The sequence below is a fragment of the Petromyzon marinus genome, chromosome 55, assembly GCF_048934315.1.
Source record: "Petromyzon marinus isolate PM22_M1 ecotype Great Lakes invasive population chromosome 55, UKy_Petmar_22M1.pri1.0, whole genome shotgun sequence".
Taxonomy (NCBI): domain Eukaryota; kingdom Metazoa; phylum Chordata; class Hyperoartia; order Petromyzontiformes; family Petromyzontidae; genus Petromyzon; species Petromyzon marinus.
This window is the reverse complement of record NC_133721.1, coordinates 1555090-1843447: the sequence shown is the minus strand read 5'-3', so window position 1 is coordinate 1843447 and position 288358 is coordinate 1555090. Positions and strand designations below refer to the sequence as shown.

General features: G+C 44.9%; 2 protein-coding genes and 1 pseudogene across 2 annotated transcripts; all 3 read right to left on the bottom strand.

Moving 5' to 3' along the window:
* Nucleotides 1-11987: 11987 nt before the first annotated feature.
* Nucleotides 11988-23815, bottom strand: LOC142905590 (exosome complex exonuclease RRP44-like; the record flags this gene model as incomplete). Its single annotated transcript, XM_076052215.1, has 3 exons — nt 11988-11995; nt 22427-22608; nt 23589-23815. Coding segments are annotated over 3 exons (417 nt in total), but the record flags the coding sequence as incomplete, so codon positions are not given.
* An 11487-nt stretch (nt 23816-35302) lies between these two features.
* Nucleotides 35303-39207, bottom strand: LOC142905589 (exosome complex exonuclease RRP44 pseudogene; annotated as a pseudogene).
* Nucleotides 39208-101476: 62269 nt separating this feature from the next.
* On the bottom strand, nt 101477-272527 carry LOC142905588 (exosome complex exonuclease RRP44-like). The gene is made up of 7 exons (XM_076052214.1): nt 272421-272527; nt 271876-272069; nt 261638-261895; nt 260515-260683; nt 160945-161055; nt 160400-160593; nt 101477-101501 (listed from the first exon to the last, which is right to left on the bottom strand). The coding sequence occupies exons 1-7, from the start codon at nt 272508-272510 to the stop codon at nt 101477-101479; spliced, it is 1041 nt and encodes a 346-aa protein (XP_075908329.1). The 5' UTR covers nt 272511-272527.
* Nucleotides 272528-288358: the final 15831 nt, after the last annotated feature.

The following is a 288358-nucleotide window of genomic DNA, read 5'->3' as shown; positions in this document are numbered from 1 at the left end:
TTTTTTAGTTGATCTCACTGATCATCTCAACACCCCGAACAAGAGACTACAAGGCAAAGAGCAGCTGGTACCACAGCTGTATGTGCACATGAAAGCATTCCGTGCGAAGCTCCGTCTCTTCGAGTCACAACTGCGCAACTTCAATGTAGCGCACTTCCCCACGCTGACCGAAATCAATGCGCATTTCCAAATGCCAAGCTCTCTGCAAAAATGGGAGAATATGTGTCTGTGATCACATCTCTCATGACAGAATTCAGTCAGCGCTTCCAAGATTTTTCTGTCATTGAGAAGGAAATCACACTGTTTGCGGCTCCGTTTTCAATGGATGCAAAAGAAGTGGAGGAGAGTCTGCAATTAGAACTGATCGAAATTCAGTGTGATGATTCTCTGAAGAATCAGCATCAGCTTCTCTCCCTACCTGACTTCTACCGGAGTTTGGAAAAGGCCAAGTTTCCTCTGACGAGACGCCATGCAAAACGAATGATGAGTCTGTTCGGCTCAACATACATATGAGAGCAGACATTCTCTCTGTTAACGCTGAACAAAAGCAGGCTGAGAACCAGAACGACCGACAGCCATCTCCGTGACGTCCTTCGCATCTCAACCACCAAACTTACTCCTGACCTGCCAGCTATCCTTCAGACCAAAGCGCAGCATCACTGCTCCCACTGAGCGTAACATTATTCCCATTACAGGTGAGTTAAAAATATACACACCGTTTTCATTTGTTAATAAGCCCAATTACTTCATAAATTCAGTCAATTAAAGTTGATGACAATTTTTTTAACAAACGTTAGTTGATGTGTTAACAAGCCCAATAATTTATTTGTGTAATAAGCTTGAAATATCCACATCCCCTATTTGTCTTCTTGTCTCTCCCTTCATATGGACAATGAAGGGGGATCATCACCCTAAGAACCAATCTGAGGCTGTCACTGAGAGAATTACCTGCCAACCTTTTTGTAAAAAATAAAATTAAAATCTACTAATGAAGAGCTATGATGGAGGCTTTTTTCTTCAAACATGTTCAATAATCAAACGTAATTTACCTGCATTTGATTGATTTTGACAATATTAGTGCATGAGAAGTGAGGCAGTATACCTCACGTGTAGTGAGTGGCCCAATCCTTCGTATATTTTTCTGTATGTGGCCCTCGGGAAAAAAAGTTTGGACACCCCTGCTATAAACCATACCATTGACTGTCGTGTGAAAGGTATTAAGAGGCAGTGGCAGCGAATGGACTGCGATCTGAAAGTCACCATAAAATACAATCAATTAAGTACCAAAATGGTTTATAACGTCTTTCCAATGGTTACTAAGCCAGAATCCATCTTCTCGGTTGAAATTGTTTCTGTGTTTGTATATGTGGATGGCCTCATGAACGAATCTCTCATGGTAGCCGGATGGCTTGCAGAGAAAGTCCGTCTTGGAGAAGTCAATGTCATGTGAGCCCACTGAATTATAACAGTGATCTGCCACGGCTGAGGTGCTCGTCCTACCGTGTTTCAAGTCTGCTTTATGTTCACGGATGCGGTCCCAGATATGTCGTTTGGTTTCTCCACTGTAACTGCTACCACAGAGGCAACTTAGTTTGTAGACGCCCGGGTACTGTATGTCTGGAACCACATCTTTTACAGACGGAACCAGATCACGGATTTTATGTACTGTGTTGAATCGGACCTGGATTTTGTGTTTATTCAGGATTTTGGAGATCTTTTTTGTGACCCCCGCAATGTAGGGTAAGGTGATGGTTTTGAATGGCTCCTCAAGAGGATCCTTCTTCATGGCTGGGTGATGGCTTTGCGGATTGTGTAGTCGGAGTAACCATTAGCCTTGAGAGCTTGGTGTACGTGCTTAAGTTCACTGGCAATGTGTTCCTGGTCGGAAATGCATTGGGCTCTATGGTATAGAGTCTTCATGAGGGAGTTCTTCTGGCATGGATGGTGGTGGGAATCCGGTTTTAAGTAAGCATTCGTATGCGTAGCTTTCCTGTCGACAGAGTGGCTCATTGAACCATCAGGTCTCCTTTTAATTAGGACATCCAAAAAGGGTAGCTTGCCATCTTTTTCGACCTCCATGGTGAATCTGATGGCTGGGTATATGGAATTGATGTGGTCGAGGAATTGGTTTGTGTTATGGTCGAAACGTCGTGAGAATTTTTATTGTTTTATATATATTTTATTATTTTGTTGTTTCCCTTCAACGTGACTTTACCGAAAGAACTAAGAATATGAATTACTGCAGTCACGAAAGCTTTAAATCAAAATTTCATTGGAAAGACGTTATAAACAATTTCAGTTCTTAATTGATTGTATTTTATGGTGACATTCAGACTGCAGTCCATTCGCTGGCACTGCCTCTTCACACGACGGTCAATGGTATGGTTTATAGCATGTTATATAATAAATAGTATAACATTGTAATGTTTAACATAATTCATAAGGCAATATATAGTATCGTAATTGTATTGTGAATATACAGCAGTGTGGTATACAGTAAGGTTGGTAGAATAATACATAGTGTAATATTACAAGTCTAACATTTTACAGTCTAAAGTATAGGGTAGTGTAAAGTAACGCATTGTGTAATTCAAGGGTGGGTTTGTCTATGGTAGTGTATATTACGGTGTATAGTCGTGTAATGTAGGAAAAAGTTTAGTTGAAGACATATAAATATACTGCATAATGTTCAAGCTTACATTGGGCTGTGTATACGATATTATACAATGTAGTTTATATTGGAAGGTATAACGTTACAATGTATAGTAGTCTAGTTTATGGCATGGTTGTAACGCAACACAGGACAGAGCAGCACATCGTGGCTGTTTGTCCCCCCTCCTCCGTTCCGAGCATGGATGGACTCGTCCGTCTGAACGAGGCTCGTCGCTCTCCGTGGTGCTAACGTTGGAAAGAAGGAAAAAACCGCCACCCATTTTTTCGCCATATGGCATTGTAATGTATAATGACTTATTGTTAGTAGCTCAGCTGATTGGAGAGTATATAGAGTTTATTAATAACATTGATGTAGTTTATATTTTAGTTTTATTAATTCCTTTACTATATGGTATTCATTATATAGTGTAGTGTATACCCAGTTACTTTATGTTTATAGCTCAACATATTGAAGAACATATTGAGTACATTTATTATATTGATGAAGTTTCTAGTTAGTTTTTTTTCACATCGGTTAATTGTATAATAGTTGGATAGTTGCAGTCCTTTAGCATCCATATACTAAATGCCTCTGTTGAGATGGAAACTTTGACTTTAACATAACTATTTCCGTGACCAGTCGCATGCTAATCCCTCACATTAACATCATGCTAATCTCCCAGTTACATGCTAATTTCTGACTTTAACACCCTGCTGATCCAACACTTTAACACAGCTATTTAAATGCTAAATTATCCTGTTTGATATGTAAACGCCTTTGTCAAGGCGCTTTACTTCTCCCACCTAGCCTAAAAGACGCTGTGAATCTTAGCAGCGTTCATTGAAGCACTCTGCTGATTGGAGAGCATATAGAGTTTATTGATAACATTGATGTAGTTTATACTTAGTTTTTTCACATCGGTTTATTGTATGATAGTTGGGTAGTTGCAGTCCTTTAGCGTCCATATACTAAACGCCTGTGTTGAGATGTAAACTTTGACTTTAACATAGCTATTTCCGTGACCAGTCACATGCTAATCCCTCACATTAACATCATGCTAATCTCCCAGTTACATGCTTATTTCTGACTTTAACACGCTGCTGATCCAACACTTTAACACAGCGATTTCAATGCTAAATTCTCCTGTTTGATATGTAAACTCCTTTGTCAAGGCGCTTTACCTCTCCCACCTAGCTTAAAAGACGCTGGGAATCTTAGCAGCAGTTATTGAAGCGCTGTTGTCCCGACAGTTCTGTTCCTTCACCTGAAGAAGGCTACTTGTGTTTTGGCAGAAACGTCGTGAGAATTTTATTTTTTATTATGTTTTATTTTTATTATTTTATTTCCATTCTACGTGACTTTACCAAAATAACCAAGAAGTTGCATAAAGTTGTTGCATGCTTGGGCTCCAGATGCCGAAATTACCTTTTAAAAAACGGCCAGTCTCATCAGATCTCAGAAGCTAAGCTTGCAGCGCCCAGCCCTGATGGTAACCCGGGGATACAAATTCATGTGGAGAAACAAATGTTCGCTTGTGACGACCAAGACTACGCCTGTCCTCCCAAGGACAGGCCTCACTGATTCCGAAGACTTTCATTTTCAGGAGGGTCCTGCCAAGTATTTTTGCAGTAGGGAGGCGATGTTGTGCTGTGCAGTGCCGGAGAGTAAGCTCATGCAGCCGGTCCACCCTGTCCTCTCTCCTCCCGTCGGGACAGGACGGTCATAATAGCGATCAGAAACACCCTCCACGTCACAAAACCGTTCAATTTCTCAATCCGCAGGTCAGCTCAAATCTGTATTGTGGGCGTTCCCTTGTACTCTACTGTGTACGTGGGGCTCTGGATCCAATCCCCTGATCACCATTGCATTCACTTAAATAATAATAAATTATCCTGGCCACCCATAGAAAATTAGAGTGCACAATTATACGTGTGATTCATCACAGGCGAGCTCACACCGGCCACACTTGCAGCTTAGGGCCTCGCATTAAGAGAGGGGGGGGATCTCTAAATACGAAACAAGAAATGGACACGAGGTTTCGAGTTTTAACATAATTGCTTAATAAATAAAGATCGGTGAGAAAAAAAGACTCTCCAAAGCAGTTATTTTCATTCTGCTGACAAAAATATACAGGCATTCATAGAAGGGGCCTCTTAAACTTGACAATGGCATAGGGCCCCAGCAATGCCATCATCCGGCTCTGCTGCCGAGTGTCATCCCAATGAAGTAATTTGCAGGTAACTTTAGCTTTGGGATGCTTGGCCAATACCCAGTTACATTGTGATTGTGTGTTTTCTAGCTATGTGAGAAAACTGGATAACCCATACAGAACAAAGGGGAGAACGTAGAAAACTCCGCAAAGTGCCAGTCGGATAATTAACCAAGGCCCTTCTTGTTGCGAGGGTCAAAGATCACCGCTGCACCACCCTGCCACCTGAAACGATAATAGTTCGCTTATAATTTTTTCGTTATTTTAGTGTGTACATTTACACGCGATAATCACATCTCATCTCAAGCATTTGAAAAGGGCACCCTCAGTGGCAACTGTTCTCTGTGTGACACACGGTTGTTCAGCACCTAACCTGTAAGCAGGTCAAGTGCTGTTTGCTGCGAGCAATCCCAATTGAGTGATTCGGAGTGAAGTTTTTTTTTACATGCCAATTTTCGCCAGTGATGCTGACACACGATGGCCATACTTTATTTTAAATAATGTCTTGGGATCGTTTTTATTTTTTTACATTGAATTTTAGTGAGTAAATCACGAGCCCGTTACAGTGCACCACGGGACTGCACGTCATTCGAGTGGTGCATTCACAATGCAACCGGATCATTTATTAGGGGGGGCTGACGCGAAGGGGGGAGTGAGGCCCGCGGCCCCCCATAAACTGGTGGGGGGGAGAGGGGGGCATTGTGACAGGCGTAGAAGAGTTGTAGTTGTAATCTGCTCCACGTTTGTCTTGATAAAGGAGACCTGTGCAACCTGCTCGGTGTGTGACGTGCGTGCTCCTCGGTGTGTGACGTGCGTGCCGCTGGATGTGTGATGTGCGTGCTCCTTGGTTTGAAGTGCGTGCTCCTCGGTGTGGCGTGTGTGCCGCTCAGTGTGATGTGTGTGGGTGTAGGAGAGGCCCATTACCCTGGCGCATGGCAGTCGATGACAAGTTCTACCGCTTGATCTGCGATGGCTACTGCATCCAGCCACCCCCCTGCTGTCCACCGCAAGTGTAAGCCGCCCCCCCCCCCCATACCTCCCACGCCAGGTTTTATCCACTGCTGGACTGATGCGTTTCTATTGTCGATGCAGGTGGCTGACGGAGGAGAGTGCGAAGTGTTTGTTCTGGTAGATTCTTTGGTTTTAATTGTAGTGATTCAATTAATTGATTGAACAATTGCTTAAGAGTGAATTATGTGGATATGTGTTATTGGCAGTGAGTTGTGCTGGCTAGTTCAGTGTCGTTGACATTGCCATCATGAACCCTCTTAGTCTGGAATGTCCTACTTCCAGCCGTACGTGATGTTGCGACCCACAGACTTCTCACATACAGTGAGGGAAAAAAAGTATTTGATCCCCTGCTGATTTTGTACGTTTGCCCACTGACGAAGAAATGTTCAGTCTATAATTTTAATGGTAGGTTTATTTGAACAGTGAGAGACAGAATAAGAACAAAATCCAGAAAAACGCATGTCAAAAATGTTATAAATTGAGTTGCATTTTAATCATGGAAATAAGTATTTGATCCCTCTGCAAAACATGACTTAGTACTTGGTGGCAAAAGCCTTGTTGGCAATCACAGAGGTCAGACGTTTCTTGTAGTTGGACCACCAGGTTTGCACACATCTCAGGAGGGATTTTGTCCCACTCCTCTTTGCAGATCTTCTCCAAGTCATTAAGGTTTCGAGGCTGACGTTTGGCAACTCGAACCTTCAGCTCCCTCCACAGATTTTCTATGGGATTAACGTCTGGAGATTGGCTAGGCCACTCCAGGACCTTAATGTGCTTCTTCTTGAGCCACTCCCTTGTTGCCTTGGCCGTGTGTTTTGGGTCATTGTCATGCTGGAATACCCATCCACGACCCATTTTCAATGCCCTGGCTGAGGGAAGGAGGTTCTCACCCAAGATTTGATGGTACATGGCCCCGTCCATCGTCCTTTTGATGCGGTGAAGTTGTCCTGTCCCCCTTGGCAGAAAGATTTTGTCCCACTCCTCTTTGCAGATCTTCTCCAAGTCATTAAGGTTTCGAGGCTGACGTTTGGCAACTCGAACCTTCAGCTCCCTCCACAGATTTTCTATGGGATTAACGTCTGGAGATTGGCTAGGCCACTCCAGGACCTTAATGTGCTTCTTCTTGAGCCACTCCCTTGTTGCCTTGGCCGTGTGTTTTGGGTCATTGTCATGCTGGAATACCCATCCACGACCCATTTTCAATGCCCTGGCTGAGGGAAGGAGGTTCTCACCCAAGATTTGATGGTACATGGCCCCGTCCATCGTCCTTTTGATGCGGTGAAGTTGTCCTGTCCCCTTGGCAGAAAAACACCCCCAAAACATAATGTTTCCACCTCCATGTTTGACGGTGGGGATGGTGTTCTTGGGGTCATAGGCAGCATTCCTCCTCCTCCAAACACGGTGAGTTGAGTTGATGCCAAAGAGCTCCATTTTGGTCTCATCTGACTACAACACTTTCACCCAGTTGTCCTCTGAATCATTCAGATGTTCATTGGCAAACTTCAGGCGGGCATGTATATGAGCTTTCTTGAGCAGGGGACCTTGCGGGCGCTGCAGGATTTCAGTCCTTCACGGCGTAGTGTGTTACCAATTGTTTTCTTGGTGACTATGGTCCCAGCTGCCTTGAGATCATTGACAGGGTCCTCCCGTGTAGTTCTGGGCTGATTCCTCACCGTTCTCATGATCATTGCAACTCCACGAGGTGAGATCTTGCATGGAGCCCCAGGCCGAGGGAGATTGACAGTTCTTTTGTGTTTCTTCTACAATCTTGTCCCTGACATCCTTGGAGAGCTCTTTGGTCTTGGCCATGGTGTAGAGTTTGGAATCTGATTGATTGATTGCTTCTGTGGACAGGTGTTTTTTTATACAGGTAACAAGCTGAGATTAAGAGCACTCCCTTTAAGAGTGTGCTCAAAATCTCAGCTCATTACCTGTATAAAATACATCTGGGAGCCAGAAATCTTTCTTATTGAGAGGGGGTCGAATACTTACTTCCCTCATTAAAATGCAAATCAATTTATAACATTTTTGACATGCGTTTTTCTGGATTTTGTTGTTATTCTGTCTCTCACTGTTCAAATAAACGTACCATTAAAATTATAGACTGATGATTTATTTGTCAGTGGGCAAACGTACAAATCAGCAAGGTATCAAATACTTTTTTCCCTCACTGTAGATCCCTGTCACACCCCACTGTAAACAGGAAATTGCTCTGACTCCCGGGCACGCAACTTTATCCGGGCCTGCCGACCATCGTGAAGGTCCTTAATCATTGTGAGCAGAGGGTAAGGAACTCTGAAAACACGAATAACAATCCAGAGCCCTGGCCTACTGATTGTATCATAGGCCTTGCCAAGGTCGGCGCTGCAACACTACACATGTAACGCATGGATTTGTTACACTGTTCAACTACACACACAGACACATTTTAAATAAAACAAGTCCCTTATTTGCAAAAAATAATCAGAGTACCAGTCATCAAATTGGCAATTGACACTTGGTCCAAAGAATATGTGATACTGTAATAGAAATACATGAATAGCTAAATTCAGAATTTAGGTTAATAAGGCATAACCCAGAGCACAATATGACATTTATGAAAAGACAAAGTGCAGCATCCAACGTATAGAGGTGTCTTCACCATGAATATTATTCACAAGCTTGTTGGTTTACAGTCACGTTTTTTAAACTCATGTGATTCATGGCACGTGACCTTGCAGCACAGTTTTGAGCAATGCCTTTCCTTCTCCAAGAGGCACACATGTATCCTCTCTTTCCTCCAAGATTTTTTTAGCAACACACTTTAAGTCTTCTTTCTTTCACTTGCCATATGGATCGGCTCAATATAATTTGACAACTGCAAATCTTAAACTTTGCTTCAGAAATCTCCACTGTTTTTCCACTATACCGTCTCCACTGCTTAACCACTATACCTCTGAGTGGTTACTCAGCGTTTCAGCCAATCTCGTGCAAGGAACGACTTCTGTTGAGAGCAACCTCACATGCACGGGAGCACATGCTATCCAGCCAACATAAACATCAGGGTTGCCCCTGGCTCTCTGGCCCCTCTGGGCACTCTCTGGGCTCCGGGCACCCCGGCCCTCCTCTTCCCCTCTCCTCCCTTCATCTTCTCTAATGTAGCCCACTAATATACTAATTGTATGAATGGACCAGTGTATAAGAATTAATAGTGTATTTCTTATCCGATTCATGCTATCTCTTGTGAAACAATGGACATCTTATAAATTTAGGCAGACCTCCACAGCTTGGTCATCAATCCATCTTACTTTTTCGGAGATAACGGAAGTTTATTTATGTTTGGCCTGGAGTTTCAGACCTCGCAAACTTAATATGGCCTCCTCAACCAGCCAATACATTTAATGAAGTTCCAAAATGGTTTAAAACATCTTTCCAATGGTTCTTCATTAATTGTATTTCACGGTTACCGTCAGACCGCAGCTCTTTCGCTGATATTGCCTCTTAATACCTTTCACACCACGGTTAATGGTATGGGTTATAACATGGAGTATAACAACGCATTATGGCTGTCTCTCTCCCTCTTCCGTTCCCGAGCATGGATTGAGTCGTCCGTCTGAACGAAGCTCGTTCGTTGTCCGTGGTGCTGGTCGTTGATGGGAAGAAAAACCGCCATTTTTCGCAATATGGCATTGTGATATATAACGACTTATTGTTGGTGGCTCAGCTGATTGGAGAGTATATAGAGTTTATTGATAACATTGAGGTAGTTTATATTTGGGTTTTCATTGGTTTTACTATATGGTATTAATACTGGAAGGAACGAAGTTGTAAACTGAGTGTACCAGCCTGCAATAGACAAAATTCCAATGTTCCTACCAGCCCACCCTGCAGGGACCTGTTTATATAGTGTAGTGTATACCCAGTTGCTTTGTGATTAATAGCTCAGCTTATTGAAGAACATATCAAGTACAATAATTATACTGATGTAATATAGACTTCTTTTTTTTCTCACATTGGTTTACTGTATGATAGTTGGGTAGTTGGAGGCCCTTTAGCGTCCATATACTAAATGCCTCTGTTGATATGTAAACTTTGACTTTAACACAGCTATTTTTTGTCACAAGCTAATCCCTAGCTATTTCAATGCTAAATTCTCCTGCTTTCTAGGTCATTCACACCTATCACCGAGTTTAAAAGACGCCACGAATCTCAGCAGCATTCATTGAAGCACTGTCGTCCCGACAGTTCTGTTCTTTCACCTGAAGAAGGCCGCTTGTGTTGTGGCCGAAACGTCGTGAGAATGTTATTGTCTTATTTTTATTTTATTATTTTATTCTCATTCTACGTGACTTTACCGAAAGAACCAAATAAGATAAACAGACACTTTAAACACCTTCATTTGGAAGTGCACGCTGAAGTTTACTATTTGCAAAACATAAACCAGGATCAATCCACTGCTGGATGAAGCCCTCTCCACGCTGCGATTCCTTGCGTCCCTGTGATGTGGCAATCCATTCAGCTCCTGTAAGCGACCTATTTTTATTTGACCAGGTAAGGCCCACTGAGATATATAGCTCTTTTCCAGAAGCAGCCTGGCCACATATGGTTGCTCAACGTAGTGGCTTTTGTGAATATTTATAGCAGTAATTATCTTAACGCATGTTTTTAGATGTGGAGAAAAAAAACAGAGGACCTGGAGAAAAGGATACGTGACCATGGGGAGAACATGCACACTCCAAATACGGGAGACCCTTGAATATCACGAATTCATAGTTCGTGGTTTAGACCTATCGCCGGCAAGCTCTATGTATATCAATTTACCTATCATGGGGATTAGTTTTGGTCTTTAGCGGGTATACTGTACAAGGAGATACTGTATCATTGTGTGATATCGTTGTGGGGAGCGGGCGAGGGGATTATTTGTTTACTAGCCTTTTGCCCGTCCAAGGATGGGTGTATTGCAGTAAATCTATTGCAGTAAATCAGACCGCGAAGTGATATTCATTGCATCCATTTGTGTGCAATTTGTAAGGCCGCGGTGACAGACCTATTTCATTTAAAGGTTATAATCCCTTGTTCATCATGACGTCATTTTTACTTCGATGTCTCAATAGCGTTAGGGAGATCGCGTGACGTGAGGGTTCTGCCTTTGTAGTGAGTTTCTAAGTTGACGCTGAGGAGGGGGGAGGAGGCACCTCGCCCCCCGCATGTGGAGTGACGTCACCCGAAAGTTGCTGAGACAAGGTCTTATATAGGCCTGAGATGAGTGCATCAAGGTAGGTGGGTGGAGCTAGAGATGGTCCAACCACAGAGGCTGGGGCAGTGGCCTTTGTATTGTGAGATTAGCATGTCAATGGCTGTGGCAGTGGCCTTTGTATTGTGAGAGATTAGTCTATTCATGAGTATTAATGAGGGGGCCTGCTCGACGTGGAGTGACGTCACACGCGGGACACAGACATTCTTGGCTCATTATAGTAGTAAATTTGGCATTCAGTACAGCACATTTCTATTGTGATGTGTCTATTTTTGGTTGCCGTGTATGTAAGCTCATTATTTAGGTCAAGCTTAAGTATTGAATATCACGCTTTTGGCTTTTGCTGCACTTTCCAAAAATGTAACCACCTCGATATCCAAGGTATTCCTTATAAAGGCATCAGAGTCGGGATCAAACCCTCGGCCTCCTCCATACCAGGTGAGGTAGTTAACATCTCCTAGCCACCGAGCTGATTCTTTCTCTGTGGCAATGATTGTCCATGCTTTGCACAAGCAAATACTGTAGAAGCATAACTCGCTTTTTGTGTCTCCACATAAATCAGAATACGATGTTTAAATACATCAGCCTAATGGCTTTTCCCACCAACATTCCCCAGCACCACCAGGGATGCTGTTGGGAGATGCATCGACACCCCCTCCTGGGACTTCATATTCAATACCCGTTGAGAAATACAACTGAGATTCTTGCATTACGTGTAGTCATTACACTTTCGGTGTTTTGCTTTCACTGGTGTTTGTCACGCCAAAACAAAGGTCACATGTTGCTTTCGGGAGGTTATAGCTGGGAGGGAGAGGACAAGTTTGGCAGAAAAGAACCAGACCTTTGTATGAAGTGATAGGCCATGTAACTTTTATACGGCGCTAAACAGCTGAAAAAAAGGATATGCCACTGAACTAATTCAGAGTAAGACCTTCGCTCTGAAATTGGAGCTGGTCATATAAACAACTGCCCAGATATGGGAATACCTCCACTCTTTCCACAACTACCTATCATGCAGAGTTGAGGGGGTGGAGTCCTTGAAGACATACAAAATATCAAGGCAGGTACTGCTTTGATTTATTTGGTAGGGCGAATGGTAAGGCCCTACCTCTTATTGGCACGATCCAGGTTCACCATCAGACTCTCCCACTCCTCGAAGTGAACAGCCATTACGAGATCATCACCAACATCATCAGCACACAGATCATCCGTTGTTCTCTCCTTCCAGATTAAGAAAAACCGTGGGGCATGTTACACGTTAACATTATTGATATATTACGATTAGTAGATCAAAGTAGATTTTAATACAATCAGTCCTCGCTTAGAATGCCACCGTAGAACACTGATTCGTTACAGTGATAGGTGTGGGGCCAAATGTTCTGGACTGACTTCTACCACCAAGCCAGCTTCACAACATCTGCGCGTTTCTCCGGTTTCCTCCTACGTGCCGAACCCTGATGCTTGAAATTGTCCAAACATCTTAATGCAGCACGGAGCTAATAATGAGTCTCGAGACTCAATGTGGCTCTCCTGGGTACATAAAGGATATTTATAGATTTTATTATATTTATTCATATGATTCAGCCTAGCAGCTGCACTGCGATGTGCCAGCCTTGCCACTGTGTCATGGTGGTAGTGGTGGTAAAACCGATTCGGAATAATATGTTCAGTACACGTCGTGATTTTTGTATTTTAAAAGTGTAAATCAAACGAGTTGCAGTGACGTCATGGCCGAGTAAGCAGCAATGACCGCTCCAACCCCTACATTAGAACATTACCTTTTTCGACCCAATATAACCACTCGCTTTCCTGTTTGATAGTTTTCTTATTTTTCTACCTGGCCTCAGGCACTTTATAGGGGGCCTTGGAAAGCTGGTTTTCTACTTTGGAGCTTCCTAGGGCGATCCACAGCCTCCTTAGGTGTAGGGTCCTCAGTAAGCAACTCGAGCCTGACCTCATGGCTAGGCCAAAGGGACCTTCCGCCTGTATCTTTGTGCTCCATGGAAGACAGATCCCCTGGGAAAAAAGCCATAGCTTTGTCTCCCCCCCCCCCGTTCAAGTTGACACCAGAGATCCCGGTGGGAGGAACGAGAGCTCTTACAAGCCCTTTTGTAAAAAAAAAAAAACAAAGAGAATACTGCCCTTCTTCGGGTCCTCAACGAGATGTCGAGTAAGGTTTGCAGGAGGGTGAAGATTCAGGAGGCAGCCACATATGACCCTTCAGACTATGCTAGACGAGCAGAGCGGTGCAATGAAGACCTACGAAGCCAGGCTGCTGGAACCTGAGGAGGCTTACATCAGACTGGACTCTAAGGGACGGGAGTGCCAAGTAAACCATACGGCCTCCCGGAGGGGGTCGAGGGTAACGCTCCTCAAGATGCTCTATCCTACATTCGGCTACATCTGCTCGAAGCTCCGGCATTCCTCTCTACAACTGAGCCATCACCACCTACACGAGTCGGCGCTGCGCTGTGACCACGGCGTGCCTCCACGCGTGCCTGTCGACGGTCGTCCTCAAGACTGCCCGCATCGAACGCGAGCTCATCTCATTCGTATGGCAATGCTTGCTTCCCGCAGAGCAGACTCTTGTCCACAACCTCTCTCGCATAGATGTAGCGTAATAAATGCACATCCTATACCGTCGGTATACTTACCTGCAGTTGCGGGCACAAGCCCATAGGGGGTGCCACCCTGAGCTGGGGAAGGACAGAGAGAGGCAGGCCCCAGGTGAGGGGTTGGGGGGTTCTTCCAGAGCCCCCTGGAAGGTTCTAGAGAGGGGGCGGTACCGGGGGCGGAGAGCCCCCGAGAGGTGTATTAAAGGGGCACCTCTGGGACAGCTCGGGGCAGTGTTCCGAAGAGGAAGAACAGAAGACCAGCCTAGCTAGGACCCTAGGACCCGACATCCTTATAAGGGTCGGGGCCGAGCGCGGACCAGTGGTCAGGACCCGTACCTTGGCTGGGTCGGGTCAGTTAGCCTCCCCTAGGGCACAGATAGCCAGAGGGCTGAGAGCCAGGTTTGATCAGTGCGAGGGCACGCTAGCCCGGAGGCTGTACCTCCCTAGATAGTGGGAGTTAAGGGGAGTTCTGTTCATAGTTACCAATAAACTGCGTTGCCTCTAAAGACGTCTCCAGTCTCCGTGGAACCCACTACATATATATGTATTTTTATATTTTGACCACTGTGTGATAAACACCTTGCCTGCGTGCGGCGACGCTGGATGCTTTTCCCTCTTCCTTTTCCTCATCCCTTCACAGAATGAACACGGTAACGCGGTCATGCACCTTGGGGGGGGGGGGGGGGGTCAGACATTTGTGACGATGTGTGACGAGGGGGAGGGGGGGGGTTTGAGAAATGTGACGTCACATCAAAATGCGCAACTTTAAGTATAGAATTGTTATAACACTAATTGTTATAACACTCCTACAACATCAGTGCAGCGCCACGCACTACAATGACAATAGTTGAAGCATGTTTTATTTTCAAAATGGAAATATGGTTTTGGGGGGGGGGGCAGACCTGTGTGACGTCATATTTGAGGGGGGGGTCTGACTTTTTGTGACGCCGAGTGACGAGAGGTCAAAAATTGCGTGACGTCATTCATGGACGGCCCCTCAAGTGAATGGCAAAATTGGTTTCGATTTACGTTGTTTCACTTACCGTCGTGTTTTTCAATGTACTAAATCGAGAACTTCAGTGCTTGGGGGATTTTGGAGCTGGCTCACCGCCTGGGCTGCTGCTGCCTTCCCACTCGGCTGTGGTTGCTCGAACCTCCGAGTCGTTCATAGCTCGTGGCTTCTAATATCGGAAGGAAGCGGTGATCGTCTTTGTTCGATGGCCAAGAGCTACTGCTGCGAGGATGACCGGAGTTTGCGTGATGATCGTTCATGCTCCTGGACACGAGATCAGCAAGGTGTGATGTTTCATTTGTGGGCGTTGCACCGCCTGTACGCGATCAACCGTCGACGCGCCCACCCGGGCCCCACGTTTGCCGTGAGGCACCATGAGGGCCTCCCCGACGGCCAGGGCCTCCGCACGGTCGGAGTGGGCAGAGGCCGGCGTTCGACTGGTGGTTTGAAAAGAACACGGACAAACATTCGAGCTCACGCTTTTGCTTTGGCAACAATTTTCGTTAATTGGGCTCCGAGCGGCTCAACAAGCCTGGAAGCCGGCGCATTTAATCACCTCCGAGATCGAAATGTGGCAAATCGCATGCTAATCAGGAGCAAGTTGGCCCAGGGATTGAGAATCAAATTTGCATGTGAAACGGCGGTGTAGGACTCGATTCGAAGGCAAGTGAATACTGCGCAGTGGTGCATTGCAAGTGGACATTATTATCATCCAACAGTGACCAGCATGGTGAAGTATGGTCAAACTAAACCTGACATCCAACATCACGTGGCGAGATGTTCATCCAGCAGTGGAAAACGTAACTTAAAGTAACCAAAATAACAAGATGCATGGAAAATAAATCGGTTTAATTTTGTATATAAACGCGTATAACTCATGTGTACATGCTTGTAAATATACGATTCAGCTAAAAAATGTTAAACACATTTACACAAAGTCGCAAAGACATCAACTCGCTTAAATCTTTACCATTACTCCAGGAGCTCAGAATTATTGCCCAAGTACTGTATATACGTGAGCAAAGTTACGACCATTTACGAAAAAATTTGAAAACGTGTCAATATTTTGTCAGAAATTATCTTTGCACGTCTAAAGGACAAGAGAAGCTGTAACGAATTGCGCATTTGTAAACGATTAAACCTTAAAATTTTCTGACACCGACATTTTTTCCAAAAACATTCCTTGTGTGATTGCACAGAGTCCGATGAGGGGTGGGGCAGCTGTGTAAAAAAACCTGAGGTGAAATTCTCCGTTAAACCGACGATTTAAACAGCAACAGCTCGGGGAATTTTATACTATGTTCTATGCAGCTGACCGCTGCCCCTTCATACAGTAAATGGCATCCTCACAAGAATAAGTAACCTAACATCCCTTGCAGGGAATCCTCTCGCGATAAAAAATCTTCCATTTGCCATCCATCACGAGACCCCTGCGGGTGTCACCGTGCACAATCATACTTCGAAGCTCTTGCTCGGATTCCCCAGAGCTTTGCCCTCCGAGTGGCCACCCTAATGGCCCACTGCGACAGGCCAAACCTGGCACAATTGTAGGTTTTTAACTATAATACACGTTTTATGTGTTAGATCGTTTAAATATATAAATGTGTTGTTAAACCCACCACCACCCGACAGCCAATTAGTAAGGTTTGTCACGTAAACAGAACATGTCAATTCGTTACTAGTACAGTCCACCAGTGTGTTGGAGAGCAAAGCCACACCATTTACAATCTAAGTACAACATTTCGCCAGCACTAACTAGCTTCATCAGGCGACAGCCATCACTTGTGAGCACTTCTTTCGCGAATTGGGAGGGGAATCAATGAATGCATATGACTATGGGTATCCATTGCCGATTGGGTTATTTATATGTTAATCAACACACATTATGCATGCGCATTAAGGAACGAGGATTCTCCACGAATCTGGCTGTCGCCTGATGAAGCTGGTTGTAATTACTGGTGAAACATTGTACTCAGATTGTAAATGTTGTGGCTTTGCTCTCCAAGACACCGGTGTGATGTTACTAGTAACGAATTGGCATGTTCTGTTAATGTGACAAACCTTTCGAATTGGCTGTGTCGGGTTGTGGCGGGTTTACTGACACATTTAAATATTTATTACGCGATCTAACCCAAAAAACCAGTGTTATGGATATTGGTCGCGAAAGCCTACGTGTTAAACTGGTTTTCAACTGTTAGATCAGTGGTAGCCGATATGTGAATCGCGATCCATGGGTGGATGATCGCAAAAGATTTTGATTGTGGATCTCAGGACAAATAGGAATAAACACCTCTAATATAAAGCAATTCTTGTTATAGCAGATGGCAAAACAAAATCCCCGACTAAGAATTAATGGATTAATAATATATATTTTAAACCAATAGATCGCACTAGCACTTGGCATGTCTACAGTGTTCTATTAGTCGGTTAAATCCATCCGGGTAACTGTTGGTCATATATTGCTGGTAGATCACGGAACATGTTGAGATATACTAGAATGGATCACAGTGCTTTGTGGGTTGGACACTGCTGCGTTAGTCAATACACACCACCGATTCAGTAACCAATATTTTTGTGAAATCACCTTCATCACAAGGGGGTCAGTGTCTTGGCTGGCAAAGAAGTGGGGCATAAGATATCCTAAACCTTTCATACATCTTGACGCGTATACACCTTAATTGGCTGATTGTGCTGGTTGGCAAGGTAAAAATTAAAAAAAAAAAAATGCGCTACCATTTGAACCGCTGCGCCAGGAGAACAAAGAACCGGTGAACTCTGGATTGCAAGTTCAGAGTGCAAACCGTCTGTTACTTCAGGGAAACATTTCTCATAACCGCCACTGCTTTTTTTTTCAATTGTTCACCTCTGCTTGCGAGCACAATGTACACTTAATTAACTCTGCAGATGTAAAACCCAGAGTGTGTGCCCACTCATGCACCTCCTCCGACATCTTGTTGACACCGCATCCACGATACACTAGTGCTGTCTGGGTTTCTTAGGCCGGGGAGAAGGCGAGCCCCATGGGGTGGACTCCGCAGGGTTGTAGCCTGGAATCTGTGACAGCGGACACACAAATGGCACAAACGTACAACAAAGATAGTCACCCAAATAAGCCTTTAACAGACTGTGCTGCTGTTAGGCAGCATGGCCCACGAGGGGGTAAGTGGCCAACACCTCTCCCCAGTGCTGATGTTTACACACTGCACCAGGTACTCATTTAAGAAAGAGTTGACCTTGGGTAGGCAAAACAGCAGTTCAGATAATCCTCATTGGTGTTGGCGGTGAGTGGGAATTGGGTTGCCGGGTTCATAGCGCAGCGTGCTAACCACTACACCAATGCTCTCACACACACATATGCGAGTATTTCCAACAAATGTGATACGTTATCATTACACTTATTAACACTGAAAAACTTCGCCAAGTCTGAAGACTTTTGAGGAACACGGGGAGAGAAGATGACAACTCCACACAGTAACACACTCTAGTTGGGAATCAAACCCAGTTTTCTTGCTGCAAGACACAAGGGTTTACCAATGTGCCACCCTGCCGCCCATGGCAATACGTAAACTACCTTAATACCAGTTTCAACGCATGCTTATTTTTAGATATGGGAGGAAACCAGAGAACCCGGAGGAAACCCATGCAGAACAGACTCATGGAGTTTTGTTAAGAAATCTGATATCTACCAAGGCTCCCACACCCTGACTTAGCTTGGTATCTTGAGAACTCGCATTCATCATTTAAATAGGTCACGTTTCAGATAATGGCCCTTCTAGTGCAATGAACTAGGGCCATAATAAAAATCTATTTTATACAGCACCTTGCATATCTAAATATCTCAAAAAAGCACTGGACATTAAAAAACTACTCAAGTATAGATACAAGCCAATAGAAATAAAGTAAAAGCCGATAATAACAATAATGACAGTGATACTGACACTTTACACAGCATACAAAATGCAATAAAAGCTAATCATAATGATTCCTCTCACAGTAATAACCAATCAGAATCCAGGAAAAGCCAATTAATAACGATGTTTTCAAGCTGGATTTAAACACACGGACAGTCACAACTGATATAGGTAGGGATAGTGTCCCATAGTCTTTGGATATACAGTCTGTTCTATAATACGGTAGTTGCGTACCTCAAGAACACCGCGTTTTGGAAAAATCGTGTTATAATAAATAATATATTATATGGGGTAAAGCGCAGTCCGCAATAACGCGTGAGATGCGTAACACAGGCTGAACAAAGACTAAGGAACGTGGGTAGCATCTAGAAGCATCCAGCAGCATCCCGCCTTGTGTGATGCTACACCGAGGCAGCCGTTACGACCGCTTATTCCTACTCGCGCGACGTAGTTCCATTCATTCAACCGAGTTATATCTAGTTTGGATCCGCGTTATACAAAAAATGCGTTCCTTCATACATTCATCATCGCGTTATATCCAATTTGCCAGTTACAGGAGGTATAGGACAACAGACTGCAGCTCAAAATGCTAGCTATACATATATTTTTTCCATCCAAGAACGGAGTTTATATTTTATTCCCGTGTTATAAGGGTATTACGTTCAGGGGCTAAATGGCAATGTATGGGTCTGATAGCTACGGGAGAGCCTCAGGAGAGAGTTTGTGTCATCTTGCCACCCCCTCCATTCAAGGAGCGCAGACTACAGTGGTGTAAAATGTAGTCCATAGTTTGGGTTGCATGGCCACAATCGTACAGGAGCTTGTTTTTAATGCACTGCTATGTATCTGTATGAGTCTCTATGAATCTCTAGGAATCATAATGGGTCTCTCTGTATCTCCTATGTATCTCTGTGTCTCTATGGGTTTACTATACGGTCCCACAGTTTGGGTTGCATGGCAACAAGCGCTATGCTGTGGCTTGTGCCATTAATTTTCGGCCCGCTGACGTTCCGATGCGGCGAGCGTTTGTTTTTTGTGCACTACTGCTGGCGCAGCAAGCAGCAACAGCAGCATGGTCACAATACAAATCGGTGGTATTCCGAGGTTGCGCGTCGCGCCGCACGGTGAGTACCTCCGGGCGGACGAGGTGCATGCGGATCCGCTGGTGCTGCAGGTTGGACGAATCCAGCGACACGCGCACGCACACGCGGTCGAACATGTTCAGCGCGATGCCCTCCACGCACAGCGTGGGGCCCTACACCAAACACAAAGACATATCTCCAACGTAGCCTTAACAGACTGTTGGGGCAAGTGCTGTTGGCGAGGAGCACAGATGAAGGCCGGCACGGCACACAAGGGGGTGGGTTGCCAGCGCCATGCCCGGCCGCCTTTGTCTCCCCAGTGGCGATGTTTACACACCGCAGCAGGCATTCAATTGAGTTCCGAGTCAACCTAGGCGAGGCCCAGGACCGGTTCAGATAATCATCACTGGTGTTGACCGTGCGAAGGAATCGAACCCAAGTCGCCGGGATCGTAGCGCAGAGCGCTAACCGCTACACTACCGCTGACTGCTCTCTGCCAAGTGCCCTGCACACAAGCACGGATTGACGTAAACCCAACGTTATTATTCATACTATTACATGGGTCACTCAGAAAAGCCTCACTGATTCTCAAAACGTTTGCATTCAAGGTCACTGCTACGTCTTTGTAAAAGGAGGCGAACGATTGATATGTGCTCCCCAAATAAGTAATTTGCATGTAATTTGCCAACCTTGGACCATGATGCTGGCACACGAATAACGTTACAGGATCTTTTAACGTCCACTGTTAAAGCGGATATCCTGTAAATATTTTACGCTTAATACACACCACAGTTTCGATTTAAAGATTTCGTGACTGCAAGGATTCATCTTCTTTGGTTCTTTCGGTAAAGTCACGTAGAATGAGAATAAAATAATAAATTGATAAAATAAAATAACACAATAATATTCTCACGACGTTTCGGCCACAACACAGTCTCGTCCCTTCACCTGATGAAGGCCGCTTGTGTTGTGGCCGAAACGTCGTGAGAATATTATTGTGCTATTTTATTTTATCAATTTATTATTTTATTCTCATTCTACGTGACTTTACCGAAAGAACCAAAGAAGACACACCACAGTATTAACCGGAGTGGCCACCGAGTTTGAAACACAAATCTCCACAACACACAGCGAATGCAATACCGCTTGGGCCACCTCACCGCGAGCTGAAAACCAGGCATGAAAAGCCGATGGCTGCAATGACCAAACCAACTGAGGGATCATGATGTGCGGGCCAGCCAAGGAATTTTAAAGCCTTATTTGGCCATCATTAAGGAGTAGATGCAACCCCCCTTAGGTTATATGGAGTGCACAATTGCAGTTAAGAACATACCTAAAATATGGCTGCAAATGTTGACCCTTTTGAGCTTCTGGTCCAAATTAGGCTGTGTGCATTATCCACGCAGAGTGACAATGTAATGCGGCATGCAAGGCATGCTGGAAAGGACCGGATCCACTGATGACAAATGTGCTTTTTGCCATCTAGAGATCACTTTTTGCATCAACTACTATTTCCCTCATTTGTTTTTATTCTACAAGTACTTTTCTGCCCTTCGAGTTTCTCATTGTTTACAGAAAGCATTAGATTTTCTCTATAATTCTTCCGGATCTGAAGGATTTTACTGTATTTTTAATGTGATGTCCTCTCCGTGACAATACGGGCTCCGTCATGGCAGTTATTTCCAAAGCAAATTTAATTGTGACCGTTTTATATTTGAAACGCATTTACATCATTTAATTCAGTTTCAGTTTATTTTGGTATAGCCCTGTGAGCCATCCGGCTCTAATGTATCCACCGGTGTAACTTCCTCTGTAATAGTCCACACTGCCAAATGGCAAAAAAAACGGAGCTTCGTATCTCACTGCGTTCTTCCACCTTAAACCAAGTGTCTGTGTGTCTGATAGAAACCTAATCGTAGAGAGATGGTCAGGGGGCTTGGGTCCCAGTGCATTAAGCCAGTCCTGGGTTTAAATGCAGAATTCAGCCGTTCAGGAAATGCCAATGTCTCCCGGTTAAGTGAACACATGCCCTACCTCCTCGTCGAAGGTAACGTTGAGCTTGAGATCTTTGGAGTCAAAGAAAACCGTCCCCTCCAAGCCGTACTTGGGAATGAGCACCACCACGGCGTTTTTGCGCGCAAACAGCACGAAGCCCTCTTCGCTCACCACTCTCTTAGTCTTGAAGAACAACTGAGACCACAACAACAACAGCCGTTAATCACCGCTACGTGGCAAAGAGCAGACACACGCGCATCACTTACCAAGCCCATAATTATTTAACAAAATTTAAGGTAATTTTCCTGCATCCCCCCGCTAATTTATTCCAGTTGTGCTATTGGCATCATGTCATGGGGATTATTTTGAGTTCAATCGTGAAGGTACAATGTCATATGTATTGACTATAATCCTCCATCACCTGACAGAGCCAATCAAATAAAGTTGTCACATCATGGACAAATGTGCCAAGTGACTAGGTTTTTCAGCAAACACAGAAGAATGCTGAAAAGCAATGTCAAGTGTAGCCAACAAGTACAGCCACGGCACCACCACACGTAAGCGTGCGAATAGAAAACAATTGATTCTTACTACACGCACAATACGATGCCTGCTTTCGTGACCTTAAAAATGGTTTTCAAGAGACGAATGGACGCATTATCAGGTGCCTAAGCACATGCCGTGCAAGCTCCACGTGGCCCACACTTCCGCCTCCCACCTGCGTGTGGAAAGCTACAGACGAGCGTTGGGCGTACTGCGCCATCTTGTGGCGGTAGTTGAGGTTGTTGCAGAGCTGCTGCTGCTTCTGCTTGTCGGTGAGCGCCGGGTACGTGGGGTCGGCGCCCACGCACACGGCCAGCAGCCGGTGCACAATCACATCCGAGTATCTGTAACGGTACAGGGAGACAACAACAACAACAATATTCACATTTGTTGTAGCCTCTATTTAATATGAAGATTAAATTTACAGTGGATACAGGCTGCGGTATGGCCACGAGATGCCAACGGAGCAGCGGTATTAATCCACCAAGCACCGCGATTCATTCTGGTGGATCTCAGCGGGTTTGACGATCCACCAGAAAGCTACGCAAACAATGACTCAGATGGATTTAACGCTGTGATAGAATACTGTACTCTGGCCATACCACGTTCTAGCACCATCTGCTGGTGGAAATTATCTTTGTTAATGTATGAATTTAATTCTTTGTTGAGGATTTTTTATTTGTCAACAGATGTAGCGCAAATTGCTGCCTGCTCATATCTGTGTTCTTATTTAAGATCCACAACAAAATCGTTAGCGATCCATGGCAGAATTGCATTTCACTTTTGGCCGCCGCTGCAACACGGCAATGGATTCTTGATTCTGCACGTGGAACACTGTCACCCTCCTTGTAGGCGTTGGTGTTCTCCGGATCCTCGAGTTTTTCCCCAACACAAGCCAAACAACCATTTAAGGAATTGGCCAAACTTCCCGTTTATAGGACCTTTTAGAAAAATAACTCAAAATCTGAATCTTTATCCTGGAGAAATCCGATTCGCGATAAAAGCTCGTTTTGACAGATGTCTAGTAGGTATATGATAGGAGTGCTAAGAAGAGGAAAGGTAAACAAATCAGTAAAAGTAAATAATAGAAAAAAGATATACAAGTTGTATGTTAAACTTAATTCGCACCGTACGTAGCCAACCGTGCTAATTGGAGGTGTGCCGTAATCACAAGTTAACATTGCATAAGTACATCAATTAATAAATAAATTCCTAAACTTGGGAAAGGCAGCACAGTCCCAGACCACACCAAGACAACAACATAGTCCCCTCAATAATCGCGAAGGTCGATTTAACGCGTGTGCCTGACGCCAGAGCACGTCACCGTCGAATGGGCGACGTGAAGTGGGTGTAGATGGCGGTGGCGAGCCCGTAGTGGTGGGTGTCGGGCTCCATGCCGGAGCAGAAGTAGATGGCCTGCATCATGCAGCGCGTGGCCAGGATGCGCAGCAGAGTGTTGAGGTATGGTGGCACTCCCGGCACCGCCGCCCGGTCCAGGGACTCGGCCAACGCCTTAGCCGAGTCCACCTGGATCTCGATGTTCTGCGCAAAAAAATCAGGCACACCGGCGTTTGTGAGGTGACTATCCCGCACGTGGCTTGTAGTTCAGTGCTGGGGAAGCAGCAAGGGTTGTGGTGTATTGGAAAGAAAACGTTATTCAGCGCACTTCCTGTGGGCATTCAGGTTTCAATAACCTGGCTTGCCAGGAGAAGGCAGTACAGCAAGTGGATTAATCTACATCTGGCACAGTGCCTGGCTGCCTTCCAGCGTTGTCTGTGGTTCGTCACACCTTTTGAGTTGTTCTGCCTCTAAGGGCGAGTGGAAACTATACGGCTACATCTCAAGATAAAGGTAAAAGGTGCAGCCCTGCAATTGCTCGCTCAGGCCAATACTGACATCGTTTCAAGACACCTCTGCTTCACAGTAGGGGGTAGCACATTCCCACCCATTTTGAGCATAATGTTGATCACAATAAGTCGACCTGAAATTTCAACATTTCAGTGCTGGAATTTATCTAAAATTAAATACAGTACTACATTTATCGTGATGGTTTTTTGTTGCTTATTTCTGTGGAGTAGCTGGGAAACGAGCCGAGTCCTTCAACTCCCTACACTTGATAACACAGTATGTTCAATGTGGCTGCTGGATTTTGAAGCCAGGGTCCCAGCTGTAATCTCTGGGTCATAGGGTGACCCAGGTGACCCTTGCAAATGAGACTATTATGGTCTCTTGAGTTCTCACCCGGTTAAACCAAAAGACCTCAAACAAAAATTTGAGCCACCCGACGACCTCTGAATTCCTTGCGAGGAGGATGATATTGAAGGAAGGTTAACAGCAATCTAGAGACAGTAGAACCCCTCTTAAAGACGGTAATTGGTTCCACGAACACGAGCATTAAAGGATTTGGTCATTAAGCGAGTATAGGAAATACGTGTTAAAAGCTTAATTCGTTCCGATAGCATCGAAAGTTTCCCTTGTTCACCCAAAAAACGTACTTTATAATATTTAAACAATGGATATTAATACATAAAGATACTAACATTATAAACACATCATATTAAAATAAACACTGTTAATAAATGCATGAATTCATTTTGATTTAAAACTTTCGTGACTGCAGGGATTCATATTCTTGGTTCTTTCGGTAAATTCACGTAGAAGGGAAACAATAAAATAATAAAAATATACAACAATAAAATTCTCACGACGTTTCGACTGCAACACAAGCAATCATCATCAGGTGTGAAAACCACAACAAGAAAATTTGAAAAAAGTGGCGGTTATTTTAACGTTAGCACCACGGAGAGAGATTTGATAAGCCATTTCGGGTCTTAATTGATTGATCACGCTTAAGGTGGCTGTCAGAACGCATCCATTATTTTTTGTCTCCCCCCTCCTCTTTTCCGAACATAGATGGACTCGTCCATCTGAACAAACTGTCAAATCTCTCTCCGTGGTGCTAACGTTAAAAATAACTGCCACTTTTTCAAATTTTCTTGTTGTGGTTTTCACACCTGATGATGATTGCTTGTGTTGCAGTCGAAACGTCGTGATAATTTTATTGTTTTATATTTATTTTATTGTTTTCCTTCTACGTGGCATTAATTCATATTTACTGTACCTACAAGAGCCCGTCGTTAACAGGGAAATGGTCGGTTAAGCCTACACATTGAGCTCTATGGAGGCCCGTTGTTAAGCGATTAGTTAACAAGGGTGGTCGTTAAAAGGGGTTCTAACTCTACCTTTGATTTCGCCGCCTTCACCAAGATGTCGTAGTTGGAAGGCGGAGGCGCCGGGTGGCGTCGGAGCAGCGCACACTCGGGGAATTCGCCTACGATGCGCTCCGCCACGGAGATGTTGGCGAGCAACATGAACTCCTCCACCATCGAGTTGGTCTCCCTGTGTACACGCACCAGTTTCCGCCACCACAACACATCAACCACAAGGGTCAAGATTCTTTATCTTAGATTATTTTGCTGATAATAAATTTCCCACGTGATAAGCCACTTTGTTCAGCTATCATTTGTGGTCAGGGTTTTACTTGGTAAGATAAAAATAGTTTAGTTTTATTTGTATATTTGTTTAAGTTATTTGTTTACCTTTCCAATACTTTGCAATCCTAACGTGTGCTTGTATTGTTTGTTGTTGTAACGTTGTGACCTGCCCCAACTGGACATCTGTGAAAAAAGAGCTTTATAGCTCATCGGATTCTTCCAGTAGAAATATATATTTTGATTCTGATAGAGAGATCTGCACAACAGTCGGATCGCAGTCATGGGAGGTGTCTTGTTGACGAGACTCACTTGAGTTCCTTGGTCTGCAGGTCGATCGGGTCGTGGGTTTCGCTGTCCATGTGGAATCGGACCTCAGGGGATGCCAGAGTCAATGCCCTACGGGTGGAGAAGGGACATGAGCGATTATCATGTCCAGCCAAAACAACACAGAATCTTAATATAAGACACTTCACAAACTCAGATATTTGAGTTGAACATGCACAGCTCGTTAAGTCAATCCACTGCTGGATGAGGGCCGCCCCATGTCATACGGGTCGTGGGGTGGTTTTACCGTACTTAACCGTGGTGGTCAGTACGCGTTGGCAAAGGTGGGGGAGCACAGACATGGGAGCATTAAGAAGAGTAAAACAATTTATGTCACTGCATTGTCCTCTATTGCCCACAATGTAGCCCCACAGCAGCCTGTAACACTCCAATCTAGAAGGATGTTATTAACCAGGTAAAACCTTAACTTCTTTATTGTTGCCTTCATTTCCGCATCTCCAGCTTCTTCAGCCTCCCACTCCCAGCCCCACTCACTTCCCCCCCCCCCCGGCATTTTGCCGTGCTCGCCCCTTTAATCCCTCTAGCAGCACCCCACTTCCCCTACCCCACACCCCCCATCTCTATCTCTCCCCCCTTGCTCCCCCCCACTCTCTTACCTATATAGCCTCTTGTTACAACAGCCCTTTTTTGCCCACTTCAGCAATTGTTTCTGGCTGTGGTTGTCCCACCTGAAGAAGGACGCTTGTGTTGCACCCGAAACGTCGTGATTTAATTTAGTTGTTATTTTATTTTATAGTTTTACCTACGTGACTTTACCGAAAAAAACCAGAGTATGAATCCTGTAACACTTGTTTGTGCATGATATTCACCCAAGCCTCATGCATCATGGGGTCAAAAAAGCAACAGGTGCAGCCTTGCCAATTGCTTGCTCAAGCCACTGCTGGAAGAAGGGGGCTCCCATAAGAGGCGGCCCCTCTAGGGATACACCCTTTTACAGTCCCTCTCAATGTATTTTAGCCTACTCTTCCACGCTGGCCGGATGTCTTAGAAGACACGGGAGTAACCACACTTTACCGCGCCACAGGCGACCTGCCGATCGACTAAATGCGGTGCACACATTAATACGGCTCATCGCTCCAGTGGCAGTGGAGGGGATGAGGATCTTGACAATGAGTTACCCGTTTTGAATGCACCTCTGCTTGAGGATCTTGGCCAGGGAGTTGAGGCCACGCAAGCTGCTGGTGACCGGATCCTTCCGCCCGGCGTCGTCCATCATTAGCTGAGCCTCTGTGTACGTCAGAGACGCCTGCGGGGATACGATGAACACACCACGGGTGAACCATGGGGTCCTCGCAATTACACAATGCCCACGCCTGATCCAAGCCCAAGCCAGAACTCAACAGATGTCTACGTGGCTCCCGATGACCACTGAGGGTTACGCTCACCCAAAGAAAGTAAAATTGATATATTTTTTTAATTCTCAAAGCTGGAATTTAACCAAATTTAGTGCAATGTAATTTGGTGGTCTTTCGTGCAGTGAGTTTAACACGTAGGCTTTCGTGACCAATATCATCCATAATACAGGTTGTTTGGGTTAGATTGTGTAAATACATAAATGTGTCGTTAAACCCGCCACCACCCGACACAGCCGACTAGTAAGGGTTGTCACATAAACAGAACGTGGCCAATTCGTCACTGGTACAACACACCGGTGTGCTGTACTCGTGACGAATTGGCATGTTCTGTTTACGTGACAACCCTTATTAGTTGGCTGTGTCGGGTGGGGGTGGGTTTAATGACACATTTACATATTTACACGATCTAACCTAAAAAAACAAACCTGTGTTTTGTGCAGTGATTGTTGACTGGACAGAGACCATCAACTCACTACTTTCATGTCCTACCTCGCACCTCCGATTAGCACAGTTGGCTACGTACGGTGCGAAAGAAGTTCAACATACATACTACCACTTGTGAACCCGGTTCATCTCGCTCCACTTGTGAACTCAGAGGTGCAAGCTCAACGCTCTGACCTCTCAGCCATCCGGAAACCTCAACTGCACTAACATAGCAAGGCACCGATACAATACACGTGAAAGCAAACGAGAGTTTTACAAAAACTGAACGTCTGTGGGGGGGGGGGGGGGGGGGGGAATCACCTTGGAATTGATGATGCTCTTGGTAAAACGTGTGCTCACAATCTCAGCCTTTGGAGTCATCTCCCATATGCACGAGAACGCCAGCCTGCACGCGCACAGCACATGCACCGTCGCCATTCACCGTCGAGTGGCAGAGTCGTCGACATTGGAGTGGTGCAGGGTGTTCACTCAGGAAAGCCTCGCAAAGTCTCGAGACTCTTTTTCAGGAGGGTCTTGCCAAGTTTTTGGTAGTCGAGTCATTCTTTCAGCAGCGGGATGTTTGGCCAAATACCGGTTTGGGTTGTTACAAATTACTCAACTGGAATATATATGTAGCAACCATTGTTCGACTGCAAAAGCTTTGCAGTACCCTCCCGAAGTTATGAGATTCAGTGAGGCTTTCCATGGTTAAGGATCATAGTAGTAATAACACGTTTATGTTAGCGATGAGAGGAAACCTGATAACCTGGAGTCAACCCATACTAAATAGGGGGAGAACATACAAAATCTACATGGAAAGGCAACCAAGTCGGGCATCAATCTTAGGCCATTCTTGCTGTGAGACACGTGTTACCATTGTGCCATCCTGGTTTGGCTGCTTATGTATGTACACATGCTTGTGTGGATCTGTACAATGACACTTAAACAGTGCCACGCATCATGGGATTACATGTACACCTGGCAACAACGCACGTTAGCTGCTGAGTATGGGTTGCAATGTGCACACTCGCGAGTTCACAGTTGTTGGTGCATCTCACCGGTCGACGTTGGATCTCAAGGAACACAGGTTTGAGCTCAATAACTCTGGCACCATATCAATCCTCTGCAGGCGCACAAACACATAAACGCAACAACTTCTCTGTCAATAAACACAATCTGGCAAATACATATGCACCAACTCAACGAGTGTTTTGCAAGCAAACCCACACATGATTAAGTCACCTGCAGGTAACTGTTCAGCAAGGGGATGTTTTCGCGAATGCCAGTTAAGATTGTATGGGTTTTATTTAGAGGAAATCTGATGAATCCAGAGGAAACCCATTCACCAACAGGGGGGAGAACAAACAAAGCTGCAAGCAAAAAGGCACAAGAGTTGAGTAATCAAACCCAGCGTCTCCTTGCTGCAAGGCACGAGTGTTACCACTGCGCCGATAGCCTGCCGCTCATGTCACGGTACATCATATTATAAGAAATCCACAAAAATCACCTCGTTTAAAACATCATGAGAGATATTTAGCATTGTTGTTGCACATTTTTTTAATTCTAATTCATTTTTAAGTTATCGTTATTCATACGGGAAGTACTGAAAAGCACGCAAAAAAATGTGGTGAAAATGTCAAATACAATTACAAAGTTGTGGGGAAACTGGTACCGCGATGATCGTTACATTGTAATATTTTACATCATGTCGTAAAGTTAAGAATGAAAGGATGAAATCGGCGGGTCGTAAAACACTTGATATTGTGGCAAGAAGAAATCCACATCTCACCTTCTCACACAGGTAAACTGTGGTACCACGCAGAGATGCCTCCTCATCCAAGGCATTCCCCGGCCAGATAAAATAGCTCACATCGGCGATGTGTACCCCAACCTAGAACACACATTAACACACCGTCACCACCCTCACATGCATGGATGTGTAATGACAGGGTGATACCTGCCGGCCTGTAAGGGTAATTAAGGTTATAGCTGCATTACATAATGCCTTATTATGAAGGGGCGTATCTGGGGTAAAGGTCAACGGCGGAGTCAGTCGAGAAGCTCCGGGAACCATCCCGAAGGGCCTAGAAGGTTCTAGAAAGGGGGCGTGGCCAGAGGTGGAGCTTGGCCACTCCAGGCAGATATAAAGAGCACCGAATCAGAACTTCGGGGCTGTTAGCGTGGGGTCTGGGTCCTGGTTGCGTCGCTACGGTCGTCATCACTTCGTCTCCGACCACGTGGCTGGTTCTTCTGCAAGAGCAGCTCTGTCTCCGCCGCTACGCTCGTCAACCAGCCAGCGTAGCTACGCAGGACGCAAATGGGCTGCGTGTTTGTACAGCCTAGGTGTAGCCGCGTTACGAAGTGTATCGCCCTGTGTGCTTTTAATAAATAAGACGCCTTCTACTAGACGTCTGGCGGAAGTCGCTCACTCCACATGCATGCATAACCTCCACCATAGCCACTCCAACCAAAGCACAATAATGTGAAATGAAATGCACACCCATTACTACCTGGTGCATTCATTGTGAACCAGGCATTCGGCCAGTGACGTGGACACTTAGGCCAGTGGGGTCTTAGCCATGGCTTGGCTCAGGCTTGGCTCTCGCGCAACATGCATTGAGATTATTTCTATTATTTTGGCTGCTATAAATGTCCAAATGATGGGCCACTTTGTTGAGCTATTCAGTTGTGGCCAGGTCACTAATCAAAAATAAATCAATACCTCAGTGGGCTTTTCCTGGTAAGATGGGGATGGTTTAGTTGTATTTGTTTGTGTTTGGGTTATTTGTTGATCTTTCTTGTACTTTGCACTACTATTATGTTTTTGTACTGTTTGCTGTTGTAACGTTCTTACCCGCCTCTACTGGACATGTGAAAAATAGCTTTATAGCTCATTGGATTCCTCCAGTATAAATATTCTGATTCTAATTCTCAATAAGCCACATCAAAGCAACGCTTAAACCCCAAGCTGCCTCTAAGCATGGTTACAGCCCTGAGCCTCCGTGTCCCTTGTGCCTCCACGTATATCTCTGCATGCTCCCAGCCACGCTCAGAATTTCCGTGAGCTGAGCCTGAGCCAAGGCACAGCTGAGCCACTCATACTTCTTTGGAGGCAACGGAGCAGATCAAGCCAGAACCGAGCCATGTTGAAGTCAGTCCTGAGCCGAGCAGAGACCAAGAATACGGGCACTAAGGCAACAATGTTTGGAAACTTAATAACAGGAATATTTTGATTTAAAGCTTTCGTGACTGCAGTAATTCATATTCTTAGTTTTTTCGGTAAAGTCACGTTGAAGAGAAACAACAAAATAACAAAATATATATAAAACAATAAAAAATTCTCACGACGTTTCGACCATAACTCAAACGGTCATCATCAGGTGTGTCGGTTTGCATAAATTTATTTTGAAAACGGCATATTTATTTATATATATAAAAATAACGTTTGCGTCACGCGCAACGATGGCAGTTTGCCAGGACTAGTCCATCTATTTTTTGAAAAGAGGAGGGGGGAGACGAAATTTGTTTTTATGTATGCTGTCTGAAAGGCACTGTAAGCGTGAACAATCAATCAAGAACTGAAATGATTTATGGAAGCCAGATGGCTTTGTAAGCCATCTGGCTTCCATGAGAGATTCGTTCATGAGGCTATCCACATATACAAACACAGAGACAATTTCAACCGAGAAGATGGATTCTATCTTAGCAATCATTGGAAAGATTTGATAAATCATTTCAGTTCTTGATTGATTGTTCACGCTTACAGTGCATTTCAGACAGCATACATAAAAACAAATTTCGTCTCCCCCCTCCTCTTTTCAAAAAATAGATGGACTAGTCCTGGCAAACTGCCATCGTTGCGCGTGACGCAAACGTTATTTTTATATATATAAATAAATATGCCGTTTTCAAAATAAATTTATGCAAACCGACACACCTGATGATGACCGTTTGAGTTATGGTCGAAACGTCGTGAGAATTTTTTATTGTTTTATATATATTTTGTTATTTTGTTGTTTCTCTTCAACGTGACTTTACCGAAAAAACTAAGAACAGGAATATTGTCCACCCCTTTGTCAATCCACTGCAGGATGAGGGCTTCTCCATGCTGTAATGGGTTGCGATTGTCATTTGACCTTGCTTTGTTACGATGGTCAATGCAGGTGGTGAAGGGGAGAACTTGGGCAGTTTTTTTTAGATATCACTCTGTACCGGTGTTAGCCATGACTGGAACTAAACCAGCTTGACAGGATGAATGTGCAGTGCACTTATCATTGTGCCACTTAAACTCCCCTTGTAACCTCCGCTAGCATTGACAAAACCATGAAAGGAATAGGCACGAATTACCGCGACCGTGACCACGATTACCACCACCAAATGAATACCTCGGTGTTCCCATTGTCGAGCGGTTTGCAGTGTAGGGCATCGTCGATGTCTGTGCAGCCTGGAGGATCCACACTGCAGATGGACAACGCACGAAGGTCCTCCCTGCCAGCCTGGTCCTTGTACGGGACACACACAGCACCAGGTTCAACGAAACGCTGCCTTACAACAAACAAAACACAGGGTGAGCCATACATGGGTAAACCAACTTCATTCTAATGGCGTTCTATCTTCTCAATAGGCGACTGAATATTCTGAAAGTACAGTCCGTTCTCCTATAACTCTGCGTGTTTTCATATCGTGAATTAGATATAATGCGATGAATGCATTAGGGAACACATTTTTTTCATAACATGGATGCGAATTGGATAAAAGGCGATCGAGTGAGCAGAACTGCGTTGTGCGAGGCAGAATAAGCGGTTGTACGGTTGCCTCGGTGTAGCATCACACAAGGCGGGATGTTTCTGGATGCTTCTAGATGCTACTCACGTACCCGAAGTCTTTGTTAAGCCTGCGTACGCATCTCACGTGTTATCGCGGACTGTGCTTTACCCTATATTATTTATTATGCGATTTTTCCACAATTCGGTGTTCTTCAGGAACGCAAGTACAGCGTTATAGGAAAAAAGTCTGTAGTCCCCTTGCTCCATTCATTTATGTACTGGACCATCTCCACGGCTACTGCAAAGTCCTCCATATCCTGGCTCACCACTTTGATCCGCATCTCTCGAGGCCTGCCTCTCGGGTCTCCGCCCTGGTGCTTCCATAAGTCCATCGCCTTCATTCCTCCGATGTGAATTTCCTCTCTTCTTACGATGATGTGTCCGAGCCATCGACTTTCTTTCAGGTCGACGGCTTTTCTATATACGGTCTGCGGTAAAGGCGTAGAGCCCCGTGGCTTCTCGTTCATGCCAGTGCAGCGGAAGGACCTCGACTGGAGGGAGAGCTCCAGAGAGGCCCTCTAGAAGGTATTCTACGCAGGCCAAACATCTTGAAACTATTGCGGTTTGACAGCACGATGATGATGATGGGGGGTGTTTTCGCATTTGTCTATTGTCGGGGGCCTATACGTCGGGGGCCACACGTCATGGGCCACACCAAAGGCCACCCAGGGGCCACCAGTGGCCCGTGGGCCTTGTAATAAAGAACATTGAAGTAAAGGATTCTCACATGCACGACCGAACACACCAACACACCGCAGGCGTAAGAATTGAACTCAATCGATGAATTGACATATCGTCACACGTCTCATGCGTACCTCTGCTGTGATGCTGAACGTGGGAGGGGGCAGGCATGCAAGTACGGCCTGGCTGAAGGGCTGGTGTGGCACGTCGTGCTCCAGCAGCAGCACCTCCGTCTCCGTCTCCTTATCCCCACATTCGCCCAGAGAGCGCACAAAATGGCCCTGCACAAGCACACCGACGATTAGCACGGTTGTCTACGTATGGTACGGAAGAAGTTCAACATGCATATGCACATACGTGGCCAATCGTCACCGGTATCCCTTTTCCACTGGTACATTGGAACCCAGACAGTGCAGATCTCTCGAAGTGTCTGTGGTCACCCACTGGCTTTTTGCCGTGTCGAACCAGAACCAAACCGTAGTATGCTGGCCCCACAAGGCATCCAAATATATCCGGGGGTCGAGCAGGGCCAGGGGCGGGGCTAGCGACACGTTAATTGTGTGACGGCAGTCAGTACACCGCGGGGACGTGGCACCACAGCGTCATCTGCACGTGCCTAGCCTTGTTCAAAGCATTGACCGTCCATGGCATGGATTCGCTTTTGCAGTGGATAAACAACCTGCAGCCTACTAAACCGTGCCAGCCATGGTGTCGCTCGGTTGTGCAGTGGCAAATAGGTATGAAAAGCACAACCACAATGCCAACCTTGTACCTAACGTACATTATGTAGAATATTAACCGACATCTGTTTAAACAAAGATACAACCCAAAGAATACATCTTAACAATATATTTAACTTTTCACCAATTTTGTTTCTCATTGTGTTAATGGTATCGCACAAGACAAGCAATCTATACAAACCCTTCGTGGTCAAGGACGACCCACAGGAGCAGACATAACAGAGCTACTTCTAAGATCCATTGAAGTGAAATGCAGTCCAAATTGTAGGGGGGCAGTGCTTTTCCAACCACTCTGCCAATCAAAGTAATGTTCATCACATGGCAGTCAAACGCAGTAGTTTTCTCAGAGATGGAAATCAAACAATCGAAGTGCACGACCAAATTTAATATCGTTTTTGGTGCAGTTATTGGTGACTGGGCTGAGACTATCAACTTACAACACCTTAATAACCTAGGTTGAATCACAGGTGAGTTTGCCATGCTTTCAAACAAAAAAATATCACAGTGGTGCCACTTCATCCACCCTGACTTCCAATTCACCGTGTCACCGTTCGTGTTTTGGGTTCGACGGCTGTATTGCATACAGAGCCGCGTGGCCGCGCGTCAAGTGACAGAAGGATGAGCCCGACGATGCCGACCACGGGACAGACGGGTGAGGTGTCACGGCGTCCGGGGCGTCACGGTGCAGTCGTACGTTCGGGTAGCGGGAGTGTCGCAGCCAGCCACCGATGGCCACCACGATGCGGTGGGCCTGCAGGGACGCTGCTTGTCTTGTCTCCACCCGCACTCGTGGCATGCGGCGGTCCGCGGGCGTGAACAGGTGGCGGGTGGCCTGCAACACGCCCAAAGAGCCCCCAGTAAGGCATTCAACAAACTGTTTGGGCAAGTGCCGTCAGCACACACCTATTCAAGCTGGTACGGCAAACGACGGGGTGGGTACGGCCAGCACCATGCCCGACCGCCTTTGTCTCCACAGCGCTGATGTTTACATGCCACATCAGAGACTCATTTATGGCCGAGTCGACCTAGGGAAGGGCCCAAGACAGGTTCAGACATTTGGCGCTGTTTATTGGTTATGAGCGATAAATATAATCCAACTCGGGTCCCAGGATTCGTAGCGCAGCGCGCTAACCGCTACATTACCGCTCCCCACACGTACACACACACATGCAGATCAGCCCACCTCCTTGATTGGGCTGGGCATGAGCATGCCGCACAGTGGCCTCGAGTTCCGCTTGATGATGCCGACCACTTTGCCAGTGGGCCGACGCATCTTCCCACTTTCGGCTTTCAGCTGGAGACCAAAACAAAGGACAAACATCGTGTTGCGTAATCTAAGCAAGAGCGACGACAGCAGCAGCAGCTGGGATAGCACCGGGAGATGACAACGCAAACTCAAATGAGCACTCACCACAGTAGCGTCTCTCTCACACACTGAAATAATGAAATAACTATTTTTTTAACCAACTCACTGCATAACACAATACAATTTGGCTTGAAGGGGAAGGAGCAATCCAAAACAATAGCGCTTAACCTGCGGATGTGGTTTCATGCTGTGTCTCATCAATGTCAATAATGAGACTCACGCTTTGTTAAAATGACAAAAGATCACAGTGAGGAGTCCTCCGTAAATATTTATAAGTTAAAACAGTTCTGGCGATTGATAGAATCAACCGGAACACGCCCATCAGATACCACACGTTTAAAAAAAAACCGCGTAAGCTTTTGCGACCAATATTATCTACAACAAAGGTTACCCTCCCATCTAATTCACAATTTGATGCTTAATCTCTCGATTCTTTATGATTTCACTGATTGACATTTTCTCTTACCTGCTTAGCACATCAGTCACCCTATATGTGTTTAATGTTTACGTAACGTTTTAATAAGTATAACTGTGCAATGATCAGCCTATAAATAATCTGCCCAAGACAACTTGCACTACATGCGATTTAATATCTAACACTTGTTTATGTTTGTGCAATATTGTCGACTTTTCATAAACCACAGTTGTTTTCGTGCCAATTTCAATTAACTTCATTGCTGTACTTTATTATGTTTTGCATTTTGTCACTGTGGTATGTATGCATGTAGAACTTATTTCGCACCGTACACAGCCAACCATGCTAATCGGAGGTGCGCGGAAAGGACAACAATCTAAATACAAAAAGCAGTTCTAAAGAAATTAGTTTTCAATATAGAGGCCACCCTGTGACCCAGGTCACTCTCGCAAATGATACGTGTCCTGATCTCTTGAGTTCTAATTAAGTTAATTAAAATAAACATTAAAAAGGAGCTCAGACCGTGGAAGCGCCACCGTGTTGAGCCTGGATATGCATAACAGGTGGTATAGGCTCTGCGCCAAAATGGCAGGCAGCAGAGCGCAGTACAGCAAAATGAACTGTTGTCCTGTCCTTCTATGCTCCTGATCTATGCCCCCCCCCCCTTCACCAACCCGCACCGAAGTATGGTCAAATAACCCCTACGTACATACAAAAATAGTACGAAATGATTAGCACTCCTGACTTGATTTTGAAGTAATGTAATGTAAAGTCATTTAATAAACGCAAAATCAAGCTAACAGCATCTCTAATGTGGATTGTTGTCAGGTCACACGGTGTTCATTATATTCTTAGTTTTTTCGGTAAAGTCACGTTGAAGAGAAACAACAAAATAATAAAATATATATAAAACAATAAAAAAATTCTCACGACGTTTCGACCATAACTCAAACGGTCATCTTCAGGTGTGTTGGTTTGCATAAATTTATTTTTAAACGGCGCATTTATTTATTTATAAAAACGTTAGCGCCACGCGCAACGATTTTGCAGTTTATTTAGAACTAGTCCATCTATATTCTGAAAAGAGGAGGGGGGAGACGAAATTTTTTATAATGTATGCTGTCTGAAAGCCACTGTAAGCGTGAACAATCAATTAAGACCTGAAATGGTTTATCAAATCTTTCCAATGATTGCTAAGATAGAATCCATCTTCTCGGTTGAAATTGTCTCTGTGCTTGTATATGTGGATAGCCTCATGAACGAATCTCTCATGGAAGCCAGATGGCTTACAAAGAACCTCTGTCTTGGAAAAGTCAATGGCATGTGAGCCTACTGAATTATAACAATGATCTGCCACGGCCGAGGTGTTGGTCCTACCGTGTTTAAGGTCTGCTTTGTGTTCACGAATGCGGTCCGAGACATGGCGTTTGGTTTCTCCAATGTAACTACTACCACAGAGGCAACTTAGTTTGTAGACACCAGGGTATTGTATGTCCGGAATCACATCTTTTACAGACGGAACCAGATCACGGATTTTATGTAATGTGTTGAAACGGACCTGAATCTTGTGTTTATTCAAGATTTTGGAGATCTTTTTTGTGATCCCCGCAATGTAGGGTAAAGTGATGGTTTTGAAAGGCTCCTCAAGAGGGTTCTTCTTCGTGGTTTGAGTGATAGCTTTGCGGATTGTATAGTCGGAGTAACCATTAGCCCTAAGAGCTTGGTGTACGTGCTTGAGTTCACTGCTTATGTGTTCCTGGTCGGATATGCATTGGGCTCTATGATACAGAGTCTTGATGAGATAATTCTTCTGTGATGGATGGTGGTTGGAATCCGGTTTCAGATAAGCATCCGTATGGGTAGCTTTCCTGTAGACAGAGTGGCTCATTGAACCATCAGGTCTCTTTTTAATTAGGACATCCAAAAAAGGTATCTTGCCATCTATTTCGACTTCCATGGTAAATCTGATGGCTGGGTGTATGGAATTGATGTGGTCGAAGAATTGGTCTAGAGCAGGCCGGCCATGTGGCCAGATGACAAAAGTGTCATCCACGTACCTCTTACATAAGGTTACGCGCAGAGTGGCAGTCTGGATGGCGTCAGTCTCAAATTTCTCCATGAAAATGTTAGCTATAACTGGAGAAAGGGGGGAGTCCATTGGGGTGCCCTCAGTTTGTTTGTAGAAAGTTCCATTCCAAGTGAAGTATGTATTGGTTAAACAGTGTCTCACCAGGGGGGGTACCTCAGTGTTTAGTCCTTGATGAACCAAGTCTTCAATGATTGCAATGGTGTCAGGTACAGGAACCTTGGTGAATAAGGAAACTACATCAAAACTGACAAGCAGGTCGTCTGGGGACAGGGAAATACCCTTGATTGTCGATACCAGGTGAGTAGAATTTTGTACCGCAGAGGTGGTCTTTCCAGTGAAAGGACGCAGGATTTCAGACAAAAAACGAGCTAGTTTGTAGGTGGGGGAGCCGATAGTAGAGACTATGGGACGAAGGGGTGTATCTACTTTATGTATTTTTGGTAAGCCGTATAATCTTGGTGGCCTGGCAGCAGAAGGTTTCAAGGAAAACTGTTTAGATTGATCAATTAATGCGGTTGAATCAGAAATGATTTTGTTGGTTTGTGTGACGAGGCTATGGTGGGATCTCTTTTTATTTTTGTATAACTACCATCGTCGAGTAATTCTTTAATTTTGTTGTTGTATTCTATATTCTATAATTCTTTAATTTTAATTATAATTCTTTAATTTTGTTGTTGTGTTCATTATGTTTAAGGTCTCTCTTGAAGTGGTTGAGTCTTTGTTGTTATTCTTTGTTTAAACTATATTAAAACTATTTAAAAACTATAAACTAAATAACTTTACCAGGTAAGGACCCTGAGAGCTATATAGCTCTTTTTAAGTGACCTGGCCACAAATGATCGTTCAATGAAGTATCTTATCACATTTGAAATCGATAGCAGCCAAATACTCTAAGTGCATGTCAGATTGTAACTGTGGAGAGAAAAGCCGGAGGACCTGGAGAAAAATCCATGCGACCACGGGGAGAGAGACACGCACAGTGCAGGTGTCTGGGTTTGATTTTGGTTCGGCAGTGTTGACGCTCCACTCACCACATCCTCCTCATTCTCTTCTGCAACGTCCCCTGCGACGCCCTCATCGTGCAGGACCAGCGAGGAGGGGGCAACCCAGCGCTCCTCGGGGAACATCTCCACGCACACGATGTCGTCGTGCATCGCGCGGTTTAAATGATGCAGCCCCTGGATCAACACCTGCACGCAGACAAAAAAGATCCCCCGTATAGCCTTAACAGACCGCTGGGCCAAGTGTTGTTAGAGAGCAGCATATACAGTAAAACCTTGGATTGCGAGTAGCTTGGTCTGCGAGTGATTTGCAAGACGAGCAAAATTTTTAATAAATATTAATTTGATAAACGAGCGAGAGTCTTGCAATACGAGCAGCTTTGTACTGCTGAGCGTCACGTGATCACAACTGATATACGAGTGCTTTGATATACGAGTGCTTTCGATTACAAACACGTTTCCGGAACGAATTATGCTCGCAATCCAAGGTTTTACTGTACAAGAGTTTTAATACCACGAATAAACAATTTAAAATGTAGGACTATGAACCCATGAATCTTCTGAAACCAATGTTTTTCAGTAACATATGTTCAAGCAGGGCAATTTCTGGACTGGGTTTTTTTTCCAACAAAGGGCCAATGTACCTAATTGTTATTTAATGTTACATTTTGGAGGTGGAAATAGACCATTCATTTTGTTAACAAAGTAGTCACAACCATCATTAGACCTCCTTTGCCAGTACCAAAATATAATAGGGTTTTTCCCCTTTTTTCTGGCAACAAAACTGAAACCTTTTACAAGGAATCACGTGTGCATTAACCACGATACTTGTGGTGAAAATGCAAACAAAAACACACTGATAATATTTGCAATATATGCGTACGCCTTTTGGCGTCCTCTGGTCTCGCACCAATTGGGTCGAGGCTCAAAAGAAAGCCGTCCCTGGTGTGGACCAATCAGTCTCAAGGACAATGCATATATTATCATAGTGTGTTTTTTGTTTGCATTTTGACCACAAGTATTGTGGTTAATGCACACATGATTCCTTGTAAAAGGTTTCAGTTTTGTTGCCAGAAAAAAATGGAAAACCCTTATTGTTAAAGTAGTCACAATTAACGTATATACTGTAGTTGTGGTGGCGTAGCTATCGAGTGTGCAGGCAGTGCAACTGCACCAGGACCCACAGGCCGGGGGGGGGCAGGAGCCAGGCTACGACACCTACGTAGGGTGCAAAAGACGTTCAAAATACAAATATTTTAGCCCAGTAGCTCTTAACCTTTACTGCAGCCTTGCAGTAAAGGTTAAGAGCTACTGCTCATGCCAAGAACGCTATGCCACTGTTTCATTATAAATTTGTTTTTAAAACTCACACAGATACGATCGAACAGCATTGTTCCTTCCAGATGCAGGCTTGTGAAACATGTACCTCTTTATCACTGTCACCGTCCCCTCGCACCCTCAGAGTCCCCTCCAGGTAATTCTCACGACTCGCAAGGAAGGTTCCCTGGACAAACCGGCCGGAGCGCACACCTTGCTGCAGCTGGGACAGCGGGAGATGTTCGGGGAAGATTACCCGGGACTCCACCACATCCTGCACACGTACACAGCACACGCACGGCACATGCACGCGTCAACAACAATTTTGCAACCGCCATCACGTAACGAGACGAAGGATCCAGTCTGATTTATCTCAGATCAGTACGGCCATCCGTGTAAGAGAACGTTCCACAAAAGCGGATATCATAGAGCTACCTCTAGAGTTTCACCCTTCCGTCTCTGCTTTTTGCTAAATATGCCACGTCATTAATCTAGGATTTATTTGATTGATTGACCATTGCTCGTGAGGATGAGACGTTCTAAAAGGGAGCTGTTTAACACGTATTCTATCGCGACCAATATTATCCATAATAAAGGTTTATTGGGTAAGAGCGCGTAAATGTGTGTAGTTAACCCGGTACAGCCAATTAGTAAGGTTTGTTACGTAAAACAAAACGCGTCAATTAGTTACTACTGCAGCACGCCAGTGTATTGGAGAGTAAACCCACAACACTTACAAATCGAGTATATCGTTTCCCTGGCGATTACAACCAGCGAAACGTCGTACTCAGCGCAAGGCAAGTGTCCCTTTCTTCAGTGAGGCAGCTGGATGCAACGCGGAAGTGAGGGGTCGGACAAGGGTGCAGGCCCACACCATAAATATGAGGGGGGGGGCAGAGCTGATGCACGCATACGGAGTCTCACCTGCTCCGAGGCCAGTGCCAGACGGTCAATCAACTCAGGGTTGTCCAGCAAGCTGCGCACGTATTCCTCCACTGGGGGTACACAGACACGCGCAGATAAACGCAGAAATTATAATTGGCGACACGATTTACCGGACGATTTGGAGTGCCACCCAAAATGTAAATGTGTTACTTTTCAAGTCATGCCTGCTGGATTTATTAATGTTCCTGTTTAACTGAAGCACTGTTTAACAAGAGGCACTACAGACTTGATTCAAAGCTTTCGTGACTGCAGGAATTACTCTTTGTTTTTTTTCGGTAAAGTCACGTATAAATAAGAAATAATAAAATAACATAATAGCGTACGACGTTTCGGTTGCAACACAAGCAGCCATGATCAGGTACAGAAGAGCTAAATTTACGAGAGAGAGGAAACACATAACCCCAGATGTATATACATACACACAAGTAGGGGGGAACTAACACAGATACAACAGGGGACACAGAGAGAGAAGCATACCAAACAAACAGGGTTTAGCAAAATTTGGAAACCATATAAAGCAACACACACGGTCGGTCAAAACACAATTAGCGCATAGTCTGGTTGATTACGCTATTTCAAAGATTTCTAAATTGCAAGTTAAGTATGAAATTTAAAATACAGACCACGCACACACACATAGACATCCAAGTAGAGCGAACCAGCACAGACACGCACACAGTGAAGTTGCCTTAAATAGGCAGAGAAGGTAAGGCTGAGAGACAATGGGACAATTTAGCATGATGTATGCATGGAGCAAAGGGGATGCAGCAGCACACACTCGGAAACACCAAGGCCCACACACAGGCAGAGACAGCACAGAGACACAAATCCAAGCCAAGACACAAAGGCAGATACACAAGCAGAGACAACACAAAGACACAAGCCTCATACCTCCCCGTAGAGGTGGTTCAGACTTGATTCGAAGCTTTCGTGGCTGCAGGAATTACTCTTTGGTTTTTTTCGGTAAAGTCACGTATAAATAAGAAATAATAAAATAACATAATAGCGTACGACGTTTCGGTTGCAACACAAGCAGCCATCATCAGGTACAGAAGAGCTAAATTTACGAGAGAGAGGAAACACATAACCCCAGATGTATATACAGACACCCAAGTAGGGGGGAACACAGATACAACAGGGGACCTGGCTGTGAGGAAATTGCTGGTAACGCATGGACACATCACCAAAATTTGCGACTTTGGGCTGGCACGGGACGTCCAGACTGACCCCAAATACGTGCAGGGCAATGTGAGTCCTAACCTTACTTAGCATCATCAGCATCATTATCAGTATCGCCAATGTCATCACCATCATCGGGATAGAAGGCCCATCACTTTAATTGTACTCAATGTTTTTATTTTATTTTGCACAGCCCCTAAGAAAAAAAAGAGTGGGGGATGCTGCCACACACGGGGGTGTAATGGCTTCCCCACCCTAGACTTGCAATCTAGAGGTCGGTAATTGGATTCAATCTCTCTGCTCTGCCGACAGTTTAAAATATGGGGCAATTTCACAAATCGCCTTCCTCCTCCCCCCCCCACCCCACCATGTGGTACACGGGGTAACTCTGGCCCAGAATAACCTGTGGTGGTGACCACCAGGCTAACTACACTAATTACAACATGACTAGCTACGACAGACCGGGACCACAGCTCGGGTCCAGGTTCACGTGTTGGAGACTCGGTAGAACGTAGACGCAGACAAAGGTTTCTTCAAGATGAACAACAACGCCAGTCCCTCTGGGGGACCCGGCTTATATTCTCTGTGGCGTGGCTGGCTCCGCCCTTGGCCACGACCACCTTCTAGAATCCTCGAGCAGCAGGATCTGGACCCCGACCACGTGACCACCCCTAGCCCCCACTTGGGGCCCCTTTGTAGACTTAACCGGTCACGTGTCCTCTCGGGTCAACCAGAGTGCCATGGCCTTTAGTAACCCCTTTCATACGGCCGGCATTCCCACACCCTATCCTGTCGGGCTGGCACTGCACGCCAAGCGTGATGCCATCCAGCTGATCAATCAGCGCTGACCGAGCCCCTCTAGGGCCGGTACTACACCCACACCAGAGTGGTATCCGCGATGTCAATACACCGCACGCCGTGCCTCTCTAGGGCCGGCACTACACAGTGACATCCCGTGATGTCACTACACATTTAACCCTTCAGGGTAGTGGAGGGCTAGATGACGCTAATTTGGCCAGATGAATATGTGGCCTCACGCAAAAAACGTATGACGAATCGCAAAGCATCGCCCTGAACTGAATTTACTGAACGTATTGTTGTTGTGCTTGTGGCCATGCGGTGATGTCCGTTAGGTGCCTCTGCCTGTAAAGCGGATGTCTCCAGAAAGCATGTTCCATGGGCTCTACAAGGTGCAGAGCGACGTGTGGTCATACGGCGTGCTACTGTGAGAAATCTTATATTTTGCTGAGACAAACTTTCACTTGCCACAAACATTCGGGGCCCTGAGTACAGAACATACTCACAGCAGACAACAATAATAGTCTTAGCTTACACTATTATTTTTAATTGCATAAAGTTGTTGCGTGCTTGGGCTCCAGATGCCGAAATTACCTTTTAAAAAACGGCTACCAGTCTCATCAGATCTCAGACGCTAAGCTTGCAGCGCCCAGCCCTGATGGCAACCCGGGGATACAAATTAATGTGGAGAAACAAATGTTCGCTTGTGACGACCAAGAATACGCCTGTCCTCGCAAGGACAGGCCTCACTGATTCCGAAGACTTTTTTTTCAGGAGGGTCCTGCCGAGTTTTTTGCAGTAGGGAGGCGATGTTGTGCTGTGCAGTGCCGGAGAGTAAGCTCATGTAGCCGGTCCACCCTGTCCTCTCTCCTCCCGTCGGGACAGGACGGTCGCAATAGTGATCAGAAACACCCTCCACATCACAACACAATTCAATTTCTCAATCCGGAGGTCAGCTCAAATCTGTATTGTGGGCTTTCCCTTGTACTCTACTGTGTACGTGAGGCTCTGGATCCAATCCCCTGATCACCATTGCATTCACTTAAATAAACAATTATCCTGGCTACCCATAGAAAATAAGAGTGCACAATTATACGTGTGATTCATCACAGGCGAGCTCACACCGGCGACACTTACAGCTTAGGGCCTTGCATTAAGAGAGGGGGGGGGGGGGGCTCTAAATACGAAAGAAGAAATGGACACGAGGTTTCGAGTTTTAACATAATTGTTTAAAAAATAAAGATCGGTAAGAAAAAAGACTCTCCAAAGCAGTTATTTTCATTCTGCTGACAAAAATATACAGGCATTCATAGAAGGGGCCTCTTAAGCTTAACAATGGCATAGGGCCCCAGCAATGCCATCATCCGGCTCTGCTGCCGAGTGTCATCCCAGTGAAGTAATTTGCAGGTAACTTTAGCATTGGGATGCTTGGCCAATACCCAGTTACATTGTGATTGTGTGTTTTCAAGCTATGTCAGCAAACTGGATAACCCATACAGAACAAAGGGGAGAACGTAGAAAACTCCGCAAAGTGCCAGTCGGATAATTAACCAAGGCCCTTCTTGTTGCGAGGGTCAAAGATCACCGCTGCACCATCCTGCCACCTGAAACGATAATAGTTCGCTTATATTGTTATTTTAGTGTGCACATTTACACGCAATAATCACATCTCATCTCAAGCATTTGAAAAGGGCACCCTCAGTGGCAACTGTTCTCTGTGTGACACACGGTTATTCAGCACCTAACCTGCAAGCAGGTCAAGTGCTGTTTGCTGCGAGCAATCCCAATTGAGTGTTTCGCATTGAAGTTTTTTTTTTACATGCCAATTTTCGCGTGTGATGCTGACACACGATGGCCATACATTATTTAAAATGTCTTGGAATCGTTTTTACTTTTTTACGTTGAATTGTATTGAGTAAATCACGAGCCTGTTACAGTGCGCCACGGGACTGCACGTCATTCGAGTGGTGCATTCACAATGCAACCGGACCATTTATTAGTAGGGGCTGACGCGAAGGGGGGAGTGAGGCCCGCGCCACCCCATAAACTGGGGGGGGGGGAGAGGGGGGAATTGTGACAGGCGTATTGTAGTAGGTGTAATCTGTTCCACGTTTGTCTTGATAAAGGAGACCTGTGCAACCTGCTCGGTGTGTGATGTGCGTGCTCCTTGGTGTGACGTGTGTGCCGCTCGGTGTGTGATGTGTGTGGGTGTAGGAAAGGCCCCTTATCCTGGCGCATGGCAGTCGATGACAAGTTCTACCGCTTGATCTGTGATGACTACTGCATGCAGCCACCACCCGGCTGTCCACCGAATGTGTAAGCCGCCCCCCCCATACCACCCACACCAGGTTTTATCCACTGCTGGACTGATGCGTTTCTATTGTCGATGCAGGTGGCTGACGGAGGAGAGTACGAAGTGTTTGTTCTGGGAGATTCTTTGGTTTCAATTGTAGTGATTCAATTATATGATTGAACAATTGCTTAAGGGTGAATTATGTGATATGTGTTATTGGCAGTAAGTTGTGCTGGCTGGTTCAGTGTCGTTGACACGGCCATGATGAACCCTCTTAGTCTGGAATGTCCTACTTCCAGCTGTACGTGCTGTTGCGACCCACAGACTCCTCACATAGAGACCCACAGACTGCTTCTCTCTCTACAAGATAAACATGACCAGTGCTTCTGCACTACGTATGGAGATGCAGTGGCATTTAGACGCTGCTGTGTGAATCCATACTGTAGATATTTTATGCCTTCATGACCCTCTACCTACTCACCCCCCCTCACCCCCCTCGCCACCTGACCCCCTTCATCCCCCTCTGTGACGTCATTAACATCATCGGCACTCATTCAACCATTCTGAGAACGAACGCGCACTGGAAGAGGTGAAAGCGCAGTCCGAGCTTGTGCACGATTCGCCTTCCTCGCACCCTCACCGCACCCTCCCCTCGCCCCACAGCCGCAAGGTGATGCACCACTGCTGGAGCCACGCGCTGTTAGAGCGCCCCACGTTTGAGGCGATCCTCGCAGAGCTGAGACCGGCCTCCAACGATGACAAGATCGACAGAGGCGAAGAGGTCGGCTGGGAGCCGTCGTCCGTTCCGTCCGAGTACAGCTCCCTCACTTGCTAGGATCGCCCTCGTTACCCTGTCCACTCTAGGGGTGAAGTTTATTTTATTATTTCAAAGATTACCGTGCTACGTTTGTTTATTCAGGGAAGTCTAACTCTTTTGCAAGGAGGGTCCTGTCCAGCTTTCACAGAAGGGGGCGATGTTGCCACGGTGTGTAATCCCTGTTTAAGTAATTTGCAAGTAAAATCTCACTGTTAGAATTGGTTGTTCTTTTTTGAAAGCTGAGAACCCTGAGAAAACGCGTGCACAACAGGGGAAGAACATGCAAAGTCCACAAACTCTCACTTACACGCCAAGACTAAGATCCCCCCATGTAACAGACTGTTGGGGTAAGTGCCATTATGAGCACTTATGCAGGCCAGCACAGCATATGGGGTTTGTCTCTGCCAGTGCTGATGTTTTCACAATGCACCAAGTACTCATTTGAGGCCGAGGGTAGGTCCAGGAATGGTTCAGATAATTGCCACTGGTGTTGGCCATGAGCAGGAATTATACCAGGATTTACGGCTTCATAGTACAGCTCGCTAACCTGCTGCACTAACGCTCCCCGTAAACATCGGTAACATAAACAAACAACAGCTCGTACAAATACAAGAACAAACACAAGAACCCCCCCCCCCCCCCATAAGGTACATCGTGTTGTTTTGATTTCACGACTCGGCGCGACTCGCGAATACTCAAAGCGAGATGCTCGTGGTTAGTAAACAGGTGTCCAGTAGTCAATCCGTGTTTACTAAAATATCGTGGTTGGTAAATTAGCGGTTGGCAATGGATTCCTGTACATGTATGCCTCTACTTACGAAAGGGATGCGTTCTTCGAAAAACGCACATAAAACAAAATATCGTAAATCGGAATGGCTTTTCCCATTAATTGAATACGAAAAACTTGTGATGTGTTTCAGTCATTTCTACTATAAACCCAAAATAAACACCAATATTTCACAATGCAAAAAATAATAAAGAACAAATATTACAACGGTTGAATAATAATCAATTTAAAACAAAAATAATTAACATCTTCAAGGAACTCACCAAAAGATCTGCATGTTGGAATGACTGGAGAGGTGACGAGGCGTTACTTTTGCACTATGGGGATACCGTGACACTGTCGTGGATGGATGACAGCTTTTTGCTTGATGATCTCATGGCACGTGCCATGTGATATATTGTTTCCACTGAAATTCTATTTCGTAAGTCGAAAAGTATCCTTAATTTGTAAATTTCGTTTTCACTAAATTTCGTGAATGGAACATTCGTAAATCAAGACACAAAGATTTCCTGTACAACCAATATAGACCGTTGGGCCAAGTCCTGTCGTAATGCATCTAATACAGAAAATAAAAACACGTGCATTCATGCACAACCACGTACAAATACACGTGACCATTATAAGCACATGCTTTCAACAGAAATTACAAATGTTATATATTGTGCTTTAATGATTACATTTTATATTAGTGTGTCTTAATATTACACAGTATATATCTTCAAGGACCACTCTTACAGTCCCATCATCACCACCATCATCACCAAATGTATCATTATCATCATCCTAACCATCTGTATAATCAATCACCATCTGTATCATCACCACCAAAGCAAAGACTCCCCGTAGAGCCCGAATAGACTGTTGGGGCAAGTGCTGTTAGCGAGTACCTGTGAAGGCCAGCATGGCACACGAGGGGTGGGTGGCCAACACCACGCCCGGCCGCCTTTGTCTCCCCAGTAGTGATGTTTACACCACACCAAGTACTCATTTGAGGCTGAGTCTACCTAGGGGAGGCCCATGACCGGTTCAGAGAGTCGTTACCTGCGTTGGGCATGAGCGAGAATTTAACTCAGGTCGCCGGGTTCGTAACGCAGCGTGCTAAACGCTACACTACCGCTACCCACCACCTGTATCACCATCATTTTCCAGAGTTAATACATTTCATGTCAATAGCTGGAAATGCTTGTATTTGTAATAAAAAAAAATGCATAAGCAGTTGTCACTCACTCACCCACACTCAAACGGTCAGAAAGGACTGAAAGATGAAATATCTTCAGAACCCTACATCCTGAAACTAAATTAATTATTTCAATTTTACCAAGTAAGGCCCACTGAGCTATATCGCACACTCAGGAGTCCTGATTCCACTTCTGGGAGTCTCAAGTCCAACGCCATGTGCGTGCATTTGTGTTTGTGTGCACGTATGTGTGCATGCGTGCCTTCATATGCGCATGCGTGTATGCACGTGCGTGTGTATGCACGTGCGTGTGTAAAATAACTTTAGCCATGACATTTGGGATATGTTAGGTTTAGGGTTAAGAGCTTTGCGCACGTAAACAGGTGGGTGTGTTAACTCACCAGTGTGTAGCTCACCTCACCGGTGAGCTGGTGTGTACGCTATCTAATATGTAAGCTTACCACTGTGTGTGTGCACACTAGTGTGTAAGCTCACTGATGTGTAAACCTGCTGGTGTGTGGCCTCACTAATGTGCAGCACATTTTGTGGAAGCTCACTAGTGTGCTTGCACACGAGTGTGCTGGTGAGTGTGAGTGTGTGTGAGTGTGCGGTGAGTGTGTGTAAATTTGTGTGAGTGTGTGTGAGTGAGTGTGTGTGAGTGAATGAGTGCGGTGTGAGTGTGTGTGAGTGTGTGTGAATGCGGTGTGAGTGCGGTGTGTGTGAGTGTGCAGTCAGAGTGTTGGTAAGTGAGTGTGCGGTGAGTGTGTGTGAATGTGCAGTCAGTGTGCCGGTGAGTGCGTGGTGAGTGTGCAGTGAGGGTCCAGTGAGTGTGTGAATGTGCAGTCAGTGTGCCGGTAAGTGAGTGCGTGGTGAGAGCGGTGTGTGAGTGTGCAGTGAGTGCCAGTGTGCGAGTGTGCCAGTAAGTGAGTGTGCGGTGAATGTGGTGTGTGTGGGTGTGCCGGTGAGTGCGTGGTGAGTGTGTGGCTTGACGTGTCTCCGTATCAGTCTTACTCAGCCACCCCCTTACTTGCCCACGCGTAGATCCGTCCTGCCCACCAGACAGCTACATGCGAATCAAATGTCCACGTACACATGACATCACATTGCGATGCGCATGTGTGACATACATGTGCAACGTGTTGCACACACTACGCACGTCCCATGCACAAAGGGCATGCCTTACAAGTGATGACCACGCGATGCAGGTGCTTGCCTTGTAGATGTCACGTACCCGTGACGCACGTGGCCCGTGCGCGTGACGCGCGTGCTCCGCGCTGCCGTGTGCTTTGACCAGGGCCGTCCATAGGGGGTGCGTGGGGCCCCCCCCGATGCCTTCAAACTAAACCGGAAGCATTACATGTGACACTGATGTCTACACGTGGGGCCTCCCCCGAAGCGCGGGGCCCGGGATAGTCGGTCCAATTTGCCGGACACTCGGGGACGACTCTTGATTTGGCATACGCGACGCGCACGTTGTGTGCGCTGTGCGTGGGGTGACTGGCCCGATGTGCGTGCCAGGCAGGGCAAGGGGGACTGCCATTGATTGTGTCGAGACCTTTTGTATGGGTGACGAGATGAACGCCCAAATTCAACGCAGGCCGCCACACAAGGGCTGCACATTTCAATGTTGAGCAGGTCCCTGTGTGTCCGTGCATGTGGGTCCCTGTGTCTTGTTTCTGTGTGCGTTATGTGAGGGTAACAGTGGCGCAGTGGATAGTACGCTACGCTCCGAACCCCGCAAACATCCGAGTTGGAGTCCCGCTCATGGCCAACACCAATTACAATTATTTATCTGAACTGGTCCTGGGTCGACTCAACCTCAAATGAATACCTGGAGCGGTGTGTGTATACGTCACCACTTGGGAGACAAAGGCGCCGGGTGTGGTGTTGGCCACCTACCCCCTGGTATACCATGCCGACCTTCATTGGTGCTTGCGAACAGCACTTGCCACAACAGTCTGTTAAGGCTATATGGGGGATCTTCGTCTCTGTAGTGGGAAACTCGTAGGTGTGTGCATGTGTGGAGGGAAACCTGTACTGCTGTCGTACGTTGTGACCGGGCGAGGCCAATTTCCGTCCTCATGGTCGGCCACGGCGTCCTGGTCTTCGTACTGCTGCTTGTTTTTGGCTGTAATGACACCCAACATGGACAACCCCATCACCTGCGTTCAAACAAGTGTTACACAGTACGTACACACGCGCAATAAAGCAACCACAAAGCACATACACTTTTAAATATAAAAGCACTGGGGGTCTAGTACTGTAGTCACCAATCCGTGTGTATTATTTATTTATTTGTTGGTCATTCTGATGGCAGCACAAACAGAAGCTGCACCATAACTTCTCAATCCGCACAGTCCCATGCCAAGGTCCATTCATGGAATTAATACAAATATTGACTTATTAGAGGGTGTTTTTGTTTGTTTGGGTTAGATCGCATAACAATACATGCCAATTAGTGACTATTTCAGCACATCGGTGTGTTGGAGAGTAAACCCACAACATTTACAATTCAAGTACCGTGACGTTTCGCCTGTAACTACAACAACAACCCGCCTCGTCAGGTGACAGCCAGAGTTGTGGTGAAATCCTTCCCCTGTTTCGGTCTTTAATAGACGTAGACGGGGGATAAATGTGACGTCGTCGCTTGTAAGCAGATCCGATACGAAGATCGGGGGGGGGGGGGGGTAATGTATTGATGTAAATTACAATGGATATCTGTTATTGATTGGGTTATTCGCAGTTAATCAACATACATAATTGTTACTCCTACTATTATGGATTGACTCAAGCAGCTAGCGAAGGATGCTAGGTTTAGTAATATATGTTATATATGTCGCTATTGTTAACTTTCAATCACATTTCTTATGATCACTGTTGCATTGTTTTTATAGCATTATTTTAGTAACTTCTAGAAAGGTTTAGTTTAGCCTGATTTTTACATAGTGGACACTGTGTGTGTGTGTGCTGCGAGCTGAGTGGTGGAGGTACCTGGCAACAGTTGAACCGAGCCCGCTCGGCCTCTTCATCCGTGGCGACCAGGGTACAATTGTTACTATATTCTTGGTTCTTTCAGGTAAAGTCACGTAGATAGAAAATAACAATAAAATAAAAATAAATTAAAATAAAAGCAAAAAACTCACGACGTTTCGATCGCAACACGTGATGAAGACCGCTTGTGTTGCCACCGAAACCTCGTGGGTTTTTTGCCTTCACTTAAAATGTTATTTTCTATCTACGTGACTTTACCGAAAGAACCAAAAATATGAATTCCTGCAAGTTACGAAAGTTTAAAGTAAAAATTTGACAGTCGTGTAACTAATCAGGCCTGGAGGATACAGTGGACCACGTGGTTTCCGGGGTTTGCTACCTTAACAAGTGACGTCACTTCCTTAGCAACGGTCGATCGTTACAGACGGAGGTGGACGCGCGCTCTGTGTGCTTAAAGATCGCATTCGGGAGCACACTTCAACAACGTTGTCAGTGAACATCGATAACGCGGTTAAATTACTTGGTAAACCTCATTGACAAACATCCGTGAGGTTGAACACTTCATTAACACAGTTAACGAAATCTATTGACAAAACGTGACCATCCGTGACTTCTCGTTCTGCCTTCAAGGCGATATCTTCCGTGAGTACATCCACACGCGCGCTGTATCAGGATAACATTAATCTGAGAGAACATCTATATGTGAATGTGTGTCTGTTCGAAATGTTTAATGATGAGGACGGTAATGATGATGGTGGTGGTGGTTGTAAGCTGTGATATGATTAGAGTCTCACGTGCGCTGCTGTGATTTTGTTGCAGGGTGGAGAGATGAGCAAGCCGACGGGAAGTGAGTACTGTAATTCCACACACAGACATACACACAGACACATGCACCTGTATACAAAGACAGATCCCCGTATAGCCTTAACAGACTATTGAGTCAAGTGCTGTTAGCGAGTTAGCACCTATGATGGGGTGGGTGGTCAGCACCGCATCCGGATGCCTTTGTCTCCCCACATTTGATGTTTATACGTTGCACGAGGTACTATTTTAAGTTTGAGTAGATGTAGGGGAGGCACACGACCGGTTTTATTTATTAGTCACTGATGGTTGTGAAGGGGAATCGAACTCAGGTCGATCCCCACAGACACAACTGCTCCCAACCACTCATACAGACACTGCACATAGACACAAACAAAGACAGAAATCTTGTGTATAGCCTTGAAACACTGTAGGAGCAAGTGCTGTTAGTGAGCACCTATGACGGCCGGCACCGCACACGAGGGGTGGGTTGCCAGCACCACACTTGTCCGTCTTTGTCTCCCAAGTGGCGATGTTTACACACCGTATCAGATACTTATTTGAGGCTGAGTGGACGTAGGGGAGGCCCCTAACCGACTCAGATAACAACAACAGCCCTCATTCGCCACTAAGTGACGGAGACGTCACCATGGCGCTTGTGCCAGGCCTGGTGCACTCCGAGGCCACTTGAAGTGTCGAAGGCTTGCCGACAGGAGATCAGGGGACAGACCCCAGTGCGATGGGTTGACTGACTGAGATGACTGGCAGACGCACCACCTTTGCATCCTACTGTGCCAACTTGCTGCGTTTTAGTCATCCAGTGCACCGTCTGTTGTTGTGAGCGTCGCTCCTCTCACCCTCCTTTTTTGCTTGAGGGCAACTGCCACCAACTTCCCATAAGCATCCTTCACGAGCTTCCTCCATAGAGGCAGATCTTGACACCAGTGGTACCAGTCTTTGGCAAGTCCACTTAGTTCCGTATCCTCCTGTACTGCATCAGTCCATCTCTTCTCCAGGCCGTGCCACGCCCATTTAGCCCCCTCTATCTGGAAAAACAGAGGCTGCTTGGGCATGCGGTGGCTGAGCAAGCAGGCTACATGACCCAGGCAATGCAGCCCTGCCCACCAGTGGAGCTCACTGTGAGCTCTTCACACATTCCAGCCTAGTTAAACCCAGGGTGGATCGTAGGCAGGCCAGTCTGAAAGTGTAAAGCTGGTTCAGATTTTTAATTTATTCTTACATTGGCCAAGAAGACCCAGCGTTTTGTGTCGAGTGACAGACCAGGTAGATACCCCAAAGTGTTGCGAAGCTGATGAAAATATGCCACTTGACCGATTCGGAGTGAGACCTCTGCTGCCAAACCAGAATTTTTGCATAAGCACACTATCCAGGTACGTAAACTTCTCTCTACAATTACCCCATCACTCAAGAGTAGTTGAGGGGGCGGAGTATTAAATTACACAAAATACTCAGGCGGGTGCTTAGTTTTGGTGGGGCTGATGGTAAGGCACCACCTTTTTGTCACACGCTCCAGGCTTAGCAGCAGAACCTCCAACTATTTTTCAGTGTGAGCATCAACTTTTAAATGATCAGTGTACATAACATGGTTGACCAGTAGGGAGCCATCCCTTGACCTCACCCAGGCATCAATTAGCCTCCCATTGTATCTGTAGCAAATATAAAAAAATCCACCGGTACAGCCATAAAAAAACTTCTCGAATTATGTGGTCGAAGATGATGCTAAATAATCTGTCAGCCAGAGTAGATCCCTGTCGCACCCCACTGTAAACAGGAAATTGCTCTGACTCCCGGGCACGCAACTTTATCCGGGCCTGCCCACCATCGTGAAGGTCCTTAATGATTGTGAGCAGAGGGTTAGGGATTCCGGAAATACGAGTAACAATCCAGAGCCCTGGCCTACTCATTGTATCATAGGCCTTGACCAGGTCGGCGCTGCAACACTACACATGTAACGCATGGATTTGTTACACCGTTCAACCACACACACAGACACATTTTAATTAAAACAAGTCCCTGATTTGTAAAAAAAAGAATCAGAGTACCAGTCATCAAATAGGCAATTGACACTTGGTCCAAAGAATATGTGATACTGTAATAGAAATACATGAATAGCTAAATTCAGAATTTAGGTTGATAAGGCATAACCCAGTGCACAATATGACATTCATGAAAAGACAAACAGTGCAACAAAGGAAATAAGCTTTCAGTCTGTATCAGACGGTCTCAGACGCTAGTGTTGAGAAGGTGACATGGCAGGCGTTTAGAAACCCGCAGTGCCGGCGGATGTAAAGTCGTTACACACAGTGTCTTTCGAACAATACAACAGTCAGGTGCTTGATGCAGCTGGTGACTTTCCAGATGTGGTGGGGTATTGACGATGTGTAGAACGATGCAATTGTACTTCTTTCTCGAATGTCAGGTGTTGTCGGGCTTTGACGATGTGTAGCACGATGGATTTCCTTCAGTATCCAACGTATAGAGGTGTCTTCACCATGATAATTATTCACAGGCTTGTTGGTTTACAGTCACGTTTTTTCTAAACTCATGTGATTCATGGCACGTGACCTTGCAGCACAATTTTGAGCAATGCCTTTCCTTCTCCAAGAGACACACATGTATTCTCTCTTTCTGCAAAACTCACTTTAAGTCTTCTTAATTTCACTTGCCATATGTATCGGCTCAATATAAATTGACAAATGCAAATCTTAAACTTTGCTTTTAAAATCTCCACTGTTTTACCACTATACCGTCTCCACTGCTTAACCACTATACCTCTGAGTGGTTACTCATCATTTCAGCCATTCTCGTGCAAGGAATGACTTCTGTTGAGAGCAACCTCACATGCACGGGAGCCCATGCTATCCAGCCAACATAAACATTAGGGTTGCCCCTGGCTCTCTGGCCCCTTTGGGCACCCTCCTCTTCTCCTCTCCTCCCTTTATCTTCTCTAACGTAGCCCACTAATATACTAATTGTATGAATGGACCAGTGTATAAGAATTAATAGTGTATTTCTTATCCAATTCATGTTCTCTCTTGTGAAACAATGGACATCTTATAAATTTAGCCAGACCTCCACAGCTTGCCCATCAATCCATCTTACTTTTTCTGAGATAACGGAAGTTTATCTATGTTTGGCCTGGAGTTTCCAGACCTCGCAAACTTAATATGGCCTCCCCAACCAGCCCATAATCCTAATGAAGTTATTTGGAGGAGGAGGTGTCTCCGGCACATGAGTCAACCTCCAGACCTCCCTACAGTGTTATCATTGTTACATCGGTCTCAAGTTAAGTTAGATTCCTGTCAATGGTGCCAAGTTTCTTTACCAAAATAACATACAGGAAATACGCCTTTTGGCGTCCTCTGGTCTAACACCGTTTGAGACGAGGCTCAAAAGAAAGCTGTCCCTGGTGTGGACCAATCAGTTTCAAGGACAATGCATATATTATCAGAGTATGTTTTTTGTTTGCATTCTGACCACAAGCATCATGGTTAATGCAGACATGATTCCTTGTAAAAGGTTTCAGTTTGGTGTTTTAACATCTTAACACCTGTTTTGTTGCCAGTAAAAACGGGAAAAACCTATTATCATACAGGAAATACTCAAATACCCATTAACGAATCAATTGTGGTGCTGCTCTCTCCTCCCCATGTGACTCCCCAGACCGTCGCTCGAAGGGGCAGCGAAAGAGGTTCCTCGTTGACACAAGACTAGAAGCTAAGCGCCAGATTCTGGAGCTTGAGATGATCCTGCTGGATCATTGTGCACAGCAGCAGGCCAAATATCAGCGGGAGCTGCTGGAATTCCAGAACAGCACCGAGCTGAAGAGCTTCATCATCCACCACCAGCAGCAGCAGCAAAAGGCAAAAGAGCAGCAGCAGGCGGAAGTCAACACCAATAATGAGGATGTGAAGCAGACATGTCAGAATAGCAAGAAGGTTGAGAACGAGATTGAAGAGATGGAGAAAGTGGGGGAGAGAAATGGTATGAAGAGAAAACGTGCGAGTAGAAAGAAACATAAGAACAAGAAGAAAGTTCTGGAGGAGACAGTGAAAGAAGAGGTGGCTGAGAGAGAGGGGAGTGAGGGAGAGCCCATGCAGGAAGTGGTGGAGGTTGGGACGATTGAGGTAGAGATGATTGAGGCAGTGGCTTTGGAGGATATGATGAATGAGGTAGAGTTGAATAAGGTAGAGGTGTTAGAAGGAGATGGCAAGCGGGAATTAGCGAATGAGGCAGAGGTAGCGGTGATTGAGGTAGAAGCAGTGGCCAAGCAGGAAGTGGTGAAAGATATAGTGGCCAATGTCGTAGAGGGGATTGAGAGAGATGCAAAACAGGTATTAGCAGAAGATGTAGAGCCAAATGAGGTCGATCGGAATGAGGGAATGGCCAAACAGGAAGTGGCGGAGAAAGTTGAGAATATTGTGGAGACAAAGAGAGAGGATTGTGTTCAGAGGAAACGTAGGAATAGGAAGCTACGAAGGATTGAGATGAAAGTTCGGGAAGTAGAAGAGATGAAGGTTAACGAGATTGAGAGAGAGGGGAATGATGGAGAGCCCAAGAAGGGAGTGGCGAGTGAGCTAGAGGCGAATGAGGTAGAGGTAGCGGTGATTGAGGTAGATGCAGTAGTCACACAGGAATATGTGAAAGAGATAGTGGCCAATGTCGTAGAAGGGATTGAGAGAGATGCCAAGGAGGACTTAGGGAAAGAGGTAGAGGCAAGTGAGGTAAATGGGAATGAGGGAATAGCCAAACAGGAAGTGGCTAAGAAAGTTGATAATGTTGTGGAGACAAAGAAAGAGGGAGAGGATGGTGTTCAGAGGAAACATAGGAATAGGAAGAAACACAAGAACAAGAAGAAAGTTCTGGAGACAGTGAAAGAAGAGGTGGCTGGGAGAGAGGGGAGTGAGGGAGAGCCCATGCAGGAAGTGGTGGAGGTTGGGACGATTGAGGTAGAGATGATTGAGGCAGTGGCTTTGGAGGATGTGATGAATGAGGTAGAGTTGAATAAGGTAGAGGTATTAGAAGGAGATGGAAAGCGAGAATTAGCGAATGAGGCAGAGGTAGCGCGGATTGAGGTAGAAGCAGTGGCCAAGCAGGAAGTGGTAAAAGATATAGCAGCCAATGTCGTAGAGGGGATTGAGAGAGATGCAAAACAGGTATTAGCAGAAGAGGTAGAGCCAAATGAGGTCGATTGGAATGAGGGAATGGCCAAACAGGAAGTGGCGGAGAAAGTTGAGAATGTTGTGGAGACAAAGAAAGAGGGAAAGGATGGTGTTCAGAGGAAACGTAGGAATAGGAAGCTACGAAGGACTGAGATGAAAGTGCGGGAAGTAGAAGAGATGAAGGAAAACGAGATTGAGGGAGAGGGGAATGAGGGAGAGCCCAAGAAGGAAGTGGCGAGTGAGGTAGAGGTAGCGGTGATTGAGGTAGATGCAGTGGCCACACAGGAATTTGTGAAAGAGTTAGTGGCCAATGTCGTAGAAAGTATTGAGAGAGATGCCAAGAAGAACTTAGGGAAAGAGGTAGAGGCAAGTGAGGTAAATAGGAATGAGGGAATAGCCAAACAGGAAGTGGCTAAGAAAGTTGATAATGTTGTGGAGACAAAGAAAGAGGGAGAGGATGGTGTTCAGAGGAAACATAGGAATAGGAAGAAACACAAGAACAAGAAGAAAGTTCTGGAGACAGTGAAAGAAGAGGTGGCTGAGAGAGAGGGGAGTGAGGGAGAGCCCATGCAGGAAGTGGTGGAGGTTGGGACGATTGAGGTAGAGATGATTGAGGCAGTGGTTTTGGAGGATGTGATGAATGAGGTAGAGTTTAATAAGGTAGAGGTATTAGAAGGAGATGGCAAGCGAGAATTAGCGAATGAGGCAGAGGTAGCGCGGATTGAGGTAGAAGCAGTGGCCAAGCAGGAAGTGGTAAAAGATATAGCAGCCAATGTCGTAGAGGGGATTGAGAGAGATGCAAAACAGGTATTAGCAGAAGATGTAGAGCCAAATGAGGTCGATCGGAATGAGGGAATGGCCAAACAGGAAGTGGCGGAGAAAGTTGAGAATATTGTGGAGACAAAGAGAGAGGATTGTGTTCAGAGGAAACGTAGGAATAGGAAGCTACGAAGGATTGAGATGAAAGTTCGGGAAGTAGAAGAGATGAAGGTTAACGAGATTGAGAGAGAGGGGAATGATGGAGAGCCCAAGAAGGGAGTGGCGAGTGAGCTAGAGGCGAATGAGGTAGAGGTAGCGGTGATTGAGGTAGATGCAGTAGTCACACAGGAATATGTGAAAGAGATAGTGGCCAATGTCGTAGAAGGGATTGAGAGAGATGCCAAGGAGGACTTAGGGAAAGAGGTAGAGGCAAGTGAGGTAAATGGGAATGAGGGAATAGCCAAACAGGAAGTGGCTAAGAAAGTTGATAATGTTGTGGAGACAAAGAAAGAGGGAGAGGATGGTGTTCAGAGGAAACATAGGAATAGGAAGAAACACAAGAACAAGAAGAAAGTTCTGGAGACAGTGAAAGAAGAGGTGGCTGAGAGAGAGGGGAGTGAGGGAGAGCCCATGCAGGAAGTGGTGGAGGTTGGGACGATTGAGGTAGAGATGATTGAGGCAGTGGCTTTGGAGGATGTGATGAATGAGGTAGAGTTGAATAAGGTAGAGGTATTAGAAGGAGATGGCAAGCGAGAATTAGCGAATGAGGCAGAGGTAGCGCGGATTGAGGTAGAAGCAGTGGCCAAGCAGGAAGTGGTAAAAGATATAGCAGCCAATGTCGTAGAGGGGATTGAGAGAGATGCAAAACAGGTATTAGCAGAAGAGGTAGAGCCAAATGAGGTCGATCGGAATGAGGGAATGGCCAAACAGGAAGTGGCGGAGAAAGTTGAGAATATTGTGGAGACAAAGAGAGAGGATTGTGTTCAGAGGAAACGTAGGAATAGGAAGCTACGAAGGATTGAGATGAAAGTTCGGGAAGTAGAAGAGATGAAGGTTAACGAGATTGAGAGAGAGGGGAATGATGGAGAGCCCAAGAAGGGAGTGGCGAGTGAGCTAGAGGCGAATGAGGTAGAGGTAGCGGTGATTGAGGTAGATGCAGTAGTCACACAGGAATATGTGAAAGAGATAGTGGCCAATGTTGTAGAAGGGATTGAGAGAGATGCCAAGGAGGACTTAGGGAAAGAGGTAGAGGCAAGTGAGGTAGATGGGAATGAGGGAATAGCCAAACAGGAAGTGGCTAAGAAAGTTGATAATGTTGTGGAGACAAAGAAAGAGGGAGAGGATGGTGTTCAGAGGAAACGTAGTAATAGGAAGAAACAAAAGAACAAGAAGAAAATTCTGGAGGAGACAGTGAAAGAAGAGGTGGCTGAGAGAGAGGGGAGTGAGGGAGAGCCCATGCAGGAAGTGGTGGAGGTTGGGACGATTGAGGTAGAGATGATTGAGGCAGTGGCTTTGGAGGATGTGATGAATGAGGTAGAGTTGAATAAGGTAGAGGTGTTAGAAGGAGATGGCAAGCGGGAATTAGCGAATGAGGCAGAGGTAGCGGTGATTGAGGTAGAAGCAGTGGCCAAGCAGGAAGTGGTGAAAGATATAGCGGCCAATGTCATAGAGGGGATTGAGAGAGATGCAAAACAGGTATTAGCAGAAGAGATAGAGCCAAATGAGGTCGATGGGAATGAGGGAATGGCCAAACAGGAAGTGGCGGAGAAAGTTGAGAATGTTTTGGAGACAAAGAAAGAGGGAGAGGATTGTGTTCAGAGGAAACATAGGAATAGGAAGCTACGAAGGATTGAGATGAAAGTTCAGGAAGTAGGAGAGATGAAGGTAAACGAGATTGAGAGAGAGCGGAATGATGTAGAGCTCAAGAAGGAAGTGGCGAGTGAGGTAGAGGCGAATGAGGTAGAGGTAGCGGTGATTGAGGTAGATGCAGTAGCCACACAGGAATTTGTGAAAGAGGTAGTGGCCAATGTCATAGAAGGGATTGAGAGAGATGCCAAGGAGGACTTAGGGAAAGAGGTAGACGCAAGTGAGGTAGATAGTAATGAGGGAATGGCCAAACAGGAAGTGGCTAAGAAAGTTGATAATGTTGTGGAGACAAAGAAAGAGGGAGAGGATGGTGTTCAGAGGAAACGTAGGAATAGGAAGCTACGAAGGACTGAGATGAAAGTGCGGGGAGTAGAAGAGATGAAGGAAAACGAGATTGAGGGAGAGGGGAATGATGGAGAGCCCAAGAAGGAAGTGGCGAGTGAGGTAGAGGTAGCGGTGATTGAGGTAGATGCAGTGGCCACACAGGAATTTGTGAAAGAGGTAGAGGCCAATGTCGTAGAAGGGATTGAGAGAGATGCCAAGGAGGACTTAGGGAAAGAGGTAGAGGCAAGTGAGGTAGATGGGAATGAGGGAATAGCCAAACAGGAAGTGGCTAAGAAAGTTGATAATGTTGTGGAGACAAAGAAAGAAGGAGAGGATGGTGTTCACAGGAAACGTAGGAATAGGAAGCTACGAAGGACTGAGATGAAATTTCGGGAAGTAGAAGAGATGAAGGTAAACGAGATTGAGGGAGAGGGGAATGATGTAGAGCCCAAGAAGGAAGTGGCGAGTGAGGTAGAGGTAGCGGTGATTGAGGTAGATGCAGTGGCCAAGCAGGAAGTGGTGAAAGAGGTTGTGGCCAATGTCGTAGAAGGGATTGAGAGAGATACAAAGCAGGAATTGGTGAAACAGGTCGAGGCAATTCAGGTTGACATGATCGAAGAAAAGGCCATGCAGGTCTTGATCAATGAGGTAGACACGAATGAGCTAAAGGCCAAACAGGAAATGGCAAAAAAAGTTGAGAATGTGGTGGAGGAGATAAAGCAGGAAGGGGCAAATGAGGTTGAGGCATATGAAGTAGATGCCATCCAGGAAGTGGCAAAAGAGGTAGAGGAGATTGAGGGAGAGGCCAAGCAGGAGGTGGTTATGGAGTTAGAGCCGAATGAGTTAGAGGCGAATGACGTAGAGGTGATTGAGGTAGAAGTGGAGGTGGGGGATATTGAGGTGGAGGAGAGTGAGGCGATTTTTGTAGAGGCGAATGATGTAGAGGCAATAGAGGTAGACGCAAAAGAAGTAGGAGCTATTGAGTTAGAGGCAAATGAGGTAGAGCTGAAGGAGGTCGACACGATTGAAGATGATACAAAGCAGGAAGTGTTGAATGAGGAAGGAAGATGTGAGCAACCTTGGAGGGCAGAGAGTGTTCAGGAAGAGAAGAAAGAGATTAAGCACATCCCATCTTCTAAGGGAGAGAGAAAGAACAGTTTCTGGCGTTGGGCAATTTGGAGCTTCATGTGCTGCACACGGCAGCTGGAGAAAGATGAAGAGGAGAATGAACGAGGAGGAGACAGAGGGAAGGAGCACCAAGACGAGGAGCTGGGAAACAAGAAGAAAGAAAAGTGGTGGAGACTCCACAGAGGGAGAAACTAGCGTGTTCTCCCATACATAGACATTGAGACGTGGTTGTATGGACATGTATATTTATATATGTATATATACATTTCAGTTGAAATAAAAACGTACTTATGTTTCTTGAACTCGACTTCTGGTATAAAATATGTATTACCTAAGCTATCAACAGAATGTTTGTACAGGATTAACTGCACTTGTGGCAAATGTTATGTTGGGCAAACAGGACGAATGATCAGCACGAGACTAAAAGAACATCAGAGAAATATTAAATACACACGTTTCAACAAGAACACTCAATCCACTGCTGGATGAAGCCCTCTCCATTCTGCGATTCCTCACATCCCTGTGATGTGGCAATCCATTAAACTCCTGTGAGCAACCTATTTTTATTTGACCAGGTAAGGCCCACTGAGATATATAGCTCTTTTCCAGAAGCAGCCTGGCCACATATGATTGCTCAACGAGGTGGCTTATGTGAAAATTCATAGCAGTCATTATCTCAACGTGACCATGGGGAGAACATGCAAACTCCAAATACGGGAGACCCTTGAATATCACGAGTTCATAGTTCGTGGTTTAGACCTATCGCCGGCAAGCTCTATGTATATCAATTTACCTATCATGGGGATTAGATTTGGTCTTTATTGGGTATACTGTACAAGGAAGTACTATATCATCGTGTGATATCGTGGTGGGGAGCAGGCGAGGGGATTATTTGTTTACTAGCCTTTTGCCCGTCCAAGCATGGGTGTATTGCAGTAAATCTGAAACTTGCAAGCGCAAAGCAGACCGCGAAGTGATATTCATTGCATCCATTTGTGTGCAATTTGTAAGCCCGCGGTGACAGACCTATTTCATTTAAAGGTTATAATCCCTTGTTCATCATGACGTTGTTTTTACTTAGATGTCTCAATAGCGTTATGGAGATCGCGTTACGTGAGGGTTCTGCCTTTGTAGTGAGTTTATAAGTTGACGCTTAGGAGGGGAGAGGAGGCACCTCGCCCCCCCCCCCATGTGGAGTGATGTCACCCGCTAATTATTATCAATGGAGGGGGGTGTCCATTTGGAGGACGTCACCTGTTCATGATTAATAATGAGGGGGGGGGGGGTCCATGTAGAGGACGTAACCTGTTTATGATTATATTCTATGGGTCCTTTGGTAAAGCCACGTAGATAAAAAATAATAAATATATCACGACGTTTCGATCGCAACACAAGCAATCGTCTTCAGGTCAGGTGAGAGAGAAAGTTGCTGAGACAAGGTCTTATATAGGCCTGAGATAGGTGCATCAAGGTAGGTTGGTGGAGCTAGAGATGGTCCAACCACAGAGGCTGGGACAGTGGTCTTTGTATTGTGAGTTTAGCAAACTCCTCCGCCATCTCAGTTGAGTACTCTCTATTAACTTATTAAATATTTAAACTTGTTATATACAATAGAACCCCTCTTAACGACCACCCCATGTTAACGAGTAATCCCTTAACGACAGGCCTCCATAGAGCCCAATGTTTACTGTATAGTAGTGGTGTATAATAGTGGAGTGCCTCTGTAGAGCCCAATGTGTTCCCTAACCAATCATTCCCATTGCTAGCGACGGGCTGCTGGTTTATTCTCCTTGACACGAGATCAGCAAGGTATCATGGTTCATGTGTGGCAGTTTCACCACCTGTACGCGATCACGACAGTCGACGCGGCTGACCGGGCCCCACGTTTGTGGTGAGGCACCACGGGGGCCAACGTTTTCATGGAGAAATTTGAAACTGATGCCATCCAGACTGCCACTCTACGCCCGACGTTATGGAAGAGGTACGTGGATGACACTTTTATCATCTGGCCACATGGCCGGCCTGCTCTAGACCAATTCCTCGACCACATCAATTCCATACACCCAGCCATCAGATTTACCATGGAAGTCGAAAAAGATGGCAAGCTACCCTTTGTGTATGTCCTTATTAAAAGGAGACCTGATGGTTCAATGAGCCACTCTGTCTACAGGAAAGCTACCCATACGGATGCTTACTTAAAACCGGATTCCCACCACCATCCATCCCAGAAGAACTCCCTCATCAAGACTCTATACCATAGTGCCCAATGCATTTCCGACCAGGAACACATTGCCAGTGAATTCAAGCACGTACACCAAGCTCTCAAGGCTAATGGTTACTCCGACTACACAATCCGCAAAGCCATCACTCCAGCAATGAAGAAGAATCCTCTTGAGGAGCCATTCAAAACCATCACCTTACCCTACATTGCAGGGGTCACAAAAAAGATCTCCAAAATCCTGAATAAACACTAGATCCAGGTCCGATTCAACACAGTACATAAAATCCGTGATCTGGTTCCGTCTGTAAAAGATGTGGTTCCAGACATACAGTACCCGGGCGTCTACAAACTAAGTTGCCTCTGTGGTAGCAGTTACATTGGAGAAAACAAACGACATATCTCGGACCGCATCCGTGAACATAAAGCAGACTTGAAACATGGTAGGACGAACACCTCAGCCATGGCAGATCACTGTTATAATTCAGTGGGCTCACATGACATTGACTTCTCCAAGACGGACGTTCTCTGCAAGCCATCCGGCTACCATGAGAGATTCGTTCATGAGGCCATCCACATATACAAACACAGAGACAATTTCAACCGAGAAGATGGATTCTGGCTTAGTAACCATTGGAAAGATGTTATAAACCATTTCGGTTCTTAATTGATTGTATTTTATGGTGACTTTCAGACCGCAGTCCATTCGCTGGCACTGCCTCTTAATAGCTTTCACACGACGGTCAATGGTATGGTTTATAGCATGTTATATAATAATAAATAGTATAACATTGTAATGTTTAACATAATTCATAAGGCAATATATAGTATCGTAATTGTATAGTGAATATACAGCAGTGTGGTATACAGTAGGGTTGGTAGAATAATACATAGTGTAATATTACAAGTCTAACATTTTACAGTCTAAAGTATAGGGTAGTGTAAAGTAACGCATTGTATAATTCAAGGGTGGGTTTGTCTATGGTAGTGTATATTATGGTGAATAGTCGTGTAATGGTTGGAAAATTTTAGTTGGAGACATATCAATATCATGCATAATGTTCCAGCTTACATTGGGCTGTGTATACGATATTATACAATGTAGTTTAGATTGGAAGGTATAACATTACAATGTATAGTAGTCTAGTTTATGGCATGGTTGTAACGCAACACAGGACAGAGCAGCGCATCGTGGCTGTTTCTCCCCCCTCCTCCGTTCCGAGCATGGATGGACTCGTCCGTCTGAACGAGGCTCGTCGCTCTCCATGGTGCTAACGTTTGAAAGAAGGAAAAAACCGCCACCCATTTTTTCGCCATAGGGCATTGTAATGTATAATGACTTATTGTTAGTAGCTCAGCTGATGGGAGAGTATATAGAGTTTATTGATAACATTGATGTAGTTATATTTTAGTTGTATTAATTCGTTTACTATATGGTATTCATTATATAGTGTAGTGTATACCTAGTTACTTTATGTTTATAGCTCAACTTTTTGAAAAATATATTGAGTACATTTATTATATTGATGTAGTTTATACTTAGTTTTTTTCCACATCGGTTTATTGTATGATAGTTGGGTAGTTGCAGTCCTTTAGCGTCCATATACTAAATGCCTCGCTTGATATGTAAACTTTGACTTTAATATAGCTATTTCCGTGACCAGTCGCATGCTAATCTCTCACATTAACATCATGCAAATCTCCCAGTTACATGCTAATTTCTGACTTTAACACCCTGCCGATCCAACACTTTAACACAGCTATTTCAATGCTAAATTATCCTGTTTGATATGTAAACTCCTTTGTCAAGGCGCTTTACCTCTCACACCTAGCCTAAAAGGCGCTGTGAATCTTAGCAGCGTTCAATGAAGCGCTCTGCTGATTGGAGAGTATATAGAGTTTATTGATGACATTGATGTAGTTTATACTTAGTTTTTTTCCACATCGGTTTATTGTATGATAGTTGGGTAGTTGCAGTCCTTTAGCGTCCATATACAAAATGCCTCTGTTGAGATGTAAACTTTGACTTTAACATAGCTATTTCCGTGACCAGTCACATGCTAAACCCTCACATTAACATCATGCTAATCTCCCAGTTACATGCTAATTTCTGAATTTAACACCCTGCTGATCCAACACTTTAACACAGCTATTTCAATGCTAAATTCTCCTGTTTGATATGTAAACTCCTTTGTCAAGGCGCTTTACCTCTCACACCTAGCCTAAAAGACGCTGCGAATCTTAGCAGCAGTTATTGAAGCGCTGTCGTCCCGACAGTTCTGTTCCTTCACCTGAAGAAAGCTACTTGTGTTGTGGCCGAAACGTCGTGAGAATTTTTTTATGTTTTATTTTTTATTATTTTATTTCCATTCTACGTGACTTTACCGAAAGAACCAAGAAGTTGCATAAAGTTGTTGCATGCTTGGGCTCCACGTGCCGAAATTACCTTTTAAAAAACGGCTACCAGTCTCATCAGATCTCAGAAGCTAAGCTTGCAGCGCCCAGCCCTGATGGTAACCCGGAGATACAAATTAATATGGAGAAACAAATGTTCGCTTGTGACGACCAAGACTACGCCTGTCCTCCCAAGGACAGGCCTCACTGATTCCGAAGACTTTTATTTTCAGGAGGGTCCTGCCGAGTTTTTTTGCAGTAGGGAGGCGATGTTGTGCTGTGCAGTGCCGGAGAGTAAGCTCATGCAGCCGGTCCACCCTGTCCTCTCTCCTTCCGTCGGGACGGGTCAGTCACAATAGCGTTCAGAAACACCCTCCACGTCACAACACAGTTCAATTTCTCAATCCGGAGGTCAGCTCAAATCTGTACTGTGGGCGTTCCATTGTATTCTACTGTGTACGTGGGGCTCTGGGTCCAATCCCCTGATCACCATTGCATTCACTTAAATAATAATACATTCTCCTGGCCACCCATAGAAAATAAGAGTGCGCAATTATACGTGTTATTCATCACAGGCGAGCTCACACCGGCTACACTTACAGCTTAGGGGCTCGCATTAAGAGAGGGGGGGGGGGGGCTCTAAATACGAAACAAGAAATGGACACGAGGTTTCGAGTTTTAACATAATTGTTTAAAAAAATTAAGATCGGTGAGAAAAAAAGACTCTCCAAAGCAGTTATTTCATTCTGCTGACAAAAATATACAGGCATTCATAGAAGGGGCCTCTTAAGCTTGACAATGGCATAGGGCCCCAGCAATGTCATCATCCGGCTCTGCTGCCGAGTGTCATCCCATCGAAGTAATTTGCAGGTAACTTTAGCATTGGGATGCTTGGCCAATACCCAGTTACATTGTGATTGTGTGTTTTCTAGCTACGTGAGCAAAGTGGATAACCCATACATCCGCAAAGTGCCAGTCGGATGATTAACCAAGGCCCTTCTTGTTGCGAGGGTCAAAGATCACCGCTGCAACACCCTGCCACCTGAAACGATAATAGTTCGCTTATAATTATGATTTTTTTTATTTTAGTGTGCACATTTACACGCGATAATCACATCTCATCTCAAGCATTTTAAAAGGGCACCCTCAGTGGCAACTGTTCTCTGTGTGACACACGGTTATTCAGCACCTAACCTGCAAGCAGGTCAAGTGCTCTTTGCTGCGAGCAATCCCAATTGAGTGATTCGGAGTGAAGTTTTTTTTTACATGCCAATTTTCGCCTGTGATGCTGACACACGATGGCCATACTTTATTTTAAATAATGTCTTGGGATCGTTTTTATTTTTTTACATTGAATTTTAGTGAGTAAATCACGAGCCCGTTACAGTGCGCCACGGGACTGCACGTCATTCGAGTGGTGCATTCACAATGCAACCGGACCATTTATTAGGGGGGGCTGACGCGAAGGGGTGGAGTGAGGCCCGCGGCCCCCCATAAACTGGGGGGGGGGAGAGGGGGGCATTGTGACAGGCGTAGAAGAGTTGTAGTTGTAATCTGCTCCACGTTTGTCTTGATAAAGGAGACCTGTGCAACCTGCTCGGTGTGTGATGTGCGTGCTCCTCGGTGTGTGACGTGCGTGCTCCTCGGTGTGACGTGTGTGCCGCTCAGTGTGATATGTGTGGGTGTAGGAGATGCCCATTACCCTGGCGCATGGCAGTCGATGACAAGTTCTACCGCTTGATCTGCGATGGCTACTGCATCCAGCCACCCCCCTGCTGTCCACCGCAAGTGTAAGCCGCCGCCCCCCCCATACCTCCGACGCCAGGTTTTATCCACTGCTGGACTGATGCGTTTCTATTGTCGATGCAGGTGGCTGACGGAGGAGAGTGCGAAGTGTTTGTTCTGGGAGATTCTTTGGTTTTAATTGTAGTGATTCAATTAATTGATTGAACAATTGCTTAAGGGTGAATTATGTGATATGTGTTATTGGCAGTGAGTTGTGCTGGCTGGTCCAGTATCGTTGACATTGCCATCATTAACCCTCTTAGTCTGGAATGTCCTACTTCCAGCCATACGTGATGTTGCGACCCACAGACTCCTCACATACATTGAGGGGAAAAAGTATTTGATCCCCTGCTGATTTAGTACGTTTGCCCACTGACGAAGAAATGATCAGTCTATAATTTTAATGGTAGGTTTATTTGAACAGTGAGAGACAGAATAACAACAAAATCCAGAAAAACGCATGTAAAAAATGTTATAAATTGATTTGCATTTTAATCAGGGAAATAAGCATTTGACCCGTGTGCAAAACATGACTTAGTACTTGGTGGCAAAAGCCTTGTTGGCAATCACAGAGGTTCGACGTTTCTTGTTGTTGGACCACCAGGTTTGTACACATCTCAGGAGGGATTTTGTCCCACTGCTCTTTGCAGATCATCTCCAAGTCATTAAGGTTTCGAGGCTGACGTTTGGCAACTCGAAACTTCAGCTCCCTCCACAGATTTTCTATGGGATTAAGGTCTGGAGACTGGCTAGGGCACTCCAGGACCTTAATGTGCTTCTTCTTGAGCCACTACTTTGTTGCCTTGGCCGTGTGTTTTGGGTCATTGTCATGCTGGAATACCCATCCATGACCCATTTTCAATGCCCTGGCTGAGGGAAGGAGGTTATCACCCAAGATTTGACTATACATGGCCCCGTCCATCGTCCCTTTGATGCGGTGAAGTTGTCCTGTCCCCTTGGCATAAAAACACCCCCAAAGCATAATGTTTCCACCTCCATGTTTGACGGTGGCGATGGTGTTCTTAGGGTCATAGGCAGCATTCCTCCTCCTCCAAACACGGTGAGTTGAGTTGATGCCAAAGAGCTCCATTTTGGTCTCATCTGACCACAACACTTTCACCCAGTTGTCCTCTGAATCATTCATATGTACATTGGCAAACTTCAGAAGGGCATGTATATGAGTTTTCTTGAGCAGGGGGGCCTTGCGGGCGCTGCAGGATTTCAGTCCTTCACGGCGTAGTGTGTTGCCAATTGTTTTCTTGGTGACTATGGTCCCAGCTGCCTTGAGATCATTGACAAGGTCCTCCCGTGTAGTTCTGGGCTGATTCCTCACCGTTCTCATGATCATTGCAACTCCACGAGGTGAGATCTTGCATGGAGCCCCAGGCCGAGGGAGATTTACAGTTATTTTGTGTTTCTTCCATTTGCGAATAATCACACCAACTGTTGTCACCTTCGCACCAAGCTGCTTGGCAATGGTCTTGTAGCCCATTCCAGCCTTGTGTAGGTCTACAATCTTGTCCCTGACATCCTTGGAGAGCTCTTTGGTCTTGGCCATGGTGGAGAGTTTGGAATCTGATTGATTGATTGCTTCTGTGGACAGGTGTTTTTTATACAGGTAACAAGCTGAGATTAGGAGCACTCCCTTTAAGAGTGTGCTCCTAATCTCAGCTCATTACCTGTATAAAATACATCTGATAGCCAGAAATATGTCTGATTGAGAGGGGGTCGAATACTCACTTCCCTCATTAAAATGCAAATCAATTTATAACATCTTTGACATGCGTTTTACTGGATTTTGTTGTTGTTATTCTGTCTCTCACTGTTCAAATAAACCTAATATTAAAATTATAGACTGATGATGTATTTGTCAGTGGGCAAACGTACAAATCAGCAGGGGATCAAATACTTTTTTCCCTCACTGTAGATCCCTGTCACACCCCACTGTAAACAGGCAATTGATCTGACTCCCGGGCACGCAACTTTATCCGGGCCTGCCCACCATCGTGAAGGTCCTTACTCATTGTGAGCAGATGGTAAGGGACTCTGAAAACACGAATAACAATCCAGAGCCCTGGCCTACTGATTGTATCATAGGCCTTGCCCAGGTCGGCGCTGCAACACTACACATGTAACGCATGGATTTGTTACACTGTTCAACCACACACACATACACATTTTAAATCAAACAAGTTCCTTATTTGTAAAAAATAATCAGAGTACCAGTCATCAAATAGGCAATTGACACTTGGTCCAAAGAATATGTGATACTGTAATAGAAATACATGAATAGCTAAATTCAGAATTTAGGTTAATAAGGCATAACCCAGTGCACAATATGACATTCATGAAAAGACAAACAGTGCAACAAAGGAAATCAGCTTTCAGTCTGTATCAGACGGTCTCTGACGCTAGTGTTGAGAAGGTGACATGGCAGGCGTTTAGAAATCCGCTGTGCCGGTGGATGTAAAGTCGTTACACACAGTGTCTTTCGAACAATACAACAGTCAGATGCTTGATGCAGCTGGTGACTTTCCAGGTGTTGTAGGGTATTGACGATGTGTAGAACGATGAAATTGTACTTCTCAAATGTCAGGTGTTGTTGTGCTTTGACGATGCGTAGCACGATGGTTTTCCTTCAGTATCCAACGTATAGAGGTGTCTTCACCATGATAATTATTCACAAGCTTGTTGGTTTACAGTCACGTTTTTTCTAAACTCATGTGATTCATGGCACGTGACCTTGCAGCACAGTTTTGAGCAATGCCTTTCCTTCTCCAAGAGGCACACATGTATCCTCTCTTTCCTCCAAGATTTTTTTAGCAACACACTTTAAGTCTTCTATATTTCAGAAATCTCCACTGTTTTTCCACTATATCGTCTCCACTGCTTAACCACTATACCTCTGAGTGGTTACTCAGCGTTTCAGCCATTCTCGTGCAAGGAACTACTTCTGTTGAGAGCAACCTCACATGCACGGGAGCACATGCTATCCAGCCAACATAAACATGAGGGTTGCCCCTGGCTCTCTGGCCCCTCTGGGCACTCTCTGGGCTCCGGGCACCCCGGCCCTCCTCTTCTCCTCTACTCCCTTGATCTTCTCCTTCTCTAACGTAGTCCACTAATATACTAATTGTATGCATGGACCAGTGTATAAGAATTAATAGTGTATTTCTTATCCGAGTCATGCTATCTCTTGTGAAACAATGGACATCTCATGAATTTAGGCAGACCTCCACAGCTTGGTCATCAATCCATCTAACTTTTTCGGAGATAACGGAAGTTTATGTTTGGCCTGGAGTTTCAGACCTCGCAAACTTAATATAGCCTCCCCAACCAGCCAATAAATCTAATGAAGTTCCGAAATGGTTTAAAACATCTTTACAATGGTTCTTAATTAATTGTATTTTACGGTTACCGTCAGACCGCAGCTCTTTCGCTGATATTGCCTCTTAATACCTCTCACACCACGGTTAATGGTATGGTTTATAACATGGAGTATAACAACGCATTATGGCTGTCTCTCTCCCTCTTCCGTTCCCGAGCATGGATTGAGTCGTCCGTCTGAACGAAGCTCGTTCGTTGTCCGTGGTGCTGGTCGTTGATGGGAAGAAAAACCGCCATTTTTTGCAATATGGCATTGTGATATATAACGACTTATTGTTGGTGGCTCAGCTGATTGGAGAGTACATAGAGTTTATTGATAACATTGAGGTATTCTTAGTTTTTTCGGTAAAGTCACATTGAAGGGAAACAACAAAATAATAAAATATATATAAAACACTAAAAAATTCTCACGACGTTTCGACCATAACTCAAACGGTCGTCTTCAGGTGTGTTGGTTTGCATACATTTATTTTTAAACGGCGCATTTATTTATTTATAAATGCATATCCGACCAGGAACACATAAGCAGTGAACTCAAGCACGTACACCAAGCTCTTAGGGCTAATGGTTACTCCGACTATACAATCCGTAAAGCTATCACTCAAACCATGAAGAAGAACCCTCTTGAGGAGCCTTTCAAAACCATCACTTTACCCTACATTGCGGGGGTCACAAAAAAGATCTCCAAAATCCTGAATAAACACAAGATCCAGGTCCGTTTCAACACATTACATAAAATCCGTGATCTGGTTCCGTCTGTAAAAGATGTGATTCCGGACATACAATACCCTGGTGTCTACAAACTAAGTTGCCTCTGTGGTAGTAGTTACATTGGAGAAACCAAACGCCATGTCTCGGACCGCATTCGTGAACACAAAGCAGACCTTAAACACGGTAGGACCAACACCTCGGCCGTGGCAGATCATTGTTCTAATTCAGTAGGCTCACATGCCATTGACTTTTCCAAGACAGAGGTTCTTTGTAAGCCATCTGGCTTCCATGAGAGATTCGTTCATGAGGCTATCCACATATACAAGCACAGAGACAATTTCAACCGAGAAGATGAATTCTATCTTAGCAATCATTGGAAAGATTTGATAAACCATTTCAGGTCTTAATTGATTGTTCACGCTTACAGTGGCTTTCAGACAGCATACATTATAAAAAATTTCGTCTCCCCCTCCTCTTTTCAGAATATAGATGGGCTAGTCCTAAATAAACTGCCAAATCGTTGCGCGTGGCGCTAACGTTTTTATAAATAAATAAATGCGCCGTTTAAAAATAAATTTATGCAAACCAACACACCTGAAGACGACCGTTAGAGTTATGGTCGAAACGTCGTGAAATTTTTTATTGTTTTATATATTTTATTATTTTGTTGTTTCCCTTCAACGTGACTTTACCGAAAAAAAACTAAGAATATGAATTACTGCAGTCACGAAAGCTTTAAATCAAAATTTAGATTAAAACTATTTAAAAACTATAAACAAAATAACTTTACCAGGTAAGGACCCTGAGAGCTCTATAGCTCTTTTTAAGTGACCTGGCCACAAATGATCGTTCAGTGAAGTATCTTATCACATTTGAAATTGATAGCAGCCACATACTCTAAGTGCATGTCAGATTGTAACTGTGGAGGGAAAAGCCGGAGGACCTGGAGAAAAATCCATGCGACCACGGGGAGAGAGACACGCACACTGCAGGTGTCTGGTTTTGATTTTGGTTCGGCAGTGTTGACGCTCCACTCACCACATCCTCTTCATTCTCTTCTGCAACGTCCCCTGCGACGCCCTCATCGTGCAGGACCAGCGAGGAGGGGGCAACCCAGCGCTCCTCGGGGAACATCTCCACGCACACGATGTCGTCGTGCATCGCGCGGTTTAAATGCTGCAGCCCCTGGATCAACACCTGCACGCAGACAAAAAAGATCCCCCGTATAGTCTTAACAGACCGCTGGGCCAAGTGCTGTTAGAGAGCAGCATATACAGTACAACCTTGGATTGCGAGTAACTTGGTCTGCGAGTGTTTTACAAGACAAGCAAAATTTTTAATAAATATTAATTTGATAAACGAGCGAGGGTCTTGCAATACGAGCAGCTTTGTACTGCCGAGCGTCACGTGATCACAACTGATATACGAGTGCTTTGATATACGAGTGCTTTGGATTACAAACACGTTTCCGGAACGAATTATGCTCGCAATCCAAGGTTTTACTGTACAAGAGTTTTAATACCACGAATAAACAATTTAAAATGTAGGACTATGAGCCCATGAATCTTCTGAAACCAATGTTTTTCAGTAACATATGTTCAAGTAGGGCAATTTCTAGACTGGGTTTTTTTTTTCCAACAAAGGGCCAATGTACCTAATTGTTATTTAACGTTACATTTTGGAGGTGGAAATAGACCATTCATTTTGTTAACAAAGTAGTCACAACCATCATTAGACCTCCTTTGCCAGTACCAAAATATAATAGGGTTTTTCCCCTTTTTTCTGGCAACAAAACTGAAACCTCTTACAAGGAATCAGGTGTGCATTAACCACAATACTTGTGGCAAAATGCAAACAAAAACACACTGATAATATTTGCAATATATGCGTACGCCTTTTGGCGTCCTCTGGTCTCGCACCAATTGGGTCGAGGCTCAAAAGAAAGCCGTCCCTGGTGTGAACCAATCAGTCTCAAGGACAATGCATCTATTATCATAGTGTGTTTTTTGTTTGCATTTTGACCACAAGTATTGTGGTTAATGCACACATGATTCCTTGTAAAAGGTTTCAGTTTTGTTGCCAGAAAAAAAAGGGAAAAACCCTATTATTAAAGTAGTCACAATTAACGTATATACTGTAGTTGTGGTGGCGTAGCTATCGAGTGTGCAGGCAGTGCAACTGCACCAAGACTCACAGGCCGGGGGGGCAGGAGCCAGGCTATGACACCTACGAAGGGTGCAAAAGACGTTCAAAATACAAATATTTTAGCCCAGTAGCTCTTAACCTTTACTGCAGCCTTGCAGTAAAGGTTAAGAGCTACTGCTCATGCCAAGAACGCTATGCCACTGCTTAATTATAAATTTGTTTTTAAAACTCACACAGATACGATCGGACAGCATTGTTCCTTCCAGACGCAGGCTTGTGAAACGTGTACCTCTTTATCACTGTCACCGTCCCCTCGCACCGTCAGAGTCCCCTCCAGGTTATTCTCACGACTCGCAAGGAAGGTTCCCTGGACAAACCGGCCGGAGCGCACACCTTGCTGCAGCTGGGACAGCGGGAGATGTTCGGGGAAGATTACCCGGGACTCCACCACATCCTGCACACGTACACAGCACACGCACGGCACATGCACGCGTCAACAACAATTTTGCAACCGCCATCACGTAACGAGACGAAGGATCCAGTCTGATTTATCTCAGAGCAGTACGGCCATCCGTGTTAGAGAACGTTCCACAAAAGCGGATATCATAGAGCTACCTCTAGAGTTTCACCCTTCCGTCTCTGCTTTTTGGTAAATATGCCACGTTATAAATCTAGGATTTATTTGATTGATTGACCATTGATGGTGAGGATGAGACGTTCTAAACGGGAGCTGTTTAACACGTGTTCTTTTGCGACCAATATTATCCATAATAAAGGTTTTTTGGGTAAGAGCGCGTAAATGTGCGTAGTTAACCCGGCACAGACAATTAGTAAGGTTTGTTACGTAAAACAAAACGTGTCAATTAGTTACTACTGCAGCACGCCAGTGTATTGGAGAGTAAACCCACAACACTTACAAATCGAGTATATCGTTTCCCTGGCGATTACAACCAGCGAAACGTCGTACTCAGCGCAAGGCAAGTGTCCCTTTCTTCAGTGAGGCAGCTGGATGCAACGCGGAAGTGAGGGGTCGGACAAGGGTACAGGCCCGCACCATAAATATGAGGGGGGGGGGCAGAGCTGATGCACGCATACGGAGTCTCACCTGCTCCGAGGCCAGTGCCAGACGGTCAATCAACTCAGGGTTGTCCAGCAAGCTGCGCACGTATTCCTCCACTGGGGGTACACAGACACGCGCAGATAAACGCAGAAATTATAATTGGCGACACGATTTACCGGACGATTTAGAGTGCCACCCAAAATGTAAATGTGTTACTTTTCAAGTCATGCCTGCTGGATTTATTAATTTTCCTGTTTAACTGAAGCACTGTTTAACAAGAGGCACTACAGACTTGATTCAAAGCTTTCGTGACTGCAGGAATTAATCTTTGTTTTTTTTCGGTAAAGTCACGTATAAATAAGAAATAATAAAATAACATAATAGCGTACGACGTTTCGGTTGCAACACAAGCAGCCATCATCAGGTACGGAAGAGCTAAATTTACGAGAGAGAGGAAACACATAACCCCATATGTATATACAGACACACAAGTAGGGGGAAACTAACACAGATACAACAGGGGACACAGAGAGAGAAGCATACCAAACAAACAGTATTTAGCAAAATTTGGAAACCATATAAAGCAACACAGACGGTCGGTCAAAACACAATTAACGCATAGTCTGGTTGATTACGCTATTACAAAGATTGATGAACTGCAAGTTAAGTATGAAATTTTGTGGTGGGTCCACACACTAATCATAATAATAGGTAACAGTAGAAATGAGTAACACTGGTCAGGTATAGTGGCTGCTGTTATAGATGTGACCTTGGTAAATAAATAAAAAATACATTTTGATTTAAAGCTTTCGTGACTGCAGGCATTCATATTCTTGGTTCTTTCGGTAAAGTCACGTAGAAGGAATGATGATTGCTTGTGTTGCAGTCGAAACGTCGTGAGAATTGTATTGTTTTATATTTTTATTATTTATCTTCTACGAGACTTTACCGAAAGAACCAAGAAAATAAAAAATAGTTTAGTATTTTTTTTATCATTGGTGTGGTCCCCTTATGCACCACGGGTCACACCTGATTGGGCTCTCACCTAGTTCAGGAGCAATGATTTTCCTACCTTACCAGTTGAGGTGAGGAAGGTGAAGTGAGAAGTAAAATTGCCTGACCTCACCTGGTAGAGGAGGACAAATCTGTCTCTCACCTGATTCAGGAACCCCTCATCCATATGATGAAGTGGTGCTGGACACCTGTGAAAAAGAGCTTTATAGCTCATCGGATTGATCCAGGAAAAATATTCAGATTATGATGCTGCCATAATGTGACGGTTATCACACTGGGCTTGGCAACCCAAATGCCGCCGGTTCATCCTCCAAGCGCGGCAGGTGATTGAACCGTTTCTTAAATCCCCCCTCACTGGCCCTGCCGTTGTCCACTCAGCACTGTCAATGGGTAGTCCATCGGCAGGTCGTGTGTGGTGGGGTAAAATGTGGGTTACTCCCACCTCTTCCAAACGTCTGGCTCAACAACATATCCTCCAGAAGGGAGCTTGCAGTGGCACGAGCCAATATATTTTCAGGGCTGCCTGCACCTTAACCTTCAACCTTTTAGAGTGAGATGGTGGTTTGAGTGAGATGGTGGTTTGAGTGAGATGGTGGTTTGAGTGAGTTGGTGGTTTGTGTGAGATGGTGGTGGTTTGAGTGAGATGGTGGTTTGAGTGAGATGGTGGTGGTTTGAGTGAGTTGGTGGTTTGAGTGAGTTGGTGGTTTCAGTGAGATGGTGGTTTCAGTGAGATGGTGGTTTGAGTGAGATGGTGGTTTGAGTGAGATGGTGGTTTGAGTGAGTTGGTGGTTTGAGATGGTGGTTTGAGATAGTGGTTTGAGTGAGTTGGTGGTTTGAGTGAGATGGTGGTGGTTTGAGTGAGTTGGTGGTTTGAGTGAGATGGTGGGTTGAGTGAGTTGATGGTTGAGTGAGTTGGTGGTTTGAGTGAGATGGTGGGTTGAGTGAGTTGATGGTTGAGTGAGTTGGTGGTTTGAGTGAGAGTGAGTTGGTGATTTGAGTGAGATTGAGTTGGTGGTTGAGTGCGTGAACGGGTGAGTTTGTGAGCATAAGATGTCCTAAACTATTCATATATAGTGACGCTTATACACCTCACCTGGCTGTTTGTACTGGTTGGCAAGGTAAAAATTGTAAATTTAAGAAAATTGCGTCACTGTTTCAAACGCTGCGATGGGAAAACGAACCAGTAACTTCTGGATTGCAAGTTCAGAGTGCAAACCGCCCGTTACTTCAGGGTAGCGTTTCTCATAACCGCCACTGATTTTTTTTTATTGTTCACCTCTGCTTGCGAGCACACTGTACACTTAACTAACTCTGCAGATGTAAAACCCAGAGTGTGTGCCCACTCATGCACCTCTTACCTCTTGCTGACACCGCATGCATGATGCACGAGTACTGTCTGGGTTTTTTGGGCCGGGGAGAAGGGGAGCCCCATGGGGTGGACTCCGGAGGGTTGTAGCCTGGAATCTGTGACAGCGGACACACAAGATGGCACAAGCGTACAACAAAGATGAAGATCACCCAAATAAGCCTTAACAGACTGTGCTGCTGTTAGGCGGCGTGGCCCACGAGGAGGTGGGTGGCCAGCACTACGCGCATGCAGCCACCTCTGTCTCCCCAGTGCTCATGTCTACACACTGCACCAGGTACTCATTTAAGACAGAGTTTACCTAGGATAGGGACAACACCGGTTGAGATAAGGCAGACTGTCTGCCTCAGCAGCTGTCCCCCTCTCTTTTTTTCTTCCTGATGACAAAAGCTTGTGTTGTGATCGAAACGTCGTAGTTTTTTGTTATTTTTGGTTATTTCATTTGAACCTATTTACGTGACGTTGCCGAAAGACCCAAAGAATGTCTTCCTGCAGTTACAAAAGCTTTAAGTCAAGATTTATTATTACATTTGTTTACTGTGCAAAAACTCAAGACTTCTTCATGAGGGTCCTGCGAAGTTTTTGCTGTCACTGTGTAGTCCCAATTGAGTAATTTGCAGGTGATTTTTCAGTATTGGGATGTTTTGCCCAATGCCAGACTCGTTGTATTGGGTATTTTTTTTACTATGGGAGGAAACTCGAGAACACGGAGGAGACCCAGAAGAGGGGGAGAACATACAATCTTCACACACTCACACATTCACGCTAACTCACTCGCTCACACACTCACTCAAACACTTCATTGCACTTACACACTCTGACGAACAGGGGGAAAGAAGATGACAACTCCACGCCAAAACGCGCCCGAGTCGGGAATCAAACCCAGCTTTCTTGCTGCAAGGCGCAAGGGTTACTTACCAATGTGCCACCATGCCGCCCATGGCGATTCGTAAACTACATCAGTACCAGTTTCCATGGACTGGGGGCAGCTGCCCCTGTGCAGCCACAGCCTTGCAAGCGGGCTTTACCCTGCCAAGTGGGTTTGTGATGTTATTAGGCAGCTTCCCCGATGGTATAATTTGCGAGTAAATTTATCAAATTTGGGTAATTACACCACACAACACTTGGCCGACTCTCTTTTTCTAATCATGTACGTGTTCGCTCTAACTGTGTCTACTGCGAAGTAGACCGCGTTATTAACCAGAGCGGCCACCGACTTCATTTCAGTGTTAAATATTACGGACGGTACATTATACACTAAATAAAACTTTAAAAAATGACAATACTGCACGTATATACATCACTCCATTCAGAGTCTTCGAGATTGGATTGGTAAGTACGGTACAGTAAATAGGTTACATTTTACAGTAGGATATTTATTTCTGTGTATTTGTATGTTTATTCACACCAATTTCATATAGTAAACTAATTTAAAAGACAACAAAACATTCACAACATTTAAAAACAATGCTATGCAAGAATGTGCAAAAAATTAGCTTTTTAAAATTATTATGTAGTGAATATCCGGCGTTGTTAAAAAATTTGGCGTCCCCTTCCCCCCCGTAGCCGCCGAATAATCGATGATCTACTATAGATACTCTATAGTTAGGGCATTTCTGAATCGTCCGGGCTTCCTTGTGCGCCGCAGGCTGGGACGCGTCGTCGTCGGAGAGAGAAGCGATCGTGAGCGACTCTACTCCATCCGGGGTGGACAACCTCCCGAGCTTCTCGGAGCAGGTCGCGAGCGGTATGGCCTTCCTCGCTCACAAGAACGTGAGTCGCGAGAGGAGTGAATCAGCAGTGAGCCTCTCTCCTCGGTTAAAAGAGTGGTGGAACATAATGATGAAAATACGTGATGATTTTAACCTGTCTCTGTGTCTCTCTGTATGTATCTCCGTGCCTGTCTGTCTCTATCCCTACAGGGCCATGACCATCTGTGTGACTGCGCGTGTTTAACTGTCTTGATTTGAAGCCCTCGTCGAGGAGGCTGCTCTCCGATCTTACATTTACATGCTAATTTCTCACATTAACATCACTAGCCCCGCCCACTTCTTTATGACCCTTGGGCTACACCTATTTCAAACCTTTTAAAACAGTCTGCCTCAGCAGCAGATCATGCTTTCCCACCTGATGAGGGACACTTGTGTTGCGCCCGAAACGTCGTGATTTGTTTTATTTTATACCTATGTTACTTTACCGAAAGAACCAAAGAGTATGTTTAACTGTATCTCTGTGACTGTGCGTGTTTAACTGTGTCTTTGTATGTGACTGTGTCTGTGGTGCACGTCTTTGTTGCCCTTAATATGTCTGTCTGGGTGGCGAGTGGTCGCTCAGTGGTTAGTTCACTGCACTACGAACCCAATGGCCAGAGTTCGATTCACGCTCACGGCCAACACCAGTGACAATTATCTGAACCGGTCTTGGGCCTCCCCAGATGGACTCAGTCTCAAATGAGTACCTGGTGCGGTGTGTAAACATCTACACTGGGGAGACAAAGGCGGCCGGGCGTGGTGCTGGGCACCCACCCCGTCGTGTACCGTGGCCGACCTTCACAGAAGTTGCCCCAAGTTTGTTGAAGGCCACACAGGGATTTTTTTTCTTTTTTTTAGTGCATCCACCGCGACCTGGCTGCGAGGAATTTGTTGGTAACGCATGGACACATCGCCAAGATTTGCGACTTTGGGCTGGCACGGAACGTCCAGACTGACCCCAACTACGTGGTGAAGGGCAAAGTGAGTCCTTCACCTTACTTAGCATCATCAGCATCATTATCAGTATCGCCAATGTCATCACCATCATCGGAATGGAAGGCCCATCACTTTAATTGTACTCAATGTTTTTATTTTATTTTGCACAGCCCCTAAGAAAAAGCGAGTGGGGGGTGCTGCCACACACGGTGGTGCAATGGCTCTCCCACCCTGGACTTGCAATCCAGAGGTCGGCAATTGGATTCAATCTCCCTGCTCTGCCGACAGTTCAAAATATGGGGCAATTTCACAAATCCCCTTCCTCCTCCCCCCCCCCATGTGGTACACGGGGTAACTGGCCCAGAATAACAACCTGTGGTGGTGACCACCAGGCTAACTACACTAATTACAACATGACTAGCTACGACAGAACGGGACCACAGCTCGGGTCCCAGTCCATGTGTTGGAGACTCGGTAGAACGTAGACGTAGACAAAGGTTCTTCAGGATGAACAACAACGCCGGTCCCTGTGGGGGACCCGGCTTATATTCTCTGTGGCGTGGCTGGCTCCGCCCTTGGCCACGACCACCTTCTAGAATCATCGAGCAGCAGGATCTGGACCCTGACCACGTGACCACCCCTAGCCCCCACTTGGGGCCCCTTTGTAGACTTAACCGGTCACGTGTCCTCTCGGGTCAACCAGAGTGCCATGGCATTTAGTAACCCGTTTCCTACGGCCGGCACTCCCACACCCTATCCTGTCGGGCTGGCACTGCACGCCAAGCGTGATGCCATCCAGCGGGATCAATCAGCGCTGACCGAGCCCCTCTAGGGCCGGTACTACACCCACACCAGAGTGGTATCCGCGATGTCAATACACCGCACGCCGTGCCTCTCTAGGCCCGGCACTACACAGTGCCATCCCGTGATGTCACTACACATTTAACCCTTCAGGGTAGTGGAGGGCTAGATGACGCTAATTTGGCCAGATGAATATGGCCTGACGCAAAAAACGTATGACGAATCGCGATGCATCGGCCTGAACTGAATTTACTGAACGTATTGTTGTTGTGCTTGTGGCCATGCGGTCATGTCCATTAGGTGCCTCTGCCTGTAAAGTGGATGTCTTCAGAAAGCATGTTCCATGGGCTCTACAAGGTGCAGAGCGACGTGTGGTCATACGGTATGCTACTGTGAGAAATCTTATATTTTGCTGAGACAAACTTTCACTTGCCACAAACATTCGGGGCCCTGAGTACAGAAGATCCTCACAGCAGACAACGATTGTAGTCTTATCTTACACTATGATTTTTAATTGCGTAAAGTTCAGATTTAAAGCTTTCGTGACTGCAGGGATTCATCTTCTTGGTTCTTTCGGTAAAGTAACGTAGAATGGAAAAAAAAACCGTAATAAAAAATAAAATTTTCACGACGTTTCGGCCACAACATAAGTAGCCTTCTTCAGGTGAAGGAACAGAACTGTCGGGACGACAGCACTTCAATGACTGCTGCTAAGATTCGCAGTGTCGTTTAAACTAGGTGGGAGAGGTAAAGTGCCTTGACAAAGGAGTTTACATATCAAACAGGATAATTTAGCATTTAAATAGCTGCGTTAAAGTGTTGGATCAGCAGGGTGTTAAAGTCAGAAATTAGCATGTAACTGGGAGATTAGCATGATGTTAATGTGAGGGATTAGCATGTGACTGGTCACGGAAATAGCTATGTTAAAGTCAAAGTTTCCATCTCAACAGAGGCATTTAGTATATGGACGCTAAAGGACTGCAACTACCCAACTATCATACAATAAACCGATGTGAAAAAAAAACTAAGTAGAAACTTCATCAATATAATAAATGTACTCAATATATTCTTCAATAAATTGAGCTATAAACATAAAGTAACTGGGAATACACTACACTATCTAATGAATACCATATAGTAAACTACTAAAAACTAAAATACAAACTACATCAATGTTATCAATAAACTCTATATACTCTCCATCAGCTGAGCTATTAACAATAAGTCGTTATACATTACAATGCCATATGGCGAAAAAAATGGGTGGCGGTTTTTTCCTTCTTTCCAACGTTAGCACCACGGAGAGCGACGAGCCTCGTTCAGACGGACGAGTCCATCCATGCTCGGAACGGAGGAGGGGGGAGAAACAGCCACGATGTGCTGCTCTGTCCTGTGTTGCATTACAACCATGCCATAAACTAGACTACTATACATTGTAATGTTATACCTTCCAATCTAAACTACATTGTATAATACCGTATACACAGCCCAATGTAAGCTCTAACATTATGCATTATATTGATATGTCTCCAAATAAACTTTTTCCTACATTACACAACTATACACCGTAATATACACTACCATAGACAAACCCACCCTTGAATTACACAATGCGTTACTTTAGACTACCCTATACTTTAGACTGTAAAATATTAGACTTGTAATATTACACTATGTATTATTCTACCAACCCTACTGTATACCACACAGCTGTATATTCACTATAAAATTACAATACTATATATTGCCTTATGAATTATGTTAAACATTACAATGTTATACTATTTATTATTATATAACATGCTATAAACCAGGGGTGTCCAAACTACGGCCCGCGGGCCAACTGCGGCCCGCCATCCATTTTTAATGGGCCCGTATCAAAGTTTAAAAATATAATGGACTATGGCCCACTGTATTGCATTTCTTAATTTAAACACTAGATGGCGCTATTGTCTTGAACAAGGCAGCGTCTCCACAAAGCAAGCAATCGAAGAAAACATTTGCTCAGGGTCACCAGAAATGCCGGAACCGAAGAGACGCAAGATTGCAAGCGAGTGCAGAAAATTTCAGACTCGGTGGAAAAATGAATGTTTTTTCATAGAAACCAAGGGGAAGTGTGTTTGTTTGATTTGTAATGAGAGTGTTGCCGTGATGAAAGAGTACAATGTACGACGGCATTATGAAACGAAACATCAGACCTTCACGTCCTACACTGGCGCCGAGCGGAGAGAGAAGGTAAAGCAAATGGCAAGCTAGCCTGCTAACGCAGCAGCAGGGTTTTTTTTTCCGTGCTAACAAAGCTCAAGAAAATGCAACAATAGCCAGCAATGAAGTAGCTCAACTCATTGCCCTACACGGGAAACCTTTCTCAGACGGTGACTTCATCAAACAGTGCCTCACTAAAGTCGTGGGAATGTGCCTGGAGAAAATGCAGGATTTTAACGATGTTAGTATGTCCAGAAATAAGGTTGTGCGGCGAATTGAAGACTTGTCGGCTAACTTAAAACAGCAAGTGTCAGATAAAGCTTGTGCTTTCGATTTTTACTCGATTGCATGTGATGAGAGCACAGATGCCACGGACACTGCACGGCTGTTAATTTTTTTGCGGGGAGTTGATGAGAATTTTTGCATTACGGAGGAACTGCTTGATCTTCGGAGTCTAAAGGGGACAACTGGGAAGGATATGTTTTGAAGCTGTGTCAGATTCAATTAACCAGGCTGGACTTAAATGGGACAAGCTGTGTGGAATTACAATGGATGGGGCTCCAGCAATGACAGGCGAGCGCAAAGGAATGGCTTCTATGGTGAGTGCCAAGGTGCAGGAGAGCGGAGGTGAGACTGTTAAAATGCACTGTATCATCTACCAAGAAGCCCTCTGTGCCAAGATAATCCAGCTTGGCGATGTGATGAACACAGTTGTGAAAAATGTCAAAAAATTATGGCCCGAGGGCTTTACCACAGAGAATTGCAAGCGTTCCTCTCTGATGTCGATGCTGAATACGGGGACCTACTCTACCATTCCCAAGTGCGCTGGCTCAGTCGCGGCTCCGTGCTGCAGTGGTTTTATTCCCTGAGATCAAATATCGACAAGTTTTTGAAAGAAAAGGGCAGACTTCTCCATGAGATCAGTGACCCTTTATGGTTGGCAGGCCTGGCTTTTTTAGTTGATCTCACTGATCATCTCAACACCCCGAACAAGAGACTACAAGGCAAAGAGCAGCTGGTACCACAGCTGTATGTGCACATGAAAGCATTCCGTGCGAAGCTCCGTCTCTTCGAGTCACAACTGCGCAACTTCAATGTAGCGCACTTCCCCACGCTGACCGAAATCAATGCGCATTTCCAAATGCCAAGCTCTCTGCAAAAATGGGAGAATATGTGTCTGTGATCACATCTCTCATGACAGAATTCAGTCAGCGCTTCCAAGATTTTTCTGTCATTGAGAAGGAAATCACACTGTTTGCGGCTCCGTTTTCAATGGATGCAAAAGAAGTGGAGGAGAGTCTGCAATTAGAACTGATCGAAATTCAGTGTGATGATTCTCTGAAGAATCAGCATCAGCTTCTCTCCCTACCTGACTTCTACCGGAGTTTGGAAAAGGCCAAGTTTCCTCCGACGAGACGCCATGCAAAACGAATGATGAGTCTGTTCGGCTCAACATACATATGTGAGCAGACATTCTCTCTGTTAACGCTGAACAAAAGCAGGCTGAGAACCAGAACGACCGACAGCCATCTCCGTGACGTCCTTCGCATCTCAACCACCAAACTTACTCCTGACCTGCCAGCTATCTTTCAGACCAAAGTGCAGCATCACTGCTCCCACTGAGCGTAACATTATTCCCATTACAGGTGAGTTAAAAATATACACACCGTTTTCATTTGTTAATAAGCCCAATTACTTCATAAATTCAGTCAATTAAAGTTGATGACAATTGTTTTAACAAACGTTAGTTGATGTGTTAACAAGCCCAATAATTTATTTGTGTAATAAGGCTGAAATATCCACATCCCCTATTTGTCTTCTTGTCTCTCCCTTCATATGGACAATGAAGGGGGATCAGCACCCTAAGAACCAATCTGAGGCTGTCACTGAGAGAATTACCTGCCAACCTTTTTGTAAAAAATAAAATTAATATCTACTAATGAAGAGCTATGATGGAGGCTTTTTTTCTTCAAACATGTTCAATAATCAAACGTAATTTACCTGCATTTGATTGATTTTGACAATATTAGTGCATGAGAAGTGAGGCAGTATACCTCACGTCTAGTGAGTGGCCCAATCCTTCGTATATTTTTCTGTATGTGGCCCTCGGGAAAAAAAGTTTGGACACCCCTGCTATAAACCATACCATTGACCGTCGTGTGAAAGGTATTAAGAGGCAGTGGCAGCGAATGGACTGCGATCTGAAAGTCACCATAAAATACAATCAATTAAGTACCAAAATGGTTTATAACGTCTTTCCAATGGTTACTAAGCCAGAATCCATCTTCTCGGTTGAAATTGTTTCTGTGTTTGTATATGTGGATGGCCTCATGAACGAATCTCTCATGGTAGCCGGATGGCTTGCAGAGAACGTCCGTCTTGGAGAAGTCAATGTCATGTGAGCCCACTGAATTATAAGTGATCTGCCACGGCTGAGGTGCTCGTCCTACCGTGTTTCAAGTCTGCTTTATGTTCACGGATGCGGTCCCAGATATGTCGTTTGGTTTCTCCAATGTAACTGCTACCACAGAGGCAACTTAGTTTGTAGACGCCCGGGTACTGTATGTCTGGAACCACATCTTTTACAGACGGAACCAGATCACGGATTTTATGTACTGTGTTGAATCGGACCTGGATCTTGTGTTTATTCAGGATTTTGGAGATCTTTTTTGTGACCCCCGCAATGTAGGGTAAGGTGATGGTTTTGAATGGCTCCTCAAGAGGATCCTTCTTCATGGCTGGAGTGATGGCTTTGCGGATTGTGTAGTCGGAGTAACCATTAGCCTTGAGAGCTTGGTGTACGTGCTTAAGTTCACTGGCAATGTGTTCCTGGTCGGAAATGCATTGGGCTCTATGGTATAGAGTCTTGATGAGGGAGTTCTTCTGGCATGAATGGTGGTGGGAATCCGGTTTTAAGTAAGCATTCGTATGCGTAGCTTTCCTGTCAACAGAGTGGCTCATTGAACCATTAGGTCTCCTTTTAATTAGGACATCCAAAAAGGGTAGCTTGCCATCTTTTTCGACCTCCATGGTGAATCTGATGGCTGGGTGTATGGAATTGATGTGGTCGAGGAATTGGTTTGTGTTATGGTCGAAACGTCGTGAGAATTTTTATTGTTTTATATATTTTATTATTTTGTTGTTTCCCTTCAACGTGACTTTACCGAAAGAACTAAGCATATGAATTACTGCAGTCACGAAAGCTTTAAATCAAAATTTCATTGGAAAGACGTTATAAACAATTTCAGTTTTTAATTGATTGTATTTTATGGTGACATTCAGACTGCAGTCCATTCGCTGGCACTGCCTCTTCACACGACGGTCAATGGTATGGTTTATAGCATGTTATATAATAAATAGTATAACATTGTAATGTTTAACATAATTCATAAGGCAATATATAGTATCGTAATTGTATTGTGAATATACAGCAGTGTGGTATACAGTAGGGTTGGTAGAATAATACATAGTGTAATATTACAAGTCTAACATTTTACAGTCTAAAGTATAGGGTAGTGTAAAGTAACACATTGTGTAATTCAAGGGTGGGTTTGTCTATGGTAGTGTATATTACGGTGTATAGTAATGTAATGTAGGAAAAAGTTTAGTTGAAGACATATCAATATAATGCATAATGTTAGAGCTTACATTGGGCTGCGTATACGATATTATACAATGTAGTTTATATTGGAAGGTATAACGGTACAATGTATAGTAGTCTAGTTTATGGCATGGTTGTAACGCAACACAGGACAGAGCAGCACATCGTGGCTGTTTCTCCCCCCTCCTCCGTTCCGAGCATGGATGGACTCGTCCGTCTGAACGAGGCTCGTCGCTCTCCGTGGTGCTAACGTTGGAAAGGAAAAAACCGCCACCCATTTTTTCGCCATAGGGCATTGTAATGTATAATGACTTATTGTTAGTAGCTCAGCTGATTGGAGAGTATATAGAGTTTATTGATAACATTGATGTAAATTTTGATTTAAAGCTTTCGTGACTGCAGTAATTCATATTCTTAGTTTTTTCGGTAAAGTCACGTTGAAGAGAAACAACAAAATAACAAAATATATATAAAACAATAAAAAATTCTCACGACGTTTCGACCATAACTCAAACGGTCATCATCAGGTGTGTCGGTTTGCATAAATTTATTTTGAAAACGGCATATTTATTTATATATATAAAAATAACGTTTGCGTCACGCGCAACGATGGCAGTTTGCCAGGACTAGTCCATCTATTTTTTGAAAAAAGGAGGGGGGAGACGAAATTTGTTTTTATGTATGCTGTCTGAAAGGCACTGTAAGCGTGAACAATCAATCAAGAACTGAAATGATTTATCAAATCTTTCCAATGATTGCTAAGATAGAATCCATCTTCTCGGTTGAAATTGTCTCTGTGTTTGTATATGTGGATAGCCTCATGAACGAATCTCTCATGGAAGCCAGATGGCTTACAAAGAACCTCCGTCTTGGAAAAGTCAATGGCATGTGAGCCTACTGAATTAGAACAATGATCTGCTACGGCCGAGGTGTTGGTCCTACCGTGTTTAAGGTCTGCTTTATGTTCACGAATGCGGTCCGAGATATGGCGTTTGGTTTCTCCAATGTAACTACTACCACAGAGGCAACTTAGTTTGTAGACACCAGGGTATTGTATGTCCGGAATCACATCTTTTACAGACGGAACCAGATCACGGATTTTATGTAATGTGTTGAAACGGACCTGGATCTTGTGTTTATTCAAGATTTTGGAGATCTTTTTTGTGATCCCAGCAATGTAGGGTAAAGTGATGGTTTTGAAAGGCTCCTCAAGAGGGTTCTTCTTCATGGTTTGAGTGATAGCTTTGCGGATTGTATAGTCGGAGTAACCATTAGCCCTAAGAGCTTGGTGTACGTGCTTGAGTTCACTGCTTATGTGTTCCTGGTCGGATATGCATTGGGCTCTATGATACAGAGTCTTGATGAGAGAATTCTTCTGTGATGGATGGTGGTGGGAATCCGGTTTCAGATAAGCATCCGTATGGGTAGCTTTCCTGTAGACAGAGTGGCTCATTGAACCATCAGGTCTCTTTTTAATTAGGACATCCAAAAAAGGTATCTTGCCATCTATTTCGACTTCCATGGTAAATCTGATGGCTGGGTGTATGGAATTGATGTGGTCGAAGAATTTGTCTAGAGCAGGCCGGCCATGTGGCCAGATGACAAAAGTGTCATCCACGTACCTCTTCCATAAGGTTGGGCGCAGAGTGGCAGTCTGGATGGCGTCAGTCTCAAATTTCTCCATGAAAATGTTAGCTATAACTGGAGAAAGGGGGGAGCCCATTGGGGTGCCCTCAGTTTGTTTGTAGAAAGTTCCATTCCAAGTGAAGTATGTATTGGTTAAACAGTGTCTCACCAGGGGGGGTACCTCAGTGTTTAGTCCTTGATGAACCAAGTCTTCAATGATTGCAATGGTGTCAGGTACAGGAACCTTGGTGAATAAGGAAACTACATCAAAACTGACAAGCAGGTCGTCTGGGGACAGGGAAATACCCTTGATTGTTGATACCAGGTGAGTAGAATTTTGTACCGCAGAGGTGGTCTTTCCAGTGAAAGGACGCAGGATTTCAGACAAAAAACGAGCTAGTTTGTAGGTGGGGGAGCTGATAGTAGAGACTATGGGACGAAGAGGTGTATCAACTTTATGTATTTTTGGTAAGCCGTATAATCTTGGTGGCCTGGCAGCAGAAGGTTTCAACGAAAACTGTTTAGATTGATCAATTAATGCGGTTGAATCAGAAATTATTTTGTTGGTTTGTGTGACGAGGCTGTTGGTGGGATCTCTTTTTATTTTTGTATAACTACCATCGTCGAGTAATTCTTTAATTTTGTTGTTGTATTCTATTTTATCCATGATAACAGTAGCATTGCCTTTGTCAGCTGAGAGAACTACAATATCATTCCTCTTTTTTAATTTATATAATTCAAAACGCTCATCTTTGCTGAGGTTGCTAGCTGGCATCTTAGCGTTTTTGAGGGTTGCAGCGATTTCAGATCTTGCTACGTCTGCAGCGATGTGACCCAGGCCCCTGAGAGCAACGTCTACTTGGGCAATTATATCATTAACTGGTATGTGTTTAGGTGTGACTGCAAAGTTTAGACCTTTAGCTAAAACGGATTTCAGACCATCGGAAATAGAACTGTTACTGCGATTAATTACGACTTTATTAACGTCTAACTTTTTGGTGTGTGGGTCCGGTCTTTTGTTGAAGAGGAGGTTAAATTTGGAAATCAGGTTTTCCTTACATTTGGTCGACATAGTAGCAGCTGAAGAGGCAGTCATATTGTCTACATGTTCCCAATCCGATGTGGACATTATTGCCGTCAATGATAAGTGTGATTTGTAGAGTGTCTTGTCTAACTGATCTAGTTCTGTGCGTATAAGTCTGATTTTTTCTGAGATAAGAGCTAAGCTAGTTTTGAAAAGAATTCGTTTCGCATTAGAAGAAGTTACAGTAGCAGAGGTGAGTGTAAATGCGATTGGTATTACCCCAGAGTCGCGGCATCTCTTCAGGAAGGTGAGAGACTCGATCAGCTGAGCTTTCTTATCCCGGAGTTTGTTGAAAGATCTTAAAGTTATGTGAAAACCCTCCCCGTAGAGGCGATTAAATTTTGATTTAAAGCTTTCGTGACTGCAGTAATTCATATTCTTAGTTTTTTCGGTAAAGTCACGTTGAAGAGAAACAACAAAATAACAAAATATATATAAAACAATAAAAAATTCTCACGACGTTTCGACCATAACTCAAACGGTCATCATCAGGTGTGTCGGTTTGCATAAATTTATTTTGAAAACGGCATATTTATTTATATATATAAAAATAACGTTTGCGTCACGCGCAACGATGGCAGTTTGCCAGGACTAGTCCATCTATTTTTTGAAAAAAGGAGGGGGGAGACGAAATTTGTTTTTATGTATGCTGTCTGAAAGGCACTGTAAGCGTGAACAATCAATCAAGAACTGAAATGATTTATCAAATCTTTCCAATGATTGCTAAGATAGAATCCATCTTCTCGGTTGAAATTGTCTCTGTGTTTGTATATGTGGATAGCCTCATGAACGAATCTCTCATGGAAGCCAGATGGCTTACAAAGAACCTCCGTCTTGGAAAAGTCAATGGCATGTGAGCCTACTGAATTAGAACAATGATCTGCTACGGCCGAGGTGTTGGTCCTACCGTGTTTAAGGTCTGCTTTATGTTCACGAATGCGGTCCGAGATATGGCGTTTGGTTTCTCCAATGTAACTACTACCACAGAGGCAACTTAGTTTGTAGACACCAGGGTATTGTATGTCCGGAATCACATCTTTTACAGACGGAACCAGATCACGGATTTTATGTAATGTGTTGAAACGGACCTGGATCTTGTGTTTATTCAAGATTTTGGAGATCTTTTTTGTGATCCCAGCAATGTAGGGTAAAGTGATGGTTTTGAAAGGCTCCTCAAGAGGGTTCTTCTTCATGGTTTGAGTGATAGCTTTGCGGATTGTATAGTCGGAGTAACCATTAGCCCTAAGAGCTTGGTGTACGTGCTTGAGTTCACTGCTTATGTGTTCCTGGTCGGATATGCATTGGGCTCTATGATACAGAGTCTTGATGAGAGAATTCTTCTGTGATGGATGGTGGTGGGAATCCGGTTTCAGATAAGCATCCGTATGGGTAGCTTTCCTGTAGACAGAGTGGCTCATTGAACCATCAGGTCTCTTTTTAATTAGGACATCCAAAAAAGGTATCTTGCCATCTATTTCGACTTCCATGGTAAATCTGATGGCTGGGTGTATGGAATTGATGTGGTCGAAGAATTTGTCTAGAGCAGGCCGGCCATGTGGCCAGATGACAAAAGTGTCATCCACGTACCTCTTCCATAAGGTTGGGCGCAGAGTGGCAGTCTGGATGGCGTCAGTCTCAAATTTCTCCATGAAAATGTTAGCTATAACTGGAGAAAGGGGGGAGCCCATTGGGGTGCCCTCAGTTTGTTTGTAGAAAGTTCCATTCCAAGTGAAGTATGTATTGGTTAAACAGTGTCTCACCAGGGGGGGTACCTCAGTGTTTAGTCCTTGATGAACCAAGTCTTCAATGATTGCAATGGTGTCAGGTACAGGAACCTTGGTGAATAAGGAAACTACATCAAAACTGACAAGCAGGTCGTCTGGGGACAGGGAAATACCCTTGATTGTTGATACCAGGTGAGTAGAATTTTGTACCGCAGAGGTGGTCTTTCCAGTGAAAGGACGCAGGATTTCAGACAAAAAACGAGCTAGTTTGTAGGTGGGGGAGCTGATAGTAGAGACTATGGGACGAAGAGGTGTATCAACTTTATGTATTTTTGGTAAGCCGTATAATCTTGGTGGCCTGGCAGCAGAAGGTTTCAACGAAAACTGTTTAGATTGATCAATTAATGCGGTTGAATCAGAAATTATTTTGTTGGTTTGTGTGACGAGGCTGTTGGTGGGATATCTTTTTATTTTTGTATAACTACCATCGTCGAGTAATTCTTTAATTTTGTTGTTGTATTCTATTTTATCCATGATAACAGTAGCATTGCCTTTGTCAGCTGAGAGAACTACAATATCATTCCTCTTTTTTAATTTATATAATTCAAAACGCTCATCTTTGCTGAGGTTGCTAGCTGGCATCTTAGCGTTTTTGAGGGTTGCAGCGATTTCAGATCTTGCTACGTCTGCAGCGATGTGACCCAGGCCCCTGAGAGCAACGTCTACTTGGGCAATTATATCATTAACTGGTATGTGTTTAGGTGTGACTGCAAAGTTTAGACCTTTAGCTAAAACGGATTTCAGACCATCGGAAATAGAACTGTTACTGCGATTAATTACGACTTTATTAACGTCTAACTTTTTGGTGTGTGGGTCCGGTCTTTTGTTGAAGAGGAGGTTAAATTTGGAAATCAGGTTTTCCTTACATTTGGTCGACATAGTAGCAGCTGAAGAGGCAGTCATATTGTCTACATGTTCCCAATCCGATGTGGACATTATTGCCGTCAATGATAAGTGTGATTTGTAGAGTGTCTTGTCTAACTGATCTAGTTCTGTGCGTATAAGTCTGATTTTTTCTGAGATAAGAGCTAAGCTAGTTTTGAAAAGAATTCGTTTCGCATTAGAAGAAGTTACAGTAGCAGAGGTGAGTGTAAATGCGATTGGTATTACCCCAGAGTCGCGGCATCTCTTCAGGAAGGTGAGAGACTCGATCAGCTGAGCTTTCTTATCCCGGAGTTTGTTGAAAGATCTTAAAGTTATGTGAAAACCCTCCCCGTAGAGGCGATTAAATTTGACTTTACCGAAAAAACTAAGAATATGAATTACTGCAGTCACGAAAGCTTTAAATCAAAATTTAATCGCCTCTACGGGGAGGGTTTTCACATAACTTTAAGATCTTTCAACAAACTCCGGGATAAGAAAGCTCAGCTGATCGAGTCTCTCACCTTCCTGAAGAGATGCCGCGACTCTGGGGTAATACCAATCGCATTTACACTCACCTCTGCTACTGTAACTTCTTCTAATGCGAAACGAATTCTTTTCAAAACTAGCTTAGCTCTTATCTCAGAAAAAATCAGACTTATACGCACAGAACTAGATCAGTTAGACAAGACACTCTACAAATCACACTTATCATTGACGGCAATAATGTCCACATCGGATTTGGAACATGTAGACAATATGACTGCCTCTTCAGCTGCTACTATGTCGACCAAATGTAAGGAAAACCTGATTTCCAAATTTAACCTCCTCTTCAACAAAAGACCGGACCCACACACCAAAAAGTTAGACGTTAATAAAGTCGTAATTAATCGCAGTAACAGTTCTATTTCCGATGGTCTGAAATCCGTTTTAGCTAAAGGTCTAAACTTTGCAGTCACACCTAAACACATACCAGTTAATGATATAATTGCCCAAGTAGACGTTGCTCTCAGGGGCCTGGGTCACATCGCTGCAGACGTAGCAAGATCTGAAATCGCTGCAACCCTCAAAAACGCTAAGATGCCAGCTAGCAACCTCAGCAAAGATGAGCGTTTTGAATTATATAAATTAAAAAAGAGGAATGATATTGTAGTTCTCTCAGCTGACAAAGGCAATGCTACTGTTATCATGGATAAAATAGAATACAACAACAAAATTAAAGAATTACTCGACGATGGTAGTTATACAAAAATAAAAAGAGATCCCACCAACAGCCTCGTCACACAAACCAACAAAATAATTTCTGATTCAACCGCATTAATTGATCAATCTAAACAGTTTTCGTTGAAACCTTCTGCTGCCAGGCCACCAAGATTATACGGCTTACCAAAAATACATAAAGTTGATACACCTCTTCGTCCCATAGTCTCTACTATCAGCTCCCCCACCTACAAACTAGCTCGTTTTTTGTCTGAAATCCTGCGTCCTTTCACTGGAAAGACCACCTCTGCGGTACAAAATTCTACTCACCTGGTATCAACAATCAAGGGTATTTCCCTGTCCCCAGACGACCTGCTTGTCAGTTTTGATGTAGTTTCCTTATTCACCAAGGTTCCTGTACCTGACACCATTGCAATCATTGAAGACTTGGTTCATCAAGGACTAAACACTGAGGTACCCCCCCTGGTGAGACACTGTTTAACCAATACATACTTCACTTGGAATGGAACTTTCTACAAACAAACTGAGGGCACCCCAATGGGCTCCCCCCTTTCTCCAGTTATAGCTAACATTTTCATGGAGAAATTTGAGACTGACGCCATCCAGACTGCCACTCTGCGCCCAACCTTATGGAAGAGGTACGTGGATGACACTTTTGTCATCTGGCCACATGGCCGGCCTGCTCTAGACAAATTCTTCGACCACATCAATTCCATACACCCAGCCATCAGATTTACCATGGAAGTCGAAATAGATGGCAAGATACCTTTTTTGGATGTCCTAATTAAAAAGAGACCTGATGGTTCAATGAGCCACTCTGTCTACAGGAAAGCTACCCATACGGATGCTTATCTGAAACCGGATTCCCACCACCATCCATCACAGAAAAATTCTCTCATCAAGACTCTGTATCATAGAGCCCAATGCATATCCGACCAGGAACACATAAGCAGTGAACTCAAGCACGTACACCAAGCTCTTAGGGCTAATGGTTACTCCGACTATACAATCCGCAAAGCTATCACTCAAACCATGAAGAAGAACCCTCTTGAGGAGCCTTTCAAAACCATCACTTTACCCTACATTGCTGGGATCACAAAAAAGATCTCCAAAATCTTGAATAAACACAAGATCCAGGTCCGTTTCAACACATTACATAAAATCCGTGATCTGGTTCCGTCTGTAAAAGATGTGATTCCGGACATACAATACCCTGGTGTCTACAAACTAAGTTGCCTCTGTGGTAGTAGTTACATTGGAGAAACCAAACGCCATATCTCGGACCGCATTCGTGAACATAAAGCAGACCTTAAACACGGTAGGACCAACACCTCGGCCGTAGCAGATCATTGTTCTAATTCAGTAGGCTCACATGCCATTGACTTTTCCAAGACGGAGGTTCTTTGTAAGCCATCTGGCTTCCATGAGAGATTCGTTCATGAGGCTATCCACATATACAAACACAGAGACAATTTCAACCGAGAAGATGGATTCTATCTTAGCAATCATTGGAAAGATTTGATAAATCATTTCAGTTCTTGATTGATTGTTCACGCTTACAGTGCCTTTCAGACAGCATACATAAAAACAAATTTCGTCTCCCCCCTCCTTTTTTCAAAAAATAGATGGACTAGTCCTGGCAAACTGCCATCGTTGCGCGTGACGCAAACGTTATTTTTATATATATAAATAAATATGCCGTTTTCAAAATAAATTTATGCAAACCGACACACCTGATGATGACCGTTTGAGTTATGGTCGAAACGTCGTGAGAATTTTTTATTGTTTTATATATATTTTGTTATTTTGTTGTTTCTCTTCAACGTGACTTTACCGAAAAAACTAAGAATATGAATTACTGCAGTCACGAAAGCTTTAAATCAAAATTTAATCGCCTCTACGGGGAGGGTTTTCACATAACTTTAAGATCTTTCAACAAACTCCGGGATAAGAAAGCTCAGCTGATCGAGTCTCTCACCTTCCTGAAGAGATGCCGCGACTCTGGGGTAATACCAATCGCATTTACACTCACCTCTGCTACTGTAACTTCTTCTAATGCGAAACGAATTCTTTTCAAAACTAGCTTAGCTCTTATCTCAGAAAAAATCAGACTTATACGCACAGAACTAGATCAGTTAGACAAGACACTCTACAAATCACACTTATCATTGACGGCAATAATGTCCACATCGGATTGGGAACATGTAGACAATATGACTGCCTCTTCAGCTGCTACTATGTCGACCAAATGTAAGGAAAACCTGATTTCCAAATTTAACCTCCTCTTCAACAAAAGACCGGACCCACACACCAAAAAGTTAGACGTTAATAAAGTCGTAATTAATCGCAGTAACAGTTCTATTTCCGATGGTCTGAAATCCGTTTTAGCTAAAGGTCTAAACTTTGCAGTCACACCTAAACACATACCAGTTAATGATATAATTGCCCAAGTAGACGTTGCTCTCAGGGGCCTGGGTCACATCGCTGCAGACGTAGCAAGATCTGAAATCGCTGCAACCCTCAAAAACGCTAAGATGCCAGCTAGCAACCTCAGCAAAGATGAGCGTTTTGAATTATATAAATTAAAAAAGAGGAATGATATTGTAGTTCTCTCAGCTGACAAAGGCAATGCTACTGTTATCATGGATAAAATAGAATACAACAACAAAATTAAAGAATTACTCGACGATGGTAGTTATACAAAAATAAAAAGAGATCCCACCAACAGCCTCGTCACACAAACCAACAAAATAATTTCTGATTCAACCGCATTAATTGATCAATCTAAACAGTTTTCGTTGAAACCTTCTGCTGCCAGGCCACCAAGATTATACGGCTTACCAAAAATACATAAAGTTGATACACCTCTTCGTCCCATAGTCTCTACTATCAGCTCCCCCACCTACAAACTAGCTCGTTTTTTGTCTGAAATCCTGCGTCCTTTCACTGGAAAGACCACCTCTGCGGTACAAAATTCTACTCACCTGGTATCAACAATCAAGGGTATTTCCCTGTCCCCAGACGACCTGCTTGTCAGTTTTGATGTAGTTTCCTTATTCACCAAGGTTCCTGTACCTGACACCATTGCAATCATTGAAGACTTGGTTCATCAAGGACTAAACACTGAGGTACCCCCCCTGGTGAGACACTGTTTAACCAATACATACTTCACTTGGAATGGAACTTTCTACAAACAAACTGAGGGCACCCCAATGGGCTCCCCCCTTTCTCCAGTTATAGCTAACATTTTCATGGAGAAATTTGAGACTGACGCCATCCAGACTGCCACTCTGCGCCCAACCTTATGGAAGAGGTACGTGGATGACACTTTTGTCATCTGGCCACATGGCCGGCCTGCTCTAGACAAATTCTTCGACCACATCAATTCCATACACCCAGCCATCAGATTTACCATGGAAGTCGAAATAGATGGCAAGATACCTTTTTTGGATGTCCTAATTAAAAAGAGACCTGATGGTTCAATGAGCCACTCTGTCTACAGGAAAGCTACCCATACGGATGCTTATCTGAAACCGGATTCCCACCACCATCCATCACAGAAGAATTCTCTCATCAAGACTCTGTATCATAGAGCCCAATGCATATCCGACCAGGAACACATAAGCAGTGAACTCAAGCACGTACACCAAGCTCTTAGGGCTAATGGTTACTCCGACTATACAATCCGCAAAGCTATCACTCAAACCATGAAGAAGAACCCTCTTGAGGAGCCTTTCAAAACCATCACTTTACCCTACATTGCTGGGATCACAAAAAAGATCTCCAAAATCTTGAATAAACACAAGATCCAGGTCCGTTTCAACACATTACATAAAATCCGTGATCTGGTTCCGTCTGTAAAAGATGTGATTCCGGACATACAATACCCTGGTGTCTACAAACTAAGTTGCCTCTGTGGTAGTAGTTACATTGGAGAAACCAAACGCCATATCTCGGACCGCATTCGTGAACATAAAGCAGACCTTAAACACGGTAGGACCAACACCTCGGCCGTAGCAGATCATTGTTCTAATTCAGTAGGCTCACATGCCATTGACTTTTCCAAGACGGAGGTTCTTTGTAAGCCATCTGGCTTCCATGAGAGATTCGTTCATGAGGCTATCCACATATACAAACACAGAGACAATTTCAACCGAGAAGATGGATTCTATCTTAGCAATCATTGGAAAGATTTGATAAATCATTTCAGTTCTTGATTGATTGTTCACGCTTACAGTGCCTTTCAGACAGCATACATAAAAACAAATTTCGTCTCCCCCCTCCTTTTTTCAAAAAATAGATGGACTAGTCCTGGCAAACTGCCATCGTTGCGCGTGACGCAAACGTTATTTTTATATATATATAAATAAATATGCCGTTTTCAAAATAAATTTATGCAAACCGACACACCTGATGATGACCGTTTGAGTTATGGTCGAAACGTCGTGAGAATTTTTTATTGTTTTATATATATTTTGTTATTTTGTTGTTTCTCTTCAACGTGACTTTACCGAAAAAACTAAGAATATGAACATTGATGTAGTTTATATTTTAGTTTTATTAATTCGTTTACTATATGGTATTCATTATATAGTGTAGTGTATACTCAGTTACTTTATGTTTATAGCTCAACGTATTGAAGAACATATTGAGTACATTTATTATATTGATGTTGTTTATACTTAGTTTTTTTCACATCGGTTAATTGTTTAATAGTTGGGTAGTTGCAGTCCTTTAGCGTCCATATACTAAACGCCTCTGTTGAGATGGAAACTTTGACTTAACATAGCTATTTCCGTGACCAGTCGCATGCTAATCGCTCACATTAACATCATGCTAATCTCCCAGTTACATGCTAATTTCTGACTTTAACACCCTGCTGATCCAACACTTTAACACAGCTATTTCAATGCTAAATTATCCTGTTTGATATGTAAACTCCTTTGTCAAGGCGCTTTACCTCTCCCACCTAGCTTAAAAGACGCTGCGAATCTTAGCAGCAGTTATTGAAGCGCTGTCATCCTAGAGTTCTGTTCCTTCACCTGAAGAAGGCTACTTGTGTTGTGGCCGAAACGTCGTGAGAATTTAATTTTTTATTATGTTTTATTTTTATTATTTTATTTCCATTCTACGTGACTTTACCAAAAGAACCAAGAAGTTGCATAGAGTTGTTGCATGCTTGGGCTCCAGATGCCGAAATTACCTTTTACAAAACGGCTACCAGTCTCATCAGATCTCAGAAGCTAAGCTTGCAGCGCCCAGCCCTGATGGTAACCCGGGGATACAAATTAATGTGGAGAAACAAATGTTCGCTTGTGACAACCAAGACTACGCCTGTCCTCCCAAGGACAGGCCTCACTGATTCCGAAGACTTTTATTTTCAGGAGGGTCCTGCCGAGTATTTTTGCAGTAGGGAGGCGATGTTGTGCTGTGCAGTGCCGGAGAGTAAGCTCATGCAGCCGGTCCACCCTGTCCTCTCTCCTCCCGTCGGACAGGACGGTCGCAATAGCGATCAGAAACACCTTGTACGTCACAACACCGCCAGTCAATTTCTCAATCCGGAGGTCAGCTCAAATCTGTATTGTGGGCGTTCCCTTGTACTCTACTGTGTACGTGGGGCTCTGGATCCAATCCCCTGATCACCATTGCATTCACTTAAATAATAATAAATTCTCCTGGCCACCCATAGAAAATAAGAGTGCACAATTATACGTGTGATTCATCACAGGCGAGCTCACACCGGCTACACTTACAGCTTAGGGCCTCGCATTAAGAGAGGGGGGGGTCTCTAAATACGAAACAAGAAATGGACACGATGTTTCGAGTTTTAACATAATTGTTTAAAAAAATTAAGATCGGTGAGAAAAAAAGACTCTCCAAAGCAGTTATTTTCATTCTGCTGACAAAAATATACAGGCATTCATAGAAGGGGCCTCTTAAGCTTAACAATGGCATAGGGCCCCAGCAATGCCATCATCCGGCTCTGCTGCCGAGTGTCATCCCAATGAAGTAATTTACAGGTAACTTTAGCATTGGGATGCTTGGCCAATACCCAGTTACATTGTGATTGTGTGTTTTCTAGCTATGTGAGCAAACTGGATAACCCATAGAGAACAAAGGGGAGAACATAGAAAACTCCGCAAAGTGCCAGTCGGATAATTAACCAAGGCCCTTCTTGTTGCCAGGGTCAAAGATCACCGCTGCACCACCCTGCCACCTGAAACGATAATAGTTCGCTTAGAATTTTTTCGTTATTTTAGTGTGCACATTTACACGCGATAATCACATCTCAAGCATTTGAAAAGGGCACCCTCAGTGGCAACTGTTCTCTGTGTGACACACGGTTATTCAGCACCTAACCTGTAAGCAGGTCAAGTGCTGTTTGCTGCGAGCAATCCCAATTGAGTGAGTCGCAGTGAAGTTTATTTTTACATGCCAATTTTCGCCTGTGATGCTGACACACGATGGCCATACTTTATTTTAAATAATGTCTTGGGATCGTTTTTATTTTTTTACGTTGAATTTTATTGAGTAAATCACGAGCCCGTTACAGTGCGCCACGGGACTGCACGTCATTCGAGTGGTGCATTCACAATGCAACCGGACCATTTATTAGTAGGGGCTGACGCGAAGGGGGGAGTGAGGCCCGCGCCCCCCCATAAACTGGGGGGGGGGGGGGGAGAGGGGGGCATTGTGACAGGCGTAGAGTTGTAGTTGTAATCTGCTCCACGTTTGTCTTGATAAAGGAGCCCTGTGCAACCTGCTCGGTGTGTGATGTGCGTGCTCCTTGGTGTGACGTGTGTGCCGCTCGGTGTGTGATGTGTGTGGGTGTAGGAGAGGCCCCTTACCCTGGCGCATGGCAGTCGATGACAAGTTCTACCGCTTGATCTGCGATGGCTACTGCATGCAGCCACCCCCCTGCTGTCCACCGCAAGTGTAAGCCGCCCCCCCCCATACCTCCCACACCAGGTTTTATCCACTGCTGGACTGATGCGTTTCTATTGTGGATGCAGGTGGCTGACGGAGGAGAGTGCGAAGTGTTTGTTCTGGGATATTCTTTGATTTTAATTGTAGTGATTCAATTAATTGATTGAACAATTGCTTAAGGGTGAATTACGTGATGTGTTATTGGCAGTGAGTTGTGCTGGCTGGTTCAGTCTCGTTGACAAGGCCATTATGAACCCTCTTAGTCTGGAATGTCCTACTTCCAGCCGTACGTGCTGTTGCGACCCACAGACTCCTCACATACAATGAGGGAAAAAAGAATTCGATCCCCTGCTGATTTTGTACGTTTTCCCACTGACAAAGAAATGATCAGTCTATAATTTTAATGGTAGGTTTATTTGAACAGTGAGAGACAGAATAACAACAAAAAAATCCAGAAAAACGCATGTCAAAAATGTTATTAAATTGATTTGCATTTTAATGAGGGAAATAAGTATGTGACCCCCTCTCAATCAGAAAGATTTCTGGCTCCCAGATGTCTTTGATACAGGTAACGAGCTGAGATTACAACAGGGGAAGAACATGCAAAGTCCACAAACTCTCACATACACGCCAAGACTAAGATCCCCCCATGTAACAGACTGTTGGGTAAGTGCCGTTATGAGCACTTATGCAGGCCAGCACAGCATATGGGGTTTGTCTCTGCCAGTGCTGATGTTTTCACAATGCACCAAGTACTCATTTGAGGCCGAGGGTAGGTCCAGGAATGGTTCAGATAATTGCCACTGGTGTTGGCCATGAGCAGGAATTATGCCAGGATTTATGGCTTCATAGTACACCTCGCTAACCCGCTGCACTAACGCTCCCCGTAAACATCGGTAACATAAACAAACAACAGCTCGTACAAATACAAGAACAAATACAAGAACCCCCCCCCCCCCCCATAAGGTACATCGTGTTGTTTTGATTTCACGACTCGGCGCAACTCGCGAATACTCAAAGCGAGATGCTCGTGTTTAGTAAACAGGTGTCCAGTAGTCAATCCGTGTTTACTAAAATCTCGTGGTTGGTAAATTCGCGGTTGGAAATGGATTCCTGTACATGTATGCCTCTATTTACGAAAGGGATGCGTTCTTCTGAAAACGCACGCAAAACAAAATATCGTAAATCGGAATGGCCTTTCCCATTAATTGAATACGAAAAACTTGCGATGTGTTTCAGACAGTCATTTCTGCTATGCTCCTACACCCAAAATATACACCAATATTTCACAATACAAAAAATAATTAAGAACAAATATTATAACGGTTGAATAACAATCAATTTAAGACAAAAATAATTAACATCTTCAAGGAACTCACCAAAAGATCTGCATGTTGGAGTGACTGGAGAGGTGACGAGGCGTTACTTTTGCACTATGGGGATACCGTGACACTGTCGTGGATGGATGACAGCTTCTTGCTTGATGATCTCATGGCACGTGCCATGTGATATATTGTTTCCGCTGAAATTCTATTTCGTAAGTCGAAAAGTATCCTTAATTTGTCAATTTCGTTTTCACTAAATTTCGTGAATGGAACATTCGCAAATCAAAACACAAAGATTTGCTGTACAACCAATATAGAATGTTGGGCCAAGTGCTGTCGTCAAGCACCTAATACAGAAAATAAAAAACACGTGCATTCATGCACAACCACGTACAAATACATGTGACCATTATAAGCACATGCTTTCAACAGAAATTACAAATGTTATATATTGTGCTTTAATGATTACATTTTAGATTAGTGTGTCTTAATATTACACAGTAAATATCTTCAAGGACCACTCTTACAGTCCCATCATCACCACCATCATCACCAAATGTATCATTATCATCATCCCAACCATCTGTATAATCAATCACCATCTGTATCATCACCACCAAAGCAAAGACCCCCTTATAGCCCGAATAGACTGTTGGGGCAAGTGCTGTTAGCGAGTACCTGTGAAGGCCAGCATGGCACAAGAGGGGTGGGTGGCCAACGCCACGCCCGGCCGCCTTTGTCTCCCCAGTAGTGATGTTTACACCACACCAGGTACTCATTTGAGGCTGAGTCGACCTAGGGGAGGCCCATGACCGGTTCAGAGAGTCGTTACCTGCATTGGGCATGAGCGAGAATTTAACTCGGGTCGCCGGGTTCATAGCGCAGCGTGCTAAACGCTACACTACCGCTACCCACCACCTGTATCACCATCATCTTCCAGAGTTAATACATTTCATGTCAATAGCTGGAAATGCTTGTATTTGTAATAAAAAAAATGCATAAGTAGTTGTCACTCACTCACCCACACTCAAACGGTCAGAAAGGACTGAAAGATGAAATATCTTCAGAACCCTACATCCTGAAACTAAATTAATTATTTCAATTTTACCAAGTAAGGCCCACTAAGCTATATCGCACACTCAGGAGTCCTGATTCCACTTCTGGGAGTCTCAAGTCCAACGCCATGGAATTGTATATGTTTAAACATGTGCGTGCATGTGTGTTTGTGTGCACGTATGTGTGCATGCATGCCTTCATATACGCATGCGTGTATGCACGTGCGTATGTAAAATAACTTTAGCCATGACATTTGGGATATATTAGTTTTAGGGTTAAGAGCTTTGCGCACGCAAACAGGTGGGTGTGTTAACTCACCAGTGTGTAGCTCACCTCACTGGTGAGCTGGTGTGTAAGCTATCTAATCTGTAAGCTTACGACTGTGTGTGTGCACACTAGTGTGTAAGCTCACTGATGTGTAAACCTGCTGGTGTGTGCTCTTTGGTGTGTGGCCTCACTAATGTGCAGAACATTTTGTGGAAGCTCACTAGTGTTCTTGCACACGAGTGTGCCGGTGAGTGTGACGGTGTGCGGTGTGTGTAAGTGAGTGTGTGTGAGTGTGCGGTGAGTGTGTGTAAATGTGTGTGAGTGTGTGTGAGTGAGTGTGTGTGAGTGAATGAGTGCGGTGTGTGTGTGAGTGTGTGTGAATGCGGTGTGAGTGCGGTGTGTGTGAAAGTGCAGTCAGTGTGCCGGTAAGTGAGTGCGTGGTGAGTGTGCAGTGAGGGTGTGTGAATGTGCAGTCAGAGTGCCGGTAAGTGAGTGCGTGGTGAGTGTGCGGTGAGTGTGCGGTGAGTGTGGGTGAATGTGCAGTCAGAGTGCCGGTAAGTGAGTGCGTGGTGAGTGTTCGGTGTGTGTGAAAGTGCAGTCAGTGTGCCGGTAAGTGAGTGCGTGGTGAGTGTGCGGTGAATGTGCGGTGAGTGTGTGTCAATGTGCAGTCAGTGTGCCGGTAAGTGAGTGCGTGGTGAGAGCGGTGTGTGAGTGTGCAGCCAGTGTGCCGGTAAGTGAGTGCGTGGTGAGTGTGCGGTGTGTGAGTGTGCAGTGAGTGCCAGTGTGCGAGTGTGCCGGTAAGTGAGTGTGCGGTGAATGTGGTGTGTGTGAGTGTGCCGGTGAGTGTGTGGTGAGTGTGTGGCTTGACGTGTCTCCGTATCAGTCTTACTCAGCCACCCCCTTACTTGCCCACGCGTAGATCCGTCCTGCCCACCAGACAGCTACATGCGATTCAAATGTCCACGTACACATGACATCACATTGCGATGCGCATGTGTGACATACATGTGCCACGTGTTGCACACACTACGCACGTCCCATGCACAAAGGGCATGCCTTACAAGTGATGACCACGCGATGCAGGTGCTTGCCTTGTAGATGTCACGTACCCGTGACGCACGTGGCCCGTGCGCGTGACGCGCGTGCTCCGCGCTGCCGTGTGCTTTGACCAGGGCCGTCCATAGGGGGTGCGTGGGCCCCCCCCCGATGCCTTCAAACTAAACCGGAAGCATTACATGTGACACTGATGTCTACACGTGGGGCCTCCCCCGAAGCGCGGGACCCGGGATAGTCGGTCCAATTTGTCGGACACTCGGGGACAACTCTTGATTTGGCATACGCGACGCGCATGTTGTGTGCGCTGTGCGTGGGGTGACTGGCCCGATGTGCGTGCCAGGCAGGGCAAGGGGGACTGCCATTGATTGTGTCGAGACCTTTTGTATGGGTGACGAGATGAACGCCCAATTCAATGCAGGCCGCCACACAAGGGCTGCACATTTCAATGTTGAGCAGGCCCCTGTGTGTCCGTGCGTGTGGGTCCCTGTGTGTTGTTTCTGTGTGCGTTATGTGAGGGTAGCAGTGACGCAGTGATAGTACGCTACGCTCCGAACCCCGCAAACATGCGAGTTGGAGTCCCGCTCATGGCCAACACCAATAACGATTATTTATCTGAACTGGTCCTGGGTCGATTCAATCTCAAATGAATACCTGGAGCGGTGTGTGTATACGTCACCACTTGGGAGACAAAGGCGGCCGGGTGTGGTGTTGGCCACCTACCCCCTGGTATACCATGCCGACCTTCATTGGTGCTTGCGAACAGCACTTGCCACAACAGTCTGTTAAGGCTATATGGGGGATCTTCGTCTCTGTAGTGGGAAACTCGTAGGTGTGTGCATGTGTGGAGGGAAACCTGTACTGCTGTCGTACGTTGTGACCGGGCGAGGCCAATTTCCGTCCTCATGGTCGGCCACGGCGTCCTGGTCTTCGTACTGCTGCTTGTTTTTGCCTGTAATGACACCCAACATGGACAACCCCATCACCTGCGTTCAAACAAGTGTTACACACTATGAACAACATGCGCAATAAAGCAACCACAAAGCACATACACTTTTAAATATAAAAGCACTGGGGGTCTAGTACTGTAGTCACCAATCCGTGTGTATTATTTATTTATTTGTTGGTCATTCTGATGGCAGGACAAACAGAAGCTGCATCCATAACTTCTCAATCCGCACAGTCCCAGGCCAAGGTCCATTCGTGGAATTAATACAAATATTTACTTATTAGAGGGTGTTTTTGTTTGTTTGGGTTAGATCGCGTAAATCTTAGTCAAGTTTGTCACGTAAACAAAACATGCCAATTAGTGACTGTTTCAGCACATCGGTGTGTTGGAGAGTAAACCCACAACATTTACAATTCAAGTACCGTGACGTTTCGCCTGTAACTACAACAACAACCCGCCTCGTCAGGTGACAGCCAGAGTTGTGGTGAAATCCTTCCCCTGTTTCGGTCTTTAATAGACGTAGACGGGGGATAAATGTGACGTCGTCGCTTGTAAGCAGATCCGATACGAAGACGGGGGGGGGGGTAATGTATTGATGTAAATTACAATGGATATCTGTTATTGATTGGGTTATTCGCAGTTAATCAACATACATAATTGTTACTCCTGCTATTATGGATTGACTCAAGCAGCTAGCGAAGGATGCTAGGTTTAGTAATATATGTTATATATGTCGCTATTGTTAACTTTCAATCACATGTCTTATGATCACTGTTGCATTGTTTTTATAGCATTATTTTAGTAACTTCTAGAAAGGTTTAGTTTAGCCTGATTTTTACATAGTGGACACTGTGTGTGTGTGTGCTGCGAGCTGAGTGGTGGAGGTACCTGGCAACAGTTGAACCGAGCCCGCTCGGCCTCTTCATCCGTGGCGACCAGGGTACAATCCTTACTATATTCTTGGTTCTTTCAGGTAAAGTCACGTAGATAGAAAATAACAACAATAAAATAAAAATAAATTAAAATAAAAGCAAAAAACCCACGACGTTTCGATCGCAACACGTGATGAAGACCGCTTGTGTTGCCACCGAAACCTCGTGGGTTTTTTGCCTTAACTTAAAATGTTATTTTCTATCTACGTGACTTTACCGAAAGAACCAAAAATTATGAATTCCTGCAAGTTACGAAAGTTTAAAGTAAAAATTTGACAGTCGTGTAACTAATCAGGCCTGGAGGATACAGTGGACCACGTGGTTTCCGGGGTTCGTTACCTTAACAAGTGACGTCACTTCCTTAGCAACGGTCGATCGTTACAGACGGAGGTGGACGCGCGCTCTGTGTGCTTAAAGATCGCATTCGGGAGCACACTTCAACAACGTTGTCAGTGAACATCGATAACGCGGTTAAATTACTTGGTAAACCTCATTGACAAACATCCGTGAGGTTGAACACTTCATTAACACAGTTAACGAAATCTATTGACAAAACGTGACCATCCGTGACTTCTCGTTCTGCCTTCAAGGCGATGTCTTCCGTGAGTACATCCACACGCGCGCTGTATCAGGATAACATTAATCTGAGAGAACATCTATATGTGAATGTGTGTCTGTTCGAAATGTTTAATGATGAGGACGGTAATGATGATGGTGGTGGTGGTTGTAAGCTGTGATATGATTAGAGTCTCACGTGCGCTGCTGTGATTTTGTTGCAGGGTGGAGAGATGAGTAAGCCGACGGGAAGTGAGTACTGTAATTCCACACACAGACATACACACAGACACATGCACCTGTATACAAAGACAGATCCCCGTATAGCCTTAACAGACTATTGAGTCAAGTGCTGTTAGCGAGTTAGCACCTATGATGGGGTGGGTGGTCAGCACCGCATCCGGATGCCTTTGTCTCCCCACATTTGATGTTTATATGTTGCACGAGGTACTATTTTAAGTTTGAGTAGATGTAGGGGACGCACACGACCGGTTTTATTTATTAGTCACTGATGGTTGTGAATGGGAATCGAACTCAGGTCGATCCCCACAGACACAACTGCTCCCAACCACTTATACAGACACTGCACATAGACACAAACAAAGACAGAAATCTTGTGTATAGCCTTGAAACACTGTAGGAGCAAGTGCTGTTAGTGAGCACCTATGACGGCCGGCACCGCACACAAGGGGTGGGTTGCCAGCACCACACTTGTCCGTCTTTGTCTCCCAAGTGGCGATGTTTACACACCGTATCAGATACTTATTTGAGGCTGAGTGGACCTAGGGGAGGCCCCTAACCGACTCAGATAACAACAACAGCCCTCATTCGCCACTAAGTGACAGAGACGTCACCATGGCGCTTGTGCCAGGCCTGGTGCACTCCGAGGCCACTTGAAGTGTCGAAGGCTTGCCGACAGGAGATCAGGAGACAGACCCCAGTGCGATGGGTTGACTGACTGAGATGACTGGCAGACGCACCACTTTTGCATCCTACTGTGCCAACTTGCTGCGTTTTAGTCATCCAGTGCACCGTCTGTTGTTGTGAGCGTCGCTCCTCTCACCCTCCTTTTTTGCTTGAGGGCAACTGCCACCAACTTCCCATAAGCATCCTTCACGAGCTTCCTCCATAGAGGCAGATCTTGACACCAGTGGTACCAGTCTTTGGCAAGTCCACTTAGTTCCGTATCCTCCTGTACTGCATCAGTCCATCTCTTCTCCAGGCCGTGCCACGCCCATTTAGCCCCCTCTATCTGGAAAAACAGAGGCTGCTTGGGGATGCGGTGGCTGAGCAAGCAGGCTACATGACCCAGGCAATGCAGCCCTGCCCACCAGTGGAGCTCACTGTGAGCTGTTCACACATTCCAGCCTAGTTAAACCCAGGGTGGATCGTAGGCAGGCCAGTCTGAAAGTGTAAAGCTGGTTCAGATTTTTCATTTATTCTATCATTGGCCAAGAAGACCCAGCGTTTTGTGTCGAGTGACAGACCAGGTAGATACCCCAAAGTGTTACGAAGCTGATGAAAATATGCCACTTGACCGATTCGGAGTGAGACCTCTGCTGCCAAACCAGAATTTTTGCATAAGCACACTATCCAGGTACGTAAACTTCTCTCTACAATTACCCCATCACTCAAGAGTAGTTGAGGGGGCGGAGTATTAAATTACGCAAAATACTCAGGCGGGTGCTTAGTTTTGGTGGGGCTGATGGTAAGGCACCACCTCTTTGTCACACGCTCCAGGCTTAGCAGCAGAACCTCCAACTATCTTTCAGTGTGAGCATCAACTTCCAAATGATCAGTGTACATAACATGGTTGACCAGTAGGGAGCCATCCCTTGACCTCACCCAGGCATCAATCAGCCTCCCATTGTATCTGTAGCAAATATTAAAAAATCCACCGGTACAGCCATAAAAAAAAACTTCTCGAACTATGTGGTCGAAAATGATGCTAAATAATGTGTCAGCCAGAGTAGATCCCTGTCGCACCCCACTGTAAACAGGAAATTGCTCTGACTCCTGGGCACGCAACTTTATCCGGGCCTGCCCACCATCGTGAAGGTCCTTAATGATTGTGAGCAGAGGGTTAGGGACTCCGGAAATACGAGTAACAATCCAGAGCCCTGGCCTACTGATTGTATCATAGGCCTTGACCAGGTCGGCGCTGCAACACTACACATGTAACGCATGGATTTGTTACACCGTTCAACCACACACACAGACACATTTTAATTAAAACAAGTCCCTGATTTGTAAAAAAAAGAATCAGAGTACCAGTCATCAAATAGGCAATTGACACTTGGTCCAAAGAATATGTGATACTGTAATAGAAATACATGAATAGCTAAATTCAGAATTTAGGTTAATAAGGCATAACCCAGTGCACAATATGACATTCATGAAAAGACAAACAGTGCAACAAAGGAAATAAGCTTTCAGTCTGTATCAGACGGTCTCAGACGCTAGTGTTGAGAAGGTGACATGGCAGGCGTTTAGAAACCCGCAGTGCCGGCAGATGTAAAGTCGTTACACACAGTGTCTTTCGAACAATACAACAGTCAGGTGCTTGATGCAGCTGGTGACTTTCCAGATGTGGTGGGGTATTGACGATGTGTAGAACGATGCAATTCTACTTCTTTCTCGAATGTCAGGTGTTGTCGGGCTTTGACGATGTGTAGCACGATGGATTTCCTTCAGTATCCAACGTATAGAGGTGTCTTCACCATGATAATTATTCACAGGCTTGTTGGTTTACAGTGACGTTTTTTCTAAACTCATATGATTCATGGCACGTGACCTTGCAGCACAGTTTTGAGCAATGCCTTTCCTTCTCCAAGAGACACACATGTATCCTCTCTTTCTGTAAAACTCACTTTAAGTCTTCTTAATTTCACTTGCCATATGTATCGGCTCAATATAAAGTGACAAATGCAAATCTTAAACTTTGCTTTTAAAATCTCCACTGTTTTACCACTATACCGTCTCCACTGCTTAACCACTATACCTCTGAGTGGTTACTCAGCGTTTCAGCCATTCTCGTGCAAGGAATGACTTCTGTTGAGAGCAACCTCACATGCACGGGAGCACATGCTATCCAGCCAACATAAACATTAGGGTTGCCCCTGGCTCTCTGGCCCCTTTGGGCACCCTCCTCTTCTCCTCCCTTTATCTTTTCTAACGTAGCCCACTAATATACTAATTGTATGAATGGACCAGTGTATAAGAATTAATAGTGTATTTCTTATCCAATTCATGTTCTCTCTTGTGAAACAATGGACATCTTTTAAATTTAGCCAGACCTCCACAGCTTGCCCATAAATCCATCTTACTTTTTCTGAGATAACGGAAGTTTTTCTATGTTTGGCCTGGAGTTTCCAGACCTCGCAAACTTAATATGGCCTCCCCAACCAGCCCATAATCCTAATGAAGTTATTTGGAGGAGGAGGTGTCTCCGGCACATGAGTCAACCTCCAGACCTCCCTACAGTGTTATCATTGTTACATCGGTCTCAAGTTAAGTTAGATTCCTGTCAATGGTGCCAAGTTTCTTTACCAAAATAACATACAGGAAATACGCCTTTTGGCGTCCTCTGGTCTAACACCGTTTGAGACGAGGCTCAAAAGAAAGCTGTCCCTGGTGTGGACCAATCAGTTTCAAGGACAATGCATATATTATCAGAGTATGTTTTTTGTTTGCATTCTGACCACAAGCATCATGGTTAATGCAGACATGATTCCTTGTAAAAGGTTTCAGTTTGGTGTTTTAACATCTTAACACCTGTTTTGTTGCCAGTAAAAACGGGAAAACCTATTATCATACAGGAAATACTCAAATACCCATTAACGAATCAATTGTGGTGCTGCTCTCTCCTCCCCATGTGACTCCCCAGACCGTCGCTCGAAGAGGCAGCGAAAGAGGTTCCTCGTTGACACAAGACTAGAAGCTAAGCGCCAGATTCTGGAGCTTGAGATGATCCTGCTGGATCATTGTGCACAGCAGCAGGCCAAATATCAGCGGGAGCTGCTGCAATTCCAGAACAGCACCGAGCTGAAGAGCTTCATCATCCACCACCAGCAGCAGCAGCAGCAAAAGGCAGAAGAGCAGCAGCAGGCAGAAGTCAGCACCAATAATGAGGATGTGAAGCAGACAATGCAGAATAGCAACAAGGTTGAGAACGAGATCGAAGAGATGGAGAAAGTGGGGGAGAGAAATGGTATGAAGAAAAAACGTGGGAGTAGGAAGAAACATAAGAACAAGAAGAAAGTTCTGGAGGAGACAGTGAAAGAAGAGGTGGCTGAGAGAGAGGGGAGTGAGGGAGAGCCCATGCAGGAAGTGGTGGAGGTTGGGACGATTGAGGTAGAGATGATTGAGGCAGTGGCTTTGGAGGATGTGATGAATGAGGTAGAGTTGAATAAGGTAGAGGTGTTAGAAGGAGATGGCAAGCGGGAATTAGCGAAGGAGGCAGAGGTAGCGGTGATTGAGGTAGAAGCAGTGGCCAAGCAGGAAGTGGTGAAATATATAGCGGCCAATGTCATAGAGGGGATTGAGAGAGATGCAAAACAGGTATTAGCAGAAGAGGTAGAGCCAAATGCGGTCGATCGGAATGAGGGAATGGCCAAACAGGAAGTGGCTAAGAAAGTTGATAATGTTGTGGAGACAAAGAAAGAGGGAGAGGATGGTCTTCAGAGGAAACGTAGGAATAGGAAGCTACGAAGGACTGATATGAAAGTGCGGGAAGTAGAAGAGATGAAGGAAAACGAGATTGAGGGAGAGGGGAATGATGGAGAGCCCAAGAAGGAAGTGGCGAGTGAGGTAGAGGTAGTGGTGATTGAGGTAGATGCAGTGGCCACACAGGAATTTGTGAAAGAGGTAGTGGCCAATGTCGTAGAAAGGATTGAGAGAGATGCCAAGGAGAACTTAGGGAAAGAGGTAGAGGAAAGTGAGGTAAATGGGAATAAGGGAATAGCCAAACAGGAAGTGGCTAAGAAAGTTGATAATGTTGTGGAGACAAAGAAAGAGGGAGAGGATGGTGTTCAGAGGAAACGTAGGAATAGGAATAAACACAAGAACAAGAAGAAAGTTCTGGAGACAGTGAAAGAAGAGGTGGCTGAGAGAGAGGGGAGTGAGGGAGAGCCCATGCAGGAAGTGGTGGAGGTTGGGACGATTGAGGTAGAGATGATTGAGGCAGTGGCTTTGGAGGATGTGATGAATGAGGTAGAGTTGAATAAGGTAGAGGTGTTAGAAGGAGATGGCAAGCGGGAATTAGCGAATGAGGCAGAGGTAGCGGTGATTGAGGTAGAAGCAGTGGCCAAGCAGGAAGTGGTGAAAGATATATCAGCCAATGTCATAGAGGGGATTGAGAGAGATGCAAAACAGGTATTAGCAGAAGAGGTAGAGCCAAATGAGGTCGATCGGAATGAGGGAATGGCCAAACAGGAATTGGCTAAGAAAGTTGATAATGTTGTGGAGACAAAGAAAGAGGGAGAGGATGGTCTTCAGAGGAAACGTAGGAATAGGAAGCTACGAAGGACTGATATGAAAGTGCGGGAAGTAGAAGAGATGAAGGAAAACGAGATTGAGGGAGAGGGGAATGATGGAGAGCCCAAGAAGGAAGTGGCGAGTGAGGTAGAGGTAGCGGTGATTGAGGTAGATGCAGTGGCCACACAGGAATTTGTGAAAGAGGTAGTGGCCAATGTCGTAGAAAGGATTGAGAGAGATGCCAAGGAGAACTTAGGGAAAGAGGTAGAGGCAAGTGAGGTAAATGGGAATGAGGGAATAGCCAAACAGGAAGTGGCTAAGAAAGTTGATAATGTTGTGGAGACAAAGATAGAGGGAGAGGATGGTGTTCAGAGGAAACGTAGGAATAGGAAGAAACACAAGAACAAGAAGAAAGTTCTGGAGACATTGAAAGAAGAGGTGGCTGAGAGAGAGGGGAGTGAGGGAGAGCCCATGCAGGAAGTGGTGGAGGTTGGGACGATTGAGGTAGAGATGATTGAGGCAGTGGCTTTGGAGGATGTGATGAATGAGGTAGAGTTTAATAAGGTAGAGGTGTTAGAAGGAGATGGCAAGCGGGAATTAGCGAATGAGGCAGAGGTAGCGGTGATTGAGGTAGAAGCAGTGGCCAAGCAGGAAGTGGTGAAAGATATAGCGGCCAATGTCATAGAGGGGATTGAGAGAGATGCAAAACAGGTATTAGCAGAAGAGGTAGAGCCAAATGAAGTCGATGGGAATGAGGGAATGGCCAAACAGGAAGTGGCGGAGAAAGTTGAGAATGTTTTGGAAACAAAGAAAGAGGGAGAGGATTGTGTTCAGAGGAAACATAGGAATAGGAAGCTACGAAGGATTGAGATGAAAGTTCGGGAAGTAGGAGAGATGAAGGTAAACGAGATTGAGAGAGAGCGGAATGATGTAGAGCTCAAGAAGGAAGTGGCGAGTGAGGTAGAGGCAAATGAGGTAGAGGTAGCGGTGATTGAGGTAGATGCAGTAGCCACACAGGAATTTGTGAAAGAGGTAGTGGCCAATGTCATAGAAGGGATTGAGAGAGATGCCAAGGAGGACTTAGGGAAAGAGGTAGAAGCAAATGAGGTAGATGGGAATGAGGGAATAGCCAAACAGGAAGTGGCTAAGAAAGTTGATAATGTTGTGGAGACAAAGAAAGAGGGAGAGGATGGTGTTCAGAGGAAACGTAGGAATAGGAAGCTACGAAGGACTGAGACGAAAGTGCGGGAAGTAGAAGAGATGAAGGAAAACGAGATTGAGGGAGAGGGGAATGATGGAGAGCCCAAGAAGGAAGTGGCGAGTGAGGTAGCGGTGATTGAGGTAGATGCAGTGGCTACACAGGAATTTGGGAAAGAGGTAGTGGCCAATGTCGTAGAAGTGATTGAGAGAGATGCCAAGGAGAACTTAGGGAAAGAGGTAGAGTCAAGTGAGGTAAATGGGAATAAGGGAATAGCCAAACAGGAAGTGGCTAAGAAAGTTGATAATGTTGTGGAGACAAAGAAAGAGGGAGAGGATGGTGTTCAGAGGAAACGTAGGAATAGGAATAAACACAAGAACAAGAAGAAAGTTCTGGAGACAGTGAAAGAAGAGGTGGCTGAGAGAGAGGGGAGTGAGGGAGAGCCCATGCAGGAAGTGGTGGAGGTTGGGACGATTGAGGTAGAGATGATTGAGGCAGTGGCTTTGGAGGATGTGATGAATGAGGTAGAGTTGAATAAGGTAGAGGTATTAGAAGGAGATGACAAGCAGGAATTAGCGAATGAGGCAGAGGTAGCGGTGATTGAGGTAGAAGCAGTGGCCAAGCAGGAAGTGGTGAAAGATATAGCAGCCAATGTCATAGAGGGGATTGAGAGAGATGCAAAACAGGTATTAGCAGAAGAGGTAGAGCCAAATGAGGTCGATCGGAATGAGGGAATGGCCAAACAGGAAGTGGCGGAGAAAGTTGAGAATATTGTGGAGACAAAGAAAGAGGGAGAGGATTGTGTTCAGAGGAAACGTAGGAATAGGAAGCTACGAAGGATTGAGATGAAAGTTCGGGAAGTAGAAGAGATGAAGGAAAACGAGATTGAGAGAGAGGGGAATGATGGAGAACCCAAGAAGGAAGTGGCGAGTGAGGTAGAGGCAAATGAGGTAGAGGTAGCGGTGATTGAGGTAGATGCAGTGGCCACACAGGAATTTGTGAAAGAGGTAGTGGCCAATGTTGTAGAAGGGATTGAGAGAGATGCCAAGGAGGACTTAGGGAAAGAGGTAGAGGCAAGTGAGGTAGATGGGAATGAGGGAATAGCCAAACAGGAAGTGGCTAAGAAAGTTGATGATGTTGTGGAGACAAAGAAAGAAGCAGAGGATGGTGATCAGAGGAAACGTAGGAATAGGAAGCTACGAAGGACTGAGATGAAATTTCGCGAAGTAGAAGAGATGAAGGAAAACGAGATTGAGGGAGAGTTGAATGATGTAGGGCCCAAGAAGGAAGTGGCGAGTGAGGTAGAGGTAGCAGTGATTGAGGTAGATGCAGTGGCCAAGCAGGAAGTGGTGAAAGAGGTTGTGGCCAATGTCGTAGAAGGGATTGCGAGACATACAAAGCAGGAATTGGTGAAACAGGTCGAGGCAATTCAGGTCGACACGATCGAAGAAAAGGCCATGCAGGTCTTGATCAATGAGGTAGACAAGAATGAGCTAAAGGCCAAACAGGAAATGGCAACAAAAGTTGAGAACGTGGTGGAGGAAATAAAGCAGGAAGGGGCAAATGAGGTTGAGGCATATGAAGTAGATGCCATCCAGGAAGTGGCAAAAGAGGTAGAGGAGATTGAGGGGGAGGCCAAGCAGGAGGTGGTTATGGAGGTAGAGCCGAATGAGTTAGAGGCGAATGACGTAGAGGTGATTGAGGTAGAAGTGAAGGTAGGGGATATTGAGGTGGAGGAGAGTGAGGCGATTTTGGTAGAGGCGAATGATGTAGAGGCAATAGAGGTAGACGCAAAAGAAGTAGGAGCTATTGAGTTAGAGGCAAATGAGGTAGAGCTGAAGGAGGTCGACACGATTGAAGACGATAAAAAGCAGGAAGTGGTGAATGAGGAAGGAAGATGTGAGCAACCTTGGAGGGCAGAGAGTGTTCAGGAAGAGAAGAAAGAGATTAAGCACATCCCATCTTCTAAGGGAGAGAGAAAGAACAGTTTCTGGCGTTGGGCAATTTGGAGCTTCATGTGCTGCACACGGCAGCTGGAGAAAGATGAAGAGGAGAATGAACGAGGAGGAGACAGAGGGAAGGAGCACCAAGACGAGGAGCTGGGAAACAAGAAGAAAGAAAAGTGGTGGAGACTCCACAGAGGGAGAAACTAGCGTGTTCTCCCAGACATAGACATTGAGACGTGGTTGTATGGACATGTATATTTATATATGTATATATACATTTCAGTTGAAATAAAAACGTACTTATGTTTCTTGAACTCGACTTCTGGTATAAAATATGTATTACCTAAGCTATCAACAGAAGGTTTGTACAGGATTAACTGCACTTGTGGCAAATGTTATGTTGGGCAAACAGGACAAATGATCAGCACGAGACTAAAAGAACATCAGAGAAATATTAAATACACACGTTTCAACAAGAACACTCAATCCACTGCTGGATAAAGCCCTCTCCATGCTGCGATTCCTCACATCCCTGTGATGTGGCAATCCATTCAACTCCTGTAAGCAACCTATTTTTATTTGACCAGGTAAGGCCCACTGAGATACATAGCTCTTTTCCAGAAGCAGCCTGGCCACATATGATTGCTCAACGAGGTGGCTTATGTGAAAATTAATAGCAGTCATTATCCCAACGTGACCATGGGGAGAACATGCAAACTCCAAATACGGGAGACCCTTGAATATCACGAGTTCATAGTTCGTGGTTTAGACCTATCGCCGGCAAGCTCTATGTATATCAATTTACCTATCATGGGGATTAGATTTGGTCTTTATTGGGTATACTGTACAAGGAAGTACTATATCATCGTGTGATATCGTGGTGGGGAGCAGGCGAGGGGATTATTTGTTTACTAGCCTTTTGCCCGTCCAAGCATGGGTGTATTGCAGTAAATCTGAAACTTGCAAGCGCAAAGCAGACCGCGAAGTGATATTCATTGCATCCATTTGTGTGCAATTTGTAAGCCCGCGGTGACAGACCTATTTCATTTAAAGGTTATAATCCCTTGTTCATCATGACGTTGTTTTTACTTAGATGTCTCAATAGCGTTATGGAGATCGCGTTACGTGAGGGTTCTGCCTTTGTAGTGAGTTTATAAGTTGACGCTTAGGAGGGGAGAGGAGGCACCTCGCCCCCCCCCCCCCCATGTGGAGTGATGTCACCCGCTAATTATTATCAATGGAGGGGGGTGTCCATTTGGAGGACGTCACCTGTTCATGATTAATAATGAGGGGGGGGGGGGTCCATGTAGAGGACGTAACCTGTTTATGATTATATTCTATGGGTCCTTTGGTAAAGCCACGTAGATAAAAAATAATAAAAATATCACGACGTTTCGATCGCAACACAAGCAATCGTCTTCAGGTCAGGTGAGAGAGAAAGTTGCTGAGACAAGGTCTTATATAGGCCTGAGATAGGTGCATCAAGGTAGGTTGGTGGAGCTAGAGATGGTCCAACCACAGAGGCTGGGACAGTGGTCTTTGTATTGTGAGTTTAGCAAACTCCTCCGCCATCTCAGTTGAGTACTCTCTATTAACTTATTAAATATTTAAACTTGTTATATACAATAGAACCCCTCTTAACGACCACCCCATGTTAACGAGTAATCCCTTAACGACAGGCCTCCATAGAGCCCAATGTTTACTGTATAGTAGTGGTGTATAATAGTGGAGTGCCTCTGTAGAGCCCAATGTGTTCCCTTACCGATCATTCCCATTGCTAGCGACGGGCTGCTGGTTTATTCTCCTTGACACGAGATCAGCAAGGTATCATGGTTCATGTGTGGCAGTTTCACCACCTGTACGCGATCACGACAGTCGATGCGGCTGACCGGGCCCCACGTTTGTGGTGAGGCACCACGGGGGCCAACGTTTTCATGGAGAAATTTGAAACTGATGCCATCCAGACTGCCACTCTACGCCCGACGTTATGGAAGAGGTACGTGGATGACACTTTTATCATCTGGCCACATGGCCGGCCTGCTCTAGACCAATTCCTCGACCACATCAATTCCATACACCCAGCCATCAGATTTACCATGGAAGTCGAAAAAGATGGCAAGCTACCCTTTGTGTATGTCCTTATTAAAAGGAGACCTGATGGTTCAATGAGCCACTCTGTCTACAGGAAAGCTACCCATATGGATGCTTACTTTAAACCGGATTCCCACCACCATTCATCCCAGAAGAACTCCCTCATCAAGACTCTATACTATAGTGCCCAATGCATTTCCGACCAGGAACACATTGCCAGTGAACTCAAGCACGTACACCAAGCTCTCAAGGCTAATGGTTACTCCGACTACACAATCCGCAAAGCCATCACTCCAGCAATGAAGAAGAATCCTCTTGAGGAGCCATTCAAAACCATCACCTTACCCTACATTGCGGGGGTCACAAAAAAGATCTCCAAAATCCTGAATAAACACTAGATCCAGGTCCGATTCAACACAGTACATAAAATCCGTGATCTGGTTCCGTCTGTAAAAGATGTGGTTCCAGACATACAGTACCCGGGCGTCTACAAACTAAGTTGCCTCTGTGGTAGCAGTTACATTGGAGAAAACAAACGACATATCTCGGACCGCATCCGTGAACATAAAGCAGACTTGAAACATGGTAGGACGAACACCTCAGCCATGGCAGATCACTGTTATAATTCAGTGGGCTCACATGACATTGACTTCTCCAAGACGGACGTTCTCTGCAAGCCATCCGGCTACCATGAGAGATTCGTTCATGAGGCCATCCACATATACAAACAGAGAGACAATTTCAACCGAGAAGATGGATTCTGGCTTAGTAACCATTGGAAAGATGTTATAAACCATTTCGGTTCTTAATTGATTGTATTTTATGGTGACTTTCAGACCGCAGTCCATTCGCTGGCACTGCCTCTTAATACCTTTCACACGACGGTCAATGGTATGGTTTATAGCATGTTATATAATAATAAATAGTATAACATTGTAATGTTTAACATAATTCATAAGGCAATATATAGTATCGTAATTGTATAGTGAATATACAGCAGTGTGGTATACAGTAGGGTTGGTAGAATAATACATAGTGTAAAATTACCAGTCTAACATTTCACAGTCTAAAGTATAGGGTAGTGTAAAGTAACGCATTGTATAATTCAAGGGTGGGTTTGTCTATGGTAGTGTATATTATGGTGAATAGTCGTGTAATGTTGGAAAATTTTAGTTGGAGACATATCAATATCATGCATAATGTTCGAGCTTACATTGGGCTGTGTATACGATATTATACAATGTAGTTTAGATTGGAAGGTATAACATTACAATGTATAGTAGTCTAGTTTATGGCATGGTTGTAACGCAACACAGGACAGAGCAGCGCATCGTGGCTGTTTCTCCCCCCTCCTCCGTTCCGAGCATGGATGGACTCGTCCGTCTGAACGAGGCTCGTCGCTCTCCATGGTGCTAACGTTTGAAAGAAGGAAAAAACCGCCACCCATTTTTTCGCCATAGGGCATTGTAATGTATAATGACTTTTTGTTAGTAGCTCAGCTGATGGGAGAGTATATAGAGTTTATTGATAACATTGATGTAGTTATATTTTAGTTGTATTAATTCGTTTACTATATGGTATTCATTATATAGTGTAGTGTATACCTAGTTACTTTATGTTTATAGCTCAACTTTTTGAAAAATATATTGAGTACATTTATTATATTGATGTAGTTTATACTTAGTTTTTTTTTCACATCGGTTTATTGTATGATAGTTGGGTAGTTGCAGTCCTTTAGCGTCCATATACTAAATGCCTCGCTTGATATGTAAACTTTGACTTTAATATAGCTATTTCCGTGACCAGTCGCATGCTAATCTCTCACATTAACATCATGCTAATCTCCCAGTTACATGCTAATTTCTGACTTTAACACCCTGCTGATCCAACACTTTAACACAGCTATTTCAATGCTAAATGATCCTGTTTGATAAGTAAACTCCTTTGTCAAGGCGCTTTACCTCTCACACCTAGCCTAAAAGGCGCTGCGAATCTTAGCAGCGTTCAATGAAGCGCTCTGCTGATTGGAGAGTATACAGAGTTTATTGATGACATTGATGTAGTTTATACTTAGTTTTTTTTCCACATCGGTTTATTGTATGATAGTTGGGTAGTTGCAGTCCTTTAGCGTCCATATACAAAATGCCTCTGTTGAGATGTAAACTTTGACTTTAACATAGCTATTTCCGTGACCAGTCACATGCTAAACCCTCACATTAACATCATGCTAATCTGCCAGTTACATGCTAATTTCTGAATTTAACACCCTGCTGATCCAACACTTTAACACAGCTATTTCAATGCTAAATTCTCCTGTTTGATATGTAAACTCCTTTGTCAAGGCGCTTTACCTCTCACACCTAGCCTAAAAGACGCTGCGAATCTTAGCAGCAGTTATTGAAGCGCTGTCGTCCCGACAGTTCTGTTCCTTCACCTGAAGAAGGCTACTTGTGTTGTGGCCGAAACGTCGTGAGAATTTTTTTATGTTTTATTTTTTATTATTTTATTTCCATTCTACGTGACTTTACCGAAAGAACCAAGAAGTTGCATAAAGTTGTTGCATGCTTGGGCTCCACGTGCCGAAATTACCTTTTAAAAAACGGCTACCAGTCTCATCAGATCTCAGAAGCTAAGCTTGCAGCGCCCAGGCCTGATGGTAACCCGGAGATACAAATTAATATGGAGAAACAAATGTTCGCTTGTGACGACCAAGACTACGCCTGTCCTCCCAAGGACAGGCCTCACTGATTCCGAAGACTTTTATTTTCAGGAGGGTCCTGCCGAGTTTTTTTGCAGTAGGGAGGCGATGTTGTGCTGTGCAGTGCCGGAGAGTAAGCTCATGCAGCCGGTCCACCCTGTCCTCTCTCCTCCTGTCGGGACGGGTCGGTCACAATAGCGTTCAGAAACACCCTCCACGTCACAACACAGTTCAATTTCTCAATCCGGAGGTCAGCTCAAATCTGTACTGTGGGCGTTCCCTTGTATTCTACTGTGTACGTGGGGCTCTGGGTCCAATCCCCTGATCACCATTGCATTCACTTAAATAATAATACATTCTCCTGGCCACCCATAGAAAATAAGAGTGCGCAATTATACGTGTTATTCATCACAGGCGAGCTCACACCGGCTACACTTACAGCTTAGGGCCTCGCATTAAGAGAGGGGGGGGGGGGGGGGGGAGGGGCTCTAAATACGAAACAAGAAATGGACACGAGGTTTCGAGTTTTAACATAATTGTTTAAAAAAATTAAGATCGGTGAGAAAAAAAAGACTCTCCAAAGCAGTTATTTTCATTCTGCTGACAAAAATATACAGGCATTCATAGAAGGGGCCTCTTAAGCTTGACAATGGCATAGGGCCCCAGCAATGTCATCATCCGGCTCTGTTGCCGAGTGTCATCCCAGTGAAGTAATTTGCAGGTAACTTTAGCATTGGGATGCTTGGCCAATACCCAGTTACATTGTGATTGTGTGTTTTCTAGCTACGTGAGCAAAGTGGATAACCCATACATCCGCAAAGTGCCAGTCGGATGATTAACCAAGGCCCTTCTTGTTGCGAGGGTCAAAGATCACCGCTGCAACACCCTGCCACCTGAAACGATAATAGTTCGCTTATAATTATGATTTTTATTTTATTTTAGTGTGCACATTTACACGCGATAATCACATCTCATCTGAAACATTTTAAAAGGGCACCCTCAGTGGCAACTGTTCTCTGTGTGACACACGGTTATTCAGCACCTAACCTGCAAGCAGGTCAAGTGCTCTTTGCTGCGAGCAATCCCAATTGAGTGATTCGGAGTGAAGTTTTTTTTTTACATGCCAATTTTCGCCTGTGATGCTGACACACGATGGCCATACTTTATTTTAAATAATGTCTTGGGATCGTTTTTATTTTTTTACATTGAATTTTAGTGAGTAAATCACGAGCCCGTTACAGTGCGCCACGGGACTGCACGTCATTCGAGTGGTGCATTCACAATGCAACCGGACCATTTATTAGTAGGGGCTGACGCGAAGGGGGGAGTGAGGCCCGCGCCACCCCATAAACTGGGGAGGGGGGAGAGGGGGGCATTGTGACAGGCGTAGAAGAGTTGTAGTTGTAATCTGCTCCACGTTTGTCTTGATAAAGGAGACCTGTACAACCTGCTCGGTGTGTGACGTGCGTGCTCCTCGGTGTGACGTGTGTGCCGCTCAGTGTGATGTGTGTGGGTGTAGGAGAGGCCCATTACCCTGGCGCATGGCAGTCGATGACAAGTTCTACCGCTTGATCTGCGATGGCTACTGCATCCAGCCACCCCCCTGCTGTCCACCGCAAGTGTAAGCCGCCGCCCCCCCCATACCTCCGACGCCAGGTTTTATCCACTGCTGGACTGATGCGTTTCTATTGTCGATGCAGGTGGCTGACGGAGGAGAGTGCGAAGTGTTTGTTCTGGGAGATTCTTTGGTTTTAATTATAGTGATTCAATTAATTGATTGAACAATTGCTTAAGGGTGAATTATGTGATATGTGTTATTGGCAGTGAGTTGTGCTGGCTGGTTCAGTATCGTTGACATTGCCATCATTAACCCTCTTAGTCTGGAATGTCCTACTTCCAGCCGTACGTGATGTTGCGACCCACAGACTCCTCACATACATTGAGGGGAAAAAGTATTTGATCCCCTGCTGATTTAGTACGTTTGCCCACTGACGAAGAAATGATCAGTCTATAATTTTAATGGTAGGTTTATTTGAACAGTGAGAGACAGAATAACAACAAAATCCAGAAAAACGCATGTAAAAAATGTTATAAATTGATTTGCATTTTAATCAGGGAAATAAGCATTTGACCCGTGTGCAAAACATGACTTAGTACTTGGTGGCAAAAGCCTTGTTGGAAATCACAGAGGTTCGACGTTTCTTGTAGTTGGACCACCAGGTTTGTACACATCTCAGGAGGGATTTTGTCCCACTGCTCTTTGCAGATCATCTCCAAGTCATTAAGGTTTCGAGGCTGACGTTTGGCAACTCGAAACTTCAGCTCCCTCCACAGATTTTCTATGGGATTAAGGTCTGGAGACTGGCTAGGGCACTCCAGGACCTTAATGTGCTTCTTCTTGAGCCACTACTTTGTTGCCTTGGCCGTGTGTTTTGGGTCATTGTCATGCTGGAATACCCATCCATGACCCATTTTCAATGCCCTGGCTGAGGGAAGGAGGTTATCACCCAAGATTTGACTATACATGGCCCCGTCCATCGTCCCTTTGATGCGGTGAAGTTGTCCTATCCCCTTGGCATAAAAACACCCCCAAAGCATAATGTTTCCACCTCCATGTTTGACGGTGGCGATGGTGTTCTTAGGGTCATAGGCAGCATTCCTCCTCCTCCAAACACGGTGAGTTGAGTTGATGCCAAAGAGCTCCATTTTGGTCTCATCTGACCACAACACTTTCACCCAGTTGTCCTCTGAATCATTCAGATGTTCATTGGCAAACTTCAGACGGGCATGTATATGAGTTTTCTTGAGCAGGGGGGCCTTGCGGGCGCTGCAGGATTTCAGTCCTTCACGGCGTAGTGTGTTGCCAATTGTTTTCTTGGTGACTATGGTCCCAGCTGCCTTGAGATCATTGACAAGGTCCTCCCGTGTAGTTCTGGGCTGATTCCTCACCGTTCTCATGATCATTGCAACTCCACGAGGTGAGATCTTGCATGGAGCCCCAGGCCGAGGGAGATTTACAGTTCTTTTGTGTTTCTTCCATTTGCGAATAATCACACCAACTGTTGTCACCTTCGCACCAAGCTGCTTGGCAATGGTCTTGTAGCCCATTCCAGCCTTGTGTAGGTCTACAATCTTGTCCCTGACATCCTTGGAGAGCTCTTTGGTCTTGGCCATGGTGGAGAGTTTGGAATCTGATTGATTGATTGCTTCTGTGGACAGGTGTTTTTTATACAGGTAACAAGCTGAGATTAGGAGCACTCCCTTTAAGAGTGTGCTCCTAATCTCAGCTCATTACCTGTATAAAATACATCTGATAGCCAGAAATATTTCTGATTGAGAGGGGGTCGAATACTCACTTCCCTCATTAAAATGCAAATCAATTTATAACATCTTTGACATGCGTTTTACTGGATTTTGTTGTTGTTATTCTGTCTCTCACTGTTCAAATAAACCTAATATTAAAATTATAGACTGATGATGTATTTGTCAGTGGGCAAACGTACAAATCAGCAGGGGATCAAATACTTTTTTCCCTCACTGTAGATCCCTGTCACACCCCACTGTAAACAGGCAATTGATGTGACTCCCGGGCACGCAACTTTATCCGGGCCTGCCCACCATCGTGAAGGTCCTTACTCATTGTGAGCAGATGGTAAGGGACTCTGAAAACACGAATAACAATCCAGAGCCCTGGCCTACTGATTGTATCATAGGCCTTGCCCAGGTCGGCGCTGCAACACTACACATGTAACGCATGGATTTGTTACACTGTTCAACCACACACACATACACATTTTAAATAAAACAAGTTCCTTATTTGTAAAAAATAATCAGAGTACCAGTCATCAAATAGGCAATTGACACTTGGTCCAAAGAATATGTGATACTGTAATAGAAATACATGAATAGCTAAATTCAGAATTTAGGTTAATAAGGCATAACCCAGTGCACAATATGACATTCATGAAAAGACAAACAGTGCAACAAAGGTAAATCAGCTTTCAGTCTGTATCAGACGGTCTCTGACGCTAGTGTTGAGAAGGTGACATGGCAGGCGTTTAGAAATCCGCTGTGCCGGTGGATGTAAAGTCGTTACACACAGTGTCTTTCGAACAATACAACAGTCAGATGCTTGATGCAGCTGGTGACTTTCCAGGTGTTGTAGGGTATTGACGATGTGTAGAACGATGAAATTGTACTTCTCAAATGTCAGGTGTTGTTGTGCTTTGACGATGCGTAGCACGATGGTTTTCCTTCAGTATCCAACGTATAGAGGTGTCTTCACCATGATAATTATTCACAAGCTTGTTGGTTTACAGTCACGTTTTTTCTAAACTCATGTGATTCATGGCACGTGACCTTGCAGCACAGTTTTGAGCAGTGCCTTTCCTTCTCCAAGAGGCACACATGTATCCTCTCTTTCCTCCAAGATTTTTTTAGCAACACACTTTAAGTCTTCTATATTTCAGAAATCTCCACTGTTTTTCCACTATATCGTCTCCACTGCTTAACCACTATACCTCTGAGTGGTTACTCAGCGTTTCAGCCATTCTCGTGCAAGGAACGACTTCTGTTGAGAGCAACCTCACATGCACGGGAGCACATGCTATCCAGCCAACATAAACATGAGGGTTGCCCCCGGCTCTCTGGCCCCTCTGGGCACTCTCTGGGCTCCGGGCACCCCGGCCCTCCTCTTCTCCTCTACTCCCTTGATCTTCTCCTTCTCTAACGTAGTCCACTAATATACTAATTGTATGCATGGACCAGTGTATAAGAATTAATAGTGTATTTCTTATTCGAGTCATGCTATCTCTTGTGAAACAATGGACATCTCATGAATTTAGGCAGACCTCCACAGCTTGGTCATCAATCCATCTTACTTTTTCGGAGATAACGGAAGTTTATGTTTGGCCTGGAGTTTCAGACCTCGCAAACTTAATATAGCCTCCCCAACCAGCCAATAAATCTAATGAAGTTCCGAAATGGTTTAAAACATCTTTACAATGGTTCTTAATTAATTGTATTTTACGGTTACCATCAGACCGCAGCTCTTTCGCTGATATTGCCTCTTAATACCTCTCACACCACGGTTAATGGTATGGTTTATAACATGGAGTATAACAACGCCTTATGGCTGTCTCTCTCCCTCTTCCCTTTCCGAGCATGGATTGAGTCGTCCGTCTGAACGAAGCTCGTTCGTTGTCCGTGGTGCTGGTCGTTGATGGGAAGAAAAACCGCCATTTTTTGCAATATGGCATTGTGATATATAACGACTTATTGTTGGTGGCTCAGCTGATTGGAGAGTATATAGAGTTTATTGATAACATTGAGGTATTCTTAGTTTTTTCGGTAAAGTCACGTTGAAGGGAAACAACAAAATAATAAAATATATATAAAACACTAAAAAATTCTCACGACGTTTCGACCATAACTCAAACGGTCGTCTTCAGGTGTGTTGGTTTGCATAAATTTATTTTTAAACGGCGCATTTATTTATTTATAAATGCATATCCGACCAGGAACACATAAGCAGTGAACTCAAGCACGTACACCAAGCTCTTAGGGCTAATGGTTACTCCGACTATACAATCCGCAAAGCTATCACTCAAACCATGAAGAAGAACCCTCTTGAGGAGCCTTTAAAAACCATCACTTTACCCTACATTGCGGGGATCACAAAAAAATCTCCAAAATCTTGAATAAACACAAGATCCAGGTCCGTTTCAACACATTACATAAAATCCGTGATCTGGTTCCGTCTGTAAAAGATGTGATTCCGGACATACAATACCCTGGTGTCTACAAACTAAGTTGCCTCTGTGGTAGTAGTTACATTGGAGAAACCAAACGCCATGTCTCGGACCGCATTCGTGAACACAAAGCAGACCTTAAACACGGTAGGACCAACACCTCAGCCGTGGCAGATCATTGTTCTAATTCAGTAGGCTCACATGCCATTGACTTTTCCAAGACAGAGGTTTTTTGTAAGCCATCTGGCTTCCATGAGAGATTCGTTCATGAGGCTATCCACATATACAAGCACAGAGACAATTTCAACCGAGAAGATGGATTCTATCTTAGCAATCATTGGAAAGATTTGATAAACCATTTCAGGTCTTAATTGATTGTTCACGCTTACAGTGGCTTTCAGACAGCATACATTATAAAAAATTTCGTCTCCCCCCTCCTCTTTTCAGAATATAGATGGACTAGTCCTAAATAAACTGCCAAATCGTTGCGCGTGGCGCTAACGTTTTAATAAATAAATAAATGCGCCGTTTAAAAATAAATTTATGCAAACCAACACACCTGAAGACGACCGTTTGAGTTATGGTCGAAACGTCGTGAGAATTTTTTTTTTATATATGTATTATTATTTTGTTGTTTCCCTTCAACGTGACTTTACCGAAAAAACTAATAATATGAATTACTGCAGTCACGAAAGCTTTAAATCAAAACATTGAGGTAGTTTATATTTTGGTTTTCATTGGTTTTACTATATGGTATTAATACTGGAAGGAACGAAGTTGTAAACTGAGTGGACCAACCTGCAATAGACAAAATTCCAATGTTCCTACCAGCCCACCCTGCAGGGACCTGTTTATATAGTGTAGTGTATACCCAGTTGCTTTGTGATTAATAGCTCAGCTTATTGAAGAATATATCAAGTACAATTATTATACTGATGTAATATAGACTTAGTTTTTTCCCAAATTGGTTTACTGTATGATAGTTGGGTAGTTGGAGGCCCTTTAGCGTCCATATACTAAATGCCTCTGTTGATATGTAAACTTTGACTTTAACACAGCTATTTTTTGTCACAAGCTAATCCCTAGCTATTTCAATGCTAAATTCTCCTGCTTTCTAGGTCATTCACACCTATCACCGAGCTTAAAAGACGCCACGAATCTCAGCAGCACTCATTGAAGCACTGTCGTCCCGACAGTTATGTTCTTTCACCTGAAGAAGGCCGCTTGTGTTGCGGCCGAAACGTCGTGAGAATTTTATTGTCTTATTTTTATTTTATTATTTTATTCTCATTCTACGTGACTTTACCGAAAGAACCAAAGAAGATAAACAGATACTTTAAACACCTTCATTTGGAAGTGCATGCTTACATTTACTATTTGCAAAACATAAACCAGGATCAATCCACTGCTGGATGAAGCCCTCTCCATGCTGCGATTCCTTGCGTCCCTGTGATGTGGCAATCCATTCAGCTCCTGTAAGCGACCTATTTTTATTTGACCAGGTAAGGCCCACCGAGATATATAGCTCTTTTCCAGAAGCAGCCTGGCCACATATGATTGCTCAACGTAGTGGCTTATGTGAATATTTATAGCAGTAATTATCTTAACGCATGTTTTTAGATGTGGAGAAAAAAACCGGAGGACCTGGAGAAAAGGATACGTGACCATGGGGAGAACATGCACACTCCAAATACGGGAGACCCTTGAATATCACGAGTTCATAGTTCGTGGTTTAGACCTATCGCCGGCAAGCTCTATGTATATCAATTTACCTATCATGGGGATTAGTTTTGGTCTTTAGCGGGTATACTGTACAAGGAAGTACTATATCATTGTGTGATATTGTGGTGGGGAGCAGGCGAGGGGATTATTTGTTTACTAGCCTTTTGCCCGTCCAAGGATGGGTGTATTGCAGTAAATTTATTGCAGTAAATCAGACCGCGAAATGATATTCATTGCATCCATTTGTGTGCAATTTGTAAGGCCGCGGTGACAGACCTATTTCATTTAAAGGTTATAATCCCTTGTTCATCATGACGTCCTTTTTACTTTGATGTCTCAATAGCGTTAGGGAGATCGCGTGACGTGAGGGTTCTGCCTTTGTAGTGAGTTTCTAAGTTGACGCTGAGGAGGGGGGAGGAGGCACCTCGCCCCCCCCCCCCCCCATGTGGAGTGACGTCACCCGAAAGTTGCTGAGACAAGGTCTTATATAGGCCTGAGATGAGTGCATCAAGGTAGGTGGGTGGAGCTAGAGATGGTCCAACCACAGAGGCTGGGGCAGTGGCCTTTGTATTGTAAGATTAGCATGTCAATGGCTGTGGCAGTGGCCTTTGTATTGTGAGAGATTAGTCTATTCATGAGTATTAATGAGGGGGCCTGCTCGACGTGGAGTGACGTCACGTGCGGGACACAGACATTCTTGGCTCATTATAGTAGTAAATTTGGCATTCAGTACAGCACATTTCCATTGTGATGTGTCTATTTTTGGTTGCGTGTATGTAAGCTCATTATTTAGGTCAAGCTTAAGTATTGAATATCACGCTTTTGGCTTTTGCTACACTTTCCAAAAATGTAACCACCTCGATATCCAAGGTACTCCTTATAAAGGCATCAGGGTCGGGATCAAACCCTCGGCCTCCTCCATACCAGGTGAGGTAGTTAACATCTCCTAGCCACCGAGCTGATTCAGTCTCTGTGGCAATGATTGTCCATGCTTTGCACAAGCAAATACTGTAGAAGCATAACTCGCTTTTTGTGTCTCCACATAAATCAGAATACGATGTTTAAATACATCAGCCTAATGGCTTTTCCCACCAACATTCCCCAGCAGCATTTGTTTTAAGCAATATAATTATACCGGCTCCCATTTGGGTTTCATCAGTTAGGCTTGTTAAACTAATGGTGGTTGTTATTCAAAAAAGAGCCGGCCATTTGCGTCAGTGCCACAGTCCAAATTTACCAGACTTTAAATAATACTTTCCAATTATCCAATTGGTTAAAACCACAGAGCAGCATTGCCCTTAATGTGAAACCATGGCACACTCTACCCGTCTGTAAAACATATCACCTTCGTGAGAGCCTTGCATTGTAGGAATGGTGCAAATACATCTGGTAATGATTTCATCTAATTAGATCTGAGGAAGAGTTATTACTATAAATCTTGACTTAAAGCTTTCGTGACTGCAGGAATTCATATTATTTGGGTCTTTCGGTAAAGTCACGTAGATAGGTTCAAATTAATAAAAATAAAATAAACAAAAAAGCTCTGACGTTTTAATCACAACACAAGTGATCGTCATCAGGAAGAAGAAAGAGGGGGAAAGCTGCTGAGGCAGACTGTTTTAAAGGTTGAAAATGGGTGTAGCCCAAGGGTCATAAACGACGTGGCTAGTGATGTTAATGTGAGAAATTAGCACATTAATGTAAGATCGGAGAGCGGCCTTCATGACGAGGGCGCGGAGGTGGTTAGGTTAATGTGAGAGATTGGCATGTTAATGTAAGATCGCAGAGCTGCCGCCACGTCTAGGTCAGCATGCGGAAGGGGCTATGTTGGTGTGAAATTTGTTTCACCTGTTAATGTAAGATCGGAGAGCCGAACCTACGGGGAAAATAAAAACTAACATCGGAAGGTGGCAGGATGAGAACAACACCAGTTATGACTTAAACTGGTTGATGACGTTCTTCCAATGATTGCTGAGTTTGTACCCATCGTCTCGGTCGAAAATGTGACTGTGTCTGTATATGTGGATGGCTTCATGAACGAATTTTTTTGATAGCCAGTGGGCTTACAAAGTACCTTCGTCTTAGAGAAATCAATTGGCGTGTGAGCCAACCGCATTAAAACAATGATCAGCCAAGGCTACCGTGTTGGTCCTACCGTGTTTCAAATCTTCCTTATGCTCATGAACACAGTCCGAGACATGTCGGTTAGTTTCCCCAATGTAACTACTGCCACAGACACGGCTTAGTTTGTAGACGCCAGGGTATTGTATATCAGGGACCCAGCGTATCCGCAGGTGGTGGATAGTGGAACGACCTTCTGTGAACTTTAGCTGCAAAATAAGCAGCGGCAACCCTGGCGGATAAGCAGTTGTGGACCAAGCAGTGACAGCACCACCAGGGTGTGGTTAGGACTGAAAATGCCAATGGTTTTCCTCTTGAAAAGCGACATATACCCTTTAACGATGCTTCCACATGGCGAGTATAGGCCGCCATTATAATAAGCATGTCTGCCACCAGCCATGGGTTAACAAGTCCTCAACAGCAGAGCAGGAGGAAGAAGATGTTAACATCTCAACAGCTGTGAAGGCGGACCAAGACTGCAGCAGAACGATATCTCCAATCGTACTGGTCTCCTTGCCATTGGATTCATGGTCCCATTCTCTCAAGAACTGTGTGGAAGCTACTGTACAACAGCTTTTTGGCGTCATCTGGTCCAACACCATGTGAGACTAGGCTCTAAGGAACGCTGTCTCGGGTGTGGACCAATCAATTTCAAGGACAGTGCATACATTATCAGAGTTATGTTTTTTGTTTGCATTCCGACCGCGGGTATTGTGGTCAATGCAAACATGACTCCTTGTAAAAAACAGGTGTCAGTTTTGTTGCCAGATAACAGGGTAAAAAAACAATTATTAGCTTCTCCACAATAAAATAAATCATGCACAGGCGTGTTTCATTAAAGGAACAACATCTTCTGGCCCATTCAATACAGTGTTTTTGGTGACCAGCTAGTGACGACGGGAGCTTGATTGTGAAGTCTGGAAGCTTCTAGTGGCAGCTACAAGAAGGTCGTCTAACACTCAGCAGAAACAAGAGTGTGTTTCTGCAGCTGTACCTGCGACTAAGAAGTCCTTTCAAATGATCCACTCTGCTCACCCCACGTGGGGAAGGAGCTAGGAAAGTGGCCCTAAACATAGTCTGTCTCACTTCTTCCGGACTGGATAACCACGTTCAGAAGGATCCCCATTACTGTGGTGGAAACAAAACTAAAAGTCAGATAATTACCTTTGGGAACTGGAATGTCAGGACCCTTATGGACAAGACTAAAAGTGAACGCCCAGAATGCTGCACCTTAATCGTGGCCCGGAAACTCAGACGACACAACACTGACGTAGCTGCCCTCAATGATACTCGACGAGAAGAGAAGGGGCAGCTCAAGGAACAAGGAGCTGGCTGTACCCTCTTCTGGAAAGGCAGACAGGAAGAACAGCGGCGGCTGCACAGAGTTGGTTTCTCCATCAAGAATTTACTTGATGAGTGAGCGCCTCATGACTCTATGTCTCAAACTGGTGGGGAGCCAATATTCTACTGTCATCAGCGTATATGCCCTGATTCTTCACTCCGATTATGAATGTTACGTCAACCTTGATCAGGTCCTTTCTACTGTTCCTGTGGGAGACAAACTTATTCTGCTCGGTGATATGCATGCCAGAGTTGGAAGAAACATAAACCTCTGTAATGGAACCATCGGGAAAGAAGGAGTGGGTAAAGTCAATTCCAACGGCATCCTTCCCTTGACTAAATGCACGGAAAATGGAGTCATCATCATCAACACCCTGTTACGCCAGAAAAAACAAATACAAAACATCATAGCATCATCCGTGATCTAAGCACCGCCACTTGATCGATTACGTCATTGTCCATGAACAGGATCGCAAAGATGTCTGCATCATCCAGGCTGTTCTAGTAGCTGCTGGTGGCTGGACTGATCATTGACTCATCTGCTCAACCATGCTCATAAAACTGGCTCGCAAGTGACGGCTTCATCAGAAGAGATGTCTACAGAAGATTAACATTGAAGCTTTATAGGACTCCATTAAGCAAGACCTCTTCCACCAATGCCTCAATGAAAAACTGTCAAACTTGATTAACCAAAAGTGGGAGAATGTAGTTCGTCAGAGAAAGTGCTTCAAGGATGTTCTCAAGTCCAACATGAAGAAGTGCTCCATCGACACTAACTCAAGGGAGTATCTTTCCCAGGATCACCTCAGATGGAGACAGTCTATTTCAAGAAGCCAAACATTTTAAAACTTAATAGCAGAAACAGAAAAAGTGGGAATGGCGGAAACAACAGCCTGCAGCCCGACTAATGCAGTTCCACCCACCACTATTTCTGGACACATGTGCCAGAGTTGCGGCAGAATCTGTCGATCCCAGATTGGTCTCTTCAGCCATCTTTGGACCCACAGAAAATCCAAATTTTCTCTGGAAGGCAATTCTCGATTGCGAGGGAAAGCCTATGATGACACTTGGGTCCCTGGTTCCATTGAAAAGGACGCAGTTGGGTTCATATTTTCACTAACACCACACCGTTCCAGGCCCTATCCACTGCTATTTGTGACTCAGTCTATGGGCCTCTGAGTCTATGAGTTTGTATGTACAACGTTAGTTCATGGGCTTCTCTGGACAGGCAAGATATTGGTAATACGAAGCCGTAATTTTCACAGCCCCGATGTGTTTATGTAATTTTTGTTGTGACTGAAATGATGTACATTATATAAGCGATATAGTTTGAAGAGTTGCGATGATTAGAAGGCTCGTGTAGGGGCTAATGTTGATCAAACTGTCGAATGTTTCCCTGCACTCAAGTATACAAACGGGAGAATGTGGAGCGCCATCTGCAGTTGGAAATGATGCGTCGATAGCTCAAGGAGCTGGAGAAAGCCACGGCCACGGTCTCCACCAACACCACCACTGCCTCCAACGCCATCCTGGCAGCCACATGCAGTTCCGCCGCCACCTCGACCACATCAATTCCATACACCCAGCCATCAGATTTACCATGGAAGTCGAAAAAGATGGCAAGCTACCCTTTGTGTATGTCCTTATTAAAAGGAGACCTGATGGTTCAATGAGCCACTCTGTCTACAGGAAAGCTACCCATACGGATGCTTACTTAAAACCGGATTCCCACCACCATCCATCCCAGAAGAACTCCCTCATCAAGACTCTATACCATTGTGCCCAATGCATTTCCGACCAGGAACACATTGCCAGTGAACTCAAGCACGTACACCAAGCTCTCAAGGCTAATGGTTACTCCGACTACACAATCCGCAAAGCCATCACTCCAGCCATGATGAAGAATCCTCTTGAGGAGCCATTCAAAACCATCACCTTACCCTACATTGCGGGGGTCACAAAAAAGATCTCCAAAATCCTGAATAAACACTAGATCCAGGTCCGATTCAACACAGTACATAAAATCCGTGATCTGGTTCCGTCTGTAAAAGATGTGGTTCCAGACATACAGTACCCGGGCGTCTACAAACTAAGTTGCCTCTGTGGTAGCAGTTACATTGGAGAAAACAAACGACATATCTCGGACCGCATCCGTGAACATAAAGCAGACTTGAAACATGGTAGGACGAACACCTCAGCCGTGGCAGATCACTGTTATAATTCAGTGGGCTCACATGACATTGACTTCTCTAAGACGGACGTTCTCTGCAAGCCATCCGGCTACCATGAGAGATTCGTTCATGAGGCCATCCACATATACAAACACAGAGACAATTTCAACCGAGAAGATGGATTCTGGCTTAGTAACCATTGGAAAGATGTTATAAACCATTTCGGTTCTTAATTGATTGTATTTTATGGTGACTTTTAGACCGCAGTCCATTCACTGGCACTGCCTCTTAATACCTTTCACACGACGGTCAATGGTATGGTTTATAGCATGTTATATAATAATAAATAGTATAACATTGTAATGTTTAACATAATTCATAAGGCAATATATAGTATCGTAATTGTATAGTGAATATACAGCAGTGTGGTATACAGTAGGGTTGGTAGAATAATACATAGTGTAATATTACAAGTCTAACATTTTACAGTCTAAAGTATAGGGTAGTGTAAAGTAACGCATTTTATAATTCAAGGGTGGGTTTGTCTATGGTAGTGTATATTATGGTGAATAGTCGTGTAATGTTGGAAAATTTTAGTTGGAGACATATCAATATACTGCATAATGTTAGAGCTTACATTGGGCTGTGTATACGATATAATACAATGTAGTTTAGATTGGAAGGTATAACATTACAATGTATAGTAGTCTAGGTTATGGCATGGTTGTAACGCAACACAGGACAGAGCAGCGCATCGTGGCTGTTTCTCCCCCCTCCTCCGTTCCGAGCATGGATGGACTCGTCCGTCTGAACGAGGCTCGTCGCTCTCCGTGGTGCTAACGTTGGAAAGAAGGAAAAAACCGCCACCCATTTTTTCGCCATAGGGCATTGTAATGTATAATGACTTATTGTTAGTAGCTCAGCTGATTGGAGAGTATATGGAGTTTATTGATAACATTGATGTAGTTTATATTTTAGTTTTGTTAATTCGTTTACTATATGGTATTCATTATATAGTGTAGTGTATACCCAGTTACTTTATGTTTATAGCTCAACTTATTGAAGAATATATTGAGTACATTTATTATATTGATGTAGTTTATACTTAGTTTTTTTTCACATCGGTTTCATTGTATAATAGTTGGGTTGTTGCAGTCCTTTAGCGTCCATATACTAAATGCCTCTGTTGATATGTAAACTTTGACTTTAACATAGCTATTTCCGTGACCAGTCGCATGCTAATCCCTCACATTAACATCATGCTAATCTCCCAGTTACATGTTAATTTCTGACTTTAACACCCTGCTGATCCAACACTTTAACACAGCTATTTCAATGCTAAATTATCCTGTTTGATATGTAAACTCCTTTGTCAAGGCGCTTTACCTCTCCCACCTAACTTAAAAGACCCTGCGAATTTTAGCAGCAGTTATTGAAGCGCTGTCGTCCCGACAGTTCTGTTCCTTCACCTGAAGAAGGCTACTTGTGTTGTGGCCGAAACGTCGTGAGAATTTTATTTTTTATTATGTTTTATTTTTATTATTTTATTTTATTTCCATTCTACGTGACTTTACCGAAAGAACCAAGAAGTTGCATAAAGTTGTTGCATGCTTGGGCTCCAGATGCCGAAATTACCTTTTAAAAAACGGCTACCAGTCTCATCAGATCTCAGAAGCTAAGCTTGCAGCGCCCAGCCCTGATGGTAACCCGGGGATACAAATTAATGTGGAGAAACAAATGTTCGCTTGTGACGACCAAGACTACGCCTGTCCTCCGAAGGACAGGCCTCACTGATTCCGAAGACTTTTATTTTCAGGAAGGTCCTGCCGAGTTTTTTGCAGTAGGCAGGCGATGTTGTGCTGTGCAGTGCCAAAGAGTAAGCTCATGCAGCCGGTCCACCCTGTCCCCTCTCCTCCCTTCGGGACGGGTCGGTAACAATCGCGTTCAGAAACACCCTCCAAGTCATAACACAGTTCAATTTCTCAATCTGGAGGTCAGCTCAAATCTGTACTGTGGGCGTTCCCTTGTACTCTACTGTGTACGTGGGGCTCTGGGTCCAATCCCCTGATCACCATTGCATTCACTTGAATAATAATAAATTCTCCTGGCCACCCATAGAAAATAAGAGTGCACAATTATACGTGTGATTCATCACAGGCGAGCTCACACCGGCTACACTTACAGCTTAGGGCCTCGCATTAAGAGAGGGGGGGGGGGCTCTAAATACGAAACAAGAAATGGACTCAAGGTTTCGAGTTTTAACATAATTGTTTAAAAAAATTAAGATCGGTGAGAAAAAAAGACTCTCCAAAGCAGTGATTTTCATTCTGCTTACAAAAATATACAGGCATTCATAGAAGGGGCCTCTTAAGCTTGACAATGGCATAGGGCCCCAGCAAGCCATCATCCGGCTCTGCTGCCGAGTGTCATCCCAGTGAAGTAATTTGCAGGTAACTTTAGCATTGGGATGCTTGGCCAATACCCAGTTACATTGTGATAGTGTGTTTTCTAGCTACGTGAGCAAACTGGATAACCCATACAGAACAAAGGGGAGAACGTAGAAAACTCCGCAAAGTGCCAGTCGGATAATTAACCAAGGCCCTTCTTGTTGCGAGGGTCAAAGATCACCGCTGCACCACCCTGCCACCTGAAACGATAATAGTTCGCTTATAATTTTTTAAGTGTGCACAGTTACACCCGATAATCACATATCATCTCAAGCATTTGAAAAGGGCACCCTCAGTGGCAACTGTTCTCTGTGTGACACACGGTTATTCAGCACCTAACCTGCAAGCAGGTCAAGTGCTGTTTGCTGCGAGCAATCCCAATTGAGTGATTCCCATTGAAGTTTTTTTTTTACATGCCAATTTTCGCCTGTGATGCTGACACACGATGGCCATACTTTATTTTAAATAATGTCTTGGGATCGTTTTTATTTTTTTACATTGAATTTTAGTGAGTAAATCACGAGCCCGTTACAGTGCGCCACGGGACTGCACGTCATTCGAGTGGTGCATTCACAATGCAACCGGACCATTTATTAGTAGGGGCTGACGCGAAGGGGGGAGTGAGGCCCGCGCCACCCCATAAACTGGGGAGGGGGGGAAAGGGGGGCATTGTGACAGGCGTAGAAGAGTTGTAGTTGTAATCTGCTCCACGTTTGTCTTGATAAAGGAGACCTGTGCAACCTGCTCGGTGTGTGACGTGCGTGCTCCTCGGTGTGACGTGCGTGCCGCTGGATGTGTGATGTGTGTGGGTGTAGGAGAGGCCCATTACCCTGGCGCATGGCAGTCGATGCAAGTACTACCGCTTGATCTGCAATGGCTACTGCATCCAGACACCCCCCTGCTGTCCACCGCAAGTGTAAGCCGCCCCCCCATACCTCCCACGCCAGGTTTTATCCACTGCTGGACTGATGCGTTTTTATTGTCGATGCAGGTGGCTGACGGAGGAGAGTGCGAAGTGTTTGTTCTGGGAGATTCTTTGGTTTTAATTGTAGTGATTAAATTAATTGATTGAACAATTGCTTAAGAGTAAATTATGTGATATGTGTTATTGGCAGTGAGTTGTGCTGGCTGGTTCAGTGTCGTTGACATTGCCATCATGAACCCTCTTATTCTGGAATGTCCTACTTCCAGCCGTACGTGATGTTGCGACCCACAGACTCCTCACATACAGTGAGGGAAAAAAGTATCTGATCCCCTGCTGATTTTGTACGTTTGCCCACTGACGAAGAAATGATCAGTCTATAATTTGAATGGTAGGTTTATTTGAACAGTGAGAGGCAGAATAACAAAAAAATCCAGAAAAACGCATGTTAAAAATGTTATAAATTGAGTTGCATTTTAATCAGGGAAATAAGTATTTGACCCCTCTGCAAAACATGACTTAGTACTTGGTGGCAAAAGCCTTGTTGGCAATCACAGAGGTCAGACGTTTTTTGTAGTTGGACCACCAGGTTTGCACACATCTCAGGAGGGATTTTGTCCCACTCTTCTTTGCAGATCTTCTCCAAGTCATTAAGGTTTCGAGGCTGACGTTTGGCAACTCGAACCTTCAGCTCCCTCCACAGATTTTCTATGGGATTAAGGTCTGGAGACTGGCTAGGCCACTCCAGGACCTTAATGTGCTTCTTCTTGAGCCACTCCCTTGTTGCCTTGGCCGTGTGTTTTGGGTCATTGTCATGCTGGAATAACCATCCACGACCCATTTTCAATGCCCTGGCTGAGGGAAGGAGGTTCTCACCCAAGATTTGATGGTACATGGCCCCGTCCATCGTCCTTTTGATGCGGTGAAGTTGTCCTGTCCCCTTGGCAGAAAAACACCCCCAAAGCATAATGTTTCCACCTCCATGTTTGACGGTGGGGATGCTGTTCTTGGGGTCATAGGCAGCATTCCTCCTCCTCCAAACACGGTGAGTTGAGTTGATGTCAAAGAGCTCCATTTTGGTCTCATCTGACCACAACACTTTCACCCAGTTGTCCTCTGAATCATTCAGATGTTCATTGGCAAACTTCAGGCGGGCATGTATATGACCTTTCTTGAGCAGGGGGACCTTGCAGGCGCTGCAGGATTTCAGTCCTTCACGGCGTAGTGTGTTGCCAATTGTTTTCTTGGAGACTATGGTCCCAGCTGCCTTGAGATCATTGACAAGATCCTCCCGTGTAGTTCTGGGCTGATTCCTCACCGTTCGCATGACAATACGAAGCCGTAATTTTCACAGCCCCGATGTGTTATATGTAATTTTTGTTGTGACTGAAATTATGTACATTATATAAGCGATATAGTTTGAAGAGTTGCGATGATTAGAAGGCTCGTGTAGGGGCTAATGTTGACCAAACTGTCGATGATTTCCCTGCACTCAAGTATACAAACGGGAGAATGTGGAGCGCCATCTGCAGTTGGAAATGATGCGTCGATAGCTCAAGGAGCTGGAGAAAGCCACGGCCACGGTCTCCACCAACACCACCACTGCCTCCAACGCCATCCTGGCAGCCACATGCAGTTCCGCCGCCACCACCAGGGATGCTGTTGGGAGATGCATCGCCACCCCCACCCCGACTGCTTCTGGCATATTATTCACCCCCACCGCCATGGCGCTTGATGTTGGCAGATTCAGCGCTGCCACCCCGGCTGCTGCTGGCATCTCCAACACCGCCACCACCACCCCGGCTGCTGCCGGGAGATCCAACGCTGTCATCCCAACCCAGCTCATGCTGGCAGATGCACCACTGCCTCCCCAGCTTTTGCTGGGAGATCCACCACCGCCTGTGCCAAAGCCACCAGGTTCGGCAAATTGCGTAAATTTATTCGAAAACTTCACTGGTCGGCTACTGCTGGAAGATCCACCGCCGCTACCCCTACATCTGCAGGCCGATCTACCGCCGCCACCCCAGCGTCTGCAGGCCAATCCACCACCACCCCAAGGTCTGCAGGCCAATCCACCACCACCCCAACGTCTGCAGGCCAATCCACCGCTGCCACCTGTGGGTCTGAAGGTTGATGCACCTTCACCACTCCTGGGACTTCATATTCAATACCCGTTGAGAAATACAACTGAGATTCTTGCATTACGTGTAGTCATTACACTTTCGGTGTTTTGCTTTCACTGGTGTTTGTCACGCCAAAACAAAGGTCAAATGTTGCTTTCGGGAGGTTATAGCTGGGAGGGAGAGGACAAGTGTGGCAGAAAAGAACCAGAGCTTTGTATGAAGTGATAGGCCATGTAACTTTTATACAGCACTAAGCAGCTGAAAAAAAGGATATGCCACTGAACTAATTCAGAGTAAGACCTCCGCTCTGAAATCGGAGCTGGTCATAAACTGCCCAGATATGGGAATACCTCCACTCTTTCCACAACTACCTATCATGCGGAGTTGAGGGGGTGGAGTCCTTGAAGACATACAAAATATCAAGGCAGGTACTGCTTTGATTTGTTTGGTAGGGCGAATGGTAAGGCCCTACCTCTTATTGGCACGATCCAGGTTCACCATCAGACTCTCCCACTCGTTGAAGTGAACAGCCATTACGAGATCATCACCAACATCATCAGCACACAGATCATCCGTTGTTCCCTCCTTCCAAATTAAGAAAAACCATGGGGCATGTTACACGTTAACATTATTGATACATTACGATTCGTAGATCAAAGTACATTTTAATACAATCAGTCCTCGCTTAGAATGCTCCCGTAGAACACTGATTCGTTACAGTGATAGGTGTGGGGCCAAATGTTCTGGACTGACTTCTACCACCAAGCCAGCTTCACAACATCTGCGCGTTTCTCCGGTTTCCTCCTACGTGCCGAACCCTGATGCTTGAAATTGTCCAAACATCTTAATGCAGCACGGAGCTAATAATGAGTCTCGAGACTCAATGTGGCTCTCCTGGGTACATACAGGATATTTCTAGATTTGATTATATTTATTCATATGATTCAGCCTAGCAGCTGCACTGCGATGTGCCAGCCTTGCCACTGTGTCATGGTGGTAGTGGTGGTAAAACCGATTCGGAATAATATGTTCAGTGCGCGTTGTGATTTTTTCTTTTAAAAGTGTTAATCAAACGAGTTGCAGTGACGTCATGGTCGAGTAAGCAGCAATGACCGCTCCAACCCCTACATTAGAACATTACCTTTTTCGACCCAACATAACCACTCGCTTTCCTGTTTGATAGTTTTCTTATTTTTCTACCTGGCCTCAGGCACTTTATAGGGGGCCTTGGAAAGCTGTTTTTTTTACTTTGGAGCTTCCTAGGGCGATCCACAGCCTCCTTAGGTGTAGGGTCCTCAGTAAGCAACTCGAGCCTGACCTCATGGCTAGGCCAAGGGGACCTTCCGCCTGTATCTTTGTGCTCCATGGAAGACAGATCCCCTGGGAAAAAAGCCATAGCTTTGTCTCCCCCCCCCCCCACCCCGTTCAAGTTGACACCAGAGATCCCGGTGGGAGGAACGAGAGCTCTCACAAGCCCTTTTGTAAAAAAAAAAAACAAAGAGAATACTGCCCTTCTTCGGGTCCTCAACGAGATGTCGAGTAAGGTTTGCAGGAGGGTGAAGATTCAGGAGGCAGCCACATATGACCCTTCAGACTATGCTAGACGAGCAGAGCGGTGCAATGAAGACCTACGAAGCCAGGCTGCTGGAACCTGAGGAGGCTTACATCAGACTGGACTCTAAGGGACGGGAGTGCCAAGTAAACCATACGGCCTCCCGGAGGGGGTCGAGGGCAACGCTCCTCAAGATGCTCTATCCTACATTCGGCTACATCTGCTCGAAGCTCCGGCATTCCTCTCTACAACTGGGCCATCACCACCTACACTAGTCGGCGCTGCGCTGTGACCACGGCGTGCCTCCACGCGTGCCTGTCGACGGTCGTCCTCAAGACTGCCCGCATCGAACGCGAGCTCATCTCATTCGTATGGCAATGCTTGCTTCCCGCAGAGCAGACTCTTGTCCACAACCTCTCTCGCATAGATGTAGCGTAATAAATGCACATCCTATACCGTCGGTATACTTACCTGCAGTTGCGGGCACAAGCCCATAGGGGGTGCCACCCTGAGCTGGGGAAGGACAGAGAGAGCCAGGCCCCAGGTGAGGGGTTGGGGGGTTCTTCCAGAGCCCCCTGGAAGGTTCTAGAGAGGGGGCGGCACCGGGGGCGGAGAGCCCCCGAGAGGTGTATTAAAGGGGCACCTCTGGGACAGCTCGGGGCAGTGCTCCGAAGACGAAGAACAGAAGACCATCCTAGCTAGGACCCTGGGACCCGACATCCTTATAAGGGTCGGGGCCGAGCGCGGACCAGTGGTCAGGACCCGCACCTTGGCTGGGTCGGGTCAGAGTAGCCTCCCTAGCTAGGACCCTGGGACCTCGAGCCCAACGTCCTTGTAAGGGCCGCGCCGAGCTCGGACCAGTGGTCAGGACCCGTACCTTGGCTGGGTCGGGTCAGTTAGCCTCCCCTAGGGCACAGATAGCCAGAGGGCTGAGAGCCAGGTTTGATCAGTGCGAGGGCACGCTAGCCCGGAGGCTGTACCTCCCTAGATAGTGGGAGTTAAGGGGAGTTCTGTTCATAGTTACAAATAAACCGTGTTGCCTCTAAAGACGTCTCCAGTCTCCGTGGAACCCACTACATATGTGTATTTTTATATTTTTACCACTGTGATATACACGTTGCCTGCGTGCGGCGACGCTGGATGCTTTTCCCTCTTCCTTTTCCTCATCCCTTCACCACAGAATGAACACGGTAACGCGGTCATGCACCTCGGGGGGGGGGGGGGGGGTCAGGGGTCAGACATTTGTGACGATGTGTGACGTGGGGGAGGGGGGGGGGGTTTGAGAAATGTGACGTCACATCAAAATGCGCAACTTTAAGTATAGAATTGTTATAACACTAATTGTTATAACACTCCTACATCAGTGCAGCGCCACGCACTACAATGGCAATAGTTGAAGCATGTTTTATTTTCAAAATGGAAATATGGTTTGGGGGGGGGGCAGAGCTTTGTGACGCCATATTTGAGGGGGGGGGGGTCTGACTTTTTGTGACGCCGAGTGACGAGGTCAAAAATTGCGTGACGTCATTTATGGACGGCCCCTCAAGTGAATGGCAAAATTGGTTTCGATTTACGTTGTTTCACTTACTGTCGTGTTTTTCAATGTACTAAATCGAGAACTTCAGTGCTTGGGGGATTTTGGAGCTGGCTCACCGCCTGGGCTGCTGCTGCCTTCCCACTCGGCTGTGGTTGCTCGAACCTCCGAGTCGTTCATAGCTCGTGGCTTCTAATATCGGAAGGAAGCGGTGATCGTCTTTGTTCGATGGCCAAGAGCTGCTGCTGCGAGGATGACCGGAGTTTGCGTGATGACCGTTTATGCTCCTGGACACGAGATCAGCAAGGTGTGATGTTTCATTTGTGGGAGTTGCACCGCCTGTACGCGATCAACCGTCGACGCGCCCACCCGGGCCCCACGTTTGCCGTGAGGCACCATGAGGGCCTCCCCGACGGCCAGGGCCTCCGCACGGTCGGAGTGGGCAGAGGCCGGCGTTCGACTGGTGGTTTGAAAAGAACACGGACAAACATTCGAGCTCACGCTTTTGCTTTGGCAACAATTTTCGTTAATTGGGCTCCGAGCGGCTCAACAAGCCTGGAAGCCGGCGCATTTAATCACCTCCGAGATCGAAATGTGGCAAATCGCATGCTAATCAGGAGCAAGTTGGCCCAGGGATTGTGAATCAAATTTGCATGTGAAACGGCGGTGCAGGACTCGATTCGAAGGTGAGTGAATACTGCGCGGTGGTGCATTGCAAGTGGACATTATTATCATCCAACAGTGACCAGCATGGTGAAGTATGGTCAAACTAAAGCTGGCATCCAACATCACGTGGCGAGATGTTCATCCAGCAGTGGAAAACGTAACTTAAAGTAACCAAAATAACAAGATGCATGGAAAATAAATCGGTTTAATTTTGTATATAAACGCGTATAACTCATGTGTACATGCTTGTAAATATACGATTCAGCTAAAAAATGTTAAACACATTTACACAAAGTCGCAAAGACATCAACTCGCTTAAATCTTTACCAGTACTCCAGGAGCTCAGAATTATTGCCCAAGTACTGTATATACGTGAGCAAAGTTATGACCATTTACGAAACAATTTGAAAACGTGTCAATATTTTGTCAGAAATTATCTTTGCACGTCTAAAGGACAAGAGAAGCTGTAACGAAATGCGCATTTGTAAACGATTAAACCTTAACATTTTCTGACACCGACATTTTTTCCAAAAAACATTCCTTGTGTGATTGCACAGAGTCCGATGAGGGGTGGGGCAGCTGTGTAAAAAAACCTGAGGTGAAATTCTCCGTTAAACCGACGATTTAAACAGCAACAGCTCGGGGAATTTTATACTATGTTCTATGCAGCTGACCGCTGCCCCTTCATACAGTAAATGGCATCCTCACAAGAATAAGTAACCTAACATCCCTTGCAGGGAATCCTCTCGCGATAAAAAATCTTCAATTTGCCATCCATCACGAGACCCCTGCGGGTATCACCGTGCACAATCATACTTCGAAGCTCTTGCTCGGATTCCCCAGAGCTTTGCCCTCCGAGTGGCCACCCTAATGGCCCACTCCGACAGGCCAAACCTGGCACAATTGTAGGTTTTCAACTATAATACACATTTTATGGGTTAGATCGTTTAAATATATAAATGTGTTGTTAAACCCACCACCACCCGACAGCCAATTAGTAAGGTTTGTCACGTAAACAGAACATGTCAATTCGTTACTAGTACAGTCCACCAGTGTGTTGGAGAGCAAAGCCACACCATTTACAATCTAAGTACAACATTTCGCCAGCACTAACTAGCTTCATCAGGCGACAGCCATCACTTGTGAGCACTTCTTTCGCGAATTGGGAGGGGAATCAATGAATGCATATGACTATGGGTATCCATTGCCGATTGGGTTATTTATATGTTAATCAACACACATTATGCATGCGCATTAAGGGACGAGGATTCTCCACGAATCTGGCTGTCGCCTGATGAAGCTGGTTGTAAATACTGGTGAAACATTGTACTCAGATTGTAAATGTTGTGGCTTTGCTCTCCAAGACACCGGTGTGATATTACTAGTACCGAATTGGCACGTTCTGTTAATGTGACAAACCTTTCGAATTGGCTGTGTCGGGTGGTGGCGGGTTTACCGACACATTTAAATATTTATTACGCGATCTAACCCAAAAAACCCGTGTTATGGATATTGGTCGCGAAAGCCTACGTGTTAAACTGGTTTTCAACTGTTAGATCAGTGGTAGCCGATATGTGAATCGCGATCCATGGGTGGATGATCGCAAAAGATTTTGATTGTGGATCTCGGGACAAATAGGAATAAACACCTCTAATATAAAGCATTTCTTGTTATAGCAGATGGCAAAACAAAATCCCCGACTAAGAATTAATGGATTAATAATATATATTTTAAACCAATAGATTGCACTAGCACTTGGCATGTCTACAGTGTTCTATTAGTCGGTTAAATCCATCCGGGTAACTGCTGGTCATATATTGCTGGTAGATCACGGAACATGTTGAGATATACCAGAATGGATCACAGTGCTTTGTGGGTTGGACGCTGCTGCGTTAGTCAATAAACACCACCGATTCAGTAACCAATATTTTTGTGAAATCACCTTCATCACAAGGGGGTCAGTGTCTTGGCTGGCAAAGAAGTTGGGCATAAGATATCCTAAACCTTTGATTTAAAGCTTTCGTGACTGCAGTAATTCATATTCTTAGTTCTTTCGGTAAAGTCACGTTGAAGGGAAACAATAAAATAATAATAAAATATATTTTATTATGTTATTGTTTCCCTTCAACGTAATAATAATAAAATATATATTATTTTATTGTTTCCCTTCAACGCGACTTTACCGAAAGAGCTAAGAATATATCCTAAACCTTTCATACATCTTGATGCGTATACACCTTAATTGGCTGATTGTACTGGTTGGCAAGGTAAAAATGCTAAATAAAAAAAAATTGTGCTACCGTTTGAACCGCTGCGACAGGAGAACAAAGAACCGGTGACCTCTGGATTGCAAGTTCAGAGTGCAAACCGTCTGTTACTTCAGGGTAGCAATTCTCATAACCGCCACTGCTTTTTTCAATTGTTCACCTCTGCTTGCGAGCACAATGTACACTTAATTAACTCTGCAGATGTAAAACCCAGAGTGTGTGCCCACTCATGCACCTGCTCCGACATCTTGTTGACACCGCATCCACGATACACTAGTGCTGTCTGGGTTTCTTAGGCCGGGGAGAAGGCGAGCCCCATGGGGTAGACTCCGCAGGGTTGTAGCCTGGAATCTGTGACAGCGGACACACAAATGGCACAAACGTACAACGAAGATAGTCACCCAAATAAGCCTTTAACAGACTGTGCTGCTGTTAGACGGCATGGCCCACGAGGGGGTAAGTGGCCAACACCTCTCCCCAGTGCTGATGTTTACACACTGCACCAGCTACTCATTTAAGAAAGAGTTGACCTTGGGTAGGCAAAACAGCAGTTCAGATAATCCTCACTGGTGTTGGCGGTGAGTGGGAATTGGGTTGCCGGGTTCATAGCGCAGCGTGCTAACCACTACACCAATGCTCTCACACACACACATGCGGGTATTTCCAACACAAGTGATACGTTATTATTACACTTATTAACACTGAAAAACTTAACAACTCCACACAGTAACACTCTAGTTGGGAATCAAACCCAGTTTTCTTGCTGCAAGACGCAAGGGTTTACCAATGTGCCACCCTGCCGCCCATGGCGATACGTAAACTACCTTAATACCAGTTTCAACGCATGCTTATTTTTAGATATGGGAGGAAACCAGAGAACCCGGAGGAAAGCCATGCAGAACAGACTCATGGAGTTTTGTTAAGAAATCTGATATCTACCAAGGCTCCCACACCCTGACTTATCTTGAGAACTCGCATTCATCAACAACAGCCCCAAACGATCATTTAAATAGGTCACATTTCAGATAATGGCCCTTCTTGTGCAATGAACTAGGGCCATAATAAAAATCTATTTTATACAGCACCTTGCATATCGAAACATCTCAAAAAAGCACTGGACATTAAAAAACTACTCAAGTATAGATACAAGCCAATACAAATAAAGTAAAAGCCGATAATAACAATGATAGTGATACTGACACTTTACACAGCATGCAAAATGCAATAAAAGCTAATTATAATGATTCCCCTCACAGTAATAACCAATCAGAATCCAGGAAAAGCCAATTAATAACGACGTTTTCAAGCTGGATTTAAACACACGGACAGTCACAACTGATATAGGTAGGGATAGTATCCCATAGTCTTTGGATATACAGTCTGTTCTATAATACGGTAGTTGCGTACCTCAAGAACACCACGTTTTGGAAAAATCGTGTTATAATAAATAATATATATTATATGGGGTAAAGCGCAGTCCGCAATAACGCGTGAGATGCGTAACACAGGCTGAACAAAGACTAAGGAACGTGGGTAGCATCTAGAAGCATCCAGCAGCATCCCGCCTTGTGTGATGCTACGCCGAGGCAGCCGTTACGACCGCTTATTCCTACTCGCGCGACGTAGTTCCATTCATTCAACCGAGTTAAATCCAGTTCGGATCCGCGTTATACAAAAAATGCGTTCCTTCATACATTCATCATCGCGTTATATCCAATTTGCCAGTTACAGGAGGTATAGGACAACAGACTGCAGCTCAAAATGCTAGCTAAACATATATTTTTTCCATCCAAGACCGGAGTTTATATTTTATTCCTGTGTTATAAGGGTATTAGGTTCAGGGGCTAAATGCCAATGTATGGGTCTGATAGCCACGGGAGAGCCTCAGGAGAGAGTTTGTGTCATCTTGCCACCCCCTCCATTGAAGGAGCGCAGACTACAGTGGTGTAAAATGTGGTCCATAGTTTGGGTTGCATGGCCACAATCGTACAGTAGCTTGTTTTTAATGCACTGCTATGTATCTGTATGAGTCTCTATGAATCTCTAGGAATCATAATGGGTCTCTCTGTATCTCCTATGTATCTCTGTGTCTCTATGGGTTTACTATACGGTCCCACAGTTTGGGTTGCATGGCAACAAGCGCTATGCTGTGGCTTGTGTCATTAATTTTCGGCCCGCTGACGTTCCGATGCGGAGAGCGTTTGTTTTTTGTGCACTACTGCTGGCGCAGCAAGCAGCAACAGCAGCATGGTCACAATACAATTCGGTGGTATTCCGAGGTTGCGCGTCGCGCCGCACGGTGAGTACCTCCGGGCGGACGAGGTGCATGCGGATCCGCTGGTGCTGCAGGTTGGACGAATCCAGCGACACGCGCACGCACACGCGGTCGAACATGTTCAGCGCGATGCCCTCCACGCACAGCGTGGGGCCCTACACAAAACACAAAGACATATCTCCAATGTAGCCTTAACAGACTGTTGGGGCAAGTGCTGTTGGCGAGGAGGACAGATGAAGGCCGGCACGGCACACAAGGGGGTGGGTCGCCAGCGCCATGCCCGGCCGCCTTTGTCTTCCCAGTGGCGATGTTTACACACCGCACCAGGCATTCAATTGAGTTCCGAGTCAACCTAGGGGAGGCCCAGGACCGGTTTAGATAATCATCACTGGTGTTGACCGTGCGAAGGAATTGAACCCAAGTCGCCGGGATCGTAGTGCAGAGCGCTAACCACTACACTACCCCTGACTGCTCTCTGCCAAGTGCCCTGCACACAAGCACGGATTGACGTAAACCCAACGTTATTATTCATACTATTACATGGGTCACTCAGAAAAGCCTCACTGATTCTCAAAACGTTTGCATTCAAGGTCACTGCTACGTCTTTGTAAAAGGAGGCGAACGATTGATATGTGCTCCCCAAATAAGTAATTTGCATGTAATTTGCCAACCTTGGACCATGATGCTGGCACACGAATAACGTTACAGGATCTTTTAACGTACACTGTTAAAGCGGATAGCCTGTAAATATTTTACGCTTAATACACACCACAGTATTAACCGGAGTGGCCACCGAGTTTGAAACGCAAACCTCCACAACACACAGCGAATGCAATACCGCTTGGGCCACCTCAGCGCGAGCTGAAAACCAGGCATGAGAAGCCCTTTTGAGCTTCTGGTCCAAATTAGGCTGTGTGCATTATCCACGCAGAGTGACAATGTAATGCGGCATGCAAGGCATGCTGGAAAGGACCGGATCCACTGGTCACACATGTGCTTTTTGCCATCTAGAGATCACTTTTTGCATCAACTACTATTTCCCTCATTTGTTTTTATTCTACAAGTACTTTTCTGCCCTTTGAGTTTCTCATTGTTTACAGAAAGCATTAGATTTTCTCTATAATTCTTCCGGATCTGAGGGATTTTACTGTATTTTTAATCTGATGTCCTCTCCGTGACAATACGGGCTCCGTCATGGCAGTTATTTCCAAAGCATATTTAATTGTGACCGTTTTATAATTGAAACGCATTTACATCATTAAATTCAGTTTCAGTTTATTTTGGTATAGCCCTGTGAGCCATCCGGCTCTAATGTATCCACCGGTGTAACTTCCTCTGTAATAGTCCACACTGCCAAATGGCAAAAAAACGGAGCTTCGTATCTCACTGCATTCTTCCACCTTAAACCAAGTGTCTGTGTGTCTGATAGAAACCTAATCGTAGAGAGATGGTCAGGGGGCTTGGGTCCCAGTGCATTAAGCCAGTCCTGGGTTTAAATGCAGAATTCAGCCGTTCGGGAAATGCCAATGCCTCCCGGTTAAGTGAACACATGCCCTACCTCCTCGTCGAAGGTAACGTTGAGCTTGAGATCTTTGGAGTCAAAGAAAACCGTCCCCTCCAAGCCGTACTTGGGAATGAGCACCACCACGGCGTTCTTGCGCACAAACAGCACGAAGCCCTCTTCGCTCACCACTCCCTTGCTCTTGAAGAACAACTAAGACCACAACAACAGAAGCCGTTAATCACCGCTACGTTGCCAAGAGCAGACACACGCGCATCACTTACCAGGCCCACAATTATTTAACAAAATTTAAGGTATTTTTCTGCATCCCCCCGCTAATTAATTCCAGTTGTGCTATTGGCATCATGTCATGGGGATTATTTTGAGTTCAATCGTGAAGGTACAATGTCAATTGTATTGACTATAATCCTCCATCACCTGACAGAGCCAATCAAATAAAGTTGTCACATCATGGGCAAATGTGCCAAGTAACCAGGTTTTTCAGCAAACACAGAAGAATGCTGAAAAGCAATGTCAAGTGTAGCCAACCAGTACAGCCACGGCACCACCACACGTAAGCGTGCGAATAGAAAACAATTGATTCTTACTACACGCACAATACGATGCCTGCTTTCGTGACCTTAAAAATGGTTTTCAAGAGACGAATGGACGCATTATCAGGTGCCTAAGCACACGCCGTGCAAGCTCCACGTGGCCCACACTTCCGCCTCCCACCTGCATGTGGAAAGCTACAGACGAGCGTTGGGCGTACTGCGCCATCTTGTGGCGGTAGTTGAGGTTGTTGCAGAGCTGCTGCTGCTTCTGCTTGTCGGTGAGCGCCGGGTACGTGGGGTCGACGCCCACGCACACGGCCAGCAGCCGGTGCACAATCACATCCGAGTATATGTAACGGTACAGGGAGACAACACCAACAACAATATTCACATTTGTTGTAGCCTCTATTTAATATGAAGATTAAATTTACAGTAGATACAGGCTGCGGTATGGCCACGAGATGCCAACGGAGCAGCGGTATTAATCCACCAAGCACCGCGATTCATTCTGGTGGATCTCAGCGGGTTTGACGATCCACCAGAAAGCTACGCAAACAATGACTCAGATGGATTTAACGCTGTGATAGAATACTGTACTCTGGCCATACCACGTTCTAGCACCATCTGCTGTTGGAAATTATCTTTGTTAATGTATGAATTTAATTCTTTGTTGATGATTTTTTATGTCAACAGATGTAGCGCAAATTGCTGCCTGCTCATATCTGTGTTATTATTTAAGATCCACAACAAAATCGTTAGCGATCCATGGCAGAATTGCATTTCACTTTTGGCCGCCGCTGCAACACGGCAATGGATTCTTGATTCTGCACGTGGAACACTGTCACCCTCCTTGTAGGCGTTGGTGTTCTCCGGATCCTCTAGTTTTTCCACAACACAAGCCAAACAACCATTTAAGGAATTGGCCAAACTTCCCGTTTATAGGACCTTTTGGAAAAATAACTCAAAATCTGAATCTTTATCCTGGAGAAATCCGATTCGCGATAAAAGCTCGTTTTGACAGATGTCCAGTAGGTATATGATAGGAGTGCTAAGAAGAGGAAAGGTAAACAAATCAGTAAAAGTAAATAATAGAAAAAAGATATACAAGTTGTATGTTAAACTTAATTCGCACCGTACGTAGCCAACCGTGCTAATTGGAGGTGTGCCGTAATCACAAGTTAACATTGCATAAGTACATCAATTAATAAATAAATTCCTAAACTTGGGAAAGGCAGCACAGTCCCAGACCACACCAAGACAACAACATAGTCCCCTCAATAATCGCGAAGGTCGATTTCACGCGTGTGCCTGACGCCAGAGCACGTCATCGTCGAATGGGCGACGTGAAGTGGGTGTAGATGGCGGTGGCGAGCCCGTAGTGGTGGGTGTCGGGCTCCATTCCGGAGCAGAAGTAGATGGCCTGCATCATGCAGCGCGTGGCCAGGATGCGCAGCAGAGTGTTGAGGTATGGTGGCGCTCCCGGCACCGCCGCCCGGTCCAGGGACTCGGCCAACGCCTTAGCCGAGTCCACCTGGATCTCGATGTTCTGCGCAAAAAAATCGGGCACACCGGCGTTTGTGAGGTGACTATCCCGCACGTGGCTTGTAGTTCAGTGCTGGGGAAGCAGCAAGGGTTGTGGTGTATTGGAAAGAAAACGTTATTCAGCGCACTTCCTGTGGGCATTCAGGTTTCCATAACCTGGCTTGCCAGGAGAAGGCAGTACAGCAAGTGGATTAATCTACATCTGGCACAGTGCCTGGCTGCCTTCCAGCGTTGTCTGTGGTTCGTCACACCTTTTGAGTTGTTCTGCCTCTAATGGCGAGTGGAAACTATACGGCTACATCTCAAGATAAAGGTAAAAGGTGCAGCCCTGCAATTGCTCGCTCAGGCTAATACTGACATCGTTTCAAGACACCTTTGCTTCACAGTAGGGGGTAGCACATTCCCACCCATTTTGAGCATAATGTTCATCACAATAAGTCGACCTGATATTTCAACATTTCAGTGCTGGAATTTATCTAAAATTAAATACAGTACTACATTTATCGTGATAGTTTTTTGTTGCTTATTTCTGTGGAGTAGCTGGGAAACGAGCCGAGTCCTTCAACTCCCTACACTTGATAACACAGTATGTTCAATGTGGCTGCTGGATTTTGAAGCCAGGGTCCCAGCTGTAATCTCTGGGTCATAGGGTGACCCAGGTGACCCTTGCAAATGAGACTATTATGTTCTCTTGAGTTCTCACCCGGTTAAACCAAAAGACCTCAAACAAAAATTTGAGCCACCCGACGACCTCTGAATTCCTTGCGAGGAGGATGATATTGAAGGAAGGTTAACAGCAATCTAGAGACAGTAGAACCCCTCTTAAAGACGGTAATTGGTTCCACGAACACGAGCATTAAAGGATTTGGTCATTAAGCAAGTATAGGAAATACGTGTTAAAAGCTTAATTCGTTCCGATAGCATCGAAAGTTTCCCTTGTTCACCCAAAAAACGTACTTTATAATATTTAAACAATGGATATTAATACATAAAGATACTAACATTATAAACACATCATATTAAAATAAACACTGTTAATAAATGCATGAATTCATTTTGATTTAAAACTTTCGTGACTGCAGGGATTCATATTCTTGGTTCTTTCGGTAAATTCACGTAGAAGGGAAACAATAAAATAATAAAAATATACAACAATAAAATTCTCACGACGTTTCGACTGCAACACAAGCAATCATCATCAGGTGTGAAAACCACAACAAGAAAATTTGAAAAAAGTGGCGGTTATTTTAACGTTAGCACCACGGAGAGAGATTTGATAAGCCATTTCGGGTCTTAATTGATTGATCACGCTTAAGGTGGCTGTCAGAACGCATCCATTATTTTTTGTCTCCCCCCTCCTCTTTTCCGAACATAGATGGACTCGTCCATCTGAACAAACTGTCAAATCTCTCTCCGTGGTGCTAACGTTAAAAATAACTGCCACTTTTTTCAAATTTTCTTGTTGTGGTTTTCACACCTGATGATGATTGCTTGTGTTGCAGTCGAAACGTCGTGATAATTTTATTGTTTTATATTTATTTTATTGTTTTCCTTCTACGTGGCATTAATTCATATTTACTGTACCTACAAGAGCCCGTCGTTAACAGGGAAATGGTCGGTTAAGCCTACACATTGAGCTCTATGGAGGCCCGTTGTTAAGCGATTAGTTAACAAGGGTGGTCGTTAAAAGGGGTTCTAACTCTACCTTTGATTTCGCCGCCTTCACCAAGATGTCGTAGTTGGAAGGCGGAGGCGCCGGGTGGCGTCGGAGCAGCGCACACTCGGGGAATTCGCCTACGATGCGCTCCGCCACGGAGATGTTGGCGAGCAACATGAACTCCTCCACCATCGAGTTGGTCTCCCTGTGTACACGCACCAGTTTCCGCCACCACAACACATCAACCACAAGGGTCAAGATTCTTTATCTTAGATTATTTTGCTGATAATAAATTTCCCACGTGATAAGCCACTTTGTTCAGCTATCATTTGTGGTCAGGGTTTTACTTGGTAAGATAAAAATAGTTTAGTTTTATTTGTATATTTGTTTAAGTTATTTGTTTACCTTTCCAATACTTTGCAATCCTAACGTGTGCTTGTATTGTTTGTTGTTGTAACGTTGTGACCTGCCCCAACTGGACATCTGTGAAAAAAGAGCTTTATAGCTCATCGGATTCTTCCAGTAGAAATATATATTTTGATTCTGATAGAGAGATCTGCACAACAGTCGGATCGCAGTCATGGGAGGTGTCTTGTTGACGAGACTCACTTGAGTTCCTTGGTCTGCAGGTCGATCGGGTCGTGGGTTTCGCTGTCCATGTGGAATCGGACCTCAGGGGATGCCAGAGTCAATGCCCTACGGGTGGAGAAGGGACATGAGCGATTATCATGTCCAGCCAAAACAACACAGAATCTTAATATAAGACACTTCACAAACTCAGATATTTGAGTTGAACATGCACAGCTCGTTAAGTCAATCCACTGCTGGATGAGGGCCGCCCCATGTCATACGGGTCGTGGGGTGGTTTTACCGTACTTAACCGTGGTGGTCAGTACGCGTTGGCAAAGGTGGGGGAGCACAGACATGGGAGCATTAAGAAGAGTAAAACAATTTATGTCACTGCATTGTCCTCTATTGCCCACAATGTAGCCCCGCAGCAGCCTGTAACACTCCAATCTAGAAGGATGTTATTAACCAGGTAAAACCTTAACTTCTTTATTGTTGCCTTCATTTCCGCATCTCCAGCTTCTTCAGCCTCCCACTCCCAGCCCCACTCACTTCCCCCCCCCCCCCCCCGGCATTTTGCCGTGCTCACCTCTTTAATCCCTCTAGCAGCACCCCACTTCCCCTACCCCACACCCCCCATCTCTATCTCTCCCCCCTTGCTCCCCCCCACTCTCTTACCTATATAGCCTCTTGTTACAACAGCCCTTTTTTGCCCACTTCAGCAATTGTTTCTGGCTGTGGTTGTCCCACCTGAAGAAGGACGCTTGTGTTGCGCCTGAAACGTCGTGATTTAATTTAGTTGTTATTTTATTTTATAGTTTTACCTACGTGACTTTACCGAAAAAAACCAGAGTATGAATCCTGTAACACTTGTTTGTGCATGATATTCACCCAAGCCTCATGCATCATGGGGTCAAAAAAGCAACAGGTGCAGCCTTGCAATGGCTTGCTCAAGCCACTGCTGGAAGAAGGGGGCTCCCATAAGAGGCGGCCCCTCTAGGGATACACCCTTTTACAGTCCCTCTCAATGTATTTTAGCCTACTCTTCCACGCTGGCCGGATGTCTTAGAAGACACGGGAGTAACCACACTTTACCGCGCCACAGGCGACCTGCCGATCGACTAAATGCGGTGCACACATTAATACGGCTCATCGCTCCAGTGGCGGTGGAGGGGATGAGGATCTTGACAATGAGTTACCCGTTTTGAATGCGCCTCTGCTTGAGGATCTTGGCCAGGGAGTTGAGGCCACGCAAGCTGCTGGTGACCGGATCCTTCCGCCCAGCGTCGTCCATCATTAGCTGAGCCTCTGCGTACGTCAGCGACGCCTGCGGGGATACGATGAACACACCACGGGTGAACCATGGGGTCCTCGCAATTACACAATGCCCACGCCTGATCCAAGCCCAAGCCAGAACTCAACAGATGTCTACGTGGCTCCCGATGACCACTGAGGGTTACGCTCACCCAAAGAAAGTAAAATTGATATATTTTTTTAATTCTCAAAGCTGGAATTTAACCAAATTTAGTGCAATGTAATTTGGTGGTCTTTCGTGCAGTGAGTTTAACACGTAGGCTTTCGTGACCAATATCATCCATAATACAGGTTGTTTGGGTTAGATTGTGTAAATACATAAATGTGTCGTTAAACCCGCCACCACCCGACACAGCCGACTAGTAAGGGTTGTCACATAAACAGAACGTGGCCAATTCGTCACTGGTACAACACACCGGTGTGCTGTACTCGTGACGAATTGGCATGTTCTGTTTACGTGACAACCCTTATTAGTTGGCTGTGTCGGGTGGGGGTGGGTTTAATGACACATTTACATATTTACACGATCTAACCTAAAAAAACAAACCTGTGTTTTGTGCAGTGATTGTTGACTGGACAGAGACCATCAACTCACTACTTTCATGTCCTACCTCGCACCTCCGATTAGCACAGTTGGCTACGTACGGTGCGAAAGAAGTTCAACATACATACTACCACTTGTGAACCCGTTTCATCTCGCTACACTTGTGAACTCAGAGGTGCAAGCTCAACGCTCTGACCTCTCAGCCATCCGGAAACCTCAACTGCACTAACATAGCAAGGCACCGATACAATACACGTGAAAGCAAACGAGAGTTTTACAAAAACTGAACGTCTGTGGGGGGGGGGGGGGAATCACCTTGGAATTGATGATGCTCTTGGTAAAACGTGTGCTCACAATCTCAGCCTTTGGAGTCATCTCCCATATGCACGAGAACGCCAGCCTGCACGCGCACAGCACATGCACCGTCGCCATTCACCGTCGAGTGGCAGAGTCGTCGACATTGGAGTGGTGCAGGGTGTTCACTCAGGAAAGCCTCGCAAAGTCTCGAGACTCTTTTTCAGGAGGGTCTTGCCAAGTTTTTGGTAGTCGAGTCATTCTTTCAGCAGCGGGATGTTTGGCCAAATACCGGTTTGGGTTGTTACAAATTACTCAACTGGAATATATATGTAGCAACCATTGTTCGACTGCAAAAGCTTTGCAGTACCCTCTCGAAGTTATGAGATTCAGTGAGGCTTTCCATGGTTAAGGATCATAGTAGTAATAACACGTTTATGTTAGCGATGAGAGGAAACCTGATAACCTGGAGTCAACCCATGCTAAATAGGGGGAGAACATACAAAATCTACATGGAAAGGCAACCAAGTCGGGCATCAATCTTAGGCCATTCTTGCTGTGAGACATGTGTTACCATTGTGCCATCCTGGTTTGGCTGCTTATGTATGTACACATGCTTGTGTGGATCTGTACAATGACACTTAAACAGTGCCACGCATCATGGGATTACATGTGCACCTGGCAACAACGCACGTTAGCTGCTGAGTATGGGTTGCAATGTGCACACTCGCGAGTTCACAGTTGTTGGTGCATCTCACCGGTCGACGTTGGATCTCAAGGAACACAGGTTTGAGCTCAATAACTCTGGCACCATATCAATCCTCTGCAGGTGCACAAACACATAAACGCAACAACTTCTCTGTCAATAAACACAATCTGGCAAATACATATGCACCAACTCAACGAGTGTTTTGCAAGCAAACCCACACATGATTAAGTCACCTGCAGGTAACTGTTCAGCAAGGGGATGTTTTCGCGAATGCCAGTTAAGATTGTATGGGTTTTATTTAGAGGAAATCTGATGAATCCAGAGGAAACCCATTGACTAACAGGGGGGAGAACAAACAAAGCTGCAAGCAAAAAGGCACAAGAGTTGAGTAATCAAACCCAGCGTCTCCTTGCTGCAAGGCACGAGTGTTACCACTGCGCCGATAGCCTGCCGCTCATGATGTCACGGTACATCATATTATAAGAAATCCACAAAATCACCTCGTTTAAAACATCATGAGAGATATTTAGCATTGTTGTTGCACATTTTTTAAATTCTAATTCATTTTTAAGTTATCGTTATTCATACGGGAAGTACTGAAAAGCACGCAAAAATGTGGTGAAAATGTCAAATACAATTACAAAGTTGTGGGGAAACTGGTACCGCGATGATCGTTACATCGTAATATTTTACATCATGTCGTAAAGTTAAGAATGAAAGGATGAAATCGGCGGGTCGTAAAACACTTGATATTGTGGCAAGAAGAAATCCACATCTCACCTTCTCACACAGGTAAACTGTGGTACCACGCAGAGATGCCTCCTCATCCAAGGCATTCCCCGGCCGGATAAAATAGCTCACATCGGCGATGTGTACCCCAACCTAGAACAAACATTAACACACCGTCACCACCCTCACATGCATGGATGTGTAATGACAGGGTGATACCTGCCGGCCTGTAAGGGTAATTAAGGTTATAGCTGTATTACATAATGCCTTATTATGAAGGGGCGTATCTGGGGTAAAGGTCAACGGCGGAGTCAGTCGAGAAGCTCCGGGAACCATCCCGAAGGGCCTAGAAGGTTCTAGAAAGGGGGCGTGGCCAGAGGTGGAGCTTGGCCACTCCAGGCAGATATAAAGAGCACCGAATCAGAACTTCGGGGCTGTTAGCGTGGGGTCTGGGTCCTGGTTGCGTCGCTACGGTCGTCATCTCTTCGTCTCCGACCACGTGGCTGGTTCTTCTGCAAGAGCAGCTCTGTCTCCGCCGCTACGCTCGTCAACCAGCCAGCGTAGCTACGCAGGACGCAAATGGGCTGCGTGTTTGTACAGCCTAGGTGTAGCCGCGTTACGAAGTGTATCGCCCTGTGTGCTTTTAATAAATAAGACGCCTTCTACTAGACGTCTGGCGGAAGTCGCTCACTCCACATGCATGCATAACCTCCACCATAGCCACTCCAACCAAAGCACAATAATGTGAAATGAAATGCACACCCATTACTACCTGGTGCATTCATTGTGAACCAGGCATTCGGCCAGTGACGTGGACACTTAGACCAGTGGGGTCTTAGCCATGGCTTGGCTCAGGCTTGGCTCTCGCGCAACATGCATTGAGATTATTTCTATTATTTTGGCTGCTATAAATGTCCAAATGATGGGCCACTTTGTTGAGCTATTCAGTTGTGGCCAGGTCACTAATCAAAAATAAATCAATACCTCAGTGGGCTTTTCCTGGTAAGATGGGGATGGTTTAGTTGTATTTGTTTGTGTTTGGGTTATTTGTTGATCTTTCTTGTACTTTGCACTACTATTATGTTTTTGTACTGTTTGCTGTTGTAACGTTCTTACCCGCCTCTACTGGACATGTGAAAAATAGCTTTATAGCTCATTGGATTCCTCCAGTATAAATATTCTGATTCTAATTCTCAATAAGCCACATCAAAGCAACGCTTAAAACCCAAGCTGCCTCTAAGCATGGTTCCAGCCCTGAGCCTCCGTGTCCCTTGTGCCTCCACGTATATCTCTGCATGCTCCCAGCCACGCTCAGAATTTCCGTGAGCTGAGCCTGAGCCAAGGCACAGCTGAGCCACTCATACTTCTTTGGAGGCAACAAAGCAGATCAAGCCAGAACCAAGCCATGTTGAAGTCAGTCCTGAGCCGAGCAGAGACCAAGAATACGGGCACTAAGGCAACAATGTTTGGAAACTTAATAACAGGAATATTGTCCACCCCTTTGTCAATCCACTGCAGGATGAGGGCTTCTCCATGCCGTAATGGGTTGCGATTGTCATTTGACCTTGCTTTGTTACGATGGTGAATGCAGGTGGTGAAGGGGAGAACTTGGGCAGTTTTTTTAGATATCACTCTGTACCGGTGTTAGCCATGACTGGAACTAAACCAGCTTGACAGGATGAATGTGCAGTGCACTTATCATTGTGCCACTTAAACTCCCCTTGTAACCTCCGCTAGCATTGACAAAACCATGAAAGGAATAGGCACGAATTACCGCGACCGTGACCACGATTACCACCACCAAATGAATACCTCGGTGTTCCCATTGTCGAGTGGTTTGCAGTGTAGGGCATCGTCGATGTCTGTGCAGCCTGGAGGATCCACACTGCAGATGGACAACGCACGAAGGTCCTCCCTGCCAGCCTGGTCCTTGTACGGGACACACACAGCACCAGGTTCAACAAAACGCTGCCTTACAACAAACAAAACACAGGGTGAGCCATACATGGGTAAACCAACTTCATTCTAATGGCGTTCTATCTTCTCAATAGGCGACTGAATATTCTGAAAGTACAGTCCGTTCTCCTATAACTCTGCGTGTTTTCATATCGTGAATTAGATATAATGCGATGAATGCATTAGGGAACACATTTTTTCATAACATGGATGCGAATTGGATAAAAGGCGATCGAGTGAACAGAACTGCGTTGTGCGAGGCAGAATACGCGGTTGTACGGTTGCCTCGGTGTAGCATCACACAAGGCGGGATGTTTCTGGATGCTTCTAGATGCTACTCACGTACCCGAAGTCTTTGTTAAGCCTGCGTACGCATCTCACGTGTTATCGCGGACTGTGCTTTACCCTATATTATTTATTATGCGATTTTTCCACAATTCGGTGTTCTTCAGGAACGCAAGTACAGCGTTATAGGAAAAAAGTCTGTAGTCCTCTTGCTCCATTCATTTATGTACTGGACCATCTCCACGGCTACTGCAGAGCCCTCCATATCCTGGCTCACCACTTTGATCCGCATCTCTCGAGGCCTGCCTCTTGGGTCTCCGCCCTGGTGCTTCCATAAGTCCGTCGCCTTCCTTCCTCCGATGTGAATTTCCTCTCTTCTTACGATGATGTGTCCGAGCCATCGACTTTCTTTCAGGTCGACGGCTTTTCTATATACGGTCTGCGGTAAAGGCGTAGAGCCCCGTGGCTTCTCGTTCATGCCAGTGCAGCGGAAGGACCTCGACTGGAGGGAGAGCTCCAGAGAGGCCCTCTAGAAGGTATTCTACGCAGGCCAAACATCTTGAAACTATTGCGGTTTGACAGCACGATGATGATGATGGGGGGTGTTTTCGCATTTGTCTATTGTCGGGGGCCTATACGTCGGGGGCCACACGTCATGGGCCACACCAAAGGCCACCCAGGGGCCACCAGTGGCCCGTGGGCCTTGTAATAAAGAACATTGAAGTAAAGGATTCTCACATGCACGACCGAACACACCAACACACCGCAGGCGTAAGAATTGAACTCAATCGATGAATTGACATATCGTCACACGTCTCATGCGTACCTCTGCTGTGATGCTGAACGTGGGAGGGGGCAGGCATGCAAGTACGGCCTGGCTGAAGGGCTGGTGTGGCACGTCGTGCTCCAGCAGCAGCACCTCCGTCTCCGTCTCCTTATCCCCACATTCGCCCAGAGAGCGCACAAAATGGCCCTGCACAAGCACACTGACGATTAGCACGGTTGTCTACGTATGGTACGGAAGAAGTTCAACATGCATATGCACATACGTGGCCAATCGTCACCGGTATCCCTTTTCCACTGGTACATTGGAACCCAGACAGTGCAGATCTCTCGAAGTGTCTGTGGTCACCCACTGGCTTTTTGCCGTGTCGAACCAGAACCAAACCGTAGTATGCTGGCCCCACAAGGCATCCAAATATATCCGGGGGCCGAGCAGAGCCAGGGGCGGGGCTAGCGACACGTTAATTGTGTGACGGCAGTCAGTACACCGCGGGGACGTGGCACCACAGCGTCATCTGCACGTGCCTAGCCTTGTTCAAAGCATTGACCGTCCATGGCATGGATCCGCTTTTGCAGTGGATAAACAACCTGCAGCCTACTAAACCGTGCCAGCCATGGTGTCGCTCGGTTGTGCAGTGGCAAATAGGTATGAAAAGCACAACCACAATGCCAACCTTGTACCTAACGTACATTATGTAGAATATTAACCGACATCTGTTTAAACAAAGATACAACCCAAAGAATACATCTTAACAATATATTTAACTTTTCACCAATTTTGTTTCTCATTGTGTTAATGGTATCGCACAAGACAAGCAATCTATACAAACCCTTCGTGGTCAAGGACGACCCACAGGAGCAGACATAACAGAGCTACTTCTAAGATCCATTGAAGTGAAATGCAGTCCAAATTGTAGGGGGGCAGTGCTTTTCCAACCACTCTGCCAATCAAAGTAATGTTCATCACATGGCAGTCAAACGCAGTAGTTTTCTCAGAGATGGAAATCAAACAATCGAAGTGCACGACCAAATTTAATATCGTTTTTGGTGCAGTTATTGGTGACTGGGCTGAGACTATCAACTTACAACACCTTAATAACCTAGGTTGAATCACAGGTGAGTTTGCCATGCTTTCAAACAAAAAAATATCACAGTGGTGCCACTTCATCCACCCTGACTTCCAATTCACCGTGTCACCGTTCGTGTTTTGGGTTCGACGGCTGTATTGCATACAGAGCCGCGTGGCCGCGCGTCAAGTGACAGAAGGATGAGCCCGACGATGCCGACCACGGGACAGACGGGTGAGGTGTCACGGCGTCCGGGGCGTCACGGTGCAGTCGTACGTTCGGGTAGCGGGAGTGTCGCAGCCAGCCACCGATGGCCACCACGATGCGGTGGGCCTGCAGGGACGCTGCTTGTCTTGTCTCCACCCGCACTCGTGGCATGCGGCGGTCCGCGGGCGTGAACAGGTGGCGGGTGGCCTGCAACACGCCCAAAGAGCCCCCAGTAAGGCATTCAACAAACTGTTTGGGCAAGTGCCGTCAGCACACACCTATTCAAGCTGGTACGGCAAACGACGGGGTGGGTACGGCCAGCACCATGCCCAACCGCCTTTGTCTCCACAGCGCTGATGTTTACATGCCACATCAGAGACTCATTTATGGCCGAGTCGACCTAGGGAAGGGCCCAAGACAGGTTCAGACATTTGGCGCTGTTTATTGGTTATGAGCGATAAATATAATCCAACTCGGGTCCCAGGATTCGTAGCGCAGCGCGCTAACCGCTACATTACCGCTCCCCACACGTACACACACACATGCAGATCAGCCCACCTCCTTGATTGGGCTGGGCATGAGCATGCCGCACAGCGGCCTCGAGTTCCGCTTGATGATGCCGACCACTTTGCCAGTGGGCCGACGCATCTTCCCACTTTCGGCTTTCAGCTGGAGACCAAAACAAAGGACAAACATCGTGTTGCTTAATCTAAGCAAGAGCGACGACAGCAGCAGCAGCAGCTGGGATAGCACCGGGAGATGACAACGCAAACTCAAATGAGCACTCACCACAGTAGCGTCTCTCTCACACACTGAAATAATGAAATAACTATTTTTTTTTTACCAACTCACTGCATAACACAATACAATTTGGCTTGAAGGGGAAGGAGCAATCCAAAACAATAGCGCTTAACCTGCGGATGTGGTTTCAAGCTGTGTCTCATCAATGTCAATAATGAGACTGACGCTTTGTTAAAATGACAAAAGATCACAGTGAGGAGTCCTCCGTAAATATTTATAAGTTAAAACAGTTCTGGCGATTGATAGAATCAACCGGAACACGCCCATCAGATACCACACGTTTAAAAAAAAACGCGTAAGCTTTTGCGACCAATATTATCTACAACAAAGGTTACCCTCCCATCTAATTCACAATTTGATGCTTAATCTCTCGATTCTTTATGATTTCACTGATTGACATTTTCTCTTACCTGCTTAGCACATCAGTCACCCTATATGTGTTTAATGTTTACGTAACGTTTTAATAAGTATAACTGTGCAATGATCAGCCTATAAATAATCTGCCCAAGCCAACTTGCACTACATGCGATTTAATATCTAACACTTGTTTATGTTTGTGCAATATTGTCGACTTTTCATAAACCACAGTTGTTTTCGTGCCAATTTCAATTAACTTCATTGCTGTACTTTATTATGTTTTGCATTTTGTCACTGTGGTATGTATGCATGTAGAACTTATTTCGCACCGTACACAGCCAACCATGCTAATCGGAGGTGCGCGGAAAGGACAACAATCTAAATACAAAAAGCAGTTCTAAAGAAATTAGTTTTCAATATAGAGGCCACCCTGTGACCCAGGTCACTCTCGCAAATGATACGTGTCCTGATCTCTTGAGTTCTAATTAAGTTAATTAAAATAAACATTAAAAAGGAGCTCAGACCGTGGAAGCGCCACCGTGTTGAGCCTGGATATGCATAACAGGTGGTATAGGCTCTGCGCCAAAATGGCAGGCAGCAGAGCGCAGTACAGCAAAATGAACTGTTGTCCTGTCCTTCTATGCTCCTGATCTATGCCCCCCCCCCCCCCCGTTCACCAACCCGCATCGAAGTATGGTCAAATAACCCCTACGTACATACAAAAATAGTATGAAATGATTAGCACTCCTGACTTGATTTTGAAGTAATGTAATGTAAAGTTATTTAATAAACGCAAAATCAAGCTAACAGCATCTCTAATGTGGATTGTTGTCTGGTCACACGGTGTTCATTATGTTTAAGGTCTCTCTTGAAGTGGTTGAGTTTTTGTTGTTATTCTTTGTTTAAACTATATTAAAACTATAATCTTAGTTTTTTTTTCCGGTAAAGTCACGTTGAAGGGAAACAACAAAATAATAAAATATATATAAAACAATAAAAAATTCTCACGACGTTTCGAACATAACTCAAACGGTCGTCTTCAGGTGTGTTGGTTTGCATAAATTTATTTTTAAACGGTGCATTTATAGTTAGACGTTAACAAAGTCGTAATTAATCGCAGTAACAGTTCTATTTCCGATAGTCTGAAATCCGTTTTAGCTAAAGGTCTAAACTTTGCAGTCACACCTAAACACATACCAGTTAATGATATAATTGCCCAAGTAGACGTTGCTCTCAGGTGCCTGGGTCACATCGCTGCAGACGTAGCAAGATCTGAAATCGCTGCAACCCTCAAAAACGCTAAGATGCCAGCTAGCAACCTCAGCAAAGATGAGCGTTTTGAATTATATAAATTAAAAAAGAGGAATGATATTGTAGTCCTCTCAGCTGACAAAGGCAATGCTACTGTCATCATGGATAAAATAGAATACAACAACAAAATTAAAGAATTACTCGACGATGGTAGTTATACAAAAATAAAAAGAGATCCCACCAACAGCCTCGTCACACAAACCAACAAAATAATTTCTGATTCAACCGCATTAATTGATCAATCTAAACAGTTTTCGTTGAAACCTTCTGCTGCCAGGCCACCAAGATTATACGGCTTACCAAAAATACATAAAGTAGATACACCCCTTCGTCCCATAGTCTCTACTATCGGCTCCCCCACCTACAAACTAGCTCGTTTTTTGTCTGAAATCCTGCGTCCTTTCACTGGAAAGACCACCTCTGTGGTACAAAATTCGACTCACCTGGTATCGACAATCAAGGGTATTTCCCTGTCCCCAGACGACCTGCTTATCAGTTTTGATGTAGTTTCCTTATTCACCAAGGTTCCTGTACCTGACACCATTGCAATCATTGAAGACTTGGTTCATCAAGGACTAAACACTGAGGTACCCCCCCTGGTGAGACACTGTTTAACCAATACATACTTCACTTGGAATGGAACTTTCTACAAACAAACTGAGGGCACCCCAATGGGCTCCCCCCTTTCTCCAGTTATAGCTAACATTTTCATGGAGAAATTTGAGACTGACGCCATCCAGACTGCCACTCTGCGCCCAACCTTATGGAAGAGGTACGTGGATGACACTTTTGTCATCTGGCCACATGGCCGGCTTGCTCTAGACCAATTCTTCGACCACATCAATTCCATACACCCAGCCATCAGATTTACCATGGAAGTCGAAATAGATGGCAAGATACCTTTTTTGGATGTCCTAATTAAAAAGAGACCTGATGGTTCAATGAGCCACTCTGTCTACAGGAAAGCTACCCATACGGATGCTTATCTGAAACCGGATTCCCACCACCATCCATCACAGAAGAATTCTCTCATCAAGACTCTGTATCATAGAGCCCAATGCATATCCGACCAGGAACACATAAGCAGTGAACTCAAGCACGTACACCAAGCTCTTAGGGCTAATGGTTACTCCGACTATACAATCCGCAAAGCTATCACTCAAACCATGAAGAAGAACCCTCTTGAGGAGCCTTTCAAAACCATCACTTTACCCTACATTGCGGGGGTCACAAAAAAGATCTCCAAAATCCTGAATAAACACAAGATCCAGGTCCGTTTCAACACATTACATAAAATCCGTGATCTGGTTCCGTCTGTAAAAGATGTGATTCCGGACATACAATACCCTGGTGTCTACAAACTAAGTTGCCTCTGTGGTAGTAGTTACATTGGAGAAACCAAACGCCATGTCTCGGACCGCATTCGTGAACACAAAGCAGACCTTAAACATGGTAGGACCAACACCTCGGCCGTGGCAGATCATTGTTCTAATTCAGTAGGCTCACATGCCATTGACTTTTCCAAGACAGAGGTTCTTTGTAAGCCATCTGGCTTCCATGAGAGATTCGTTCATGAGGCTATCCACATATACAAGCACAGAGACAATTTCAACCGAGAAGATGGATTCTATCTTAGCAATCATTGGAAAGATTTGATAAACCATTTCAGGTCTTAATTGATTGTTCACGCTTACAGTGGCGTTCAGACAGCATACATTATAAAAAATTTCGTCTCCCCCCTCCTCTTTTCAGAATATAGATGGGCTAGTCCTAAATAAACTGCCAAATCGTTGCGCGTGGCGCTAACGTTTTTATAAATAAATAAATGCGCCGTTTAAAAATAAATTTATGCAAACCAACACACCTGAAGACGACCGTTTGAGTTATGGTCGAAATGTCGTGAGAATTTTTTTATTGTTTTATATATTTTATTATTTTGTTGTTTCCCTTCAACGTGACTTTACCGAAAAAAAAACTAAGAATATGAATTACTGCAGTCACGAAAGCTTTAAATCAAAATTTATATTAAAACTATTTAAAAACTATAAACTAAATAACTTTACCAGGTAAGGACCCTGAGAGCTCTATAGCTCTTTTTAAGTGACCTGGCCACAAATGATCGTTCAGTGAAGTATCTTATCACATTTGAAATTGATAGCAGCCACATACTCTAAGTGCATGTCAGATTGTAACTGTGGAGGGAAAAGCCGGAGGACCTGGAGAAAAATCCATGCGACCACGGGGAGAGAGAGACGCACACTGCAGGTGTCTGGGTTTGATTTTGGTTCGGCAGTGTTGACGCTCCACTCACCACATCCTCTTCATTCTCTTTTGCAACGTCCCCTGCGACGCCCTCATCGTGCAGGACCAGCGAGGAGGGGGCAACCCAGCGCTCCTCGGGGAACATCTCCACGCACACGATGTCGTCGTGCATCGCGCGGTTTAAATGCTGCAGCCCCTGGATCAACACCTGCACGCAGACAAAAAAGATCCCCCGTATAGTCTTAACAGACCGCTGGGCCAAGTGCTGTTAGAGAGCAGCATATACAGTAAAACCTTGGATTGCGAGTAACTTGGTCTGCGAGTGTTTTACAAGACAAGCAAATTTTTTAATAAATATTAATTTGATAAACGAGCGAGGGTCTTGCAATACGAGCAGCTTTGTACTGCCGAGCGTCACGTGATCACAACTGATATACGAGTGCTTTGATATACGAGTGCTTTGGATTACAAACACGTTTCCGGAACGAATTATGCTCGCAATCCAAGGTTTTACTGTACAAGAGTTTTAATACCACGAATAAACAATTGAAAATGTAGGACTATGAGCCCATGAATCTTCTGAAACCAATGTTTTTCAGTAACATATGTTCAAGTAGGGCAATTTCTAGACTGGGTTTTTTTTTCCAACAAAGGGCCAATGTACCTAATTGTTATTTAACGTTACATTTTGGAGGTGGAAATAGACCATTCATTTTGTTAACAAAGTAGTCACAACCATCATTAGACCTCCTTTGCCAGTACCAAAATATAATAGGGTTTTTCCCCTTTTTTCTGGCAACAAAACTGAAACCTCTTACAAGGAATCAGGTGTGCATTAGCCACAATACTTGTGGTCAAAATGCAAACAAAAACACACTGATATTTGCAATATATGCGTACGCCTTTTGGCGTCCTCTGGTCTCGCACCAATTGGGTCGAGGCTCAAAAGAAAGCCGTCCCTGGTGTGAACCAATCAGTCTCAAGGACAATGCATATATTATCATAGTGTGTTTTTTGTTTGCATTTTGACCACAAGTATTGTGGTTAATGCACACATGATTCCTTGTAAAAGGTTTCAGTTTTGTTGCCAGAAAAAAAAGGGAAAAACCCTATTATTAAAGTAGTCACAATTAACGTATATACTGTAGTTGTGGTGGCGTAGCTATCGAGTGTGCAGGCAGTGCAACTGCACCAGGACCCACAGGCCGGGGGGGCAGGAGCCAGGCTACGACACCTACGTAGGGTGCAAAAGACGTTCAAAATACAAATATTTTAGCCCAGTAGCTCTTAACCTTTACTGCAGCCTTGCAGTAAAGGTTAAGAGCTACTGCTCATGCCAAGAACGCTATGCCACTGCTTAATTATAAATTTGTTTTTAAAACTCACACAGATACGATCGGACAACATTGTTCCTTCCAGACGCAGGCTTGTGAAACGTGTACCTCTTTATCACTGTCACCGTCCCCTCGCACCCTCAGAGTCCCCTCCAGGTAATTCTCACGACTCGCAAGGAAGGTTCCCTGGACAAACCGGCCGGAGCGCACACCTTGCTGCAGCTGGGACAGCGGGAGATGTTCGGGGAAGATTACCCGGGACTCCACCACATCCTGCACACGTACACAGCACACGCACGGCACATGCACGCGTCAACAACAATTTTGCAACCGCCATCACGTAACGAGACGAAGGATCCAGTCTGATTTATCTCAGAGCAGTACGGCCATCCGTGTTAGAGAACGTTCCACAAAAGCGGATATCATAGAGCTACCTCTAGAGTTTCACCCTTCCGTCTCTGCTTTTTGGTAAATATGCCACGTTATAAATCTAGGATTTATTTGATTGATTGACCATTGATGGTGAGGATGAGACGTTCTAAACGGGAGCTGTTTAACACGTGTTCTTTTGCGACCAATATTATCCATAATAAAGGTTTTTTGGGTAAGAGCGCGTAAATGTGCGTAGTTAACCCGGCACCGACAATTAGTAAGGTTTGTTACGTAAAACAAAACGTGTCAATTAGTTACTACTGCAGCACGCCAGTGTATTGGAGAGTAAACCCACAACACTTACAAATCGAGTATATCGTTTCCCTGGCGATTACAACCAGCGAAACGTCGTACTCAGCGCAAGGCAAGTGTCCCTTTCTTCAGTGAGGCAGCTGGATGCAACGCGGAAGTGAGGGGTCGGACAAGGGTACAGGCCCGCACCATAAATATGAGGGGGGGGCAGAGCTGATGCACGCATACGGAGTCTCACCTGCTCCGAGGCCAGTGCCAGACGGTCAATCAACTCAGGGTTGTCCAGCAAGCTGCGCACGTATTCCTCCACTGGGGGTACACAGACACGCGCAGATAAACGCAGAAATTATAATTGGCGACACGATTTACCGGACGATTTAGAGTGCCACCCAAAATGTAAATGTGTTACTTTTCAAGTCATGCCTGCTGGATTTATTAATTTTCCTGTTTAACTGAAGCACTGTTTAACAAGAGGCACTACAGACTTGATTCAAAGCTTTCGTGACTGCAGGAATTACTCTTTGTTATTTTTCGGTAAAGTCACGTATAAATAAGAAATAATAAAATAACATAATAGCGTACGACGTTTCGGTTGCAACACAAGCAGCCATCATCAGGTACAGAAGAGCTAAATTTACGAGAGAGAGGAAACACATAACCCCATATGTATATACAGACACACAAGTAGGGGGAAACTAACACAGATACAACAGGGGACACAGAGAGAGAAGCATACCAAACAAACAGTATTTAGCAAAATTTGGAAACCATATAAAGCAACACAGACGGTCGGTCAAAACACAATTAACGCATAGTCTGGTTGATTACGCTATTACAAAGATTGATGAACTGCAAGTTAAGTATGAAATTTTGTGGTGGGTCCACACACTAATCATAATAATAGGTAACAGTAGAAATGAGTAACACTGGTCAGGTATAGTGGCTGCTGTTATAGATGTGACCTTGGTAAATAAATAAAAAATACATTTTGATTTAAAGCTTTCGTGACTGCAGGCATTCATATTCTTGGTTCTTTCGGTAAAGTCACGTAGAAGGAATGATGATTGCTTGTGTTGCAGTCGAAACGTCGTGAGAATTGTATTGTTTTATATTTTTATTATTTATCTTCTACGAGACTTTACCGAAAGAACGAAGAAAATAAAAAATAGTTTAGTATTTTTTTTTATCATTGGTGTGGTCCCCTTATGCACCACGGGTCACACCTGATTGGGCTCTCACCTAGTTCAGGAGCAATGATTTTCCTACCTTACCAGTTGAGGTGAGGAAGGTGAAGTGAGAAGTAAAATTGCCTGACCTCACCTGGTAGAGGAGGACAAATCTGTCTCTCACCTGATTCAGGAACCCCTCATCCATATGATGAAGTGGTGCTGGACACCTGTGAAAAAGAGCTTTATAGCTCATCGGATTGATCCAGGAAAAATATTCAGATTATGATGCTGCCATAATGTGACGGTTATCACACTGGGCTTTGCAACCCAAATGCCGCCGGTTCATCCTCCAAGCGCGGCAGGTGATTGAACCGTTTCTTAAATCCCCCCTCACTGGCCCTGCCGTTGTCCACTCAGCACTGTCAATGGGTAGTCCATCGGCAGTTCGTGTGTGGTGGGGTAACATGTGGGTTACTCCCACCTCTTCCAAACGTCTGGCTCAACAACATATCCTCCAGAAGGGAGCTTGCAGTGGCGCGAGCCAATATATTTTCAGGGCTGCCTGCACCTTAACCTTCAACCTTTTAGAGTGAGATGGTGGTTTGAGTGAGATGGTGGTTTGAGTGAGATGGTGGTTTGAGTGAGTTTGGTGGTTTGAGTGAGTTGGTGGTTTGAGTGAGATGGTGGTTTGAGTGAGTTGGTGGTTTGAGTGAGTTGGTGGTTTGTGTGAGATGGTGGTTTGAGTGAGATGGTGGTTTGTGTGAGATGGTGGTGGTTTGAGTGAGATGGTGGTTTGAGTGAGATGGTGGTTTGAGTGAGATGGTGGTTTGAGTGAGATGGTGGTTTGAGTGAGTTGGTGGTTTGTGTGAGATGGTGGTGGTTTGAGTGAGATGGTGGTTTGAGTGAGATGGTGGTGGTTTGAGTGAGTTGGTGGTTTGAGTGAGTTGGTGGTTTGAGTGAGATGGTGGTTTGAGTGAGTTTGGTGGTTTGAGTGAGTTGGTGGTTTGAGTGAGTTTGGTGGTTTGAGTGAGTTGGTGGTTTGAGTGAGGTGGTGGTTTGAATGAGATGGTGGTTTGAGTGAGATGGTGGTGGTTTGAGTGAGTTGGTGGTTTGAGTGAGTTGGTGGTTTGAGTGAGTTTGTGGTTTGAGTGAAATGGTGGTTTGAGTGAGTTGGTGGTTTGAGTGAGATGGTGGTTTGAGTGAGTTAATGGTTCGAGTGAGATGGTGGTTTGAGTGAGATGGTGGTTTGAGTGAGATGGTGGTTGAGTGAGGTGGTGGTTTGAGTGAGTTGGTGGTTTGAGTGAGATGGTGGTTTGAGTGAGATGGTGGTTTGAGTGAGTTGGTGGTTGAGTGAGATGGTGGTTTGAGTGAGATGCTGGTTTGAGTGAGATGGTGGTTTGAGTGAGTTGGTGGTTGAGTGAGTTGGTGGTTTGAGTGAGATGGTGGTTTGAGTGAGTTGGTGGTTTGAGTGAGTTGATGGTTTGAGTGAGTTGGTGGTTTGAGTGAGATGGTGGTTTGAGTGAGTTGGTGGTTTGAGTGAGATAGTGGTTGAGTGAGTTGATGGTTTGAGTGAGTTGGTGGTTTGAGTGAGTTGGTGGTTTGAGTGAGTTGGTGGTTTGAGTGAGTTGGTGGTTTGAGTGAGATGGTGGTTTGAGTGAGATGGTGGTTTGAGTGAGATGGTGGTTTGAGTGAGTTGATGGTTGAGTGAGTTGGTGGGTTGAGTGAGTTGATGGTTGAGTGAGATGCTGGTTTGAGTGAGATGGTGGTTTGAGTGAGTTGGTGGTTGAGTGAGGTGGTGGTTTGAGTGAGATGCTGGTTTGAGTGAGATGGTGGTTTGAGTGAGTTGATGGTTTGAGTGAGTTGGTGGTTTGAGTGAGATGGTGGTTGAGTGAGTTGATGGTTTGAGTGAGTTGGTGGTTGAGTGAGTTGATGGTTTGAGTGAGTTGGTGGTTTGAGTGAGTTGGTGGTTTGAGTGAGTTGGTGGTTTGAGTGAGATGGTGGTTTGAGTGAGTTGGTGGTTGAGTGAGGTGGTGGTTTGAGTGAGATGCTGGTTTGAGTGAGATGGTGGTTTGAGTGAGTTGATGGTTTGAGTGAGTTGGTGGTTTGAGTGAGATGGTGGTTGAGTGAGTTGATGGTTTGAGTGAGTTGGTGGTTGAGTGAGTTGATGGTTTGAGTGAGTTGGTGGTTTGAGTGAGTTGGTGGTTTGAGTGAGTTGGTGGTTTGAGTGAGTTGGTGGTTTGAGTGAGATGGTGGTTTGAGATGGTGGTTTGAGTGAGATGGTGGTTTGAGTAAGTTGATGGTTGAGTGAGTTGGTGGGTTGAGTGAGTTGATGGTTTGAGTGAGTTGGTGGTTTGAGTGAGTTGGTGGTTTGAGTGAGTTGGTGGTTTGAGTGAGTTGGTGGTTTGAGTGAGATGGTGGTTTGAGTGAGATGGTGGTTTGAGTGAGATGGTGGTTTGAGTGAGTTGATGGTTGAGTGAGTTGGTGGGTTGAGTGAGTTGATGGTTGAGTGAGATGCTGGTTTGAGTGAGATGGTGGTTTGAGTGAGTTGGTGGTTGAGTGAGGTGGTGGTTTGAGTGAGATGCTGGTTTGAGTGAGATGGTGGTTTGAGTGAGTTGATGGTTTGAGTGAGTTGGTGGTTTGAGTGAGATGGTGGTTGAGTGAGTTGATGGTTTGAGTGAGTTGGTGGTTGAGTGAGTTGATGGTTTGAGTGAGTTGGTGGTTTGAGTGAGTTGGTGGTTTGAGTGAGTTGGTGGTTTGAGTGAGATGGTGGTTTGAGTGAGATGGTGGTTTGAGTGAGTTGGTGGTTGAGTGAGGTGGTGGTTTGAGTGAGATGCTGGTTTGAGTGAGATGGTGGTTTGAGTGAGTTGATGGTTTGAGTGAGTTGGTGGTTTGAGTGAGATGGTGGTTGAGTGAGTTGATGGTTTGAGTGAGTTGGTGGTTGAGTGAGTTGATGGTTTGAGTGAGTTGGTGGTTTGAGTGAGTTGGTGGTTTGAGTGAGTTGGTGGTTTGAGTGAGTTGGTGGTTTGAGTGAGATGGTGGTTTGAGATGGTGGTTTGAGTGAGATGGTGGTTTGAGTAAGTTGATGGTTGAGTGAGTTGGTGGGTTGAGTGAGTTGATGGTTGAGTGAGTTGGTGGTTTGAGTGAGATGGTGGTTTGAGTGAGTTGGTGGTTGAGTGAGTTGGTGGTTTGAGTGAGTTGGTGGTTTGAGTGAGTTGGTGGTTTGAGTGAGTTGGTGGTTTGAGTTAGATGGTGGTTTGAATGAGATGGTGGTTTGAGTGAGTTGGTGGTTTGAGTGAGTTGGTGGTTTGAGTGAGATGATGGGTTGAGTGAGTTGATGGTTGAGTGAGTTGGTGGTTTGAGTGAGAGTGAGTTGGTGGTTTGAGTGAGATTGAGTTGGTGGTTGAGTGCGTGAATGGGTGAGTTTGTGAGCATAAGATGTCCTAAACTATTCATACATAGTGACGCTTATACACCTCACCTGGCTGTTTGTACTGGTTGGAAAGGTAAAAATTGTAAATTTAAGAAAATTGCGATACTGTTTCAAATGCTGCGATGGGAAAACGAACCAGTAACTTCTGGATTGCAAGTTCAGAGTGCAAACCGCCCGTTACTTCAGGGTAGCGTTTCTCATAACCGCCACTGCTTTTTGTATTGTTCACCTCTGCTTGCGAGCACAATGTACACTTAACTAACTCTGCAGATGTAAAACCCAGAGTGTGTGCCCACTCATGCACCTCTTACCTCTTGCTGACACCGCATACATGATGCACGAGTACTGTCTGGGTTTTTTGGGCCGGGGAGAAGGGGAGCCGCATGGGGTGGACTCCGGAGGGTTGTAGCCTGGAATCTGTGACAGCGGACACACAAGATGGCACAAGCGTACAACAAAGATGAAGATCACCCAAATAAGCCTTAACAGACTGTGCTGCTGTTAGGCGGCATGGCCCACGAGGAGGTGGGTGGCCAGCACCACGCGCATGCAGCCACCTCTGTCTCCCCAGTGCTCATGTCTACACACTGCACCAGGTACTCATTTAAGACAGAGTTTACCTAGGATAGGCACAACACCGGTTGAGATAAGGCAGACTGTCTGCCTCAGCAGCTGTCCCCCTCTCTTTTTTTCTTCCTAATGACAAAAGCTTGTGTTGTGATCGAAACGTCGTAGTTTTTTGTTATTTTTGGTTATTTCATTTGAACCTATTTACGTGACGTTACCGAAAGACCCAAAGAATGTCTTCCTGCAATTACAAAAGCTTTAAGTCAAGATTTATTATTACATTTGTTTACTGTGCAAAAACTCAAGACTTCTTCATGAGGGTCCTGCGAAGTTTTTGCCGTCACTGTGTAGTCCCAATTGAGTAATTTGCAGGTGATTTTTCAGTATTGGGATGTTTTGCCCAATGCCAGACTCGTTGTATTGGGTATTTTTTTTTACTATGGGAGGAAACTCGAGAACACGGAGGAGACCCAGAAGAGGGGGAGAACATACAATCTTCACCCACTCACACATTCACGCTAACTCACTCGCTCACACACTCACTCAAACACTTCATTGCACTTACACACTCTGACGAACAGGGGGAGAGAAGATGACAACTCCACGCCGAAACGCGCCCGAGTCGGGAATCAAACCCAGCTTTCTTGCTGCAAGGCGCAAGGGTTACTTACCAATGTGCCACCATGCCGCCCATGGCGATTCGTAAACTACATCAGTACCAGTTTCCATGGACTGGGGGCAGCTGCCCCTGTGCAGCCACAGCCTTGCAAGCGGGCTTTACCCTGCCAAGTGGGTTTGTGATGTTATTAGGCAGCTTCCCCGATGGAATAATTTGCGAGTAAATTTCTCAAATTTGGGTAATTACACCACACAACACTTGGCCGACTCTCTTTTTCTAATCATGTACGTGTTCGCTCTAACTGTGTCTACTGCAAAGTAGACCGCGGTATTAACCAGAGCGGCCACCGACTTCATTTCACTGTTAAATATTACAGACGGTACATTATACACTAAATACAACTTTAAACAATGACAATACTGCACGTATATACATCACTCCATTCAGAGTCTTCGAGATTGGATTGGTAAGTACGGTACAGTAAATAGGTTACATTTTACAGTAGGATATTTATTTCTGTGTATTTGTATGTTTATTCACACCAATTTCATATAGTAAACTAATTTAAAAGACAACAAAACATTCGCAACATTTAAAAACAATGCTATGCAAGAATGTGCAAAAAATTAGCTTTTTTAAAATTATTATGTAGTGAATATCCGGCGTTGTTAAAAAAAATTTGGCGTCCCCTTCCCCCCCGTAGCCGCCGAATAATCGATGATCTAGTATAGATACTCTATAGTTAGGGCATTTCTGAATCGTCCGGGCTTCCTTGTGCACCGCAGGCTGGGACGCGTCGTCGTCGGAGAGAGAAGCGATCGTGAGCGACTCTACTCCATCCGGGGTGGACAACCTCCCGAGCTTCTCGGAGCAGGTCGCGAGCGGTATGGCCTTCCTCGCTCACAAGAACGTGAGTCGCGAGATGAGTGAATCAGCAGTGAGCCTCTCTCCTCGGTTGAAAGAGTGGTGGAACATAATGATGAAAATACGTGATGATTTTAACCTGTCTCTGTGTCTCTCTGTATGTATCTCCGTGCCTGTCTGTCTCTATCCCTACAGGGCCATGACCATCTGTGTGACTGCGCGTGTTTAACTGTCTTGATTTGAAGCCCTCGTCGAGGAGGCTGCTCTCCGATCTTACATTTACATGCTAATTTCTCACATTAACATCACTAGCCCCGCCCACTTCTTTATGACCCTTGGGCTACACCTATTTCAAACCTTTTAAAACAGTCTGCCTCAGCAGTAGATCATGCTTTCCCACCTGATGAGGGACACTTGTGTTGCGCCCGAAACGTCGTGATTTGTTTTATTTTATACCTATGTTACTTTACCGAAAGAACCAAAGAGTATGTTTAACTGTATCCCTGTGACTGTGCGTGTTTAACTGTGTCTTTGTATGTGACTGTGTCTGTGGTGCACGTCTTTGTTGCCCTTAATATGTCTGTCTGGGTGGCGAGTGGTCGCTCAGTGGTTAGTTCACTGTGCTACGAACCCAACGGCCAGAGTTCGATTCCCGCTCACGGCCAACACCAGTGACAATTATCTGAACCGGTCTTGGGCCTCCCCAGATGGACTCAGTCTCAAATGAGTACCTGGTGCGGTGTGTAAACATCTACACTGGGGAGACAAAGGCAGCCGGGCGTGGTGCTGGGCACCCACCCCGTCGTGTACCGTGGCCGACCTTCACAGAAGTTGCCCCAAGTTTGTTGAAGGCCACACATGGAATTATTTTCTTTTTTTTAGTGCATCCACCGCGACCTGGCTGCGAGGAATTTGCTGGTAACGCATGGACACATCGCCAAGATTTGCGACTTTGGGCTGGCACGGAACGTCCAGACTGACCCCAACTACGTGGTGAAGGGCAAAGTGAGTCCTTCACCTTACTTAGCATCATCAGCATCATTATCAGTATCGCCAATGTCATCACCATCATCGGAATGGAAGGCCCATCACTTTAATTGTACTCAATGTTTTTATTTTATTTTGCACAGCCCCTAAGAAAAAAAGAGTGGGTGGTGCTGCCACACACGGTGGTGCAATGGCTCCCCCACCCTAGACTTGCAATCCAGAGGTCGGCAATTGGATTCAATCTCCCTGCTCTGCCGACAGTTCAAAATATGGATGCAATTTCACAAATCCCCTTCCTCCTCCCCCCCCCCCGTGTGGTACACGGGGTAACTGGCCCAGAATAACAACCTGTGGTGGTGACCACCAGGCTAACTACACTAATTACAACATGACTAGCTACGACAGAACGGGACCACAGCTCGGGTCCCAGTCCATGTGTTGGAGACTCGGTAGAACGTAGACGTAGACAAAGGTTCTTCAGGATGAACAACAACGCCGGTCCCTCTGGGGGACCCAGCTTATATTCTCTGTGGCGTGGCTGGCTCCGCCCTTGGCCACGACCACCTTCTAGAATCATCGAGCAGCAGGATCTGGACCCCGACCACGTGACCACCCCTAGCCCCCACTTGGGGCCCCTTTGTAGACTTAACCGGTCACGTGTCCTCTCGGGTCAACCAGAGTGCCATAGCATTTAGTAACCCGTTTCCTACGGCCGGCACTCCCACACCCTATCCTGTTGGGTTGGCACTGCACGCCAAGCGTGATGCCATCCAGCGGGATCAATCAGCGCTGACCGAGCCCCTCTAGGGCCGGTACTACACCCACACCAGAGTGGTATCCGCGATGTCAATAGGGCTGGCACTACGCAGTGACATCCCGTGATGTCACTACACATTTAACCCTTCAGGGTAGTGGAGGGCTAGATGACGCTAATTTGGCCAGATGAATGTGGCCTGACGCAAAAAAACGTATGACGAATCGCGATGCATTGGCCTGAACTGAATTTACTGAACGTATTGTTGTTGTGCTTGTGGCCATGCGGTCATGTCCATTAGGTGCCTCTGCCTGTAAAGTGGATGTCTTCAGAAAGCATGTTCCATGGGCTCTACAAGGTGCAGAGCGACGTGTGGTCATACGGTATGCTACTGTGAGAAATCTTATATTGTGCTGAGACAAACTTTCACTTGCCACAAACATTCGGGGCCCTGAGTACAGAAGATCCTCACAGCAGACAACGATTTTAGTCTTATCTTACACTATGATTTTAATTGCGTAAAGTTCAGATTTAAAGCTTTCGTGACTGCAGGGATTCATCTTCTTGGTTCTTTCGATAAAGTAACGTAGAAAGGAAAAAAAAATAAAAAAAAATAAAACGTAATAAAAAATAAAATTTTCACGACGTTTCGGCCACAACACAAGTAGCCTTCTTCAGGTGAAGGAACAGAACTGTCGGGACGACAGCACTTCAATGACTGCTGCTAAGATTCGCAGTGTCGTTTAAACTAGGTGGGAGAGGTAAAGTGCCTTGACAAAGGAGTTTACATATCAAACAGGATAATTTAGCATTGAAATAGCTGCGTTAAAGTGTTGGATCAGCAGGGTGTTAAAGTCAGAAATTAGCATGTAACTGGGAGATTAGCATGATGTTAATGTGAGGGATTAGCATGTGACTGGTCATGGAAATAGCTATGTTAAAGTCAAAGTTTACATCTCAACAGAGGCGTTTAGTATATGGACGCTAAAGGACTGCAACTACCCAACTATCATACAATAAACCGATGTGAAAAAAACTAAGTAGAAACTTCATCAATATAATAAATGTACTCAATATATTCTTCAATAAATTGAGCTATAAACATAAAGTAACTGGGTATACACTACACTATCTAATGAATACCATATAGTAAACTAATAAAAAACTAAAATACAAACTACATCAATGTTATCAATAAACTCTATATACTCTCCATCAGCTGAGCTACTAACAATAAGTCGTTATACATTACAATGCCATATGGCGAAAAAAATGGGTGGCGGTTTTTTCCTTCTTTCCAACGTTACCACCACGGAGAGCGACGAGCCTCATTCAGACGGACGAGTCCATCCATGCTCGGGACGGAGGAGGGGGGAGAAACAGCCACGATGTGCTGCTCTGTCCTGTGTTGCGTTACAACCATGCCATAAACTAGACTACTATACATTGTAATGTTATACCTTCCAATCTAAACTACATTGTATAATATCGTATACACAGCCCAATGTAAGCTCTAACATTATGCATTATATTGATATGTCTCCAAATAAACTTTTTCCTACATTACACAACTATACACCGTAATATACACTACCATAGACAAACCCACCCTTGAATTATACAATGCGTTACTTTACACTACCCTATACTTTAGACTGTAAAATATTAGACTTGTAATATTACACTATGTATTATTCTACCAACCCTACTGTATACCACACAGCTGTATATTCACTATAAAATTACAATACTATATATTGCCTTATGAATTATGTTAAACATTACAATGTTATACTATTTATTATTATATAACATGCTATAAACCAGGGGTGTCCAATCTACGGCCCGCGGGCCAACTGCGGCCCGCCATCCATTTTTAACTGGCCCGTATCAAAAATATAATGGACTATGGCCCACTGTATTGCATTTCTTAATTTAAACACTAGATGGCGATATTGTCTTGAACAAGGCAGCGTCTCCACAAAGCAAGCAATCGAAGAAAACATTTGCTCAGGGTCACCAGAAATGCCGGAACCGAAAAGACGCAAGATTGCAAGCGAGTGCAGAAAATTTCAGACTCGGTGGAAAAATGAATTTTTTTTCATAGAAACCAAGGGGAAGTGTGTTTGTTTGATTTGTAATGAGAGTGTTGCCGTGATGAAAGAGTACAATGTACGACGGCATTATGAAACGAAACATCAGACCTTCACGTCCTACACTGGCACCGAGCGGAGAGAGAAGGTAAAGCAAATGGCAAGCTAGCCTGCTAATGCAGCAGCAGGGTTTTTTTTCTGTGCTAACAAAGCTCAAGAAAATGCAACAATAGCCAGCAATGAAGTAGCTCAACTCATTGCCCTACACGGGAAACCTTTCTCAGACGGTGACTTCATCAAACAGTGCCTCACTAAAGTCGTGGGAATGTGCCTGGAGAAAATGCAGGATTTTAACGATGTTAGTATGTCCAGAAATAAGGTTGTGCGGCGAATTGAAGACTTGTCGGCTAACTTAAAACAGCAAGTGTCAGATAAAGCTTGTGCTTTCGATTTTTACTCGATTGCATGTGATGAGAGCACAGATGCCACGGACACTGCACGGCTGTTAATTTTTTTGCGGGGAGTTGATGAGAATTTTTGCATTACGGAGGAACTGCTTGATCTTCGGAGTCTAAAGGGGACAACAACTGGGAAGGATATGTTTTGAAGATGTGTCAGATTCAATTAACCAGGCTGGACTTAAATGGGACAAGCTGTGTGGAATTACAACGGATGGGGCTCCAGCAATGACAGGCGAGCGCAAAGGAATGGCTTCTATGGTGAGTGCCAAGGTGCAGGAGAGCGGAGGTGAGACTGTTAAAATGCACTGTATCATCTACCAAGAAGCCCTCTGTGCCAAGATAATCCAGCTTGGCGATGTGATGAACACAGTTGTGAAAAATGTCAAAAAAAATTATGGCCCGAGGGCTTTACCACAGAGAATTGCAAGCGTTCCTCTCTGATGTCGATGCTGAATACGGGGACCTACTCTACCATTCTCAAGTGCGCTGGCTCAGTCGCGGCTCCGTGCTGCAGTGGTTTTATTCCCTGAGATCAAATATCGACAAGTTTTTGAAAGAAAAGGGCAGACCTCTCCATGAGATCAGTGACCCTTTATGATTGGCAGGCCTGGCTTTTTTAGTTGATCTCACTGATCATCTCAACACCCCGAACAAGAGACTACAAGGCAAAGAGCAGCTGGTACCACAGCTGTATGTGCACATGAAAGCATTCCGTGCGAAGCTCCGTCTCTTCGAGTCACAACTGCGCAACTTCAATGTAGCGCACTTCCCCACGCTGACCGAAATCAATGCGCATTTCCAAATGCCAAGCTCTCTGCAAAAATGGGAGAATATGTGTCTGTGATCACATCTCTCATGACAGAATTCAGTCAGCGCTTCCAAGATTTTTCTGTCATTGAGAAGGAAATCACACTGTTTGCGGCTCCGTTTTCAATGGATGCAAAAGAAGTGGAGGAGAGTCTGCAATTAGAACTGATCGAAATTCAGTGTGATGATTCTCTGAAGAATCAGCATCAGCTTCTCTCCCTACCTGACTTCTACCGGAGTTTGGAAAAGGCCAAGTTTCCTCTGACGAGACGCCATGCAAAACGAATGATGAGTCTGTTCGGCTCAACATACATATGTGAGCAGACATTCTCTCTGTTAACACTGAACAAAAGCAGGCTGAGAACCAGAACGACCGACAGCCATCTCCGTGACGTCCTTCGCATCTCAACCACCAAACTTACTCCTGACCTGCCAGCTATCCTTCAGACCAAAGCGCAGCATCACTGCTCCCACTGAGCGTAACATTATTCCCATTACAGGTGAGTTAAAAATATACACACCGTTTTCATTTGTTAATAAGCCCAATTACTTCATAAATTCAGTCAATTAAAGTTGATGATAATTTTTTTAACAAACGTTAGTTGATGTGTTAACAAGCCCAATAATTTATTTGTGTAATAAGCTTGAAATATCCACATCCCCTATTTGTCTTCTTGTCTCTCCCTTCATATGGACAATGAAGGGAGATCAGCACCCTAAGAACCAATCTGAGGCTGTCACTGAGAGAATTACCTGCCAACCTTTTTGTAAAAAATGAAATTAAAATCTACTAATGAAGAGCTATGATGGAGGCTTTTTTTCTTCAAACATGTTCAATAATCAAACGTAATTTACCTGCATTTGATTGATTTTGACAATATTAGTGCATGAGAAGTGAGGCAGTATACCTCACGTCTAGTGAGTGGCCCAATCCTTCGTATATTTTTCTGTATGTGGCCCTCGGGAAAAAAAGTTTGGACACCCCTGCTATAAACCATACCATTGACCGTCGTGTGAAAGGTATTAAGAGGCAGTGGCAGCGAATGGACTGCGATCTGAAAGTCACCATAAAATACAATCAATTAAGTACCAAAATGGTTTATAACGTCTTTCCAATGGTTACTAAGCCAGAATCCATCTTCTCGGTTGAAATTGTTTCTGTGTTTGTATATGTGGATGGCCTCATGAACGAATCTCTCATGGTAGCCGGATGGCTTGCAGAGAACGTCCGTCTTGGAGAAGTCAATGTTATGTGAGCCCACTGAATTATAAAAGTGATCTGCCACGGCTGAGGTGCTCGTCCTACCGTGTTTCAAGTCTGCTTTATGTTCACGGATGCGGTCCCAGATATGTCGTTTGGTTTCTCCAATGTAACTGCTACCACAGAGGCAACTTAGTTTGTAGACGTCCGGGTACTGTATGTCTGGAACCACATCTTTTACAGACGGAACCAGATCACGGATTTTATGTACTGTGTTGAATCGGACCTGGATCTTGTGTTTATTCAGGATTTTGGAGATCTTTTTTGTGACCCCCGCAATGTAGGGTAAGGTGATGGTTTTGAAAGGCTCCTCAAGAGGATCCTTCTTCATGGCTGGAGTGATGGCTTTGCGGATTGTGTAGTCGGAGTAACCATTAGCCTTGAGAGCTTGGTGTACGTGCTTAAGTTCACTGGCAATGTGTTCCTGGTCGGAAATGCATTGGGCTCTATGGTATAGAGTCTTGATGAGGGAGTTCTTCTGGCATGCATGGTGGTGGGAATCCGGTTTTAAGTAAGCATTCGTATGCGTAGCTTTCCTGTCGACAGAGTGGCTCATTGAACCATCAGGTCTCCTTTTAATTAGGACATCCAAAAAGGGTAGCTTGCCATCTTTTTCGACCTCCATGGTGAATCTGATGGCTGGGTGTATGGAATTGATGTGGTCGAGGAATTGGTTTGTGTTATGGTCGAAACGTCGTGAGAATTTTTATTGTTTTATATATTATTATTTTGTTGTTTCCCTTCAACGTTACTTTACCGAAAGAACTAAGATCATGAATTACTGCAGTCACGAAAGCTTTAAATCAAAATTTTATTGGAAAGACGTTATACACAATTTCAGTTCTTAATTGATTGTATTTTATGGTGACATTCAGACTGCAGTCCATTCGCTGGCACTGCCTCTTCACACGACGGTCAATGGTATGGTTTATAGCATGTTATATAATAATAAATAGTATAACATTGTAATGTTTAACATAATTCATAAGGCAATATATAGTATCGTAATTGTATTGTGAATATACAGCAGTGTGGTATACAATAGGGTTGGTAGAATAATACATAGTGTAATATTACAAGTCTAACATTTTACAGTCTAAAGTATAGGGTAGTGTAAAGTAACGCATTGTGTAATTAAAGGGTGGGTTTGTCTATGGTAGTGTATATTACGGTGTATAGTCGTGTAATGTAGGAAAAAGTTTAGTTGAAGACATATAAATATACTGCATAATGTTCGAGCTTACATTGGGCTGTGTATACGATATTATACAATGTAGTTTAGATTGGAAGGTATAACGTTACAATGTATAGTAGTCTAGTTTATGGCATGGTTGTAACGCAACACAGGACAGAGCAGCACATCGTGGCTGTTTCTCCCCCCTCCTCCGTTCCGAGCATGGATGGACTCGTCCGTCTGAACGAGGCTCGTCGCTCTCCGTGGTGCTAACGTTGGAAAGAAGGAAAAAAACGCCACCTATTTTTTCGCCATATGGCATTGTAATGTATAATGACTTATTGTTAGTAGCTCAGCTGATTGGAGAGTATATAGAGTTTATTAATAACATTGATGTAGTTTATATTTTAGTTTTATTAATTCGTTTACTATATGGTATTCATTATATAGTGAAGTGTATACACAGTTACTTTATGTTTATAGCTCAACGTATTGAAGAACATATTGAGTACATTTATTATATTGATGTAGTTTATACTTAGTTTTTTTCACATCGGTTAATTGTATAATAGTTGGGTAGTTGCAGTCCTTTAGCGTCCATATACTAAATGCCTCTGTTGAGATGGCTATTTCCGTGACCAGTCGCATGCTAATCGCTCACATTAACATCATGCTAATCTCCCAGTTACATGCTAATTTCTGACTTTAACACCCTGCTGATCCAACACTTTAACACAGCTATTTCAATGCTAAATTCTCCTGTTTGATATGTAAACTCCTTTGTCAAGGCGCTTTACCTCTCCCACCTAGTTTAAAAGACGCTGCGAATTTTAGCAGCAGTTATTGAAGCGCTGTCGTCCCGACAGTTCTGTTCCTTCACCTGAAGAAGGCTACTTGTGTTGTGGCCGAAACGTCGTGAGAATTTAATTTTTTATTATGTTTTATTTTTATTATTTCATTTCTATTCTATGTAACTTTACCAAAAGAACCAAGAAGTTGCATAGAGTTGTTGCATGCTTGGGCTCCAGATGCCGAAATTACCTTTTAAAAAACGGCTACCAATCTCATCAGATCTCAGAAGCTAAGCTTGCAGCGCCCAGCCCTGATGGTAACCCGGGGATACAAATTAATGTGGAGAAACAAATGTTCGCTTGTGACGACCAAGACTACGCCTGTCCTCCCAAGGACAGGCCTCACTGATTCCGAAGACTTTCATTTTCAGGAGGGTCCTGCCGAGTATTTTTGCAGTAGGGAGGCGATGTTGTGCTGTGCAGTGCCGGAGAGTATGCTCATGCAGCCCGTCCACCCTGTCCTCTCTCCTCCCGTCGGGACGGGTCGGTCACAATAGCGTTCAGAAACACCCTCCACGTCACAAAACAGTTAAATTTCTCAATCCGCAGGTCAGCTCAAATCTGTATTGTGGGCGTTCCCTTGTACTCTACTGTGTACGTGGGGCTCTGGATCCAATCCCCTGATCACCATTCTTCTGGCCACCCATAGAAAATTAGAGTGCACAATTATATGTGTGATTCATCACAGGCGAGCTCACACCGGCCACACTTGCAGCTTAGGGCCTCGCATTAAGAGAGGGGGGGATCTCTAAATACGAAACAAGAAATGGACACGAGGTTTCGAGTTTTAACATAATTGCTTAATAAATTAAGATCGGTGAGAAAAAAAAGACTCTCCAAAGCAGTTATTTTCATTCTGTTGACAAAAATATACAGGCATTCATAGAAGGGGCCTCTTAAACTTGACAATGGCATAGGGCCCCAGCAATGCCATCATCCGGCTCTGCTGCCGAGTGTCATCCCAATGAAGTAATTTGCAGGTAACTTTAGCATTGGGATGCTTGGCCAATACCCAGTTACATTGTGATTGTGTGTTTTCTAGCTATGTGAGCAAACTGGATAATTAATTAACCAAGGCGCTTCTTGTTGCGAGGGTCAAAGATCACCGGTGCACCACCCTGCCACCTGAAACGATAATAGTTCGCTTATAATTTTTTGGTTATTTTAGTGTGCACATTTACACGCGATAATCACATCTCATCAAGCATTTTAAAAGGGCACCCTCAGTGGCAACTGTTCTCTGTGTGACACACGGTTATTCAGCACCTAACCTGCAAGCAGGTCAAGTGCTGTTTGCTGCGAGCAATCCCAATTGAGTGATTCGCAGTGAAGTTTTTTTTTACATGCCAATTTTCGCCTGTGATGCTGACACACGATGGCCATACTTTATTTTAAATAATGTCTTGGGATCGTTTTCATTTTTTTACGTTGAATTGTATTGAGTCAATCATGAGCCCGTTACAGTGCGCCACGGGACTGCACGTCATTCGAGTGGTGCATTCACAATGCAACCGGACCATTTATTAGTAGGGGCTGACGCGAAGGGGGGAGTGAGGCCCGTGCCCCCCCATAAACTGGAGGGGGGGGGGAGAGGGGGGCATTGTGACAGGCGTATTGTAGTAGGTGTAATCTGCTCCACGTTTGTCTTGATAAAGGAGACCTGTGCAACCTGCTCGGTGTGTGATGTGCGTGCTCCTCGGTGTGACGTGTGTGCCGCTCAGTGTGATGTGTGTGGGTGTAGGAGAGGCCCATTACCCTGGCGCATGGCAGTCGATGACAAGTTCTACCGCTTGATCTGCGATGGCTACTGCATCCAGCCACCCCCCCTGCTGTCCACCACAAGTGTAAGCCGCCGCCCCCCCCATACCTCCGACGCCAGGTTTTATCCACTGCTGGACTGATGCGTTTCTATTGTCGATGCAGGTGGCTGACGGAGGAGAGTGCGAAGTGTTTGTTCTGGGAGATTCTTTGGTTCTAATTGTAGTGATTCAATTAATTGATTGAACAATTGCTTAAGGGTGAATTACGTGATATGTGTTATTGGCAGTGAGTTGTGCTGGCTGGTTCAGTATCGTTGATATTGCCATTATGAACCCTCTTAGTCTGGAATGTCCTACTTCCAGCCGTACGTGATGTTGCGACCCACAGACTCCTCACATACATTGAGGGGAAAAAGTATTTGATCCCCTGCTGATTTAGTACGTTTGCCCACTGACGAAGAAATGATCAGTCTATAATTTTAATGGTAGGTTTATTTGAACAGTGAGAGACAGAATAACAACAAAATCCAGAAAAAACGCATGTAAAAAATGTTATAAATTGATTTGCATTTTAATCAGGGAAATAAGCATTTGACCCGTGTGCAAAACATGACTTAGTACTTGGTGGCAAAAGCCTTGTTGGCAATCACAGAGGTTCGACGTTTCTTGTAGTTGGACCACCAGGTTTGTACACATCTCAGGAGGGATTTTGTCCCACTGCTCTTTGCAGATCATCTCCAAGTCATTAAGGTTTCGAGGCTGACGTTTGGCAACTCGAAACTTCAACTCCCTCCACAGATTTTCTATGGGATTAAGGTCTGGAGACTGGCTAGGGCACTCCAGGACCTTAATGTGCTTCTTCTTGAGCCACTACTTTGTTGCCTTGGCCGTGTGTTTTGGGTCATTGTCATGCTGGAATACCCATCCATGACCCATTTTCAATGCCCTGGCTGAGGGAAGGAGGTTATCACCCAAGATTTGACTATACATGGCCCCGCCCATCGTCCCTTTGATGCGGTGAAGTTGTCCTGTCCCCTTGGCATAAAAACACCCCCAAAGCATAATGTTTCCACCTCCATGTTTGACGGTGGCGATGGTGTTCTTAGGGTCATAGGCAGCATTCCTCCTCCTCCAAACACGGTGAGTTGAGTTGATGCCAAAGAGCTCCATTTTTGTCTCATCTGACCACAACACTTTCACCCAGTTGTCCTCTGAATCATTCAGATGTTCATTGGCAAGCTTCAGACGGGCATGTATATGAGTTTTCTTGAGCAGGGGGGCCTTGCGGGCGCTGCAGGATTTCAGTCCTTCACGGCGTAGTGTGTTGCCAATTGTTTTCTTGGTGACTATGGTCCCAGCTGCCTTGAGATCATTGACAAGGTCCTCCCGTGTAGTTCTGGGCTGATTCCTCACCGTTCTCATGATCATTGCAACTCCACGAGGTGAGATCTTGCATGGAGCCCCAGGCCGAGGGAGATTTACAGTTCTTTTGTGTTTCTTCCATTTGCGAATAATCACACCAACTGTTGTCACCTTCGCACCAAGCTGCTTGGCAATGGTCTTGTAGCCCATTCCAGCCTTGTGTAGGTCTACAATCTTGTCCCTGACATCCTTGGAGAGCTTTTTGGTCTTGGCCATGGTGGAGAGTTTGGAATCTGATTGATTGATTGCTTCTGTGGACAGGTGTTTTTTATACAGGTAACAAGCTGAGATTAGGAGCACTCCCTTTAAGAGTGTGCTCCTAATCTCAGCTCATTACCTGTATAAAATACATCTGATAGCCAGAAATATTTCTGATTGAGAGGGGGTCGAATACTCACTTCCCTCATTAAAATGCAAATCAATTTATAACATCTTTGACATGCGTTTTACTGGATTTTGTTGTTGTTATTCTGTCTCTCACTGTTCAAATAAACCTAATATTAAAATTATAGACTGATGATGTATTTGTCAGTGGGCAAACGTACAAATCAGCAGGGGATCAAATACTTTTTTCCCTCACTGTAGATCCCTGTCACACCCCACTGTAAACAGGCAATTGATCTGACTCCCGGGCACGCAACTTTATCCGGGCCTGCCCACCATCGTGAAGGTCCTTACTCATTGTGAGCAGATGGTAAGGGACTCTGAAAACACGAATAACAATCCAGAGCCCTGGCCTACTGATTGTATCATAGGCCTTGCCCAGGTCGGCGCTGCAACACTACACATGTAACGCATGGATTTGTTACACTGTTCAACCACACACACATACACATTTTAAATAAAACAAGTTCCTTATTTGTAAAAAATAATCAGAGTACCAGTCATCAAATAGGCAATTGACACTTGGTCCAAAGAATATGTGATACTGTAATAGAAATACATGAATAGCTAAATTCAGAATTTAGGTTAATAAGGCATAACCCAGTGCACAATATGACATTCATGAAAAGACAAACAGTGCAACAAAGGAAATCAGCTTTCAGTCTGTATCAGACGGTCTCTGACGCTAGTGTTGAGAAGGTGACATGGCAGGCGTTTAGAAATCCGCTGTGCCGGTGGATGTAAAGTCGTTACACACAGTGTCTTTCGAACAATACAACAGTCAGATGCTTGATGCAGCTGGTGACTTTCCAGGTGTTGTAGGGTATTGACGATGTGTAGAACGATGAAATTGTACTTCTCAAATGTCAGGTGTTGTTGTGCTTTGACGATGCGTAGCACGATGGTTTTCCTTCAGTATCCAACGTATAGAGGTGTCTTCACCATGATAATTATTCACAAGCTTGTTGGTTTACAGTCACGTTTTTTCTAAACTCATGTGATTCATGGCACGTGACCTTGCAGCACAGTTTTGAGCAATGCCTTTCCTTCTCCAAGAGGCACACATGTATCCTCTCTTTCCTCCAAGATTTTTTTAGCAACACACTTTAAGTCTTCTATATTTCAGAAATCTCCACTGTTTTTCCACTATATCGTCTCCACTGCTTAACCACTATACCTCTGAGTGGTTACTCAGCGTTTCAGCCATTCTCGTGCAAGGAACGACTTCTGTTGAGAGCAACCTCACATGCACGGGAGCACATGCTATCCAGCCAACATAAACATGAGGGTTGCCCCTGGCTCTCTGGCCCCTCTGGGCACTCTCTGGGCTCCGGGCACCCCGGCCCTCCTCTTCTCCTCTACTCCCTTGATCTTCTCCTTCTCTAACGTAGTCCACTAATATACTAATTGTATGCATGGACCAGTGTATAAGAATTAATAGTGTATTTCTTATCCGAGTCATGCTATCTCTTGTGAAACAATGGACATCTCATGAATTTAGGCAGACCTCCACAGCTTAGTCATCAATCCATCTTACTTTTTCGGAGATAACGGAAGTTTATGTTTGGCCTGGAGTTTAAGACCTCGCAAACTTAATATAGCCTCCCCAACCAGCCAATAAATCTAATGAAGTTCCGAAATGGTTTAAAACATCTTTACAATGGTTCTTAATTAATTGTATTTTACGGTTACCGTCAGACCGCAGCTCTTTCGCTGATATTGCCTCTTAATACCTCTCACACCACGGTTAATGGTATGGTTTATAACATGGAGTATAACAACGCATTATGGCTGTCTCTCTCCCTCTTCCGTTCCCGAGCATGGATTGAGTCATCCGTCTGAACGAAGCTCGTTCGTTGTCCGTGGTGCTGGTCGTTGATGGGAAGAAAAACCGCCATTTTTCGCAATATGGTATTGTTATATATAACGACTTATTGTTGGTGGCTCAGCTGATTGGAGAGTATATAGAGTTTATTGATAACATTGAGGTATTCTTAGTTTTTTCGGTAAAGTCACGTTGAAGGGAAACAACAAAATAATAAAATATATATAACACTAAAAAATTCTCACGACGTTTCGACCATAACTCAAACGGTCATCTTCAGGTGTGTTGGTTTGCATAAATTTATTTTTAAACGGCGCATTTATTTATTTATAAATGCATATCCGACCAGGAACACATAAGCAGTGAACTCAAGCACGTACACCAAGCTCTTAGGGCTAATGGTTACTCCGACTATACAATCCGCAAAGCTATCACTCAAACCATGAAGAAGAACCCTCTTGAGGAGCCTTTCAAAACCATCACTTTACCCTACATTGCGGGGATCACAAAAAAATCTCCAAAATCTTGAATAAACGCAAGATCCAGGTCCGTTTCAACACATTACATAAAATCCGTGATCTGGTTCCGTCTGTAAAAGATGTGATTCCGGACATACAATACCCTGGTGTCTACAAAATAAGTTGCCTCTGTGGTAGTAGTTACATTGGAGAAACCAAACGCCATGTCTCGGACCGCATTCGTGAACACAAAGCAGACCTTAAACACGGTAGGACCAACATCTCGGCCGTGGCAGATCATTGTTCTAATTCAGTAGGCTCACATGCCATTGACTTTTCCAAGACAGAGGTTCTTTGTAAGCCATCTGGCTTCCATGAGAGATTCGTTCATGAGGCTATCCACATATACAAGCACAGAGACAATTTCAACCGAGAAGATGGATTCTATCTTAGCAATCATTGGAAAGATTTGATAAACCATTTCAGGTCTTAATTGATTGTTCACGCTTACAGTGGCTTTCAGACAGCATACATTATAAAACATTTCGTCTCCCCCCTCCTCTTTTCAGAATATAGATGGACTAGTCCTAAATAAACTGCCAAATCGTTGCGCGTGGCGCTAACGTTTTATAAATAAATAAATGCGCCGTTTAAAAATAAATGTATGCAAACCAACACACCTGAAGACGACCGTTTGAGTTATGGTCGAAACGTCGTGAGAATTTTTTGTTTTATATATATTATTATTTTGTTGTTTCCCTTCAACGTGACTTTACCGAAAAAACTAAGAATATGAATTACTGCAGTCACGAAAGCTTTAAATCAAAACATTGAGGTAGTTTATATTTTGGTTTTCATTGGTTTTACTATATGGTATTAATACTGGAAGGAACGAAGTTGTAAACTGAGTGTACCAACCTGCAATAGACAAAATTCCAATGTTCCTACCAGCCCACCCTGCAGGGACCTGTTTATATAGTGTAGTGTATACCCAGTTGCTTTGTGATTAATAGCTCAGCTTATTGAAGAATATATCAAGTACAATTATTATACTGATGTAATATAGACTTAGTTTTTTTCCCACATTGGTTTACTGTATGATAGTTGGGTAGTTGGAGGCCCTTTAGCGTCCATATACTAAATGCCTCTGTTGATATGTAAACTTTGACTTTAACACAGCTATTTTTTGTCACAAGCTAATCCCTAGCTATTTCAATGCTAAATTCTCCTGCTTTCTAGGTCATTCACACCTATCACCGAGCTTAAAAGACGCCACGAATCTCAGCAGCACTCATTGAAGCACTGTCGTCCCGACAGTTATGTTCTTTCACCTGAAGAAGGCCGCTTGTGTTGCGGCCGAAACGTCGTGAGAATTTTATTGTCTTATTTTTATTTTATTATTTTATTCTCATTCTACGTGACTTTACCGAAAGAACCAAAGAAGATAAACAGATACTTTAAACACCTTCATTTGGAAGTGCACGCTTACGTTTACTATTTGCAAAACATAAACCAGGATCAATCTACTGCTGGATGAAGCCCTCTCCATGCTGCGATTCCTTGCGTCCCTGTGATGTGGCAATCCATTCAGCTCCTGTAAGCGACCTATTTTTATTTGACCAGGTAAGGCCCACCGAGATATATAGCTCTTTTCCAGAAGCAGCCTGGCCACATATGATTGCTCAGCATAGTGGCTTATGTGAATATTTATAGCAGTAATTATCTTAACGCATGTTTTTAGATGTGGAGAAAAAAAACCGGAGGACCTGGAGAAAAGGATACGTGACCATGGGGAGAACATGCACACTCCAAATACGGGAGACCCTTGAATATCACGAGTTCATAGTTCGTGGTTTAGACCTATCGCCGGCAAGCTCTATGTATATCAATTTACCTATCATGGGGATTAGTTTTGGTCTTTAGCGGGTATACTGTACAAGGAAGTACTATATCATTGTGTGATATTGTGGTGGGGAGCAGGCGAGGGGATTATTTGTTTACTAGCCTTTTGCCCGTCCAAGCATGGGTGTATTGCAGTAAATCTATTGCAGTAAATCAGACCGCGAAATGATATTCATTGCATCCATTTGTGTGCAATTTGTAAGGCCGCGGTGACAGACCTATTTCATTTAAAGGTTATAATCCCTTGTTCATCATGACGTCCTTTTTACTTTGATGTCTCAATAGCGTTAGGGAGATCGCGTGACGTGAGGGTTCTGCCTTTGTAGTGAGTTTCTAAGTTGACGCTGAGGAGGGGGGAGGAGGCACCTCGCCCCCCCCCCCCCCCATGTGGAGTGACGTCACCCGAAAGTTGCTGAGACAAGGTCTTATATAGGCCTGAGATGAGTGCATCAAGGTAGGTGGGTGGAGCTAGAGATGGTCCAACCACAGAGGCTGGGGCAGTGGCCTTTGTATTGTAAGATTAGCATGTCAATGGCTGTGGCAGTGGCCTTTGTATTGTGAGAGATTAGTCTATTCATGAGTATTAATGAGGGGGCCTGCTCGACGTGGAGTGACGTCACGTGCGGGACACAGACATTATTGGCTCATTATAGTAGCAAATTTGGCATTCAGTACAGCACATTTCCATTGTGATGTGTCTATTTTTGGTTGCGTGTATGTAAGCTCATTATTTAGGTCAAGCTTAAGTATTGATATCACGCTTTTGGCTTTTGCTACACTTTCCAAAAATTTAACCAACTCGATATCCAAGGTACTCCTTATAAAGGCATCAGGGTCGGGATCAAACCCTCGGCCTCCTCCACAAGCAAATACTGTAGAAGCATAACTCGCTTTTTGTGTCTCCAAATAAATCAGAATACGATGTTTAAATACATCAGCCTAATGGCTTTTCCCACCAACATTCCCCAGCAGCATTTGTTTTAAGCAATATAATTATACCGGCTCCCATTTGGGTTTCATCAGTTAGGCTTGTTAAACTAATGGTGGTTGTTATTCAAAAAAGAGCCGGCCATTTGCGTCAGTGCCACAGTCCAAATTTACCAGACTTTAAATAATACTTTCCAATTATCCAATTGGTTAAAACCACAGAGCAGCATTGCCCTTAATGTGAAACCATGGCACACTCTACCCGTCTGTAAAACATATCACCTTCGTGAGAGCCTTGCATTGTAGGAATGGTGCAAATACATCTGGTAATGATTTCATCTAATTAGATCTGAGGAAGAGTTATTACTATAAATCTTGACTTAAAGCTTTCGTGACTGCAGGAATTCATATTATTTGGGTCTTTCGGTAAAGTCACGTAGATAGGTTCAAATTAATAAAAATAAAATAAACAAAAAAGCTCTGACGTTTTAATCACAACACAAGTGATCGTCATCAGGAAGAAGAAAGAGGGGGAAAGCTGCTGAGGCAGACTGTTTTAAAGGTTGAAAATGGGTGTAGCCCAAGGGTCATAAACGACGTGGCTAGTGATGTTAATGTGAGAAATTTGCACATTAATGTAAGATCGGAGAGCGGCCTCCATGACGAGGGCGCGGAGGTGGTTAGGTTAATGTGAGAGATTGGCATGTTAATGTAAGATCGCAGAGCTGCCGCCACGTCTAGGTCAGCATGCGGAAGGGGCTATGTTGGTGTGAAATTTGTTTCACCTGTTAATGTAAGATCGGAGAGCCGAACCTACGGGGAAAATAAAAACTAACATCGGAAGGTGGCAGGATGAGAACAACACCAGTTATGACTTAAACTGGTTGATGACGTTCTTCCAATGATTGCTGAGTTTGTACCCATCGTCTCGGTCGAAAATGTGACTGTGTCTGTATATGTGGATGGCTTCATGAACGAATTTTTTTGATAGCCAGTGGGCTTACAAAGTACCTTCGTCTTAGAGAAATCAATTGGCGTGTGAGCCAACCGCATTAAAACAATGATCAGCCAAGGCTATTGTGTTGGTCCTACAGTGTTTCAAATCTTCCTTATGCTCATGAACACAGTCCGAGACATGTCGGTTAGTTTCCCCAATGTAACTACTGCCACAGACACGGCTTAGTTTGTAGACGCCAGGGTATTGTATATCAGGGACCCAGCGTATCCGCAGGTGGTGGATAGTGGAACGACCTTCTGTGAACTTTAGCTGCAAAATAAGCAGCGGCAACCCTGGCGGATAAGCAGTTGTGGACCAAGCAGTGACAGCACCACCAGGGTGTGGTTAGGACTGAAAATGCCAATGGTTTTCCTCTTGAAAAGCGACATATACCCTTTAACGATGCTTCCACATGGCGAGTATAGGCCGCCATTATAATAAGCATGTCTGCCACCAGCCATGGGTTAACAAGTCCTCAACAGCAGAGCAGGAGGAAGAAGATGTTAACATCTCAACAGCTGTGAAGGCGGACCAAGACTGCAGCAGAACGATATCTCCAATCGTACTGGTCTCCTTGCCATTGGATTCATGGTCCCATTCTCTCAAGAACTGTGTGGAAGCTACTGTACAACAGCTTTTTGGCGTCATCTGGTCCAACACCATGTGAGACTAGGCTCTAAGGAACGCTGTCTCGGGAGTGGACCAATCAATTTCAAGGACAGTGCATACATTATCAGAGTTATGTTTTTTGTTTGCATTCCGACCGCGGGTATTGTGGTCAATGCAAACATGACTCCTTGTAAAAAACAGGTGTCAGTTTTGTTGCCAGATAACAGGGTAAAAAAACAATTATTAGCTTCTCCACAATAAAATAAATCATGCACAGGTGTGTTTCATTAAAGGAACAACATCTTCTGGCCCATTCAATACAGTGTTTTTGGTGACCAGCTAGTGACGACGGGAGCTTGATTGTGAAGTCTGGAAGCTTCTAGTGGCAGCTACAAGAAGGTCGTCTAACACTCAGCAGAAACAAGAGTGTGTTTCTGCAGCTGTACCTGCGACTAAGAAGTCCTTTCAAATGATCCACTCTGCTCACCCCACGTGGGGAAGGAGCTAGGAAAGTGGCCCTAAACATAGTCTGTCTCACTTCTTCCGGACTGGATAACCACGTTCAGAAGGATCCCCATTACTGTGGTGGAAACAAAACTAAAAGTCAGATAATTACCTTTGGGAACTGGAATTTCAGGACCCTTATGGACAAGACTAAAAGTGAACGCCCAGAATGCTGCACCTTAATCGTGGCCCGGAAACTCAGACGACACAACACTGACGTAGCTGCCCTCAATGATACTCGACGAGAAGAGAAGGGGCAGCTCAAGGAACAAGGAGCTGGCTGTACCCTCTTCTGGAAAGGCAGACAGGAAGAACAGCGGCGGCTGCACAGAGTTGGTTTCTCCATCAAGAATTTACTTGATGAGTGAGCGCCTCATGACTCTATGTCTCAAACTGGTGGGGAGCCAATATTCTACTGTCATCAGCGTATATGCCCTGATTCTTCACTCCGATTATGAATGTTACGTCAACCTTGATCAGGTCCTTTCTACTGTTCCTGTGGGAGACAAACTTATTCTGCTCGGTGATATGCATGCCAGAGTTGGAAGAAACATAAACCTCTGTAATGGAACCATCGGGAAAGAAGGAGTGGGTAAAGTCAATTCCAACGGCATCCTTCCCTTGACTAAATGCACGGAAAATGGAGTCATCATCATCAACACCCTGTTACGCCAGAAAAAACAGATACAAAACATCATAGCATCATCCGTGATCTAAGCACCGCCACTTGATCGATTACGTCATTGTCCATGAACAGGATCCCAAAGATGTCTGCATCATCCAGGCTGTTATAGTAGCTGCTGGTGGCTGGACTGATCATTGACTCATCTGCTCAACCATGCTCATAAAACTGGCTCGCAAGTGACGGCTTCATCAGAAGAGATGTCTACAGAAGATTAACATTGAAGCTTTATAGGACTCCATTAAGCAAGACCTCTTCCACCAATGCCTCAATGAAAAACTGTCAAACTTGATTAACCAAAAGTGGGAGAATGTAGTTCGTCAGAGAAAGTGCTTCAAGGATGTCCTCAAGTCCAACATGAAGAAGTGCTCCATCGACACTAACTCAAGGGAGTATCTTTCCCAGGATCACCTCAGATGGAGACAGTCTATTTCAAGAAGCCAAACATTTTAAAACTTAATAGCAGAAACAGAAAAAGTGGGAATGGCGGAAACAACAGCCTGCAGCCCGACTAATGCAGTTCCACCCACCACTATTTCTGGACACATGTGCCAGAGTTGCGGCAGAATCTGTCGATCCCAGATTGGTCTCTTCAGCCATCTTTGGACCCACAGAAAATCCAAATTTTCTCTGGAAGGCAATCCTCGATTGCGAGGGAAAGCCTATGATGACACTTGGGTCCCTGGTTCCATTGAAAAGGACGCAGTTGGGTTCATATTTTCACTAACACCACACCGTTCCGGGCCCTATCCACTGCTATTTGTGACTCAGTCTATGGGCCTCTGAGTCTATGAGTTTGTATGTACAACGTTAGTTCATGGGCTTCTCTGGACAGGCAAGATATTGGTAATACGAAGCCGTAATTTTCACAGCCCCGATGTGTTTATGTAATTTTTGTTGTGACTGAAATGATGTACATTATATAAGCGATATAGTTTGAAGAGTTGCGATGATTAGAAGGCTCGTGTAGGGGCTAATGTTGATCAAACTGTCGAATGTTTCCCTGCACTCAAGTATACAAACGGGAGAATGTGGAGCGCCATCTGCAGTTGGAAATGATGCGTTGATAGCTCAAGGAGCTGGAGAAAGCCGCGTCCACGGTCTCCACCAACACCACCACTGCCTCCAACGCCATCCTGGCAGCCACATGCAGTTCCGCCGCCACCACCAGGGATGCTGTTGGGAGATGCATCGACACCCCCACCCCGACTGCTTCTGGCATATTATTCACCCCCACCGCCATGGCGCTTGATGTTGGCAGATTCAGCGCTGCCACCCCGGCTGCTGCTGGCATCTCCAACACCGCCACCACCGCCCCGGCTGCTGCCGGGAGATCCAACGTTGTCATCCCAACCCAGCTCATGCTGGCAGATGCACCACTGCCTCCCCAGCTTTTGCTGGGAGATCCACCACCGCCTGTGCCAAAGCCACCAGGTTCGGCAAATTGCGTAAATTTATTCGAGAACTTCACTGGTCGGCTACTGCTGGAAGATCCACCGCTGCTACCCCTACATCTGCAGGCCGATCTACCGCCGCCACCCCAGCGTCTGCAGGCCAATCCACCACCACCCCAAGGTCTGCAGGCCAATCCACCACCACCCCAACGTCTGCAGGCCAATCCACCGCTGCCACCTGTGGGTCTGCAGGTTGATGCACCTTCACCACTCCTGGGACTTCATATTCAATACCCGTTGAGAAATACAACTGAGATTCTTGCATTACGTGTAGTCATTACACTTTCGGTGTTTTGCTTTCACTGGTGTTTGTCACGCCAAAACAAAGGTCAAATGTTGCTTTCGGGAGGTTATAGCTGGGAGGGAGAGGACAAGTGTGGCAGAAAAGAACCAGAGCTTTGTATGAAGTGATAGGCCATGTAACTTTTATACAGCACTAAGCAGCTGAAAAAAGGATATGCCACTGAACTAATTCAGAGTAAGACCTCCGCTCTGAAATCGGAGCTGGTCATAAACAACTGCCCAGATATGGAAATACCTCCACTCTTTCCACAACTACCTATCATGCGGAGTTGAGGGGGTGGAGTCCTTGAAGACATACAAAATATCAAGGCAGGTACTGCTTTGATTTGTTTGGTAGGGCGAATGGTAAGGCCCTTCCTCTTATTGGCACGATCCAGGTTCACCATCAGACTCTCCCACTCCTTGAAGTGAACAGCCATTACGAGATCATCACCAACATCATCAGCACACAGATCATCCGTTGTTCCCTCCTTCCAGATTAAGAAAAACTATGGGGCATGTTACACGTTAACATTATTGATACATTACGATTCGTAGATCAAAGTAGATTTTAATACAATCAGTCCTCGCTTAGAATGCTCCCGTAGAACACTGATTCGTTACAGTGATAGGTGTGGGGCCAAATGTTCTGGACTGACTTCTACCACCAAGCCAGCTTCACAACATCTGCGCGTTTCTCCGGTTTCCTCCTACGTGCCGAACCCTGATGCTTGAAATTGTCCAAACATCTTAATGCAGCACGGAGCTAATAATGAGTCTCGAGACTCAATGTGGCTCTCCTGGGTACATACAGGATATTTCTAGATTTGATTATATTTATTCATATGATTCAGCCTAGCAGCTGCACTGCGATGTGCCAGCCTTGCCACTGTGTCATGGTGGTAGTGGTGGTAAAACCGATTCGGAATAATATGTTCAGTGCGCGTTGTGATTTTTTCTTTTAAAAGTGTTAATCAAACGAGTTGCAGTGACGTCATGGTCGAGTAAGCAGCAATGACCGCTCCAACCCCTACATTAGAACATTACCTTTTTCGACCCAACATAACCACTCGCTTTCCTGTTTGATAGTTTTCTTATTTTTCTACCTGGCCTCAGGCACTTTATAGGGGGCCTTGGAAAGCTTTTTTTTTTCTTTGGAGCTTCCTAGGGCGATCCACAGCCTCCTTAGGTGTAGGGTCCTCAGTAAGCAACTCGAGCCTGACCTCATGGCTAGGCCAAGGGGACCTTCCGCCTGTATCTTTGTGCTGAATGGAAGACAGATCCCCTGGGAAAAAAGCCATAGCTTTGTCTCCCCCCCCCCACCCCGTTCAAGTTGACACCAGAGATCCTGGTGGGAGGAACGAGAGCTCTTACAAGCCCTTTTGTAAAAAAAAAAACAAAGAGAATACTGCCCTTCTTCGGGTCCTCAACGAGATGTCGAGTAAGGTTTGCAGGAGGGTGAAGATTCAGGAGGCAGCCACATATGACCCTTCAGACTATGCTAGACGAGCAGAGCGGTGCAATGAAGACCTACGAAGCCAGGCTGCTGGAACCTGAGGAGGCTTACATCAGACTGGACTCTAAGGGACGGGAGTGCCAAGTAAACCATACGGCCTCCCGGAGGGGGTCGAGGGCAACGCTCCTCAAGATGCTCTATCCTACATTCGGCTACATCTGCTCGAAGCTCCGGCATTCCTCTCTACAACTGGGCCATCACCACCTACACTAGTCGGCGCTGCGCTGTGACCACGGCGTGCCTCCACGCGTGCCTGTCGACGGTCGTCCTCAAGACTGCCCGCATCGAACGCGAGCTCATCTCATTCGTATGGCAATGCTTGCTTCCCGCAGAGCAGACTCTTGTCCACAACCTCTCTCGCATAGATGTAGCGTAATAAATGCACATCCTATACCGTCGGTATACTTACCTGCAGTTGCGGGCACAAGCCCATAGGGGGTGCCACCCTGAGCTGGGGAAGGACAGAGAGAGCCAGGCCCCAGGTGAGGGGTTGGGGGGTTCTTCCAGAGCCCCCTGGAAGGTTCTAGAGAGGGGGCGGCACCGGGGGCGGAGAGCCCCCGAGAGGTGTATTAAAGGGGTACCTCTGGGACAGCTCGGGGCAGTGCTCCGAAGACGAAGAACAGAAGACCATCCTAGCTAGGACCCTGGGACCCGACATCCTTATAAGGGTCGGGGCCGAGCGCGAACCAGTGGTCAGGACCCGCACCTTGGCTGGGTCGGGTCAGAGTAGCCTCCCTAGCTAGGACCCTGGGACCTCGAGCCCGACGTCCTTGTAAGGGCCGCGCCGAGCTCGGACCAGTGGTCAGGACCCGCACCTTGGCTGGGTCGGGTCAGTTAGCCTCCCCTAGGGCACAGATAGCCAGAGGGCTGAGAGCCAGGTTTGATCAGTGCGAGGGCACGCTAGCCCGGAGGCTGTACCTCCCTAGATAGTGGGAGTTAAGGGGAGTTCTGTTCATAGTTACAAATAAACCGTGTTGCCTCTAAAGACGTCTCCAGTCTCCGTGGAACCCACTACATATGTGTATTTTTATATTTTTACCACTGTGATATACACGTTGCCTGCGTGCGGCGACGCTGGATGCTTTTCCCTCTTCCTTTTCCTCATCCCTTCACCACAGAATGAACACGGTAATGCGGTCATGCACCTCGGGGGGGGGGGGGGGTCAGACATTTGTGACGATGTGTGACGAGGGGGAGGGGGGGGTTTGAGAAATGTGACGTCACATCAAAATGCGCAACTTTAAGTATAGAATTGTTATAACACTAATTGTTATAACACTCCTACATCAGTGCAGCGCCACGCACTACAATGACAAGTTGAGGCATGTTTTATTTTAAAAATGGAAATATGGTTTGGGGGGGGGGCAGAGCTTTGCGACGTCATATTTGAGGGGGGGGGGTCTGACTTTTTGTGACGCCGAGTGACAAGAGGTCAAAAATTGCGTGACGTCATTTATGGACGGCCCCTCAAGTGAATGGCAAAATTGGTTTCGATTTATGTTGTTTCACTTACCGTTGTGTTTTTCAATGTACTAAATCGAGAACTTCAGTGCTTGGGGGATTTTGGAGCTGGCTCACCGCCTGGGCTGCTGCTGCCTTCCCACTCGGCTGTGGTTGCTCGAACCTCCGAGTCGTTCATAGCTCGTGGCTTCTAATATCGGAAGGAAGCGGTGATCGTCTTTGTTCGATGGCCAAGAGCTGCTGCTGCGAGGATGACCGGAGTTTGCGTGATGATCGTTTATGCTCCTGGACACGAGATCAGCAAGGTGTGATGTTTCATTTGTGGGAGTTGCACCGCCTGTACGCGATCAACCGTCGACGCGCCCACCCGGGCCCCACGTTTGCCGTGAGGCACCATGAGGGCCTCCCCGACGGCCAGGGCCTCCGCACGGTCGGAGTGGGCAGAGGCCGGCGTTCGACTGGTGGTTTGAAAAGAACACGGACAAACATTCGAGCTCACGCTTTTGCTTTGGCAACAATTTTCGTTAATTGGGCTCCGAGCGGCTCAACAAGCCTGGAAGCCGGCGCATTTAATCACCTCCGAGATCGAAATGTGGCAAATCGCATGCTAATCAGGAGCAAGTTGGCCCAGGGATTGAGAATCAAATTTGCATGTGAAACGGCGGTGCAGGACTCGATTCGAAGGTGAGTGAATACTGCGCAGTGGTGCATTGCAAGTGGACATCATTATCATCCAACAGCGACCAGCATGGTGAAGTATGGTCAAACTAAACCTGACATCCAACATCACGTGGCGAGATCTTCATCCAGCAGTGGAAAACGTAACTTAAAGTAACCAAAATAACAGAAGATGCATGGAAAATAAATCGGTTTAATTTTGTATATAAACGCGTATAACTCATGTGTACATGCTTGTAAATATACGATTCAGCTAAAAAATGTTAAACACATTTCAACAAAGTCGCAAAGACATCAACTCGCTTAAATCTTTACCACTACTCCAGGAGCTCAGAATTATTGCCCAAGTACTGTATATACGTGAGCAAAGTTACAACCATTTACGAAACAATTTGAAAACGTTTCAATATTTTATCAGAAATTATCTTTGCACGTCTAAAGGACAAGAGAAGCTGTGACGAAATGCGCATTTGTAAACGATTAAACCTTAAAATTTTCTGACACCGACATTTTTTCCAAAAACATTCCTTGTGTGATTGCACAGCGTCCGATGAGGGGTGGGGCAGCTGTGTAAAAAAACCTGAGGTGAAATTCTCCGTTAAACCGACGATTTAAACAGCAACAGCTCGGGGAATTTTATACTCTGTTCTAAGCAGCTGACCGATGCCCCTTCATACAGTAAATGGCATCCTCACAAGAATAAGTAACCTAACATCCCTTGCAGGGAATCCTCTCGCAATAAAAAAAATCTTCCATTTGCCATCCATCACGAGACCCCTGCGGGTGTCACCGTGCACAATCATACTTCGAAGCTCTTGCTCGGATTCCCCAGAGCTTTGCCCTCCGAGTGGCCACCCTAATGGCCCACTCCGACAGGCCAAACCTGGCACAATTGTAGGTTTTCAACTATAATACACGTTTTATGGGTTAGATCGTTTAAATATATAAATGTGTTGTTAAACCCACCACCACCCGACAGTCAATTAGTAAGGTTTGTCGCGTAAACAGAACATGTCAATTCGTTACTAGTACAGTCCACCAGTGTGTTGGAGAGCAAAGCCACACCATTTACAATCTAAGTACAACATTTCGCCAGCACTAACTAGCTTCATCAGGCGACAGCTATCACTTGTGAGCACTTCTTTCGCGAATTGGGAGGGGAATCAATGAATGCATATGACTATGGGTATCCATTTCCGATTGGGTTATTTATATGTTAATCAACAAACATTATGCATGCGCATTAAGGGACGAGGATTCTCCACGAATCTGGCTGTCGCCTGATGAAGCTGGTTGTAATTACTGGTGAAACATTGTACTCAGATTGTAAATGTTGTGGCTTTGCTCTCCAAGACACCGGTGTGATGTTACTAGTAACGAATTGGCACGTTCTGTTAATGTGACAAACCTTTCGAATTGGCTGTGTCGGGTGGTGGCGGGTTTACCGACACATTTAAATATTTATTACGCGATCTAACCCAAAAAACCCGTGTTATGGATATTGGTCGCGAAAGCCTACGTGTTAAACTGGTTTTCAACTGTTAGATCAGTGGTAGCCGATATGTGAATCGCGATCCATGGGTGGATGATCGCAAAAGATTTTTTTATTGTGGATCTCGGGACAAATAGGATTAAACACCTCTAATATAAAGCAATTCTTGTTATAGCAGATGGCAAAACAAAATCCTCGACTAAGAAGTAATGGATTAATAATATATATTTTAAACCAATAGATCGCACTAGCACTTGGCATGTCTACAGTGTTAGTCGGTGAAATCCATCCGGGTAACTGTTGGTCATATATTGCTGGTAGATCACGGAACATGTTGAGATATACCAGAATGGATCACAGTGTTTTGTGGGTTGGACACTGCTGTGTTAGTCAATAAACACCACCGATTCAGTAACCAATATTTTTGTGAAATCACCTTCATCACAAGGGGGTCAGTGTCTTGGCTGGCAAAGAAGTGGGGCATAAGATATCCTAAACCTTTCATACATCTTGACGCGTATACACCTTAATTGGCTGATTGTACTGGTTGGTAAGGTAAAAATTCTAAAAAAAAAAATTGCGCTACCATTTGAACCGCTGCGACACGAGAACGAAGAACCGGTGACCTCTGGATTGCAAGTTCAGAGTGCAAACCGTCTGTTACTTCAGGGTAGCATTTCTCATAACCGCCACTGCTTTTTTTTTAATTGTTCACCTCTGCTTGCGAGCACAATGTACACTTAATTAACTCTGCAGATGTAAAACCCAGAGTGTGTGCCCACTCATGCACCTCCTCCGGCATCTTGTTGACACCGCATCCACGATACACTAGTGCTGTCTGGGTTTCTTAGGCCGGGGAGAAGGCGAGCCCCATGGGGTGGACTCCGTAGGGTTGTAGCCTGGAATCTGTGACAGCGGACACACAAATGGCACAAACGTACAACAAAGATAGTCACCCAAATAAGCCTTTAACAGACTGTGCTGCTGTTAGGCGGCATGGCCCACGAGGGGGTAAGTGGCCAACACCTCTCCCCAGTGCTGATATTTACACACTGCACCAGGTACTCATTTAAGAAAGAGTTGACCTTGGGTAGGCAAAACAGCAGTTCAGATAATCCATATTGGTGTTGGCGGTGAGTGGGAATTGGGTTGCCGGGTTCATAGCGCAGCGTGCTAACCACTACACCAATGCTCTCACACACACACATGTGAGTATTTCCAACACAAGTGATACGTTATTATTACACTTAATAACACTGAAAAACTTCGCCAAGTCTGAAGACTTTTGAGGAACAGGGGGAGAGAAGATGACAACTCCACACAGTAACACACTCTAGTTGGGAATCAAACCCAGTTTTCTTGCTGCAAGATGCAAGGGTTTACCAATGTGCCACCCTGCCGCCCATGGCGATACGTAAACTACCTTAATACCAGTTTCAACGCATGCTTATTTTTAGATATGGGAGGAAACCAGAGAACCCGGAGGAAACCCATGCAGAACAGACTCATGGAGTTTTGTTAAGAAATCTGATATCTACCAAGGCTCCCACACCCTGACTTAGCTTGGTATCTTGAGAACTCGCATTCATCAACAACTGCCCCTAACGATCATTTAAATAGGTCACGTTTCAGATAATGGCCCTTCTTGTGCAATGAACTAGGGCCATAATAAAAATCTATTTTATACAAAACCTTGCATATCGAAATATCTCAAAAAAGCACTGGACATTAAAAAACTACTCAAGTATAGATATAAGCCAATAGAAATAATGTAAAAGCCGATAATAACAATAATGACAGTGATACTGACACTTTACACAGCATGCAAAATGCAATAAAAGCTAATCATAATGATTCCCCTCACAGTAATAACCAATCAGAATCCAGGAAAAGCCAATTAATAACGACGTTTTCAAGCTGGATTTAAAGACACGAACAGTCACAACTGATATAGGTAGGGATAGTGTCCCATAGTCTTTGGATATACAGTCTGTTCTGTAATACGGTAGTTGCGTACCTCAAGAACACCGCGTTTTGGAAAAATCGTGTTATAATAAATAATATATTTTATATGGGGTAAAGCGCAGTCCGCAATAACGCGTGAGATGCGTAACACAGGCTGAACAAAGACTAAGGAACTTGGGTAGCATCTAGCAGCATCCAGCAGCATCCCGCCTTGTGTGATGCTACGCCGAGGCAGCCGTTACAACCGCTTATTCCTACTCGCGCGACGTAGTTCCATTCATTCAACCGAGTTATATCCAGTTTGGATCCGCGTTATACAAAAAATGCGTTCCTTCATACATTCATCATCGCGTTATATCCAATTTGCCAGTTACAGGAGGTATAGGACAACAGACTGCAGCTCAAAATGCTAGCTATACATATATTTTTTCCATCCAAGACCAGAGTTTATATTTTATTCCTGTGTTATAAGGGTATTACGTTCAGGGGCTAAATGTCAATGGATGGGTCTGATAGCCACGGGAGAGCCTCAGGAGAGAGTTTGTGTCATCTTGCCACCCCCTCCATTGAAGGAGCGCAGACTACAGTGGTGTAAAATGTAGTCCATAGTTTGGGTTGCATGGCCACAATCGTACAGTAGCTTGTTTTTAATGCACTGCTATGTATCTGCTGGAGTCTCTATGAATCTCTAGGAATCATAATGGGTCGCTCTGTATCTCCTATGTATCTCTGTGTCTCTATGGGTTTCCGATACGGTTCCACAGTTTGGGTTGCATGGCAACAAGCGCTATGCTGTGGCTTGTGTCATTAATTTTCGGCCCGCTGACGTTCCGATGCGGCGAGCGTTTGTTTTCTGTGCACTACTGCTGGCGCAGCAAGCAGCAACAGCAGCATGGTCACAATACAAATCGGTGGTATTCCGAGGTTTCGCGTCGCGCCGCACGGTGAGTACCTCCGGGCGGACGAGGTGCATGCGGATCCGCTGGTGCTGCAGGTTGGACGAATCCAGCGACACGCGCACGCACACGCGGTCGAACATGTTCAGCGCGATGCCCTCCACGCACAGCGTGGGGCCCTATACAAAACACAAAGACATATCTCCAATGTAGCCTTAACAGACTGTTGGGGCAAGTGCTGTTGGCGAGGAGCACAGATGAAGGCCGGCACGGCACACAAGGGGGTGGGTCGCCGGCGCCATGCCCGGCCGCCTTTGTCTCCCCAGTGGCGATGTTTACACACCGCACCAGGCGTTCAATTGAGTTCCGAGTCAACCTAGGGGAGGCCCAGGACCGGTTCAGATAATCATCACTGGTGTTGACTGTGCGAATGAATCGAACCCATGTCGCTGGGATCGTAGCGCAGAGCGCTAACCGCTACACTACCGCTGACTGCTCTCTACCAAGTGCCCTGCACACAAGCACGGATTGACGTAAACCCAACGTTATTATTCCAACTATTACTGGGTCACTCAGAAAAGCCTCACTGATTCTCAAAACGTTTGCATTCAAGGTCACTGCTACGTCTTTATAAAAGGAGGCGAACGATTGATATGTGCTCCCCAAATAAGTAATTTGCATGTAATTTGCCAACCTTGGACCATGATGCTGGCACACGAATAATGTTACAGGATCTTTTAACGTCCACTGTTAAAGCGGATAGCCTATAAATATTTTACGCTTAATACACACCACAGTATTAACCGGAGAGGCCACCGAGTTTGAAACGCAAACCTCCACAACACACAGCGAATGCAATACCGCTTGGGCCACCTCACCGCGAGCTGAAAACCAGGCATGAGAAGCCGATGGCTGCAATGACCAAACCAACTGAGGGATCGTGATGTGCGGGCCAGCCAAGGAATTTTAAAGCCTTATTTGGCCATCATTAAGGAGTAGATGCAACCCCCCTTAGGTTATATGGAGTGTACAATTGCAGTTAAGAACATACCTAAAATATGGCTGCAAATGTTGACCCTTTTGAGCTTCTGGTCCAAATTAGGCTGTGTGCATTATCCACTTATCCACGCAGAGTGACAATGTAATGCGGCATGCAAGGCATGCTGGAAAGGACTGGATCCAATGGTCACAAATGTGCTTTTTGCCATCTAGAGATCACTTTTTGCATCAACTACTATTTCCCTCATTTGTTTTTATTCTACAAGTACTTTTCTGCCCTTCGAGTTTCTCATTGTTTACAGAAAGCATTAGATTTTCTCTCTAATTCTTCCGGACCTGAGGGATTTTACTGTATTTTTAATGTGATGTCCTCTCCGTGACAATACGGGCTCAGTCATGGCAGTTATTTCCAAAGCATATTTAATTGTGACCGTTTTACATTTGAAACGCATTTACATCATTTAATTCAGTTTCAGTTTATTTTGGTATAGCCCTGTGAGCCATCCGGCTCTAATGTATCCACCGGTGTAACTTCCTCTGTAATAGTCCACACTGCCAAATGGCAAAAAAAACGGAGCTTCGTATCTCACTGCGTTCTTCCACCTTAAACCAAGTGTCTGTGTGTCTGATAGAAACCTAATCGTAGAGAGATGGTCAGGGGGCTTGGGTCCCAGTGCATTAAGCCAGTCCTGGGTTTAAATGCAGAATTCAGCCGTTCGGGAAATGCCAATGCCTCCCGGTTAAGTGAACACATGCCCTACCTCCTCGTCGAAGGTAACGTTGAGCTTGAGATCTTTGGAGTCAAAGAAAACCGTCCCCTCCAAGCCGTACTTGGGAATGAGCACCACCACGGCGTTCTTGCGCACAAACAGCACGAAGCCCTCTTCGCTCACCACTCCCTTGCTCTTGAAGAACAATTGAGACCACAACAACAACAGCCGTTAATCACCGCTACGTGGCCAAGAGCAGACACACGCGCATCACTTACCAAGCCCATAATTAGTTAACAAAATTTAAGGTAATTTTCCGCATCCCCCCGCTAATTTATTCCAGTTGTGCTATTGGCATCATGTCATGGGGATTATTTTGAGTTCAATCGTGAAGGTACAATGTCAATTGTATTGACTATAATCCTCCATCACCTGACAGAGCCAATCAAATAAAGTTGTCATATCATGGGCAAATGTGCCAAGTGACTAGGTTTTTCAGCAAACACAGAAGAATGCTGAAAAGCAATGTCAAGTGTAGCCAACCAGTACAGCCACGGCACCACCACACGTAAGCGTGTGAATAGAAAACAATTGATTCTTACTACACGCACAATACGATGCCTGCTTTCGTGGCCTTAAAAATGGTTTTCAAGAGACGAATGGACGCATTATCAGGTGCCTAAGCACACGCCGTGCAAGCTCCACGTGGCCCACACTTCCGCCTCCCACCTGCGTGTGGAAAGCTACAGACGAGCGTTGGGCGTACTGCGCCATCTTGTGGCGGTAGTTGAGGTTGTTGCAGAGCTGCTGCTGCTTCTGCTTGTCGGTGAGCGCCGGGTACGTGGGGTCGGCGCCCACGCACACGGCCAGCAGCCGGTGCACAATCACATCCGAGTATCTGTAACGGTACAGGGAGACAACAACAACAATATTCACATTTGTTGTAGCCTCTATTTAATATGAAGATTAAATTTACAGTAGATACAGGCTGCGGTATGGCCACGAGATGCCAACGGAGCAGCGGTATTAATCCACCAAGCACCGCGATTCATTCTGGTGGATCTCAGCGGGTTTCACGATCCACCAGAAAGCTACTCAAACAATGACTCAGATGGATTTAACGCTGTGATAGAATACTGTACTCTGGACATACCACGTTCTAGCACCATCTGCTTGTGGAAATTAGCTTTATTAATGTATGAATTTAATTCTTTGTTGAGGATTTTTTTTATTTGTCATCAGATGTAACGCAAATTCCTGCCTGCTCATATCTGTGTTCTTATTTAAGATCCACAACAAAATCGTTAGCGATCCATGGCAGAATTGCAATTCACTTTTGGCCACCGCTGCAACACGGCAATGGATTCTTGATTCTGCACGTGGAACACTGTCACCCTCCTTGTAGGCGTTGGTGTTCTTTGGATCCTCTAGTTTTTCTCCAACACAAGCCAAACAACCATTTAAGGAATTGGCCAAACTTCCCGTTTATAGGACCTTTTAGAAAAATAAGTCAAAATCTGAATCTTTATCCTGGAGAAATCCGATTCGCGATAAAAGCTCTTTTTGACAGATGTCCAGTAGGTAGATGATAGGAGTGCTAAGAATAGGAAAGGTAAACAAATCACTAAAAGTAAATAATAGAAAAAAGATATACAAGTACGTAGCCAATCGTGCTAATCGGAGGTGTGCCATAATGACAAATTAACATTGCATAAGTACATCAATTAATGAATAAATTCCTAAACTTGGGAAAGGCAGCACAGTCCCAGACCACACCAAGACAACAACATAGTCCCCTCAATAATCGCGAAGGTCGATTTCACGCGTGTGCCTGACGCCAGAGCACGTCACCGTCGAATGGGCAACGTGAAGTGGGTGTAGATGGCGGTGGCGAGCCCGTAGTGGTGGGTGTCGGGATCCATGCTGGAGCAGAAGTAGATGGCCTGCATCATGCAGCGCGTGGCCAGGAAGCGCAGCAGAGTGTTGAGGTATGGTGGCGCTCCCGGCACCGCCGCCCGGTCCAGGGACTCGGCCAACGCCTTAGCCGAGTCCACCTGGATCTCGATGTTCTGCGCAAAAAAATCGGGCACACCGGCGTTTGTGAGGTGACTATCCCGCACGTGGCTTGTAGTTCAGTGCTGGGGAAGCAGCAAGGGTTGTGGTGTATTGGAAAGAAAACGTTATTCAGCGCACTTCCTGTAGGCATTCAGGTTTCCATAACCTGGCTTGCCAGGAGAAGGCAGTACAGCAAGTGGATTAATCTACATCTGGCACAGTGCCTGGCTGCCTTCCAGCGTTGTCTGTGGTTCGTCACACCTTTTGAGTTGTTCTGCCTCTAAGGGTGAGTGGAAACTATACGGCTACATCTCAAGATAAAGGTAAAAGGTGCAGCCCTGCAATTGCTCGCTCAGGCCAATACTGACATCGTTTCAAGACACCTCTGCTTCACAGTAGGGGGTAGCACATTCCCACCCATTTTGAGCATAATGTTCATCACAATAAGTCGACCTGATATTTCAACATTTCAGTGCTGGAATTTATCTAAAATTAAATACAGTACTACATTTATCGTGATGGTTTTTTGTTGCTTATTTCTGTGGAGTAGCTGGGAAACGAGCCGAGTCCTTCAACTCCCTACACTTGATAACACAGTATGTTCAATGTGGCTGCTGGATTTTGAAGCCAGGGTCCCAGCTGTAATCTCTGGGTCATAGGGTGACCCAGGTGACCCTTGCAAGACCTCAAACAAAAATTTGAGCCACCCGACGACCTCTGAATTCCTTGCGAGGAGGATGATATTGAAGGAAGGTTAACAGCAATCTAGAGACAGTAGAACCCCTCTTAAAGACGGTAATTGGTTCCACGAACACGAGCATTAAAGGATTTGGTCATTAAGCGAGTATAGGAAATACGTGTTAAAAGCTTAATTCGTTCCGATAGCATCGAAAGTTTCCCTTGTTCACCCAAAAAACGTACTTTATAATATTTAAACAATGGATATTAATACATAAAGATACTAACATTATAAACACATCATATTAAAATAAACACTGTTAATAAATGCATGAATTCATTTTGATTTAAAACTTTCGTGACTGCAGGGATTCATATTCTTGGTTCTTTCGGTAAATTCACGTAGAAGGGAAACAATAAAATAATAAAAATATACAACAATAAAATTCTCACGACGTTTCGACTGCAACACAAGCAATCATCATCAGGTGTGAAAACCACAACAAGAAAATTTGAAAAAAGTGGCGGTTATTTTAACGTTAGCACCACGGAGAGAGATTTGATAAGCCATTTCGGGTCTTAATTGATTGATCACGCTTAAGGTGGCTGTCAGAACGCATCCATTATTTTTTGTCTCCCCCCTCCTCTTTTCCGAACATAGATGGACTCGTCCATCTGAACAAACTGTCAAATCTCTCTCCGTGGTGCTAACGTTAAAAATAACTGCCATTTTTTTCAAATTTTCTTGTTGTGGTTTTCACACCTGATGATGATTGCTTGTGTTGCAGTCGAAACGTCGTGATAATTTTATTGTTTTATATTTATTTTATTGTTTTCCTTCTACGTGGCATTAATTCATATTTACTGTACCTACAAGAGCCCGTCGTTAACAGGGAAATGGTCGGTTAAGCCTACACATTGAGCTCTATGTAGGCCCTTGGTTAAGCGATTAGTTAACAAGGGTGGTCGTTAAAAGGGGTTCTAACTCTACCTTTGATTTCGCCGCCTTCACCAAGATGTCGTAGTTGGAAGGCGGAGGCGCCGGGTGGCGTCGGAGCAGCGCACACTCGGGGAATTCGCCTACGATGCGCTCCGCCACGGAGATGTTGGCGAGCAACATGAACTCCTCCACCATCGAGTTGGTCTCCCTGTGTACACGCACCAGTTTCCGCCACCACAACACATCAACCACAAGGGTCAAGATTCTTTATCTTAGATTATTTTGCTGATAATAAATTTCCCACGTGATAAGCCACTTTGTTCAGCTATCATTTGTGGTCAGGGTTTTACTTGGTAAGATAAAAATAGTTTAGTTTTATTTGTATATTTGTTTAAGTTATTTGTTTACCTTTCCAATACTTTGCAATCCTAACGTGTGCTTGTATTGTTTGTTGTTGTAACGTTGTGACCTGCCCCAACTGGACATCTGTGAAAAAAGAGCTTTATAGCTCATCGGATTCTTCCAGTAGAAATATATATATATTTTGATTCTGATAGAGAGATCTGCACAACAGTCGGATCGCAGTCATGGGAGGTGTCTTGTTGACGAGACTCACTTGAGTTCCTTGGTCTGCAGGTCGATCGGGTCGTGGGTTTCGCTGTCCATGTGGAATCGGACCTCAGGGGATGCCAGAGTCAATGCCCTACGGGTGGAGAAGGGACATGAGCGATTATCATGTCCAGCCAAAACAACACAGAATCTTAATATAAGACACTTCACAAACTCAGATATTTCAGTTGAACATGCACAGCTCGTTAAGTCAATCCACTGCTTGATGAGGGCCGCCCCATGTCATACGGGTCGTGGGGTGGTTTTACCGTACTTAACCGTGGTGGTCAGTACGCGTTGGCAAAGGTGGGGGAGCACAGACATGGGAGCATTAAGAAGAGTAAAACAATTTATGTCACTGCATTGTCCTCTATTGCCCACAATGTAGCCCCGCAGCAGCCTGTAACACTCCAATCTAGAAGGATGTTATTAACCAGGTAAAACCTTAACTTCTTTATTGTTGCCTTCATTTCCGCATCTCCAGCTTCTTCAGCCTCCCACTCCCAGCCCCACTCACTTCCCCCCCCCCCCCCCCCCGGCATTTTGCCGTGCTCGCCCCTTTAATCCCTCTAGCAGCACCCCACTTCCCCTACCCCACACCCCCCATCTCTATCTCTCCCCCCTTGCCCCCCCACTCTCTTACCTATATAGCCTCTTGTTACAACAGCCCTTTTTTGCCCACTTCAGCAATTGTTTCTGGCTGTGGTTGTCCCACCTGAAGAAGGACGCTTGTGTTGCGCCCGAAACGTCGTGATTTAATTTAGTTGTTATTTTATTTTACAGTTTTACCTACGTGACTTTACCGAAAAAAACCAGAGTATGAATCCTGTAACACTTGTTTGTGCATGATATTCACCCAAGCCTCATGCATCATGGGGTCAAAAAAGCAACAGGTGCAGCCTTGCAATTGCTTGCTCAAGCCACTGCTGGAAGAAGGGGGCTCCCATAAGAGGCGGCCCCTCTAGGGATACACCCTTTTACAGTCCCTCTCAATGTATTTTAGCCTACTCTTCCACGCTGGCCGGATGTCTTAGAAGACACGGGAGTAACCACACTTTACTGCGCCACAGGCGACCTGCCGATCGACTAAATGCGGTGCACACATTAATACAGCTCATCGCTCCAGTGGCGGTGGAGGGGATGAGGATCTTGACAATGAGTTACCCATATTCTTAGTTTTTTCGGTAAAGTCACGTTGAAGAGAAACAACAAAATAACAAAATATATATAAAACAATAAAAAATTCTCACGACGTTTCGACCATAACTCAAACGGTCATCATCAGGTGTGTCGGTTTGCATAAATGTATTTTGAAAACGGCATATTTATTTATATATATTAAAAAAAAAACGTTTGCGTCACGCGCAACAATTGGCAGTTTGCCCAGGACTAGTCCATCTATTTTTTGAAAAGAGGAGGGGGGAGACGAAATTTGTTTTTATGTATGCTGTCTGAAAGCCACTGTAAGCGTGAACAATCAATCAAGAAGTGAAATGATTTATCAAATCTTTCCAATGATTGCTAAGATAGAATCCATCTTCTCGGTTGAAATTGTCTCTGTGTTTGTATATGTGGATAGCCTCATGAACGAATCTCTCATGGAAGCCAGATGGCTTACAAAGAACCTCCGTCTTGGAAAAGTCAATGGCATGTGAGCCTACTGAATTAGAACAATGATCTGCTACGGCCGAGGTGTTGGTCCTACCGTGTTTAAGGTCTGCTTTATGTTCACGAATGCGGTCCGAGATATGGCGTTTGGTTTCTCCAATGTAACTACTACCACAGAGGCAACTTAGTTTGTAGACACCAGGGTATTGTATGTCCGGAATCACATCTTTTACAGACGGAACCAGATCACGGATTTTATGTAATGTGTTGAAACGGACCTGGATCTTGTGTTTATTCAAGATTTTGGAGATCTTTTTTGTGATCCCAGCAATGTAGGGTAAAGTGATGGTTTTGAAAGGCTCCTCAAGAGGGTTCTTCTTCATGGTTTGAGTGATAGCTTTGCGGATTGTATAGTCGGAGTAACCATTAGCCCTAAGAGCTTGGTGTACGTGCTTGAGTTCACTGCTTATGTGTTCCTGGTCGGATATGCATTGGGCTCTATGATACAGAGTCTTGATGAGAGAATTCTTCTGTGATGGATGGTGGTGGGAATCCGGTTTCAGATAAGCATCCGTATGGGTAGCTTTCCTGTAGACAGAGTGGCTCATTGAACCATCAGGTCTCTTTTTAATTAGGACATCCAAAAAAGGTATCTTGCCATCTATTTCGACTTCCATGGTAAATCTGATGGCTGGGTGTATGGAATTGATGTGGTCGAAGAATTGGTCTAGAGCAGGCCGGCCATGTGGCCAGATGACAAAAGTGTCATCCACGTACCTCTTCCATAAGGTTGGGCGCAGAGTGGCAGTCTGGATGGCGTCAGTCTCAAATTTCTCCATGAAAATGTTAGCTATAACTGGAGAAAGGGGGGAGCCCATTGGGGTGCCCTCAGTTTGTTTGTAGAAAGTTCCATTCCAAGTGAAGTATGTATTGGTTAAACAGTGTCTCACCAGGGGGGGTACCTCAGTGTTTAGTCCTTGATGAACCAAGTCTTCAATGATTGCAATGGTGTCAGGTACAGGAACCTTGGTGAATAAGGAAACTACATCAAAACTGACAAGCAGGTCGTCTGGGGACAGGGAAATACCCTTGATTGTTGATACCAGGTGAGTAGAATTTTGTACCGCAGAGGTGGTCTTTCCAGTGAAAGGACGCAGGATTTCAGACAAAAAACGAGCTAGTTTGTAGGTGGGGGAGCTGATAGTAGAGACTATGGGACGAAGAGGTGTATCAACTTTATGTATTTTTGGTAAGCCGTATAATCTTGGTGGCCTGGCAGCAGAAGGTTTCAACGAAAACTGTTTAGATTGATCAATTAATGCGGTTGAATCAGAAATTATTTTGTTGGTTTGTGTGACGAGGCTGTTGGTGGGATCTCTTTTTATTTTTGTATAACTACCATCGTCGAGTAATCCTTTAATTTTGTTGTTGTATTCTATTTTATCCATGATGACAGTAGCATTGCCTTTGTCAGCTGAGAGAACTACAATATCATTCCTCTTTTTTAATTTATATAATTCAAAACGCTCATCTTTGCTGAGGTTGCTAGCTGGCATCTTAGCGTTTTTGAGGGTTGCAGCGATTTCAGATCTTGCTACGTCTGCAGCGATGTGACCCAGGCCCCTGAGAGCAACGTCTACTTGGGCAATTATATCATTAACTGGTATGTGTTTAGGTGTGACTGCAAAGTTTAGACCTTTAGCTAAAACGGATTTCAGACCATCGGAAATAGAACTGTTACTGCGATTAATTACGACTTTATTAACGTCTAACTTTTTGGTGTGTGGGTCCGGTCTTTTGTTGAAGAGGAGGTTAAATTTGGAAATCAGGTTTTCCTTACATTTGGTCGACATAGTAGCAGCTGAAGAGGCAGTCATATTGTCTACATGTTCCCAATCCGATGTGGACATTATTGCCGTCAATGATAAGTGTGATTTGTAGAGTGTCTTGTCTAACTGATCTAGTTCTGTGCGTATAAGTCTGATTTTTTCTGAGATAAGAGCTAAGCTAGTTTTGAAAAGAATTCGTTTCGCATTAGAAGAAGTTACAGTAGCAGAGGTGAGTGTAAATGCGATTGGTATTACCCCAGAGTCGCGGCATCTCTTCAGGAAGGTGAGAGACTCGATCAGCTGAGCTTTCTTATCCCGGAGTTTGTTGAAGGATCTTAAAGTTATGTGAAAACCCTCCCCGTAGAGGCGATTATATATAAATAAATATGCCGTTTTCAAAATACATTTATGCAAACCGACACACCTGATGATGACCGTTTGAGTTATGGTCGAAACGTCGTGAGAATTTTTTATTGTTTTATATATATTTTGTTATTTTGTTGTTTCTCTTCAACGTGACTTTACCGAAAAAACTAAGAATATGAATTACTGCAGTCACGAAAGCTTTAAATCAAAAAATGAGTTACCCGTTTTGAATGCGCCTCTGCTTGAGGATCTTGGCCAGGGAGTTGAGGCCACGCAAGCTGCTGGTGACCGGATCCTTCCGCCCAGCGTCGTCCATCATTAGCTGAGCCTCTGCGTACGTCAGAGACGCCTGCGGGGATACGATGAACACACCACGGGTGAACCATGGGGTCCTCGCAATTACACAATGCCCACGCCTGATCCAAGCCCAAGCCAGAACTCAACAGATGTCTACGTGGCTCCCGATGACCACTGAGGGTTACGCTTACCCAAAGAAAGTAAAATTGATATATTTTTTTAATTCTCAAAGCTGGAATTTAACCAAATTTAGTGCAATGTAATTTGGTGGTCTTTCGTGCAGTGAGTTTAACACGTAGGCTTTCGTGACCAATATCATCCATAATACAGGTTGTTTGGGTTAGATTGTGTAAATACATAAATGTGTCGTTAAACCCGCCACCACCCGACACAGCCGACTAGTAAGGGTTGTCACATAAACAGAACGTGGCCAATTCGTCACTGGTACAACACACCGGTGTGCTGTACTCGTGACGAATTGGCATGTTCTGTTTACGTGACAACCCTTATTAGTTGGCTGTGTCGGGTGGGGGTGGGTTTAATGACACATTTACATATTTACACGATCTAACCTAAAAAAACAAACCTGTGTTTTGTGCAGTGATTGTTGACTGGACAGAGACCATCAACTCACTACTTTCATGTCCTACCTCGCACCTCCGATTAGCACAGTTGGCTACGTACGGTGCGAAAGAAGTTCAACATACATACTACCACTTGTGAACCCGTTTCATCTCGCTACACTTGTGAACTCAGAGGTGCAAGCTCAACGCTCTGACCTCTCAGCCATCCGGAAACCTCAACTGCACTAACATAGCAAGGCACCGATACAATACACGTGAAAGCAAACGAGAGTTTTACAAAAACTGAACGTCTGTGGGGGGGGGGGTGGGGGGAATCACCTTGGAATTGATGATGCTCTTGGTAAAACGTGTGCTCACAATCTCAGCCTTTGGAGTCATCTCCCATATGCACGAGAACGCCAGCCTGCACGCGCACAGCACATGCACCGTCGCCATTCACCGTCGAGTGGCAGAGTCGTCGACATTGGAGTGGTGCAGCAGCGGGATGTTTGGCCAAATACCGGTTTGGGTTGTTACAAATTACTCAACTGGAATATATATGTAGCAACCATTGTTCGACTGCAAAAGCTTTGCAGTACCCTCCCGAAGTTATGAGATTCAGTGAGGCTTTCCATGGTTAAGGATCATAGTAGTAATAACACGTTTATGTTAGCGATGAGAGGAAACCTGATAACCTGGAGTCAACCCATGCTAAATAGGGGGAGAACATACAAAATCTACATGGAAAGGCAACCAAGTCGGGCATCAATCTTAGGCCATTCTTGCTGTGAGACATGTGTTACCATTGTTCCATCCTGGTTTGGCTGCTTATGTATGTACACATGCTTGTGTGGATCTGTACAATGACACTTAAACAGTGCCACGCATCATGGGATTACATGTGCACCTGGCAACAACGCACGTTAGCTGCTGAGTATGGGTTGCAATGTGCACACTCGCGAGTTCACAGTTGTTGGTGCATCTCACCGGTCGACGTTGGATCTCAAGGAACACAGGTTTGAGCTCAATAACTCTGGCACCATATCAATCCTCTGCAGGCGCACAAACACATAAACGCAACAACTTCTCTGTCAATAAACACAATCTGGCAAATACATATGCACCAACTCAACGAGTGTTTTGCAAGCAAACCCACACATGATTAAGTCACCTGCAGGTAACTGTTCAGCAAGGGGATATTTTCGCGAATGCCAGTTAAGATTGTATGGGTTTTATTTAGAGGAAATCTGATGAATCCAGAGGAAACCCATTCACTAACAGGGGGGAGAACAAACAAAGCTGCAAGCAAAAAGGCACAAGAGTTGAGTAATCAAACCCAGCGTCTCCTTGCTGCAAGGCACGAGTGTTACCACTGCGCCGATAGCCTGCCGCTCATGATGTCACGGTACATCATATTATAAGAAATCCACAAAAATCACCTCGTTTAAAACATCATGAGAGATATTTAGCATTGTTGTTGCACATTTTTTAAATTCTAATTCATTTTTAAGTTATCGTTATTCATACGGGAAGTACTGAAAAGCACGCAAAAAAATGTGGTGAAAATGTCAAATACAATTACAAAGTTGTGGGGAAACTGGTACCGCGATGATCGTTACATCGTAATATTTTACATCATGTCGTAAAGTTAAGAATGAAAGGATGAAATCGGCGGGTCGTAAAACACTTGATATTGTGGCAACAAGAAATCCACATCTCACCTTCTCACACAGGTAAACTGTGGTACCACGCAGAGATGCCTCCTCATCCAAGGCATTCCCCGGCCGGATAAAATAGCTCACATCGGCGATGTGTACCCCAACCTAGAACACAAATTAACACACCGTCACCACCCTCACATGCATGGATGTGTAATGACAGGGTGATACCTGCCGGCCTGTAAGGGTAATTAAGGTTATAGCTGCATTACATAATGCCTTATTATGAAGGGGCGTATCTGGGGTAAAGGTCAACGGCGGAGTCAGTCGAGAAGCTCCGGGAACCATCCCGAAGGGCCTAGAAGGTTCTAGAAAGGGGGCGTGGCCAGAGGTGGAGCTTGGCCACTCCAGGCAGATATAAAGAGCACCGAATCAGAACTTCGGGGCTGTTAGCGTGGGGTCTGGGTCCTGGTTGCGTCGCTACGGTCGTCATCTCTTCGTCTCCGACCACGTGGCTGGTTCTTCTGCAAGAGCAGCTCTGTCTCCGCCGCTACGCTCGTCAACCAGCCAGCGTAGCTACGCAGGACGCAAATGGGCTGCGTGTTTGTACAGCCTAGGTGTAGCCGCGTTACGAAGTGTATCGCCCTGTGTGCTTTTAATAAATAAGACGCCTTCTACTAGACGTCTGGCGGAAGTCGCTCACTCCACATGCATGCATAACCTCCACCATAGCCACTCCAACCAAAGCACAATAATGTGAAATGAAATGCACACCCATTACTACCTGGTGCATTCATTGTGAACCAGGCATTCGGCCAGTGACGTGGACACTTAGGCCAGTGGGGTCTTAGCCATGGCTTGGCTCAGGCTTGGCTCTCGCGCAACATGCATTGAGATTATTTCTATTATTTTGGCTGCTATGAATGTCCAAATGATGGGCCACTTTGTTGAGCTATTCAGTTGTGGCCAGGTCACTAATCAAAAGTAAATCAATACCTCAGTGGGCTTTTCATGGTAAGATGGGGATGGTTTAGTTGTATTTGTTTGTGTTTGGGTTATTTGTTGATCTTTCTTGTACTTTGCACTACTATTATGTTTTTGTACTGTTTGCTGTTGTAACGTTCTTACCCGCCTCTACTGGACATGTGAAAAATAGCTTTATAGCTCATTGGATTCCTCCAGTATAAATATTCTGATTCTAATTCTCAATAAGCCACATCAAAGCAACGCTTAAAACCCAAGCTGCCTCTAAGCATGGTTCCAGCCCTGAGCCTCCGTGTCCCTTGTGCCTCCACGTATATCTCTGCATGCTCCCAGCCACGCTCAGAATTTCCGTGAGCTGAGCCTGAGCCAAGGCACAGCTGAGCCACTCATAATTTTTTGGAGGCAACGGAGCAGATCAAGCCAGAACCAAGCCATGTTGAAGTCAGTCCTGAGCCGAGCAGAGACCAAGAATACGGGCACTAAGGCAACAATGTTTGGAAACTTAATAACAGGAATATTGTCCACCCCTTTGTCAATCCACTGCAGGATGAGGGCTTCTCCATGCCGTAATGGGTTGCGATTGTCATTTGACCTTGCTTTGTTACGATGGTCAATGCAGGTGGTGAAGGGGAGAACTTGGGCAGTTTTTTTTAGATATCACTCTGTACCGGTGTTAGCCATGACTGGAGCTAAACCAGCTTGACAGGATGAATGTGCAGTGCACTTATCATTGTGCCACTTAAACTCCCCTTGTAACCTCCGCTAGCATTGACAAAACCATGAAAGGAATAGGCACGAATTACCGCGACCGTGACCACGATTACCACCACCAAATGAATACCTCGGTGTTCCCATTGTCGAGCGGTTTGCAGTGTAGGGCATCGTCGATGTCTGTGCAGCCTGGAGGATCCACACTGCAGATGGACAACGCACGAAGGTCCTCCCTGCCAGCCTGGTCCTTGTACGGGACACACACAGCACCAGGTTCAACAAAACGCTGCCTTACAACAAACAAAACACAGGGTGAGCCATACATGGGTAAACCAACTTCATTCTAATGGCGTTCTATCTTCTCAATAGGCGACTGAATATTCTGAAAGTACAGTCCGTTCTCCTATAACTCTGCGTGTTTTCATATCGTGAATTAGATATAATACGATGAATGCATTAGGGAACACATTTTTTCATAACATGGATGCGAATTGGATAAAAGGCGATCGAGTGAACAGAACTGCGTTGTGCGAGGCAGAATAAGCGGTTGTACGGTTGCCTCGGTGTAGCATCACACAAGGCGGGATGTTTCTGGATGCTTCTAGATGCTACTCACGTACCCGAAGTCTTTGTTAAGCCTGCGTACGCATCTCACGTGTTATCGCGGACTGTGCTTTACCCTATATTATTTATTATGCGATTTTTCCACAATTCGGTGTTCTTCAGGAACGCAAGTACAGCGTTATAGGAAAAAAGTCTGTAGTCCCCTTGCTCCATTCATTTATGTACTGGACCATCTCCACGGCTACTGCAAAGTCCTCCACATCCTGGCTCACCACTTTGATCCGCATCTCTCGAGGCCTGCCTCTCGGGTCTCCGCCCTGGTGCTTCCATAAGTCCGTCGCCTTCCTTCCTCCGATGTGAATTTCCTCTCTTCTTACGATGATGTGTCCGAGCCATCGACTTTCTTTCAGGTCGACGGCTTTTCTATATACGGTCTGCGGTAAAGGTGTAGAGCCCCGTGGCTTCTCGTTCATGCCAGTGCAGCGGAAGGACCTCGACTGGAGGGAGAGCTCCAGAGAGGTCCTCTAGAAGGTATTCTACGCAGGCCAAACATCTTGAAACTATTGAGGTTTGACAGCACGATGATGATGATGGGGGCTGTTTTCGCATTTGTCTATTGTCGGGGGCCTATACGTCGGGGGCCACACGTCATGGGCCACACCAAAGGCCACCCAGGGGCCACCAGTGGCCCGTGGGCCTTGTAATAAAGAACATTGAAGTAAAGGATTCTCACATGCACGACCAAGCACACCAACACACCGCAGGCGTAAGAATTGAACTCAATCGATGAATTGACATATCGTCACACGTCTCATGCGTACCTCTGCTGTGATGCTGAACGTGGGAGGGGGCAGGCATGCAAGTACGGCCTGGCTGAAGGGCTGGTGTGGCACGTCGTGCTCCAGCAGCAGCACCTCCGTCTCCGTCTCCTTATCCCCACATTCGCCCAGAGAGCGCACAAAATGGCCCTGCACAAGCACACCGACGATTAGCACGGTTGTCTACGTATGGTACGGAAGAAGTTCAACATGCATATGCACATACGTGGCCAATCGTCACCGGTATCCCTTTTCCACTGGTACAATGGAACCCAGACAGTGCAGATCTCTCGAAGTGTCTGTGGTCACCCACTGGCTTTTTGCCGTGTCGAACCAGAACCAAACCGTAGTATGCTGGCCCCACAAGGCATCCAAATATATCCGGGGGCCGAGCAGGGCCAGGGGCGGGGCTAGCGACACATTGTGTGACGGCAGTCAGTACACCGCGGGGACGTGGCACCACAGCGTCATCTGCACGTGCCTAGCCTTGTTCAAAGCATTGACCGTCCATGGCATGGATCCGCTTTTGCAGTGGATAAACAACCTGCAGCCTACTAAACCGTGCCAGCCATGGTGTCGCTCGGTTGTGCAGTGGCAAATAGGTATGAAAAGCACAACCACAATGTCAACCTTGTACCTAACGTACATTATGTAGAATATTAACCGACATCTGTTTAAACAAAGATACAACCCAAAGAATACATCTTAACAATATATTTAACTTTTCACCAATTTAGTTTCTCATTGTGTTAATGGTATCGCACAAGACAAGCAATCTATACAAACCCTTCGTGGTCAAGGACGACCCACAGGAGCAGACATAACAGAGCTACTTCTAAGATCCATTGAAGTGAAATGCAGTCCAAATTGTAGGGGGGCAGTGCTTTTCCAACCACTCTGCCAATCAAAGTAATGTTCATCACATGGCAGTCAAACGCAGTAGTTTTCTCAGAGATGGAAATCAAACAATCGAAGTGCACGACCAAATTTAATATCGTTTTTGGTGCAGTTATTGGTGACTGGGCTGAGACTATCAACTTACAACACCTTAATAACCTAGGTTGAATCACAGGTGAGTTTGCCATGCTTTCAAACAAAAAAATATCACAGTGGTGCCACTTCATCCACCCTGACTTCCAATTCACCGTGTCACCGTTCGTGTTTTGGGTTCGACGGCTTGCATACAGAGCCGCGTGGCCGCGCATCAAGTGACAGAAGGATGAGCCCGACGTTGCCGACCACGGGACAGACGGGGGAGGTGTCACGGCGTCCGGGGCGTCACGGTGCAGTCGTACGTTCGGGTAGCGGGAGTGTCGCAGCCAGCCACCGATGGCTGGCTGCGACATTGCTCTCAGGGGCCTGGGTCACATCGCTGCAGACGTAGCAAGATCTGAAATCGCTGCAACCCTCAAAAACGCTAAGATGCCAGCTAGCAACCTCAGCAAAGATGAGCGTTTTGAATTATATAAATTAAAAAAGAGGAATGATATTGTAGTCCTCTCAGCTGACAAAGGCAATGCTACTGTCATCATGGATAAAATAGAATACAACAACAAAATTTAAGAATTACTCGACGATGGTAGTTATACAAAAATAAAAAGAGATCCCACCAACAGCCTCGTCACACAAACCAACAAAAGAATTTCTGATTCAACCGCATTAATTGATCAATCTAAACAGTTTTCGTTGAAACCTTCTGCTGCCAGGCCACCAAGATTATACGGCTTACCAAAAATACATAAAGTAGATACACCCCTTCGTCCCATAGTCTCTACTATCGGCTCCCCCACCTACAAACTAGCTCGTTTTTTGTCTGAAATCCTGCGTCCTTTCACTGGAAAGACCACCTCTGTGGTACAAAATTCGACTCACCTGGTATCGACAATCAAGGGTATTTCCCTGTCCCCAGACGACCTGCTTATCAGTTTTGATGTAGTTTCCTTATTCACCAAGGTTCCTGTACCTGACACCATTGCAATCATTGAAGACTTGGTTCATCAAGGACTAAACACTGAGGTACCCCCCCTGGTGAGACACTGTTTAACCAATACATACTTCACTTGGAATGGAACTTTCTACAAACAAACTGAGGGCACCCCAATGGGCTCCCCCCTTTCTCCAGTTATAGCTAACATTTTCATGGAGAAATTTGAGACTGACGCCATCTAGACTGCCACTCTGCGCCCAACCTTATGGAAGAGGTACGTGATGACACTTTTGTCATCTGGCCACATGGCCGGCTTGCTCTAGACCAATTCTTCGACCACATCAATTTCATACACCCAGCCATCAGATTTACCATGGAAGTCGAAATAGATGGCAAGATACCTTTTTTGGATGTCCTAATTAAAAAGAGACCTGATGGTTCAATGAGCCACTCTGTCTACAGGAAAGCTACCCATACGGATGCTTATCTGAAACCGGATTCCCACCACCATCCATCACAGAAGAATTCTCTCATCAAGACTCTGTATCATAGAGCCCAATGCATATCCGACCAGGAACACATAAGCAGTGAACTCAAGCACGTACACCAAGCTCTTAGGGCTAATGGTTACTCCGACTATACAATCCGCAAAGCTATCACTCAAACCATGAAGAAGAACCCTCTTGAGGAGCCTTTCAAAACCATCACTTTACCCTACATTGCGGGGGTCACAAAAAAGATCTCCAAAATCCTAAATAAACACAAGATCCAGGTCCGTTTCAACACATTACATAAAATCCGTGATCTGGTTCCGTCTGTAAAAGATGTGATTCCGGACATACAATACCCTGGTGTCTACAAACTAAGTTGCCTCTGTGGTAGTAGTTACATTGGAGAAACCAAACGCCATGTCTTGGACCGCATTCGTGAACACAAAGCAGACCTTAAACACGGTAGGACCAACACCTCGGCCGTGGCAGATCATTGTTCTAATTCAGTAGGCTCACATGCCATTGACTTTTCCAAGACAGAGGTTATTTGTAAGCCATCTGGCTTCCATGAGAGATTCGTTCATGAGGCTATCCACATATACAAGCACAGAGACAATTTCAACCGAGAAGATGGATTCTATCTTAGCAATCATTGGAAAGATTTGATAAACCATTTCAGGTCTTAATTGATTGTTCACGCTTACAGTGGCTTTCAGACAGCATACATTATAAAAAATTTCGTCTCCCCCCTCCTCTTTTCAGAATATAGATGGGCTAGTCCTAAATAAACTGCCAAATAGTTGCGCGTGGCGCTAACGTTTTTATAAATAAATAAATGCGCCGTTTAAAAATAAATTTATGCAAACCAACACACCTGAAGACGACCGTTTGAGTTATGGTCGAAACGTCGTGAGAATTTTTTTATTGTTTTATATATTTTATTATTTTGTTGTTTCCCTTCAACGTGACTTTACCGAAAAAAAACTAAGAATATGAATTACTGCAGTCACGAAAGCTTTAAATCAAAATTTATATTAAAACTATTTAAAAACTATAAACTAAATAACTTTACCAGGTAAGGACCCTGAGAGCTCTATAGCTCTTTTTAAGTGACCTGGCCACAAATGATCGTTCAGTGAAGTATCTTATCACATTTGAAATTGATAGCAGCCACATACTCTAAGTGCATGTCAGATTGTAACTGTGGAGGGAAAAGCCGGAGGACCTGGAGAAAAATCCATGCGACCACGGGGAGAGAGACACGCACACTGCAGGTGTCTGGGTTTGATTTTGGTTCGGCAGTGTTGACGCTCCACTCACCACATCCTCTTCATTCTCTTCTGCAACGTCCCCTGCGACGCCCTCATCGTGCAGGACCAGCGAGGAGGGGGCAACCCAGCGCTCCTCGGGGAACATCTCCACGCACACGATGTCGTCGTGCATCACGCGGTTTAAATGCTGCAGCCCCTGGATCAACACCTGCACGCAGACAAAAAAGATCCCCCGTATAGTCTTAACAGACCGCTGGGCCAAGTGCTGTTAGAGAGCAGCATATACAGTAAAACCTTGGATTGCGAGTAACTTGGTCTGCGAGTGTTTTACAAGACAAGCAAAATTTTTAAAAAATATTAATTTGATAAACGAGCGAGGGTCTTGCAATACGAGCAGCTTTGTACTGCCGAGCGTCACGTGATCACAACTCATAATAAAGGTTTTTGGGTTAGATCGCGTTTATTTATAAATGTGTCGTAACCCTCCACCACCCGACACGGCCAATCAGCAAAGAAAAGTGTCACGTTGACAAAAGACAAATAATTCACTACTTCAGCCCACCGGTGTGTTGAAGAGTTAATCCACATTTACAGTTTGAGTACGACGTTTCGCTGGTAAATACTTCCAGCATCATCGGGCAATTCGCCAGAATGGTAAAGCCCTCGCTTGCTCCCGGTTTTATATAGAGCAGAAGAGTGACGTCATCACTTAACTCATCAGGTGCAGTGATTAGAGGCGGAGGGGGGGGGGTAATGTAATTATATAATCGATTAGTAATCAGTCATTGGTTATGATTAGTAATGAGTTGTAGATTAGTAATTCTTTAAATCAAAATGTAATGTGTATTATTTAATAATACGCTTCCAGGCCGCACTGAGTCGGTAGCTGTCAGAGCGATTAAAGTTATTCTTGTTCCTCTCAATTTCAATGGATTCTCTAATTAGTCTTTGCCAGTAATAATTAGTTTTACACACCACTGCAACATTGTCAAAATCAATTGAGTGTCCTTGTTGACAAGCATGTTCTGCCACTGCCGACAGTTGTGTTTGAGATAATTTAATATTTCTCTGATGTTCTTTTAGTCTTACGCTGATGTTACGTCCCGTCTGCCCAATGTAGCAGCTGCCACATGAACAATTAATCCGATATACACCTTCTGTTGATAGTTTAGGTAATGCGTCTTTAGTGCAAGATACTAGTTTTTGAATTTTGTGTACTGTACCAAATCTTACTGTAATGTTTTGCTTTTGCAAAACGCGGGCTAATTTGTCAGTTACTCCTGAGATATATGGAATTTTTATTGTTTTAACAATCTGGTCGCTTTCAGTAGTATTGCTTTGCGATCGTGATTTGGCATTCAGTGCTCTGTTAATTTGAGCATTATTGTAGCCATTCTGTCATAGTGCGTCTTTAACGTGTTTAATCTCTCTCACTAGACTCTCACCATCTGACACTGTTTTCGCCCGATGCACGAGCGTCTTAATAAGAGAGGATTTTTGAGCTGGATGATGATGTGATTCTGCATTCAGATAGGCATCAGTGTGCGTTTGCTTTCTGTAAACGCTGTGTGTTATTTTACCGTTTAGGCCATGTCCAAGCAAAATATCTAGGAATGGGAGTGTATTATTCACCTCCATTTCCATGGTGAACTGGATGGCCGGGTTTTGTGCATTGAGATGATTTAGAAAATCATTAAGTGTATCTTTACCATGTGGCCAGACAACCAAAGTGTCATCCACATACCTAAACCAAAAGGATGGTTTTAATGTGCTCGAGGCAAGTGCTCTTTGCTATAGCAAATTTGTACATGGAAAACTTTGAAATAAGAGCACTTGCCTCGAGCACATTAAAACCATCCTTTTGGTTTAGGTATGTGGATGACACTTTGGTTGTCTGGCCACATGGTAAAGATACACTTAATGATTTTCTAAATCATCTCAATGCACAAAACCCGGCCATCCAGTTCACCATGGAAATGGAGGTGAATAATACACTCCCATTCCTAGATATTTTGCTTGGACATGGCCTAAACGGTAAAATAACACACAGCGTTTACAGAAAGCAAACGCACACTGATGCCTATCTGAATGCAGAATCACATCATCATCCAGCTCAAAAATCCTCTCTTATTAAGACGCTCGTGCATCGGGCGAAAACAGTGTCAGATGGTGAGAGTCTAGTGAGAGAGATTAAACACGTTAAAGACGCACTACGACAGAATGGCTACAATAATGCTCAAATTAACAGAGCACTGAATGCCAAATCACGATCGCAAAGCAATACTACTGAAAGCGACCAGATTGTTAAAACAATAAAAATTCCATATATCTCAGGAGTAACTGACAAATTAGCCCGCGTTTTGCAAAAGCAAAACATTACAGTAAGATTTGGTACAGTACACAAAATTCAAAAACTAGTATCTTGCACTAAAGACGCATTACCTAAACTATCAACAGAAGGTGTATATCGGATTAATTGTTCATGTGGCAGCTGCTACATTGGGCAGACGGGACGTAACATCAGCGTAAGACTAAAAGAACATCAGAGAAATATTAAATTATCTCAAACACAACTGTCGGCAGTGGCAGAACATGCTTGTCAACAAGGACACTCAATTGATTTTGACAATGTTGCAGTGGTGTGTAAAACTAATTATTACTGGCAAAGACTAATTAGAGAATCCATTGAAATTGAGAGGAACAAGAATAACTTTAATCGCTCTGACAGCTACCGACTCAGTGCGGCCTGGAAGCGTATTATTAAATAATACACATTACATTTTGATTTAAAGAATTACTAATCTACAACTCATTACTAATCATAACCAATGACTGATTACTAATCGATTATATAATTACATTACCCCCCCCCCTCCGCCTCTAATCACTGCACCTGATGAGTTAAGTGATGACGTCACTCTTCTGCTCTATATAAAACCGGGAGCAAGCGAGGGCTTTACCATTCTGGCGAATTGCCCGATGATGCTGGAAGTATTTACCAGCGAAACGTCGTACTCAAACTGTAAATGTGGATTAACTCTTCAACACACCGGTGGGCTGAAGTAGTGAATTATTTGTCTTTTGTCAACGTGACACTTTTCTTTGCTGATTGGCCGTGTCGGGTGGTGGAGGGTTACGACACATTTATAAATAAACGCGATCTAACCCAAAAACCTTTATTATGAATAATATTGGTCGCGAAAGCCTACGTGTTAAAGTGATCACAACTGATATACGAGTGCTTTGATATACGAGTGCTTTGGATTACAAACACGTTTCCGGAACGAATTATGCTCGCAATCCAAGGTTTTACTGTACAAGAGTTTTAATACCACGAATAAACAATTTAAAATGTAGGACTATGAGCCCATGAATCTTCTGAAACCAATGTTTTTCAGTAACATATGTTCAAGTAGGGCAATTTCTAGACTGGGTTTTTTTTTTCCAACAAAGGGCCAATGTACCTAATTGTTATTTAACGTTACATTTTGGAGGTGGAAATAGACCATTCATTTTGTTAACAAAGTAGTCACAACCATCATTAGACCTCCTTTGCCAGTACCAAAATATAATAGGGTTTTTCCCCTTTTTTCTGGCAACAAAACTGAAACCTCTTACAAGGAATCAGGTGTGCATTAACCACAATACTTGTGGTCAAAATGCAAACAAAAACACACTGATAATATTTGCAATATATGCGTACGCCTTTTGGCGTCCTCTGGTCTCGCACCAATTGGGTCGAGGCTCAAAAGAAAGCCGTCCCTGGTGTGAACCAATCAGTCTCAAGGACAATGCATATATTATCATAGTGTGTTTTTTGTTTGCATTTTGACCACAAGTATTGTGGTTAATGCACACATGATTCCTTGTAAAAGGTTTCAGTTTTGTTGCCAGAAAAAAAAGGGAAAAACCCTATTATTAAAGTAGTCACAATTAACGTATATACTGTAGTTGTGGTGGCGTAGCTATCGAGTGTGCAGGCAGTGCAACTGCACCAAGACTCACAGGCCGGGGGGGCAGGAGCCAGGCTATGACACCTACGTAGGGTGCAAAAGACGTTCAAAATACAAATATTTTAGCCCAGTAGCTCTTAACCTTTACTGCAGCCTTGCAGTAAAGGTTAAGAGCTACTGCTCATGCCAAGAACGCTATGCCACTGCTTAATTATAAATTTGTTTTTAAAACTCACACAGATACGATCGGACAGCATTGTTCCTTCCAGACGCAGGCTTGTGAAACGTGTACCTCTTTATCACTGTCACCGTCCCCTCGCACCCTCAGAGTCCCCTCCAGGTAATTCTCACGACTCGCAAGGAAGGTTCCCTGGACAAACCAGCCGGAGCGCACACCTTGCTGCAGCTGGGACAGCGGGAGATGTTCGGGGAAGATTACCCAGGACTCCACCACATCCTGCACACGTACACAGCACACGCACGGCACATGCACGCGTCAACAACAATTTTGCAACCGCCATCACGTAACGAGACGAAGGATCCAGTCTGATTTATCTCAGAGCAGTACGGCCATCCGTGTTAGAGAACGTTCCACAAAAGCGGATATCATAGAGCTACCTCTAGAGTTTCACCCTTCCGTCTCTGCTTTTTGGTAAATATGCCACGTTATAAATCTAGGATTTATTTGATTGATTGACCATTGATGGTGAGGATGAGACGTTCTAAACGGGAGCTGTTTAACACGTGTTCTTTTGCGACCAATATTATCCATAATAAAGGTTTTTTGGGTAAGAGCGCGTAAATGTGCGTAGTTAACCCGGCACAGACAATTAGTAAGGTTTGTTATGTAAAACAAAACGTGTCAATTAGTTACTACTGCAGCACGCCAGTGTATTGGAGAGTAAACCCACAACACTTACAAATCGAGTATATCGTTTCCCTGGCGATTACAACCAGCGAAACGTCGTACTCAGCGCAAGGCAAGTGTCCCTTTCTTCAGTGAGGCAGCTGGATGCAACGCGGAAGTGAGGGGTCGGACAAGGGTACAGGCCCGCACCATAAATATGAGGGGGGGGGCAGAGCTGATGCACGCATACGGAGTCTCACCTGCTCCGAGGCCAGTGCCAGACGGTCAATCAACTCAGGGTTGTCCAGCAAGCTGCGCACGTATTCCTCCACTGGGGGTACACAGACACGCGCAGATAAACGCAGAAATTATAATTGGCGACACGATTTACCGGACGATTTAGAGTGCCACCCAAAATGTAAATGTGTTACTTTTCAAGTCATGCCTGCTGGATTTATTAATTTTCCTGTTTAACTGAAGCACTGTTTAACAAGAGGCACTACAGACTTGATTCAAAGCTTTCGTGACTGCAGGAATTACTCTTTGTTTTTTTTCGGTAAAGTCACGTATAAATAAGAAATAAGAAAATAACATAATAGCGTACGACGTTTCGGTTGCAACACAAGCAGCCATCATCAGGTACAGAAGAGCTAAATTTACGAGAGAGAGGAAACACATAACCCCATATGTATATACAGACACACAAGTAGGGGGAAACTAACACAGATACAACAGGGGACACAGAGAGAGAAGCATACCAAACAAACAGTATTTAGCAAAATTTGGAAACCATATAAAGCAACACAGACGGTCGGTCAAAACACAATTAACGCATAGTCTGGTTGATTACGCTATTACAAAGATTGATGAACTGCAAGTTAAGTATGAAATTTTGTGGTGGGTCCACACACTAATCATAATAATAGGTAACAGTAGAAATGAGTAACACTGGTCAGGTATAGTGGCTGCTGTTATAGATGTGACCTTGGTAAATACATAAAAAATACATTTTGATTTAAAGCTTTCGTGACTGCAGGCATTCATATTCTTGGTTCTTTCGGTAAAGTCACGTAGAAGGAATGATGATTGCTTGTGTTGCAGTCGAAACGTCGTGAGAATTGTATTGTTTTATATTTTTATTATTTATCTTCTACGAGACTTTACCGAAAGAACCAAGAAAATAAAAATTAGTTTAGTATTTTTTTATCATTGGTGTGGTCCCCTTATGCACCACGGGTCACACCTGATTGGGCTCTCACCTAGTTCAGGAGCAATGATTTTCCTACCTTACCAGTTGAGGTGAGGAAGGTGAAGTCAGAAGTAAAATTGCCTGACCTCACCTGGTAGAGGAGGACAAATCTGTCTCTCACCTGAGTCAGGAACCCCTCATCCATATGATGAAGTGGTGCTGGACACCTGTGAAAAAGAGCTTTATAGCTCATCGGATTGATCCAGGAAAAATATTCAGATTATGATGCTGCCATAATGTGACGGTTATCACACTGGGCTTGGCAACCCAAATGCCGCCGGTTCATCCTCCAAGCGCGGCAGGTGATTGAACCGTTTCTTAAATCCCCCCTCACTGGCCCTGCCGTTGTCCACTCAGCACTGTCAATGGGTAGTCCATCGGCAGGTCGTGTGTGGTGGGGTAAAATGTGGGTTACTCCCACCTCTTCCAAACGTCTGGCTCAACAACATATCCTCCAGAAGGGAGCTTGCAGTGGCACGAGCCAATATATTTTCAGGGCTGCCTGCACCTTAACCTTCAACCTTTTAGAGTGAGATGGTGGTTTGAGTGAGATGGTGGTTTGAGTGAGATGGTGGTTTGAGTGAGATGGTGGTTTGAGTGAGATGGTGGTTTGAGTGAGTTGGTGGTTTCAGTGAGATGGTGGTTTGAGTGAGATGGTGGTTTGAGTGAGATGGTGGTTTGAGTGAGTTGGTGGTTTGAGATGGTGGTTTGAGATAGTGGTTTGAGTGAGTTGGTGGTTTGAGTGAGATGGTGGTGGTTTGAGTGAGTTGGTGGTTTGAGTGAGATGGTGGGTTGAGTGAGTTGATGGTTGAGTGAGTTGGTGGTTTGAGTGAGATGGTGGGTTGAGTGAGTTGATGGTTGAGTGAGTTGGTGGTTTGAGTGAGAGTGAGTTGGTGATTTGAGTGAGATTGAGTTGGTGGTTGAGTGCGTGAACGGGTGAGTTTGTGAGCATAAGATGTCCTAAACTATTCATATATAGTGACGCTTATACACCTCACCTGGCTGTTTGTACTGGTTGGCAAGGTAAAAATTGTAAATTTAAGAAAATTGCGCCACTGTTTCAAACGCTGCGATGGGAAAACGAACCAGTAACTTCTGGATTGCAAGTTCAGAGTGCAAACCGCCCGTTACTTCAGGGTAGCGTTTCTCATAACCGCCACTGATTTTTTTATTGTTCACCTCTGCTTGCGAGCACACTGTACACTTAACTAACTCTGCAGATGTAAAACCCAGAGTGTGTGCCCACTCATGCACCTCTTACCTCTTGCTGACACCGCATGCATGATGCACGAGTACTGTCTGGGTTTTTTGGGCCGGGGAGAAGGGGAGCCCCATGGGGTGGACTCCGGAGGGTTGTAGCCTGGAATCTGTGACAGCGGACACACAAGATGGCACAAGCGTACAACAAAGATGAAGATCACCCAAATAAGCCTTAACAGACTGTGCTGCTGTTAGGCGGCGTGGCCCACGAGGAGGTGGGTGGCCAGCACTACGCGCATGCAGCCACCTCTGTCTCCCCAGTGCTCATGTCTACACACTGCACCAGGTACTCATTTAAGACAGAGTTTACCTAGGATAGGGACAACACCGGTTGAGATAAGGCAGACTGTCTGCCTCAGCAGCTGTCCCCCTCTCTTTTTTTCTTCCTGATGACAAAAGCTTGTGTTGTGATCGAAACGTCGTAGTTTTTTGTTATTTTTGGTTATTTCATTTGAACCTATTTACGTGACGTTACCGAAAGACCCAAAGAATGTCTTCCTGCAGTTACAAAAGCTTTAAGTCAAGATTTATTATTACATTTGTTTACTGTGCAAAAACTCAAGACTTCTTCATGAGGGTCCTGCGAAGTTTTTGCTGTCACTGTGTAGTCCCAATTGAGTAATTTGCAGGTGATTTTTCAGTATTGGGATGTTTTGCCCAATGCCAGACTCGTTGTATTGGGTATTTTTTTTACTATGGGAGGAAACTCGAGAACACGGAGGAGACCCAGAAGAGGGGGAGAACATACAATCTTCACACACTCACACATTCACGCTAACTCACTCGCTCACACACTCACTCAAACACTTCATTGCACTTACACACTCTGACGAACAGGGGGAGAGAAGATGACAACTCCACGCCGAAACGCGCCCGAGTCGGGAATCAAACCCAGCTTTCTTGCTGCAAGGCGCAAGGGTTACTTACCAATGTGCCACCATGCCGCCCATGGCGATTCGTAAACTACATCAGTACCAGTTTCCATGGACTGGGGGCAGCTGCCCCTGTGCAGCCACAGCCTTGCAAGCGGGCTTTACCCTGCCAAGTGGGTTTGTGATGTTATTAGGCAGCTTCCCCGATGGTATAATTTGCGAGTAAATTTCTCAAATTTGGGTAATTACACCACACAACACTTGGCCGACTCTCTTTTTCTAATCATGTACGTGTTCGCTCTAACTGTGTCTACTGCGAAGTAGACCGCGTTATTAACCAGAGCGGCCACCGACTTCATTTCAGTGTTAAATATTACGGACGGTACATTATACACTAAATACAACTTTAAAAAATGACAATACTGCACGTATATACATCACTCCATTCAGAGTCTTCGAGATTGGATTGGTAAGTACGGTACAGTAAATAGGTTACATTTTACAGTAGGATATTTATTTCTGTGTATTTGTATGTTTATTCACACCAATTTCATATAGTAAACTAATTTAAAAGACAACAAAACATTCACAACATTTAAAAACAATGCTATGCAAGAATGTGCAAAAAATTAGCTTTTTTAAAATTATTATGTAGTGAATATCCGGCGTTGTTAAAAAAATTGGCGTCCCCTTCCCCCCCGTAGCCGCCGAATAATCGATGATCTACTATAGATACTCTATAGTTAGGGAATTTCTGAATAGCCGGGCTTCCTTGTGCGCCGCAGGCTGGGACGCGTCGTCGTCGGAGAGAGAAGCGATCGTGAGCGACTCTACTCCATCCGGGGTGGACAACCTCCCGAGCTTCTCGGAGCAGGTCGCGAGCGGTATGGCCTTCCTCGCTCACAAGAACGTGAGTCGCGAGATGAGTGAATCAGCAGTGAGCCTCTCTCCTCGGTTGAAAGAGTGGTGGAACATAATGATGAAAATACGTGATGATTTTAACCTGTCTCTGTGTCTCTCTGTATGTATCTCCGTGCCTGTCTGTCTCTATCCCTACAGGGCCTTGACCATCTTTAAGAACCTCCGGAAATTCACCTCTGTGTTTCAATTTGACCATGTGTGACTGCGCGTGTTTAACTGTCTTGATTTGAAGCCCTCGTCGAGGAGGCTGCTCTCCGATCTTACATTTACATGCTAATTTCTCACATTAACATCACTATCCCCGCCCACTTCTTTATGACCCTTGGGCTACACCTATTTCAAACGTCCAGACTGACCCCAACTACGTGGTGAAGGGCAAAGTGAGTCCTTCACCTTACTTAGCATCATCAGCATCATTATCAGTATCGCCAATGTCATCACCATCATCGGAATGGAAGGCCCATCACTTTAATTGTACTCAATGTTTTTATTTTATTTTGCACAGCCCCTAAGAAAAAAAGAGTGGGTGGTGCTGCCACACACGGTGGTGCAATGGCTCTCCCACCCTGGACTTGCAATCCAGAGGTCGGCAATTGGATTCAATCTCCCTGCTCTGCCGACAGTTCAAAATATGGATGCAATTTCACAAATCCCCTTCCTCCTCCCCCCCCCGTGTGGTACACGGGGTAACTGGCCCAGAATAACAACCTGTGGTGGTGACCACCAGGCTAACTACACTAATTACAACATGACTAGCTACGACAGAACGGGACCACAGCTCGGGTCCCAGTCCATGTGTTGGAGACTCGGTAGAACGTAGACGTAGACAAAGGTTCTTCAGGATGAACAACAACGCCGGTCCCTCTGGGGGACCCAGCTTATATTCTCTGTGGCGTGGCTGGCTCCGCCCTTGGCCACGACCACCTTCTAGAATCATCGAGCAGCAGGATCTGGACCCCGACCACGTGACCACCCCTAGCCCCCACTTGGGGCCCCTTTGTAGACTTAACCGGTCACGTGTCCTCTCGGGTCAACCAGAGTGCCATGGCATTTAGTAACCCGTTTCCTACGGCCGGCACTCCCACACCCTATCCTGTTGGGTTGGCACTGCACGCCAAGCGTGATGCCATCCAGCGGGATCAATCAGCGCTGACCGAGCCCCTCTAGGGCCGGTACTACACCCACACCAGAGTGGTATCCGCGATGTCAATAGGGCCGGCACTACACAGTGACATCCCGTGATGTCACTACACATTTAACCCTTCAGGGTAGTGGAGGGCTAGATGACGCTAATTTGGCCAGATGAATGTGGCCTGACGCAAAAAAACGTATGACGAATCGCGATGCATCGGCCTGAACTGAATTTACTGAACGTATTGTTGTTGTGCTTGTGGCCATGCGGTCATGTCCATTAGGTGCCTCTGCCTGTAAAGTGGATGTCTTCAGAAAGCATGTTCCATGGGCTCTACAAGGTGCAGAGCGACGTGTGGTCATACGGTATGCTACTGTGAGAAATCTTATATTTTGCTGAGACAAACTTTCACTTGCCACAAACATTCGGGGCCCTGAGTACAGAAGATCCTCACAGCAGACAACGATTTTAGTCTTATCTTACACTATGATTTTTAATTGCGTAAAGTTCAGATTTAAAGCTTTCGTGACTGCAGGGATTCATCTTCTTGGTTCTTTCGATAAAGTAACGTAGAATGGAAAAAAAATAAAAAAAATAAAACGTAATAAAAAATAAAATTTTCACGACGTTTCGGCCACAACACAAGTAGCCTTCTTCAGGTGAAGGAACAGAACTGTCGGGACGACAGCACTTCAATGACTGCTGCTAAGATTCGCAGTGTCGTTTAAACTAGGTGGGAGAGGTAAAGCATCTTGACAAAGGAGTTTACATATCAAACAGGATAATTTAGCATTGAAATAGCTGCGTTAAAGTGTTGGATCAGCAGGGTGTTAAAGTCAGAAATTAGCATGTAACTGGGAGATTAGCATGATGTTAATGTGAGGGATTAGCATGTGACTGGTCATGGAAATAGCTATGTTAAAGTCAAAGTTTACATCTCAACAGAGGCGTTTAGTATATGGACGCTAAAGGACTGCAACTACCCAACTATCATACAATAAACCGATGTGAAAAAAAACTAAGTAGAAACTTCATCAATATAATAAATGTACTCAATATATTCTTCAATAAATTGAGCTATAAACATAAAGTAACTGGGTATACACTACACTATCTAATGAATACCATATAGTAAACTAATAAAAAACTAAAATACAAACTACATCAATGTTATCAATAAACTCTATATACTCTCCATCAGCTGAGCTACTAACAATAAGTCGTTATACATTACAATGCCATATGGCGAAAAAAATGGGTGGCGGTTTTTTCCTTCTTTCCAACGTTAGCACCACGGAGAGCGACGAGCCTCATTCAGACGGACGAGTCCATCCATGCTCGGAACGGAGGAGGGGGGAGAAACAGCCACGATGTGCTGCTCTGTCCTGTGTTGCGTTACAACCATGCCATAAACTAGACTACTATACATTGTAATGTTATACCTTCCAATCTAAACTACATTGTATAATATCGTATACACAGCCCAATGTAAGCTCTAACATTATGCATTATATTGATATGTCTCCAAATAAACTTTTTCCTACATTACACAACTATACACCGTAATATACACTACCATAGACAAACCCACCTTGAATTATACAATGCGTTACTTTACACTACCCTATACTTTAGACTGTAAAATATTAGACTTGTAATATTACACTATGTATTATTCTACCAACCCTACTGTATACCACACAGCTGTATATTCACTATAAAATTACAATACTATATATTGCCTTATGAATTATGTTAAACATTACAATGTTATACTATGTATTATTATATAACATGCTATAAACCAGGGGTGTCCAAACTACGGCCAGCGGGCCAACTGCGGCCCGCCATCCATTTTTAATTGGCCCGTATCAAAGTTTAAAAATATAATGGACTATGGCCCACTGTATTGCATTTCTTAATTTAAACACTAGATGGCGCTATTGTCTTGAACAAGGCAGCGTCTCCACAAAGCAAGCAATCGAAGAAAACATTTGCTCAGGGTCACCAGAAATGCCGGAACCGAAGAGACGCAAGATTGCAAGCGAGTGCAGAAAATTTCAGACTCGGTGGAAAAATGAATTTTTTTTCATAGAAACCAAGGGGAAGTGTGTTTGTTTGATTTGTAATGAGAGTGTTGCCGTGATGAAAGAGTACAATGTACGACGGCATTATGAAACGAAACATCAGACCTTCACGTCCTACACTGGCGCCGAGCGGAGAGAGAAGGTAAAGCAAATGGCAAGCTAGCCTGCTAACGCAGCAGCAGGGTTTTTTTTTCCGTGCTAACAAAGCTCAAGAAAATGCAACAATAGCCAGCAATGAAGTAGCTCAACTCATTGCCCTACACGGGAAACCTTTCACAGACGGTGACTTCATCAAACAGTGCCTCACTAAAGTCGTGGGAATGTGCCTGGAGAAAATGCAGGATTTTAACGATGTTAGTATGTCCAGAAATAAGGTTGTGCGGCGAATTGAAGACTTGTCGGCTAACTTAAAACAGCAAGTGTCAGATAAAGCTTGTGCTTTCGATTTTTACTCGATTGCATGTGATGAGAGCACAGATGCCACGGACACTGCACGGCTGTTAATTTTTTTGCGGGGAGTTGATGAGAATTTTTGCATTACGGAGGAACTGCTTGATCTTCGGAGTCTAAAGGGGACAACAACTGGGAAGGATATGTTTTGAAGCTGTGTCAGATTCAATTAACCAGGCTGGACTTAAATGGGACAAGCTGTGTGGAATTACAATGGATGGGGCTCCAGCAATGACAGGCGAGCGCAAAGGAATGGCTTCTATGGTGAGTGCCAAGGTGCAGGAGAGCGGAGGTGAGACTGTTAAAATGCACTGTATCATCTACCAAGAAGCCCTCTGTGCCAAGATAATCCAGCTTGGCGATGTGATGAACACAGTTGTGAAAAATGTAAAAAAAAATTATGGCCCGAGGGCTTTACCACAGAGAATTGCAAGCGTTCCTCTCTGATGTCGATGCTGAATACGGGGACCTACTCTACCATTCTCAAGTGCGCTGGCTCAGTCGCGGCTCCGTGCTGCAGTGGTGTTATTCCCTGAGATCAAATATCGACAAGTTTTTGAAAGAAAAGGGCAGACCTCTCCATGAGATCAGTGACCCTTTATGGTTGGCAGGCCTGGCTTTTTTAGTTGATCTCACGAGACTACAAGGCAAAGAGCAGCTGGTACCACAGCTGTATGTGCACATGAAAGCATTCCGTGCGAAGCTCCGTCTCTTCGAGTCACAACTGCGCAACTTCAATGTAGCGCACTTCCCCACGCTGACCGAAATCAATGCGCATTTCCAAATGCCAAGCTCTCTGCAAAAATGGGAGAATATGTGTCTGTGATCACATCTCTCATGACAGAATTCAGTCAGCGCTTCCAAGATTTTTCTGTCATTGAGAAGGAAATCACACTGTTTGCGGCTCCGTTTTCAATGGATGCAAAAGAAGTGGAGGAGAGTCTGCAATTAGAACTGATCGAAATTCAGTGTGATGATTCTCTGAAGAATCAGCATCAGCTTCTCTCCCTACCTGACTTCTACCGGAGTTTGGAAAAGGCCAAGTTTCCTCTGACGAGACGCCATGCAAAACGAATGATGAGTCTGTTCGGCTCAACATACATATGTGAGCAGACATTCTCTCTGTTAACGCTGAACAAAAGCAGGCTGAGAACCAGAACGACCGACAGCCATCTCCGTGACGTCCTTCGCATCTCAACCACCAAACTTACTCCTGACCTGCCAGCTATCCTTCAGACCAAAGCGCAGCATCACTGCTCCCACTGAGCGTAACATTATTCCCATTACAGGTGAGTTAAAAATATACACACCGTTTTCATTTGTTAATAAGCCCAATTACTTCATAAATTCAGTCAATTAAAGTTGATGACAATTTTTTTAACAAACGTTAGTTGATGTGTTAACAAGCCCAATAATTTATTTGTGTAATAAGCTTGAAATATCCACATCCCCTATTTGTCTTCTTGTCTCTCCCTTCATATGGACAATGAAGGGGGATCAGCACCCTAAGAACCAATCTGAGGCTGTCACTGAGAGAATTACCTGCCAACCTTTTTGTAAAAAATGAAATTAAAATCTACTAATGAAGAGCTATGATGGAGGCTTTTTTTCTTCAAACTTGTTCAATAATCAAACGTAATTTACCTGCATTTGATTGATTTTGACAATATTAGTGCATGAGAAGTGAGGCAGTATACCTCACGTCTAGTGAGTGGCCCAATCCTTCGTATATTTTTCTGTATGTGGCCCTCGGGAAAAAAAGTTTGGACACCCCTGCTATAAACCATACCATTGACCGTCGTGTGAAAGGTATTAAGAGGCAGTGCCAGTGAATGGACTGCGATCTGAAAGTCACCATAAAATACAATCAATTAAGTACCAAAATGGTTTATAACGTCTTTCCAATGGTTACTAAGCCAGAATCCATCTTCCCGGTTGAAATTGTTTCTGTGTTTGTATATGTGGATGGCCTCATGAACGAATCTCTCATGGTACCCGGATGGCTTGCAGAGAACGTCCGTCTTGGAGAAGTCAATGTCATGTGAGCCCACTGAATTATAAAAGTGATCTGCCACGGCTGAGGTGCTCGTCCTACCGTGTTTCAAGTCTGCTTTATGTTCACGGATGCGGTCCCAGATATGTCGTTTGGTTTCTCCAATGTAACTGCTACCACAGAGGCAACTTAGTTTGTAGACGTCCGGGTACTGTATGTCTGGAACCACATCTTTTACAGACGGAACCAGATCACGGATTTTATGTACTGTGTTGAATCGGACCTGGATCTTGTGTTTATTCAGGATTTTGGAGATCTTTTTTGTGACCCCCGCAATGTAGGGTAAGGTGATGGTTTTGAATGGCTCCTCAAGAGGATCCTTCTTCATGGCTGGAGTGATGGCTTTGCGGATTGTGTAGTCGGAGTAACCATTAGCCTTGAGAGCTTGGTGTACGTGCTTAAGTTCACTGGCAATGTGTTCCTGGTCGGAAATGCATTGGGCTCTATGGTATAGAGTCTTGATGAGGGAGTTCTTCTGGCATGCATGGTGGTGGGAATCCGGTTTTAAGTAAGCATTCGTATGCGTAGCTTTCCTGTCGACAGAGTGGCTCATTGAACCATCAGGTCTCCTTTTAATTAGGACATCCAAAAAGGGTAGCTTGCCATCTTTTTCGACCTCCATGGTGAATCTGATGGCTGGGTGTATGGAATTGATGTGGTCGAGGAATTGGTTTGTGTTATGGTCGAAACGTCGTGAGAATTTTTATTGTTTTATATATATTATTATTTTGTTGTTTCCCTTCAACGTGACTTTACCGAAAGAACTAAGATTATGAATTACTGCAGTCACGAAAGCTTTAAATCAAAATTTCATTGGAAAGACGTTATACACAATTTCAGTTCTTAATTGATTGTATTTTATGGTGACATTCAGACTGCAGTCCATTCGCTGGCACTGCCTCTTCACACGACGGTCAATGGTATGGTTTATAGCATGTTATATAATAATAAATAGTATAACATTGTAATGTTTAACATAATTCATAAGGCAATATATAGTATCGTAATTGTATTGTGAATATACAGCAGTGTGGTATACAGTAGGGTTGGTAGAATAATACATAGTGTCATATTACAAGTCTAACATTTTACAGTCTAAAGTATAGGATAGTGTAAAGTAACGCATTGTGTAATTAAAGGGTGGGTTTGTCTATGGTAGTGTATATTACGGTGTATAGTCGTGTAATGTAGGAAAAAGTTTAGTTGAAGACATATAAATATACTGCATAATGTTCGAGCTTACATTGGGCTGTGTATACGATATTATACAATGTAGTTTAGATTGGAAGGTATAACGTTACAATGTATAGTAGTCTAGTTTATGGCATGGTTGTAACGCAACACAGGACAGAGCAGCACATCGTGGCTGTTTCTCCCCCCTCCTCCGTTCCGAGCATGGATGGACTCGTCCGTCTGAACGAGGCTCGTCGCTCTCCGTGGTGCTAACGTTGGAAAGAAGGAAAAAACCGCCACCCATTTTTTCGCCATATGGCATTGTAATGTATAATGACTTATTGTTAGTAGCTCAGCTGATTGGAGAGTTTATAGAGTTTATTAATAACATTGATGTAGTTTATATTTTAGTTTTATTAATTCGTTTACTATATGGTATTCATTATATAGTGTAGTGTATACACAGTTATTTTATGTTTATAGCTCAACGTATTGAAGAACATATTGAGTACATTTATTATATTCATGTAGTTTATACTTAGTTATTTTTCACATCGGTTAATTGTATAATAGTTGGGGAGTTGCAGTCCTTTAGCGTCCATATACTAAATGCCTCTGTTGAGATGGCTATTTCCGTGACCAGTCGCATGCTAATCGCTCACATTAACATCATGCTAATCTCCCAGTTACATGCTAATTTCTGACTTTAACACCCTGCTGATCCAACACTTTAACACAGCTATTTCAATGCTAAATTCTCCTGTTTGATATGTAAACTCCTTTGTCAAGGTGCTTTACCTCTCCCACCTAGTTTAAAAGACGCTGCGAATTTTAGCAGCAGTTATTGAAGCGCTGTCGTCCCGACAGTTCTGTTCCTTCACCTGAAGAAGGCTACTTGTGTTGTGGCCGAAACGTCGTGAGAATTTAATTTTTTATTATGTTTTATTTTTATTATTTTATTTCTATTCTACGTAACTTTACCAAAAGAACCAAGAAGTTGCATAGAGTTGTTGCATGCTTGGGCTCCAGATGCCGAAATTACCTTTTAAAAAACGGCTACCAATCTCATCAGATCTCAGAAGCTAAGCTTGCAGCGCCCAGCCCTGATGGTAACCCGGGGATACAAATTAATGTGGAGAAACAAATGTTCGCTTGTGACGACCAAGACTACGCCTGTCCTCCCAAGGACAGGCCTCACTGATTCCGAAGACTTTCATTTTCAGGAGGGTCCTGCCGAGTATTTTTGCAGTAGGGAGGCGATGTTGTGCTGTGCAGTGCCGGAGAGTATGCTCATGCAGCCCGTCCACCCTGTCCTCTCTCCTCCCGTCGGGACGGGTCGGTCACAATAGCGTTCAGAAACACCCTCCACGTCACAAAACAGTTAAATTTCTCAATCCGCAGGTCAGCTCAAATCTGTATTGTGGGCGTTCCCTTGTACTCTACTGTGTACGTGGGGCTCTGGATCCAATCCCCTGATCACCATTCTTCTGGCCACCCATAGAAAATTAGAGTGCACAATTATATGTGTGATTCATCACAGGCGAGCTCACACCGGCCACACTTGCAGCTTAGGGCCTCGCATTAAGAGAGGGGGGGATCTCTAAATACGAAACAAGAAATGGACACGAGGTTTCGAGTTTTAACATAATTGCTTAATAAATAAAGATCGGTGAGAAAAAAAGACTCTCCAAAGCAGTTATTTTCATTCTGTTGACAAAAATATACAGGCATTCATAGAAGGGGCCTCTTAAACTTGACAATGGCATAGGGCCCCAGCAATGCCATCATCCGGCTCTGCTGCCGAGTGTCATCCCAATGAAGTAATTTGCAGGTAACTTTAGCATTGGGATGCTTGGCCAATACCCAGTTACATTGTGATTGTGTGTTTTCTAGCTATGTGAGCAAACTGGATAATTAATTAACCAAGGCGCTTCTTGTTGCGAGGGTCAAAGATCACCGGTGCACCACCCTGCCACCTGAAACGATAATAGTTCGCTTATAATTTTTTGGTTATTTTAGTGTGCACATTTACACGCGATAATCACATCTCATCAAGCATTTTAAAAGGGCACCCTCAGTGGCAACTGTTCTCTGTGTGACACACGGTTATTCAGCACCTAACCTGCAAGCAGGTCAAGTGCTGTTTGCTGCGAGCAATCCCAATTGAGTGATTCGCAGTGAAGTTTTTTTTTACATGCCAATTTTCGCCTGTGATGCTGACACACGATGGCCATCCTTTATTTTACATAATGTCTTGGGATCGTTTTTATTTTTTTACATTGAATTTTAGTGAGTAAATCACGAGCCCGTTACAGTGCGCCACGGGACTGCACGTCATTCGAGTGGTGCATTCACAATGCAACCGGACCATTTATTAGTAGGGGCTGACGCGAAGGGGGGAGTGAGGCCCGTGCCCCCCCATAAACTGGAGGGGGGGGGAGAGGGGGGCATTGTGACAGGCGTATTGTAGTAGGTGTAATCTGCTCGACGTTTGTCTTGATAAAGGAGACCTGTGCAACCTGCTCGGTGTGTGACGTGCGTGCTCCTCGGTGTGACGTGTGTACCGCTCGGTGTGTGATGTGCGTGCTCCTTGGTTTGAAGTGCGTGCTCCTCGGTGTGACGTGTGTGCGGCTCAGTGTGACGTGCGTGCTCCTCGGTGTGACGTGTGTACCGCTCAGTGTGATGTGTGTGGGTGTAGGAGAGGCCCCTTACCCTGGCGCATGGCAGTCTATGACAAGTTCTACCGCTTGATCTGCGATGGCTACTGCATGCAGCCACCCCCCTGCTGTCCACCGCAAGTGTAAGCCGCCCCCCCATACCTCCCACACCAGGTTTTATCCAATGCTGGACTGATGCGTTTCTATTGTGGATGCAGGTGGCTGACGGAGGAGAGTGCGAAGTGTTTGTTCTGGGATATTCTTTGATTTTAATTGTAGTGATTCAATTAATTGATTGAACAATTGCTTAAGGGTGAATTACGTGATGTGTTATTGGCAGTGAGTTGTGCTGGCTGGTTCAGTCTCGTTGACACGGTTCCCATTACAGGTGAGTTAAAATATACACACCGTTTTCATTTGTTAATAAGCCCAATTACTTCATAAATTCAGTCAATTAAAGTTGATGAGAATTTTTTTAACAAACGTTAGTTGATGTGTTAACAAGCCCAATAATTTATTTGTGTAATAAGCTTGAAATATCCACATCCCCTATTTGTCTTCTTGTCTCTCCCTTCATATGGACAATGAAGGGGGATCAGCACCCTAAGAACCAATCTGAGGCTGTCACTGAGAGAATTACCTGCCAACCTTTTTGTAAAAAATAAAATTAAAATCTACTAATGAAGAGCTATGATGGAGGCTTTTTTCTTCAAACATGTTCAATAATCAAACGTAATTTACCTGCATTTTATTGATTTTGACAATATTAGTGCATGAGAAGTGAGGCAGTATACCTCACGTCTAGTGAGTGGCCCAATCCTTCGTATATTTTTCTGTATGTGGCCCTCGGGAAAAAAAGTTTGGACACCCCTGCTATAAACCATACCATTGACCGTCGTGTGAAAGGTATTAAGAGGCAGTGGCAGCGAATGGACTGCGATCTAAAAGTCACCATAAAATACAATCAATTAAGTACCAAAATGGTTTATAACGTCTTTCCAATGGTTACTAAGCCAGAATCCATCTTCTCGGTTGAAATTGTTTCTGTGTTTGTATATGTGGATGGCCTCATGAACGAATCTCTCATGGTAGCTGGATGGCTTGCAGAGAACGTCCGTCTTGGAGAAGTCAATGTCATGTGAGCCCACTGAATTATAACAGTGATCTGCCACGGCTGAGGTGCTCGTCCTACCGTGTTTCAAGTCTGCTTTATGTTCACGGATGCGGTCCCAGATATGTCGTTTGGTTTCTCCACTGTAACTGCTACCACAGAGGCAACTTAGTTTGTAGACGCCTGGGTACTGTATGTCTGGAACCACATCTTTTACAGACGGAACCAGATCACGGATTTTATGTACTGTGTTGAATCGGACCTGGATTTTGTGTTTATTCAGGATTTTGGAGATCCTTTTTGTGACCCCCGCAATGTAGGGTAAGGTGATGGTTTTGAATGGCTCCTCAAGAGGATCCTTCTTCATGGCTGGGTGATGGCTTTGCGGATTGTGTAGTCGGAGTAACCATTAGCCTTGAGAGCTTGGTGTACGTGCTTAAGTTCACTGGCAATGTGTTCCTGGTCGGAAATGCATTGGGCTCTATGGTATAGAGTCTTGATGAGGGAGTTCTTCTGGCATGGATGGTGGTGGGAATCCGGTTTTAAGTAAGCATTCGTATGCGTAGCTTTCCTGTCGACAGAGTGGCTCATTGAACCATCAGGTCTCCTTTTAATTAGAACATCCAAAAAGGGTAGCTTGCCATCTTTTTCGACCTCCATGGGGAATCTGATGGCTGGGTGTATGGAATTGATGTGGTCGAGGAATTGGTTTGTGTTATGGTCGAAACGTCGTGAGAATTTTTATTGTTTTATATATATTTTATTATTTTGTTGTTTCCCTTCAACGTGACTTTACCGAAAGAACTAAGAATATGAATTACTGCAGTCACGAAAGCTTTAAATCAAAATTTCATTGGAAAGACGTTATAAACAATTTCAGTTCTTAATTGATTGTATTTTATGGTGACATTCAGACTGCAGTCCATTCGCTGGCACTGCCTCTTCACACGACGATCAATGGTATGGTTTATAGCATGTTATATAATAAATAGTATAACATTGTAATGTTTAACATAATTCATAAGGCAATATATAGTATCGTAATTGTATTGTGAATATACAGCAGTGTGGTATACAGTAAGGTTGGTAGAATAATACATAGTGTAATATTACAAGTCTAACATTTTACAGTCTAAAGTATAGGGTAGTGTAAAGTAACGCATTGTGTAATTCAAGGGTGGGTTTGTCTATGGTAGTGTATATTACGGTGTATAGTCGTGTAATGTAGGAAAAAGTTTAGTTGAAGACATATAAATATACTGCATAATGTTCAAGCTTACATTGGGCTGTGTATACGATATTATACAATGTAGTTTAGATTGGAAGGTATAACGTTACAATGTATAGTAGTCTAGTTTATGGCATGGTTGTAACGCAACACAGGACAGAGCAGCACATCGTGGCTGTTTCTCCCCCCTCCTCCGTTCCGAGCATGGATGGACTCGTCCGTCTGAACGAGGCTCGTCGCTCTCCGTGGTGCTAACGTTGGAAAGAAGGAAAAAACCGCCACCCATTTTTTCGCCATATGGCATTGTAATGTATAATGACTTATTGTTAGTAGCTCAGCTGATTGGAGAGTATATAGAGTTTATTAATAACATTCATGTAGTTTATATTTTAGTTTTATTAATTCGTTTACTATATGGTATTCATTATATAGTGTAGTGTATACCCAGTCACTTTATGTTTATAGCTCAACATATTGAAGAACATATTGAGTACATTTATTATATTGATGAAGTTTCTAGTTAGTTTTTTTTCACATCGGTTAATTGTATAATAGTTGGGTAGTTGCAGTCCTTTAGCATCCATATACTAAACGCCTCTGTTGAGATGTAAACTTTGACTTTAACATAGCTATTTCCGTGACCAGTCACATGCTAATCCCTCACATTAACATCGTGCTAATCTCCCAGTTACATGCTAATTTCTGACTTTAACACCCTGCTGATCCAACACTTTAACACAGCTATTTCAATGCTAAATTATCCTGTTTGATATGTAAACGCCTTTGTCAAGGCGCTTTACCTCTCCCACCTAGCCTAAAAGACGCTGCGAATCTTAGCAGCGTTCATTGAAGCACTCTGCTGATTGGAGAGCATATAGAGTTTATTGATAACATTGATGTAGTTTATACTTAGTTTTTTCACATCGGTTTATTGTATGATAGTTGGGTAGTTGCAGTCCTTTAGCGTCCATATACTAAACGCCTGTGTTGAGATGTAAACTTTGACTTTAATATAGCTATTTCCGTGACCAGTCACATGCTAATCCCTCACATTATCATGCTAATCTCCCCGTTACATGCTTATTTCTGACTTTAACACGCTGCTGATCCAACACTTTAACACAGCGATTGCAATGCTAAATTCTCCTGTTTGATATGTAAACTCTTTTGTCAAGGCGCTTTACCTCTCCCACCTAGCTTAAAAGATGCTGCGAATCTTAGCAGCAGTTATTGAAGCGCTGTCGTCCCGACAGTTCTGTTCCTTCACCTGAAGAAGGCTACTTGTGTTTTGGCAGAAACGTCGTGAGAATTTTATTTTTTATTATGTTTTATTTTTATTATTTTATTTCCATTCTACGTGACTTTACCAAAATAACCAAGAAGTTGCATAAAGTTGTTGCATGCTTGGGCTCCAGATGCCGAAATTACCTTTTAAAAAACGGCCAGTCTCATCAGATCTCAGAAGCTAAGCTTGCAGCGCCCAGCCCTGATGGTAACCCGGGGATACAAATTAATGTGGAGAAACAAATGTTCGCTTGTGACGACCAAGACTACGCCTGTCCTCCCAAGGACAGGCCTCACTGATTCCGAAGACTTTCATTTTCAGGAGGGTCCTGCCGAGTATTTTTGCAGTAGGGAGGCGATGTTGTGCTGTGCAGTGCCGGAGAGTAAGCTCATGCAGCCGGTCCACCCTGTCCTCTCTCCTCCCGTCGGGACAGGACGGTCATAATAGCGATCAGAAACACCCTCCACGTCACAAAACCGTTCAATTTCTCAATCCGCAGGTCAGCTCAAATCTGTATTGTGGGCGTTCCCTTGTACTCTACTGTGTACGTGGGGCTCTGGATCCAATCCCCTGATCACCATTGCATTCACTTAAATAATAATAAATTATCCTGGCCACCCATAGAAAATTAGAGTGCACAATTATACGTGTGATTCATCACAGGCGAGCTCACACCGGCCACACTTGCAGCTTAGGGCCTCGCATTAAGAGAGGGGGGGGATCTCTAAATACGAAACAAGAAATGGACACGAGGTTTCGAGTTTTAACATAATTGCTTAATAAATAAAGATCGGTGAGAAAAAAAGACTCTCCAAAGCAGTTATTTTCATTCTGCTGACAAAAATATACAGGCATTCATAGAAGGGGCCTCTTAAACTTGACAATGGCATAGGGCCCCAGCAATGGCATCATCCGGCTCTGCTGCCGAGTGTCATCCCAATGAAGTAATTTGCAGGTAACTTTAGCATTGGGATGCTTGGCCAATACCCAGTTACATTGTGATTGTGTGTTTTCTAGCTATGTGAGCAAACTGGATAACCCATACAGAACAAAGGGGAGAACGTAGAAAACTCCGCAAAGTGCCAGTCGGATAATTATCCAAGGCCCTTCTTGTTGCGAGGGTCAAAGATCACCGCTGCACCACCCTGCCACCTGAAACGATAATAGTTCGCTTATAATTTTTTCGTTATTTTAGTGTGTACATTTACACGCGATAATCACATCTCATCTCAAGCATTTGAAAAGGGCACCCTCAGTGGCAACTGTTCTCTGTGTGACACACGGTTGTTCAGCACCTAACCTGTAAGCAGGTCAAGTGCTGTTTGCTGCGAGCAATCCCAATTGAGTGATTCGGAGTGAAGTTTTTTTTTACATGCCAATTTTCGCCTGTGATGCTGACACACGATGGCCATACTTTATTTTAAATAATGTCTTGGGATCGTTTTTATTTTTTTACATTGAATTTTAGTGAGTAAATCACGAGCCCATTACAGTGCACCACGGGACTGCACGTCATTCGAGTGGTGCATTCACAATGCAACCGGATCATTTATTAGGGGGGGCTGACGCGAAGGGGGGAGTGAGGCCCGCGGCCCCCCATAAACTGGTGGGGGGGAGAGGGGGGCATTGTGACAGGCGTAGAAGAGTTGTAGTTGTAATCTGCTCCACGTTTGTCTTGATAAAGGAGACCTGTGCAACCTGCTCGGTGTGTGACGTGCGTGCTCCTCGGTGTGTGACGTGCGTGCCGCTGGATGTGTGATGTGTGTGGGTGTAGGAGAGGCCCATTACCCTGGCGCATGGCAGTCGATGACAAGTTCTACCGCTTGATCTGCGATGGCTACTGCATCCAGACACCCCCCTGCTGTCCACCGCAAGTGTAAGCCGCCCCCCCCATACCTCCCACACCAGGTTTTATCCACTGCTGGACTGATGCGTTTCTATTGTCGATGCAGGTGGCTGACGGAGGAGAGTGTGAAGTGTTTGTTCTGGTAGATTCTTTGGTTTTAATTGTAGTGATTCAATTAATTGATTGAACAATTGCTTAAGAGTGAATTATGTGGATATGTGTTATTGGCAGTGAGTTGTGCTGGCTGGTTCAGTGTCGTTGACATTGCCATCATGAACCCTCTTAGTCTGGAATGTCCTACTTCCAGCCGTACGTGATGTTGCGACCCACAGACTTCTCACATACAGTGAGGGAAAAAAGTATTTGATCCCCTGCTGATTTTGTACGTTTGCCCACTGACGAAGAAATGATCAGTCTATAATTTTAATGGTAGGTTTATTTGAACAGTGAGAGACAGAATAAGAACAAAATCCAGAAAAACGCATGTCAAAAATGTTATAAATTGAGTTGCATTTTAATCAGGGAAATAAGTATTTGATCCCTCTGCAAAACATGACTTAGTACTTGGTGGCAAAAGCCTTGTTGGCAATCACAGAGGTCAGACGTTTCTTGTAGTTGGACCACCAGGTTTGCACACATTACAGGAGGGATTTTGTCCCACTCCTCTTTGCAGATCTTCTCCAAGTCATTAAGGTTTCGAGGCTGACGTTTGGCAACTCGAACCTTCAGCTCCCTCCACAGATTTTCTATGGGATTAAGGTCTGGAGATTGGCTAGGCCACTCCAGGACCTTAATGTGCTTCTTCTTGAGCCACTCCCTTGTTGCCTTGGCCGTGTGTTTTGGGTCATTGTCATGCTGGAATACCCATCCACGACCCATTTTCAATGCCCTGGCTGAGGGAAGGAGGTTCTCACCCAAGATTTGATGGTACATGGCCCCGCCCATCGTCCTTTTGATGCGGTGAAGTTGTCCTGTCCCCTTGGCAGAAAAACACCCCCAAAACATAATGTTTCCACCTCCATGTTTGACGGTGGGGATGGTGTTCTTGGGGTCATAGGCAGCATTCCTCCTCCTCCAAACACGGTGAGTTGAGTTGATGCCAAAGAGCTCCATTTTGGTCTCATCTGACCACAACACTTTTACCCAGTTGTCCTCTGAATCATTCAGATGTTCATTGGCAAACTTCAGGCGGGCATGTATATGAGCTTTCTTGAGCAGGGGATCTTGCGGGCGCTGCAGGATTTCAGTCCTTCACGGCGTAGTGTGTTACCAATTATTTTCTTGGTGACTATGGTCCCAGCTGCCTTGAGATCATTGACAAGGTCCTCCCGTGTAGTTCTGGGCTGATTCCTCACCGTTCTCATGATCATTGCAACTCCACGAGGTGAGATCTTGCATGGAGCCCCAGGCCGAGGGAGATTGACAGTTCTTTTGTGTTTCTTCCATTTGCGAATAATCACACTAACTGTTGTCACCTTCGCACCAAGCTGCTTGGCAATGGTCTTGCAGCCCATTCCAGCCTTGTGTAGGTCTACAATCTTGTCCCTGACATCCTTGGAGAGCTCTTTGGTCTTGGCCATGGTGGAGAGTTTGGAATCTGATTGATTGATTGCTTCTGTGGACAGGTGTTTTTTTATACAGGTAACAAGCTGAGATTAAGAGCACTCCCTTTAAGAGTGTGCTCAAAATCTCAGCTCATTACCTGTATAAAATACATCTGGGAGCCAGAAATCTTTCTTATTGAGAGGGGGTCGAAAACTTACTTCCCTCATTAAAATGCAAATCAATTTATAACATTTTTGACATGCGTTTTTCTGTATTTTGTTGTTGTTATTCTGTCTCGCACTGTTCAAATAAACGTACCATTAAAATTATAGACTGATGATTTATTTGTCAGTGGGCAAACGTACAAATCAGCAGGGGGTCAAATACTTTTTTCCCTCACTGTAGATCCCTGTCACACCCCACTGTAAACAGGAAATTGCTCTGACTCCCGGGCACACAACTTTATCCGGGCCTGCCGACCATCGTGAAGGTCCTTAATCATTGTGAGCAGAGGGTAAGGAACTCTGAAAACACGAATAACAATCCAGAGCCCTGGCCTACTGATTGTATCATAGGCCCTGCCCAGGTCGGCGCTGCAACACTACACATGTAACGCATGGATTTGTTACACTGTTCAACTACACACACATTTTAAATAAAACAAGTCCCTTATTTGCAAAAAATAATCAGAGTACCAGTCATCAAATTGGCAATGAATAGCTAAATTCAGAATTTAGGTTAATAAGGCATAACCCAGTGCACAATATGACATTTATGAAAAGACAAAGTGCAGCATCCAACGTATAGAGGTGTCTTCACCATGAATATTATTCACAAGCTTGTTGGTTTACAGTCACGTTTTTTAAACTCATGTGATTCATGGCACGTGACCTTGCAGCACAGTTTTGAGCAATGCCTTTCCTTCTCCAAGAGGCACACATGTATCCTCTCTTTCCTCCAAGATGTTTTTAGCAACACACTTTAAGTCTTCTTTCTTTCACTTGCCATATGGATCGGCTCAATATAATTTGACAACTGCAAATCTTAAACTTTGCTTCAGAAATCTCCACTGTTTTTCCACTATACTGTCTCCACTGCTTAACCACTATACCTCTGAGTGGTTACTCAGCGTTTCAGCCAATCTCGTGCAAGGAACGACTTCTGTTGAGAGCAACCTCACATGCACGGGAGCACATGCTATCCAGCCAACATAAACATCAGGGTTGCCCCTGGCTCTCTGGCCCCTCTGGGCACTCTCTGGGCTCCGGGCACCCCGGCCCTCCTCTTCTCCTCTCCTCCCTTCATCTTCTCTAATGTAGCCCACTAATATACTAATTGTATGAATGGACTAGTGTATAAGAATTAATAGTGTATTTCTTATCCGATTCATGCTATCTCTTGTGAAACAATGGACATCTTATAAATTTAGGCAGACCTCCACAGCTTGGTCATCAATCCATCTTACTTTTTCGTAGATAACGGAAGTTTATTTATGTTTGGCCTGGAGTTTCAGACCTCGCAAACTTAATATGGCCTCCCCAACCAGCCAATACATTTAATGAAGTTCCAAAATGGTTTAAAACATCTTTCCAATGGTTCTTCATTAATTGTATTTCACGGTTACCGTCAGACCGCAGCTCTTTCGCTGATATTGCCTCTTAATACCTCTCACACCACGGTTAATGGTATGGGTTATAACATGGAGTATAACAACGCATTATGGCTGTCTCTCTCCCTCTTCCGTTCCCGAGCATGGATTGAGTCGTCCGTCTGAACGAAGCTCGTTCGTTGTCCGTGGTGCTGGTCGTTGATGGGAAGAAAAACCGCCATTTTTCGCAATATGCCATTGTGATATATAACGACTTTTTGTTGGTGGCTCAGCTGATTGGAGAGTATATAGAGTTTATTGATAACATTGAGGTAGTTTATATTTGGGTTTTCATTGGTTTTACTATATGGTATTAATACTGGAAGGAACGAAGTTTGGAGTCCTTGAAGACATACAAAATATCAAGGCAGGTACTGCTTTGATTTATTTGGTAGGGCGAATGGTAAGGCCCTACCTCTTATTGGCACGATCCAGGTTCACCATCAGACTCTCTCACTCCTCGAAGTGAACAGCCATTACGAGATCATTACCAACATCATCAGCACACAGATCATCCGTTGTTCTCTCCTTCCAGATTAAGAAAAACCGTGGGGCATGTTACACGTTAACATTATTGATACATTACGATTAGTAGATCAAAGTAGATTTTAATACAATCAGTCCTCGCTTAGAATGCCACCGTAGAACACTGATTCGTTACAGTGATAGGTGTGGGGCCAAATGTTCTGGACTGACTTCTACCACCAAGCCAGCTTCACAACATCTGCGCGTTTCTCCGGTTTCCTCCTACGTGCCGAACCCTGATGCTTGAAATTGTCCAAACATCTTAATGCAGCACGGAGCTAATAATGAGTCTCGAGACTCAATGTGGCTCTCCTGGGTACATAAAGGATATTCATAGATTTTATTATATTTATTCATATGATTCAGCCTAGCAGCTGCACTGCGATGTGCCAGCCTTGCCACTGTGTCATGGTGGTAGTGGTGGTAAAACCGATTCGGAATAATATGTTCAGTAAACGTCGTGATTTTTGTATTTTAAAAGTGTAAATCAAACGAGTTGCAGTGACGTCATGGCCGAGTAAGCAGCAATGACCGCTCCAACCCCTACATTAGAACATTACCTTTTTCGACCCAACATAACCACTCGCTTTCCTGTTTGATAGTTTTCTTATTTTTCTACCTGGCCTCAGGCACTTTATAGGGGGCCTTGGAAAGCTGGTTTTCTACTTTGGAGCTTCCTAGGGCGATCCACAGCCTCCTTAGGTGTAGGGTCCTCAGTAAGCAACTCGAGCCTGACCTCATGGCTAGGCCAAAGGGACCTTCCGCCTGTATCTTTGTGCTCCATGGAAGACAGATCCCCTGGGAAAAAAGCCATAGCTTTGTCTCCCCCCCCCCCCCCCGTTCAAGTTGACACCAGAGATCCCGGTGGGAGGAACGAGAGCCCTTACAAGCCCTTTTGTAAAAAAAAAAACAAAGAGAATACTGCCCTTCTTCGGGTCCTCAACGAGATGTCGAGTAAGGTTTGCAGGAGGGTGAAGATTCAGGAGGCAGCCACATATGACCCTTCAGACTATGCTAGACGAGCAGAGCGGTGCAATGAAGACCTACGAAGCCAGGCTGCTGGAACCTGAGGAGGCTTACATCAGACTGGACTCTAAGAGACGGGAGTGCCAAGTAAACCATACGGCCTCCCGGAGGGGGTCGAGGGCAACGCTCCTCAAGATGCTCTATCCTACATTCGGCTACATCTGCTCGAAGCTCCGGCATTCCTCTCTACAACTGAGCCATCACCACCTACACGAGTCGGCGCTGCGCTGTGACCACGGCGTGCCTCCACGCGTGCCTGTCGACGGTCGTCCTCAAGACTGCCCGCATCGAACGCGAGCTCATCTCATTCGTATGGCAATGCTTGCTTCCCGCAGAGCAGACTCTTGTCCACAACCTCTCTCGCATAGATGTAGCGTAATAAATGCACATCCTATACCGTCGGTATACTTACCTGCAGTTGCGGGCACAAGCCCATAGGGGGTGCCACCCTGAGCTGGGGAAGGACAGAGAGAGGCAGGCCCCAGGTGAGGGGTTGGGGGGTTCTTCCAGAGCCCCCTGGAAGGTTCTAGAGAGGGGGCGGTACCGGGGGCGGAGAGCCCCCGAGAGGTGTATTAAAGGGGCACCTCTGGGACAGCTCGGGGCAGTGTTCCGAAGAGGAAGAACAGAAGACCAGCCTAGCTAGGACCCTGGGACCCGACATCCTTATAAGGGTCGGGGCCGAGCGCGGACCAGTGGTCAGGACCCGTACCTTGGCTGGGTCGGGTCAGTTATCCTCCCCTAGGGCACAGATAGCCAGAGGGCTGAGAGCCAGGTTTGATCAGTGCGAGGGCACGCTAGCCCGGAGGCTGTACCTCCCTAGATAGTGGGAGTTAAGGGGAGTTCTGTTCATAGTTACCAATAAACTGCGTTGCCTCTAAAGACGTCTCCAGTCTCCGTGGAACCCACTACATATATGTATTTTTATATTTTGACCACTGTGTGATAAACACCTTGCCTGCGTGCGGCGACGCTGGATGCTTTTCCCTCTTCCTTTTCCTCATCCCTTCACAGAATGAACACGGTAACGCGGTCATGCACCTTGGGGGGGGGGGGGTCAGACATTTGTGACGATGTGTGACGAGGGGGAGGGGGGGGGGTTTGAGAAATGTGACGTCACATCAAAATGCGCAACTTTAAGTATAGAATTGTTATAACACTAATTGTTATAACACTCCTACAACATCAGTGCAGCGCCACGCACTACAATGACAATAGTTGAAGCATGTTTTATTTTCAAAATGGAAATATGGTTTTGGGGGGGGGGGCAGACCTGTGTGACGTCATATTTGAGGGGGGGTCTGACTTTTTGTGACGCCGAGTGACGAGAGGTCAAAAATTGCGTGACGTCATTCATGAACGGCCCCTCAAGTGAATGGCAAAATTGGTTTCGATTTACGTTGTTTCACTTACCGTCGTGTTTTTCAATGTACTAAATCGAGAACTTCAGTGCTTGGGGGATTTTGGAGCTGGCTCACCGCCTGGGCTGCTGCTGCCTTCCCACTCGGCTGTGGTTGCTCGAACCTCCGAGTCGTTCATAGCTCGTGGCTTCTAATATCGGAAGGAAGCGGTGATCGTCTTTGTTCGATGGCCAAGAGCTGCTGCTGCGAGGATGACCGGAGTTTGCGTGATGATCGTTTATGCTCCTGGACACGAGATCAGCAAGGTGTGATGTTTCATTTGTGGGAGTTGCACCGCCTGTACGCGATCAACCGTCGACGCGCCCACCCGGGCCCCACGTTTGCCGTGAGGCACCATGAGGGCCTCCCCGACGGCCAGGGCCTCCGCACGGTCGGAGTGGGCAGAGGCCGGCGTTCGACTGGTGGTTTGAAAAGAACACGGACAAACATTCGAGCTCACGCTTTTGCTTTGGCAACAATTTTCGTTAATTGGGCTCCGAACGGCTCAACAAGCCTGGAAGCCGGCGCATTTAATCACCTCCGAGATCGAAATGTGGCAAATCGCATGCTAATCAGGAGCAAGTTGGCCCAGGGATTGAGAATCAAATTTGCATGTGAAACGGCGGTGCAGGACTCGATTCGAAGGCAAGTGAATACTGCGCAGTGGTGCATTGCAAGTGGACATTATTATCATCCAACAGTGACCAGCATGGTGAAGTATGGTCAAACTAAACCTGACATCCAACATCACGTGGCGAGATGTTCATCCAGCAGTGGAAAACGTAACTTAAAGTAACCAAAATAACAGAAGATGCATGGAAAATAAATCGGTTTAATTTTGTATATAAACGCGTATAACTCATGTGTACATGCTTGTAAATATACGATTCAGCTAAAAAATGTTAAACACATTTACACAAAGTCGCAAAGACATCAACTCGCTTAAATCTTTACCATTACTCCAGGAGCTCAGAATTATTGCCCAAGTACTGTATATACGTGAGCAAAATTACGACCATTTACGAAAAAATTTGAAAACGTGTCAATATTTTGTCAGAAATTATTTTTGCACGTCTAAAGGACAAGAGAAGCTGTAACGAAATGCGCATTTGTAAACGATTAAACCTTAAAATTTTCTGACACCGACATTTTTTCCAAAAACATTCCTTGTGTGATTGCACAGAGTCCGATGAGGGGTGGGGCAGCTGTGTAAAAAAACCTGAGGTGAAATTCTCCGTTAAACCGACGATTTAAACAGCAACAGCTCGGGGAATTTTATACTCTGTTCTATGCAGCTGACCGCTGCCCCTTCATACAGTAAATGGCATCCTCACAAGAATAAGTAACCTAACATCCCTTGCAGGGAATCCTCTCGCGATAAAAAATCTTCCATTTGCCATGCATCACGAGACCCCTGCGGGTGTCACCGTGCACAATCATACTTCAAAGCTCTTGCTTGGATTCCCCAGAGCTTTGCCCTCCGAGTGGCCACCCTAATGGCCCACTCCGACAGGCCAAACCTGGCACAATTGTAGGTTTTCAACTATAATACACGTTTTATGGGTTAGATCGTTTAAATATATAAATGTGTTGTTAAACCCACCACCACCCGACAGCCAATTAGTAAGGTTTGTCACGTAAACAGAACATGTCAATTCGTTACTAGTACAGTCCACCAGTGTGTTGGAGAGCAAAGCCACACCATTTACAATCTAAGTACAACATTTCGCCAGCACTAACTAGCTTCATCAGGCGACAGCCATCACTTGTGAGCACTTCTTTCGCGAATTGGGAGGGGAATCAATGAATGCATATGACTATGGGTATCCATTGCCGATTGGGTTATTTATATGTTAATCAACACACATTATGCATGCGCATTAAGGAACGAGGATTCTCCACGAATCTGGCTGTCGCCTGATGAAGCTGGTTGTAAATACTGGTGAAACATTGTACTCAGATTGTAAATGTTGTGGCTTTGCTCTCCAAGACACCGGTGTGATGTTACTAGTAACGAATTGGCATGTTCTGTTAATGTGACAAACCTTTCGAATTGGCTGTGTCGGGTGGTGGCGGGTTTACTGACACATTTAAATATTTATTACGCGATCTAACCCAAAAAACCTGTGTTATGGATATTGGTCGCGAAAGCCTACGTGTTAAACTGGTTTTCAACTGTTAGATCAGTGGTAGCCGATATGTGAATCGCGATCCATGGGTGGATGATCGCAAAAGATTTTGATTGTGGATCTCAGGACAAATAGGAATAAACACCTCTAATATAAAGCAATTCTTGTTATAGCAGATGGCAAAACAAAATCCCCGACTAAGAATTAATGGATTAATAATATATATTTTAAACCAATAAATCGCACTAGCACTTGGCATGTCTACAGTGTTCTATTAGTCGGTTAAATCCATCCGGGTAACTGTTGGTCATATATTGCTGGTAGATCACGGAACATGTTGAGATATACCAGAATGGATCACAGTGCTTTGTGGGTTGGACACTGCTGCGTTAGTCAATACACACCACCGATTCAGTAACCAATATTTTTGTGAAATCACCTTCATCACAAGGGGGTCAGTGTCTTGGCTGGCAAAGAAGTGGGGCATAAGATATCCTAAACCTTTCATACATCTTGACGCGTATACACCTTAATTGGCTGATTGTACTGGTTGGCAAGGTAAAAATTCTAAAAAAAATGTGCTACCATTTGAACCGCTGCGCCAGGAGAACGAAGAACCGGTGAACTCTGGATTGCAAGTTCAGAGTGCAAACCGTCTGTTACTTCAGGGAAACATTTCTCATAACCGCCACTGCTTTTTTTTTTCAATTGTTCACCTCTGCTTGCGAGCACAATGTACACTTAATTAACTCTGCAGATGTAAAACCCAGAGTGTGTGCCCACTCATGCACCTCCTCCGACATCTTGTTGACACCGCATCCACGATACACTAGTGCTGTCTGGGTTTCTTAGGCCGGGGAGAAGGCGAGCCCCATGGGGTGGACTCCGCAGGGTTGTAGCCTGGAATCTGTGACAGCGGACACACAAATGGCACAAACGTACAACAAAGATAGTCACCCAAATAAGCCTTTAACAGACTGTGCTGCTGTTAGGCGGCATGGCCCACGAGGGGGTAAGTGGCCAACACCTCTCCCCAGTGCTGATGTTTACACACTGCACCAGGTACTCATTTAAGAAAGAGTTGACCTTGGGTAGGCAAAACAGCAGTTCAGATAATCCTCATTGGTGTTGGCGGTGAGTGGGAATTGGGTTGCCGGGTTCATAGCGCAGCGTGCTAACCACTACACCAATGCTCTCACACACACATATGCGAGTATTTCCAACAAATGTGATACGTTATCATTACACTTATTAACACTGAAAAACTTCGCCAAGTCTGAAGACTTTTGGGGAACACGGGGAGAGAAGATGACAACTCCACACAGTAACACACTCTAGTTGGGAATCAAACCCAGTTTTCTTGCTGCAAGACACAAGGGTTTACCAATGTGCCACCCTGCCGCCCATGGCGATACGTAAACTACCTTAATACCAGTTTCAACGTATGCTTATTTTTAGATATGGGAGGAAACCAGAGAACCCGGAGGAAACCCATGCAGAACAGACTCATGGAGTTTTGTTAAGAAATCTGATATCTACCAAGGCTCCCACACCCTGACTTAGCTTGGTATCTTGAGAACTCGCATTCATCATTTAAATAGGTCACGTTTCAGATAATGGCCCTTCTTGTGCAATGAACTAGGGCCATAATAAAAATCTATTTTATACAGCACCTTGCATATCGAAATATCTCAAAAAAGCACTGGACATTAAAAAACTACTCAAGTATAGATACAAGCCAATAGAAATAAAGTAAAAGCCGATAATAACAATAATGACAGTGATACTGACACTTTACACAGCATGCAAAATGCAATAAAAGCTAATCATAATGATTCCTCTCACAGTAATAACCAATCAGAATCCAGGAAAAGCCAATTAATAACGATGTTTTCAAGCTGGATTTAAACACACGGACAGTCACAAATGATATAGGTAGGGATAGTGTCCCATAGTCTTTGGATATACAGTCTGTTCTATAATACGGTAGTTGCGTACCTCAAGAACACCGCGTTTTGGAAAAATCGTGTTATAATAAATAATATATTATATGGGGTAAAGCGCAGTCCGCAATAACGCGTGAGATGCGTAACACAGGCTGAACAAAGACTAAGGAACGTGGGTAGCATCTAGAAGCATCCAGCAGCATCCCGCCTTGTGTGATGCTACGCCGAGGCAGCCGTTACGACCGCTTATTCCTACTCGCGCGACGTAGTTCCATTCATTCAACCGAGTTATATCCAGTTTGGATCCGCGTTATACAAAAAATCCGTTCCTTCATACATTCATCATCGCGTTATATCCAATTTGCCAGTTACAGGAGGTATAGGACAACAGACTGCAGCTCAAAATGCTAGCTATACATATATTTTTTCCATCCAAGACCGGAGTTTATATTTTATTCCTGTGTTATAAGGGTATTACGTTCAGGGGCTAAATGCCAATGTATGGGTCTGATAGCTACGGGAGAGCCTCAGGAGAGAGTTTGTGTCATCTTGCCACCCCCTCCATTCAAGGAGCGCAGACTACAGTGGTGTAAAATGTAGTCCATAGTTTGGGTTGCATGGCCACAATCGTACAGGAGCTTGTTTTTAATGCACTGCTATGTATCTGTATGAGTCTCTATGAATCTCTAGGAATCATAATGGGTCTCTCTGTATCTCCTATGTATCTCTGTGTCTCTATGGGTTTACTATACGGTCCCACAGTTTGGGTTGCATGGCAACAAGCGCTATGCTGTGGCTTGTGCCATTAATTTTCGGCCCGCTGACGTTCCGATGCGGCGAGCGTTTGTTTTTTGTGCACTACTGCTGGCGCAGCAAACAGCAACAGCAGCATGGTCACAATACAAATCGGTGGTATTCCGAGGTTGCGCGTCGCGCCGCACGGTGAGTACCTCCGGGCGGACGAGGTGCATGCGGATCCGCTGGTGCTGCAGGTTGGACGAATCCAGCGACACGCGCACACACACGCGGTCGAACATGTTCAGCGCGATGCCCTCCACGCACAGCGTGGGGCCCTACACAAAACACAAAGACATATCTCCAATGTAGCCTTAACAGACTGTTGGGGCAAGTGCTGTTGGCGAGGAGCACAGATGAAGGCCGGCACGGCACACAAGGGGGTGGGTTGCCAGCGCCATGCCCGGCCGCCTTTGTCTCCCCAGTGGCGATGTTTTCACACCGCAGCAGGCATTCAATTGAGTTCCGAGTCAACCTAGGCGAGGCCCAGGACCGGTTCAGATAATCATCACTGGTGTTGACCGTGCGAAGGAATCGAACCCAAGTCGCCGGGATCGTAGCGCAGAGCGCTAACCGCTACACTACCGCTGACTGCTCTCTGCCAAGTGCCCTGCACACAAGCACGGATTGACGTAAACCCAACGTTATTATTCATACTATTACATGGGTCACTCAGAAAAGCCTCACTGATTCTAAAAACGTTTGCATTCAAGGTCACTGCTACGTCTTTGTAAAAGGAGGCGAACGATTGATATGTGCTCCCCAAATAAGTAATTTGCATGTAATTTGCCAACCTTGGACCATGATGCTGGCACACGAATAACGTTACAGGATCTTTTAACGTCCACTGTTAAAGCGGATAGCCTGTAAATATTTTACGCTTAATACACACCACAGTTTCGATTTAAAGATTTCGTGACTGCAAGGATTCATCTTCTTTGGTTCTTTCGGTAAAGTCACGTAGAATGAGAATAAAATAATAAATTGATAAAATAAAATAACACAATAATATTCTCACGACGTTTCGGCCACAACACAGTCTCGTCCCTTCACCTGATGAAGGCTGCTTGTGTTGTGGCCGAAACGTCGTGATAATATTATTGTGCTATTTTATTTTATCAATTTATTATTTTATTCTCATTCTACGTGACTTTACCGAAAGAACCAAAGAAGACACACCACAGTATTAACCGGAGTGGCCACCGAGTTTGAAACACAAATCTCCACAACACACAGCGAATGCAATACCGCTTGGGCCACCTCACCGCGAGCTGAAAATCAGGCATGAGAAGCCGATGGCTGCAATGACCAAACCAACCGAGGGATCGTGATGTGCGGGCCAGCCAAGGAATTTTAAAGCCTTATTTGGCCATCATTAAGGAGTAGATGCAACCCCCCTTAGGTTATATGGAGTGCACAATTGCAGTTAAGAACATACCTAAAATATGGCTGCAAATGTTGACCCTTTTGAGCTTCTGGTCCAAATTAGGCTGTGTGCATTATCCACGCAGAGTGACAATGTAATGCGGCATGCAAGGCATGCTGGAAAGGACCGGATCCACTGATGACAAATGTGCTTTTTGCCATCTAGAGATGACTTTTTGCATCAACTACTATTTCCCTCATTTGTTTTTATTCTACAAGTACTTTTCTGCCCTTCGAGTTTCTCATTGTTTACAGAAAGCATTAGATTTTCTCTATAATTCTTCCGGATCTGAAGGATTTTACTGTATTTTTAATGTGATGTCCTCTCCGTGACAATACGGGCTCCGTCATGGCAGTTATTTCCAAAGCAAATTTAATTGTGACAGTTTTATATTTGAAACGCATTTACATCATTTAATTCAGTTTCAGTTTATTTTGGTATAGCCCTGTGAGCCATCCGGCTCTAATGTATCCACCGGTGTAACTTCCTCTGTAATAGTCCACACTGCCAAATGGCAAAAAAAACGGAGCTTCGTATCTCACTGCGTTCTTCCACCTTAAACCAAGTGTCTGTGTGTCTGATAGAAACCTAATCGTAGAGAGATGGTCAGGGGGCTTGGGTCCCAGTGCATTAAGCCAGTCCTGGGTTTAAATGCAGAATTCAGCCGTTCAGGAAATGCCAATGTCTCCCGGTTAAGTGAACACATGCCCTACCTCCTCGTCGAAGGTAACGTTGAGCTTGAGATCTTTGGAGTCAAAGAAAACCATCCCCTCCAAGCCGTACTTGGGAATGAGCACCACCACGGCGTTTTTGCGCGCAAACAGCACGAAGCCCTCTTCGCTCACCACTCTCTTAGTCTTGAAGAACAACTGAGACCACAACAACAATGAGCACCACCACGGCGTTTTTGCGCGCAAACAGCACGAAGCCCTCTTCGCTCACCACTCTCTTAGTGTTGAAGAACAACTGAGACCACAACAACAACAGCCGTTAATCACCGCTACGTGGCAAAGAGCAGACACACGCGCATCACTTACCAAGCCCATAATTATTTAACAAAATTTAAGGTAATTTTCCTGCATCCCCCCGCTAATTTATTCCAGTTGTGCTATTGGCATCATGTCATGGGGATTATTTTGAGTTCAATCGTGAAGGTACAATGTCAATTGTATTGACTATAATCCTCCATCACCTGACAGAGCCAATCAAATAAAGTTGTCACATCATGGGCAAATGTGCCAAGTGACTAGGTTTTTCAGCAAACACAGAAGAATGCTGAAAAGCAATGTCAAGTGTAGCCAACCAGTACAGCCACGGCACCACCACACGTAAGCGTGCGAATAGAAAACAATTGATTCTTACTACACGCACAATACGATGCCTGCTTTCGTGACCTTAAAAATGGTTTTCAAGAGACGAATGGACGCATTATCAGGTGCCTAAGCACACGCCGTGCAAGCTCCACGTGGCCCACACTTCCGCCTCCCACCTGCGTGTGGAAAGCTACAGACGAGCGTTGGGCGTACTGCGCCATCTTGTGGCGGTAGTTGAGGTTGTTGCAGAGCTGCTGCTGCTTCTGCTTGTCGGTGAGCGCCGGGTACGTGGGGTCGGCGCCCACGCACACGGCCAGCAGCCGGTGCACAATCACATCCGAGTATCTGTAACGGTACAGGGAGACAACAACAACAACAATATTCACATTTGTTGTAGCCTCTATTTAATATGAAGATTAAATTTACAGTAGATACAGGCTGCGGTATGGCCACGAGATGCCAACGGAGCAGCGGTATTAATCCACCAAGCACCGCGATTCATTCTGGTGGATCTCAGCGGGTTTCACGATCCACCAGAAAGCTACGCAAACAATGACTCAGATGGATTTAACGCTGTGATAGAATACTGTACTCTGGACATACCACGTTCTAGCACCATCTGCTGGTGGAAATTATCTTTGTTAATGTATGAATTTAATTCTTTGTTGAGGATTTTTTATTTGTCATCAGATGTAACGCAAATTGCTGCCTGCTCATATCTGTGTTCTTATTTAAGATCCACAACAAAATCGTTAGCGATCCATGGCAGAATTGCAATTCACTTTTGGCCGCCGCTGCAACACGGCAATGGATTCTTGATTCTGCACGTGGAACACTGTCACCCTCCTTGTAGGCGTTGGTGTTCTCCGGATCCTCTAGTTTTTCTCCAACACAAGCCAAACAACCATTTAAGGAATTGGCCAAACTTCCCGTTTATAGGACCTTTTAGAAAAATAAGTCAAAATCTGAATCTGTATCCTGGAGAAATCCGATTCGCGATAAAAGCTCTTTTTGACAGATGTCCAGTAGGTAGATGATAGGAGTGCTAAGAATAGGAAAGGTAAACAAATCACTAAAAGTAAATAATAGAAAAAAGATATACAAGTACGTAGCCAATCGTGCTAATCGGAGGTGTGCCATAATGACAAATTAACATTGCATAAGTACATCAATTAATGAATAAATTCCTAAACTTGGGAAAGGCAGCACAGTCCCAGACCACACCAAGACAACAACATAGTCCCCTCAATAATCGCGAAGGTCGATTTCACGCGTGTGCCTGACGCCAGAGCACGTCACCGTCGAATGGGCGACGTGAAGTGGGTGTAGATGGCGGTGGCGAGCCCGTAGTGGTGGGTGTCGGGCTCCATGCCGGAGCAGAAGTAGATGGCCTGCATCATGCAGCGCGTGGCCAGGATGCGCAGCAGAGTGTTGAGGTATGGTGGCGCTCCCGGCACCGCCGCCCGGTCCAGGGACTCGGCCAACGCCTTAGCCGAGTCCACCTGGATCTCGATGTTCTGCGCAAAAAAATCGGGCACACCGGCGTTTGTGAGGTGACTATCCCGCACGTGGCTTGTAGTTCAGTGCTGGGGAAGCAGCAAGGGTTGTGGTGTATTGGAAAGAAAACGTTATTCAGCGCACTTCCTGTAGGCATTCAGGTTTCCATAACCTGGCTTGCCAGGAGAAGGCAGTACAGCAAGTGGATTAATCTACATCTGGCACAGTGCCTGGCTGCCTTCCAGCGTTGTCTGTGGTTCGTTACACCTTTTGAGTTGTTCTGCCTCTAAGGGCGAGTGGAAACTATACGGCTACATCTCAAGATAAAGGTAAAAGGTGCAGCCCTGCAATTGCTCGCTCAGGCCAATACTGACATCGTTTCAAGACACCTCTGCTTCACAGTAGGGGGTAGCACATTCCCACCCATTTTGAGCATAATGTTCATCACAATAAGTCGACCTGATATTTCAACATTTCAGTGCTGGAATTTATCTAAAATTAAATACAGTACTACATTTATCGTGATGGTTTTTTGTTGCTTATTTCTGTGGAGTAGCTGGGAAACGAGCCGAGTCCTTCAACTCCCTACACTTGATAACACAGTATGTTCAATGCGGCTGCTGGATTTTGAAGCCAGGGTCCTAGCTGTAATCTCTGGGTCATAGGGTGACCCAGGTGACCCTTGCAAATGAGACTATTATGTTCTCTTGAGTTCTCACCCGGTTAAACCAAAAGACCTCAAACAAAAATTTGAGCAACCCGACGACCTCTGAATTCCTTGCGAGGAGGATGATATTGAAGGAAGGTTAACAGCAATCTAGAGACAGTAGAACCCCTCTTAAAGACGGTAATTGGTTCCACGAACACGAGCATTAAAGGATTTGGTCATTAAGCGAGTATAGGAAATACGTGTTAAAAGCTTAATTCGTTCCGATAGCATCGAAAGTTTCCCTTGTTCACCCAAAAAACGTACTTTATAATATTTAAACAATGGATATTAATACATAAAGATACTAACATTATAAACACATCATATTAAAATAAACACTGTTAATAAATGCATGAATTCATTTTGATTTAAAACTTTTGTGACTGCAGGGATTCATATTCTTGGTTCTTTCGGTAAATTCACGTAGAAGGGAAACAATAAAATAATAAAAATACACAACAATAAAATTCTCACGACGTTTCGACTGCAACACAAGCAATCATCATCAGGTGTGAAAACCACAACAAGAAAATTTGAAAATAGTGGCGGTTATTTTTAACGTTAGCACCACGGAGAGAGATTTGATAAGCCATTTCGGGTCTTAATTAATTGATCACGCTTAAGGTGGCTGTCAGAACGCATCCATTATTTTTTGTCTCCCCCCTCCTCTTTTCCGAACATAGATGGACTCGTCCATCTGAACAAACTGTCAAATCTCTCTCCGTGGTGCTAACGTTAAAAATAACTGCCACTTTTTCAAATTTTCTTGTTGTGGTTTTCACACCTGATGATGATTGCTTGTGTTGCAGTCGAAACGTCGTGATAATTTTATTGTTTTATATTTATTTTATTGTTTTCCTTCTACGTGGCATTAATTCATATTTACTGTACCTACAAGAGCCCGTCGTTAACAGGGAAATGGTCGGTTAAGCCTACACATTGAGCTCTATGGAGGCCCGTTGTTAAGCGATTAGTTAACAAGGGTGGTCGTTAAAAGGGGTTCTAACTCTACCTTTGATTTCGCCGCCTTCACCAAGATGTCGTAGTTGGAAGGCGGAGGCGCCGGGTGGCGTCGGAGCAGCGCACACTCGGGGAATTCGCCTACAATGCGCTCCGCCATGGAGATGTTGGCGAGCAACATGAACTCCTCCACCATCGAGTTGGTCTCGCTGTGTACACGCACCAGTTTCCGCCACCACAACACATCAACCACAAGGGTCAAGATTCTTTATCTTAGATTATTTTGCTGATAATAAATTTCCCACGTGATAAGCCACTTTGTTCAGCTATCATTTGTGGTCAGGGTTTTACTTGGTAAGATAAAAATAGTTTAGTTTTATTGTATATTTGTTTAAGTTATTTGTTTACCTTTCCAATACTTTGCAATCCTAACGTGTGCTTGTATTGTTTGTTGTTGTAACGTTGTGACCTGCCCCAACTGGACATCTGTGAAAAAAGAGCTTTATAGCTCATCGGATTCTTCCAGTAGAAATATATATTTTGATTCTGATAGAGAGATCTGCACAACAGTCGGATCGCAGTCATGGGAGGTGTCTTGTTGACGAGACTCACTTGAGTTCCTTGGTCTGCAGGTCGATCGGGTCGTGGGTTTCGCTGTCCATGTGGAATCGGACCTCAGGGGATGCCAGAGTCAATGCCCTACGGGTGGAGAAGGGACATGAGCGATTATCATGTCCAGCCAAAACAACACAGAATCTTAATATAAGACACTTCACAAACTCAGATATTTGAGTTGAACATGCACAGCTCGTTAAGTCAATCCACTGCTGGATGAGGGCCGCCCCATGTCATACGGGTCGTGGGGTGGTTTTACCGTACTTAACCGTGGTGGTCAGTACGCGTTGGCAAAGGTGGGGGAGCACAGACATGGGAGCATTAAGAAGAGTAAAACAATTTATGTCACTGCATTGTCCTCTATTGCCCACAATGTAGCCCCGCAGCAGCCTGTAACACTCCAATCTAGAAGGATGTTATTAACCAGGTAAAACCTTAACTTCTTTATTGTTGCCTTCATTTCCGCATCTCCAGCTTCTTCAGCCTCCCACTCCCAGCCCCACTCACTTCCCCCCCCCCCGGCATTTTGCCGTGCTCGCCCCTTTAATCCCTCTAGCAGCACCCCACTTCCCCTACCCCACACCCCCCCTCTCTATCTCTCCCCCCTTGCTCCCCCCCACTCTCTTACCTATATAGCCTCTTGTTACAACAGCCCTTTTTTGCCCACTTCAGCAATTGTTTCTGGCTGTGGTTGTCCCACCAGAAGAAGGACGCTTGTGTTGCGCCCGAAACGTCGTGATTTAATTTAGTTGTTATTTTATTTTATAGTTTTACCTACGTGACTTTACCGAAAAAAAACAGAGTATGAATCCTGTAACACCTGTTTGTGCATGATATTCACCCAAGCCTCATGCATCATGGGGTCAAAAAAGCAACAGGTGCAGCCTTGCAATTGCTTGCTCAAGCCACTGCTGGAAGAAGGGGGCTCCCATAAGAGGCGGCCCCTCTAGGGATACACCCTTTTACAGTCCCTCTCAATGTATTTTAGCCTACTCTTCCACGCTGGCCGGATGTCTTAGAAGACACGGGAGTAACCACACTTTACCGCGCCACAGGCGACCTGCCGATCGACTAAATGCGGTGCACACATTAATACGGCTCATCGCTCCAGTGGCGGTGGAGGGGATGAGGATCTTGACAATGAGTTACCCGTTTTGAATGCGCCTCTGCTTGAGGATCTTGGCCAGGGAGTTGAGGCCACGCAAGCTGCTGGTGACCGGATCCTTCCGCCCAGCATCGTCCATCATTAGCTGAGCCTCCGCGTACGTCAGAGACGCCTGCGGGGATACGATGAACACACCACGGGTGAACCATGGGATCCTCGCAATTACACAATGCCCACGCCTGATCCAAGCCCAAGCCAGAACTCAACAGATGTCTACGTGGCTCCCGATGACCACTGAGGGTTACGCTCACCCAAAGACAGCAAAATTTATATTTTTTGAATTCTCAAAGCTGGAATTTAACCAAATTTAGTGCAATGTAATTTGGTGGTATTTTGTGCAGTGAGTTTAACACGTAGGCTTTCGTGACCAATATCATCCATAATACAGGTTTTTTGGGTTAGATTGTGTAAATACGTAAATGTGTCATTAAACCCGCCACCACCCGACACAGCCAACTAGTAAGGGTTGTCACATAAACAGAACGTGGCCAATTCGTCACTGGTACAACACACCCGTGTGCTGTACTCGTGACGAATTGGCATGTTCTGTGTTTTGTGCAGTGATTGTTGACTGGACAGAGACCATCAACTCACTACTTTCATGTCCTACCTCGCACCTCCGATTAGCACAGTTGGCTACGTACGGTGCAAAAGAGTTCAACATACATACTACCACTTGTGAACCCGGTTCATCTCGCTACACTTGTGAACCCAGAGGTGCAAGCTCAATGCTCTGACCTCTCAGCCGTCCGGAAACCTCAACTGCACTAACATAGCAAGGCACCGATACAATACACGTGAAAGCAAACGAGAGTTTTACAAAAACTGAACGTCTGTGCGGGGGGGGGGGGGGAAATCACCTTGGAATTGATGATACTCTTGGTAAAACGTGTGCTCACGATCTCAGCCTTTGGAGTCATCTCCCATATGCACGAGAACGCCAGCCTGCACGCGCACAGCACATGCACCGTCGCCATTCACTGTCGAGTGGCGGAGTCGTCGTCATTAGAGTGGTGCAGGGTGTTCACTCAGGAAAGCCTCGCAAAGTCTCGAGACTCTTTTTCAGGAGGGTCTTGCCAAGTTTTTGGTAGTCGAGTCATTCTTTCAGCAGCGGGATGTTTGGCCAAAAACCGGTTTGGGTTGTTACAAATTACTCAACTGGAATATTAATGTAGCAACCATTGTTCGACTGCAAAAGCTTTGCAGTACCCTCCAGAAGTTATGAGATTCAGTGAGGCTTTTCTTGGTTAAGGATCATAGTAGTAATAACACGTTTATGTTAGCGATGAGAGGAAACCTGATAACCTGGAGTCAACCCATGCTAAATAGGGGGAGAACATACAAAATCTACATGGAAAGGCAACCAAGTCGGGCATCAATCCTAGGCCATTCTTGCTGTGAGACACGTGTTACCATTGTGCCATCCTGGTTTGGCTGCTTATGTATGTACACATGCTTGTGTGGATCTGTACAATGACACTTTAACAGTGCTACGCATCATGGGATTACATGTGCACCTGGCAACAACGCACGTTAGCTGCTGAGTATGGGTTGCAATGTGCGCACTCGCGAGTTAACAGTTGTTGGTGCATCTCACCGGTCGACGTTGGATCTCAAGGAACACAGGTTTGAGCTCAATAACTCTGGCACCATATCAATCCTCTGCACGCGCACAAACACATAAACGCGACGACTTCTCTGTCAATAAACACAAGCTGGCAAATACATATGCACCAACTCAACGAGTGTTTTGCAAGAAAACCCACACATGATTAAGTCACCTGCAGGTAAGTGTTCAGCAAGGGGATGTTTTCGCGAATGCCACTTAAGATTGTATGGGTTTTATTTGGAGGAAATCTGATTAATCCAGAGGAAACCCATTCACTAACAGGGGGGAGGACAAACGAAACTGCAAGCAAAAAGGCACAAGAGTTGAGTAATCAAACCCAGCGTCTCCTTGCTGCAAGGCACGAGTGTTACCACTGCGCCGATAGCCTGCCGCTCATGATGTCACGGTACATCATATGATAAGAAATCCACAAAAATCACCTCGTTTAAAATATCATGAGAGATATTTAGCATTGTTGTTGCACATTTTTTTTATTCTAATTCATTTTTAAGTTATCGTTATTCATACGGGAAGTACTGAAAAGCATGCAAAAAAATGTGGTGAAAATGTCAAATACAATTACAGTTGTGGGGAAACTGGTACCGCGATGATCGTTACATCATAATATTTTACATCATGTCGTAAAGTTAAGAATGAAAGGATGAAATTGGCGGGTCGTAAAACACTTGATATTGTGGCAAGAAGAAATCCACATCTCACCTTCTCACACAGGTAAACTGTGGTACCACGCAGAGATGCCTCCTCATCCAAGGCATTCCCCGGCCGGATAAAGTAGCTCACATCGGCGATGTGTACCCCAACCTAGAACACACATTAATACACCGTCACCACCCTCACATGCATGGATGTGTAATGACAGGGTGATACCTGCCGGCCTGTAAGGGTAATTAAGGTTATAGCTGCATTACATAATGCCTTTTTATGAAGGGGCGTATCTGGGGTAAAGGTCAACGGCGGAGTCAGTCGAGAAGCTCCGGGGACCATCCCAAAGGGCCTAGAAGGTTCTAGAAAGGGGGCGTGGCCAGAGGTGGAGCTTGGCCACTCCAGGCAGATATAAAGAGCACCGAATCAGAACTTCGGGGCTGTTAGTGTGGGGTCTGGGTCCTGGTTGCGTCGCTACCGTCGTCATCTCTTCGTCTTCGACCACGTGGCTGGTTCTTCTGCAAGAGCAGCTCTGTCTCCGCCGCTACGCTCGTTAACCAGCCAGCGTAGCTACGCAGCACGCAAATGGGCTGCGTGTTTGTACAGCCTAGGTGTAGCCGCGTTACGAAGTGTATCGCCCTGTGTGCTTTTAATAAATAAGACGCCTTCTACTAGACGTCTGTCGGAAGTCGCTCACTCCACATGCATGCATAACCTCCACCATAGCCACTCCAACCAAAGCACAATAATGTGAAATGAAATGCACACCCGTTACTACCTGGTGCATTCATTGTGAACCAGGCATTCGGCCAGTGACGTGGACACTTAGGCCAGTGGGGTCTTAGCCATGGCTTGGCTCAGGCTTGGCTCTCGCGCAACATGCATTGAGATTATTTCTATTATTTTGGCTGCTATAAATGTCCAAATGATGGGCCACTTTGTTGAGCTATTCATTTGTGGCCAGGTCACTAATCAAAAATAAAATCAATACCTCAGTGGGTTTTGCCTGGTAGGATGGGGATGGTTTCGTTGTATTTGTTTGTGTTTGGGTTATTTGTTTATCTTTCTTGTACTTTGCACTACTATTATGTTTTTGTACTGTTTGTTGGTGTAACGTTCTTACCCGCCTCTACTGGACATGTGAAAACTAGCTTTATAGCTCATCGGATTCCTCCAGTATAAATATTCTGATTCTAATTCTCAATAAGCCACATCAAAGCAATGCTTAAAACCCGAGCTGCCTCTAAGCATGGTTCCAGCCCTGAGCCTCCGTGTCCCTTGTGCCTCCACGTATATCTCTGCATGCTCCCAGCCAAGCTCAGAATTTCCGTGAGCTGAGCCTGAGCCAAGGCACAGCTGAGCCACTCATACTTCTTTGGAGGCAACGGAGCAGATCAAGCCAGAACCGAGCCGTGTTGAAGTCAGTCCTGAGCCGAGCAGAGACCAAGAATACGGGCACTAAGGCAACAATGTTTGGAAACTTAATAACAGGAATATTGTCCACCCCTTTGTCAATCCACTGCAGGATGACGGCTTCTCCATGCCGTAATGGGTCGCTATTGTCATTTGACCTTGCTTTGTTACGATGGTCAATGCAGGTGGTGAAGGGGAGAACTTGGGCAGTTTTTTTAGATATCACTCTGTACCGGTGTTAGCCATGACTGGAACTAAACCAGCTTGACAGGATGAATGTGCAGTGCACTTATCATTGTGCCACTAAACTCCCCTTGTCACCTCCGCCAGCATTGAAAAAACCATGAAAGGAATAGGCACGACTTACCGTGACCGTGACCACGATTACCACCACCAAATGAATACCTTGGTGTTCCCATTGTCGAGCGGTTTGCAGTGTAGGGCATCGTCGATGTCTGTGCAACCTGGAGGATCCACACTGCAGATGGACAACGCACGGAGGTCCTCCCTGCCAGCCTGGTCCTTGTACGGGACACACACAGCACCAGGTTCAACAAAACGCTGCCTTACAACAAACAAAACACAGGGTGAGCCATACATGGGTAAACCAACTTCATTCTAATGGCGTTCTATCTTCTCAATAGGCGACTGAATATTTTGAAAGTACAGTCCGTTCTCCTATAACTCCGCGTGTTTTCATATCGTGAATTAGATATAATGCGATGAATGCATTAGGGAACACATTTTTTTCATAACATGGATGCGAATTGGATAAAAGGCGATCGAGTGAACAGAACTGCGTTGTGCGAGGCAGAAAAAGCGGTTGTACGGTTGCCTCGGTGTAGCATCACACAAGGCGGGATGCTTCTGGATGCTTCTAGATGCTACTCACGTACCCGAAGTCTTTGTTAAGCCTGCGCACGCATCTCACGTGTTATCGCGGACTGTGCTTTACCCTATATTATTTATCATGCGATTTTTCCACAATTCGGTGTTCTTCAGCAACGCAAGTACAGCGTTATAGGAAAAAAAGTCTGTAGTCCCCTTGCTCCATTCATTTCTGTACTGGACCATCTCCACGGCTACTGCAGAGTCCTCCACATCCTGGCTCACCACTTTGATCCGCATCTCTCGAGGCCTGCCTCTCGGGTCTCCGCCCTGGTGCTTCCATAAGTCCGTCGCCTTCCTTCCTCCGATGTGAATTTCCTCTCTTCTTACGATGATGTGTCCGAGCCATCGACTTTCTTTCAGGTCGACGGCTTTTCTATATACGGTCTGCGGTAAAGGTGTAGAGCCCCGTGGCTTCTCGTTCATGACAGTGCAGCGGAAGGACCTCGACTGGAGGGAGAGCTCCAGAGAGGTCCTCTAGAAGGTATTCTACGCAGGCCAAACATCTTGAAACTATTGCGGTTTGACAGCACGATGATGATGATGGGGGGTGTTTTCGCATTTGTCTATTGTCGGGGGCCTATACGTCGGGGGCCACACGTCATGGGCCACACCAAAGGCCACCCAGGGGCCACCAGTGGCCCGTGGGCCTTGTAATAAAGAACATTGAAGTAAAGGATTCTCACATGCACGACCGAACACACCAACACACCGCAGGCGTAAGAATTGAACTCAATCGATGAATTGACATATCGTCACACGTCTCATGCGTACCTCTGCTGTGATGCTGAACGTGGGAGGGGGCAGGCATGCAAGTACGGCCTGGCTGAAGGGCTGGTGTGGCACGTCGTGCTCCAGCAGCAGCACCTCCGTCTCCGTCTCCTTATCCCCACATTCGCCCAGAGAGCGCACAAAATGGCCCTGCACAAGCACACCGACGATTAGCACGGTTGTCTACGTATGGTACGGAAGAAGTTCAACATGCATATGCACATACGTGGCCAATCGTCACCGGTATCCCTTTTCCACTGGTACATTGGAACCCAGACAGTGCAGATCTCTCGAAGTGTCTGTGGTCACCCACTGGCTTTTTGCCGTGTCGAACCAGAACCAAACCGTAGTATGCTGGCCCCACAAGGCATCCAAATATATCCGGGGGCCGAGCAGGGCCAGGGGCGGGGCTAGCGACACGTTAATTGTGTGACGGCAGTCAGTACACCGCGGGGACGTGGCACCACAGCGTCATCTGCACGTGCCTAGCCTTGTTCAAAGCATTGACCGTCCATGGCATGGATCCGCTTTTGCAGTGGATAAACAACCTGCAGCCTACTAAACCGTGCCAGCCATGGTGTCGCTCGGTTGTGCAGTGGCAAATAGGTATGAAAAGCACAACCACAATGCCAACCTTGTACCTAACGTACATTATGTAGAATATTAACCGACATCTGTTTAAACAAAGATACAACCCAAAGAATACATCTTAACAATATATTTAACTTTTCACCAATTTTGTTTCTCATTGTGTTAATGGTATCGCACAAGACAAGCAATCTATACAAACCCTTCGTGGTCAAGGACGACCCACAGGAGCAGACATAACAGAGCTACTTCTAAGATCCATTGAAGTGAAATGCAGTCCAAATTGTATGGGGGCAGTGCTTTTCCAACCACTCTGCCAATCAAAGTAATGTTCATCACATGGCAGTCAAACGCAGTAGTTTTCTCAGAGATGGAAATCAAACAATCGAAGTGCACGACCACATTTAATATCGTTTTTGGTGCAGTTATTGGTGACTGGGCTGAGACTATCAACTTACAACACCTTAATAACCTAGGTTGAATCACAGGTGAGTTTGCCATGCTTTCAAACAAAAAAATATCACAGTGGTGCCACTTCATCCACCCTGACTTCCAATTCACCGTGTCACCGTTCGTGTTTTGGGTTCGACGGCTGTATTGCATACAGAGCCGCTTGGCCGCGCGTCAAGTGACAGAAGGATGAGCCCGACGATGCCGACCACGGGACAGACGGGTGAGGTGTCACGGCGTCCGGGGCGTCACGGTGCAGTCGTACGTTCGGGTAGCGGGAGTGTCGCAGCCAGCCACCGATGGCCACCACGATGCGGTGGGCCTGCAGGGACGCTGCTTGTCTTGTCTCCACCCGCACTCGTGGCATGCGGCGGTCCGCGGGCGTGAACAGGTGGCGGGTGGCCTGCAACACGCCCAAAAAGCCCCCAGTAAGGCATTCAACAAACTGTTTGGGCAAGTGCCGTCAGCACACACCTATTCAAGCTGGTACGGCAAACGACGGGGTGGGTACGGCCAGCACCATGCCCGACCGCCTTTGTCTCCACAGCGCTGATGTTTACATGCCACATCAGAGACTCATTTATGGCCGAGTCGACCTAGGGAAGGGCCCAAGACAGGTTCAGACATTTGGCGCTGTTTATTGGTTATGAGCGATAAATATAATCCAACTTGGGTCCCAGGATTCGTAGCGCAGCGCGCTAACCGCTACATTACCGCTCCCCACACGTACACACACACATGCAGATCAGCCCACCTCCTTGATTGGGCTGGGCATGAGCATGCCGCACAGCGGCCTCGAGTTCCGCTTGATGATGCCGACCACTTTGCCAGTGGGCCGACGCATCTTCCCACTTTCGGCTTTCAGCTGGAGACCAAAACAAAGGACAAACATCGTGTTGCGTAATCTAAGCAAGAGCGACGACAGCAGCAGCAGCTGGGATAGCACCGGGAGATGACAACGCAAACTCAAATGAGCACTCACCACAGTAGCGTCTCTCTCACACACTGAAATAATGAAATAACTATTTTTTTAACCAACTCACTGCATAACACAATACAATTTGGCTTGAAGGGGAAGGAGCAATCCAAAACAATAGCGCTTAACCTGCGGATGTGGTTTCATGCTGTGTCTCATCAGTGTCAATAATGAGACTGACGCTTTGTTAAAATGACAAAAGATCACAGTGAGGAGTCCTCCGTAAATATTTATAAGTTAAAACAGTTCTGGCGATTGATAGAATCAACCGGAACACGCCCATCAGATACCACACGTTTAAAAAAAAACACGTAAGCTTTTGCGACCAATATTATCTACAACAAAGGTTACCCTCCCATCTAATTCACAATTTGATGCTTAATCTCTCGATTCTTTATGATTTCACTGATTGACATTTTCTCTTACCTGCTTAGCACATCAGTCACCCTATATGTGTGCAATGATCAGCCTATAAATAATCTGCCCAAGCCAACTTGCACTACATGCGATTTAATATCTAACACTTGTTTATGTTTGTGCAATATTGTCGACTTTTCATAAACCACAGTTGTTTTCGTGCCAATTTCAATTAACTTCATTGCTGTACTTTATTATGTTTTGCATTTTGTCACTGTGGTATGTATGCATGTAGAACTTATTTCCCACCGTACACAGCCAACCATGCTAATCGGAGGTGCGCGGAAAGGACAACAATCTAAATACAAAAAGCAGTTCTAAAGAAATTAGTTTTCAATATAGAGGCCACCCTGTGACCCAGGTCACTCTCGCAAATGATACGTGTCCTGATCTCTTGAGTTCTAATTAAGTTAATTAAAATAAACATTAAAAAGGAGCTCAGACCGTGGAAGCGCCACCGTGTTGAGCCTGGATATGCATAACAGGTGGTATAGGCTCTGCGCCAAAATGGCAGGCAGCAGAGCGCAGTACAGCAAAATGAACTGTTGTCCTGTCCTTCTATGCTCCTGATCTATGCCCCCCCCCGTTCACCAACCCGCATCGAAGTATGGTCAAATAACCCCTACGTACATACAAAAATAGTATGAAATGATTAGCACTCCTGACTTGATTTTGAAGTAATGTAATGTAAAGTCATTTAATAAACGCAAAATCAAGCTAACAGCATCTCTAATGTGGATTGTTGTCTGGTCACACGGTGTTCATTATGTTTAAGGTCTCTCTTGAAGTGGTTGAGTTTTTGTTGTTATTCTTTGTTTAAACTATATTAAAACTATAATCTTAGTTTTTTTCGGTAAAGTCACGTTGAAGGGAAACAACAAAATAATAAAATATATATAAAACAATAAAAAATTCTCACGACGTTTCGAACATAACTCAAACGGTCGTCTTCAGGTGTGTTGGTTTGCATAAATGTATTTTTAAACGGTGCATTTATAGTTAGACGTTAACAAAGTCGTAATTAATCGCAGTAACAGTTCTATTTCCGATAGTCTGAAATCCGTTTTAGCTAAAGGTCTAAACTTTGCAGTCACACCTAAACACATACCAGTTAATGATATAATTGCCCAAGTAGACGTTGCTCTCAGGGGCCTGGGTCACATCGCTGCAGACGTAGCAAGATCTGAAATCGCTGCAACCCTCAAAAACGCTAAGATGCCAGCTAGCAACCTCAGCAAAGATGAGCGTTTTGAATTATATAAATTAAAAAAGAGGAATGATATTGTAGTCCTCTCAGCTGACAAAGGCAATGCTACTGTCATCATGGATAAAATAGAATACAACAACAAAATTAAAGAATTACTCGACGATGGTAGTTATACAAAAATAAAAAGAGATCCCACCAACAGCCTCGTCACACAAACCAACAAAATAATTTCTGATTCAACCGCATTAATTGATCAATCTAAACAGTTTTCGTTGAAACCTTCTGCTGCCAGGCCACCAAGATTATACGGCTTACCAAAAATACATAAAGTAGATACACCCCTTCGTCCCATAGTCTCTACTATCGGCTCCCCCACCTACAAACTAGCTCGTTTTTTGTCTGAAATCCTGCGTCCTTTCACTGGAAAGACCACCTCTGTGGTACAAAATTCGACTCACCTGGTATCGACAATCAAGGGTATTTCCCTGTCCCCAGACGACCTGCTTATCAGTTTTGATGTAGTTTCCTTATTCACCAAGGTTCCTGTACCTGACACCATTGCAATCATTGAAGACTTGGTTCATCAAGGACTAAACACTGAGGTACCCCCCCTGGTGAGACACTGTTTAACCAATACATACTTCACTTGGAATGGAACTTTCTACAAACAAACTGAGGGCACCCCAATGGGCTCCCCCCTTTCTCCAGTTATAGCTAACATTTTCATGGAGAAATTTGAGACTGACGCCATCCAGACTGCCACTCTGCGCCCAACCTTATGGAAGAGGTACGTGGATGACACTTTTGTCATCTGGCCACATGGCCGGCTTGCTCTAGACCAATTCTTCGACCACATCAATTCCATACACCCAGCCATCAGATTTACCATGGAAGTCGAAATAGATGGCAAGATACCTTTTTTGGATGTCCTAATTAAAAAGAGACCTGATGGTTCAATGAGCCACTCTGTCTACAGGAAAGCTACCCATACGGATGCTTATCTGAAACCGGATTCCCACCACCATCCATCACAGAAGAATTCTCTCATCAAGACTCTGTATCATAGAGCCCAATGCATATCCGACCAGGAACACATAAGCAGTGAACTCAAGCACGTACACCAAGCTCTTAGGGCTAATGGTTACTCCGACTATACAATCCGCAAAGCTATCACTCAAACCATGAAGAAGAACCCTCTTGAGGAGCCTTTCAAAACCATCACTTTACCCTACATTGCGGGGGTCACAAAACAGATCTCCAAAATCCTGAATAAACACAAGATCCAGGTCCGTTTCAACACATTACATAAAATCCGTGATCTGGTTCCGTCTGTAAAAGATGTGATTCCGGACATACAATACCCTGGTGTCTACAAACTAAGTTGCCTCTGTGGTAGTAGTTACATTGGAGAAACCAAACGCCATGTCTCGGACCGCATTCGTGAACACAAAGCAGACCTTAAACACGGTAGGACCAACACCTCGGCCGTGGCAGATCATTGTTCTAATTCAGTAGGCTCACATGCCATTGACTTTTCCAAGACAGAGGTTCTTTGTAAGCCATCTGGCTTCCATGAGAGATTCGTTCATGAGGCTATCCACATATACAAGCACAGAGACAATTTCAACCGAGAAGATGCATTCTATCTTAGCAATCATTGGAAAGATTTGATAAACCATTTCAGGTCTTAATTGATTGTTCACGCTTACAGTGGCTTTCAGACAGCATACATTATAAAAAATTTCGTCTCCCCCCTCCTCTTTTCAGAATATAGATGGGCTAGTCCTAAATAAACTGCCAAATCGTTGCGCGTGGCGCTAACGTTTTTATAAATAAATAAATGCGCCGTTTTAAAATAAATTTATGCAAACCAACACACCTGAAGACGACCGTTTGAGTTATGGTCGAAACGTCGTGAGAATTTTTATTGTTTTATATATTTTATTATTTTGTTGTTTCCCTTCAACGTGACTTTACCGAAAAAAAACTAAGAATATGAATTACTGCAGTCACGAAAGCTTTAAATCAAAATTTATATTAAAACTATTTAAAAACTATAAACTAAATAACTTTACCAGGTAAGGACCCTGAGAGCTCTATAGCTCTTTTTAAGTGACCTGGCCACAAATGATCGTTCAGTGAAGTATCTTATCACATTTGAAATTGATAGCAGCCACATACTCTAAGTGCATGTCAGATTGTAACTGTGGAGGGAAAAGCCGGAGGACCTGGAGAAAAATCCATGCGACCACGGGGAGAGAGACACGCACACTGCAGGTGTCTGGGTTTGATTTTGGTTCGGCAGTGTTGACGCTCCACTCACCACATCCTCTTCATTCTCTTCTGCAACGTCCCCTGCGACGCCCTCATCGTGCAGGACCAGCGAGGAGGGGGCAACCCAGCGCTCCTCGGGGAACATCTCCATGCACACGATGTCGTCGTGCATCGCGCGGTTTAAATGCTGCAGCCCCTGGATCAACACCTGCACGCAGACAAAAAAGATCCCCCGTATAGTCTTAACAGACCGCTGGGCCAAGTGCTGTTAGAGAGCAGCATATACAGTAAAGCCTTGGATTGCGAGTAACTTGGTCTGCGAGTGTTTTACAAGACAAGCAAAATTTTTAATAAATATTAATTTGATAAACGAGCGAGGGTCTTGCAATACGAGCAGCTTTGTACTGCCGAGCGTCACGTGATCACAACTGATATACGGGTGCTTTGATATACGAGTGCTTTGGATTACAAGCACGTTTCCGGAACGAATTATGCTCGCAATCCAAGGTTTTACTGTACAAGAGTTTTAATACCACGAATAAACAATTTAAAATGTAGGACTATGAGCCCATGAATCTTCTGAAACCAATGTTTTTCAGTAACATATGTTCAAGTAGGGCAATTTCTAGACTGGGTTTTTTTTTTCCAACAAAGGGCCAATGTACCTAATTGTTATTTAACGTTACATTTTGGAGGTGGAAATAGACCATTCATTTTGTTAACAAAGTAGTCACAACCATCATTAGACCTCCTTTGCCAGTACCAAAATATAATAGGGTTTTTCCCCTTTTTTCTGGCAACAAAACTGAAACCTCTTACAAGGAATCAGGTGTGCATTAACCACAATACTTGTGGTCAAAATGCAAACAAAAACACACTGATAATATTTGCAATATATGCGTACGCCTTTTGGCGTCCTCTGGTCTCGCACCAATTGGGTCGAGGCTCAAAAGAAAGCCGTCCCTGGTGTGAACCAATCAGTCTCAAGGACAATGCATATATTATCATAGTGTGTTTTTTGTTTGCATTTTGACCACAAGTATTGTGGTTAATGCACACATGATTCCTTGTAAAAGGTTTCAGTTTTGTTGCCAGAAAAAAAGGGAAAAACCCTATTATTAAAGTAGTCACAATTAACGTATATACTGTAGTTGTGGTGGCGTAGCTATCGAGTGTGCAGGCAGTGCAACTGCACCAAGACTCACAGGCCGGGGGGGCAGGAGCCAGGCTATGACACCTACGTAGGGTGCAAAAGACGTTCAAAATACAAATATTTTAGCCCAGTAGCTCTTAACCTTTACTGCAGCCTTGCAGTAAAGGTTAAGAGCTACTGCTCATGCCAAGAAGGCTATGCCACTGCTTCATTATAAATTTGTTTTTAAAACTCACACAGATACGATCGGACAGCATTGTTCCTTCCAGACGCAGGCTTGTGAAACGTGTACCTCTTTATCACTGTCACCGTCCCCTCGCACCCTCAGAGTCCCCTCCAGGTAATTCTCACGACTCGCAAGGAAGGTTCCCTGGACAAACCGGCCGGAGCGCACACCTTGCTGCAGCTGGGACAGCGGGAGATGTTCGGGGAAGATTACCCGGGACTCCACCACATCCTGCACACGTACACAGCACACGCACGGCACATGCACGCGTCAACAACAATTTTGCAACTGACATCACGTAACGAGACGAAGGATCCAGTCTGATTTATCTCAGAGCAGTACGGCCATCCGTGTTAGAGAACGTTCCACAAAAGCGGATATCATAGAGCTACCTCTAGAGTTTCACCCTTCCGTCTCTGCTTTTTGGTAAATATGCCACGTTATAAATCTAGGATTTATTTGATTGATTGACCATTGCTGGTGAGGATGAGACGTTCTAAAAGGGAGCTGTTTAACACGTGTTCTTTTGCGACCAATATTATCCATAATAAAGGTTTTTTGGGTAAGAGCCCGTAAATGTGCGTAGTTAACCCGGCACAGACAATTAGTAAGGTTTGTTACGTAAAACAAAACGTGTCAATTAGTTACTACTGCAGCACGCCAGTGTATTGGAGAGTAAACCCACAACACTTACAAATCGAGTATATCGTTTCCCTGGCGATTACAACCAGCGAAACGTCGTACTCAGCGCAAGGCAAGTGTCCCTTTCTTCAGTGAGGCAGCTGGATGCAACGCGGAAGTGAGGGGTCGGACAAGGGTACAGGCCCGCACCATAAATATGAGGGGGGGGCAGAGCTGATACACGCATACGGAGTCTCACCTGCTCCGAGGCCAGTGCCAGACGGTCAATCAACTCAGGGTTGTCCAGGAAGCTGCGCACGTATTCCTCCACTGGGGGTACACAGACACGCGCAGATAAACGCAGAAATTATAATTGGCGACACGATTTACCGGACGATTTAGAGTGCCACCCAAAATGTAAATGTGTTACTTTTCAAGTCATGCCTGCTGGATTTATTAATTTTCCTGTTTAACTGAAGCACTGTTTAACAAGAGGCACTACAGACTTGATTCAAAGCTTTCGTGACTGCAGGAATTACTCTTTGTTTTTTTTCGGTAAAGTCACGTATAAATAAGAAATAATAAAATAACATAATAGCGTACGACGTTTCGGTTGTAACACAAGCAGCCATCATCAGGTACAGAAGAGCTAAATTTACGAGAGAGAGGAAACACATAACCCCATATGTATATACAGACACACAAGTAGGGGGGAACTAACACAGATACAACAGGGGACACAGAGAGAGAAGCATACCAAACAAACAGTATTTAGCAAAATTTGGAAACCATATAAAGCAACACAGACGGTCGGTCAAAACACAATTAACGCATAGTCTGGTTGATTACGCTATTACAAAGATTGATGAACTGCAAGTTAAGTATGAAATGTTGTGGTGGGTCCACACACTAATCATAATAATAGGTAACAGTAGAAATGAGTAACACTGGTCAGGTATAGTGGCTGCTGTTATAGATGTGACCTTGGTAAATAAATAAAAAATACATTTTGATTTAAAGCTTTCGTGACTGCAGGCATTCATATTCTTGGTTCTTTCGGTAAAGTCACGTAGAAGGAATGATGATTGCTTGTGTTGCAGTCGAAACGTCGTGAGAATTGTATTGTTTTATATTTTTATTATTTATCTTCTACGAGACTTTACCGAAAGAACCAAGAAAATAAAAAATAGTTTAGTATTTTTTTTATCATTGGTGTGGTCCCCTTATGCACCACGGGTCACACCTGATTGGGCTCTCACCTAGTTCAGGAGCAATGATTTTCCTACCTTACCAGTTGAGGTGAGGAAGTGAAGTGAGAAGTAAAATTGCCTGACCTCACCTGGTAGAGGAGGACAAATCTGTCTCTCACCTGATTCAGGAACCCCTCATCCATATGATGAGCCTTGGTGCTGGACACCTGTGAAAAAGAGCTTTATAGCTCATCGGATTGATCCAGGAAAAATATTCAGATTATGATGCTGCCATAATGTGACGGTTATCACACTGGGCTTGGCAACCCAAATGCCGCCGGTTCATCCTCCAAGCGCGGCAGGTGATTGAACCGTTTCTTAAATCCCCCCTCACTGGCCCTGCCGTTGTCCACTCAGCACTGTCAATGGGTAGTCCATCGGCAGGTCGTGTGTGGTGGGGTAAAATGTGGGTTACTCCCACCTCTTCCAAACGTCTGGCTCAACAACATATCCTCCAGAAGGGAGCTTGCAGTGGCACGAGCCAATATATTTTCAGGGCTGCCTGCACCTTAACCTTCAACCTTTTAGAGTGAGATGGTGGTTTGAGTGAGATGGTGGTTTGAGTGAGATGGTGGTTTGAGTGAGTTGGTGGTTTCAGTGAGATGGTGGTTTGAGTGAGATGGTGGTTTGAGTGAGATGGTGGTTTGAGTGAGTTGGTGGTTTGAGATGGTGGTTTGAGATAGTGGTTTGAGTGAGTTGGTGGTTTGAGTGAGATGGTGGTGGTTTGAGTGAGTTGGTGGTTTGAGTGAGATGGTGGGTTGAGTGAGTTGATGGTTGAGTGAGTTGGTGGTTTGAGTGAGTTGGTGATTTGAGTGAGATTGAGTTGGTGATTTGAGTGAGATTGAGTTGGTGGTTGAGTGCGTGAACGGGTGAGTTTGTGAGCATAAGATGTCCTAAACTATTCATATATAGTGACGCTTATACACCTCACCTGGCTGTTTGTACTGGTTGGCAAGGTAAAAATTGTAAATTTAAGAAAATTGCGCCACTGTTTCAAACGCTGCGATGGGAAAACGAACCAGTAACTTCAGGATTGCAAGTTCAGAGTGCAAACCGCCCGTTACTTCAGGGTAGCGTTTCTCATAACCGCCACTGATTTTTTTTTATTGTTCACCTCTGCTTGCGAGCACACTGTACACTTAACTAACTCTGCAGATGTAAAACCCAGAGTGTGTGCCCACTCATGCACCTCTTACCTCTTGCTGACACCGCATGCATGATGCACGAGTACTGTCTGGGTTTTTTGGGCCGGGGAGAAGGGGAGCCCCATGGGGTGGACTCCGGAGGGTTGTAGCCTGGAATCTGTGACAGCGGACACACAAGATGGCACAAGCGTACAACAAAGATGAAGATCACCCAAATAAGCCTTAACAGACTGTGCTGCTGTTAGGCGGCGTGGCCCACGAGGAGGTGGGTGGCCAGCACTACGCGCATGCAGCCACCTCTGTCTCCCCAGTGCTCATGTCTACACACTGCACCAGGTACTCATTTAAGACAGAGTTTACCTAGGATAGGGACAACACCGGTTGAGATAAGGCAGACTGTCTGCCTCAGCAGCTGTCCCCCTCTCTTTTTTTCTTCCTGATGACAAAAGCTTGTGTTGTGATCGAAACGTCGTAGTTTTTTGTTATTTTTGGTTATTTCATTTGAACCTATTTACGTGACGTTGCCGAAAGACCCAAAGAATGTCTTCCTGCAGTTACAAAAGCTTTAAGTCAAGATTTATTATTACATTTGTTTACTGTGCAAAAACTCAAGACTTCTTCATGAGGGTCCTGCGAAGTTTTTGCTGTCACTGTGTAGTCCCAATTGAGTAATTTGCAGGTGATTTTTCAGTATTGGGATGTTTTGCCCAATGCCAGACTCGTTGTATTGGGTATTTTTTTTACTATGGGAGGAAACTCGAGAACACGGAGGAGACCCAGAAGAGGGGGAGAACATACAATCTTCACACACTCACACATTCACGCTAACTCACTCGCTCACACACTCACTCAAACACTTCATTGCACTTACACACTCTGACGAACAGGGGGAAAGAAGATGACAACTCCACGCCAAAACGCGCCCGAGTCGGGAATCAAACCCAGCTTTCTTGCTGCAAGGCGCAAGGGTTACTTACCAATGTGCCACCATGCCGCCCATGGCGATTCGTAAACTACATCAGTACCAGTTTCCATGGACTGGGGGCAGCTGCCCCTGTGCAGCCACAGCCTTGCAAGCGGGCTTTACCCTGCCAAGTGGGTTTGTGATGTTATTAGGCAGCTTCCCCGATGGTATAATTTGCGAGTAAATTTCTCAAATTTGGGTAATTACACCACACAACACTTGGCCGACTCTCTTTTTCTAATCATGTACGTGTTCGCTCTAACTGTGTCTACTGCGAAGTAGACCGCGGTATTAACCAGAGCGGCCACCGACTTCATTTCAGTGTTAAATATTACGGACGGTACATTATACACTAAATACAACTTTAAAAAATGACAATACTGCACGTATATACATCACTCCATTCAGAGTCTTCGAGATTGGATTGGTAAGTACGGTACAGTAAATAGGTTACATTTTACAGTAGGATATTTATTTCTGTGTATTTGTATGTTTATTCACACCAATTTCATATAGTAAACTAATTTAAAAGACAACAAAACATTCACAACATTTAAAAACAATGCTATGCAAGAATGTGCAAAAAATTTGCTTTTTAAAATTATTATGTAGTGAATATCCGGCGTTGTTAAAAAATTTGGCGTCCCCTTCCCCCCCGTAGCCGCCGAATAATCGATGATCTACTATAGATACTCTATAGTTAGGGAATTTCTGAATCGTCCGGGCTTCCTTGTGCGCCGCAGGCTGGGACGCGTCGTCGTCGGAGAGAGAAGCGATCGTGAGCGACTCTACTCCATCCGGGGTGGACAACCTCCCGAGCTTCTCGGAGCAGGTCGCGAGCGGTATGGCCTTCCTCGCTCACAAGAACGTGAGTCGCGAGAGGAGTGAATCAGCAGTGAGCCTCTCTCCTCGGTTAAAAGAGTGGTGGAACATAATGATGAAAATACGTGATGATTTTAACCTGTCTCTGTGTCTCTCTGTATGTATCTCCGTGCCTGTCTGTCTCTATCCCTACAGGGCCATGACCATCTTTAAGAACCTCCGGAAATTCACCTCTGTGTTTCAATTTGACCATGTGTGACTGCGCATGTTTAACTGTCTTGATTTGAAGCCCTCGTCGAGGAGGCTGCTCTCCGATCTTACATTTACATGCTAATTTCTCACATTAACATCACTAGCCCCGCCCACTTCTTTATGACCCTTGGGCTACACCTATTTCAAACCTTTTAAAACAGTCTGCCTCAGCAGCAGATCATGCTTTCCCACCTGATGAGGGACACTTGTGTTGCGCCCGAAACGTCGTGATTTGTTTTATTTTATACCTATGTTACTTTACCGAAAGAACCAAAGAGTATGTTTAACTGTATCTCTGTGACTGTGCGTGTTTAACTGTGTCTTTGTATGTGACTGTGTCTGTGGTGCACGTCTTTGTTGCCCTTAATATGTCTGTCTGGGTGGCGAGTGGTCGCTCAGTGGTTAGTTCACTGCACTACGAACCCAATGGCCAGAGTTCGATTCACGCTCACGGCCAACACCAGTGACAATTATCTGAACCGGTCTTGGGCCTCCCCAGATGGACTCAGTCTCAAATGAGTACCTGGTGCGGTGTGTAAACATCTACACTGGGGAGACAAAGGCGGCCGGGCGTGGTGCTGGGCACCCACCCCGTCGTGTACCGTGGCCGACCTTCACAGAAGTTGCCCCAAGTTTGTTGAAGGCCACACAGGGATTTTTTTTCTTTTTTTTAGTGCATCCACCGCGACCTGGCTGCGAGGAATTTGCTGGTAACGCATGGACACATCGCAAAGATTTGCGACTTTGGGCTGGCACGGAACGTCCAGACTGACCCCAACTACGTGGTGAAGGGCAAAGTGAGTCCTTCACCTTACTTAGCATCATCAGCATCATTATCAGTATCGCCAATGTCATCACCATCATCGGAATGGAAGGCCCATCACTTTAATTGTACTCAATGTTTTTATTTTATTTTGCACAGTCCCTAAGAAAAAGCGAGTGGGGGGTGCTGCCACACACGGTGGTGCAATGGCTCTTCCACCCTGGACTTGCAATCCAGAGGTCGGCAATTGGATTCAATCTCCCTGCTCTGCCGACAGTTCAAAATATGGGGCAATTTCACAAATCCCCTTCCTCCTCCCCCCCCCCCATGTGGTACACGGGGTAACTGGCCCAGAATAACAACCTGTGGTGGTGACCACCAGGCTAACTACACTAATTACAACATGACTAGCTACGACAGAACGGGACCACAGCTCGGGTCCCAGTCCATGTGTTGGAGACTCGGTAGAACGTAGACGTAGACAAAGGTTTCTTCAGGATGAACAACAACGCCGGTCCCTGTGGGGGACCCAGCTTATATTCTCTGTGGCGTGGCTGGCTCCGCCCTTGGCCACGACCACCTTCTAGAATCATCGAGCAGCAGGATCTGGACCCTGACCACGTGACCACCCCTAGCCCCCACTTGGGGCCCCTTTGTAGACTTAACCGGTCACGTGTCCTCTCGGGTCAACCAGAGTGCCATGGCATTTAGTAACCCGTTTCCTACGGCCGGCACTCCCACACCCTATCCTGTCGGGCTGGCACTGCACGCCAAGCGTGATGCCATCCAGCGGGATCAATCAGCGCTGACCGAGCCCCTCTAGGGCCGGTACTACACCCACACCAGAGTGGTATCCGCGATGTCAATACACCGCACGCCGTGCCTCTCTAGGCCCGGCACTACACAGTGCCATCCCGTGATGTCACTACACATTTAACCCTTCAGGGTAGTGGAGGGCTAGATGACGCTAATTTGGCCAGATGAATATGGCCTGACGCAAAAAACGTATGACGAATCGCGATGCATCGGCCTGAACTGAATTTACTGAACGTATTGTTGTTGTGCTTGTGGCCATGCGGTCATGTCCATTAGGTGCCTCTGCCTGTAAAGTGGATGTCTTCAGAAAGCATGTTCCATGGGCTCTACAAGGTGCAGAGCGACGTGTGGTCATACGGTATGTTACTGTGAGAAATCTTATATTTTGCTGAGACAAACTTTCACTTGCCACAAACATTCGGGGCCCTGAGTACAGAAGATCCTCACAGCAGACAACGATTGTAGTCTTATCTTACACTATGATTTTTAATTGCGTAAAGTTCAGATTTAAAGCTTTCGTGACTGCAGGGATTCATCTTCTTGGTTCTTTCGGTAAAGTAACGTAGAATGGAAAAAAAACGTAATAAAAAATAAAATTTTCACGACGTTTCGGCCACAACATAAGTAGCCTTCTTCAGGTGAAGGAACAGAACTGTCGGGACGACAGCACTTCAATGACTGCTGCTAAGATTCGCAGTGTCGTTTAAACTAGGTGGGAGAGGTAAAGTGCCTTGACAAAGGAGTTTACATATCAAACAGGATAATTTAGCATTTAAATAGCTGCGTTAAAGTGTTGGATCAGCAGGGTGTTAAAGTCAGAAATTAGCATGTAACTGGGAGATTAGCATGATGTTAATGTGAGGGATTAGCATGTGACTGGTCACGGAAATAGCTATGTTAAAGTCAAAGTTTCCATCTCAACAGAGGCATTTAGTATATGGACGCTAAAGGACTGCAACTACCCAACTATCATACAATAAACCGATGTGAAAAAAAACTAAGTAGAAACTTCATCAATATAATAAATGTACTCAATATATTCTTCAATAAATTGAGCTATAAACATAAAGTAACTGGGAATACACTACACTATCTAATGAATACCATATAGTAAACTACTAAAAACTAAAATACAAACTACATCAATGTTATCAATAAACTCTATATACTCTCCATCAGCTGAGCTATTAACAATAAGTCGTTATACATTACAATGCCATATGGCGAAAAAAATGGGTGGCGGTTTTTTCCTTCTTTCCAACGTTAGCACCACGGAGAGCGACGAGCCTCGTTCAGACGGACGAGTCCATCCATGCTCGGAACGGAGGAGGGGGGAGAAACAGCCACGATGTGCTGCTCTGTCCTGTGTTGCATTACAACCATGCCATAAACTAGACTACTATACATTGTAATGTTATACCTTCCAATCTAAACTACATTGTATAATACCGTATACACAGCCCAATGTAAGCTCTAACATTATGCATTATATTGATATGTCTCCAAATAAACTTTTTCCTACATTACACAACTATACACCGTAATATACACTACCATAGACAAACCCACCCTTGAATTACACAATGCGTTACTTTAGACTACCCTATACTTTAGAGTCTAAAATATTAGACTTGTAATATTACACTATGTATTATTCTACCAACCCTACTGTATACCACACAGCTGTATATTCACTATAAAATTACAATACTATATATTGCCTTATGAATTATGTTAAACATTACAATGTTATACTATTTATTATTATATAACATGCTATAAACCAGGGGTGTCCAAACTACGGCCCGCGGGCCAACTGCGGCCCGCCATCCATTTTTAATGGGCCCGTATCAAAGTTTAAAAATATAATGGACTATGGCCCACTGTATTGCATTTCTTAATTTAAACACTAGATGGCGCTATTGTCTTGAACAAGGCAGCGTCTCCACAAAGCAAGCAATCGAAGAAAACATTTGCTCAGGGTCACCAGAAATGCCGGAACCGAAGAGACGCAAGATTGCAAGCGAGTGCAGAAAATTTCAGACTCGGTGGAAAAATGAATGTTTTTTCATAGAAACCAAGGGGAAGTGTGTTTGTTTGATTTGTAATGAGAGTGTTGCTGTGATGAAAGAGTACAATGTACGACGGCATTATGAAACGAAACATCAGACCTTCACGTCCTACACTGGCGCCGAGCGGAGAGAGAAGGTAAAGCAAATGGCAAGCTAGCCTGCTAACGCAGCAGCAGGGTTTTTTTTTCCGTGCTAACAAAGCTCAAGAAAATGCAACAATAGCCAGCAATGAAGTAGCTCAACTCATTGCCCTACACGGGAAACCTTTCTCAGACGGTGACTTCATCAAACAGTGCCTCACTAAAGTCGTGGGAATGTGCCTGGAGAAAATGCAGGATTTTAACGATGTTAGTATGTCCAGAAATAAGGTTGTGCGGCGAATTGAAGACTTGTCGGCTAACTTAAAACAGCAAGTGTCAGATAAAGCTTGTGCTTTCGATTTTTACTCGATTGCATGTGATGAGAGCACAGATGCCACGGACACTGCACGGCTGTTAATTTTTTTGCGGGGAGTTGATGAGAATTTTTGCATTACGGAGGAACTGCTTGATCTTCGGAGTCTAAAGGGGACAACAACTGGGAAGGATATGTTTTGAAGCTGTGTCAGATTCAATTAACCAGGCTGGACTTAAATGGGACAAGCTGTGTGGAATTACAATGGATGGGGCTCCAGCAATGACAGGCGAGCGCAAAGGAATGGCTTCTATGGTGAGTGCCAAGGTGCAGGAGAGCGGAGGTGAGACTGTTAAAATGCACTGTATCATCTACCAAGAAGCCCTCTGTGCCAAGATAATCCAGCTTGGCGATGTGATGAACACAGTTGTGAAAAATGTCAAAAAATTATGGCCCGAGGGCTTTACCACAGAGAATTGCAAGCGTTCCTCTCTGATGTCGATGCTGAATACGGGGACCTACTCTACCATTCCCAAGTGCGCTGGCTCAGTCGCGGCTCCGTGCTGCAGTGGTTTTATTCCCTGAGATCAAATATCGACAAGTTTTTGAAAGAAAAGGGCAGACCTCTCCATGAGATCAGTGACCCTTTATGGTTGGCAGGCCTGGCTTTTTTAGTTGATCTCACGAGACTACAAGGCAAAGAGCAGCTGGTACCACAGCTGTATGTGCACATGAAAGCATTCCGTGCGAAGCTCCGTCTCTTCGAGTCACAACTGCGCAACTTCAATGTAGCGCACTTCCCCACGCTGACCGAAATCAATGCGCATTTCCAAATGCCAAGCTCTCTGCAAAAATGGGAGAATATGTGTCTGTGATCACATCTCTCATGACAGAATTCAGTCAGCGCTTCCAAGATTTTTCTGTCATTGAGAAGGAAATCACACTGTTTGCGGCTCCGTTTTCAATGGATGCAAAAGAAGTGGAGGAGAGTCTGCAATTAGAACTGATCGAAATTCAGTGTGATGATTCTCTGAAGAATCAGCATCAGCTTCTCTCCCTACCTGACTTCTACCGGAGTTTGGAAAAGGCCAAGTTTCCTCTGACGAGACGCCATGCAAAACGAATGATGAGTCTGTTCGGCTCAACATACATATGTGAGCAGACATTATCTCTGTTAACGCTGAACAAAAGCAGGCTGAGAACCAGAACGACCGACAGCCATCTCCGTGACGTCCTTCGCATCTCAACCACCAAACTTACTCCTGACCTGCCAGCTATCCTTCAGACCAAAGCGCAGCATCACTGCTCCCACTGAGCGTAACATTATTCCCATTACAGGTG

Bases quoted from the DNA above. Each gene is read 5' to 3' on its own strand.
- LOC142905588 (XM_076052214.1), bottom strand. From the start codon at position 272,510: ATGCGTCGGCCCACTGGCAAAGTGGTCGGCATCATCAAGCGGAACTCG. The intron at 161,056-260,514 runs GTGGGAGGCGGA...TTTGGTCTCCAG, and splicing joins CTGTAGCTTTCCACACGCAG to CTGAAAGCCGAAAGTGGGAA. The intron at 101,502-160,399 runs GTCGGCATCGTC...TTTTGGGTGTAG, and splicing joins CCTCACCCGTCTGTCCCGTG to GAGCATAGCAGAAATGACTG.